This window comes from Corvus moneduloides, chromosome 5 (genome assembly GCF_009650955.1).
Source record: "Corvus moneduloides isolate bCorMon1 chromosome 5, bCorMon1.pri, whole genome shotgun sequence".
NCBI lineage: Eukaryota > Metazoa > Chordata > Aves > Passeriformes > Corvidae > Corvus > Corvus moneduloides.
Window position 1 is genome coordinate 8,325,412 of NC_045480.1, and position 244,064 is coordinate 8,569,475.

Here is a 244,064-nt window from a genome sequence, read left to right on the forward strand (position 1 = left end):
GGATGAGAAAAAGAGTATGTAAGGTCTTGTGCCATTTCCCACAGAGAATCACAGAATCACAGAATGGTTCAGGTTAGATGGGGTTAAAGATCACCTCATTCCAACCCTCCTGCCGTGAGCAGGGACACCTTCCACTAGACCAGGGTGCTCAGAGCTCCCTCCAACCTGGCCTTGAACACTTCCAGGGATGAGGCATCTGCAACTTCTTTGGGCAACCTACTCCAGTGTCTCACCACCCTCACAGTAAAGTATTTCTTCCTAATACCCAAGCTAAACCTTCCTTCTTTCAGTTCAAAGCCATTCCCCCTTCTCCTATCACTACATGCCCTCTTGAAAAGTTCTTCTCCAGCTCTCTCGTAGCTCCCTGATAGTGATCATATCTCAGCTTATCTCTGATGATAACTCTCTTATAGTCAATTCACCGTCCCTGCTGTAAACCTACTTGCATTTGTCAAGTGGAAGACACTTGTGCCCTCTCACCCCACAGATTAGGTAAGAGAGTTTGGTGAGTAAAGAAAGAAGTGATTTATAAATGTTTGGTTTGTGTTATTTTTCAATTCATTATCTGTGCAACAGAGTTTGAACCTTGTATATCTTTGAAGGTCAGTTCTGAGGATCAACCTGCTAATTAAATAAAAATACAACTTCATCATTATTGCAGCAACCAAGGGGAATGTTCACTGCTATATTTAGCAGAGAGGGGTTTCTGTTTAATTTTTTCCTTCATGGAACTACATTGCAGATGTAAAAGGTAATATTCCCATCCTGGGAGCTGACTAGGGGCTATGTGAGGGTGGAAGCTCTGTGGTTGCAACGTGAGTCTTCTTCTAAAATGTAATTAAATCAGGTTTTTTGAGATCCACTGTGTTGCACAAAAGCATGACAAGCAAAGGGAGAGTTTAATAGTCAGAGCAGCTAGAGAAGTAATGAGATTTTAAAGCTCAGTTTGAATAGAACAATGGATCAGAAAGGTGCCTTGAAATGTAAAGAATTAGTTAGCTTTCTTGGTTCACTTCAAATAAAGTAAAAAATGTGTTCTTTCTCCCAGAAAGATTATTTAAATCCAGTATAATGCTAAATGGTATTAGCAACATGCTGTTTCATTTCATTTCATTTCATTTCATTCTGATGCTCTAAATACCTCACCTCAGCCACTGAAAATATGATGGAAGGCTCATCCTGGAATCTTGTTCAGCCTTGAGAAGAGATGACTCAGAGAGGACCCTATCCATGTCCATAAGGACCTGAAGGGAGGGTGTCAAGAGGATGGAGCCAGGTTCTTCATGGTGGTGCCAAACAATAGGACGAGAGGCAATGTGTAGAAACTGGAACACAGAAGTTCCTCCTGAAAGTGAGGAAGAACTTCTTTACTGTAAGGGCGACTAAGCACTGGAACAGGTTGCCCAGAGGAGCTGTGGAGTTTCCATCTCTGGAGATTTTCTAAAGCTGCGGGGACACAATCGTGAGTGACCTGTTCTCAGGGTCCCTGCTTGAGCAGGCAGGTTGGACTAGAGAACCTCTAGTTGTCCATTCCAAGCCCAACCATTCCTTGACTCTGTGACTTTGTGACTCTGTGACTCTGTGACTCTGTGATCCTACACAGGAAGGTGCCCTCTTTCCAGCATGTATCCCTACAATGCTCCAGTCTGACACACCGGCTCAAAACCCATCCACACTGTGACTGAGGAGTGCTGGTGCACCCAGGTTATTTTCAAGGATGCTGCATGGTGGCAGCATCATGTTGCATGATGGCAACAAACCTTACTTACTAGTTATTACTTTTGTCATCATCTGAAACAAGACACTGAAACACAAATAAGAATTTTGCCATGGTGCAGCATTGCCTGGACAAGCCCAAGGAGACTGATGGAAGACAAAGTTCAGCTGATTTACCAATCCTCCAGGTTTTCTCATATGCCAATATAAGCTGGAGGGATGAGATCAGTAAAGGCATTTAAGACACAAGAAAAGTAAGCCTGGAAACACAGACAATCAACTGAACCTGGTTTTCAGTCAATCACACTTTGGGACAGGATATAAGCCAGGAAAATGACTATAAGAGCATGACAGGGGGAGGACAATGACATGTACGGAGGATTTGGATGTCAGCCCTCAAACAGGCAGAGAAGCTTACAGTCTGCACTGTCTACAAATGACAGGACCTAAGTGTGGGATCAATACAAGGCTGACATGCTAAATCAATGCAAAAGAGTATACCTAAACCAAGTGTCACAAATCACATCTAACTACAGACACTGAAAAATAGAGAGGCAAGTCACAGTGGTTGCACAATTACATTTCAATCTGATCTGGGTTTGCTTATAGAAACATTTGTGCACGTTCCTACCTGCTGTCTCAAGTGACAGGTGTGAAGATGAGGGATTTGAAGGCACATGAAGCAGAGCAATAGAAGCGTGACATGGGCTGACACAGTAAGTCTGTGACCTCTTTGTGGCCAGCATGGCAATTGCAGCAGACTCCCTTCCCCATCTTCTGCAGATTGAATGGGGGCAGAAATTCACTGAAAAGAGTAAGACGAGAGCAGGTTTCTTTCTTAGAAAAGTGCAGAGAAGTGCATGGCCCTGGGCGCTAAGGGCCAGGCTGTGGGATCTCAGTACTGTGAATAACTAGATTGTGGGAAAAACCTTGGTCAGAAAATGCCAGAATCTGCCAATTTATCCCTCTGAGGAGGGTTTTTGAAGCAAGGATACGGCAACCATGGCCTTGGTATTGGGGCAGCTGAATGCCTGAGACAACCCCGAGCACTGGCACATCAGCCCAGCCCAATGTATGAACACAAACGTCCTTTAACATCAGCCTGAAGTTATTGTCCCCCATCATGACTTCCTACTCCATCCAAGCAAGGATGCAGCTCTTCATTAGCAATTCCTTTCCAGAGGCTAACAACATGCTGAAGGAAGGGTTTAGCTTAGTGGCATATTGGTCCAACAACATAAACACAAAAAATTATAATTAGAAAGGAAAAACTGGGTCAGGAAAATACCTATGGCCTGGACTGCACCCAAAGACATTTTCTCCACTTCTGTTATGGTCTTCGGCTTCCAATTCTACACAGGTTTGGCCTTGTAAATACTGTCATTAATTGTTATCTACTCTCTCCCCAGTGCATGGTTCATGGCCTGAGCTTCTCCTCAAGTTGTGATAGCTCAGGGAGAGCCATGCCGTGGAGAGCTACTCTGCAGATATTCATAGGGCAAATAAATTCCTATCTGAGAGACAGAGTAAGATGAATAAGACATCTATTGTCTCACTCACAGAGGGAGGCCAGGCCAGCTGCTCCGCATAAAACCTTCAGCATCTGAAGGGGATAAGCACTGTCTCTTCTGAACAAACTCCCACACTCTGCATCCTCTCCATTTTGCATAACATCTGCTGAAATCAGTGTTTGCTGCTTCAGAGAGGAAAATGTGCACCCATAAAGAAGGGAGCTAGAACAGAAATTATTTTCAAACTGGCGGGAAGGTTTTGCATCCACTTTCCTTTAGCAAAGGTGGGCAAATATCCCTCCAGCTCTGCTCCAGGGCTTAGTGGTACCACTAAGCTTGCTCAGTCTGGTGGTGCTGTTTCCTTTGGGTATGCTTCACTGTCAGCTGTAACTGATACAAGCCTGTAAAATAATGTGCCATTTATTTCAAGATCAATTTTGAAAGGAATTGTTGGCTCAGTGTTATCAGCTCAAAGGAAATATCTTCTCCAGAGAATGCATTTCCTCAAACCAGGCATCTTGGCACATGACCACTGAGAGACTGACACTTCATTTTGTGGTAACTGAGCACTCAAAAGAAGCCATGACTGGGGATCTGAAGGATTTCTTTATTCATTTTAGAGCAGAACCTGGCCATGTTCAGGCTTCTAAGGAGCTCCAGTTCTTCATGTGCACTGTGCATTTTAGGAGTATCTATTTCAGCTGCATGCTGTGAGGACAGCAGTGTACCTCAGTGCCAAAGATCAGAAAATGGAAATGCAGTCCTATGGAGGCACATATCCAAAGGCATGCACCTTGTGAGACAGTGCTTTCAGAGGAGCAGATAGCTCACAATGTCGAGCTTTACCCCAGCAGAAACAGGAAGCCTCTGAGAGACTCCCAGAGCGGCAAGGTAACAAGGAAGTATTTAGGAGCATAAAGAACTTCACAGCAGAGTTAAAGGATTTATTAATATCAGTCTACACCACAGAGAATGCTGGGAAATATTGGCCCCAGATGTATTTTTTCAGGCTCAAATCGTAGACAGTGAGATGTTAAAACATGAGGTGTTGAACAAGCTAAAGAGCCTCAAGCTGCTAGGAATGAAAGGTATATACCCCAGGAGAACTGGAGGAATTTTAGGAAAGAGGAGCTGAGTTGCTAACAAAAATACCCTGGCTCTCATTTATGTCATATTTGTGTTTTAGAAAGAGCTGATCCTAGGATGGGGGACCAGCGAGCCCTTCTCCAGTGCCAGCTGCATTGGCTGAAACTAATCAAAACCAGAAGTTTAGTTGGATGAACATGACAGAATGGGGACGACTCAGTCTGGATTCACTGAAGGGAAATTGTCTCTAATCTACTAGTTTTTTAAATACACTGCCAGAAGAGTGGATGTGACTTTCTTAGATTTCCAAGAGACATAGGACAAAGTCCTCCACAGGAGGCAATCTGGGAAACAAATACCCTGGTATATGAGACCAAATATTGTCACGGACTAGAAATTGCCTAAGAGAAAACAAAAGATCAGTTACAGCAGGCCAAAGAATGTACATGAACGTTCCTCTACCATATTATTAATAGGAGTGATGCTTAGTATTTTTAATAAGGAATTAAAGAATTGACAGAACTGTGAGATGTGTTGGATGTACTGAAGGCTGTGACGAGGATCCCACCATTGGGGTGTGCTCTGTGTCCTGCTTAGTGGGGTTTTGAAATGCTCCACACAGAACAGTGCCACTAAGCAGCTACTTGCAGGTTTATGTGACACCGGTGTTGCAGAGACAAAATGCCAGCACAATAGTTTTCCTTGTTTTCAACAAGGAATCCTTGTTTTCAGTTGCTTTGTAACTGAAGCTGGTTTAAATTAGTTTTTGTCACTTTTCTAGGAATAAATACATCTTGCAGCTCTTTCTCAAAACCACTGCTCTGTTAAAATCTCCACACAGAATACACCTTCCTTGCAAACCTATTGACATATGTGCAATTATTCCATAAAGGATTGCAGCCTATTGGGAGGGCAGGATCAAGCTGTGATTCAGCTCTTACCCCTTCTGAGCTGCTATGCAGCAGAGTTAACACTACAATTCCTCAAGCTCACTGCGTGGTGCTGGATATTGCATGATTCCCCATAAGCAGCACAGTGGTCCTTCATCTGAAGTTTTTTGTATTTCTTCCATCTGAAAGATTCTGAGAACCAAGCATTAACAAAGCTGTTGTTTAAAAAGAGGAACCATAATTTAGAAGGACTAGAAAACCTCCAAGATATGTATCTCCTTATTCAAGATTGCTTATTTTCCCATTAAGTCATCTTTGAGTTGTGTATCAGGTTCAATTTTTTTATAAGGATTCTGCAGACATAGTATCTCCTGTTCCCAGACAGTTTTCTCTACACCATGTTATGTGTCTAAAGGCCCTTTTCCAGAAAGTATCTTGCATATAGTACAAAAACAGCCACAATAAGGGTTTTTCAGGTTATGATTCTGTTATGAGCTAACTTTGCCAGTTCTTACAGTCTTTTACTATTCAGACATATTTTATTATTCCTTCTGTGATATCTCCTCCTCATCCAGAGATACTGGCAAATTAAAAAATGTCAGAGAAGTGCCAGTAGTGAAACAGATGACTACTTTTACCACAGTTATAAATACATTATTTTAGCAGCTAAAATGCTCTGGAAACTTTTCATGTGAAGGAAATCTAAGCTTCCTGATCCATTAAGCAAGCAGAAGAGAAAATTGTATCTTTGTGAAAAAGTATCCAGATTCCACCAAATTTTTAATTTGTGAGTTTTGACAGGTCAATTTGTATTTTCACTGAAAAAAACCCCAACCCTTTAACCACCCAAGTTCTTTAGGCCAAAAGACTCATTTCATGTCTGAAATACAACTTTACTGACCAACAGTGTATAAAGAGAGATCATAGAATCATAAAATATTTTGGGTTGGAAGTGACCTTTAAGGATCATCTAATCCAACTCCCCTGCAATGAGCAGGGACATCTTCCACTACATCAGCTTGCTGAGAGCTCTGTCTGATTTTTCGATATAAAATACCTCTGATGAATGTTTTTAAATGGATGCATGGATGCATTCTCAGCACCTCATCAGCACCAGCACCATGACTAGCCAGAAAAGGACCTTAATATTTTTAAGAAACATTTGTTTTCCCTGAAGATCTTCATTGACCTCTGATATGCACCACTCACCAGCTGACTTCTCACAAATATTTAAATTAAGTAGATTCAAGAAGAGATATGGGTTTATTTTGCCTAATGCTCAATCACATACACATACACACACACCCACACACACACCCACACCTCCCCCCCCCCCACAAGTCTTAGGCTCATATAGCTAAATTGAGTAAGGCCAGATCAATTTCTGTTGTATTCTTTCCCCATTAATTCCCTAGTGTTTGCCAATTTACAAGGTACCTTCTTTTTTTAAAGACTGAGTCACTGACAAAATACTAAACTTGATGAAGTCAACAGAAGTACTGTTATCAGCATTCATAGGCTTAGGGCACCACCCCTATGTTTCTGTGTCTCCTGCAAAAACATAGACAGTTTTGGGTGATGGAAATGATACTCATTACAGACACAGAAGCCTACACAGCTGGGTTTTCAGTTCTCTTTTATAGCAGGATTGTACAGGAGCATTGCACTCTGGTCCCATAACAGGGGTGAAGGTGAATGGTAAGACTGTAACTTTTAGATGTGTTAATCTCACTACAAAGGGTCACTTATGATGCAGGACTGCAAAGGTTTGCACATCAACCATCACTCTTGAGTTAGCCAGAAGTGCACGTTCTTTCTTATGCTGTCAAACACAAATCATCATGAGAGGGCACTAAAGAGCTGTCAGTAGCGAGGCACTTTGAGACAAGGGTTGTGGTGAGAGGCAGTTGTTGGGTTTGAGATCATCAAATATTTCCGCTGAGATCGGAGATACTGTGCTTTCAAAACGTCTTCAAAATACAGGCAAGCTGAAGTTCCCTGAGCCTTTCAAGACCCTGCTCTAAAACCTGAGCCTATGAAACATCTGGTCTGTCAAAATGAGAGGGGGGTTTGTGAAAGGTGGACAAGACCTTTTAATGATGAATTTCAAATACTTCCTGTCTTAAAAAATATTCTGCTTGGGAGACTAGAGATATCACGAGGCCTTAGAACACCTGGCAGCACAAATGGAAAGTGAATGAATGAAATGTAAATTGGACATCTTGACTAGTAAAGACGGACTATTTTCCTCCAAACACTGAGTTGTGAATTGAGTGCCAAAGCTGGTGCAGTTGGATTCAGCAGAGTCAACCCTGAAAAACTGTAAAGAAAATCCCCTATCTCATAGACAAAGCAGAGGATTTTCAAAATTAAAATGGGCTGTTTCACAAGTGACTTGTGAGCATTCCTGTGGGACAGCACTGCTAACAGATGTCCTCAAAATTCTCACAGGCCCCCTTGAAATGGAATGCACATATGGCACAAACTGCAACCAGACACTCGCAGCACAGAGCAACACAGGCTGATCACTAATTTTGCAATCCTGGTTTAAATCTGAGCCACTGACTCAATGGAGCAAGGTCACTTGACATCTCTCAAACCCCAGGAAAGCCAGTAAGAATGAATTCGGGATTTAGGTTAATCCTAACAAAACCAGTGTCTGCTTACTTGCTATTAATTTTCCTTCTTAGACATTTCTTTACAGAGAACATTTGAGGGAATAATATGAAGGTGTTCCCAAGCCAGGAGCATACAAAGACATGTTTGATTAAAATCCAGACTCCAAATTTGTGCCTCATAAGGCCAGAATTTTGCGACCCTAGTCTTCTACGCCAACACCTTCCGAAAGGTGAGATGTGAGCCTTCTCAGAGTTCTGTTCCAGAAAGACTATCTTCTTGAAAAAAAAAAATCTTTCTCTTGATCCAAAGACTTTAAAGACAAGAAGCAATGAAATTTGGAACATATTTTTTGTAAACTGTCCCAGTTGCCAATTTCCATCACTGGTAAAAACTTCTATTCTGAAGCTGTCTGGCCTCAGCTCCTCATAGTTGGACTCCTGCGCCTTTGCCCATAAAAACTAAAAGACTTCTGCTAGACAGTGATCAAACAACTCAGTCACCTTCCATTTTTTTCATAAGTCACAGAGATGGTTTTTCTTGTGATTGTTTTTCCAAGGCACATCCTGAGTCAACTATTCCTGCCCAAATTTATTGACACTTTCTTGGATTCCAGACCCCAAAAAAGAGGACACCAAAGAAAGCAACATCCACCATGGACATTCAGTCCCATTTGCCTTTCTAATCACTGCATCAGCCCGTAGGCCACGGCTGGCTAAACAGCTACGGCTGCTTGTTAATGCTTTTCCAAGTCAGTATACCAGAGAACTGTATCTTGGGCTGTGAAAATTTCTTAGAGTCTCTCACTCTAAATATAGTATTTGCGTTCAGGAATGGTGAAGTTGTCTTGTCCATCCAGTTTCATGTTTGCTCTATACCTCCACTCTGTGGAGGTGCTTCTCTGGGCAACCTGTGCCAGTGCCTCACCACCCAATGAGCAATAGAAACACATAATAGCATGGGAACAAGCCCTGTGCAGCCTTGGTAAAAATTTACTTCATTAATTATGATTCTTGTAATTCTGGGATTGTCTAGTTTAGTCAGTTTGCCTCCCTTTTAGTGTATGCTGAGTGGATTTTTAAAATCTTTTCCCCAAAACTTTTAAAACGATCTTTTGTTTCTATTGTCAATTGAAACTGTGTGTTTATTCAAAAATGGACTAATTAATTGATTTTGTTTCTGAGTACGGTTTTCAGAAGTTCTGACTCTTGACTGCAGGATTATAAATTTTTTTTTGACCATTTTAAGACAAATCTTTAAAAAGCTTGAGCTAACAATCATATTTTCACATGCTTCTTTCCAAGTTATTTGGATTATCACTGTTCTTGTTTGTAAAACACTTCTCTAAGGGATTGACTATATGTATCAGTTCACTACATTAATCATCTGGGCTTCATTTTGCCTGTATATGAGAAATCCAATTAAGTAAAACCATTTGTATCAAAGCCATCACTAAAATTAATTCTGTGGTCAGTTCTTCTTAGACTGTCAAGATGAGGTTTAATACTGAATTTCCTGGATTAGATGTAACAGTTTGAGTAAGGAGATTAACTTCTGTAGTTTTTAGAAATTCTAAGGCTGTTTAGTTTTGGCAGAAAAATGCCTCCGGCATGTATTAGAATAAGGATCCCCTCTCCTTCCCTCCAGCTACGTTTGATACTTGTGACTTCTGTGTATCCGCAAGCAGATAACTGAAGTGTGAATGGTTGGTGTGTAGAAGACACTGTTATCCTCTTTACTGGTTAGGATACAAATCACTGACTGTCAAGGACTTGTTTCTGATCTGTCAGACAGATCCCAGCAGTTCTGATCACATCATTGCCTCTCCTTCTTTTGGCCACTTCATCCTTTTTCAATATAATTCTTCCCTTTGTATCTCTGATAATTTGACTAATTCAATTCTCCATATTTTGATTTTCTGTTACATGACTGTTGACTGTTTCCTCACATCACCCTCTGCTTTTGGATATGAGTTAACAGTGCAGTCAGATCAGTTCTGGGAAAACTGATTGTCTTCTTCCTTTGGTCTGTTCTTTAGATGAGGGATTTGCTGCTACAGTCACAGCCCTTGGATTTCTAACACTGGCTTGGCTGCTGACTCACTGCCAATTCTTTTCCATCTTGTACTGTTTACAGGAGAGAGAGGTTTTATGACATCTCCAGGTGTTCCTGTCCATTAAGACCCTTCAAGTTCCCTAAATTATTGAGAAAATTTTCTCCCTGTTCCATGCAAGGACCTGGCAATTTGGGGGAGTTTTGAAATTCCACTGCTGCCTCCTTTCTACAGGCTAGAGGGAGTCCTAAACACAGGTGGGAAATGAGTGTGTACCACAGGAGGCCTGTCCCTATAACTGCATCATAGAGAAACAAAGCTCAGTTCTACATTTTCCTGTCATCAAGAGTGCCCTCACATCCATGACATTCCCTCAGCAGCACTCCCATCTGTTGGTATTAGCTTAGCACCAAACCACCAAGGGCTTTGTTCTTTGTCTCCTCAGTCTTTTCATTCACAGAGCTAAAGTTATAGTTTTGTAACTATGAAAACTTCCATGAGGCAGATACTGCATGATACACAGCCATCAAATGAGAGAGTTCAAATGCCTTCACCAGAGTAACCACACCAGGTTTACCTCTGAAGATACAATTCTGCTTTCTCCGAGTTTTCCAACCTGCTTCCACACAGCCATGATCCATGCTTACTTCACCCATCTAAGTCTTTGTCTCCTGCCACATCCTACCTTAGTATCTATTACGACCTCACTTTTCTTTATTCAGTCTTCCTTTTATTTCATAGGGATATAACTCAGAGCAGTCACAGCCAAGGACATTCTGATTTCTATCTATCTCATTATAAAATTATATTTGTCCTATTTTTTTCTTCTTCTGCACACTTAATATAGAAACTAGTAGAAGAACCTTACAATTAGCAAGGTGAGATGACTAGGTTGGTTAAGGCTACAATAACCTATTATTTTGGTGAGGGTTGAAAGAAGAGTTATTGTAGATGAGGAATATAATATTTGTTCGAGCCAGGTGGAAGAAGTGGTCAAGCTCTTTTTATAATGAGCAAATTAATACAGCCTTTGGGCAGCCAACCCCTACAACTAAAGTCATCTGTCATTGAATAATGTTGTGTTATATGGTTACAAGCATTTGACTCCAAATTGAAACTAAATGCAGGGAGTTTGTCATTTTTCAGATATTTTAGTGAATAAGGAAGGGAACTAGAGGTGTAAGTCACAGAAACCTATAGAGAAGGCAGGAAAATGAGTTTTTTAAAAAAGAACTGTCAAAGATGCTTTAGAAGGAAATCTAAGAGATATTAATGGCAGACTCAAAATCATAGCTTGGAATACTGGCAGGTGATATAAATCCAGGGTACCTTGTGTGTTCATGTGCATTAGCAAGATTATACCAAAGAAGGTCTATGTTACCCCACAGAGAACAGCCCTTAGGATCCCATTTATAAGGTATCTGCTTGCATCAACAGTCATACTCAAGGAAGAACATACCTTGAAATATTACTCGTAATTTTGTCTGGATAATTATTTTTTCCCTCTAATTATGCATTGTTTCAGTTGTGGTTAGACAGTTGCTGTTTTTCAACCCAAATTACTCCAATGCCATGGTGAATAACTCTCATGAGTGTTGGAAGTGTGTTGGAAACTTTCCAGACAATGCTGCCCCAACTCTTCCCCTGCATTCACCACTCCCAAGTTTCAGAGTAAGGGGCAGCAATGACTGAATGTGTGCATACTGCTCTCACAGAAAAGTAACCCAAAGTGTGCATTTGTTTGGGTGTTTAGTCAACTCACATCCCAACTTATGTTTCCACTACACATTTCAAACTGCTTCATGAACCCTGCGCAGGTCATGGGCCCTGGGTGATTCTCACCTGCTCCAGATTAAAAAAACTAACACTGTAAACCAAAGATTGCTATTATTAGCAACAAGACTAATTAGTAACGTATGTCATTTCCTTAGTGAGCCTTTCCAAGCAGGTTATAAATGCCCATAGAAGATGGCACACTATGAACCTACATGGCTTCACATATTTTGTCTGTGCATATATGATTATCGCCATGCCTTTGGCATGACGTTGATTCTAAAATTAGCCAGGCATTAAGGGGTGTAAGGCATGGTAAGATGCAATCAGAGGGAGCAGAACCAGGGTAGTGGGAGAAGGGGCCAGGAAAGAGAGCAGGGAGCATATTTCACATATCAGCATTCTCTTGATCCAATTTAGGAACGAGCATCACCCCGCTGTGGTCATGGTCATACAGTATTTATAGAATGCCATCTCCTGCCTCACAGACATCTAATGGCAACTGAGCATTTACTCCAAGAGTAAATTTGAACCAGCTGGCCTTTGGGACCAATGAGATATTTTAGAGAAAATCAAAACAATTTGTTTACTTGTGTGATTACCCCCAAACCCAAGTGTTTAATCTTTTAGGGTCATTAATGGAAAGCTCATCAAAATCAATATTATTCCCTGGCCCAAGTCCAAAAAGGTACTTAAGTGAATGCCAAACTTCATGCATGGAAATAATCCCACTGATGAGTGTTCCTGATGAATTGGGACTTTCATTTTAAAATACGTACCACTTTTTCACTCTGTGGTGCTTGTCATAGCATTATTTAAGTCTCAATTTAAATTAGCGTATACATTAAAAATACTGCTCTCTATTGCATCTACTCTGTATGATCTTTAGAAGACAAGGGAATTGTGATTGCATGCAGGTTTTTGTGAAAAGCAGCTAGGTGTGCATGTTAAGAATTAATCTTCCTCAACATTTGGAAACATAAGCCTGTCAGATCTGCTAGGCAGGCTCACAGTCCAAGAAGTACATTTCATTTTCAAGCATCACATCACATCACATGTTTCTGAACTGCCATTTTCCAAGAATTTTCAGTTTGAGAAGCTTCAGACAGCTAGAGGTGCAGCACACTTCAAACCACAAACAAATTTCAAATAAGAACACCGAAGACATTTATCCTATGCTAGAAATTCCACTTTCACATCTGGTCTGTTATTCCTTTCACATTCTGGTCTGTTAGGGTCAGAGAGACACCCAGTGTGGGACTAGGCATCTTTTGCACCTTCTACAGCTAAGTTTAGCTTTTGGGATTGTATCTGGGGGACATCTGAGGTGGAACTCACCAGGCAGTCTTCACCAGCATTGCTCTGCTTCCTTAAGAGGTGAATACCCAGCCCTGTGCCATTCGATTGGGTGACCCATGGCTCTGGTGGGACAGTGTCCTTTGCCTGCCAGCCACTTTATTCTGTGCCATGTAGAGAGAACTGAACACCACCTTATGAAGGTGCTGAGCATGCAGCTCTTGTATTTTAGTATTAGCTCTTCATAGGTACACATCTTGTCTAACCTGGACATTTTTGTCCTGTTGTTCACCTCCCACGCTGCTGAGCCACTGTTGGTCTCCACGCCCCTCCTGTAAGGTGTGAGGATCAGCTGAAACACAGTCCCCATCCTGGCGCTCCCTTGCATTGGATCTTCACCTGGCTCTGAGCACGCCCCAGGAGCTGCTGCATGAATCAACACCAGTGCAGACCTGAAAAAAAGGCTTCATTCTGCCAGAGTGCTCTGTTTTCCACCAGTGGGACTTCCTTGGGAAAGTTCTGGGACTTGCAGCATAGCTCCACACAGGCAACAAAGAGCACATTTAGACAAATGCCATTGGAGAGACTGGGGTTTTGGTCTGCAAAGGAAAGCAGGAACTGACGTCCATGCAGTTCACAGGAGTTATCTCTGTCTTCTATTAATATCTGTTCTGTAGCTGTTGGATAAAAATATATTGCACTCTGAATATTAAGTGATACCTTCCACCAAACCCACAAATTTACAAGACAGTCATTGTGGATACAGATATGATATTCTGTGAAGAGGGACTTCACAGCGAGAAAAGTAACAAAGCTACAAAACATAAAATGCTAGAAATGCCCATGATCCAAAGCAGAGCACCAAAATCCAATGCAAAGCAAGATGCCCCATAATGCCTTTGAGTGAAAGAGGTAATCCATATGATGGGGGGTTTTTTAATCTGGTGGAATTACACTGTCTTTGCAATATCTGTGCCTACTCTTTAGGAAGATAGCTGAGGGAGCATAAATATAAGCACAGGCTAAAGATTTTATACTCTCACATAAAATGTTCAGTATCTGATTAGGGAAACACAAGCTCCAAGTGTTTATGCTTACAGATTTCAAATTATGGCAGCACCAAATTCAAATATTCCAAAATCATGAATCAGACTTCTAAAACTTGTCTCAGTGTGACACTGAACAGTTTCTATGGAGGAAATCACCTATAATTGCCAGTTTAAAAGATTTACAAGAGTCTTCCACTTTAAGACTGACTTCCAAATAATGAGATACAGAAAGAAGAACTCTTCCAATTTATCTTACAGTTTGCAAGCTATTGGGATATTTCAGATCTGTGTTTTAAATTTGCATTGTAACCCAGAGGACTAGAAACTTATTCTTTTGAATAAAATGTGACTTTCTTATGTAATCAGTTGCCCTGGAAGCAAGATCTTTAAGATAAATGCTGAATTCTGTGAAGCTTCTGATAAGCTCCTAAGAATTGGAATCACTAAATCAAAGAATAAAAAATGTAATCACAGGGTCATACTATAGGGCCTGTGAAAACGAACTGAATGATGTTAGAAAATCAAAGAAACAACTTCATCTTGCAAAATGACAATTATGGGTGCTTTCATCCCTACAAATTGTTCAAATGTCACAATGTTGAAACAAGCTTTAGAGATGTTAAGCAAGTACCTCAAAATGTCCTCTAAAAATATTCTACTGGAGCAATTCCCTCTTGGAAAGAGTGGGTTCAAGTGACCAGTGACAGACTTTTCAAGCTATTTGGGTGATTAAATTATGGATAATCATCATCCATCCATTTGTATTGAGGATGTCCTACAGTACAAGCATAGGAGTCCCTCTGCTCTGTTGTGGTCTACACCTTTTCTGAGAATTGCACCAGAATCATGGTGGTTTGTGTTGCAAGCCTGGTGACTGTGTCGTTCTCTGTTATTCTGCCCAAGAATGAGAAATCAAGATGGCACAATAATTGACAAGGTTTTCAGCAACCATTCCTGAAGGCTGCGGGACTGGCATGAATGATGGCTGGATGAGCCACTGTGTATTTTGGTGCCACTCATAGAGGACTGCTGACTATTTCAATTTACACTGGACAGACTTACTCTTCCTCCCAACATATTTTCCAGACTTGAAGTTTAGCATGACTGGAGAGGCTAAATTCAGGCAGGCATTATTGAGTGGAAAACATATTCTGGTCAGGTACCACTTTGTTTCCCAGTTAGTTCCACACATACTTAGCTGGTTTCATCATTGTAGTGTGCTGACAGCTCCTCACAGGAGCGAAATTATTTGTCTGATCTAGTGCCTGGGCTGATTAATTGGTTCACTATGCAAAATGGCCCTACTGAGATCTGGCTTTATTGAGAAAGAACAGGAGGCCCATTTTGTCCCTGTTCCTGCAGCAACAGATTTCTACAAACACTATTTATGGTGTTGGTAGAGAAATTCAGAATGGTTTCTGCATAATTCTTGTTGGAAATATTTTCCTGGATCTTTCCTGCATCAAAGAGAGTCTGTGCAGCACCCTGCTAGGGTCATCAACTCTGTGTTTGTGTTCTTCACTGCCTCTCACATGATCCTCCTGCCTGGAATGGCAGCAGTCAATCACAGCCTAATGTAGGCACTGCCTCAGTAAGGTTGTAGATGCGGTCTGGGAGCGCAAATCCCATCCACCTAATACTGAATTTCCCTTTGCAATCAGTTGAGTTTGGCACCTCAGATAACCCGTGAGGAGAGGCCAGTTTTCCTTAAAGTAGGCTTTTTACCTTTTTATATTTATTCAATAGGAAATTAGGCACCGCCAGAACATAATTCAGTCCACGTATATTAGACATACACATCTTCCTAGATGTGTCATGAAAATCAGTAGCTTTGAAAGTGCTCCCCTGTAGATGTACCAAGGTGGATTGGGGCTGCAGATTCCCAGCAACATGCTGTTGAGTTTCTGGTGCCATATCTTCTGGCTATCATTTCCCAAGGAGGTCCTGGAGAGTCTGGAGAAGGCCAAAGCCCTGCTGGTCTCCACATAGTGAGTCCATCGCACAAAGCTGGTGGAAGAGGGGTTGTCTCTGTGACATAAGTTGAATGCACTCAAGATTGAAGATAATTCAGGCTGAAAGGGACCCCAGGAAGTCTCTAGTCCAATCTTCTGCTCAAAGCAGGGCCAGCTATGAGGTCAGCCTGTTCCTCTGCTGTCCTCATGACGAAATAATTTTCCCTTTTTCCTGGTCTGAACTTCTCTCATATCAGCTTGTACCTGCTGCATGTCATCCTCCTTACATGCATGGAAAAGCATGGATGTAGTTGTTTAGCTGAAAGCTGCCTTTGAAATGTACACAGAGCATAAGGAGAACAAGTAAACGTAATGCATAAGGAAGATATTCAGATAGCCAGTATTTCTTTCTGTGTTTGCACATTACTATTAATTGTTTTGTTGGCTAAGGAATGATTAGGTGCTCTCTGTCAGAGACTCAAAATAGGCTGAGGTGCAAACACTGAACAAAAATATCATTTTCAAAAATCTGAAACTGTTTGTCAAATACAGAAATATGCAAAAGTCATAACTGACATTTTAGGACTAATTGACTGTCGTTTGGAAGCTAAATATGACTTCTAGAATTTGAAATAAATAAGTGCTTTTCCTAAGCATACAGCTTTTTTCCTACTTGAATAACATGTAGTAACTACAACAATAATCATTTCTGGGAGGACCTCAGACCTAGCTCATTACCTTGCCATGTCTGACAGTCACAGAGCTGCTAACAGGACCTCTCTCTCTTTCTCTATCTCTGTCTCTCTCTCTCTCTCTCATCAACCTTGTCCTCCTGAGTCGTTGCTCACTGCCCCTTGCAGCAGCCCCACTCTTGCTGCTGCCTAAAACAATCTGAAATGACAAAGTCTGATTTTCATATGCAAACATCATATTTTTTTAAAAATCACCTGTTTGTATCTAGTGAACCCAACCTGACTGGCCGCATTCTGAGCAAATGACATGGCTTGAAGACTTTGTCCCCTAACTGTTGGGCAGGAAATCTTAGACTGGACTCAAGGAGACTTAGACTGCATGTTTGAAAAACACTTTATTTTCTAAAAAAATTAGATCTGAGGAAGAAATCTCCATCACTGAAATGTTTTAGGAGTAGGTTTGACAGTCAACTGTCAGAAATGCATTCAGTTGCTTTAGTCCTGGCTTTGGATGAGGGGATGAACCCTACTGGTACTTTTGCTTACTCAGTTACCATGAGGCAGTGTCTACCTCTTACTTGACTATAAACAGACACAAGGAGTGAGACTCCAAACTTGGGACCACAGTTCAGAGCCTGGAGCTAGATAGCGTGAGCTCAGATTTTAGCTGCTCATCCTGAGCTCATTAGTTAGCAAGTTACTAAATCTGCCACTTGAATAATTTCTGATAGGGACAAGAGAGCTGGTGTCTGTTGATGGCCATTCATATTCAGCTCATGTTTGAAGTATTCTGGCTGCACCTCTGGATGATTCAGCCTGTTTTATGGATGCTGATCCTGCTCATTGGGATGCTCATGTGGACCCCAGGCTGTAATTATTCAGCTCTATTATATGAACATATTGGAGAGTAGATGAAGGCAGGGGAGGAAGAGGACATGATCATCAGCCTTAGGTTCTGTTTTAATTTCATTCTCCGCTAATTCAATAGTTTTCCAATTGACCTCAGAGAGAGCAGACAGAGACCATTTCTAAGAAAAAGTCCTCTTGCTGATGTTTATGACAAAGTGGAACCTCTGGTGGTTAGTTGTACCCAGCCTAAGTAATTCATCTCTCCGGAGCAAATCTCAGCTATTTGCAGAGGACATTTTCACCATTCCTTTATGACACAGAAATGACAGGAAGGCTCCTGATATATGTGTCAGAAAGCAAACCTAGCTCCTCTGACAATACTTGATCAATCTTCAGAACACCATATGGATGCTACCTGAATAAGTGTCATTGCTATTTAGCAAATTTCTGCAGCCTGCATAACACAAATTGCTGGAAAACTTTAATACGTGAGGAAACCCATCTGATCCTATGGCCAAGCAATTTGTCTGGGATTTCTAACTGCAGGGAAGCTCCCAACTTTTGCCTCTTTGCACTCACCTAATTACCTGACTTTGTGCACCTAATTAACTTGCAATGCTGTCATCAAGGGAATCCATGATATTTCCAAACAATTTTGTGGCAGCCGCAGATGAGCCCTCTGTAGAAGAGACAAAATCTGCTTTTTAATTGCTGTGTCCATTTTGCTCTATTCCCCTTCTGTATTCTCTTTCAAAAGAATCAGAAGTGAGGAGAAACTAAATTGAATGAAGGGCAGAAGAAATGCCATGTACTCCTGAAACAGCATTGTGTAACACTGAATCCTAAAGAAATCATATGTATATGAAATGTAGGTTGAAATTCCCTTCACCTTTCATTGCAACAAACGGCTTTTGATTATTTAGCTTCCCTTTATATCTGATGGGTTTAACCAGGGCATATGAATTTCCACATCCTTTTTCCATCCTTCCAAGGGTGGTTCTTGAGATGATCTTTGCTTGCCTGGCCAAAACATTTCAAGAACAAACTCCACTTGGCATCTTCCGGGACACTTATGGACTCTTGTACTTGAGTATAACATTGGGAATGAGGAGTTTGGGGACTATTTCTGTCTCTGGCACTAAACACTAGAGGAGACTCAACAGAAGGCTCTGACCTTTTAAAAGATAAACTCAGGTTTTCACCTAGACCTCCTCTGCTGAGAGAAGGGAGATACACTTGTGAATGTACCATTCCACACCAAATAAACATGTTTAAGTTAAGTAAAGTAACTCACCTCCAAGGTAAATACTGACTGTAGTAGTGCCTCTCTACTGCAGTGATATTCTGTGGGGAATGGAGACAATAATGTTTATTAGGTATGATATGAGGGCAACCAGGAAATTTTAGCTGCTAATTTATGTCAAATATTTTTAAATCCCTGTTCAGGAATCTAAATTGAATTTATTGCCATTTTTACTCAATATAAGAAAAAGCAACAACCCGTACAAAACCTTTCTCCAATGAGAGAGATGTCCAGAGGAAAACTACAAGTACCTCTTCTGAGTCCAGACAGTGATATTCATGTAAACAGGGACCAGGAGGATGGAGACCTCTTGTAATTTATGCACAGCTGTGTAGGCTGTTCATATTCACTTAAAAGTCTCAGTCTTGCCTTGCTCCAATCCATTGCTGTGCATCAGGTGATATGGGTGGCAGTGGAGTTAATCCAAGTGTAATGCCATGTCATGCTCTAAGGATTTTCCTTTTCCTATTTTCACTTTTTCAGGTTTTTATTTCTGGTGCACTAATTTTGCTGTCCATGACAATGTGTTAATAAGTGTTTGTTCTGTCTTCTCAGTATTAGCCTGTATTTTTCTGTCTCCCTCAAGTCTTTGCCTCTCACATCAATTTGCCTTTTTACTCTCATCATACCTCTTAAGACATGCTGAGTGATAATAATTCCTGGCAGAACTGGACTCTTAAGTTAATTTTTCCATGGGTTTGTATTAAATCTCCCTAGTCTTGGCTAACCTGAACATTTTGAGCCAACAGTGCATTTTAGCTCCTGGCTGGGCAGTGGTAAGTAAACACAGCACCAGTCTGCAACACTGTCCTTGCAGCTACCCTTGATTAATCTCTTTCCATGCTAAGAATTGGCCATTTGTTCCTACTCTTTGCTCCTTATCTTTTCTCCAGTTTTTAATCCATGACAAGACTTTACCTTTCACCCCTGGCCAAGTTTCTCAATAGGCTCTTGTGCTGGACTTTATCAAAAGCCTTTTGAGAGCCCTCGGAGTCCTCCCTCCTCTGCAGCTTTGTTAACCCTTTCAAGGGATTCAAGTTGTAAAACAATAACATGAGGGAAAGAAGGTTTTGGCTCAGAGGCAGTTTGCTGGTTGGCGCATCTATCATCATTTCTGTGTTTTCTTGGCCAAATGGATTCCAGTTGCAGGAGGGATGTGGTTTATATGAACCTGCTTTCCTTGGGGGTGGTCTGGCTGTTTGGTCCCTCACCACACTTTAGGAGGGAGCAGGGGAAGGCCACTCAAGACTTTATTTTAAATCATGGACTTATTTTGGTCTCTAGATGTCTATGTCAGACTCTGAAGTAACTGTTCCAGATCCCCAGCATTGGAAACAGACTTGTATGTATCCTGTCATGCCAACTTGTGTATCCAGTCTAAAGGCACAATTTGGCTGCTTGAATGTGGCCCAGCACCATTTAAGATGGCCATGAGTAAGTGCTAATGTGCATCGTGGAACAGCTATGTGGGTAGGCACCAAATGGGCACTGCGGGAGATCTGGGCAGTTCTGGACTGACAGCTGGAAGTGGGCATGTCTCCAGAGCCAGAATACACAGCTTGCAGATTGAGGTTGGGCAAGAGGCCTCCAGAGGTCCCTTACAACTCTGTTTTCTTGCATATGCTCCGATACAGTCTTAGCAACACTTGACACTCACTGGCTCCTTGCCTTCCCTCCAAATCCTTCTGGAAAGAGTGGGGCAGCAACTCCCAGGCCTGCAAGGCACTTCCCATTGTGCAGCCTCAGCAGGTGACTGAGTGGTGTTGGCAGAAACCAGGCCCTTTCTCTGTTCAGAAGCTTCTGTGTGCCTGGACTTGCCATTTTGCATAATCTTACTGAGCCCCTCCTGCACCCTATTTCACCAGTGCAGTGTGCCTCCTTTTCTGCCACCCCGTAGACTTTATACTGATAACGTTCCATTTACTGTTGTTGTCATTTCTCTGCTTCCACAGAAGCAGGTCCCTGATGAAGTGTTCCCAACCCCACAAGGACTAAGCCTGGTCACATTAGTGTCCGGTCCTCAGCCTGAACAGTCTTCCCTTCCTGCATGTTTGTCCTGATGATTGTGTCTGGATCTTTTGAAGATGTCTGGACCTGGCAAGACCCTCGTATCTACAGTGCCTCCACTTCAAAGTAAGCTGGGTGCGTGCATTCAGTATCTTTCAGGGCATAACTGACTGATGTCTCTGGCTTTTGCTCTCCTTTTTACCTGCCATTTTGTCTGGATTAACATCACCATGGCTGGACTTCTGTTTTCACTTGATACTATTATCACCAGAAAACTGGCAGACAGAAGAGAATATAGGCAGTAAGGGACTCTTGCTACATCTCCCTTTGCTTGTGAGACCCATGACCTTTTTCTCCTGCAGCCTTGATTCTGCTGCACTTGCTTCATGCACCCATGCTCCCAGGGGCTCAGTCATACATGCTCCACTACTATTTCTTTTGTAAAGAAAATACCAAAATTGTAAGTGCATCTGGACAGGAGCTCTCTGGGTCCTTGGGGCAGACAATGGGAATTTCACCATTTGCTTCCTTGGTTTTTAACATTATTAATTTTTATATCTACTCCTGCCTGTAATAAATACCTATATTAATAATACAAAAAGTATTTTGACTATAAATAAATATAGAGTTTTGCTTTCTGTAGTACTGTCACCTTACAATGAATACAGCAGCAGTTGCAGAGCAGGTACTGAAATCTCTGGCTTTCACAAGGCATCCCACAATTCCCAGAAGTAAAAAAGTTTTTAAAAAAGAGTGAGGAGAAGTACAATAACATTTTTCCGTCACTACCTGTAATCCTTAGGGGCATCAAAAGACTCTGGGGGGATCTGCTATATACTGAAGAGTCTGAAGAAATACTGTCATCACGAAATCAATTCCCAGCTCATAAACAAGCAGCTAAAAGTTTACAAAGGAACACCTTCAACAGGGATATATGACAGTCCTACAAAGACAGCTACCTCTCCTGAGGCAGCTGCATTAAGAAAGCTTTAACCCTTCAAGCAGTGATCAGAAAACCCAGCCAGTCCCTGGACATGTTTTTGTTAACCATTTTGCCTCCTTAGGAAGCAAATACCATAAACATGTTTCTTGGGAGAGAGCCAAGGGCTTACTGAGGACAACAGTTTTATCCCAAAGCTCTTGTTCAGGACTCAAAGAAACACTGATGTTGTGTAAACACCATTTAAAGTTGCCAAAACAACAACCCTGACAACAATAGATAATATAATATAATATAATATAACACTTATACAATATGCAATGCAATGCAATGTAATATAACTGTTTGAAAGGAGGCAAGATGTTCAAATCAGTGATGTCACTGCCCATGCCAGGTTGATTCCCTGAAGAGGAGCAAATCTGTTATCACCAGAGCACAGGGAAGCGCCCTCTACAACGTGACCTCCTTGTTCCTTCACCTTTTGACAGAGTTTGACAGCTTTTCATTAAATTTTGGCACTTACCTATATTCATGTTCCAGCTGCCTTGCCTTTCTGAAACACTGCTCCTGACCAGGGGTACAGCAGGTCATTGATTTTGCAAAATACCTGGATTTTTGGTAGGAATTTTTTTTACAGGAAGTTTTCTGACAGTTGTAAAAACAAATTGTTCTGATTATGTTCTGTTTTAACTTTTCTAACAGAATCAGAAGGGTTAATGTGAAGGAGAAGATTTGAAAGACTGGAAACTCACTTGCATACCACAGCTTCTTGAAGCCAAAAAAGAATTAACCAACAAGGTATGAAACCTATAAAGCTGTACTAGCCTGGCCAGTGAAGGATTAGAAGAAAAGTAGGTAATATTTGCTGGAAGGGGAAAGGTTTTATACACAATGGGGAAATCGACCATCATTTCCTTAAATGTCAGCAGAGTGAACAATCACATAAAATAAAATTTTAAAAAACCCAACTCTTCTGCACCTGAAAAAATAGAATACTGCTGTGGGATTCCTGCAGGAAGCATATGATTTAGGGTTAAATCTGAGTAAATCAGATTCTGCTCAGCTCAGCTTCAGAGCATCCAAAGAAAAAATGTGCTGCTTTCTTTTCCACAAAAACACAGCTTTTCCTCAATTTAATTTTGGGACTAACAAAAGGGATAGATTGTATGAGTCAGAAGTAAATTGCTATCATATGAAATTATTTTTATTAATCTCACTCACCTCAACTGTTTTCATTTGGCTTTCTTAAGTGCAGCACAGAGAAACTTTATCCAACCTTGATGCTCTGGTGTCTCAGGGATTATATATCACGCTCATTTTAAATCACAGATTTCACACATCATGTGTTAGCTTTCAGCATCTGATAAATGTTATGGGTTTCCTACTGAACTTGCAGAATTGGAACCACCATTCCATCGGTTCTCCAACTGTTGTTTATGTGGCATTAAAGGCTGAATATTTTATTAACAAAAGGAAAACAACCCTTAAATTAAAATAAGATACTCTACCCAAGAGCCCAACTGCATAATACTCAACCTCAAATCCAATTTGTGCTCCTAGTTGGCTTCAGAATACATAAATTTGGTAGTTTTGACAATTAAAAAAGTCTTCTAGTAACATACTAAAGGTGGATCAGATTCAATCACCTGCTACAATCTACGGATGTCTTTTTAAAAGGGAAATAATCATAGCAAGAGAGTTTCAGAAGCTGAAATAATAAAACACTGAAACTGAGTGGAAATAACCCTAGAAATGTGGACACAGGGGTTGGAAGGGAGTTCTGGAGGCCTCTTGCCCAGCCTCCTCAAAGGCAGATGACTGACAGCTCTAGATCAGGTCAGATGTGGCTTTGCTACCCAGGTTTTGAAAACCTCCAAAGACAGAGGCTGAGCTCCCTCTCTGCAACCTGTTTCAGTGCTGCACTACATTCCTCATGAAATTATGTTTTTCCCACTGTCTTTCCCAAGCTGCAGACTGTCCATTCCCTCTCTTACTGTCCTGTGCCCCTGAGAAGGGTTTGTTTCTATCATTTTTATCATTGTCTATCAAGGAGTGGTGGACAACTGCTGAATTTGTCCTTTCACTCTCCTTTTCCAGACTAAACGAGCCCATAAGGGCAGGAGGTCCCTGACCATGTTACTAGAAATGTGTTTTGACACTGGGGACCTAAAGAAGTTCCCATATGGAATGCAACAGGCAGTATTGGTTTAATGCATGGGCAGAAGAAGGTCCCACAGTCTTTTGGAGACCTGCCCAGGACGGAAACCTCCAACAGACCAAAACAAAATTGCACAGCCTTTTCCACAGAGCAGGGATGAGGTTGCTGCATGGAGAAGGGGAAGAGGAGGGTTTGACAAGGCCATCTCCTCTGGACAAATTGCCTCCTGCCAAAACTTTCATTCCTCTGAAAGCATCTCTGCCCAATTAGCTTGTAATTTAATCTCCTGTGTTTCATCTCAGAGTGTTTCAGCTGCTGCGGGTTTTATTTGCACATACGTGGTTTGTAGTTAGATGGATGCCAGCTCTCTCTCTCTGAGAGGACTAAGAGAACCAGCTGAACATTAATCTGATGTGGGCAAGCACCTGCAGCACAATAAATGCATCCTCTGATTTTCTAAAACTCCCTCTTTCATTCCCTGCTCTTTCCTCTTCCCTCACTAATTTTTCTGCATTTCTTTTTTTTTTCCCCCTGGCTCTATGCTCCTCTTGTACAAACAAACACCTCTTTTTCCCCATTCTTGGTTTCTTTCCCCATCCTCTCTGCTCCCTTCCTCCACAGCTGTGCATTAAGTCTTGGTGCCGACATTTGAGCCCAGTGTGAGAACCCGTGCAGCTTCACATCCCAACTGCACTTGTGAAGTAAAGGAAAAACTCCCACTCTCTGCAGCAAGCCTGTTAAGCCGAGGTGGATTTGTAAGGAAGACCTATGAGAGCTAAGGACAGAAGGCACTTGCTACATGTGCACAAACCATCACAACAAGGGGAAGGCAGCCAGCTCGGTGTTCCTGGGGACGTGCTCTCTGTCTCTGCCGTGGTGGTATTTGTAGATTGCAGCACATTTGTCCATAATTTACACATGTCAGGCAGCCTGACTGGGGCAGCCGATCTTACCAGGCAAGCAGATTCCCAGAAATCCTGACATATCCACTGAGCATGGGAACATCTGTGCTGCAGGGTCGGAGCAGTCAGATGGAGACTCCCGGGAAGCCACGTGGGACCCTCGGTTGTGGTAATAACATCAGCTACTGCGTGACTCCAGCATGGAGGGTCTGGAGGGCACATCCCAGTGCTCCTACAGCCTTTCACAGCTATAACAAGCAGACAGTGTCAGGGCAAAATAGGAGACTGAGGAGATTTTATCTTGCCAGAGGTTTGTCTTGTTGCTGTGGATGTCACTTCATTTTTTGTGCCTGGATTTGCTACTATCAGCAGGGAGATTGTGTTCCCTCTCTGCCTCTCTATTCAGATCATCAGCAGTGATGCTGAGAATTTCTTGGTGTCCCTTAGTCCCAGCAGAGACACAATCTTGAGTTGCACATCCCCTGAGGGATGAGGAAAACCTGTAGCACAGTATCGAAGTACATGGCATTCCTTATTTTTTCTGGACTGAAAATAAGCAGGTTTGTTAATATAGATCTGTGGCCTTTTTAACCATTGTGGACGAAGAAACATGCCCTAAGGCCTAAATTCCACAAAGCCCAAGTAATTGACACTGAACAGGGAGGATATGATGCCAAAGCCTCAGGATTGCTGTCAGAGTCAGCGGCACTCACTCTTCCTTCTCCGGTGTCCTGGCAGCAGCAGCTCCTGTGCAGCAGGATCCTCACTGCCCTCTCAGCCCCTGCACAAAGCACTCTCCCTTCTCTAAAGCCAGAAGGGCTCAGTCGGGATAAGCTTTGGTCGGACAGGAGTCCTCATCCCCTTCCTGTTCTCAGTTTTGACTAAAACTTTCAGACATGGGGGGTTAGGGTATGAAAATCCCAGCACTGACACTGACACCACATTTACAGGATCTAAGACAGGGCCAGTCTGCAAGGCACAGTGACATATTTACCCAACAGGGACAGCAAAGCAGGGGAATGAATGCATCACCCTGTAGCTTCCCCAGAAGAGTCATGGTAATAATGGTGACACCCTTACAACCATATATCTGTTTCCCTGGGGAACCAGGCAGCTAGGAGTAAAACTTCACCATATAGCTGACAACAGACAGGGAGCAATCACCATCCCAAACTTCCTACATCCAGCAGCCTTAAACATCACAACAGAGAAGGTGGGAGATAGACCATGGCAAGGGCTAGGGGACACTGTTTCAGCCTTGCCAAGTGTTGTCACAGGTGATGTACATCTCACGCTGCCAGCAGGCCACAGCCCCAGTGCATTACAAGGTGGAGGCTCTGGGTTAGACACACATCCAGGACAAAGAGAGACTGATCGGATCATCTGGTGCTGCTGCCTCTTCCATGATCTCATTGCTAGCATCTGTCAGCACCACACTCTGGGGAAATCCCTCACTGATAAAAGGTCTCCATTCCCATCACCCTTCCCAGGCCAGATGTGGGGAATCCAGCCTCCTCAGATTGGTTTCCGTGTTTAGTCTTCTACTGCAGTAGAAGAGGCTGTGTCTCCACAAGGGTGCACCAAAGGGAGCCTGGGTGGCTCTCCTCAGCTCCCCAGCAACTCCTGAACCAGAGAGAACTAAAAAATACAGCATCTCCAGTAGGGGACAAGCATGCTTCTGTTTTCCTACCTGGACCTCACAGACAGGCAGGACGCTTTGCTCCTGACATGTAGGGTTCAAGTCTGATCCAGCTAAAACTCTCTTTAAACTGGCTTAAAGAAAAGGTTGTATCCATTATAGATATAGATATAGCTATTTTTATTCTAGATAAAAAGATATGGGTAACTTTGCCAATGTGGAAAAGTAAGCATGATGCCCAATTTTTTCTCTCTGATTTTAATATTTTGCATTTTTTATTCTCTCAGACTCTTGGAATAAGAGGGAGTAGTTGTCCTGCACTGTGTCTCCACCATCTTGTGATGGTCTCTTCTGCAGCATATTTGGGACTCCTTGGAGGAAAAGTGTTATATGAAGGAAACCACCTCAGACAGGGCTTTCAGAAAGATAGATGTGCTGCTCTTGACAATGTTATATTAATAAATAGTCCTTTCCCTTCCTAGTCCCAGGGAAGAGCTCTTTCCTAGATGGGAATGCAGCCTTCCATGTCACAAGCAGAACATCCGAAATTAGCTGAGGGGTTTGAAGTCTTTGCCAGCAGTGCTCAAGCAGCATTACCTCCTGGCAGGGTGCCCAGGCCCTCTCTGTCCCTGCTGGAGAGCCACAGCTGGCAATGTGAGGCCACCCCCGATCCACCAGCCAGCACAGAAAGTGATGGGGAGCTTTGGCTCGAGAGGTGGGCCAATGCAAACCTCCTCAAGTTCAACAAAGCAAAAGGTCCTGCATCTGGGTCATGGCAATTCAAAGTTGATAAGAGGACTGGAGCACCTCCCCTGCAAAGACAGGCTGAGAAAGTTGGGGCTGTTCAGCCTGGAGGAGGTTGCATGGAGACCTCATAGGAACCTTCCTGTATCTGAACAGGGCCTACAGGGAAGCCAGAGAGGGACTCTTCATCAGGAACTGTAGTGATAGGACAAGGAGCAATGGATACAAAATGAAAGAGGGGAAATTTAGGTTAGATATTAGGAAGAAACTGCTTAACATTCCATGATTCTGTGTCCTCAGTCAAAGCCAAACCTGGCCAATGAGCCCTGTGGAACAGCCAGCAGCTACTGACATGTTGGAGAGGAGCCCACAGACACACCAGGTCCCATGAGGTCACACCAGACCTACACATTCCTACTGCAGTCAGAGAGACCCCAAAGCAGAAGTGGGTCTGTGCTGCGTTATGTGCTTTAGAGATGCAGTCCAGGGAATTTGTCATCCCAAAGAGTTTAGCATCCAGGAGGAACTTATAAGTACTGCTGGGATCTCAGCTTCACTTGATTTTTTTTTAAGGATGAGGATTCTTTGCAAGCAGCATAACTTGAGTCATTGAATACATCCTCAACAGTAACTAGAGACTGAAGGAGCAGTGGGAATACCTTTGTTTCTCCCCTTCCAGGGATCTGGTTGGGATCTCTGCTTTCCAGCTGCCTTGGCTCAGTGACTGTTCCTGTCCACCCCGAGGGAGGGAGTCCCCATCTGGGACTCTCTCTGTGACTCTTGTGCCTGGCAGGACACAAGGCCTGACTGCCATGTGCAGCCTCCCTCGCTGCCTTCTCTCCCATTCCCTGTTCAATAATGCTAAATATTAACTCATCCCAGGAACTGATTTCATCCCATGCTTGACTTCACATCTGAGACCCAGGAGACACTCCGCAGGTCTCAGAGCTCATCAGAAATCCATGATCCTTTCAGATGCCTAATAATGAAATGACTGCTTCTGTCTTGTTCCCCGACCAGACATTTTCCTCATGCGCCAAAGTTAAATCCTCCCTCTGAAACACATCTTTATGAAAGAAACTTCCAAGTGCCACTAGCTCCTAACTCTGTGCCTCTGCTTCCCCCAGCCTTGGTGTCCTTCTCTAATGTCTCCTTTCACTGCCACAGTCAGAGCAGGCTGGTGGAGGTGTTAGCCCGACACTGCTGGGCAGGCAGGTAGGCTGACACAGACACTTCTTAGCCCCACTCCTGGCTCCTTTTTCCACGCTCATCACAGTGACAGGTTGATCTGGTGTGGTTGGGCTGGGAGACAGCAGCACAGATGGGAGACCCAGACAGCCCATTCAGGAGCACAGCAGTAGGGCAAGAAGCAAGAAGATTCCTGAAGAGTGTTGAAGCTGCAGGGGAACTGCAACCACAACTGGGAAACACAAGTGAACTTGCATAAATCACTCCACATGCCACATTTATTCCTCTAGTGCTCACAGAAATGGCAGAGCCCAGCTACTCTTTGGAGTTCATTGGATTGCTGCTGGGCTAACAAGCTTCATGGGAAAACTAAAAATTGATCAGATGAGCTAAAAACATTGTGTTCTGCTGGGAAAAAAAGTTGGCTTCAAGTAATTTTGCAAGTTGGAAAAGTATTTTTTTGAACCACACTTGACATTGCGGAACACATATTGTTTTGCAGCTGGAGTGGGGTGACAGGCAATTGCTGCATTCTTGAAATGGAAGTAAAACCTTTCAGTTGAACACACTGGAATCTTTCTTCAGGTTTACAGCTGGAAAACACTTCGGTGATTGTGGCTTTTCATGGCAACTCACAACAGATTTATTATTCTTTTCTTTGACACCCTAACAAATTTCACAGGGAGAGAAAACCACACTCTGCTGAGCTCTGGCTACACGCACTTGGGAGCCAGGCATTGTTCTGCAGGGAAGGCTGTGGTGTGTGCAGCTAAAACAAAGGCTACCCAAAGCCCAGTTCTGCAACTGCCTGTTTAACCCAAACAGTCACAATAACAGTCAGCAATCAGATCAACTGGAGCTGCTCCAGTCTCAAACAATGCCATCTTGGAGTCTGGGTGCAAGTGTCCCCACCAGGCACTGCATACCCGCACCAGGGTCTGGTTTTGCAAAGAGGAGCCAGCATGGGCCCCATTCAGCTGCCCATGCAGAGACACAGAGCACCATTGAGGGTGCTCTGCAGGCACTGGACCATCTGTAGGGGACTGGTGGCTCTGGCAGGGGGCCTGGGGCAGATTCCAGCCCATACAGAGTGGCTGGACACCAGGTAGGCTGTGAAATGGCATCACCTTCCTCTGTTTAGGCAAGAACACTATACTGTCCTTGTCTGCTTAAAGAGAAAATGCTTCACTACCCAAATGTTACTGGGACAGTGAGATTATGGCTGTGTTCATACTCCTTCTTGCAGAGCTTCTCTCCATTGCCGAGGCAGTCAGGTCTGGTGGGTGGATCCCATCCCTTTCCTGATGTTAAGTACCATGATTAAACTGGACCCTTAATGTAAGACTTCTAAATTCAAACCAAAGTTCTTGCAGGGCCCCAGGACCTCAGCATTCTGGCAGGAGATTTCAGTGGCTGACAACTTGATCTCTCCCACACAATGAGCCAAGGCCAGCTCAGGAGGAGAGGCAAAAATTTGCAAAGTGAGGTGAGAAGCACCTCACCACTCACTATTGGGGTGAGAAGCACCAGCAGTCTTGGAACGTCCCCTGCAATGGCCACCTGCCTCTGGGCTGAGAAGGTGGATGTCCCTGGAGGAAGCTGTACCCAGCATGATATTTACAAGGATTTACTACCAGAATTTACAATGGAGATTGCCTCTGGTGGAAAAACTGAGCATTATTAGCAGTACAGTAAAATATCCTGGGAGTCCCTGAGCATCAGAGCAGGCCACAGGGGAGGCAGGGTGCTGGGTCCTTCAAACAGGTCCTTTTCTGTGAGTAAAATCGATTTTTAAAATTAAGCACTGACTTGCATTTGCTCTCATCTGAGTGACTTGGTAGGATGGGTCAGTTTTGGTTTGATCTGCAGGAAGGGACAGGCAAGCTGAGACAAGCTCTGTTCAGTATTCTTCATCTGGCATCTCGCTATCGCACTCCTCTCCTGGCCGGACCAGCTGTTCCCTACAATCAGTCCCTCTGAGATAGCAAAACGAGCTAAACGTGCTGTTCCCAGTGTGTCCCTCCAGCCTACAAACAGCCTCATGCCTGCCACAAGTAATGGAGGGAAGTCCCTGAGCAGGATGCGGATTCCCCTTGGGGCCTCTGAGAGATGCAGGGAATTATCAAAAGCAGAAATGAAGTTTTCAAAACTTGCCCTCAGCACTGGGGACCCAAGGGGGCTTCAGTGTAAACCCAACCATAAGGAAACCAAACCTCTCCATGGTATGGGGCTGACTTGCCTTTTGTCCTTCTCCTGTCCTCCTTTTCCCAGAAGGTGTGGGACATCTGTCTCAGGTGGCCTTCTGTGACAGCACACCGGTTACATAAGCTCCCACCTACAGAGAGGAAAGGAAACCTGTGGGAAAAGCCCAAGGAGAGCAGATTTCCACCTTCTCCCTACAGGAAGGGGAAGAAAAGTGTATCCAGGCATGTCCCCCCAAAAAGATGTAGTACCAGCCCAGGCTGCCTTGCTCCAGGAACGTTGCACAGGCTTTTGCACTTAGCAAAGACAAATCAAAAGCTTTGCAGGACAGATTCTGTTCCACTTCCTTCCCTGTCCACAGCACCAGAAGCAGCCAAAACCACCAGGAAGCTCAAACCCAAAGCCACAGGTTGTGTCCTCTCCTGGAAAGCCTCCTGGAGAAGTCGGGCAGTGGCAATGCCACTGGGAACCAAGGCAGAAACATGCTGCAAATCACAATGGTTGCAACAAAGAGATGAATCTGAGTTTCAGATGGGTCTTGGCTTTAGTCTAGAAAAGGAAGCTAAAATGCCAAACGATTATAATCTTTCAACATGTAAAAGGTTGCTGTAAAGCTGGAGATGGTCAGTCATTGTCCCTCAGATCCTGACAGGAGGACATGAGATAATTGGAGTAATATCCAGCGAAAGTGGCTCAAGCTAGACAAGTAGCTAAAAGGAGATTTAAACACCAGACAATAAAAACAGAGATCGAGTTACTGAAGAAAGGTTCAGATTCCCCATCTCTAAAGGTTTCTAATGACAGATCAGAGTAACTTTGACCTGGAATAGTATGGAAATACTCCTTATCTGATGAAGGAAATCTCATAAATTCTGGTCCCATCTCAACCAGCAATGCTGTTTTAGACAAATAAACAAAAATAAAAAATAAAGCTACTTAGAGAAGCCACTGCCCACAAGAGCAAGTCTCTCTATGAAATATGACATCCTCACATTTTGTTCTTTGCTTACGTCCCATCTCCTGTATTGCACGTGTATTGGTCAGTCACTCACCTTGCTTTTCTATCCTCCCCCCTTGCCCAAGCCCTGGCCATGCTTTCCCCCAGAGCTGGGCTGCTACATGATATTTAATAGGTATTTTTAGCACATGCATCACCATGGCATCTCCTCCCACCTAACGACACTGAAGCCAGGACCTGGTCATGCTGCGATGTGAACCTGTGGTTCCCAAGAGAGGGCATGAGCTGCTGAGCTGCACTTTCCAGATTACACCATTTACTGAAACTTCAGGGCCAGACTGATTTATGGATCCTTCCTGAAGCCCGCAGGTATGGCAGTGACCTCATGCTGGTAGCAAAGGCCAGCTGATCTTTCAAGGTGCTCATACTGAAAACAGGTGGATGAAATCCGTCCTCACCCCAGCAGAATAGCTGTAAGCACTGAGCCTGTTTCAAAGTGGCATCAGTGACCTCCTGGTAGCTAAGTGCTGAACCAGCTGAAAAGGTCAAGAGCATATCAGCCAGAACAGCTGGATCTAATAGAAAGTGAGTCAAGATGATGCATGGCTGGCATTGCAGAAATAACAGATGTCATCTGGGCCAGTTGTACCAGCATGTTGATGTGCTAAAACAACTGAAAAGAGACTCACATGACCACAGCATATCACCCTCTTCCCAGCCTCTGAAACTGAGATGACCCACAGATGTTACACACAGATTTTCTGGAGACAAGGTTTCTGCACAAGGCAGATACAAGGCAGATCCCATGGCAAAGCATGGTCTTGGGAAGAGCCATTTGCAATGAGTGATACAGAATGGAGCAGATTGTAAGGTAATAGATACAACCTGCAGTTTTGATTTACATTAGGACTCTGAAGTTTTCAGTCCCAAGCAACACTGCTGCCATCCCAGATCAGGCATACCCAAACCCCACATTTTCCATTTCACCTTCTCTGCTGTAGTTGAAGAGATGGTGATGTTTGCAGCTTTAAAAATAATAATAGTAATAAAAAGCATCTGCTTAGCTCAGAGCATCTTTTATTGTCCAAATTAAAGGAGGCTCATGGGGACAAAGGGAGGAAAACAGGTTGCAGGGAGTGAGGCTGGGAAGCCAGTAAGTCGTTCTGGGGGCCCTGTGATGCTGCACTGGCAGCACCTTGCTCCCAGAGCTGTAAAAGGGATTAACTTAACAAATTTAGAAGGAAAAAGAAGGCTAAAATAGGAGTCTAAAATAAGAATCAGAATCCCTCTGGTAAATTGCTGAGTTTGCTCCCTGCTGTAGAGAGACAGTGGTGTCGGGGGGAGTGAGCTATTTTCTGGAGATGTACTGGAAATAGCACGGGGTAGTCAGGGAGCAGCAGAGGGTGAGCATCAGCAAGGGAACCTGTGGGCCACCAAAATCTTTCCTACCAGGTTGGGCACCCCAAAGTACACTGGGAGGATACAGCAGGAACCAGGTGAGTGTGGGATGGGATGGGATGGGATGGGATGGGATGGGATGGGATGGGATGGGATGGGGTAGGGAAAGCTGTAGGCTCAGTGCTGCTAATTCAAGTCTCCAAACCCCAGCAAGAGCAAGGCACTGAGCCCCACGCATTGGTGTGCCAGTCATAGAGGCACAGCTGAGTGCGGTGGGTGCTGACCCAAAAGCATGGGGCTTCTTGCAGCCCTGTGACTTATGGTACTAATCCAGCAACACATCCCAGCCACTCTGGCCCCCCACCATGCAGGCAGCGACAAGCAGAGAGTTGTCTGGCAAAGCAATTACTGCCAGGCCCAACATGCCACTGCCCATGTAAAAATTGAATTTTGAAGCAGTCAGCAGCACTCCCCCAAGGAGCACCAGTGGGTAGATGGGGGACAGCAGGAAGGAGGTTTTTCTTACCAGGCTTCAATCCTCTCTTGGACATGCTGAAATTACACACTAAGCCTTGAACTCAAATGCTCTGATCTTCCCTTTTCTGTTCAGCACTGCTCTTGGTTTTTCCCTTATAAAAACTGTTTGTCATAGCCACACAAGACACCTCCTTGGTATCAAAATAATTTGTCCTGAATTTTGAGATGACTCTGCCTCTTGCAGAGGGCATGACGGGAAGGTGATGGACATCAGGGAAGTCAGAAAAAGCCATGGAAGAGACTGAGGCTAAGATATTAAGCTAAGTAAAACCAGCTTTCCCATGTGATGCAAAGGGGTCACAAAAGAAAAAAGCCTCAAACCTAATTCTTTGGTCATTGTTAAACCCAGGAAATCATCACCAAACCCTAGGGGTTTATATTGCTGCTTTTTTTTTCCTCCCAGGAGTAGCAGACTGGCACGTAGAGCACTACCTTGTAAATGAGTAACCATTCCTTATGGAGGTGTTTACAATAGAGGCACATGAAGAAGTGGTGGTTGTTAAAAGGGTTTGATGAAATCACATGAAGCTGATGAGTTCAAGCCTTGTGCCTGTCTGGATGAGAACACCAGGAGGGAGGATGGCATGGGAAAACCCCTCTGCATCTCAAAGAAGGAGGGAAGGAGGGAGGCACAGAGTTTCAGTACCACACCCATTCCTGAGGGTGGGAGGTTATGTGTGATGCTTGTCCTGGTGGTGCACTGTAAAAATCCTTAGGGCAGACCTTTTCTGGACCTTCAATATCTTTCCCACTGAGCATTCCTGAGCCATTGGTGGCTCGTTTTAAGAAAGCATATGGTCAAGTCTGGGAAATGGGATCCCTGACTGTCTCACCTGCTCTCAAATTCCGTGTGTCCAATGCACAGCAAGGGGCTGTAAGCAGCTGAGCCCACGCCAGGTCCCAGACCCGCGTTAGGACTGTGCAGGTTTACCTGCATTTCCAAGGACCTGTGCCTGAGAGCACCCTCCTAGAGATGCTGCAGGCTCTGGGCCTCAGAAGTAAGATGGAGCCCAGGGCTGCCACGGGGCAGTGTCACACAGTGCTCTGCTGCACGGGCACTGTCCTGCTCCTCCCTGAGACCTGAAGCACAGCCTGCAGCCCCCGCCACGCTTATGCTTGAGGCACTGGCCACTGAAGCAGGGAGAAGAGGAGTAACTCTTCTGTATCTCTTTGCTTTCCTGCAGGACCCCTCCCTGTGCACATGAGCTCTTCTTCACTCACTCGCAGTGGCAGGGGAAGAAGAGGCGCCTCAGGTGAGGTCCCCGTCCGTGGGGTGGCAGTGACAGTGACAGTGACAGTGCCGTGTAGTACTCGGGAGGGCCACTGGAGGTCTGTGTGCATTTGCTTTCTCCCGCTCCCCGCCCAGCGCTGCACAGTGCGGGATGAGCCCCACTCGTCCTCCCGTAGCCCGGCCAGGACAGCGCACCCAGCTGCCCAGGCCAGCCCTGCTCCTGGGGCGGCTCCGCTCTCCTCCGAGCATCCCAGGGCAGCCTTGGGCTCCCTGGCTCCCTCTGCTCCATGGTGGGGCAAAAATCCAAGCGCAAAACTCGAACGTGGGGAGATTAGTTCCTCTGGCTCCTCTCCACGCAGGAGGCACCTCCTGCAGCTCAAGCTGCACCGGCTCTCTGTTTGCCAAGGAGCTACTTGCACCTTTCCCAAGTTTGGAGTGAATTCATCCTCGGGCCGGACCAGCGCGAGGCTGTCTACCTTCGGGATGTGCAAACCTCCTTCCTCTCCCTGGCTGGCTGGCACCATTGACTGGGTGATGTTGGTATTCTCACAATAAGGCTCGTTTTTTTCCAGGGTCACAGCTTGCTACTTTCTGAAGACAGCTGCTGTCATTCAGCCCCTGCACCTCTTGCCTGGATCCATCCCTGGCCCCTGCTGCATCAGTTGCCCTGATTATGTTTTTAATCAAGTTCAAACTCATTTGTGAGCTGCAGGATAATGGCATGAGTGTGTGCTTGCACAGCAGTTTCATTCTAGGAAGGTGCTCACCCACCTTCCCAGCGGGACAAACAGACAGACACAGCAGCTGTCTGACACAGAGGGAGCAGTTCAGTGCCAACACTGAGGATGCAGGATCACAGGTCACTCAAAGCTGGCTCACTTTGGCTGTGTTTCAGCCCAGTTTTATCCACCCGCAATGGTAGGACAGCTTCTTCCCTGCCCTGGCCTCAGCAGGGTGCCAGGCTGTGCTCATTGCTCTGGATTGTGATGCCATGGGAAGTCACTGTGTTTTATGAATTTGTCCAGTGCAATCAACATAACAACTCCACCATTATGAAAATTCCACTGGATCTTTCAAACTTCACAAGCTTTTAGGACTTCAGTTTCAAAGAAAATAGGACACCCAAGGATCACGACATCCCCACTACAGCAAAACCAGAGCAGCACACACAGAAAACCAAACTGGACTTCTCAGCAGAGCCCAGGCTGAAGCTGGTCTGGCTTTGTCTACACGAGGAAAATGGGGACTCCTGGTTCTCCAGGCAGGTCTGCATCTAACACTGGAAACCAGTCTGTGAAACAGATGTGTGGCTGTGTCCTGCTCCAGCAGGTCTATTTTCCTGCCCCACCAGTGAACTTTGGAGTGGAACCTTCCTTGAGCAAATGTCCAGAGTACCCTTCACAGGGGGCACATCCAAGTACTGCTGTCTGTGGCCAGCTCAGAGTCTGCCCAGGGCTCCCCAAAATCCCCTTTGCAGACCCTAACTGATGATGCCCAACACCTCTCCTCATGCTCACACTGTCCTCAAGGAGGATACTGGGCTCCTGGATCCCTGTGGAGAAGAGGAGCAAGCATCAGGCAGCTGTGGGAAGTGGGATTTTAAGAACTTGAGGTTCCCCAGACTGAGAAGGGAGGATCAGTCAGATGCCTCTCTCTGTGACAGGTGTTGCTTCTCCAGAAGCAGCCCAGGTCTCTGTGTCATCTGCAGTGAGTGTCCCCCAACCCCATGTACAGAGGGAAGGGGACCTGTGGCCTGTGTCTTGCAGCACTGGGGCCTGGAGGCATCACTGAGCGGGAAAACTGGAAATACCTGAAAATTTGCCTCAGCTCCTTGCTGAAAGGCATTATGCAAGGAAAGGAAAACCCCAGCCTGGATCAAGTGCTTGAAAAACCAGTGTAAAATCAGCTCTGACATGAGCCCATCCCATTTAGGGGATCATCTATATTGCTTCCCCTGAGGGTACACACAACATTGCTGTTGGAGGAGTTGGGGCACTTGCTGGACCTTGCAAGCAGTTACAGGGCAGCCTTGCAGGCCAAGCTGAAAGTGTGACTTTCCTTTGCTCAGCAGCAGAACTGACTCTCAAATGTCAGAAAAACTTCAAGTAACCTTGCCACATCTTTTCCAGCCTTATCATTGCAGAGTTCGTCTTGAGCCAGGGCATTCAGTAGTCATATTTTGAGGTTTCTCTACCAGTGGTTGGTTTGACATCTAATTTTCCTCTCCTTGCTTCAGAATATCCTCATACCTTCCCTGCTCCAATTTTCTTCCTGTTTTCCTCCTTTTACCTCCCCTTGGTCCTTTTCAAACTCCCTTCCCCCTGCCTGCTGTCAGGCTGCAGTGCCTGCCATGTGGAGAGTAAATAGGATGCTCCTCATCCAAGTCCCATCATAAAGCTACAGCTGTACTTCAGTGATCGTTAGTTAAAACAATCACTGGTTAAAACACCAGCAAAATAGCTGTTGGTCAAAAGTACAGCCATTAACCTCATGTTCTCCCCTTCTTCCTTAGCAAAGATGGATACACATTGACAGAGTTGTTCATGATACAGCAGATTTTGTAATAGTGCTACCCTGCTGACCCAAGCAGATAGCCAAAATTCAGGTGGCTGGAGGTTATTTACAGCAAGAGAAGGAACTGACTGTGGAGGCAGGTAATTTTCCAAAGCAGTATTGCTAATTTACAAAGAAGGTGCAAAGTCCTGCACTGAAAACCCCAAGAAATGAGCATTTCCTGGCTCCCACCACCTGTGTTATTCCCACATGCATAAGAGCTCTCATGCTCTCAGCTTTTCTCGGGACACATGTAGTCTTGTCTCCTCCTTCATGGCATCATGCTCCCAACACAGGCCCTGGACAGCCTCTCCCATACATCATGGAGCTTTGCTCTGCTAGCACAGCTCTGTCTCCTACAGCTAATTGAAGTGAAAGTCTCTGGTAACATCTGGAGGAAAAACCCAAACTTTTTTTTTTTAATCTAAGCTTGCAGAAAAAATATTATAAGGAAGAAAGATATGTTGTCTCCCCAGGACTTCATTTCCAGTGTCAGAAAATACTACTCCTTAAATGAAGATTCTTAAAATCTCTATAGAATCATAGAATCATAGAATGGTTTGGGTTGGAAGTGACCCTAAAGATCATTCAGTTCCAATTCCCTGCTATGGGCAAGGACACCTTCCACCAGACCACGTTGCTCAGAGCCCCATCCACTCTGGCCTTGAACACTTCTTTGAAAGTATTCCTGACAGCTGCACTGAGATGCTGTAGATAAGTCTCTGAGTAATTGCTACATAGCTCAGACTTTAATGTTGCTTTGATCTAGAATGGGGTTTCTTCAACACAGATGTTATTGTACATTAAATGTACATGCAAGTTCCAAAATCCCCATGTGACAGAGGGTAAAGCCAGCCGTGGGCATGCACACTGTTTGGGAAACATTTGTATTTAATTCACAACCCACAAAATTCTTTCAGCCCAAAAAAGTTGTAGGAAGAGATAATCTTCAGAGATCCCCTGGGGAGACTTACACAGCTGAGCTAGTCACCCTGAACTCCCTTTTACATATAAACTCAACTGCTTTTAGCATGATTCATTTGATCTATTTGAGATCCACATTGGGTTGTGAGGCTCTGTGACTCCAAAGGGGCCTGCTTTCCCATTTTGATGTGCCCAAAGCAGAGGCCAGCCAGCTCCAACACCAGCAGATCCCACCTCTGTGTCAGCAGATCCCACCTCTGGCCCTGGTTACGAATTCATGGATTTTTACCAGTTGGAAATAATTTGGCATGTCAAAGGTTTTATAGTGACTTATTCACAGCACCCAGACAGGCGGGGAAGGAGGGAGCCTTCATCACTGCTGTGATGGGTCACAGTGTATGGTCACAGGACTGGGGAAACCGGGATGTGTGTGTGGTTACTGCCAGACACTCACACAGCACAGCACGGGAGCCACTGCCAATGCCGGCTCCTGAGCAGGAGATTTGTGAATCCTCAGCCCTGGGGGTCTGTGCAGCGGGAAAGGGGCCAGCAACGTGCTCCCAGCAGTAAACCAGCGTCCCTAAGAGGAGGTGCTGCAGAGCTGCTGCAGTCAGAGGGAGTGCAGTGAGAAAATCTTGGGATGCTAATTAATCCCCCTTTGGGAAGATATTTATTAGGCAAATGCCTCACATTCATATGCACATCTGCAGTCAACAAAGAGGCTTTTACTTTTTCCCCAGCCCAGCAAGTCTGGAGGGTGGGAGGTTGCTGCAACCAGCCAGAGGTGCTTGGAGTGTTCAGCCTGCTTCGGGCATCTTGGGTCAAGCGTGGAAAAAACAGTTGAAATGACCAAGGTCCAGGTTGGAGGAGAACCTGGAGGTAGTTGAGAAGATCTTTAAACCTGAATATCTTCCCCCCTGCTCACTGATGGAGACATTGCAAAGGATAGGGTGGGAGCCATCCCTGACAGACAGCCTCTTCCTGCTGGGATGAGCTGTTCCAGAATCACTGCATTAATATAACCTGGGGCAGCTTTTGCTGTCAACCAGTTAATTGCTGAGGTTGATAGATACAGCCCCTGATGAGCAAAGGATTGTGTCTGCTTGCAGCTTTTGCAGAAGAGCCAGCAGGACCTCTCCTTGTCCAGCAGACACTGAGAAATGCGTCACAGAGGTTCGCAGGGGACCTGCCTTGGCGTTCCCCACTCTTTAGGTATAGGTGCTTTGAGAGAGCAACTGCTCTTCCTGAATTGTTTGCTTCATTTGCAATCACACAGATCTCACTGCTTCAAGAGTTACTGTAAAATCTAGTTGGAAGATGTTTCAAGTCATGCAAAGCCCAGGGTTGGACAGAAAACCTAAAATTTCAGACCAAGAGCAGGGCATGATCTTCTCAGCAGGGGAATTGATAATTTTGTTCTACATTTGCTGGGTGCTTCCTAGGGCTTATGAGAGGGGGTGACTCCCCTTGACCTAAGATGAGAGCTGCTGATTTGGGAAGGATAAATAATGGCATTTCCAAGGCTGACTGGTTTGATGTGCTAATCCAAAGCAGTCAGCCTAAAGCAGACCTGCTGAAGGCAAAGCATGTTTTTTACTGAAATACTCAAACATCCTCAGCCCCCAGAGTCACACAGACTGCCTTCATTATCCCAGGTTTTTTTCCCCAACATACCAACGTATCAAACATCTGTACAGTCTCCTGTTTTACACTGAGCAGCGAGAGCTGCTGAGAGCACTGGCACGACACTCAAACTTTAAACTGTCCATCTTAATTAAATTCGTTCTATCCGTAAGGTTCAGCAGTCGGTCATGGTATGTGGGAGATTTACCCTCAGGTCCTGAAGGAGCAGAAGTAAACTCAAGAGTAAAATCCTCAGTGACTTGGGATGACAACTGTGCTCTTAAAGACCAAAAGCTCCTGGCACAGCAGTTGCCTTGCCAGCAAGTTGCTGTTAACAATATCCTTTTCCTTCCAGGGACCCAAATCTGCCGTCTGTGAACCTGACTGGCTTTTGCAATTGATTTCAGAGAGGCCCTTAATTTTCACTGACATTTGCTTCGGTCAGTCACAGCTTTCAGCTCCTGCTTCCCTCCTACCCATTGTGCAGCACCCCCAGAACCTCCCCTTCACCCCCATTTACAGAGAAAGTTGAGTCCTGGCTTTGCGATAGGAAAGGCAAAGTTTGGCACTCATAGAGCAAGGAAAGACTCAGGAAATTTGGTCCGGTGCTTTGTGTCTTCTTTGAGTCACTGCATGATGGTGCATAAATCACTGCATCCCTCTGTGCCTCAGTTCCCTTGCTGTGGCCAAGGATGATACCCCCTTATCTCAGGGGAACAGGAGATATTAATTACTGCTCATAAGATGCTCAAATGTGGCAGCATAAATAGTAAGCAAGTATTTAGTGCTTTTCTAAAGATAACTCATCTGCAAACACTCAGGTCCATAGCCCGGAACTGGGAGCTCCCTTGGCTGTTACATAACTGCAGTGGGTTGTTTTTATTTTTTTAAGGAATGAGTTGTTTTTATTACTGTAGTAATTTCATAAATAAGGAATTCAGCTGACTAGAAAGGATGAAACAAAAATGAATGCCTGCTTAACTCAGGCATGTGGGAACTAAGCATTATCTTAATTATATTTCTGAAACAGCAACCTCCTATGTTTGGCCCAAAGCTTTCAGAATTCAAAGGCAAACACTGCCCTGATTTTTTCAATTTTTCTCCCCCATTCACTGATTCTTTGTGTTGGTGAATTTGGGGCTGCCAGGTATTACCCAAGTGCAGGAGTCCAACTGCTCCTTCCTTGATGAGGTGAGATGTTGGGGGGCTGCAGGGGTGCCATGTGCCTTGCCTCTCCTCATTGGGGTGATCTCCCTCCTACGGGAGGCTCCACTTTTGAACAGGAGATGCTCTTTTGGCCAACTCATCCACTATTGTACTGTGCCACGATGCCTTTTATAATCCTGTATTTTGATCTCCAGTGCAGACAGTCAGAGGTTTTGGGAGCTGGGGGTTGCTCCGGCTGCAGTTGCAGATGATGCTCATTAGAAAGGGGAACTCTGCGGGTGCTCGAGCAGCCTGACAACGCTGCAGTGCCTGACCACGAGCAGGTCCCACAGCCACCCGAGGAGCAGCTTCTCACCAGGGATGCCCAATGCACCGCAAGCCTGTGGGGTGCTGGCACCACTCCTCTGGGTGGGAAGGCTTCCAAGTCCTTATCTAAACCTTCCCCCTTCCCTCCTCTCATACTCCTGAACTATTTTTAATAGAAAAGTGAAGCAATGAAACCACTATGAAATCACACAGTGAAATGTAGCTTTAGCTTGAAGCAAAGATCCAGTCAACTGCATCTTCCTGAAGACCAAAGGGTAGTCTGTGAGGTCCGGGAAGGCAAATCCCGCAGAGTGCCAGTGACACAGCTGCACTCCCTGACGGCGGAGCGCATCTCCCAGGATACGCAAGGATAAAACTTTGTAGGGAGGGTGCACAGGCGCACCTCACAGGGACATGTGCACTTGGCAGGGGGATACAGGGATGTTAACGAGAGATGAGTGCACGGGGGGGTGCACAGGTGCACCTTACCGGAGCAGGAGACACAGATGAAACTTTCATGGGGTGTATTGGTGCACCTTGCAGGTGAAGGCATGGCTGAGGCTCGCAGGGGCTGCAAGTTCCAGGAGAATGCACAGGTGAAGTTTGAGGAGAAGCACAGCTGCTACGGCCGGGGGCTGTCACCGGGCGGGGGGAAGCGCAGACGAAGCTCTCGGGGGAAGCACCTCACAGGACTGAGGGGGTCCGGGGCCTCCCGTCTCCCCGCCCAGCATCCCCCGCCCAGCCCCGTCCCTGCACCGGCCGCGCACGGCGCATGCCTCCGGCAGATGCCGGCCGGTTCCAACCGGGAGAGGCCGAAGCTTTTCGGGTCCTGCGAAGAGGAGGAGCCCGTCCTCCTCCCTGCGCATCCCCCCTCCCCCTCCATCGCTTCTCACCGCCCCGAGGAGGGGCGCGGAGGCGGCTGGGCCGGCCGCGCTCCCCGCGCCGCGCAGTGGCGTGGGCACGGCAGGAAAAGTTACTGTCCGGGGGGCGCTGAGGGATGGAGAGGGGGATTTACTCGGGTTTGGGACGAGCCCGGGGCCGCGCGGCTGCACCTCCCAGCCCCTTCCGCCCCCGCAGAGCGTTCCGCGCAGGATGGCGGAGCTGGGGCGCGCTCCGCGGAGCTCTGCGCCAGGGCTGCGCCGGGGAGGTACTCACGGCGGAGCATCCGCGCCGCAGCCCGCCGGGACGCGGTGCGGAGCCCCTCGGCCGCCCCTCCCTCCCCGCGGCTCCGCGCTCCCGCAGCGCCCCGCGCAGCGCCGCGCACCCGCAGCGACTATTCCAGAAGGCTGCTGAGTGCACCGTGTGTTCGCAATAGATAAATAGATACACAAAAAATAAATTAATAACCCCCCTCCGCGTGCACCGATGCATGCGGGCAGGGACGCACGGCCCCCGACCCTCCGCGCAGCCCCGCGCCGTAGTAATTTGCAAGGGGCGGTGCAGGGATTGGGGGGGGGGGGGGGGGGGCAAGGGGGAGGTGTCCCGCCCCCCCGATCACATGGCGACCCCGCGCAGCCAATGCGGGGGGCTCTAGGACCCCGGGGACCCGCGGCCCCCCCCGCCCTATAAATGCCTCTCCAAAATGCAGCGGGGCTCCTTCCTCCCGTCCCGCCCGGCCGCTCTGCTCTGCGTCCCGCTGCCCGCGGGTCTCCGTGCCGGCTCCGCGCCCCGCGCCTTCCCCCTCCCCTTTTTCCTTTTTTTTTTTTTTTTTTTCATTTTAATTTTTTGTTAATTTTCTGACACCCCCCCCCCCCCTCCTGTTTTTCTCCTCGCCCCCTCCCCGCGGCCGGTTTGCATGCATTGTCTGTCTCCCAAGATGGTTTGTGAGACCAAGATTGTGGCGGAAGATCATGAATCAATCCCGGGATCCAAAAAAGACACGATCATTGTTTCCTCCTCCCAGATGTGGCCCTCTTTGGCGGGTTCCCCTCCCTCACCCCCACCTCCCCTCACCCCACCAAAAGAAGACCCCAGGCGCGACAATGTCTATATCCGCGAATTCCACCCCTCTGAACAGGAGGTGGTGCGCCGCATCTTTTACGAGGGGATCATGGAGCGGATCCCCAACACGGCGTTCAGGGGGCTGAAGCAGCAGCCCCTCACTCAGCTGCTCTACGGGCTGCTGGCGGGTGAGTATCCGCTCCCTTTTGGGGATGGGGGCGCCGGGTTTAGTCGCCGCTGTGGGTCTGCACAAAATGGTCGGAGCGGCGGGAGGCGCCGGGGGCCCGCGGGCGCGGTGCGGCCGGGGGAGCGCCGCAGCATCGTGCGGGGCGGCCGCGGAGCCGCAGCGCTGCGGCGGGGGCAGGCGGGCTGGGAGGGGAGCCTTGCGCCGCCGGGGGATGCACGACCCTGCGCGGGTGTTAAGGGCGGGGAGCCGCGAAGGGGAGGTCGCCGCGGGGGTGAGGGTAGAGTCGTCCTTCTGGTTGTTGCAGGGCTTGGGGGTGCGCGGAGGGGAGCGGAGCGCACCGCGCAGTGGCCGCCCCCGCGCAGCCCGGCGAGGGGGGGCACGGCGTGCCGGCGTTGCCTGGAGACAGCCGGGGCCGCCACTGAGCGCCCCCCATTTCTCCCCCGGCGTGGGGAGGGGGCACCCCCTGCAGCAGCACCGAGCGGCGGGGTCACCTCCCCTCCCTGAGTTAAATGCCCAAAAATAGCCCTTGCAAGGTGTCCCCTCCCCGTGCCGGTAATTAATAATGCGCGCCTCCCGCCCCGAGAGGGCTTTGGGGTGGTCCCGTGCCCTCGGTGGCTGCAGGCGGGTCGCACCCCATGTCCCAGACACCGGGGAGGACGGGACCCCGCGCTGGAGGGGGGCCCCCGGCAGGCGTTGGGGAGCAGGGGGACCCAGCCGGTGGCTCTGGGCCGTGCCGGAGAGAGCCGCCGGCTCAGGGGCACCCGCAGAAGCCCCCCAGGATGGGAGCGGGCAGGGTGGCTGCCCTGGGAGTCGGTGCTGATGGAAATAGCACTGCCGCAGTGGCGAACACATGGCTGCGGAGCGGTGCCCGCAGCGCGGCTCCTCCGCCCGGCCGCGTTCCGGCCTCACCGGGGACAGCGAAGGGGGCCTGGGGTGTACGGGGCCCTCGGGGTGCCCACGGCCCCGCTCCGGAGGGGCTCGGTGGGCCCTGCTGTGGCGTGGCGGCATCCTCCCCGCCGGCTCCTTCAGGACCTCATAAACTTCTCCGGGTTATCTCGTCGCGATACGCCATCCCTTAACACGATAATCTCGAGAGCGTGAACTGTGTGTGTACTGCAAATGTATATTTTGATTGTGCTTGTTTTATTGATTTATTTTTATAATGACTTTGTATTCCGAAATCAACACTAAATTCTCTTTTCTGACAGGTGTCGTTTATTTCTCTTCCTTATCTCCATAGTAATGTGCTTTGTTGTGACCAAGTCCGTCCTGCTGACCTGCTGTTTGCCCATCTTTCTGATGGGCATGAGGTACTACTTCAGTAGAAAAGTTATCCTGCACTATCTCGATTGTGCGCTGCACACGGACATGTCCGATATTGAGCAATATTACATGAAACCGCCAGGTGAGTACGAATTCCCTGAGGGAGCCTTCCTTCCTTCCCCCAGCCTGCTGGGGAACATGGCTGCTCCCTGCTGCTGGCGCCTTTTCCTCCTGTCAGCAGCACTGAGCAAGCTCAAAAGTCGCCAGAATGCAGCTCTTTAGCCACACCAGGCACAAAGCCATCTCTGGATTTGGTTTGGTTTGAAGGTTTTTTTGCTGGTTTTGGGTTTTTTTGGGTTGTTTTTAATTACTCCCCCTCCCCCAAGTGCCTAGTCATCCCAGACAGCCTCTGTCCACCTCTCGAGCACAGCACTGCTGGGTCCCGCAGCCACCCGGAGGACTGGGGTGTGGGTGCTTGGGGACACTGAGGCTGGAGGATGTGGGTTATTTGCTGCAGCCTGGGTCCACCCCAGCCCTTACATCTCGAGCTCGGTCTTTCTTTGCTCCGTGCATTTGGTATTAGTTCTGACAGCAGGAGAAGAATGAATGACCTTTTAGCCCAAATGCTCAGAGGAGCCCGTTTTAGCTGTTGAGCCCATTTTCCCATGTCATTCAAGAACATTCCCTAATGCAGGTGTTTTGGAAGAGGCACAGATCAGGTATGTAAAGGGCTGCTGCCACATAAGCTTGTCCTAATATGGGTTCATCCATTTGTTACATATATGAATATAATTTAAAATACAATATCTAATGATAATGTTATCTTGTTAAACTGTAAAAGACAACTTATGTCATCAAAAAAAAGTCTCTTTAGAACCTGTCAGGTGCTATTTCTCTTTTTGTAGGCACGCATCCATATTGAGGACAAGAGTAGGGGGATGCCTGGGCAGTCACTTGGGGTTTGGGGTTTGCTTTTGGTGGTCGCAGAGTGCTAGTGAGCTGGAAGAGCAGGGCAATGCCAGCATCCCACCTTAGTTCCATCTTCTTGGGGTACCTGCTCTCTTCTTGGGTACCTCCTGTGTTGTTTTTCCATGTGACCATGTTTTTGCTGTATCATTTGCTGTATCATTCCTGTTTCCCAGGTGTGACAAACTTTTCCCTGGGCACTTCTAAAGAACTGCTAGGAGCTACCCTAGCCACAAACTTTCCCTCACTTCTAACATTCAGTGTCACATTTTGCTAAAATGTTGCTCCTCTTATGAAGCATTAACTAGCTTAATTTAGATTTCCTTTCCCATCATAGTGCGTATCTTTGTGTGTTTCATCTACAGGGCTTGTTTTTGTAAAAATTAAGTGATGTGTGACTTGTATATAAAAAGCTCAATCTTCATTAAAGGTGGTGTGACAGAAATAAAAGGGTTCATAGTGAAAAATTTCTGCACCTCTGCAGTGAGGTCCAGCAAGGTATTATGCTGGAGAAAATAGCAGAAGATTCCAGTAGAATAAGAACATGTAATATGGAGTTAATAGGTGTTTGAGCTGCTTCGCTTGTTAATCCTGAGGACTTGTGTGGTCACAATTTAGAGCAGGGATCACAATGCTTGTATTTATAACACTAGCAGACACAAAAAATAAAGGAAAGGGACTCAAAGTAATGCCCTCAATTTGTTTAGGGTCAGTAATGTAATCTGGTTCAGCTGTGTTGCCAACATGTCTTTGAAATGTTAACATTGCTTTTATTTGGTACCTGAAAGGGCTAATTGCAAATTTAGAGCGAGTGTGTGGGCTTTAATTTTTGACAGAATTTAATCATGTAATTAGGCTTCTGCCATGCCATAAAAAGCAGATTTATGGGATTGTTGTTTCTTGTTAAAGGTTCTTGATGATAGTGGTGTTAGCAAGTTGGCTGGAGTCATAATAGGGTAAAGAGACCAAAGAGGCTTTGGGGTCTGGGTAAGGAGAAGGGTGTCTGCGCGTTGGGACCGGCGCCATCCGTGTGCAATGAATCCATGTGGTGCTATTTGGTGTAGCTGTGCACAAGGCATGAATCCAGTGGTTTGCTTCTGTTTCCTCCAAAAGTGGAGTTGGTGGATTTTTTCCTACAGGACAGCAGTATAAATACAGTCATCCTAGAAAATCCTGGAGTCTTGTGCGCCTTGAAGGCTGGCTGGCCGGAAGGCATCCGGAGGAAGGCAGTGATGTGCCACACTGGCATTGCCTGTCCCACCCAAAGGACAGAACAATGGCAGTAAAACAAATTCAAGCCCCAAGTTTGTCTTTTATTTGCCTAGTTTACAAATTAGCACCCAGGCAGAAATGATTGCAGTGGGAATGAGAAGGGCTCGTTGTATTGCAGATGAGATATTTGTGAGAGCTTTCTCAGTGAGATGTTAAGAACTGGTCTCAGCAAGAGAAATGGGCTGTGGGGATGGGGTCTCAGAAAGGCTGGAGATGGCGAGAGCTTGGCTAGGCAAGTTAAACCCAACCTGATACAACCGCAGCTTGGCCTGGGAGTATGACCAGGAAACTTCCTGCTCCTTCTTCAGAGAACCAATATTTTCCTCCTTGAATATTTTTTTTGCAACATAGGAAAAAGAGGAAGGGAGCATTTTGGTGGTGGGGTTATGAATTCCTGTTTCTCAGGGTGATGAATGCAAAGGTAGAACTGAGACACGGTCGTAAGGTCTGGGATAAAGATGTTGGTTGCAGATTTGCTGATGTTTTTTCCCCTTGGAATCCAAGCTACCCAAGCACAAGAACCTGTTGTTTGCAGCCGGCTCTCCATGGTGCCTGGGGCTGGAGTACTATTGTAGAGAGCATCTGCAGCAAATAGCCTCCGGTTAGGCAGGCATCTACAGTGAGAGGATATTTTAACTATTAAAATTGATCATTCTTCGTGGTATTGTGAAAACATCCAAAAAACATGTGGGTCAGTTTTATAACCAAGCCAAAAGGACCCATTTTGCAATGGGATACCATAAGCACCGAGGTTAATGATTAGTGGTGAACAATTCCATGAGTTACACCATATTACGGTTTTTCTTGTGCAGTTTTTTTGAACCTCTCGCCTCCAAGTTAGTTATTGTTTGAATTTTCCTCTGCTGGGTTTGGTACAAACTGAAAAATACGTGCTGACAGTGATTTTGCAGAAGTACACTAGCCAAAATTTAAATCTTTGTTTTCTCTTGCCCTCCTACATTTATGCCAAGGGTCTGGCAGAACGTTTGGGCCACTGCTTAACTTGGAGCTTGTACACAGCGGTGTGACTTGAAATTGCTTTCAATGTGAAAGGAATTGTTTGTGTTGAGTCTGTGCTGGAGTCTTAAAACAGAAGGTTGAATGGTTCAAACACCTTCCTGAGCTCTTTATAAACTTGCATTTTTCATTTTAAAATAGCACTTACTGGAATTTACTTTGCTTTTTTTTTTCCTTCTTCAAAGGCTATGAAAAAAGACTACTGGGGTGGTGAAAAAGAAAGGAATTGGATAATGGGCTTAATTGTCAACCAGAGTAACAGGCTCTAGTAAACAAAAAAAACCCCAACCAAAACCAACCAAAAAAAAAAAAGAATTAATTTTAAATAGAGCCCTGCCTCTTGCATTTATCCACACAAAAAAGATGAGCACAGCTGGAGCTTCTTTTATGGTCTGATGATTTTGATGACTAATCAATTTTACAGTGTCCCAGTTGGTTGTGTTATATGTCTTTTTGCAGTGATTGGTGTGTTAGAGAGATGCTTGTGAGGCTGAGGTCTCTGCTGGAGAGCTTACGGAAACCAAGACTCCTTGTGTCCGATGCAAAACTGCTGCTCCCCAAAGCGAGTGGAGCTGGGGCTTTGGCTGATGAATTTCTATGTCTTTCTGTGGTTGTTTAAAGAGTTACCTCCTGCTGCTGGCTGTCCTGGTAGGGTTTGCTGAGGGGTGTGCATATCTGTCCTGCCGGTGCAAAGACCTGGTGGTGGCAGCAGCTGGCCTTTGTCAGGAGTTTGGGGACTGGTGACAAGCTTGGTGGCTGCATCACAGTGCCCAGTGCTGCTGGGGAAGATGGACAGACAGCAGAGATAGGCAGCCTGCACAGCTGAGGCCGCAGGACCTGGTGGGGTGTCGAGGGCACCTGCCTGGCGTGATGCAGCAGCTGAAGCTGGAGTGCTGCTGGAGGAGGTGTTGGGTCACACTCACCATGCCGCGCTGAGGGCTGGGGCAGCTTTCGGCAGTGGCTGCACAGCTCCGGCTCCCACTCTGTGGGCGGACGGGTGCCTCTGCTTGCCTCATGCTAGGAAGGGGACAGGTGCTTTGCTCTCCTGTGCCCATCCAGGAGTGAGCAGAGCCTCCCTGTCCTGCTGCCCACTGTCCCCTGTACATGAGGGTGCGCATGAAGAGCCTGCGCGGATATCACAACCTCCCTGCGGGACAGGGCCCTAAGGAAGACGGACTGTGGGGGGATGGCTCATTAGGGTCCAATTTCTGCTGCTCTTGGGTGGCACATTCCTCAGCCGAGCTCAAAGGAGGGATGTCCTGCCCTTCTTGGCAGAGGTTCTGGGATCATGTCCTTGTGCCAGAAGGACATCAACTGAGGTGGGTCCAGAGTTGGATTGTGAGGATGTGAGACCCTGTTTGCTGCCTCTACCTTTTGAGGTGTCTCGTGCCTGCAGTGAGTTCTCATGCCTGCAGTGAAGTGTTTGGGTAACAAGCAAGTATTTGTGTCTTGCATCAGGCCTGTTGGCAGTGGGTTTGATCGCTCTGGCATGATGTTTGAAAGGTGAACATCTGGTATGGATCATGTGGCTCCTGCTACCTCAGCTCCATAAGTGCTGAGCCTTGGGGAGGCTCTGAGGTGAGCACCAGTGACTTTTGGGGTGCAGGGAAAATACAGGGTCTACCTTGGGAGGAGATCCTCGGCCCTGGAGCTGTGGTTTCTCTGCCATGCCTAAACCCTTCCAAAGACACAGGGAGAGGACATGGGGGGGTATTTCTCCCCACTGAGCCCCCAGGCAGAGGGGCGGCCACAGAGCCCAGTTCTTCCACATTCTGGATAATGCTCAAGCTGCTAGATAAGCAGGAGTGAAGCTGCCAAATGATAACATTGTTTGGAAAGAATAGAGCAGCTCTTGCTTTGCAAAGAAAGGGCTTAGTTACCTGATGCAGGAGAGGGCTCAGGGCTGCTGCTTCCCAGTGGAGGAATGTGTTTTTGGACAGCCCTGCGCCACTCCTGGTGCCCAAGAGGCAGCTGGAATCTGAAGCATCCATACCTTCAGCATTTCTTGCTGGCTTTTGCAGTGCCCTGACCTCATGTATCTGCCAAACCCCTGAGCTGTCTGTCCTGTATTGGGATTTTCATGCTTGCCTTTCCCACACTGCTGTGTAGAGTGGTAAGGAGTTCTGTGTGGGGCTGGGAAACCCATGGGGGAGGCTGTGTATTTATCTCCACCTGGGTGTTTCCCAGCTCTGCTTCCTATCACTGCTGGGAACTGAATTTAGGTCTCCTCAGGCAGAGGAGGGTCTGTCCTGTGAGCATATCACCGCTGGCATCTCTCTGCAATTCCATGAGTGTGCTTCCAGGGATGCAACCTCCATAGCAGAGAGATCCTGCAAGATTAGGATTACAGGCTTGTCATACGCTTTATAGTGGGAAATATTTTGTCAGAAAGTATTTCCAAAGCTGACCTCCTACAAGTGGGACAGTCAGGGATTCTTCAGCTCAGCAATTCCTACTGTTGCTTTTGGGTTTCTACAGTTTAGCAGCATGGAACTGCCTGGTTTGGCATCTCTCATCTCCAATGCAGAGAGCACCTCTTGTTTCTGAGTGTTAGGGACGTGCTTTGTCCAGCATTATGAATGGGCTGAAATATTTTGGTTTCATTTGAATAATCTAAAATGTCTTTAGAGGTGGGTTGCCTCCCAAAACCCACCTCATCTGACACGGCCACTCCATCACTCGTGGCTGCCTCATTTCACTGTGCTGGAGCTTTGGCTTCTCCATCTGGAGACAGCCCCATCCTGCAGGTGTGGAGCAAGGCAAAGCTCTGCTGGCACCAGCTCCTACGCCCACCCCGTATTCCCAGAGCTGACCAAGGGCTCTCCTGGTCCCAGCAGCAAGCGCGGTGCAGAAGCCCCAGCCCAATGCTGCAGCCCTGCTGATAAGAGCTTGGGTAGATCGGGAGGTGACACAGCTTGGGTCCCTTGCAGTGCTGAGCCACGTGGGCTAGCTTTGCTCAACCCTCTGGAGGGCCCATAGAGTCTTTCTAGCCCACAAAATCCTTATTATTTTTTTTCTGCCCTCTTGGAGGGGCTCAGGCAGTACGGAGTAGAGACGTAAGCTGTCAGCCAAGGGCCAGTGTAGGAAAACTGGAGTTGCCTGATGAGGGGAGTAGTCTGTGGATTCAGGGCTGTGTCATCCACAGCCAGTGGAATAAACATGTTTGTGGGCAAGCTGCTGCAGCCTGCCCCCCTTCCTATTTATTTATCACAGGAGCAGGAACATATGCAACAAACCCATTACTCAATGTGTGTATCCATAAGATAGAAATAGCTCTCCCTTTAGATCCACGAGTTTGGCACAGTCCCATGTCAGAATTAGATGAAAATAGATTTTATAGTAAATTTTGCAGAGTAACATGACCTTTTTTTTCCCCCCCCCCCATGTGTTCAAGAATTCTCTCTAAAAGTAGTAAGTCCCTTGTGAACATGACCATCAGTTAATGCAGCGATATTGGAGTTGTAGCCAGGACTGGATGGCTATGATGCTACTGAACCTAAGCTCAACCTGCAGGTGTTTAAAATCCTCAGTACATGCCAGTGCTGGTCATTAATCTTCAGTTCAAGAGGTAACCAGTTGTGTAAATTGAACAGCAGTAGTTTTTTAGGCACAGTTAACTTCTCAAGACCAGCAAACAAGCCACAATGGGACTTAGGAACATGAAGGAGGCAGGGATGTCAGGTGTTCTGGGGTTTTTTCTAGCTTTGAGGTAATTTCTTTAACGTTTTCTTCAATGTTAGATGTTTTCTGGCATGGTTGTATGCAATTTCTCAGGACTGTCTTAGTGAATAAACAAAGAAGGATTCTGACTCCAGAATTTTAGTCGCAAGTTTAAATGCAAATTTATTACTCTTATAAAGGGTTTTAGGCAGCTCTTCTTTCTCTTGCTTTCTTAGGAATGGCCAAGATTTAAAACCATTGCCCAAATGTCTGTTTCAGGTTAAGATTTCGTAATAGCCTAAATTCAGGCTTTGTGTTAGATATCTGACTAGTGGCAGGAGTTTTAAAGGTACAAAGCTTTGAGCCCCTCTTGACACTGAATTTTGGATGTAGGAATGTGAACTGAAAATTCTTACTCTCCCATTGTTATATTTATTTATTACATTCAGCCTCTTAGGATTACCCTAAGAGTCTGTGGTCATGTTGTTTCCTCTCAGTGTGCACCACCAGTGGTCTTAATACTTCAGAAATTGCCATTGGGGATTGCTCTCTACTGGAAGACCTCTAAATATATTGAAAAAAAACTGGTTTTGTGTAAAAGTCTAAATGCATGGCCTGATTTTTCAAGAAGGCAAACCATTCAAAATCTCCCCAAATTTCCGAGTGGATTTCTGAAATTCCTTCTGTAGACTTAGATCTTGATTCAGGCAGGTTATATTTGATTCCTCAGGATGGGAATGACTTTTGGGGTGGCCGTGAGCCCCTTGGGGACTCCGGGAGCTCACAGCATTGTTTGCTGGTGTATTGCAGAGCGCATGGTTTTATTTTGGTAATGCAGTGCTGGGGACCTCTTGCAAATAATCACATGCTTGATGCTACTCCCTTCCAGACTACTGCAAAAAGAGAGAGCTAGAGAGTTTTGCTGGTATCTGGCTCTGTGATGAGCTGAGGGATGTATGAGCCTTTGTTGTTACTTTCTGCATCAGCAAAACAGGGAGCTTCAAAGTATATTTTTAGATTTTCTTTTTCCCTTTTATTTTTTTTCCCATTCTGTAGAAAGCTAAGGCATTGTTTTGTTATCCTGACAGGTGGCTAATGAAAGGAGTCAAAGAAAATCCAAAGATAGCAGCATGTCTTACCTAGTTTCTATTGACAAATTTATTCCTTGTAACCAAATAATAGGATTTGGGGGTTTGTGGGTTTTTTGGGTTTTGTTTTTTTTGTTGGGTTTTTCTGTTTGTTTTTTTGGTTTTGTGTTTTGGTAAGGGGGCCACAGGGAATTGCCAAGAAGCCTCATGTCCTTTATTAAGGATGCATCAAAAATTAGTTCATAGTGGTCTGGTCAGAGCCAGGTTCAAGCTGTGGTATCTGTTACAGATGGCTTTGAGCCATTCTTTTAAGTCATCTATTGACCCATTGGGCCCCAGCAATCAATTAACAATTTATGACAGCATATACAATATCATTTGTTATCTTCTATAACTTTGAAGGGTGTTTCTTACAAAAAGCAAAAATTATATTTCTTACAGGATAATCCTAAAAGGTAGACCTGTGATTTGCAGGGCTTAGTGCCAAGCTGGGCTTCTGCTTTATGGGATTCTGTGAGTGAAAGGAGACATTTCAAAATTGGTAATGGGAAGCATGTATTACAGTTGTATTTTTAAGTGGCTACATGAGATATTGTTATTTTAAATGGGATTTGCAACAGTGTAAACGCTAATGGAATAATACAACGCATTAGTCCCACCACAGTGTGTCCTGCTTGAAATTGTAACTTGCAAGTAATATTTGTCACTTAAAATTCATGTGTTGTTTCTAGGACTTATCCAAGCGGCAAAACTGAAATCCAGAGATTTTGTGAGAAAATGATTTTTCAGTTCAGGAGCTGGAAAGTAAAAGGGAGGATAATGTTGGTCCAAACTAAACTAATTTACTACTCCCTCTCTGTTTTTTCACTATGACAAAGCATGGATCTGTGTTTAGTGGGGGATGTAATGCTTTTTTCAGCCCAAAATGGAATGGCTGGCTCTGTTGCAGCTTTCCTTAAGAAGCACAGGTCAGACCCAAGTGTATACTTAAAAATACTGATCGTGATAGAGGCAAGATATGGTTAAGTGTTTGTTACCCCTCAGGCAGGTCCCTCTTTGTGTGGCACTGTTAAATCTATACTGCATCAGTGCTGGGATTTCCTGCATCCCAGGCCCTCTTTGAATTACATATTTAGGTATTTTATACATGGTAGTAGTTGAAGTGGTGTTGAGGGGGTCCATCTCTGAAGCCCTGGCTGCTGGGGCATCCACCCCCTGTGATCCTTGGAGGACTGAGCTGTGTGCCAGTGTCCCAGCCAGCAATGCTGGGGGCTGAACTCTGTGCAGGATTAGTGCCAGCCTGGCTTTCCTCTGCCTTTCATTTTCTACCTTTGGTGAATTCAGGACAAATGTGTGAATTGTTTTGCATTGACAAAAACTGCATTTTTAGGTAAGATGCTTCCCTAGATTTACTCTCGATCACCAGGCATTGTTATACAAGCTGTTCCCACTCTCTCTTGCCAGCGTGCTCGAATCCTGACTTGGAAACCGGCATCAGCAGTGCAAGTTTGTTTGCTTTTTACAGTTGCAGCTCTTGGGCTCTGTGCTAGTGCTGCTAATTGAAATGAGGGATGCTGGGCCAGCTGTCTGGTCATGAGTAGCTCCTCAGTGCACCTTGCATTCAACACTCACTTCAACAGCTATCAGATAACCAACAGTGATTCTCTGAGGTTTTTTTTTTTTTTCCTTTTTTTCCCCCCCCTCTTTCATCCCCTAGCACAGCAGTTCTGTATCCCACATTTCCAGTCTTGGGTCAAACTGCAATACTTGCATTCCTTTGAATTCTGCTCAGCTATCTTGTCCATCCCTGTGTTGAGTTCTCCAGTGATTCTTGGTCTGGTCTAGTTCTTGCTTCACTCATCACTTCTGGCATTTCCCATGGGGGGCGGTCCCATACCCAGGATTCCTCTGTATCTCTGATTTTCCCCTTCCTTCCATCAAACTTTTCAGCTTATGTGCCTTTACCTAATTTCATTGTATATGTACTTCCTTCTTTTTAGTTTGTTGTTCAGATATTTTGCCTGGTGAGTGCAAGTACTTTTTTTTTTTTTTTTTTGGTAGAAGACTCAGAGTAACAAAGATGAGAAAATAAATAGAAGTCAGCAGCAGTGGGATATTGTGTCTGCTAAGCTGAAAACAGTGCATCAGTGCACAAACCCACGTGTCAATGGTGGAGGGAGAACATTTTACCTAAAGGCAAATGAACTGCCAGCAACAACATTTCTTACACCTTCTTTAGAGCACCTGACCCACATCACTTCCAGATGTATCCATTGATCTTTTCCCCTATGACTTTTCTTACAAACCTAATTCTTCCCATTTTAACAAGATGTATAAAATTGCTATTGCAGTCAAAGTGCACAAGAAAAAAAAACCCAAACCCAACCACTTAATTTGCTGAGACCAGGGCTTTTTGTTCTTTTTTTGGAGGTGCCAAATCTGTTCATCCTCCCTGGATCTAGATAACAGCATCAGAAACACTGTGTAACACTTCTAGTGGGAATCCAGGGAAGACCTAAATCTGTACTCTTCCTATTTAAAATAATGTTAAATAGTAGAACTGCAAAGAAAAGCTTTTGAAAACAGCCTGGTTTGGAGCACCTGCCATTTCTAAGTGCTAATTCAGATGATGGTTAGTGAGAGGCAGTGCAATAGAAGCACGGCAGATACCTGGCTGCTGAACAGCAGTGCATCCTGGTAAAGTCCTCCTTGGTGGAACTACATCGTTAGTGGTGCGATTTGTTGAAGAAGAGAGAAAGCAAGTGGGGAAGAAGTTATTGTACAATAGGGATGCTAATGAGTGATTTTTTTTTATTTTTTTTTTAAATCCAAGTTGTTTAAAAGGGGTATTTGTAAAACACCTTTTCAAGCTTTTGCTGCTTGTAAAGTCAATTAGATTCACTTAATGGCTATGAAAATCTTTGTCTGGTGGGGTTTCAGGAGCTGTCAGTGTTCAGGGGATAACATCAAGCTGTGCCTCTCGGACAGTGATTTTTGTTTCGGAATAAGCCATCATCGGGTTTTACGGGGCTTTTTTTGAGCCATCAGTAGTCTGAAAAACATCAAAGCATCTGCAAGGATTCTTGAGAAGTGGGACTATTTTTCATGGATAACTCAAATAGCTAAAGAGGATTTCAGTGAAATTCTAAAAAAATATTCACAAAACCCCCCACGTTCACTGAGACTGAACTCTTGGGACAGTTTGGCTTAAAGATTCAGTGGAGCATTTGCTTTAACTTAATCATGGGCTTAAATCCCTTGTCTCTTGCTGGGAGTTTAGCCTATACTTAGGGGCAGTATAGGTCCAAGTGCTCTTTGGATAGTTACAGAAGACCTGTGACATAAATGGTGGTAAACCTTGGGTTTGCTGTATATGCTATCAGCTGCCTGCAAGATGAATTTATGATGTTTTAGGGAATACTGGTGCATTGGAAAAAGGAGTTGTAGCTGTGAACCTGCTCTTGGTCATTCTGGCATGTCTTAGCATCAGATACAGGGGGTTTAGTGTTGTCTTTGTATTTGGGAAAATCCAACAGATCCTCAAAATACTGCAGTTCTACCCAGTTTTGTGTGGATTTGCATCTCTTCTGGCTCTGGTTGCTGTAGTGCTGTTCGTATTTGTAAGTCGATCCTGTTTCCACAGGCCCTTTGTGAATGAGCGTGCCTCAGTCTGAGGGTGCACGGCGGGAAGGTGTCTGCTTTCACTAGCCCTGAGCAGCCTGCCCTTCATTTGCCGCGTGTCTTCCTGATGGAATGAAACATGGCCTGTTACCTACTCACTCCAATAATTCATTTCACAGACGTGTTTCAAATTTCCAGCTCCTGTGACTGGTATTGAGGCTGAGGCTCAAAGGAGCCCTGTTCACGTGATGTGGGGTGTAAGGTGGTGATGGATGCTATCACAGGAGATCTGGATTAGGCTTTGGTAGGGACTTGTTGGCCTGATTGTTCCGGCGTGGTAGTCTGAACGTGTGGCAAAGTTTGGGGTTTTTTTCTTTTTTAGTTTGAGAGATGTAGAGATTTACACATGTAATTTTCATCTTCTGTTAATGCATCATCCACAGCAGGTCCATTGTTTGTGCCCAGCCTGACAGATGTTCGTGTATTTATGGATGTGGAATTTTCTTGCACTGCCACGTTAAATAAATGTGCTTGTTTCAGTCTGGACTAGTGGGGTTCAGTAGAATTATACCCAAGTCACATTGGCTTTGATGTGCTGGGAGGGGGATGTAGAAACACGTTGGCTTGAACAAGAGCAGACATCCAGATGTGTGTTTTTTCTGCACCACGGCAGGGCTCTGGCTTCACATGGGGTATTGCCACTGGTTTGCTCAGAGTTAAAGGCTGAAGCAAGTGTGGTGATGGAGACTCCAGCTGCTTGGGAGGCCTTGCTGGGGTCTGCACCCTTCTCTATTGAAAGACATTCCTTCCTATGGCAGGGTATTGGAGATAGATGATCCTCAGAGTCCCTTCCAACCCAAATCATTGTAGGATTCTATAACTCCTGGCAGAAGGGGGTGTTCTGAAGCAGTGTTTGTCCTCTTTGCTTTGTAGGGCTTCAGCAGAGTGGGTGTGGGGCAGCCCTTTACCTTGGCATGCACAGGTGGGACACACTGGAGCAACCTTACCCCAGGGCTTGCTTTTGCTGAGTTAGGGATAAATATAGCAGCTCCCAGGGATTACATATTCACAGTAAATCTGGAGAAGCCCTGAAGAGGGCTGCAGGCAAGAAAGGTGTTCATTACAGTGGAAGCTGAGGTGGGATGGCCATGAGGAGGTGGAACCTGCAGGATGGTAGGTTGCCTTCACAGGCTTCTCCTGCTGGAAAAAGGCCTGTGCTTATCTTCAAGGAGAGAGCACTCATTGCAGTAGTGTCCCTGGCAGTCCTGGCTGTCCCAGTTGCCTCAGAAGGGCTGAGGACCCTCAGACACCATGTCAGGAGGGCTCAGCATCTCCCAAAACCAAGCTTTACAAACACAGGGGGATGAGAAAGCAGGGGTATGCTGTCTGCTGGTTCTGCCTGGTCATGGAAGTCACCACCCACCTGGTTGAAGGTTGGGTTGGAGATGAGGGAAGGTGCAGATACCAGGAGGTGCCTGCAGCTATCAATAGGTCAGATTCAGCCTCAGGTGGGGAACACCTGAGGGTGTGGTGGGGAAAGGGCCTCCTTTCCTGCTCTTCCTGAGTGGGATAGGCTGGTTGGTGTGTTGTAGGGAGAGAGTCTTTGCTCTAAGAAGTCCTCCACTGTTAGAAGTGTGATGGTGTTTAAAGCACATCAAGAATACTCAGATTTGCTTCCAGAGAGGTTTGATAGTTATTTATTCATTTATTTATACGGGTCAGGAGTTGGATTTGCCTCAAACTGTAGCATTAGTCGTGTTGCTGCCTCTAGCCTTGGATGTCAGAAGTACGTCAGACCCTGTTCCAAGGTAAGGGCCTTGTTTCTTGGCATGCTGCAGATGGAAACTGCTTTTTTTCTTCCCTTTCCATGAAAGGATGAGCATCTCTGCAGAGACAACATGCTGCCTTGATGGGAACAGGGCAGAAAGCCTGAGGCTGGTTCTCCCAAGCCTGATTCTCCTTACCAACTTGATTATCTTTCCCAGTTTCCCTGTTATTTAGTCATGGCCTCCTTCCCCAGAGGTTAGGGGAATAGGTTTGACGAGGTGCTTGGGGGTCAGACAGGGTTGGTCCAGTGAGAAATACCCAAATGAGTACCCTCGGTGAGTGGCTGGGGAAGACAGAGGTAGTGAGCCACCCTCACTCCTCTCCTCTTGAGCTCTTCCCAATCCACTGTAATGGCTTTTGGGGGCTTGTCTTGATGTAGGAGCTGGTGATAGGGTGGGTTTGTCCCAGCTGGTAAGTGGTGTCCTTATTGGATGCCTGTGCTCTGGGAAGGTTGTGTGTGCAACACCATTTCAAGATGTTGTGCTAGAAACAGGAAATATTTATTGCTTGCAATAGGCTTATGGAGATCAAGCCATGTAGCCCCTGACTTCAGCCTGTAGTTTGTATGAAATCTGTGCCCTGATTTCCTGACATCTTCCTCAGTATTGAGTAATGGTTTCAGAGAAAATATAACTCCTTGTGACTGCCGTTTCACTCCTATGGATTATGAAAAGTTAGAGGTCAGGGAGGTTTGATTCATTGTGTTAGCAACAAGGTAGGATTCTTGTGAAAGCACTGCCATGTGCAGAAGGAAAGGCTTTGAGTGCAGCAGAGCCGTATTTATTGTTGGTGTGAGGAAAGTACCCAGGTAGCTCCTCTGTGCTGTGCAGGGCTTGTGAAGTGCAAGTCACTGACTGTCAGTTCCCAGTTTGTCCCAGGAAGGAAAGCGGAGGAGCTGCCCTGGAATCTGAGACTTTTCTGGTCAGTGTTCCTGCATCACAAATATTGCCTTGTCACTGTCACTCCTTGGCTGCTGTGGTAGAAAAGTCCTCATTTAGAGACTCATGAGAGCGGCAAGAATGTGCTAAGGGAGTTAAAACCATGCTCAGAAGCACTGAAACATGCTGTGCATCACGTTTTGGTTGAATATATGCACCCCTTACATGACTTGGTTTATTGTTTGGTTTTTTCCTGTCACTTTTTAAATATGCAAATGTTCTTAGTTGCTCCCTTTTCTACCTTTTAGGGGAGGCACCTCTTAGCCTCCTTTTTGACTCTGATTTAAAGGTCTTAGAGGTACAGATGAGTTATTCTGTCCTGATGCATGATTATGCCATATCTAAAGTTTGGACTTGTATCTTGGGTGCAATTCATCTTACCTACCTTGTTCCTGACTGAAAGGAGTAGTTTGCAGTGAGCTCTGTAGGCTTTAGATGTGGTCTTTTGCAGAAGGGCTCTCCTGAAGAGTGACTCATCTCAAAGGTTGTTGACCTCAGAGCAGCATAAAATTGCTTGGTAGTCTTTGTAGAGCTCAGAATTGCATTTATTATTTAACCTTAAGTAAATGAACCTTTGTTTCTCCCTTTGCTGTGAAGCATTTGGTGCAATACCTGTGTAGATACAGGCACTTCTTTTGAATAAAGGGCGCCTTGGCTAAATTTAGACAGAAAAGTAGTGATGGATGGTGAAAATCAGATTGATTCTGTCCGTTTTCCTGTTTGATTTATGGCTTGGCCAACTGCTAAGCTAAAGAAAGCTGTTCAGTGGTTATTGCTCAGTCCCTTTTTACAGTAAAGCATATAAAGTAAAAGTCAGCCACCAAGTAATGAATTCTAGGACATCCAATAATTGTAGATTTTCCAGTTTGTTCAATGTTTGGAAGTGAAAATTGCTGCAAGGCAAATTCAGTACCTTTTGAAAGCAATAAAGCCATGAAGTGAAAGATTGATGTAGAAGATGGAGACCAAGCCTTAACAATGTCCTTTCAAGGAGCTGGCTTAAAACACAACCAGCAGCACATTTGATCTTGTAAACTAATTTCACTAACAAGGAGCTAATTGTCACATCAGTCTTTTGGAGCTGGCATGACCCAGGCTAGCAAAGCTGGCAGAAGAGCTTGATTTCTTTTTTCTTTAAAACTTCTAACTAAAAACCAGTCTGAATTCTAGAAAGTAGGCTTACTTAAGGCCTGACTCTGCAGTTGATTGGCTTAGTGCATATTTTACATGCATAAGGAGCATCTACCCTTAAAGTAGTTTAAGTACTTTTTTCTGGTTTTGTCCATTTGTGCACACCAGTCCGTTCTGCTGAGCCAGCTCCATTGCACCAGGACTCATCATCCAGTCAGCCCTGAGGACAATGCCAGGCCAAAATCGCATATCCTGGTCTTTATCCACTCCTTTAAGCTGTTTAATTCTTTGCTTATCGATAACAATTGCTCACATGCCAAAACCACAGACACTGCCTGGTTTCTCAATACGTGCTTTCTCCTGATGACCCAGCAGCAGGTAGACCCTGGTTGCTACATCCCTGGTTTTGTCTCTCCTTTCTCTGTGTCATGTCCTTCTTTTCACCAGCAGAGAGAAGAGTGATGGGTCAGGCTAAATCTGTCCCAGATAACCAGGCTACTTCTAATTCCCCACAACTGCTTCAGCAGCTTTTTCTTGAACGGTTGTTATACATTGTCTTTATTACAGTCTTTGCTTTTCAAGGTGCAGCATGGCCAGCAAAAAGAGCCTGACAGAAGATTTTAAAGTCCTGCTGTTACACTTCTTAATATAGCACCCTCTGAAATGTGCTGGAAGGGCTGTCTTTATCCCATCTGCAGCATTGCCTCGATTTCTAGCTGTCTCATCAAAAGCCTGTTCCTGCACTGTGCCGAGCACTTCCTGGGGCTTTGCTGAGCACCCCCTCGGGTGCTGTCACACGTGGTGTCACTCTGGGCCCCACGGGACTTAAGCCTGTTTGTAAAATCAACCAGTGAAGTGCTGACATGGGGCTCGTCCACTAACAGCTTGCATTGATCCAGGCGTCCAGGCTGGGTCCTTGCAAAGCTTTGCCAGGAGTAAGGTGCGTGGGCAGGAACTGTCATAGAGGTGTTTCAGAAGAACGGGGTGAGGTTTAAAGCAAAGGTTTTAAGATGATTAGAAATGCCTGCTGGGTTATGGCATTAGAAATGCCCAGCAGTGACAGCAGGAGGTGCTGTTTAGGACCAAACCTGGCCACTTCCTGAAGTCCCTTTACTGCAGGATGTGTTTTTCCTTTTTCCTGTCAAAATATTAGAGTGAAAGTAAACTGTAGCTAGCCATAACTGTCAACATCTTAGGGGTTTTCTGGGGGCTTTGGCACCCCAAAGTGGAATACCTGTGTTGAAGTAGCTGGGTGCTTTTGAGGCTGGACCAGCTCCATCAGAAAGCATGAAGCAGACACTGACAAAAGTTTTCGTACTGTTACTCTAAATTGCAGCCCCACCACCCTTTCCACCCCCAGGTGCAGGGAAAGCTGCAGTGGGACCATCACCTGTGCAGCACGTGCTGCTGCTCCAGGTTTATCAGCACTGGCATGTTACAGTGTACACCGCTCTGAATGCAAATACAGTTTGGGGTTTGCACTGGTGCTTAGGACAGCTGTTGCCTGCCGTCCAAAAACCCTTCACCCTGTCTCTCATTTCATGCTCAGGTTTATCAGTTCAGAGGCCACCTCTGAACTCCTGTCTCCTGGGGCAGTTTGAGATCCACTGCTGTGGTGTGGATTGTGGTCACAGCATTTCTTGCTACCAGGAGCAAGTGTCCATGGAACTGCACTGTGGCTGTGTTGCAGACTGAATGCTGGATGTCACTGGCATCCCACTGGTTCCCTGCTGCTTGCAATTCCAGAGGCTTTGCCTGAACTTTGGGGTTGTTGCAAGTACCTTCAGCCCTTGGTAACAACACAGGTGAAAGGTGGCAAGGATGGAAAAGAAGGTGGATGGAGTAGTAGATGAATTGGTTGCTCAGAACCAAATCATCCATCTCTTTTCATGCTGTGTGGGTGATCTCATTGCTTGCTGCCCAGATGCTCCATGAATCAAGGGATGTCACCCACCCTCGGCATATAGATGCACTGCCCTGTGCTCTTCCAGCAGGGAATTATTTATAACAGGGCAATGTGTCCTGCAGTGGTAGATTGTGTGGAGTTATTGATGGGGAGGAAGGCGTCCCACAGCATTTCTCATTTCATGCATGAATAATTCCTTCGTCCCGACACGTTTTTGCTCCCCCACGCCTGGACCTTGTCTGGTGCACAGGGATGCTCATGGATGTCAGGAGTGTCAGTGTCAGGATCTCTCGCATCTCACCCAGTTTCTGTAGCCATAAACTACACTAAAATGCCATTGTTTTGTAGGAGCCCTCCAGGAATGCCTTTTAACTGAAGTCAAGTGTAGAGTTACTAGCAGAACTTGTGGGAGCTGTCATGCAGCCTTGCTTTTGAAACCAAGGGAAACTAGAAAAGTGGAAAGGAGAGAAACTCAACACAGGGGAAAGATGGAGGTAAGGAGGGATAATAGGATAATGGCATGCCTCATAAACACAGACAAAAATCCCTCCCCATCCTGGCTAGCTGGGCAGCTGCAGTCAGTGACAGGGACAGCTGCTGCCTGTCCTTGGTTAGTCCCTGCACCCAAGCTGCCTGTGTCTGGCTGGGTGGCAGTCGATGTGCCACGTCTGTGCCCTAACCTCCTCCCGCAGGCAGCATTCACATCACGGCAGACAAGCTGTCCCCAGAAGAGCCTCCTTCCTCCCTTGATGCTGATGTAACTCGGCTGCTCTGCCCCGTATTTCACTGAGGATGGAGGGGAAGGAGGAGGGAGAGTTGCCTCAAGTGCTGGGTAGTTCCTCTTCTCCTTCTTCAAAACCCAGACAGCATAAAAGGGCAAGAATTTAAATGGCATCAGCAATACACAGCTAGCTGTGGGCTGGGGACTCTGTCCACTTGCTGCCATGTACAGCCTGTCTCTCTTAAAGTGATGTATATAAATAATGCTGGCAGGAGGAGAGCCCAGACACTGAATTTGGGGCTTTTTAACAGGTTATTGGTGAATAGGTAAAAGTGGCTCTGCACTGGGTCCTGATTCCTTCTGTACTGTCCTGCTCAGACCACCCCTGCTTAGCACAAGGAGCTGCTGTTCTAGCCAAAATCACGCCAAAAGATGGCACAGGAGATTGAACAAGTGGCTGCAAGGGCAAATGCTTGAAGCTCTGTCATGTGACAGTGTGTTGCTCCTCCTCTGTGCCAGTGTTTCTGTGTGGTGGTGTCACACCAGGCTGTGCTGCAGTCAGGGGGTCACAGGGAGGGGTCAGGGGGCATTTGGATCTCTGGGATTAGCAAGCCTGTCACTTTTGGCAAGTCTTTATGTAGGTATATTAAGAGCAAGGAACACAGGCAATTGCAGACCCTGTCCTATGCACAGAAATTATTTTGAGCTTTTTGGTGTTTGGATTTTTTTCTTTCTTTTTGCCCCTTCATAGCTGCCTGGGGAAAAATGTAGGCGAGGGATGTTTGCCCTGCACAGGATGCTTTCCTGGCTCTGCTGTAAGGATGCATATGAGCTGGTGCTGTCCTGGTGGGTTCCCAGCAGTGGTGATGGAAATTGCTGAGTGTCTCTGCCAGTCCCCTCATCTGGGTGATGCCCCAGGGACATCACCTGTGACAGCTTTGAGCCAGTAGCAGAATTGCTCACATTTGTGTTTCTGTGACATGCCAAAGCAGAATTGAAGGTCACAGTTTCTGCTTGAAGGGATATTGCCTTGAGAAGTTGCATGTCTGGCTAGAAATTATGTTCCACACATAAGCCTCTAAGAATTAATGAGAGGTCGGCTGTGTACATAGCAGTGCCACCCCTGAAGATAAAGAGGGAAGACTAGTGTGCTTCTGGGCAAGATTTCTGTCCTTGCCCTGTGCTGAGCTTCCAAGGAAAACTCCTTGCCACAGGGATGCATCCATGCAAAATTGGCACCAACAGCTGGTGGTGGCCATAGGAGCTGTTCTGTCCTCTCTCCAGCCCTAAGAAAAACAGGGATAAATTTTACCTGTCTCAACCCTCACCCCACAGTGTGTGGGTGCTGGCACTAGGGAGGACCCAGGTGTGAGTTCAGGAAGTTTTGGGGGCAGCAAAGCTTTGCCTGCTCTTGTGGGAATACTAGAATTTTCTAGAAAACAATGTATTTGAAAAGTACATGGAAGATTGAGCTTTGCTTTTTCAGAGAACACAATTCTGGGGCTTGAGGTAGTGGTCCCTGCATGCTGAGGGCTTAGGAAAGCTGTTGGAACCCGCAACAGTCAGTCATGTGGGACTCATGCTGGTGAGGAAGGCTGATGTCTCTGTCCCCCCTCCCTCCTAGCAGTACTCTGCTATTGCTTTTGGCTCCAGTCTTTCCACCCATCCACCCACCGGCCTTTTATTCATCAAAAGGTGTAGAAGAATTTGCAGCAAAAATAAATGAATTTATTTTCACCCACCATCCATCCTCGTCGGCTGCGTGGGGGAGAGCTGCGCAGCTCATGACAGTGGAGGAGGGTGGGAGAGGAGGCTTGCAGGCACAGCCAGAGGATTGCATGGCATGTCCTCCTCAGCAGGAGTGGAGGATATGTGGCCAGTGTGGTGCCACCGCTGCGGGGACATCCTCGGGATGTGGCGCCAGCAGTGGTGTGTGGAGTCTGAGGGCAGCCCTGTGCTGTGGGGATGGGTGAATGGATTAGAAGAATGCCCTCTTTGGTCTTCAAAAGCTGGGAATCATCCTTAAATTTAGAGCAGAAAGACAGTGCAATCTTGTGCGCTTTCAGGCCCTGAGGAACCATGTCTGACCTTGCTGTGAAGCATGAGCAAGCCAAAATCATGTTCCTTGGCACTCAATGGTTCACAGCCATTTTGTGCCTTTTTCATAGGTGTGTGTATCACAAGGTGGCTTGTTGCTCTTTTTATGGAATGGTTTGGCTTAGAAGAGACCTTTAAAGGCCATCTTGTTCCAACCCCTCTGCCATGGGCAGGGACACCTTCCACCAGACCAGGCTGCTCAAAGCCCCATCCAACCTGACCTTGAACACCTCCAGGGGTGGAACAGCCACAGCTTCTCTGGGCAGCCTGTGCCAGTGCCTCACCACCCTCATGGTAAAAAAAATTCTTCAAAATTATATCTTTTGACTTGAGTTCTTGATGTCAAGATTGCGTGGTGAAGCTGAGGGAGTGGAGAGAGCTGAGGAAGGTGGTAGTGGGTTTTCCATGGCTGCTTCTCCTCACTTTCGCTTTTGGCAGCTTGGAAGGAGGCAGGGGAGAGTGCTCGGTGTTTGGCGGGAAACAGCTGGTGCCTCTGCCAAGTGCCTCCAGTGCTTCAGAGCGGTGTTCACAGGGCAGCTGTGGTTAAATGCAAGATGTCCATGAAGAACCGATCCTGGAGTGAGATGGAAGAGCTTTGGATGACCACAGTGATGGGTTGACAGAAGATGGAGGCAAGTGAGGGTGAAGGCAAAGACAGAGATGCTGCCACAAGATGAGTATCTGGAAGGGCAGGGAGAGTTGTAGCTGTCAGGGTCTGTGTTTATCTTTACAGCAGTGATTATTTTCAGATAGCATGTGAGAGAGTAAAACGTCAGCTCTTGCTAATAATAGCACTGCAAACAAGGCTGTTGCTCATTACTGACAGCTGAGACGAAGTTAGTTTTGTTTCATCCTAGGTACAAAAAAGTGCAAAAACAAGCCGTGCTCTGAGTTGATATCCTCAGTCCAGAAAAGGTGAGGAGGAGACCCCCTCCCAGCCCTGGGGTGTGGCAATGGTTTTTCCAGGGTGCTTCCACACTGCTGCTGGAAGAGTGGATATGGTGAGGAGCTGCAGCTGGCTGGCATTCCAACCCAAACTATCCTAATCATAGGATAGTTTGCATTGGAAAGGACCTTTAGAGGTCATCTAGTTGAGTCTAGGTAAAAAGCAATCTGAGGGGAGGACCTTCAGCATTCTTGCTCTGAAACTGGAGGGTTTTCCCAGAGGAGGAGGGGAAGTCTCATCCCAAGGTCAGCAGCTTGTGATGTGATCCCAAGACAGCTTTCAGTAGCAAATCCCCATCTGAATGGGATGCAGCTGCCCGAGGAGGGATTTGACAACCCCATGGGGGAAAACTGTTCCAGGGCTTGTAGCCACCTTTGGGAACTTGAGGTGTCTTTAGTAGGCTGAAGGATCTGGCTGCTGGTGATCCTTGGAGCAGACACAGACATGAGGAGGACAGCAGGGTAGAAGTTTTGGGGATTGATGGCACTGGTGTAAATGAGATCTGAATACAACTCGCATTGTTTGAGCAGATGTGTCCTGTCTGTGGCTAATTATAAGTGTTGTGTGCACAACACACACTGGGAAATGTGCCAGATACTATTTCTTTTCACGTTGAATTCAAAATCATTATAATTAAGCTTTAAAATTGTAAGTAAAATCTAACAAGGAGTGCAGGTTTGGTGTCATGCTGCTTGCAACCGGATCCAGTTCCTGCTAGGATGGACAGGTGTGGGAGTATGGAGAGGATGGTTAGAAGGGCTGGGAATGTGAAGGGTTTGGTGGCTCTGCTGTAGTGGGTATGTCCAGATTTGGGTTTTAAATATTCAGAATACCTCAAAGTACCAGAAACGTGCCATTTTACAAATGTGGGAAGTGTTGCTGAGTGAGCTTTAGCAGCCTCTCAGGTTTGGTGGGCACAGAGAAGAGGTGCTTGCTAAGAAGAGAAAATAAGGAATAAAAGTGGGAAGCAGTCGTGGAAGCAATTGTGTAACCTCGGGTTGAGAGGAACCTAGGTTGTATCTCTGGTTTGACGGAAAATGAGGCAGACTTGCTGAGGAAGCAGCTCCAGGAGGAATTGCTGTGCATGGGCCTGGATGAGGGGGATGTGACTGCTGTGCCACCAGCTGCGGCTCAGTGGACACCAGCTGATGGCTCCTTTGTGGCACCTTTGAGGGCTGCCTCAGGACTGGGGCCCCAGGGAAGCATCCCACCCCTGCTCCCCAAGCATGGGAAAATTCCCGAACCTCCTTTTTGGGACTACGCCACAGGAGCAGTGGCCATGAATGTAGGGTGAGGATCACTGTGGCCCTGATGTTTGGTGCGCTCGCTGTGTGCCCAGAGGTGTGATGGATGGGCTGGGAAGTGAATTGGGCTCAGCCACCACGTGATGAGCAGGTTAAAACCAGCAGTGAGCTCTCCACCCTGTGATTTGTACGCAGAGGGAGGGCGGCTGCTGGATTTCAGTGCTTGTAGGTGTTCATCTGGGGTCATGTCTGAATAAATCACGTTCTGAGATCCAAGTGAGTGCTGGAGAACAAGTTGCACTGTCAACGCGGCAGCAGACCAGAGACATCTTAACTGCTCATGATAAATGGGTCAAAATGGGCCCTGATGTTTTAAAAATTAGCTGTTGGCCTAGATAGCAGCAGCACAAGGATTGCTTGCAGTGGAACAAGAGTGAGCATGGCTGGAGCTGCGCATTCCTCTGAATGTGGGGATGAGCCTGGTGTGCTGAGGTGAACCTGGGCTGGTTCCCCACGCCTTGTTTGTACCCAGCTTTTCCTTGGAAGCTGAGCTGTGCCACAGGGAAGCGGGGAAGACCTTGGGCATCTCTTTCAAATGGTTTCATAGAGTCACAAGGTGTATTTGTCCTGCAGGCAGCAGCTGCAAAGGTGCCTCTACCACCCCATGCTTTGCTCTCCTCCAGTGACAAAGTACTCTGAGTTGTCTTACTCATGTTTCCCCCGGTTTTTGAGGAAGGGTGGTCCTTTACCCCCCCCTGGGCTGTGTAACTCTGGTCTTACAGAGATGTGCCGTGCATTTGGGTTGGAGCAGTAGTCAGAGTTGATGCTGAAGATGGAGCTGCTGCCCAAGTCAGGTTCTCTTCTGCTTAGCACCCAGGAAGAAGGCCATTGCCTGCACCAGGGTTTTCTCCTGTCATGGGGTCTTCTTCCTCTGGATGAAGACATATTGCTCCAGAGCACTGAAAGTCAGTGCTTTTTATCTGGGCAAGAGACCTGTCAGTGCCCATGGTTGGCTGCTGTATTGAACAGTGGCTTTCTTGAGTGATGATTAAGCAACTGCTCAGGCCACACCTTGAGTACTGCATCCAGTTCTGGGCCCCTCAGCTTAGGGAGGATGTTGAGATCATGTCCAGAGAAGGGTAACAAGGCTGGTGAAGGGTCTGGAGCACAAGTCCTGTGAGGAGCAGCTGAGGGAGTGGGGTTGTTTAGGCAGGAGAAGAGGAGGCTCAGGGGAGACCTTATCACTCTCTACAACTCCCTGACAGGAGGTTGTAGCCCCTGTGCATTTTCCTTGGGAAAACATTTCCTTCACACTGTCAAGGGAAAAGAGAGTTTGGTCCTTACTTATGGAGGTCACCTGTCCCAATGTGTGACCAGTGATTTTGGACCCTGCTCCCAGATGTGTTTGGCAATGGGCATTTATCCATCCAGGGTGGCCAGTGACTACATGTGCTGCTTTATCTCCCACAGGCTCCTGCTTCTGGGTTGCCGTCCTGGATGGCAACGTAGTGGGGATCGTGGCAGCACGGGGCAACGAGGAAGACAACACCGTGGAGCTTCGCCGCATGTCCGTTGACTCCAACTACCGCGGCAAAGGGATCGCCAAGGCCCTGGGCCGCAAAGTGCTGGAGTTTGCCATGCTCAACAACTACTCCTCTGTCGTGCTGGGAACCACGGCCGTGAAGATGGCAGCCCACAAGCTCTATGAGTCCTTGGGGTTCAAGCACGTGGGTGTTGTCGAACATTATGCCCTGCCAGGGATGACACGCTCCTTACTGGAGAGAATGTTTTTCCAGGTCCGCTACCACCGCTACCGCCTGCAGCTGCGGGAAGAATAAAAAAGCCCCCAACCAACCAAAACAAAACAAAAAAGTATTTTTTCCCCCCTTCCTCCCCCTTCAAAAATAATAAATTACCCTTCTATTTCTCATCACCGTTGATTTGCCAGTTTTGGGTTAGATTTTTTGTACCCTCACGTCACGTTTTGGTTTGCTCCGTTCAGCTCGATGGGCCAGCCGAGCAGCGCCCCTTCCTCGCATGCTGTAGGTGGTGGTGCTGGGAGTCCTGCGACCCGGCGGAGCAGAGCAGCAGCCTCTCCTTCCCAGGTACCTCCGTAAAGCACAGAAACTTACTGCAAAATAGTACAACTGCTCTGGTGTACATAGTCCTCTCCTTTTCCAAGTGTAAGATAACATAGTGATGCATTCATAATAGTGCAGAAATATTACTTGAATGCAGTTTTCAGTATTTCACACACCAGTAAGTAGAATATGCATTCCTCTTACCGTAATCTACTGGTTAATAGTTTTCAGAGAAAAGGTGGGGGGCACGCCCTGCCCCCCCGCCCCAACCCGCTTGCTACAATGCATGAAGAGGAAAGCGCGTGCACGCACTCAAACACATCGCACTGCCACCACGGCACTGGTGTTGCACTTTTTTTGGATGTGCCTCATTCTGCCAAATGTCTGAGAGACCCTGGGTGCATCCGGTAACCACGACTCCTCTCCACCTCCCCCTCCTTCCTAAGCCAGCACAGACTCGGACCGGCTGAACTGAGCCCCATTGTACCATAGTGTGAAGTTAAGATCAAACCTAAGTATCTCCTGCGCTGTTCCGTAGCCACGCGTAACCTGCAGTCCTGGGCCAGACTCCGCATGTGCGTTGGACTTTCTCTTTGCTGCCTTTTGGGGGTTTTTGTTTGTTTTCATCTTATTTTTAAGGGTTATTTTTTTGTTGTTGTTGTTATTTTTAGTTTTGGCTTTTGCTGAATGGTGTCGTTGAGGCGTAATGGAGGCTGCAGTTCCTATGGCAACACATTTGCACATTAATGTGCGCACCAAATCTCACCAATTCAGAGAAGCAATGTGTGACAGATAATAGCATTTTGGGGAGCGCCGGGGTGGGGGGGAGCGTACTTATTATCTTAACCAGCTGCTTGTTTGATAAATGTAGATGGCCTCACTGCAGCCTTCCATCAACGGTAATTAACTGCTTTAATGATGTCAGATTTGTGAATTGTACAATGCAAAAAGCAATGCAAAGCAGATTCGGCATGTGTCTGTACCCGGTATGTATGTACAGTGCCTGCCAACTAAAGAATAACCAAGACTACAGCTTCTTCTAGCCTGAGATATCAACTTTTATAACTTATTTAAACAAATAGCAACTTTGCATGAATTACATCTTGGGGAAAAAGAAGACTAGTAGGTTTTAATTTTTAAAGCGTGGTATCAGAGGTATTACAGAAAACCATTTCTGGCTGCACTTAATTTTCGGTGGGTAGAGGGGTTTGGCTCTGCTAATACATTTAAAGGGAAAACCCCTTTAGTTACTGGGAAAAAACAATTATTATTTTATCAATTCTTATGTGTGTGGTGAGGGGGGAACCCTCCCACCTCATCATGATGGAGTTGGTGATGGGGTAGAGCATGTGTTAACCATGCTTGCAAATACAATGGAAGAGTCAGCAGGAGAGCCCCAGGAGGAAGGAGCCTTGGGGTGTGTGGAGAGGACAGGAGCCCTGGAGCAGATGGAGGGACAGACAGCACAGACCTTGGACATGGGGTGCTGTCTGTCCCACTCCCACTGGGAGCTGCCCTTTCCTCTCCAGCCGGAAGCTTTCCCAGCACTGAGACGTGGCCGGTGATGCTGACAGAGAGCAGAGGGGCTCAGCCCATCCCTGCAGGGCCATGGGCCAGTCACTGATGCTGGGGACGGAGGAGCCACTTGGCACAACCCCAGTTGCTCTTTCAGTGCTTGGCTCAGTCCAGCCTGTGAGGAGTTGGAGGGGCTGAGTCCCAGCGTGTGTCCCAGCAATAAGGGGGTAATGAGGATGGTGAAGGACACTGTAGCAAGAGACCATGAGTTTAATTAACAAAATTTCTGTATGGGGCACTATATTTTTAAAAGTCTTTCTATGCTGTACATTTCTCCTGAAGCTGAAATAATGTACTGTTGGTAGGGGTTCTTGTATAGTGTACAGAAATCGGCAGAATATTTTCTTGCTGCATTCAGTGATTTATTAACCGAAGTAAAACAGACAAATATAAAGTGTTAGCAAAAGTTGAAAGAAAAACAAAACACAAAAGTTTGTGCCTTTTTTAGTTTATTTTTCTGTTGCTATATAATCACTGCACTAAAACCTTTCCAGAGGGGTAAAAAAAAAAAAAAAAAACAAAAAACAAAAACTAGTCTCTTAATAAGGGAGGAATATGTAAAGTCTAAATTGATCATTAATTTTTTTTATTAGGCTATTTAATTAAACTAATGTTGCTGGTTTTATTTGATACCTGTGCCTTTGTAATAAAACTCCACATCCTGTCAGAAAATCCAAACCTGGAATAAATCCCACCAGATCCCACAGACACAGAAGTACCGTCAAGTTACCAGTATTTTCTTTTAAAACGTGTAAATTTTAACTGATGATATTACAGTATCTGATCGTAATACCTGTTGAGTTTCCTGGGGAAGAGGTGCTTTGGAAAGGTGTGGCTTTGGGGGTGCTGTCTGCATTCCTCCCTGGCACATGGAAATGCACTGATAAGGATTGAGTTGTTGCCAGTTGGCCAATAGCTGCCAAGAAAATTTATTCCCTTAAGGCTTCTGCCAGTTGCTTTGTGACCAGGCTTTTTGGAAGAAATCCAGCTGGTTGCTCCCAGCTCTCCAGCCAGGACAGCTTGTTTCTGAAGGAAAGGGCTGACTGCCAAATAGGCTGGGATTTGCTCTCCTTGGAAGAGGGAGCGGGCTGCCAGAGCTGTGTCCCTGGTAGCAGTGGTGGGACAGGAGTGCACAAACTCCTATGTTGTTGCTGCTCTCCCCGCCCAGAGCTGCTCTGAATAGGATTAGGCAAGGATGGACTTTAAAGCACTACATCATACTTTTGTTTTGTCTGCATTCATGGAAAGTTTCCCTAAATGTGATAGCTCAGGCACAGCTCTGGATTCAGGGTTGCTGGGTTCTGGACCAGGCTCACCTGCTGCCAGGGAAGTGTGTGGGCAGGCCACAGTGCAGCTACAGGGGGACACATTGAGGTCGAGCTGCCTTTGGCAGATCCATCTCTCTTCTCTGCATCTTTCAGGGTGCACTGGTTTAAACAAAGTGCTTGGAGAAGATCAGTACAGCCCTTTCTCTGAGCCTGAACATCATTTCCTGACTCTCCTCATCTGAGTTCAATGGCTGGATGGGTGAGGAGCAGCACAAGGTGATTTTGGGTTTGGTCCCGAGCAGAAGAGGTGGTGATCTGGACCTACTGCCAGTCCATGAGTTTTGATTCCAACAGAGACCCACATCAGTGTGAGATGGGAGGGGATTTTCCTGATTTATTTTGGGGGTTTCTCTTTCCAGCGACGATGCTGGCTAGGAGTGTGTGGAAGAGTGGAATGTCTCTTGGGTTTGAGCCTCTGCTGGTAAACATGGTGGCTAAGGAAGACCAGTTCGGATTCAGGTGGAGGATGTGTTAGAGATGTGAAGGCACTGCCCATAGCTGCTCTTACTTTGCAGTGCAGGTGGGCTCTCACAGCCCCCTGCCCTCATGCTGCCTGCAGAGATGCACTTTCCTCACCTGGCTGCTCTCTCCTTAGAGTGGGGCTTTTTTTTTTTTTGCTAATCCCTGTGCACTAGACACTGCTCAAGTGTCCTTTGCTTGGAGGGGCCTGGGACAGAGCCCTTGCTCCCTGAGGAAAGCACTAGGTGTCATGTCCAAAAGTTAAAAGAAAACAAACAAAGGAGGAAGGAAGGGAAAATTTGCATTACTGTGGCTGAGGTCCACAGCCTTGGGGTTGCCCCAGCCTTCCAGCACAGCCTGGGTGGGCCATTCCCAGTGGAGTGAGTGGGAACTCCCTCCACATCCTGAGCAAACTGGCATCTCAAGCACATGTCATATTTGGCAATAAGCTCTCCGAGAAGCTTGGCCCCGAACAGATCCAGGCTGATAATGCTAAGCAATCAAACCAACAAAAAAAGTGGTTTCTAACCTAACTTGAAACCCTTAAATTTGTATTTGTTTTAAATTCATGCTGTGTTTTCCCTCTGTGCAGCAGACAGCACCTGCAAGATGCTTAGGAATGGCATCCGTGTCTCTGCTAGGAGATGCAGAAAGGTCCAGGGCATTGCCATCAGTGGAAAGCTGTTCTTTTCCCTCCCCTCCCTGTCCCCATGCAAGATGTGGGATGCTGTTTCTGAGAAAGCCTTTACCTTTCTCCAGAAGTGATCCTGCCTCGTGGTCCTGTGTGTGGGTACAGCCTGCAGCACTTGTTTCAGAATTGCCTTTCAGCAAATGCAAGGACAAATGACCCTGGGGACATCTGTCCGCAGGGTTGGGACCTGGGGTCATTTTGCCCCTGTGTTCCTCCCCATGGGAAATGAGGATGATTCTTTAGGTCATGATGTCAGAATTTAATAGTCCCTGTGTAGGAGAGGCAGGACTAAGGGTCAGCAGGTGACAGCTGGGGTTGGGATGTGCCTGGTGGGGTCCTGGTGCTGCACACCTGCAGTGGGAACAGGAAGTGTTTGGTGCCAGGGGGGTCTCGGGCCCTGTCCCTGCTGTGGCCAACTGGGAGAACAGAAAGTGCTGTGGTCAGAATCCCCACGGGAACTGTGGTTCTGCAGAACCTTGTCCCGATCCTTGCTGCTGCTGTTGCTCACTGATCCACACCCGTATGTGATGCAGGTCTGCTGCCTTTTAATTTGCCAGATTTGCTGGCTGAGGTGCAAATGGGTAGAAACTGACTGCAGGGACTTCCAAATTGCCAAACACACAAAGGCAGGAACCAGCTCTGGTTACCTCTGAATTAACAATCTCACTTTGGGTGTGCTAGGGCCTGTGTTTCATTAGTGCTGGTGTGATGCTCTTGGTATGCACTCTACTTAAAGCTTAATAAAGGCATTTTAATTCCACACTAACTGGAGTCTTGCAGTGGAATATACTGTACCACATAAAGAAAATGAAGTAATGCTAAGTGTTAAATAAGCTTTAAAATGCAAAAGGAAAATTTTTGGGTTTTTCTCCCTCAAAATAGATCCACATAGAATCTTGAGAAAAAATTGGTGTGCTCTTGCATCCCTCAGTCATAGAGACTATGCAGTAGAGCTTATGCTTATCTCCCACCAAAACCTGTTACCCAAATGGTGCTCGGGAGTACCTTTCATTAAAAATAAACCAGATTAATTTGAACAACTGAGAGTTTAGTCAAAACACAGTATTGTTTAAAATAACAAGCTCCAAGTCAGAATTTGGAGTTTCATCACAGTTAAAAATCATTGTTCAGTGCTGTCTTTGTATTGCACAATGGTCACCTGCAGGAGAGAACATGCTATTAACATCTAAATAGTAGAAGACAGAGACCTAGTGAGACCAAGAGCATAACAAATACATAATGCAACTGTAAATTTATTTACGAGTAACACGTTTGAATGCAGAAGCAGCTACTTCTATGTAAGCATAATGAAATTATAGCTAACATTGTTCCCAATTTCTTTTCCTCCAAAGCTTAATCCTTTTGCCTTGTAATATGTATATTTGATTTTTTTTTTTAATGTAATTAGGTTTAACAAAGCATCAGTTGCTTTGTGAGTTGTACTTATGATTGTGCTGGGCTGTTAGCTTTAAGCAGTTTGTGTGCTTGTATTATTTTATTAAAGCAAAAGTCTTCTTGAGACAAATGCAGTAAAGGAAAAAAAATATTTTTGGTAGTGTTAAGCAGATGTGTGATATGCATTTGGAAAATGTCCAATGTCAGTTTAAAAAAAAACCAACAAACAGGCTAAATTGCTTCCCAGAACTGCTCATGTTTAAGGCAGTGGCTTACTCACTCACGTCTGAATAGAAACTTGGATTCCCCCAAACAGCCCCTTACTCTGCATCTCCTCGCCGTTGTACAAGACCAGTGTGAAATGAGTCTTGTGTTTTCTATGTTCAGCATAGTCTGTACTGTACTTTGTAATGGGAAGTGGCTACAAGTCCTCAAAGAAAAAACGAACCTATTCTAAAACAGCAATAATTACCACTGTAAAGCAAAAGAGCACGTGGGGGAGAGCCCAGGGAGATAGTTAATGAAGGTGATGCTGTTAGGAGCACACTGGCAGCAGCGTGTTCCTAAGGGGTGCTGTTGCACCTGGGGAGCAGGATTAAGTACTAGGGAAGGCCATCAGTCTCTGGAACTGGATGTCACCTCGGCAGAGAACCTGCCCATGTGGGGTCCCTAGAGCCGAGTCATTGTGAGCCCTTACACAGTGCAGGTTTTTCACCAAAGTTAAGGGTGAGTTATTGCAAGTGCTGTTCCTGGTGGGACAGACATAAGGAAGAGCTGTCAGAGTCACACAGAGGAAGATAAATGCTCATTGCCGCAGTCTTGTACCCCAGTGCAGTCTGCTACTGCACTTCTGGGGCTCAGCAACGGCAGAAAATAGAATCAATTACTCTTATTTTCTGTGGAGGGAAGCAGGAGTCAGCTCTGTTGGAAAGCTGTTTGCATACCATCAAGGTACCAATGCAAATCGTTCCCCTGGCGTGGTAGGGTGTTAAGATGTGTGCAAATTATACTTTGGTGTGCTTTAGGCTTTTGAGCTCCAGCCTACAAAGCGTGACCCCGATGCAGCGAGGTCTCTCCATTGGCAGAGCCCCGGGAGCCAGCCAGCTCTCGAGGGACAGCAGGGTGTCCTCAGGCAGGGGCAGGCGAGGTGCTCTGGACAAATGACTTGTAGGTACTTAAGTTCTGTTCCTGATGGCCGCTGTAACTGTGAAAATTAACCAGACCTGCTGTGATAAATTTGGTTATATAAGGTTTATTTGGTTAATTTTTTATAAGTGAAAACTGAAAAGATGAAAGAGAATTGTAATATGAAAGCAACTGCTGTAAATAATGTACGAATGAATAAAATCTAAAACTTATGTCAGTTTTTTCCTAAACTGTACTGCTGTCAAGTTACTGATGTGCAGATGGTGCCTGCATCTTTTCCAGCTCCCCAGTTCCAGGATGGGCAGACACCACTCATTCCTGCTTCCATTGATAACAGGGATATCTTTTTGTGTCTCATGCGTGTCCTTAGATTGCATTTCCATGCTATTCCAGCTCATACTGCCATGTCCAGAAGCTGCCCACAGTAACTGTGGAGAGAGCCCTGCTTGGGACCCTGCCTGGCCCTGGCCACCAGGCCCAGGGCTGCCTCAGGCCACCTGCCTGGTTGAGTACTCACCCCAAATCCCCCATGAGATCAGAGGTAGCCCTGAGGAATGTGCCACTGGAGCAGAGGACAAAACAAAACCACACAGTGTCTGCTCTCTGCCACTAAGGTTATAAAGTGATGGAGTGAGAGTTATTGAGGAGGATGTTTTCATGGTGGAGGTGCATCTTGGGGGTTCCCCAAGCCACAGAGGCCCCTTTTTCTTCCATACACCTGTGCATTACCTTAGGTAAAAAGCAGCAACGATGGGCTGCTCCCCACTGTTTGTGTGTGAAACCTGCATGAGGGCTATTTCTAACCAACTCTGGAGCACCTCTGTGAGGCAGGGAATCACTGGTCTCCCATTTGGGGAGGGGAAACGGGACTTCAGCCTCCAGTCACAGTTAGATACAGTTGGAATAAACTGATTGCTGCTGGAACAGCCTCTGGGGATGTCTGTTCCTGAAAACCAGTTTCTGATGGCAGTACAAGTGCTGCAGGAGTGCCCTGCCAGCCAGCAGCTGAGGGACACCTACCCAGCAACACCCCCCTGGCAACCTGGCTCTGGATCACCCAAGCAGCACCCCCAGGGCCATCACCGCCCCGGCAGTGCGGGCTGAGGCTTTGGGATGCGCAGGGTTATCTGGCGCAGCAGTCAGGCAGCGATGAGGAGCACAGAGTTAATGCCTTTGCCCTGTGGATCCGGCCCCTGTCATTTCCCTGCCGTATCCAGAGGTGCAGACCCCGACAGCACTATCTCGCTCAGAGGAGGTGTACACAAAACACCTTCTGGGACTGATAGCAATGTGTTCTGGGATTCGGGGCGGCCTGGGGGGGAGAACAGCTCTAAATTCATGCATGTGCACAAGCTTAATTTTATACCAGACCTAACAAAAACGCCACCTCCACCCTTAAAACTGCTTTAGTGAAATAACAGAAAAGTGGCAACAAAAGCTGAGTTGGTTTTAGAAGCTGCTGCAGTGTGGGTGTGATGTGTGCCTTACAGCACCTCAATTAACTGCTAATTGGGCTCAAACTCTCCACTAATCGGGCACACATTCCTGTCCTGGCTCTTTCATCCCTCATGGTGAATTGCTTCAGATGAAAAAAATCGAATTCAGGGGGACAAGGACTTTGCCTCCATACCCTCTGTTCCCAGGCACATATCTCATGCTTTGGATGAGACAAGACCTCATGATCCCTTTCCCTGTTGCTCCCAGCACACCCACCACCTACGTACACCTTAATGCCTCCTAAAAAGCCAAAGCAAAGCAGCAATACAGGCCCAACCCAGGCTGTCCCTTCTGCCATAACCATGGCCTCTCATCAGGGGCTTGGTGCTCTCCAAAGAAAGGAAGAAGGTTGCAGCTTAACCAGGCAGGGAGGACCCCAGGTCTGCCAGCTGAGCACATCCAGCCCACAAAACTGCTTTTATCTTGGCCACACAGCTGCAAAATATTCCATCTGTTTACTTACCTATCCAGCTATCTACATCTCTCCCTCCATCTATTCATCCATCCATCCATCCATGCTGGCCCGCCTTTTGCCAAGAGACAGAGTTGTTAAGTCCCCACATAGGCTCCCACCACTCTCCACCACAAGCCCACTGCTTTCCTGTGCAGCTCCTTGCTGCTGGCTGGGTTTTGTCAATCAGGTAGGCTGAGTAAATGGTGCTGTGGCAAGTTCTGGGGGCCTCTGGCTTTCCTCCAGTCTTCCCTGTGTCCCTACAGCTGCAGGGGTTGGGGTGATTTAGTATCTAGGCTTCACCAGGAGACATAAATGGGACCTCCCTACACGTGTCTCAGCAGCAAGGGCTGACCAGCAGCAACAAAGGTTCTGTGACCCTGTGCCTTATGTTGTGCCTCATTTATTTCAGACTCAGGTGACTGGGTACATTGAGTTGGGTGTACTTGGGTGACAATGCACTTGCAGCAGTGCAGGGTGAGTGTGCTCATGTGGCCAGACACTCAGACCCTGCTCCAGGCTGCGTTTCTGCTCCAGCAGCAATTCCCTTTCACAGGACATCCCACCACCACCACCACCTGCCAGGCTGATGAAAAGCTCTCACACGTCTGCTCAGAGTCTATTGCCAGAGTCTGCTTGGAGTGCTCCTGAGGGCCTGCAGGAGTCAACATGAAGTTTCTTTCATCTGTCGAGTCTTTCACAGAGCTTTCTGCCACATTTCTCTTGTGACTCCCTTAAGCATTTCCTTGGTTCACAACACCCCCCACCATCCTCTGTTACACAAATGTAAGTACCACAGTTACCTCCCCTTCCATTTTAATATATACGAAATCCTCATGAGGGTGAAGGTGAGGGTGTCCTGTCCCAAAGATTACCATTATTGCAGCTATTTACAACACTACTGCCCAAATTTGTCAGGAAATCAGCCTATTAATTCTTCATGGTAGGTTTTCATTCTTTTCTGTGCTTGACTGCATTTGCAAAGTCAATAAAGTAAATCCAGCACCTGATGTCTGTTATAACAGAAGAGGAATGAGTATTGTAGAAACATGGATCTTCTCATCTGGACATCAAAGGTAAGGTCAGGTGAATCATGCTCCAAAAAGTGCTTACTTCTCTCCATTAATGACCAGTCCAAGACATGTCTAGACTACCCAGCAGTAGATGTCTATCCTAGAAATACCTAAGGTGAGATAAATCCTAACATGATGCCTCTGTAGAGGAGCTTAATTGCACCAGAGGACTCGGGGAAGCTGAAGGACAAACTATCATTTTTTTCAGCAGATATTCATTGAGGCTTTAAAGGTAAATGGTTGCATTCAGTCACCAAAGCTTAAAGCCTTAACAGGGAAATATGTTCCTGGTTGTTAAAAAATCAAAGGTTTTATGCTGCAGTAAAGACAAATTACTTGTGAAAACTCAGGTGGTCATTAGTGTGGTGCAACTGCGCTGGTTATCTGCACTATGGTTCCATCTGCTACAGAGAAGTGTGAAAATCAATTGCTCACCACCAGCATTTATATTATAGTCTAATTACTTAGATTTTTTACCTAGATTGGAAAGAACTGAGAGAGTAGGAAAAGAATAAACAGCTGCTTTGTGTTTCTCTGCAGAGAGAGAAGTGGAATGGAAGAAAGGAACACTACAGCAAACTGAATTACCTTTCACTCCTCTTTATTTCTTCTATGTTGTCACTCATATTTGATCTTGCAGCAACCCCGAATAATAACCATTAAAAACCATTTATTCAATTCTGTTGTTTAGAGGCCACTTTGGTTTACATCTGCTGGACTTACTTGTAAAAACAGAAGCTCCTACATCCCTCTAAGCTGAAGAGACCTTGTTTCTCAAGAACAGGAGAGACTGATCTGCATGATGAAATTGGCTTTTTGTGCTTTTTACTTTGTGGAAATGTAAAGAAAAAGAAAAGAAAAAAGTAAATGCTTAAGTCTTACAGGTTGTAACTTCTTTAGGAACACTTTAAGGAAGAGAAAGAAATGCTAGAAGTCAGCAGACCGTTAAAAAAACCTCTAAGTAATGTGCAGTAGGAAGATATTTGGGCGGAGCATCAATGGGAAGAGGATTCAGTGCTGGACCAGGACCCATCAAGCTGGAGGGATGGATCTTTCCCCCGCCTTGGGAATCATCAAATCATCAAAGAATGTTTGAGGGAGGGATGAGTAAATGGTTACAAATGCTGTTCTTGGCCTTTGCCAAGTGTGGAAGGTAGAGAACTCTCTGTTCTGGTGTCCCACCAGTGATGAGCTTCTCCTCCTGCTCTTAAAGCACGAGGTGTCTCAAAGCTGTTAGAGAGTCATTAGAAGGGAAGGTCAAGCCTCCAAACCCAAAAAGATCACTCCAGAAAATGAATTCAGGATGCTCTTTTCAGATACTGGTTTCCTTTTTCTTTTTTTTTTTTTTCCCGTGGATAGAGGAGCTGAGCAATCCAAGCTGGATTGCTTTGGTCTGACAAAAGCCCTGTGCCTTGAATAAAGAACTCATGCTGAATGTCAAAACTGCACAAACAGCTGAATTTTTACTCCAGCCCAGAAGGTGGGTGAGAGGCTCCAAACCCAGGGGACTTTCTGCCATGCCTCTGAAAGCTGAATGCATGGAGTGTGCAGGGGCAGCAGGGCTCTGCCTGCCCTGCTCTGCACCCACCACTGTGGGTACATCCCATCATGGATATAGAGAGACAAGGGCATGATAGAGAAGAAATTCTTCCTCTTGTTTCAGTGCAGGACATCCAGAAAAATACCACCTAAAATAACTTCAAGGTTAATCACAGGGGAAAAAAACACACTCTGATTCTGCCTCACATTGCAAAGATTAGCATTCTGTTCAAAATACTCTCTAATGTAAGAATGAGGTCTAAAATATTAATATTAGCCTGTATGCATGTCAATTCATATAAAAACTCTAAAATACATATATTTCTGTAATGAAGATACCTTTTTTCCTCTTAAGAATGTATATTATACACCCACCTCTCCCACTGAATCCACTGTAAGAAAGAACCCAACTGGAGATCATCCTTTAGCATTGCCAAGTGTAGTGAATGAAACTCAAATGACAAGGAGAATTACACTGACCTATCAGTACCTTCATTGGCGTTAAGTTTTGTAGGGGTTAAGGCACAGAAGAAAAAAGGTAGCTCTGTTCATCAGATTCTGTTTCAGATAATGTTAGATGGGACATCAGTGTCCTGGGAAAGGTGAGGAACTGAAAAAAGGGTGAGCAAATTAAAAAAAATTAAAAATAAGGAAAAACAAAAAAAAGGAAAAGAGGAAAAAAAAAATCAAACTGACAACTAGTTTCTACAAATACAATAGTGTGAAAACTTTCCAGTTTGGTTCCCAGACAGGAAAAATTTGTATGGCTGGCACTTGGGTACATTAAACTGCAGAAAATATCCATGATAGCCTATTAAATTTTCACAAGGCTGAGGTGTTTCTCACTGATGCTAACCTGAACTTTTTATCATTGTAGTATTAGTCTCCTAAATGTCAATTAATACACCTAGGATTATCTCACACCATCCCCTTCAGTCTGGCCATGGGGAGGAGAACTGCAATTCCCCGTCATACTTCAGCTCTATTACAGAGTTTAAAATCAGTATTTGAGATTTTGAGCAGCCTGGCAAGATTCCCTCCTTGTGACTTGCAGAAATAGTGCATTTAGTGAAGGCAGATGCTGTTTTTTTAACACTCCTTCTAACAGAAACACAATAGATTTTGATATGAACAGCAATGCCCTCTAGAAACACAAAGGACATGATTCAGCTGGCTAAACATGAGGATCTACTATCATTTGAGACAGCCTGTGTTTGAAGTGAGCCCAGCCAGGCTGCGAGCAGTGCTTTGGGAGAGTTAAGCTGGAGAGGTAAGAAATATTGTCGTCTTCTTCCTTACTCCTGTGCTGAGCCATTAAGGTTTATTATATTCTGTTTGCATGGCAAACACGAACAAGTCACACAGGTAGCTTGAGCACTTGCAAGTAATGAAGACTAAAATATAAATATCCTTTCCCCCTCTGGGATTGTTTGTTTTCCTAGACTCTGAACATCTGAGAAGCACAGCTCAATCACATGGGTATCTATTATTTCTATAGTAGCCTTTTAATTAATATCAGTGTCATAACACCTCTGGTCCTAAGAATGTGCTATGCTTATGGCTAATTGAAAAAAAAAAGATGGTTTTCAATAGGACAAATAATAGTGAAATGAGCAGGGTACATGATAAAACGGCTCCTTTGTTATTCACTTAAGCAAAAGTAATCAAAACACTTCACTATGCTAATAAACTGCAAAATTATTCATTGAGATGGCTTGTTCCTTCATCATGTCATAGTCTCAAAGGGTTTGTCACCAGAGCTTCCACACAGATTTTCAGTATTTTTGCATATGTAAAGAAGTCTAAAGGGAAAACAGCACAGAAGCTCAGGCCCTACAAAAGACCGTGTCAGATGGGTAAGAGCTGTAAACTTAATATACTTAGAGCATGCCAGCATAGAATAATGTTTCTTAGTGTGTCTTGCTTTCCTTCCTGTACTCAAAAACTCATTCTCAGAAAACTATTTTTAAGAGTTGCGTGTTTAAACTGAAGAATTATTTTACCATTGATGTGCAATAGCCTCATACTCCCTATATGTAAAAAGCTACACAAAATTGGAGGCTGTAGAGCTCATTCTGCGAGTACACAGGTGGCTGCCCAGAGAGCTTCGCTTGCTGTGCTGTCTGGTACTGTAGAAAATCTGTGTTAGGTGAAACACGAGGTCAAAGTAAGGAACAATGTTTAAGATTGTTTCTTTGTTCCCCTTCCACTAAATTAGAGAATGTCACACAAATCTCTTTACATTCATTCTACAGCTAATGAGCTAATAAAAGTTGTGTGATTTTCATGCTGCAGAGCTGGCAAGTTCAAGCCACTTTCACTGGTGATTCTTGCTCTGAACAAGATACTCTAACCCAGAGTGTCTGCAGCTGCAAAGCATCCTCAGCATGCAGCTCCCAAACACATGGTGGGGTTACCTCTGCCCACTGCATGCACTTTAAGAGATGGGCTACACTATCTTTGCCCCTCTTCACCTGTTTCCTTCAGGAATACCCAAGGAGTGACACTTTAAAGGGATTCCTCTGGGTCTGTGAGTCTGCAGGAGGTGTTACAGTAGGGCAGTAACAGTGCAGAGCTTCCCACAGGACCTTCCCTGGAGCAGTCACCTTCCCAAGTGGCTCCTGCAGCTCATGCTGTGCTCTCTGTTGTTCCAACAACACCGAGCCACCCAAACTGCACTGAGACTGAGCTCTTGTCATGGGTGTGGAGGCATTTGCTGAAACTCAATATAGTGACCCTTGGAAGTGAAGTAGCTATCAGTGTTATTTTCCTGGCAAAATGTTTTAATTAAAGAAAGCCATTTAGTTTCTAGTTAATTATTATTTCTGGGATTGCTACCAGAGTTAGACATTTAAATTGTAAATGCCAAGCATTTTGTCTATCCTGCTCAGCCTAATAAAACCTATTTATGAAGTTCTACGCACAAACCATCCCAATTATTACAATGCCAGATCTTCAAAGGGGCTGGTTTGATGTAGTTTACAAAGAGGTGAAGAATCTGTGTGGCTCTGGCACTGGAGTCTTTTGTGGTAGATATCAAAGACCACATTCTGTGCAAGTGACTCAAGAACAGTCTTTACAGACAAGGCATGTCAGATTCTAAGGAAAACAGAAATAAACAGAAATATAAGGCCACTTCCCATAAAATGTTTGATACAGCCTGCCTTGGTAATGGTTTCATGCTTGTGTCCTGACTGCCAGCACTGCCAGAAGCTGCATTTTCACAGTACTGTGCCGTAGCCTAATGGAACAAGAGCACCACTGACCACTCCAAAAGGAAGTGATCTGAAAACCTTGATTCTCTGTAAGTAAAAATTGAGATCTATCCCAGCACACACTGTGAGGAGGAATGCCTTGGCCTTTAAGCACTAAGTTGTCTGGAAGAGTAGTGGTAGACAGATGGCTCAGACGAAATTTCGAACAACCTGAGGCAAGAAATCATGGTGCACTTCAAGACACACACTGGGAGGGCTGCTCTAAATTGTGGTTCTTCTCTAAACCTCTTGCAGATGCTAAAATTATGAAGCAGGCTTGAGATCTTGGATCCCTGCAGTGATGGCCAAGTTCAGTTATCAGTACCAAAGGGTTCAAAACTTTCCTGTTCCTTAATTACGGGAAGCAGAAAAACAGAGACTTCCTTATAGCACTTCCATACCTTCTGAATTGAGTCTTTTCCATGCAGGTTTTCTTTAGCCTCTGTTTTATCTGCTGAATTCTGTCATATCACTAGTTTTTGGGGAAGAGAACCCACATTTTTTCAACTGCATATCAAGAAGTGTTTTCAAAACTGAGTTTTAGTCCAATGGCTTTATGAACCAGGCAATTCAATGGCTTACTTCCCCATTTCTCCATGGCAGGAAAAGGAAATATCTGCAGATTAAACACTTAGCCTACAGTGTGAGGTTCATGTAGGCAGTAAAAGGATTTCAATTCCACAGTTTCCTCCCTATGACTAATGTGTTTAACTGCACCACAAACAGGACAATGCTTTAAGCTGGCAGATTTGGAAATAAAATAAAAATACCACAAGTATAAAAAGAGACTGCTGTTGCTGAGGATGAATGTCCTTGGAGTAAGAAGTAAAAAAATGTTATTGGCAACTGTTAGGTACAAAAGTATCAATGACCAAAAAAAGCAGGAGGTAGAGTGGGATGGGGAGTGAATAACACCTGCTGCTACGATAATTTATTGAAATAACAGAAATATGAGGAAACTAGAAATGAGTTTTAAGGCCAAGACATCACATAAATGCCGACATAGTTTAAATGCCCTCCCCTGAGTCAGAAGATGATGGAGGGGAAGCAGGGACAAGAAAGTGCATTCCTGGCTCTGTACCACCGGTGTGGAGCATGAAGAAGGACATGGAGGATCCATAATGCAGGAGCGATGAAAAAAGTGAAAAGCCTTCCAGCCCAAGGGCAAAAGGCATAAATTTCACTGGGGTGTACCTATGGCAAAGACATGTTTAGAAACATGAAGCATTACCTGGATTGAAGAAGAGACAGAGTCCAGGCTTTTCTGTGGAATGCAGTAACTTGGAGGCTGGACAGTCATGCTCTTTTGCTCTTTTTTTGTATTTTCTTTCTTCTCCTTCTTCTTCTTTTTTTTTTTCTGTCTCTCTCTCAGAGCAAATATTTATTAGTTCAAATGCAGTGGCCAGTCCCAAGAGGGACCACAGAAAGCTCCTCAGCAGAACATCCTGTAATCTGGTGATTTGTGCATTCCTGCAGGTGGTGGATGTTGAAAGTCTTTCAGGGAGAAAGGTTTCCTACATTTTGCAGATAAAAGGACAGGAGCAGCAGCAATGTCCATTGCTCTGACTGCCTTTTGAAGAAAGGAACAGCCTCCTCAGTGTTAGAACGAAACACCATGGATATCAGTCACAAAATGAATTCCAGAAGTTGGCACTTAAACTCCAGAGGGACAGAATCCATCACTTCCCTGTGCACAGGTTTTGAGCAGGCTACTTGGATATTCAGAGGACTGGCAAACAAGGGACAGGTCTTAGGCATTTTGTGGAGTGCTGAGTGTATACCTGTTTCTAAAAGCGCTGTGTGACACCAACAGTCTGCCAGCTCCTGCTACTCCTGTCAGGCTGAGTAATCCTCATACTAGCAGCTGATGAAAAGAGGGGTCACAAGTTCATTTGACCCAAGCTGGACTTAGAGATAAGCAAAGATAAACTGCCCAGCTCAGCGGATCACTGCTCCCTGCGTGGCAAGGATGGACAGCAAGAACAAGAGCAGGAAATGGAGGGTGGTGCTGGGGTGGGCTGGGATACACAAACAGACTTTATGGCCAACCTCAAGGGTAAGGTGCACTTACTACACAAAAGCCAACATATTCCTGATCATGCCTGCCAGGTGCTGAGGGCTTTCAAAGGATCCATGCTCACGCTTACCTTTGAGTAAGTCACATGTGTGGTTTTGCTATTTTCAAGCTCCCAAATGAACTGACAGCAATAGTTCTGAAAAGAGTCTTCAGTCAGAAAATATCAATGTGTAGATGCCTCACAGTGATGAGCTCTATCAAATGCACCAGAAGGAATATTTGGGACTATGAGCTTTTACGCCCATTTTGTGATTTGAGCTTGCAGGTTACACAGGCATGTCTTCCTCAGAATTGAAGCAGAGGGAACAATTACCTCTGAAGCCAAAACTGTGTACCTTAAACATATTAGGATATGTGGAAATAATATTTTAAGAAATTCAGGTGTTTCACAACATGGAAAAAAAGCCAGTAATTTCTGATGGAAGTCTGATGAATACAAACTTTGGTCAGTCTTAAGGAGCTGTCTGCAAATCAACCTGGGAACTGTTTTCTGTCTTATGACTTACTGATCTTGTAACTTGTTTCAGAGAAAAGACCCTAATTTGTACATTGCTACGTTTAAACAACCACAGAGTTATGTATATGTTATATACATATATATTAATATGCTACATTTAAAAAGGGTGACCCTGGGTAAGGGAATGTATCAAAACCTCAACCAGCTGAGAAGCAAGTCACGGACAAAGATAGAGATAAAAGTTCCCAGTGCAAGTACGTGGGAGTTTTAACTCACCCAGCTGAAGGTGCCTCCTTGAGAACTATGGAGAGGAGTTCTGTCACCAGTCCTCAGCCAGTGATCACCAACCCTGTCCAGAGCTTTTGGATCAAGATGTGCCCCATTTCCAAGGTGCCAATAAAGCTTGCTCAGCAACACATTGATGCAGTCGTTCCTGTAACATGTTATCCATAAGGAATTGGCAATGAACGGTCACTGGCAAGTAGGAAGATACGTGGGGAGACAGGGAAACAACAAAGTTTAGAGAGTTTGAACACCACTATTTTTTGCTTGATCAAAAGATTAAAATTCTTTAAAGATAAAGGGCAGGTCAGAACTTAACTGTTTTGTTTCAGTAGGAAGAAAAATCCATCTGCACTAGTTGAGACAGACTTCATCAGAAAACTCCAGTTTTCTCTCTCCCAGTAAAACTCCAGTGATTAAAAAACACCATTATGGGCTCTTTCTCTGAGGCAAATAAGAACCTGGCACTGTCATCCAGACAGACTGCAGAGCTAGACCAGGTGGGATGCTAGCTGGGAATGACCCAGCCAAAAAGCAGAGTGCTTCACTTCCACTACTGGAGGCTACTTAGAGAATAATTGAGGTTGGAAAGGATCTCTGGTGGTCCCTTCTACTCCTGTCCCCAAGGGCCAGCTTCAAAGAGAGGAATGGCAGGAGCTTTATTTCCTCTTACACAGTACAGAGTCTGCCCCGAACTAGTAACACGCATCGTACTGGAAGCATCCTCATTTTGCACTGGGGACGTAAACTGGGAGTCTGATTTGCTGGTGTCATTGAGAGCCAATTCTCTTGCTGTATGTGCCATTCTCTGAAGGCAGAACTGGGGTTGGAAAGGATCCTAATGGTCTGCTCAGCCTCTGCCCCTGGCCTGAAGAAGGATCAAAGTAGCATAAGTATATTGTGATGTGTATTTGTCAATCCTGTTCTAGAAATGCATAGTAATAAATACTGGAAAGCTCTATCAAGTCCATCCAAATGTTCAATTATCACTAGCATTCTTTTGAAAGACTTGTTTAACATCTTCCCTAGTTATACCTTGCTGAAATTTAAGCCATTCTCTTCGCATTCCATCTCCAGGGGACCTATGGGGCCTATCCACCTCTATGACAGCCCGTCTCATACTGAATTCTTTCAGATTTCTCCTCAGTCTTCTCAAGGTTAAACAACTTAAATTCTTGCAGCCTTTCCTCACAGGTGATATTGTCTATAGCTCTGATCACTCTTGTTGCTCTCCTGTGGATTCCTGTTGCTCCATCTATTTTCTGAAATGCACTTCTGAAAGTTGGGCAGGGCATTCAACTGAGACCTTGCTGGGGCTGAAGCGAGTGGAGGGATTGGTTAACCACTCTTGACCATTCTACAAACACCTTCAAATCCCCAGGTCTTTTCCTGAAATTGATACCTAACTAGCTGTTCCCCATATTTTGGGAAACATGTTGCCTATATTTGAGTAGCTAACTGGTTTTGCTTTTGTGTGAAGCTTTGTGTTTATCCTCTCTTGTTTATATTCATCTTATACTACTATTCCACTGTGTTAAAATCCTTTTGAATTATAAACCTGTTGGCCAGAAGGATTTAAAGCAAGATTTCAATTCTACAAAAGCAATATAAACAGGGTTCAAGAGCTTCCCAGAAAGAAAGATATGACTCGTTGTCAGAAAAATATTTGGTTTGTTGTACAATGATAAATGTCTGCCCAGACTGGAGATGTAGGATGAATTAAAGAGGTGATTATTAACCTGATTGCCAGGGAATGGAAGGTGTTAAGGGATATGGATAATGTCAGGAGAATGTTAAAGTTTAGGGTAAGTATAAGAAGTGAAAGGACTAAAAAAATTCAACTCCAAAAGAAAAATCAAATCCATCAGAAGCCATAGTATCAGAAGCAGCCAGAGAGTTTGACTACAGCCCAACATTTAGAACACTTTTTTAACCTCATCTGAGACCCACAGAGGCCCCAAGGGAAGATGTTGACTTCTCCCAGCACATATGCTACAAAAGCTCATTATATTTAAAGGAAAACCTCCCTGGGAAGCTTATTTAATTTAACATCACGGTTCAAGTGAATGGATGGGAAGATAAACAGAGATGGGGATTGCTGGCAGGCGAGTAGGGTGGCTCAGCTTTCAAACTGCTGCAGAATTTTTTCGTTGTGAAGAAATGAAGTTCTTACAGGTGTCTTTCACATGCAGTTTGAAGTCAGTCATCAGCCTGAACCGGCTCTGGGGCATAGCTTAGAGTTACAAAGAGACAGAAAAAAAATCTGGCAGAAGTCCTGAGGACACTTGTCTTCTTCACCTAACCAGACACCAATAAGACATTTAGAATAAATCAGCAATTAACTAATTCCTGGACTCAGCTGGATGTGGACTAATGGATCAGTGCAAAGAGGCCAAGTAACCCAGAGAGATATTTAATTTTGTCTCAGCCAATTCTGTAGAGAAAGGCAGTGTAGCAGGCAGCAGCCACTTGTGGGGAGGATGGAGGTTGATTCTCAGGAGCCTGTAGATACAGTTCTCTGCTTAACACACAAATTGGAAAATGGGATTGTAACCTAATGCATGACACTTTTGAATAATTAGATGCGACAAATTCAGTGTGCACAGCAGATGAAGCTGCCAAAAAGTGTAGGGGAGGGGGGGACCAGAGAGGATTTCTACAGCCAATTTTTGATAGCATGGAAAAATTGATCATGAAATGAACAACTACAGTAAAAATATAGTTAGCCAGGGAACAGTCTCCAAAATGCCATAAATGCATAAATGTCATGCCAAGTGGCAGAGGGAGGGGAACTGAGGGTACAAAGATCAGAGGTAAAAAGACAAACAATTCTTTTTTTTAACTTGTGGACAATTAATAGAGAGATTTTACCAGAAATAAGAATACCTATGAAGTGCAGGGGAAAGGTTGGCAGTGGATTAAATTATTAGTGTAAGAAGCAAAAGCTGAGGAAGAAAGAAGCTAAAAATTGTCCAACTAATTAGCCTTGAATGGAGAAGGTGACATGGAAAAGTGCACAAAAAATGTGCAAACATTGGCTAGAAGTTGGACCTCCACAATTCAAAACACAGGCAGAGAGGGCAAAAAAATGGCCTGGACTTACAGTAGACAATAACAAGCTTGATAACCAAAAAGGGACTTCCAGAAACAGGTGGTAGAAGTGCACTTCAAATATGTCTCAAGAGAATCAGCTGACAGCGGCTGTTGTCTCCAGTAGAGATGAGCTGATTATTAGGCTGGGGAAGTTTCCCAGCAAGCCAAAAACAGGACATGATTAAACCTTATTTTAAACCCAGAGATGCACTCTCTACTAAAATCATTGCAGAATGGCAGAAAAAATGATTCCTTTCCACTCCCTGAATGTTTCTGACAACGTGCTAATACCAAAAGGAAGTATGCCAGCCAAAAGTGAGCCTGTGAGCCAGGGAATATAGTAAATGCTGGCACAGAATGAGGCAACACAGGTGGGAAGGAGGGATGCAAGCCCAAAACATTTCTGGGCCTTCTTCTGGGATGGCACTATATACTTTAATGTGGTGCAGCATTTGTGCAGAATGTTTGAAGGGATTTTCTGATTTGTCTTCCACCCAGGTGATTGCTGTTGTCTAACCGAGGAATCACACAGGACCAAAATACAGGTTGGATGGGACCTCAGGAGGTCTCCAGTCCAAGCTCCTGCTCAAAGTAGGGTGAGCTATGAGGTCAAAAAGAGGTTTCTCAGGGGTTTGTCCAGTCTAATCTTCTAATGGTGAAGCAAGAAAAGATGTTTTAGGCCACTGAGGAAATATATCAAAAAACAAGAATATAACCTTGAACCCATTATTTGGCCTCCTTTTAAAATTAAACAAGAAATGAGAGGAACAGATTTTGTTGACTTCGAAAAAATAAAATTAGTTTATTTTTAAGCGTTTTTTTTCTTAACCATTTACATGAACAAATGATGTCCTGGGTGCTCTAGCAGATTCAATCTCTTAATCTACTCTCATTTTTCAAAAACTGAGACTTTTTTCCCCCCTCACACTTAAAATGTCCTGCTCACATAAAATCTGAGGCCAGTGTTTGAGCTATGGTTGTTATCAAGTTGGACCAACATTGAAGATTAGAGTCCTGCTGTCCCACAGTGGTATGAGGACATTACAAGATTTGCAAGCAGGGAAGTATTGGTCATGCCATCACATGCAAACACCAGCAAACAGCTGAGCTGTTCCATTTCCCACAGACACTGAGTTAAAGTATTTTCAAATAGTGCTCTTTCCCCACTACTTCACATGGCAAACAAAGAGATTTACAGATGATTTAAGAGAAGATTCAGGCCATCAAAACCACACCTGAAATCAAACCCAGACACAAATCAGTTCAAAAGGGGCTATTACTGTGTTCAGAGAATCAATTAATGAAACTCCTGCTCACAAAGGATATCTGAAACTAAGTACAACCAGCTATTTCCCTCTCTTCATCTGTTCTGTGATTTCCCATGCTCATTAATCAGTCCTTCTGTGGGGTTCTGCAATTCCGAGGGAAGTTTTTGTTTCTTGCTCTCCCAGTACCTCTTCCCAGGTTGTGAGGAAAAGCGAATCATTTTAGAGATCAAGTCAAGAGCTTTAAGGATGGAAAAGTGCTCTTATGATTGTTCCTGCTCAAGCCTAACCATGTTTTAAAGTCCCTTTCACGCAGAACCAAAATAACCTGACAAGTTGGTTATTTATTATAATAAAGGTATTGAGTTCCATGGTGTGAAATTATTGTGCCACCCAAAGGAATTCAAGGCAGTCATCAAACACTGAATATTTTCACCTGTATTTATCTGGGAGGAAATCTGTGGTCAGGACTGGCCTTGCTTCCCTATAATGGCTCTTTAGATTCAGACCTCAACTAAGGTTTGGAAAAACTGCACTGCCCAGATTTTATGATTATACATGGATCAGCACACAAGTGTGGTAAAACTGGTGCCTTGTCCAGAGGACCTCATTGGGAAATGAATTGCAAACACTACTCTTTCTCAAGTGTAGAAAGCTTCTCAGTTTCTTTACTGGAGAATCTGGAGAACTGGAATGAAATCCCAAGTTCATAGTGTGTATCCTGCAAGTTGGGAGGACACAAACTTCACCCAGTCTAGAGACTTGGTCAGCAACAATCCTCCAAAATGATGCCAGTTTGCCTTTTGCCCTCATACTAGTGTACACAGAATGAGGCCTTGGACACGTGTGATAAAGTGGTGCGTTATTGCTTGGCCCTCTTCCTTTTGTTAGCTGACTCTTCGGGAATTTAAAACCATGAAGAAACTGTGACACAAGGAGAATAAAATATTAACTTTGCCTGCTTGTATGACAACCTACACAAAGTGCACATGTCTGGGGAACTGTGACTGACAGTCTTTTGTGAAGGGTTGTGTTTGAAAATTTGTTCTTTATGGTGACCTCTGCATATCTGTAGCTTCATATTTGAACAGATGTCAATTCACGCAAGTGGATTGAGGCTCTTGTTTTTCTTAAGCATGTTTTTGGGTTTTGTTAGGCTGAAGGGTATTGCTAGTGCTGTTTGGGGCTTGAAAAAATACACCATCTATCTCATCATAAAGTATGCATCCTAAGAAAAATACACAAGGTGAAAATCAGCTGTGAATGTACAAAAAAAATGGTGATTTCCTCCATACAGTAGCCTTAGAGAAACAGGGTTTAATTAGTAGAGACGTCCCAAAACCAGTAGATCTTCAAGAGGAGTGAAAGAGATGAGACAGTAGAACATTTCACACTTACTCAATGCCAATGCAAACACAGAGGGCTTGAAAATAGCAAAAAGCAGAAGAAAACTTGTGCAACCTCTTCTCTGCTGGAAAGGTGAGATCAGGGCCCCTGCTCACAGGACCTGGCACGGTGTCACAGCCATGCAGGCTGGACCCCCCGACCAAAGCACTGACCCCAATTATTATGCAGAAGGTTTGGACTTTGCTTAAATGATCAATGCCAATTTTATAAGAATCAATTTTTAGAAACTACTGACTCACGTCAGCTGACAGGTTATGTATGATGAATAAGCAACATAAGAAAACAATATTTAATAGTTTAATGGCTTCAAGTGCAAAGTAAAATTATTTAATTATGCAAATTAAAAATGCTGCAAAGTCTTTACAACCATACAGTTCTAGAATTTAAATTGTATTACTGTGATCATTTGGTGTCTAATGCTGAAACATATTGAACAACTCTTAAAAGTTTTGTGCTTGACTGCAACTGAATAATTAGTAGACTTTGAGGACAATTTCATATTCCACAAGCACAGAGACAGAATTTGTGAAACAGTAATGTTATGAAACAAATCTCATTTGAAGAATAAACTCCACAGAAAAACAAATTATTAATAAAAAATCCAAACATTGAAGTAAAAGCCTGAATCCTAAGAAGTATAAGGCTGAGTCCTAAAATTTATCTAAACAGTATCTAGCACTACGTCAGTAATAAAAGTAGTAGATTAGGCAAAACTGTAATATTTCCTCAAAAGTATGCTAAGGCTACTGTGCAAATTCAGTTTGAAATTAAATGAATTGACAACAATCTCCTTATTTTTAATACATTTAGGCTTCTAGTTTTGTTTACCTGTCTTGTCCCAAAATTCTAGATAAAAAATAGGTTCATTAACTCCTTTTCTAAGTCTGAGGAATGGAACATTTAATATGTGATGAACACCAAGCAGCAATGTTCTACTCACAAAATACAAAATAAGCTGAGCACAACAGTTAAGCATCTGATCCAGTTCCAATACTGCCAGCTTATAAGTGTTTTTACACAAGCACTTCACAAAATACTTAACATTAAAGTCTAAACATCTGTGTAACTCAAATAAATTTGTGATGCTCCCAAAGGGTTAATACTGTCTTGTTTCATTTCTTACATGTAGTAATTTAGCTGTGAACAAAAGCAGCTCCCTGCTGGTTACCTTGGCTAAAGGAAACACAATGAACTGGTAAAAACCAGTTTTATCTCACTGCTGTTGCCTAGGGCTACAGACAAAATGAAGTAAAAAAATTCACATGCAGAGTATTAGGTGCTTATGAAAGATCCAGCAGCGCTGTTGCCTAGTGATTCAGTGAGGAATCAGCACAGGCCAATGAGGTGTTTGGGTACTGAATAACATCCCCGATGACTGCTTTACATCTCCTGCAATTCTGTCATACACCCCCATGATTTCCCAGTGGTGAGAATCACTTTCAAGGGAACCTGCCAGAAAAAAAAAAAATTAAACAAATAAACACATCACATATAGCAAGATTACTATTTTTGCTTTTCCCTTTGGATGTTGATACTGCTCTAGATTACATGCCTATCCAATACAAAATGTTCTTCCATTTCTATTAATACTCAATTATTGCTACAATTCTGATAAAAATACCTTAACAATTTAAACTAACCTTTAGTTTTCAAATTGCAAATACATGTTACTGAATTGCAAGGAATACACTACAGCAAAATTCATCTTATGCTTTTCAAAAAAGCTGCAAATGATGATTTTGATATTTATCATCAGCAACTTTGTCTGTAATGCGGAAAGATAGTAGGGCTTTTTTACCCCCCACATTTCAAGTTCTGGGGTATTTTTATTGTTGCTTTGGTTTAATTTCAGTTTGTTTTGCAGTTCCTTGTGCTCTTGTACACAGTAGATTTGTTGACATGAAAGCTGCCTCATTAGCATGGACTATATTTTGGAAAAAAAATAAGCTACTTCAAAGATAAAGCATCCTTTACCTCAAAGAAGAAAAAGAGATCTCTCCCCACTAAGACTATATATGTGCTCTACTTTAGTGACATTTTGTCTCCATATTAAAAAATAATATTCATATTAACAGAGCACATAATACATATTTAGCTGAAGTAAGTCTGCTGAAGGAGAGCAGGAACATTTCACAAAAATCTTTTCATCTTCAACATCTCCAATCCTAAAAGACATATTCCTGTATAGAAGGGTAAACAACATGAACAAAAATACAGACTTTTTTATTAAAAGATCACTCTCAATTTCTTCTCTGAGATCAAACTTTGTTTTCTATCTGGCCTCTGTCATTGATCTCTTTTTGATGCTTCAGAGGAAGATGAAGTATTTTCATGATGGATGTAGTCTAACGTGTCATACGAGCAAAAGTATGTCAGGACTCCTACAGTAATTTGCTTAGGAAAAGGAGACCAAACAAGGGTAATGAAATGTGTATCTCCAAATAGTTCTACTGCCTATTCTAATCTTTGAAAGCCCCAGAGAACTACTTATTGTCCAAGAATGTGTTTCTTTTCACCTATTAAAGTGCAGTTGGTGTTTAACGGAGAATTACTGTTCTCATGGGAATGACAAATTGAATCCATTTGTTTAATGCATCAAGATGGATTTGTCAGTGTGTGACAGTAAAACACCTTAGACAGAGGTGAATAAGATGGTATGTCCCATTTGTCCACAGGACACTGAAACCTTCTGCCACTTAATGGTTAGTCTGAAATATGTAACACTAAAATTATATTCCAACCATGTAACCATGAACACTCTCAGCAACCACGTAAACATTTCTTAGAAACTTAGTACAGTGTTCATATTTATTGCATGACCATGACTTCCTCAAAGTATGAATCTTGTTACCTCTGAAAAAGACACCAAAAGTCCCTAAAACTATCCAAAAAGGACTATAGTGTTGCTATTCACCTTATATGCCACCAATATGCCATATTTGATTATTTTAATGAACCTTATAGCAGCACGAATGCCAGGTATCTAATACAGTAATTAAAAATATTTAAATGTGATATACCTTGAAAAACACTCTCGTTTCTTTTGGGTTTTTTTCCAAGGAATTTGCAACAACAGAAGCTAGGCAAGTACAGGTGTACAATGTAAGCAACCTACAGAAATGCAGTTTGCAAAGCTTAGGAGTATGAGTGCAAGAAATTTATTATCTCAGTATGTCCAAAAGGTCTCACTGGACCACATTTGGTAAACAGGAATGTAAAATCTTACAAGGCTTAAATGAACAGTGAAGGGGGAAATTCAGTATGGGAAGCAGAAAGATTAATTTAGATCTTGGATACCCTTCATTATCCTTCCTCAATTTTTGAGGGAAGGACGGGCTCCCTAAGGACCTAGAAAAGATCTTCTAACTGCAAGATCTCCAGAGAAAGCCTCACAAAGTAGCTGGAATGCTGCAATAGATAGAGAAGATCTGGAGGAAGAAACACAAGACAAATTATCTAGTACTTTTCTTTTTCAACTGTTTCCATTAGTGCAAGTCTGTATGTTGCAACCATTTCTGAAATAATTAGAATAAAGTTTTTCTGTCTCTGAATCTTTTCGAGTATTACTGCTGATTGAGTGACCTGGCAACACCAAGTACTCCATTTGTCAACTGGAAACCCTTGGGCTGTTGCTCACTTAAGTTTAGGGATTCCCAAGAGCTTTAGTCTTTTACCAAGCAACAAAAGCTGAGCAGTAGGCTACAGTGACAGATACCAGTCTAGTAACGTATATTTTATAATGTAATTCCAGCTAGGTCCAATACATAGATAGCTGTGTAGTTATCTCCTCACTTTTTACAGATGTTGGTCTGGTAGGTGATGACCTCTACTTTTAGCAATGACCAGCAATTTTGTCTGCTTTTGTCTGTGTTAGGCATCCACACAGAAATGTTAAATAAACCCATTTTTTAAGTGAAAATTACTGAAGAAAGATCTTTTGCAATATTTTTTCAGCAGTAACGAATGCCTGGTACATCTAGAAAGCCTACTAACGGGGCGTATTTCTCACTATACCACACCCAACAGAAGTTTGATGGCAATGAATGGAATAGATTTTTAAATTACCATATGCATTGCTATGACAATCTCACTTTCCAAAAGGGAGTGTACTTTCTTTCAGTTATCTTCCTTTAGAAATTTTATAGTAACTTGAAAAAGCAATTACCTGCAAATATGAAAATGAAACAATTGAAGTGAAAAGCAAAATAGTTGTTGCTATATTCCTAATATAATGATGATGACATACAAAGCCAAGTATGCCTGAGAAAGTAATGGAAATTCAGACTTGTCCCTACCTTCAGTGGCACTTCCAAGGCTGTGGTTTGCTGCAGGGACTCCATTGTTCTTTTTACCAATGCTGTAAGGTAAATTCAAAAACTTACAGCTTTATTTTCCATGTTAGAATTGTTATAGATATACTTATATATAAATAAAAAAAAATCACACTTTAATTCTGTTATATAATACCTGCATTTCTGCATTAAAAAACTACCATTTGCAACTTTTTCAGATTATTTTAAAGAATTTTATTTTAAAGATATTTTATCTCTTGTGAACAGTTTAATTTCTTTTTTAAAATTGAATTTTAGGGTAGAATTTGCAGAATTATTTAATTTATATATCCCATATATCAAGAAGTACAGCACTACTACATTTCATATTAAGGTATATAGAGCATGTGTGAGTGCTCAGTTTTCAAGTTCAATACTCGTAACTATTGGTTTGATGACATTTTATACATTTTCATTCTCTTGTGCAGCCATAAAGCTCAATTTTAAAAAATGAAGTGAGAAAATAAACCCACAAGAATCTGAACTTTTAAAAATATTTTACTCTTCAAAGTAAAAAGATCAGAGCCAAATTTTTAAAAAATTCTTCCCTGTGGGAGAGCAGAGCTATCAGCACTCTAAACAATTAAACTTCAGTACAATTCATGTAACTTAACAACTCATCATGCCATAACACTATGCTCACTATTGCCATGCAAATGCATCTATAATTATTTCAAATCAATCATTTGGGATCAGATTTGTCATCACTGGTCCTGCCAATTAGTGTTTTGCTTGATAAAGATTGCTGCTGCAACACATACTGTTCTAATAAAAATCAAACAGAGATTCAACGGATGAACAGCTTTTAAAAAAGAAGTAATTTTTGGCTAGTGAAAGTGAAATAGGAATACCAGGTGGCCCCAGAACCTCCACTGCTCTGACAGGATGGATGACTAAATAATGCATGCTGTCATGTGCCTCACAGACCTGAGAAAGAGCAGGGTCTGTGATACGAGGTGGTAACTGCTAGAGCGAAACCCACATGATTACTGAGCAGCTTCCTTTGAAGTTATCCCTCGCTGCACATCACGGTTCTTTGGCAGCTGAGGTTAGAGGCAAAGGAGTGGCAAGAACTTTAAGAAGCTGTGGATGTTGTTGCTCTGGCTGCTGCCAAAACCTTTTCTAACGATGCCAGCAATGAAGAGCAGTCTGTAACGTTTCATGTCACATCACTGACACTGAGGCTGGCTTGATAATAATGATGAGGATAACCAGCTTCTACCTGAACAGTCCTCAGACCGTGCTGGCTCACTCAGACTTGTGTGCTAATGAGCTGTCATAAGCTTTTCCATGAAGTCCGAATTATGCAGTAACTCAAAGAATCAGCAGATCAAGTGCCAGAGCTGAGGAAACCAAGATATTTGTTGACACATCTACATACAGCTACACATGTAGACTTGGTTCACGTTCGATTTGAAGTAGTTCATGGTCCAGTGTGGGAGAGAGCAACAATTTTGGAGCGCACAAACAAACATTGCAACCCACAGATTGTGAAAGGAGAAGTGCTGGCCTAAATAATTACTCATTTGTAATCCAGTCCAAGTCAACATGGCTATTAATAGAGGAGCGTTGGGCTGCCTCTGTCTTGAGAAGCCCACTCTGAATTTCAACAAGCTGTCAGCTCCAGGAGGTCAGCAATGCAGCAGGTGCTGGGGCACCCCAACCAGGTGGGATGCCTTCAGAAGGCTCAGTGTGTTGCCAGTCAGTCCTGGGTAAACATTTTTTCCAAGCTATGACTGCACAAAACTTTTGAGAGGACAACACCTGATTTCTGCACTTCCCTTGCAGAACCACTCAGCTCTGTATGTTCCACCAGACATTTATGAAGGGCATACTCAACTCTGTGCAGCCTAACATTTTTTGTGTTAGAGAAATAAACAGCAATAGAGCATTTGGGCAATGGGAGGAATAGGTCATCTTGACAAAATGAGCTCCAACAGACAGTAAAAGATGGAGCATGAGTCAGCAGCATCAGTTCCTGGGTTGAAAGATGTGAGGGGTATGGCAAAGGGTGCTGCCTGCCTGTGCACTGAGTTAGACCAGTTTTCTCCTAGTTCTCTAGACCTCTGAATTTGACTAGTTCTGTCCCATTTAACTGTTATCCCCAAAAGGGGATTCATGATGGCAGCAATGACTGCAACAGCTTTCTCTGTTGGTTCACACACGTTTTGCTCTAAGGCATCTGGCACCACCAGAATTCTGCTGCATTCTTAAATACTCTTAATTTTAAAATGCACAGATTAATGTGGCCACATCAGTGAACAAACCCAATGGTTCCTCATTCACTTTGACAACCGTTAAAAACCTCTCCATGGGTTTGCTTCATTTTCTTTTTTCCTTTTTTTTCTGTCAGTTCAGCTCCCTGTTCTATTTCTCATGTCACACTGACTTCTTCTCTACCCAGAGTTTAGTGGGTGGCATAGTAAAGCCATTCATTTCAAGCAATCTGAAGTTGTTGTGCCTGCATTTCAACCTTTTGAAACCACTCCTTTGCAAATATCAAGAAAAAGCAGCTGGATTGTCATTCCTGTTCAGTGGTCTGCTAAGACAGTAAACAGTGAAGAAGGAAGCATTTCAACTACATTACAGTATTTGCACAAAAAAAAATAGGCATAGTGGCTGAATACCTTTAGGCTGGAAATTTAAAGGTCTAGATTTTGGAGAGACAAAACTCTGGAATAGTGGTAGTAATTTTTCATATGAAGAATATAATTAATAAAAGAGACCATATGGCATGGGGGTATGTAATCACAGGAGAGGACCCCTTCAGTCCCATGTACATAATATCTGATTCTCCCTCTACTTTCTCAAATCTCCTTGAAAATTTCCCTCTTTCTCCAGGTTCAGAATAAATAATCAGACATCCACAACTCTATCTTCTTTATCTCATCTACATTTTAGTATAGTCGCTAAAAAACAGAACCACAGCATTTTAATAGATCTGTCTCTACCACTCTTAATTTTTTGTTTCTTTTCTAAGATTTACTCTGGAAACTTTGGGGATAATGATTATTTCTGCTCAGTCAAGAATCTAGTATATCTGGGGCACATAAATTATTAATTTTAAAACATTCCTTTACAGCCAGCCATATACTGCAATGGCATCTGTAAAATGCTGTTCTCCCAATCTTTGCAACTTAACTCTCAAAACCCATAGTCAGCAATTAGAAGAGTTGTTGATTATAGGCATCTTGAAATGCTTTGTAAGTGCTAAGTATGCGCACTAAAATATTATATATAAAAAAAGCTGACAGCAAAGTTAAAAGATTATAGAGGAACTGAAATTTTAACATATGTTTTAACAAATATTAGGTTTTCTTGATACTGACCAGAATAAATATGCTTATTGAAAGTGCTGTGAATAGGAACAAAGAAAAGACACGCATGCCTGCTGTGGAACAAAAGCTTATTTGTCCCTATCGAACTGAAGACATTTTTCAAGTGCACTCACCTATGAAATTATGACTCCAGAAACATGTCAAAGCTGGCCAGACATATGATCTATGGAACAGGGATTTTTGCAAATTGAAAGCTATCTAGAGGCATCTTTAGTTTACGCACCAGTGTTTTTCAAGTTAGAAAAAGGCAGCGCAGAGGACAGAAAATGTCACTAACTTGTGATGACCAGTTCATTCTTTTGTTCTTCTGTTACTGCAGTCCCCTTTTGAACATGTGCACATTTTTATGCAGCTGCCTCAGTACCCAGTAAGCATAAAATTGTAGCAGAAAAAAAAAGAAATTTCATGGAACTTGTATGTGAGCCAAAAATGTGTACTGGCAGATGTTTAAAAGAAGTATAAGATACTGTTCTTTAGGTAGCAACTGATCTTAATAGCAAAGTAAATAGGCTTAATTTATCTTGATTTTTTTTTTTCTTAGACTGGTCATTTCGGTGTTCTTATACCTGGTAAAATATTAGAAAAATTGTTTCAAACTCTACATTGTACATGTACCAAAAATAAGAACAGATGCAGAAATTCTTCAATTCTATCAATACGGTATAATTATAAATGAGTTCTAAAAAAAAACCTTTAAAAATTACTCTAATGCACTGTGATATTGAACACAACACACTGGAATACATAAATTTCTACAAAAAGATGTTATTTCAAGTACCAAGTATCTTTCATTTAATTATCACTAATGGATGCAATTTAGCAGGCAGAAAGACACGGAAGAATCCACAGTAACTGCCACTGGCAAAGTTCACCTTTCAAACTCACCAGCTATTTATAGAACACACACAGAAGCCAGATTTTACAGATGTAACTACAGGTATCCCTGTACTTTAAAAAAAGAAAAAATTATTCTGCTTTCCTTCACCACGAAGTGTATCCCCCTTCTAGCTGTAATGCATTCAGCATAATCCAAGGGCAACGAGGCACTTCAAACTTAGCATGGAGCAGCAGTGTCAGAAACAGTCCCCACCAAATGAAAAATTGGGTTCTGCCATTCCTAAATACTCTTCCAGAGCCTCTACACAGACTCACAGTCTGATTTGGGGACAGATTGTCTACCTGATTACACAGACTTCAGGACTCAGAGATGCTGAGCCTTCCCAGATCCAAGAACCCAGTTTTTGGCATTCCCATAACATCATCTGCCTTTCTACTTCCTGGGGTGCTGGAAAGCTCAAGATGTGAGGAAGCCAGACAGGCAAGCTGGCTAGAAACCAGCGAGATTATTGATGGTAAAGCTGAGAGTCTTCTGCCCAAGCCAAACAAATTTCTGCCAAATGTTTTGATCTGAACTTCCCAAGCACCCTCTAATAGGAAATTAGTATTTTAAAAAGCTCTTTTGCTGTCATGTTCTTGCCCCAAACAGAGAATTGAGGGAAATAATATGCCACATCTTTGATGAAAATTGCACCATTCAGAGTAGTATGTGCTTCATTGTATTTCAAAGTATGTCAAAGCTTGGACAGTCAAAACCTTCTTATAAATAAATGATGCTCTGCCTTGTCCATTGAGAGTGAGCCATATGTGTTCTATAAAACTGCAGATGATGGATTCCTTTTGAAGAAGGTATCCTTCCAAAATGCAGATAAGACCTTGTGATGACCCACCTAATGCAGTATTTTGTGCAGAAGTAGATAAAGAAAAAAAGAACAATTTTTGCTTGCCTCTTGTTTATTAGATTCAAAGGATTCCAAATCATCTGTGCATTATTAGATACACTATACATGGGATTTCTGTATATTTAAAAGTACGGAAAATTCTTATTGGAGCATATGAAGTCCTAAGCAAGACTAAAGAAAGCACCAATATTACAATCCCTTGTGGCAATTTTCAGCTGGGAAGTCTTAGAAGCAAATGGACATTTTAATGTTGTGAAACAATTCAAAAAAGACACTTCCATCATGGAAATGCTGCTGAGAAGGCTTATATCCTGCACTATGATCTAATTAAATATTACTATTTACCTTATGTTCTTCATTTATAAGTCTTAAAAATATTTTAAGTTTTATATCCATTCTACAAACAAGAAAAAGGAGACATATTTGTTGTTGCTTTCCTGAAAAAGTAGATCAGAAGCATGAATGGAATCAGAATGCAAACATACTGAATAGTAGGCCAGTGCTTCTTGGATCACATTAAATGCTGGTGAATAACACAGCACTGACGTGTAATCTATTAAAACCCTCAAACACTGCTCTTTAGCTTTAAGTCCACGTCTGCCTTTACTGAGCTTTGTGACTGTACAACTGAGATTTCTCTCTGGATCATTAAACTGCAGGCTGGAAACTGCAAGTCAGCAGATTCTGTAATTTAAAGTTTCTGAATGGACAAAAGCTCATTAGATATGCGAAGACAAAGCTGACCGCTAAAGAATATTGGCAAATAAAAGTAAGAACAGTAAGGATTTTAAGAAAGGGTGAAAGAACTTTAGGTAAAGAGATGAAAACCATATTTAGACTTTCAATGCACTTAAGTGAATTAGGAGCACACATCCTACTGACACTTCCTTGGTTTAACACTCAGATATCTAATCTGTTACCTCAATCAGCAGCTCCTGAAATAATTGGAAAAGATTAGGAGAAAAGAGTGTTCCTATTTAGTTTCATCTGAAAGGAATCTAGGTCAACTGCTCTCAGAATGCTCTGTGATGTGAACCAAAACTGTTCACACCATGGACTGGGACAATAGGGAGATCTGCTTCAGCATGTACTTCCGACTGGAAGTAAGATGCTAGTGCAGATACACCCTTTCTCTGCCTATTCAGATCGTATTAAATCCTCATTAATGACACTGAAGAAGCACCAGCTTTGGACCCTTTTAAGACACCTTAGGTTAGTTCTTCTACCAGTAGCAGAACTATTTGGAAAATAGAGGCAGGGAGGCTGGAAGGAACCTTTGGAGGTTACCTGGTCCAGCCCTGCTGCTCAGAGAGGGCACCTTGAGCTGGTTGCCAAGGACCTTGTCCAGATGGCTTTTTTACATCTCCAAGGATGGAGACTCCACAACCTCTCATGGCAACTTGTGCCAGTGCTCAGTCACCCTCAGGGTAAAACAGTGTTCCCTGATCTTCAGAGAGAACCTTTTGTGTTTCAGTTTGTGCCCATTGCCTCTGGTCCTGTCACTGGGCACCACCACTTCCTCCAGATATACATATATACATATATATACAGTATATATGTATTTTTTTTATATGTATATATTCTCTTCCCTGGGCTGAACAGTCCCAGATCTCTCAGCCTGTCTTCATAGAAGAGATGCTCCAGTGTGTTCATCATCCTTGTGACCCTTCATTGCACTCGCTCCAGTCTTGTACTGGGGAGCCCAGAAGTAGATGCAGTACTCCAAGTAAGGCCCCCCCAGGGATGAATAAAGAGGAAGGAAATCAATGTCTCAGGTTGGTCTTTTTTGTAAAGAATAAGACAAGTTATCACTCTTCTGTTCTGACAGGAGTATATCTGAAAGTTCCTGTGATGCAGAATTTTTTTTTTTTCTTTGCCTCTTAGGGCAAAGTAGAGACAAATTGAAAAATCAATCTTCAGTCAGCAGAATGAAACAAACTTCCATCTTGAACACCCAAGTTTAGCAGCCTATGTTAAGTGCAATGACAATTTCCAAGGTATCTCGGACCTCTAGACTGCCCAGGTCCATTTTCTAAAGGTCATCTTAGCAACTTCAATTACAGGGTGATAACTTTGAAGCACAACAAGGAATTTACAGGTATGCTTTTCCTGCACATTGTAGCTACACCTGGAGATCAGGAAACTAATTACTGTGCAGTACATACTTTAAACTTGAGTATTTGAACTGCACTCTTTTTGTATCTTCAGAAAAAAGCCTCCAGTCATCATGTTTCCATAGTGGGATAATGTATTACTATTATTCATACAATAGCTGGAGGTTTTTTCTGTTACACTTGAAAATACTGATTTTTCGGAATTTGCTACAAATTCACACTAGTAATGAAGATCTGAATTTGACCCAAGGAGGGCAGAATCTATGATTTTCTATATGTATAAGCAACCATGAAAAATTTTTATCTTTTGGGTATAATATTAGCTCTATACTTAATGCAATTTGATGGAAAATAAGATAATAAAAATCCTTCTATGCTGTCCTACAGATCTCTTTCAATACACTACGATTCCTAACTCTGAAATTATGTCACTTTTAGACATTGCCTTTTCTGAACAGATATTGCAATCTCCAATAAATCGTATAATTTTTTTTAAATTTAAATCAGATTTTAATTCCTGTATTTAGAAGTCAAATGTTAATATATTAACTTAATTCATTATAATGCCCTGAATATATTGAGCTGAAATATTTCCCAGGTAGCTTGTTTAGATTAGATAGAGGTTTAATGTTCTCATTTTGAACTAATACTCACAAGAGGGATCAGTGATGAAATGAGACTAATATAGCAAATTGCACTGTTCAAATGAACGCAGCACGGGAAGGTGAAATTAATTTTTTATTAAATGCTTAGGCTATAATGGAAGATATTTCTTGTATTGGTTCATTTAAAATATTTGTGACATTATGCTAATTGGTTTAGCCAAACATACTGTTGAGCTTTGGTCAAACTAGACCAAAGTTTGTGAATAAACACTTGGTGCCTACAGGAATAAATCCACTGCTTAACAGAGAAGAGACCCAACAGTCTGCTATGTGCCCTCGCTTGCTTGCTATATTTGTACCAGATGCTGAGACAAACTCTGGCTTACAGAATAATGTCTGGAAGTAAGCCAAAGGCATGAACTTTTACTAACCTTAACCTTGAGAGTGCCATCATGAAGGTTTCTTAATATAAAAAAGCAGTAAACTAACTTAAAAATTACAGTCTAGTATAACCTTACATTAATGCTTCTTTGTGTAACAGGCCTCAGTACTTCAAACTGGTTTATTTCCTTCTAAAACCTTAGAGGAAATATTACTTACTTTTACAGGATTCACACAGTGGGTGATGGAATCTTGATAAAAAAACTAAACACAAATAAGCACGGTAATGAATTCCAAATGAGTATATCACGTTTTATCTACATAAGAGCCAGTGGTGGAAAACATTCAGAAAAATCTGCTTAGTATACATTTTCTTAATTGTGAGAATCAGTGTGTTTATTCTTGCTACATAAGTTCTTTATTCTCTGAGAAATCACAGGATATAGAGAGTAAAAATGGGGTGGGAGGGAAAGAGCAAGAGAGATTGTATTTACCTGAAAATTCCTCGATTTGAGAATCTTCTACTTCAAACAACAATTCATCATGGATCTGGGCAATTAACCTGAAAAATTTCAGAGACATCAGATAACATATGCAAAAAAATTTTAACAGTGCTTTTCATTCAGGGATAAGTTAAAGTAAAAATAAACATCCAAAGAAAATTTAAAAATAATTAATGGACTTAACAGAATTGCCGCTCCCCATATTCTGGAAACATAAAGGCCACGGTTGTAAGCCCAAATTGTGCTTGCTAACTTATAAACGTCACTCAGGGATTTGATGGCATGACAAGGCATTACTTAAAACCAACATAATTTGCAGAAAAATGCAACGAATTATTGAGAGAGACTATGTTTCGTTAATATAGCTTATTTTTTGGACTGGATATAAAGAAGAAATTCTTCCCCATGAGGGTGGTGAGGCACTGGAACTGGTTGCCCATAGAAGTTGTGGATGCCCCATCCTTGGCAGTGTTCAGAGCTGGGTTAGATGGGGCTTGGAGCAACCTGGTCTAGTGGAAGGTGTCCCTGTCCATGGCAAGGGGCTGAACAAGGTGGTCTTTAAGGTCCCTTCCAATCCAAACCATTCTGTGATTCCATGATTTAAATTAAATGTCACTTGTAGACTTTTCTTAATACCTTTTCTTAATAATAGCAGTTATTCAAGTAAATAATTCTTTACCAATGGCTGAACCATCAATATGGTTATGACTTATAACTTTTCACAGCTTCTTAAGATAGTTTCACGCTGCCTTAAATTACAATGTGACATTGACTAACAGTGTGGTAAGCTCTAATAATAGACCTTAAATTATTAGTCATGTACAACACAGTCAGAAGCAGAGTGAAACAGATTAACATATTTCTAATAGGAAATTGGGACACAGGACACAAAAAAGAAAAAGATTAAAAGACCAGGATCATCTGTAGCAAGAGAATACAGTTACATAAAAAGTTGTAATTTCTAATTCAAGTAAATTAATTAAAGCAAGAATGTCCTCGTAACCATTCAAATGACATGTAAAAGGTATAAATCAGAACAGTGAATATTAAAGATTAATAGACAGTGAATCAATCTAATAAATGAAAATAATTGCATTCATTAAACCAGTTCAATAAAAACACGATAGACTGGTTATTGTTTGTACCAGAGTAGTGTCTCATGCCTTCAGTCAGGATTAGAGCACCATATATTCTGAATATTTGGTAAGGAAAAGTCCTTTCTTAGAAGAACTTACAGTATACATAAAAACTTCATCATAAATTTATCAGGATTTAGGAATGGAAGAATAGGATTTTCAAAACCTCGCAGCATTGTAACAACTGATCACCTCACGTTCATGCTAAAAGTAAAACAGGAGGAGCAGGGCTGCACCACAATTAAGTGCTACCTTATGTGTGCCTGAAAACCTGTGGAAGTAATGTAAATTAACTCAAATTTTCTCTCTGGACAGCAAAATAGACTTGATACAACTCTACGGGCTCCAGTTCACCAGGCAGCCCAGCTCTTTTAGCTTGGGTCTCCATCTGGGCTAAAGGACCCTGTTTCTCACCCACATCATCCTGAACAGCACAGTCCATCAGCTCAGTTATACCGCCAGTTATCTCAGGAACTGCACGGAACTGCAGAGTTACATCTGCCCCATCTTGCACATCTGGTGATTAAACTGAAGTTCAGGACAATGTTCTCTCTGCTAAATACAGAACTAGAAGTTGGCATTGCTGGTTCTCTGTCTAGCTCTGCTGCTCTCCTAAGCAATGCCCATTCAGTTAGAAAACGGGAACAATAATTGTGAGATCTAAGAAATCAGTATTTCTAACACACTTCTACTTTCAAATGAAAGATATTACAGAAGATTTAATTAATGCTAAACATGATTTCCTAGATTCATGCCAAGAAGTGAAATAGTATACACTATTTCTTCCTTAATGTTCATCAAACAAGTTACATATTTTTTGATGATGTTTTTTCTCTTTTTCTTACCCATTTCACAAAAAAGTAATGGATTCTGGTCTTACAGTACAAGGCCACCTGTATTTTTTCAGGCTTGCTGTAATAACACTTGCATGCAATATGCTGTTCCACAGAAGGAAGCATTCAATTTGACATCAATAAAGATGAAAGAAAAAAAATCAAAGCAATTTGTACATTCAAAATTTACAGCTTTCACCATTCCCCTGCATGCACCCACCCAGCCACTGCAGATTCTGAGTGAAAGAAGTTTGAAAAAGTCCCTATACTTTTGCTTAATAGCTTAATTGAATCCTCTTCACTTTGAAGGAATATTGCAATAGCAAGCTCCTCTCATTATCTCGTGCTAAAAGGTACGGCCAACTGGATTAGAAACTGCAAACCAGGCAGAGACTAGTATATTTTTATTTCTACAGATGATAAGAATGCCTTTGATTTAGAAACTAGGATTTTATTAACTCTGTTCTTACCTGACTGAAAATTAGGCATGATTTTTGATGAGTACACATATGATTTCCCTTGAAGAGAAATGCGACTTGCATCTGAGCATGCCAGTGGTGTGTAACTAGAAATAATGCTACGGCCTGACCCTTCAAATGCAGAAATATTTCTGTGACTGCCAGTCTGAACATGGCTTTTGACACCACTTTAGTGTGCCCAGAATACAATAACCATCTGAAACTATTATGCTGCACTATAGAATTTAAAAAAGAAAATATTTTTCATTTTCTTAGCACTACATTGATCATTCTTCCAGTTTCCTATAAAGTAACACAGATACTAAACTTCTCAGGCCTTCAATGGATCTGCCCAGCTATCACTACTATATCATAATCATATTAATGAATTATATATGCCAAAACTAATCAAACTGTTCTCAAAAGATTTTTTTCATTTTTCTGTAGTACCAGGCCAGTTGTCTAATAAAAGACCTTATCAGGATTTTGTTTGTTACTGTAAATTAATATATTCCAGGTCTGGACTCCTCTGTTCTAAAGTACAGAATTGCAAAGCTTTACATGACTACTTCAAACATCTAGAAATAAGTACACTATTGAACTGAACTCAACGAAACAGCTGTTACCTTATCAGTGAGCAGCTGTATTTTTCTTTATCATTAAAGGAAACAAGTTTCTGTCTAAACTTGAAACTAGAGCACTCTGGCATGACATGCTGCAGGCTCCAGTGTAGGTATATTCACTGGAAGAGGCCAGTGTAGGCAAGGGGTTAAAAAAAGACAAGATTGCCATAGCCTTTATCAGAAGGAGGTTTTTAACAGTGATGTGCAGTGTTTCAGGATGTTAGAATGTGCCAAGAGATGCTCAAACTAATTAAATTCATGCTTCTTCTACAGACAAGGGACTAAGGCTGGTTCTGACCTAGATGTTCTGAACTCACACTTGGAAAACCCCAGCTCTGTGCATTGACTTTGTGGGGGTGCCACCTCCCAAAACAGCTACCTGAAGTTAGGCAGAGATTAACCCTCTCTACATTTTTGTGATGCATTTTTGCATCAGCAGGGAAATTTTTACTGCTGTTAACAACACACCCAAAGCATAACATGGTTTAGCTTTCCAGACTGGTCTGTAGGAAGATGATACAGAATATAAAACACCAACAGTTCAGTGGTGGACTTGGCAATGCCAGGTTAACAGTTGGACTCAATGAACTTAGAGGTATTTTCCAACCTAACTGGTTCTATGATTCTTTATTACATCGAGCTGTCTGTTTTAAGAATTTGAGTAGAAAATAAATTAAAATAAGGTTTAAAATTGGGCAACTGGAAAAGCTCTAAATAAGAGGGTTTGATCATCATGCATAACATAGCTTGACTCAAAGATCTTAAAGGTCTTTTCCAACCTAATTGATACTATAATTCTGTAAGGAATCAAAGACAGCTTATTCTGACCAAGAGCCAGGCTGAGAGCCCAGACTAAAGTTTAAGATGGTTCCTGTTGGATACTTCTACATCTTCAGAAAAAAAATGGTGCAGCACCTGGCCACAGGTTGTCTGATTCTGAACTAGAGCACTCCAGTGTAAAATTTCCCTCACAAATGACATATTTTATTTCTAACTTGAAGACATACTGAGAACTAAATCATATCTGAACAAGAGATTTCCAAAGGCAAAAGGTTTCTCTTTGAAGAAGGAGTGAAGAAAAGGAATTATTTGAAATCCATCATAACTTAATGGTTTGAGTAAAAATTCTAGTGAAAAAAATCCTGTAATATATCTTAAGAACTTAAAACAATGTTAGTGGTTAAGTTGTTCAGTTTTTATATAAGCAATAAAAATGTAAACATGAAAAAGTTACTAAAAGTACCCCACTTTAAATCGGGCATTAATGATCACTTGGTAGCAAACCAAACATTTTGAAATATTTTTAAAAAATATTTTCTAGAATATTTTCTAAAGTATTTTAAAAATATTTCTCACTTTCTATTCCAACAAGGTTTTTATCTTATTTAAAAAAGCACAATGTCTCTGATCACTGAAACTAAGGTCATACAACAGTATCAGATTTTATATCCCAAATATTAATATCCTTGTCTCTCATCCTATGTTACTCCCTTTTTCTGATATAATAAATCAATCAATAAAATAATAATCCAACTAGTAACATCAGAATTTTTGTTTTGAATTTGAAACTAATAAATGCCTAATGGGAGACTTCAAAATCACAGAGAAGGGAGTACACAGTTACAAGCTTTGTCTATAAAGATAAGTTTAAAAATAAAACCAAAAAGTATAAAACCTGTTAAGTGGTTAGGGGAAAAAAAAAGATAAAAACACTAAGGTATATTTTGAAATCAGACAAATGGGAGATTATGAAAAAAAACCCCAAACCCAAGCCACCAAAACCAAAAAACAAATGGAAATAAGTTTCATATTAAAAAAAAAAAAATTAATCACTTGAAAAACTGACACATTCACACTTAATAAACTAATATTTAATAAAATAAAATATTGACTTAAAAGCATGTAATGCAACATTTCACCAGAAAAAGTCAGAATGGCTGCTCGTGTAACAAACATTTGCATGGATTTCAAGAACACTTAGAAACTACGATATACAATGATTTCGTGGAAGGACTTTTCAATCTTATATTTCAGAACCTAAGACTCATCCCCACAAGCAAAGGAAGATGAAAATCTTCAGACAGACAAGCTATTCTTCTACAAATCTTACACCTCCCTCCTGAAGCATCTGCTACTGGCCACACTCAGCAATAATGGACCAGATGGAAGTTGGATCCAATTCCTCTTAGAAATATCTACATTCCCTATACTGAAACACCATTTATTTTCTGATACTACTAATACTACCTGTTATTTAATTGTGCCACAGTTTCCCCACAGAAGTACACAAATTCCAGTGGGCAGATGCCTATTGTCATGTAAATAAGGAACAAGATTATTAGAATTTTGTAATATTTTGTAGAATTTTCCCTTTCTAAAATTTTTTTTTGAAGCTGTACCTATCAGGATTCCTAATGTGGTAATATCAAAAGTTATAGCTCAAGATACATCATGCCTGCCTAGATGTTACTTGCATTAACTTTAAGCTACCTCTTTCAATGTTTTCTTGATAAAGACCAAAATACTTTAACCATAAAAATCCAGCAAGCCTGTGAAATGGGTTTTCTCAGCAGCTATATCATGAAGAGTGGGAAACTGAACAGATGGCTAATTAAAGAGAATAGAATTTTTGTATGTATCCAAAATGTTTGAAAACATACCAATCTAAAAGGTGACCTACAAAAGGGTTTTATAAATGAAATATATTTATTTGCATTGAATGTCTTACATAAAAGAATAGTGAAAAGCCTGCTACATCATGCATGTCCCTTTTGGCTGTGATATTTCAGCATGTTAAATATATTTAGCTCTTTCTATAAAGAATAAATTACTCTGACTTGCTCTGGCTCACTGAGTATGAAGTGTTCAGGTAACAGCTCACCATCTTGTGGATGGATATATGAAAAAGACTGCTTTGGCTGCTTGAGGAAAGTGATGATTATTCTAAGTTACAGCTTGCCTAGAAATTCAGTGTTATTTGGCTACTTTGGGAGGCAAAGAGCTCCATATTGGACAGCAGCTACGGAGAGTGCAATACGACCTGGGAAGTTTCCTTCTGCTACAGAAACAAAAGCATTTGTCTGTGAAACAACAATCTTATTCTCCTCTCAAGCAGAATCCAATACTTATCTTTTCCTTATGGTTCAATTTCTCTAGTATTTGTCTAAGGATAAAAGATAACCATCTTGCTAAAGTTAATCCATTAACTGGGTGGAAATTTTGGGCATATACTGAGTGGGAATTGTGGGCAGAATACCAGAGCAAAAAGCATTTATTTGAAAATCCTGGTTAACTGCTAGAGAAGAAACATGAGTGAAAACAGTTCTTTAACTCCTGAAGAAACAGATAAAGGGATGGAATATTTACATCCAGAATTAAAGATCAACACATGTAGCAGCAGCCTTAAGAATTTTACTCAATGTATTTGTTTGAAACTATGATCTAATCAAGAAGTTGGGTTTATTAGTATGTCCTCTTGTATGAGTCTGACAGATTATAAGCAGTTTACAAAGTAATAATGATTGAATCCCTACACGCCTTATAAAAATGCCTCTAGATTCTTGTGTTATACTAAAACTGAAACCACTTCCAAGAAATGAATCATTTGTGATTTAGCAAATGACTTCTATCTGAAAAAAAATCCAGGTCATATAACACAATGCTTGTTCTGGGAAATAAGAGTTGTTTCTAACTAATTTAGCTATCTCTAGAAGTGAGTTGCATTTACAGCTCACCAGCACAGAAAATCATTAGGTTGATTAAGGTGTTTGTTCCTTGAGGAAGACATACAAAACTCCAACATCCACTGCTTTTGAACAGCAGCTGGGACCAAGAAAATAAACCTTTTGCTTTTATTTCCTGATGGCTTCTCCTTTTCAGATCACTCATTTATATTTGGCCTGTGGTTGAACCTGTCTCTTTAACTAGGATCCAGACATGCTGAGAAGTAAAGCTGTGTGTTTGTGGCACAGATCCGGCGCCGAAGGAACAATAATTTGGCGCAAAAGCAGAATTGGTGGATCCACATCAAATTACTCAACAGTTCTGTAGACTTGTTAAAATTCATCTGCATCTTGCTGAGATATTGTCATTTTCAATGACTTTCTGAGAAGTCCATGTAGTACCAGGTAGACTTTGGGCAACAGCAGTGCTTCTTCAGCTTACAAAATGATAATATGTACAAGCAATGCTATAGGCAGCAATTCTTCCACAATTCGCCAGCATCTTTCTTTCTCACCAAGTTTCCACATGATTGTCACTGCAGTGATGTTTTAAACACTGAAAAGAACTACAACTGTCCATCTGAGTTCACCGAGTACCTTTGCACTCTCACCAGTTCCATAAATCTTTCTTTCAGCTGCTACTGTAAGCCTTGATCTCACTTCAGAAGTTTCTCTGCTATCATCTGCCTGCAGGAAACATCCTATAGAGGTTCTGTGGATTGCATCAGACAGGTAAAAGCTGGCACTTAAATAATTTATGTCAGCAGCATATTTTCAGTGAGCAACTTGGCCAGCAGCAGCAGAATATCTTAAGAAAGATCTAGGTAAAACAGAAGTCTCAAGAAATTTTGATTACTTGTCAGCGCCACACAAAATGCAGGGATGTTAACACTGATGCCACCAAGCCGTACTAATATTAGATCTGTATCATATGTATTACATTTAATACTACTTTTCCTGATTTCTGTAAAATTGCTTCCAAGTAACTGATTGGCTTGTTATTGTCCACTGCATAAGCTGCTAGGCTGATATTTGAGTTAAAAGATGAAGAAACATAAAGAGAAAAATGAGACTGCTAGTTGACAGAATTGATCAGTCACAGTGGAATATTCTGTTTCATCAAGAACGCCTCTCTGATGAAGCATCATGAAAATGTAACTTGATTACCTTCCCCTGACTTCCAAATACAGTATCATATGTGCAAACATTAACTGAAAATCTACTGACTGCTAGTCACACAAAAATGAAGCTTCACGCTATTGGATCAGAGTTTGCTCACTGCTGAACAAGCCTCCAGCACAGGAACAATGAATGCAGTGTTGTGAGTGAAGACTGCAAACATACCTGCAAACTAACAGTAAAAACTGTAAGACCTTATTTAGAATTATTTTTTCTTTATTTCAAAGGTAAGGAAGAGAAAATGTTGAGCATTAGCCAAAACTTAGCTATGCTTAAGAGGATACTGTCTCTCAGTGCAAATGTTCATAATCACATCTAAAGCATGTAAAAATGATATTTCTCTTTGATATGCTGTTCAAAGTGAAAACCCTGTTTCCAAAATTAGAAATTCTAACAGGGAAATAAAGATATTTACAAGGGGATAAAGATAGAAGAAAAGATAGTAGTGTGCTATCTTTGGAATGAATATGATCTGATGGGGTGATAATAGGAGATTGATTGTATTTCTCATTTTGGAAGAGCTACTGTGCATTCCCACTGTTACAATAGCACCAATTATGTCCACGCTTCCTTTCAACAATATTTTTCAAAAGGCTTTACAAAGGATGTTAGGATCATTACCCTGACCTGACTGATAAGAAAATTGAGAAACAGACCAGTGAAAAAATAACTAACTGAATGTCACCTGGCAGACAAGCAGAAACACAGTATTTCAAGTTTCAGTCCCATATTCTTTTGGCAAGGTCCTTCTGATGCTTTCCAATGCCACTGTCCAGGCAGGGAAGTGCTTGCAGAATTTACCAAGGCATTAATTGTGCTTTTCTGACAAGCCTGGCCTGTAAGTACCTACTAAATATTACAGCAAGGAGCCATTATTGACTGTTAAAACACTCTCCTCTAGCAAAGCCATCCATTTGTTAATCACTGGCAGAAGTTCAAAACTCCTGTTTAAAACAGTCTATCCTTTTTAAATGCCCTTGCAGTGTTGGTCTTTCCCAGCTGTGACATTTATGATAGGAACAAGCAGGATAGGCAGTGATATTTTTCTGTTATCTGGTGTAGCCATTCCCCTATGCTTTCACAACACCAGGAATTGCAACATGTACAGCACCAATACTTCCCCATGTCTGTTACCTCCTTAGCAATTTGGTGACACTATTTCTTTAAAAGAAATAGTTTTGAGAAAGAACAACCCAAGTAAAATTTTCTGTTGAGAGAAGAGAACATTCACAAGCTTTATCAGACATGACATTAGTAGCAAAAGCTTTGGGTTTCTCAGAACTACAGCAAACAGCCAGTTACTGAACCTACAGATCTGTGTGCCAGGCAGGAGCTACAGAAGGGAGTATGTTCTTTGCCCTCTCACCACCTCCTCTTACCTCCTCCGCTAAAGGCTGTTGGCTGCTCCTCTAGCACTCATCTAACTCAGAGTTATGCCTGCTACTGCTGCAGAAATTTTCATCCATGCCACAGCCAACAGATTCTGGGCCCCTCATTCAACTCAGGTAGCAAAATGAATTACAATCAGTGCAGACAATCTGCCTGAAAGCGTACAATGCAATATGTGATAGTGCATCATCCAACATTTAATACATAAATGCATCATTGTCTGAGTGCAGGCAGGATCTCCACCAAAGAACAATTTCCCCTTTGAGATTTGTACTAGTGGGCCACTTACTTTTTTTTTTAATAGTTCAATGGTATTTTGCTTAAAAAGTTGCAAGAACATTTAAGAGTCACTCAGAAGGTGGGGGTTTTTTAGCATAGGAATGAGTCAAACTTTGAATTCAACAAATAGAACTTATATTTGTAATTAGAAATTATATTTTCAAACATTGGTCAAATAAGACAACACTGCTCTATGTAAATGATACACACACTAACACACACAGATAACTTACAGGGTTAGATAATACCCATAATTGCCAAGTACATTTGGAAAGCCAAACTCTATTTCACTGAGCTAAACATTCACAAAAGTCCTTAATGCATGATTGCTGCAGCTACATTGTTATGACCCTTTCTAGATGACAAGAGAAACACTGATGTTCTGCACTACTTGCTGTCTCTGCTTTTGTCTGAACTTCCACTGTGCCAATTCATGTTCTACTGGATTGTTTGACACAGCATTACCAAAGACGAGAAACCAGTTATTTGGGGATTTTTCTACATGTTTGTCTTCAAAGTCTCTTTCTATTGCAGCAAATAATAATGGTCACTGGCTGTCTGGACCAACTTCTCCACAGGAAAAGTAGACTTCATTATTTCTGCTATTGGCATAAAACTCTTTGAGGACATTCTGTGACCTCCTACCTAGCTCTGAGTAGTCACAAGAGAATCACGATGGCCAAGCTTTTCTTTAAAGAAAGCCATCTATACAAGAATAAAAAAAATGTTCATTTATTTTGCTTGAGCACTGGTTTCCGGATTCCTGGTTTTTTCCCAGCCCATTGAATGTTCAATTCCCACTGTACAATACACTCAAAATACAGGAAGGATATGATCAGTGGGCTTGATTTCAAAGGTGCAGAACTACTACTAAATTAGATCTGACCGAGTTTAAATGACCCCAGGGCACTTCAGCGCCTTGGGATGCATTTACAGATCCAACCATTTAAGCACAAAGATGTAACTTTAAATGTATAAAACCATTCCACACGTCCTTGCTTGTTAAGAGATTCAGAGGTACACATGGTCGTTCTAGAGCTGCTTAAAATGCCAGAAACACATTCATTTCAACTAATTTTGTTTTAAAACCAAACAGTTTTGCAGTCATTCATTACTAACCTGGCTGTTAAAGTCGGAGAAATGACAACAGAGGCAAAAATCTTCACCATAGCCATTTTACAAAGATCAGCTGCAGAGCCTGTGAAAGAAAGTGATCTGTTTTTAATTTAAAGCATGCAAAACAAAAACAATCTTCTTGCAACTATGGCATAGGAATAAAAAACATCAGTAGATTCAGAATTATAAGAATTTTCAAAACTAGCAGATCCAATTAATGTAATATCTGAAACACCTTATAAGATTAATAAATAACAGAGGAAGTAATTATGTGTTAATTAAAACTAGAAAATAACAATATGAAACTATGCGTTAATTAAAGGTGAATTTGTCATTCACGCCTATATGTTGAAAAATTGCTTTCTATGAAACAAAGTATGAAATTATCTATCGCTAAGCTTTAATTAAAATTTACCAATTAACCAATTACAATTTAATGTCACAAAAGGTCAGAACATTGTTTCCATGCTGCATTTAAATTTGGAGCCTTAATTCTGCACTTTTTCATATTTCCATGAGTAGGTAATGTATATTCACTACATTACAGTGTTAAGAGCAGTGGTGCATAAAACAGTGTCACGGTACAGACTAGATGACACATTTCTGGTCACCAAGAGGCAGAATAATTCTGCAGGCCTGCTGTTTGGTGAAGGGCTTTGTTCTGAACCAAACATTTTACACAAAAGATTTATCAGATAATAGACAGAAACAGTCCTTTAAATAAAGATTGGAAGCCATAATCCTCCTTGTCCCATCAAACATCCTAAATGTCCTTGATCATGGTCCTTTTCACAACCCTGTAACTCTATGAATTCTGAATTCTTTCCTCCAAATGATTCAACTTCCAGAATAGGGGCAAAAAACAGCCAGGTAGCCAAATGATAAGGGTAGTCTGCTTAGAGATATTCAGAAACTCACAGAATATCTCCAGACAGGAGGGACCCATAAGGATCATCAAGTCCAACTCCCTGCTCCTTACAGGACTCTAAATCTGAACCATATGACTAAGAGCATTGTCCAAACACTCTCTGAACTCTGTCAGGCTTGGTGCTGTGACCACTGCCCTGGGGAGCCTGTTCCAGTGCCCAATCACCTTCTGGGTGAAGAATCTTTTCCCAATATCCAACCTAAACCTCCTTGACACCAGCTTCACACCCATTCCCTCAGGTCCTACAGTTGTCACTAGAGAAAAGAGCTCAGACCTCTCCTCCACTGCCCCCCTTGAGGAACATGTAGACTGTGGAGGTCACCCCCCAGCTTCCTCTTCTCCAGGCTGAACAAAACAAGGGACCTCAGCTGCTCCTTGTAAGTCTTGTCCTCAAGACCTTTCACTATCTTGGTCACTCTCCTCTGGACACAGTCTGATAGTTTGATGTCCTTATATTGAGGCACCCAAAGCAGCACACAGGATGTGAGGTGGAACCACACCAGTGCAGAGCAGAGGGAGACAATGACTGCCCAGTGGTTGCTGTGACTGATGTCCCCCAGGATACAGTGGGCCCTTTCGGCTAGGGAAGAATGCCTAAGAGAATGAGGACAAAGCTTAACCTCTCCTCTTTCTCTGCAGTTTTCTATTACAAACTGCCTCCCCTGAATCCCATGCTGAGACTGTTTTACTCATTCACTGTACCAAGTGCAGACCCACAGCTGATGACTGAGATGTCCCTGTCTGACTGGGTTTAGCCTCAAATACCCATCTTGTTTTCCTGTTCAAATGACATGTCAAATTGATTCAATACATCACAAAAAGGGACAACTGATATGAAAAGTAAGAAAGGATGTTTCAGCAAAGGTTAGGTAAATATCTTCTTAGTGATTGTGGGAATAGAAGTATACTGAGCATCTAGTCCATCAGGAAACATATGTTCTAGATATATTCTTCATGAAACAAAGTAGAGTAATAAAATATGAAAGACATCTCAAAATAATTTTTATTGAGATATGATTTCTAGAGAGATGCTATTTTAAACTTTTAAAAAAGAAAATAATTATAAATAAATAATTAAAGATAAAATGAACTGTTTGCTCTATGGGGATAGGTAGAGCTGAATAATACCTGAAGAATAATATGCTGTAAAGTGGTGAAAACTATTGAACCAGGAAATATTCAAAAAGAGAAAAAACGCTACAAAAGAAGTGTGAGAAACCCAGTTGTAATAATTCAAAGCTGCCATTCTACATTCCTCTCAATATTGTCATGCATCTGGAGTGTTCTGCTATCAGTCACTGCTACTGGAATCAAAATGTAAACTACTTAAATTAATTAGACTATTAGGTATAACTATAAAACATATTAAATGCAGTTTAGTACACTAAATGTGATAAAAGGTTTTATCACAATTTAGAAAGCTCTTACAGTCTTAAAATATTATCACATAGCTGAAATTTTAAAATTAAAAAATCATTGTAGTCTAGAATGAAATTTTTTATAAAATTTGGGAATACTGAATATTTTAGAGTTTTTAATCCTTGCTTCACCACACCTTCTAATACTACATTTTGAATAACAACTTGTCCTGAGTTGCAGTGTATTCTATTACCATCCTCATGAGCTGTTGAAATCAGGTGGGGCAGTGTTTCCTTGCCTCCTCCCCCCAGACTGTCTTTCTATTAATGGCCCATCATTGTCCTGCCGCATGACTCAGAGATAACTCCCTCCGGACTATCTTCTGTTAATGAGCCTAATCAACGCCTGCCTCATGACTCATTACCCCATTGTGAGATGCTCCACCCAGAGGGAGGAACCAAGCATCCCATCGTGGATATAAGCTGAGACTCTGAACACCAGAGACAGCCTTCCCACTGGATTTCCAGAGGATAGGAGCTACATAGCCACTACTGGACCCTCTGAGGACGAGCAGACCCTTTTTCTACAGGATCACCACTTCAGAGGACTGCAGCCACCATTCTACCAGACTGCTACCACCACCCTAACAGGGAGTCAGGTTATATCTCAACTCTGTCAGTTTGAACCAGTGTTTTCTTTTAGTTTTTCCTTTTCTTTAATTTCCCCATTAAATTGTTATTCTGAATTGGTGCCTCCCACTGGTTTGTTTTCAAACTAGTACACAACTATATTATTTTTATCACATTTGTCCCCCAGTATCATTTCAACCGACTGTGAAATCTGACAATCTTACTACTGTAGGTACATAGAAGTGAGTGTTTCATAGACAGTCCTGTGCCAGCCTTGCTCCAGCTCTCGGGACAGATGGACATAGCAAGTGCTGCTCAGAGGGCCGTGTCTCTTTGCTAATGCTACACTGTGTGCTCTGCAGGACTCACAGAATGAGAATTAGAATTCTAGATCTGTAGGTATCCTTGCAGAGACAGGACTTAAGGAGTGTCAAACACAACATAAATACTTAAATCATCTTAAAAATGAAATATTAAAATGAATAATGTTTGGAAAGGAAAGCGATACTTTCAAAAGGAAAACTCAAAACACTTTATAAGAAGCACACCATCACCAAGAAGGCAGATTTTCCTTGCCTGTAAATTGTACGCTTCCAGTATAATTTAAGGAAAACCCTGTCAGCATCATCCAATTTAAAAAATAATTCTTTATATATTCTTTATATATAGGGACAGCTTGGTAGGAGGGATCTCAGTCTTGGGCTGACAGCTGAGGTTTTTTTCCTTTGGGTGGTGAAATTCTGTATACAACTGAGCACCAAGAAACTTAAACAGAATATGTTAATACATCAGATTAACTGACATTTGAGCACATAATGCTGACTTTTACCTTTCCAATCTACATGTTAAATATTTCTCTGTGGAAAAAAACACCTTTTTTCTTGCCCTCTACAGAATTAAGTTTGAAAGTTTCTGCAAAGAAGGAGCTGAATTTCAAAACAAATAATAACAATGCACAATTATTGTAACATTCTGTATTTCTTAAACTAAAGCTATCTGGCAAAATAAAAGCTAGAATCTGTAAGAAGCGTAATCACAGAAACTCTTCTGGAGTAACAAACTATAAAAACCAGAAAGAAAAGTGTTTAAAGAAACAATGCATCTGAAGAACTGAATTCTAGATATTCTCTCTATACATAGTTTGCATCAATACCTACATTTAACTATCACAGAGCACTCTAGTGTGTTAGAACATTTATATTCTTGCTGTTATTAATATTACCATTACTATTATATTATTCTGTTTACTGGCAATTTCCAAGGTAGATAGAACATATAATTATAACTTCTTTTTCACAGTAAAACTCACGCCTACTCTAGTAGACTACTGGAGTATTCGTTCTTCTGTGATCATCAGAGCTGTTGCCCACTAAAGCCAAGCAGAGACAGAGACAGGTGGGTTGACAGGAAGGTCGGAAAGAAGTTCTTTACCTTGAACAACAAAATTGACAGCCTGCCTCTCTGCTTGAGTGCGTAGCTTGTAATCCTGGGCATTGATATTGGCCAGTGGCCTTTTGCGTCCCATTATGGAAACCACGTAACCTTGCAGGATTTAAATAAAAATTAGTAATGTGATATAGAGTGATTAAAAATTTCAAAAATTCTTTTTGAAGATAATACAGATATTTGTAATTATGTCCTGCCTGAGTCAATTTAATATTTTGTCCTCTGAAAATAGTCAGAGCTTATTTAAACTTTCAATGCTTATTGTATTTTTGGTTTAAGAATCATCATTCACAGAACTGGTACATGTTATACAAGGAAAACTTTTCTTCTTTAAAGCTGTTAAATCTTCATTAGGAATGTCTACAGATAAAACAGCAAACTCTCTCTGTGGGAGATGAAACTATAAATACCTAGCAGAATTAGCTATCTATTAGCAACCATAATTCGAGCTTTCCACGCAATGAATAGTTTACTTGGGAATAGTAAAGAAAAATCAATTTGTGGAGTAATTAAATCAGTAATGAATATTTCCCAAAAATAAAAAATCATTTTTTGGGGGAAAAAAAGTTGGGGTTTTTTTCCATTTTCTTTATGTAGTATTTCTGTATTCTTTTCACAGCCAAACTTCCTGAATTCTAGTGTGGTGGGAATTTTTAGTTTAAAAGAAACATAAAAACACAGTTAAAGCTTTATGTTAGGCCTAATGACGTATTTTGTTAAAAAAAACCCTATTTTGGAGGGCAAGTGAGAGGAGTTGAGAGAGGAAAAGAGATGTGAGGATCCTCTTGTCAAAATAACACACACAAAACTTAGCTTATCTTCAAAAATAAACTTCTGTTGTTGTTTTAAGAAAAATGAAAAATCATCCATGTTAAAAATACATCTTGAAAAAATCTTTCTTTATACCTCTGGTCACCTTGACTACCCATGAATTGTCAATAGATACCATGGAAGTTTAGACTGATGCAGTTTCTTCTCCTCTGCTATGCAAGTACAAGGAGACCTCTTCAAAGAAAAAGTTATCACCCTGTTACGGACAACACATACCCAGACTTGTGTGCAGAGGATGAATTAATACAGCTCTCTGCAAATTAGTGTATTTCCAGAAGCACTGATACCAAAAACACCAGTTTTGAAACAACGAACAGAATTATGTGGAAGGATATTCTTTGGCAATTCAGTCTTCCCAATTTAACTAACATTTTCCATGAAGAACAGTATTTAAAGATGGAATTCATGAAACACTGTACTCTTAAGTAAAATTAGATTTGCTGTAATATCCTTATTCCTGTGAGGTGTGACTCCACAAGAGAATCACCCCTGCAATACTCATAACTGAGCAGCATGCCCAAACAAACACCATCATTCGTGTTACAGTGGCAGAGTGTTTGCCTGGGATCAATGTTAATCTGCAAATGCATGCCTGAATGATGTCTTAATGTAGTCTTGCCAATACATCAATAATTTCATCAAAAAACAACAGCAATATAGTAATATATACACTAACAAATATCTTCCTTATAAAAGAATTATTTATATGCTTATCATGTCTACATGGAGTATCACACTTTCATAACACTTAAATAATATTAGTCAGGCGGGTGCTGCTGACCTTTGAACTGCACATAAGTTAAGAAAAATTACCATATAATGAGCTCAATAGGTTGGAATGTTTTTCTTGGAAAGTTAGAATCTGAGGTGGATTAACAAGAAAAATATTAAATAATATTGATCTGCTGAAGATTTCTAGAGCTTGTACAACCTAAACAGATTGCTCTTCTACCATTAATGGTTAAAAAAGGTTGATAGACAGAAGTGTAAAAAGGAGTAATTAGACAAGTGTGCTTTGATGACTTTAGAACATTAGTCAGGACACTCTTGTCTACTGAACTCATAAACTGGAATCTCTAGCATAGAGGTTTGTGTATTGAAATTCATTCACTTTTAAGAAAAGAATGCTAAGTTTTTTTAAATAGATCATAAATATATAATAAATGTGTAATATTTTACTAGGTGTTATGGTGGGCTTAATTACAGCTAAAAATAGATGTTCAGTAACTTTACTTTTCTTGAACAATATAAACAAAGGAATGCAACTGTGTGACACAATGACAGCTCATTTCAGTAAATTTTTAGGCTTTACAAAGTACAAAAAATGAATACTACCTATTTTCATAACTAGAAGTCAATTATATGTTTCTGTCACGACACTCACTCATACAGTGATGGGTAATATTATATTGCAAATTTACTATTTATTTCTAAAAAATGCCTTAGTACTGCATGCCCTATTAAGAAACAAAATAACTCAATTTTGACAGTCCTGCTAATTAGCTTTTAAAAGACAATAGTTCAAGCAGCTATGTTTTCTCTCCTCAAATTACTGCACTCCTAGGATTCACTAAATATAAATGAACATGTAGACTAAAAACAAATTTGATGCAAGAAGAGCTCGCAGCTGCTGGCTCCAGAAGCACTCTGCACGCATCTGTCATCACAGCTACCACCTGAACTTCAAGAACATAAATTCTGACTGATGCAAAGAAAAAATAAGCTAAAAAAATTGGCTGTGTAAATTGACTGAACTTTCACGGTCCAGCAGCCATGTATCCAATTTATTAAGTAGAAGATTCCTTGGGCTTTTTTTGTGTTGGAGTACATTATATGTCAAAATGATGCAGTGTAACTTGACATTAAGTGGGGTTCATTCTGAGAACAGATGTCTTATTCTGTTAGCATCTTTCTGAGAAAAGGCAGACTTAACCAGCTCCTTTTAGAGTTAAAAAAGAAAAAAAAACCCAAATCTGATTCACCAAGAAAGGATATTCCATCTTTTTTTGTTGTCCTGTAACTATCTGAATTTAGGTCAAGCTGAATCTTTGTCTTTGCCACTGTCACACAGTGCAGATCAGTAAACAAAATATGGTCACAGACTTTGGATTACCTTTATTTCGGCACTGTTCAATAGTTTTCTTTGTAAATTCATGTACTTTCTTGTATTTTTGCATAAAACTCTCTATAAATTGACTGGCTTGAACAGGAGTAATTCCCAAGCAGTCAGCAAGACGTTCTTTACCTGGTGGTACAGAAATCATCTCCATTATGCAATAAAGCAGAACAGAAAACCACTTCATACAATAGCACTGTTACCTGCACAATTAATGGAATTAGTTAACTTTACTTACCTCTATGAAAGAAGATGGATCTGATACACTAAAATTATATTGCAACAAAATAAACGTTTAACTCTGAGCTTGAAGGTTTTACTGACGTTACTGGATTAAGTATATAATTAATAAAAAGTATGCAAACAAGAAATTCCTAGTTATAATTTATACCTATAATGTTCACAGAGTAATGCTGTTGCTTTAAGTATAATTTTACTGGTTCAGTGTTGCAATCTCCAAACTTTGAAGAGCAGACAAAGATTTGGAATTAACTTTAAACAAACACAAATACAATAAAGATCTAAAAAAGGATGGAGATGTTTGAGGTTGAGTTTAGCTAGAAGTTTTAGAGCTTAGCCTGAATTTAGAAAGGGTGTTTGGAGTCTGAGTCTCACAGATTTCAAACAGTCTTAGGCTCCTCAATGTCAGTAGAAATTGGGGTCCAAGTTCTGAGATAAAAGGTTGGAAAAAGGAAAAAAAATGGATAAAGAAAAACCAGAAAAAGTGTTTCAACAGAGAGAGAAAGGAATAATAGCTTTTGGATAGGATATAGGCACACAATATATATTACGTTGGATCTGAGAGCACTTATAAGAAAAGGTCGAAAAAACCTGAAGATAATGCAGAGTTTGAAAATATAAACTATGAGCTACATTTTAAACCCATTTATAAATCAAACAGTTCCAGTAAAAATAAAACGTACATCAACATTAGTCATACGAAGTTTGAAAGACAGATATATTTATGTCAGCTGCACAGCAACACAGAACAAGCACTGTGTCTGCAAAGAACATAAGCTGAGAGGTGACATCTCAAGGCACCAAAGGCACAGAATAGTCATTGTCACAGTAAGACTGTCAAGAAAAATTATGTAGCACTTTTAAAAGAGAAAGGATTTCAGCCACCTAAATGCCACCACTGTCAGGCTGATGTGCATTTCAGAACAATTCTTGTAGCATTTTGGTCTCCGTCACGCCAGGATCTGCACTTAGCTGCAAGAACACCAGTCTAGACAAGGTGCTAGAGGAAGAAATTCACATAGACATCCAGGACAACATTTGCTGAGCTATTATAGATCTGTAATTTTTTTTTTTTTACATCTAACTAATTTGGGTTTTCTTCCTGGATCAGCAAATGACAAATCTATCTGATAAAGCACACATTGCTAACAGCTAGGAGACTACTGTAGCTTCCTTAGAGAACTGTAACATCTAAGTTTGTCCACATTATCAATTTAAAGAACTATTAATGTACAGAACAATTGCATAAAATACTAGGAAAATTAAAGCACGGTATTAGCAAGGATGCCTGAAAGTTCCCAGGGAAATGCAGTTTCTGGGAAGCAAAAAGAGGGGGATGCACAGCCAGGTAATTGTGTCAGATCATGCTCCACAGTGCAGGAGCATAGGCCATGCAAGGCAAAGCCCAGGAGTGGACTAAACCTTCCCTGAGCACTCTTCTTGAGTTATCTGTGCCAGGGGAATTATTAGCAGCAGCTATGCGTTTCAGAGTTCTCCATCCTGCAATATCATCTTTCAAAACTGAAAATAGCAGTAGTTTTCATTTAAACACTTTGATAGCCTGCTGTGTCGATTCAGGGCTTGAACATACTGACGTTGAATAGAATGAATTCCTTATTTAAGTTCAAGTTGCCTGTGCTTTAGTTCTACAAGATGACTGAGGCAGAAGCAGGTGAATTGAACTGACTCAAACCAAGCAAAAATACTCATAGAATGTCCTGAGTCAGAAGGGACCCACAAGGATAGATTCCTTGCCCTGCACAGGACACCCCAAGAATCACACCATGTGCCTGAGAGCGTTGTTCAAATGCTTCTTGAACTCTTGTCAGGCTGATGCTGTGACCACTTCCCTGGGGAGACTGTTCAAGTGCCCAACCACCCTCTGGGTGAAAAAGTTTTCCTAATAACCAGCCTCCTTTCTTTATTATCCTCCAGAACTACAGAAAAGACCTTGAAAACATGAACCAAATGTAACCTAAAGCTAAGAAAACAAAACAAAACAAAAAGATTACTATTTACAACATGAAACGTTTTTATTAACTCCTGTAAGCATAATACAGGCAAGCTCCTCAGGGAATGTTTTTGTAGTTTTCAATACTAAAAGAAGTATTATTCACACTCTTCAGTTGTATCAAAAATGTCTCCTTAATGAAAAGTGAGCTGTCCTTTGAAGGGAGACAAACTGTGGGTAGAATTCAGTCCATCAATTTCAGGTATCTTAACAATTACTTTTTGTCAGCCCAGTTTCCATCTAAGTGGTTTAATGATATCATGTCATGTCTTAATTAGGATCTGATCACACTTCTAATGAACTGGAAACTTCTTATTATCTTTGAGGTACTTCAACTGCCCTTGTTTGAGAGAGAGGGACACAAAGCAAACAAGTAAATGGAGATACTTATATCAAGCACTGCTGCACTGAAATGTTCAGTGCCTGGTTCAGAGCAAATGAGGAAGTGCCAATACTGTGCTTAAATATAAACATGAAAGCTCTCTATAGATGAGTAGACAGACATAGGCTTCACTGAGCCCCAGGAACTGAGGCATTTCTGACTGTATACAGAACTACAGGACATTCAACTGGTGGTGATTCATCTGATTACATCTGGTATCTGTCTGTTCCACCCACAGTGAAGGGGAAGAGATAGGAGATGTGTAGCATTTGCATGGACCAAGGGGCAGGGGTGATAATGCTGGCATTTTGTAAAATAACCCAGTGATTAAACCATTCAGGCTGGAAATTGAAGATTTGATTCCAATATCAGCACAGGCAGGTCTGAATTTACAGTGGAGGGAACTAGTGCTGGGTTTTTTTAATATAAATTTTAAACACAGTTGTTTCAAATGCAGTACAGCTTAATGTAAAAATGCAGGTTATGTATGCATATATATATATACATATACACACACTCTTATAGGTGTGTATATAACATACACACACCCCTAAACGTAAAATAGATATTCTGGAGAGCTGAATTTGAAGCATTTCTTCCCAACTGAATGCTGTAAATGATAAACAGAATGCCCTGGCTGATGCTGCCTTTGGTTCAAGGACTCAGTGCAAAAGATGGCTTAGAAAGCATTCTCAGCCAGGAACGCAAGATGTAGCATTAATTGTTTCCAAGCTACATAAAGCCTGCAGCCCAGGCCTCTCATTTCCTAAATGAGTTTTTCAAGAATTCATCCTCTGTAGAGAAAGTTAGTCAGCTGCTCACTGAAACCAATTCACAAGAGCTGGTAGGCTGATGATACACATGCACCTATCTCCCCAGAAAAGGTAATCCTAAGCACGTATGAAGCATAAGGAGAGTTGGGTAACATTTAAGAAATAGTAGGCAGTTTTGGAAAGTATGCAGAACATCTTGATGTATCCAGGACCTGGTCAGGACTTAGGCAGAATGGGTAACAGTGGATTTTTGCAAGTTTTAGCTGTGAAGAAATGGCAGCAAACGTTAAGACTCAAAGTAAGGAAACACTTTTATACTGTGAGGGTGAGTGAGCACTGGCACAGGTTGCCCAGGGAGGCTGTGGAGCCTTGAAGAGCCCTTTCTCCAGCCTTGAAGACATTGAAAAGCTGGACACAGTCCTGGGCAAACAGCTCAAGGTGTCCCTGCTTGAACAGGGGCCTGGATCTGATGACCTCCAGAGGCCCCTTCCAATCTCTGCCATTCTGTGATTCTCTAAATGTGTTTTAAAACAATATTGGTGTTTTTTAAAAATTTTGTTGCAGCTATTCTCATCTCTGTCTATATACTGAAAGAGTACAAAGTCCATTCAAAATTAAACTCATTTTAGATAAATGCTTCAGTTATATCAGCAGCAAATAAACACAAAATCAGATAATCTTTGTATATGACAATGTAGCTACATTAACTTCATAATTTTTATACTGAGTAGATAATTTAATAATTCTGGATAAAAATATAAATGTAATGCTCAAAAAAACTTTTACTCACCTTTAGAAACTCAGTCTACTTATATAAATTATGAATAAAGTATAAATTTACAGTAGCTGGGTTTTTTTCTAAAAATGCCTACCTGCTCCATAAACCACTGAGTAAACTATACGCTTTGCTTGCTCTCTATCAGCATGTTTCACTTGTTCACTTGGAATCCCTTTCCTAAACAAACAAACAAAAATCATACATTTTCAGTTAAAACTAATTTGTTATACCCACAGAAAACTTAATTAAAGTCAATAATTGTTTAATAACTACAAGCTTGTAAGATATGAATAGAAGCACTTAAGGGCTTTTGTTGTCAGCCAAGAATGCACAACTTCTTTACAAATTTTCATAGTGATAGTCCATAGTCAGTGAAATTCTTTATTTTAATTTTAATTTTAATCTTCTCCTTTCATTTTCAACAAAATTCTTGGTTAGGAAAAATCCTGCTACTGTATTATTAGTTCTTCAGATTGAGAAGGATTTAATACTGGCTCATGAGAAAAATTAATTTTTTCCAGCAATAGCATTTCTTCAAGATGTGAGAGTCTAGAGACTCAAAGCATAAGTCTGACCTAAAGCTTGTTTAAATAAGGTTATTATCAGGGCTTCACTAACAGAAATATCCAACCTTTTATCAAGAAATTACTGACAGAAGCAAGCACTGCTTGCTCCATATGCCTTACAGAACTCCACAACAGCAAGGCTCCATAAAACAGCAGCAGTGGCTGTTTCTGACCTCGAGAGTGCATCCAGGTTACTCCCAGCCAAGTGTCCTCCTTCCCAGTTCCCATTCTCTCACCAAGTGACAGAAACAGTCCTACAAAAATGCTAATGGATTTAGCAACGTGAAAAATGAAAAGCTATGACTTCAATCATCAAGTATGTGCCACCTATTTTCCTTATCCAAATGCAGCTTCAGAAAGAATACTGACATTGTTAACAACTGAAAACACTGAAGAATATTGATCATTTGGTTTTAATAGAAGTGTGTTGGGGGAAATCTCTATCATATACTCACTCTCTGAAAACAAATGCCTACAAAAATTGTATTTGAGACATGGAAATTGTTATCAGAGATACTTGATGATATCTGCACCATTTGGGAGAAAGTCTCCCCATAAGTTTGTCCATTTTTTTCATGAGTCTGGTTGCATTTTTAAAAGAAAAATTTTCTATGATTTTCTATGACAGCTTTTTTGCCAAGAAAGATGCTTTGTTGTGAAGGTTTTAGCTGAGGAGCTTTAAGAAAATGGTGTATTTCTCTGTATCTTCTTCAAGGAAAGTCTTTCACCACTATTACAGTATTTGAACTCCTAGAAAATCAGCAGAGCCACCAATTTTCGCTTGCTTAGCACTCACACTGATTTTAGCCAAGCCTATGCTCAGTGCTGCTATAATTTGGCATTCTGAATGGTAAACAGGCAGACCCTGAATGAAATCAGATTTAAGCAAGTCTTTATGGCAGTACAGATTTTCTGAAGAAGAAAAATAAAATTGAATATAATTTCAAGCCTTCACTGGGCAACAAGTCTTTGGTTTTGTAGAAGCTCACATTGTTCCTTTGAATACTACTAACTGCTCAAAGATGAAACAGACTTTTCATTGCTCTGTTTCATTGAGAAACAATAACAAGATAATTTAATAGTGTTTTCCACCTGTAATGAAGGCTATTCCCACTTAACTCAATCATTCTGCCAGTTTGAGACTCTCATAATTTACTTTCTTAGCTGTGGCAGGTCAAAAGTTCATGGATCTTTTGAACACAGTAGGTTGAGATTCCCAGTTCTACCTGAATACAAGGACAAAGTGGCAATTGGAGCTAATAAGTGCAGCATTAGGAAACTAGACATCATTAAGGATTTCCTGAAGCAATCTCCAGCAGAAAGACCGCAGGAATTTCCTGAAGAATCTGGCAGAGAGCTACACAGACACTTGAGAAAGCATCTATCCCAAGGGAAAATAGAACCTGGTAAGAGAGCAAATCTCACCTCAGGACCTTTCTGACACGCAAAACTAAGATTGAGGAATGCTGAAACTGGGGAAACCCTAGAAAATTTAATACTGCTTTCCTAATACTGCATAATTTGAACTAGAGGATTGGAGAAGGCAAGAAATGGGAGAACAGCAACAGAGTTTGCTTGCAGACATACTGAAGTCAGAGGCTAGAGAGAACTGAGAGGCAGTGGGTACATCAGCTGCTCACTTCTCTGGAAAAGTACGGCTACAATAGAAAGGACACAGTGGGTAAGAATCATGGAGACCTATAGAGGAATATATATATTTATCAGACCATGGTACTTAGGAAGACACAAGGTGAGACTTGCTGGGAGGGACTGGTGGTTCTAGAGAAGTTTTAGCAGTGAAAAGACACTAGAACTGGATTGTGTGCACAATTAGAACCGCTGCTTGAACTTTGATTATGATTTTGCATTATCCAAGCTTCAACTTGGACGGCTGATTTGAAAAAACAGGAATAGTCTTAATGCTTCAATCATGACTGGCAGTGTCAGCAATCACAATAAAACCTTGCCTAACACAGTTATTGGTGCAGATGTACATGCATTATGTAATCACGGTAATTCAACAGTCACTTAGCATTTCCTTGTCTATGGTTAGTCACGAAACACACGGAAAAAAATTAAAATTTCAGAGCTTTATCTCAAATATTTCCTTTAATGTAATGTTACAACCAAAATGGTCAGTCAACATCTCCGAGTGTGTCAGTGGGAAACGTGAGCACTGGACAGAGGCATTACATCTACCACTCTGAGTATTTGCAAATTTATGTACCACATAAAATACATAATTATAAGGTATGAAATTGCCATATAAATCAAAACTGCTTGAGCAAACAGAAGTCATTAATCATAACTAGTCTTTTTTTTTTTCTAATAAATGCTTTTTTTCTGTTTGTATTGACAATGATTGGTTTCTACTAGAGTGTTTGGTTCCTTCTGTAATACAGAGAGGCATTCCTGCAGGTTGAGGTGAAGGCTATTTATTCCTTTGAATAACAAAACTAAAGGGGACGTGTGCAGTTTCTCAGAATTGCAGCAGCCATGTTAGAAATCCCCAGTGGGCTTTCTGCTTTATCCTGTTTCCTTTACAAACTAATTTACGTTTGTGATAATTGATTTGTTTTAATGGGTACTGTGAGAACCTATTGCAAGGTAAAAACTTTATTTTGCCTTTGGACTCATCATGAAGCACCATGATAATCATAAAAAGACATTGTTTTCTGCATACTTGAAAAGAAATTTTTAGCAAGCCATCCAATGCATGCAAATACTCAGTGCTGAAGAGCAGTAGGATGTAACATAGATCTTCAGTGGAGATGCACTTTTTTTAATAAATTTGAACCTGAAAAAGCAAGGTGAATGGGCATAAAGTAGTCTTAGCTGCTGGGCAGTGACACTGAGGCACTGACTCCAGCTTACCCAGCAGTTTCAGTACAGCTGGAGTAAGAGGAAGACTGTTAATGCAATGGTAGAGAAATTGATGCAGGAAAAAAAGCTCAAGAGGAAAAGGAACTTGCTGCAGATTTTTTTGTGGAAACAGCAAATTTCCTGAAGTCCTACAGGAAATAAATATGCAGTTACTAGTTCTAGCATGAAATGTATTTTCCCATTTAGTTACATCCTTCTCATTACTCTCTCTCTAATAGGCTGGGAAAAGTTCAAGTTCATAATCTATATTTTCACCATCTTCAAATCTCCAAATATGCAGTATTTCACCTCCTACATTCCTGTCCTTGCCTGCATACTTGTCTCAGGCTATTTCCACATCTCTGATTTGTTTGTCCTTTAATTTGTTTAGCACTGACTTGCACGTACTTTGACTTATAGTACTTTATTTGACAGACATCTATTAGGTAGAATAAAGAACAGCCCTCAGTGCTGGAAGACACATTCAGGTTGGCAGATCTCACTATCCTGGGATGGAGTCAGCAGAGCTAAACAATCTGGAAAGGTCTGTGAGGGCAGCAAACAGCTTGCAGCCAAAAATTGTAGAATATCTAATAAACAGTGAGAGTAGAGATACACAAAGTCTTCAAAAAGGTAGCTATACTAAGAACTGAGCTGTGTGCCTAAAAGGGAATAGCTGCCTAATTCTGAGAGTAAAAAAAATGGAGCAAAATTTTCTAGCAAACAGTGAAGAAGGATAACATCAAATTATGATTAAGAAACGAAGTGCAGATATGAAACAAAAGGAGGAATATGTAATTTATTACTTTTTCAGAGAAAATACTTTGAATATTATCATAATTTCTCCAAAATCCACTATATATTTTCATATATTATGGTGTCTAAGGGACATCTCAAAGAGTTTCTACTGAACTAAGTCTAAAGTCTTTAATACATATGAACACAAAGTTTCTTTATACCCAAGAAAAATATAGCAATCGTATCTCTAACTTTAAAAAAGTTTAAGTGTAAACTGGAATAACACATTTAATATAGAGTAGAGATCTCAATGGACTAATTTTTACCTGTACAGAATATAAAAAGAACTAACATGAATTTTAGTATACAGAAATGAGCTCACACAGCATCAACACATTAAAAAAAAAAATATTAAAGAGGCCACAGGGCATAATGTATGAGCAATGGCAAAATAAAACTTTGAGAACAGGTAGAAATGGGAGGAAATCAGTCTTAAAAGAAAGAATGCGATAAGACATTCCAGCATTTCTGGGAAATGTTGTGTGGTGACGGAAGCCGACTGTTTATGCACAGGAAAAGGCAGAACAAACTCCTCAAACACAATATGTGGCAGGCACGTATTGCCTTGGTCTGCACTACACTCCAGCCAAGCTAAGCTCAGTCATAATAGTCACAAACTCTTGGCTGCTCTCTTGCATCTGCCAATTAATTCAAGTCCAAACTGTGAATTGTTGATGTGGGAAATGAGATGGAGAGGCACTAAATTCATTTTATATGTGGTCATTAATGTCCAATAAATGAGTAAATGTATGAGTGAATACACATTTGTTCATCTGACAGCTCTTACAGCTTTTTTTATTTTCATCAATGAACTATACAAATCGCTCATTTTCAATCATCTGTTGCTGCTTAGTAGCAGATGATGGTTTTATATTCTGTAAGTTTGTGCCTGGAACTTTGTGTTGGGATATCAAACAGGTACAGACAATTTATGTAATCAGTAAAATTAGAAAAGCCCAGTTTTACAGCAGTATCACCATTGGGTAGATCATGTAGGAGGTAAGTTCTGAAAGTTCACTTTTTCAGTTCTGCAGACCGTATTATACCTGAGGCAAACAGAATATCTATAACAATGTATGTGAGTATCCTAGACATATGGAAAAAAATTGGCTACCTGTAACCCAGTTCACTCACTGCTAATGCAATGAGCAAGAATAAACAATTTTTTTGAAAGCTGCTATTCCATGGCTCCTGGAAGATGCTGACAGGGCTCAGAGATACTTTGCCTCAGATATCTGTAAGGTAATACATGGAAGCGAACTTGGAATTACTTTTGCCTGGCTAATCTCTGTTACAAAATATAGAAAAAGAAGAGGTTGGGAAACAGTTTCCCTGAAGACACTGTCCTATCAAAATATATCACTACTTTTGCCTTATATCAATCAAGAGCCAGACATAAGATACATACAATTAGCCCATGTAAATCTTTTTATCATACAGAAATGTAAAGTGTATGGTTTCTATGCTTTCTATAACTATGAGGCATTTACACAACTATGTTCAAAACAAAAAGTAGTGAGATTATCTTTTATGTAAGAACATGGAAACAGCAGGATGAAAAATGAAATTTTTTCTAGACTGCTCAGAAAGTGGAAATACAGTTAAGATACTTTTCTAAAAATAGGAAAGAAACTTCTCCACAGAGAAGTTGTGGAGTCCCCATTCCTGCAGGTGTTCACAGCCAGGCCGGATGGACTCTGAGTAACCTAGAGCAACCTGGCCTAGTGAAGGTGTCCCCTGCCCATGGTAGGGGGTTGGAACTAGATAGTCTTTAAGGTCCCTTCCAACAAAAACCATTCTAGGAGTCTATGAAAAAAAGCACCTACAAAGACTAAAATGCAGACTAACATCTTGCCAGAAGGAAAACAGCAGGTCAGCAGTAAGATAAACCTTTCTGATGTAACCTAAGTATACATTAATTTTTTCTTGTATGTTTTTATCTATGCCACTTCTAAACACTTCTCATGTCTGATTCAGAGGTTATGTCAAATGCTTGTATTTGCAATTTTATTGTGACCTGGTTTGCATAAGTGAGATAAAAGGTGACAGAATAACACAAAGAAACTCCTCATACCATAGGACACCAGATCCCTCTCATCTCTTCCTCCTTATCTAAAGGACAATACATAGTATTACATTTTATCCCCACCCTGCCGTCAGGAGAGGCAGAGCTGTCTTCCAGTAGCCACTGCACATGCTGGAGGATCTCTGGCAAGGATCTCCCATGTAAATATAGGAGTCAGGCACTTAAGCACAGAGGGGAGAGAGTCACAACACATGGTTCAGGAGTTTAACATTGTGTTGTCAGAGGTTAGTTCAGAGGTTTTTTAAAAAAGTTTTTTTTGTGTTCAACTTCTTTGAATGAAAGACTGCAGCTGACAGCTTGATGCCATCCTTCCCAGACTACAGTCAACTCTAAAACATTTTTGTCATTGTGTCTCTTTTCCCTTTGGGTATGCCACCCTAGCAAACTGTGGTTTAATTTATTTTATATCTATTTAGCACCAGGAACATCTTTATAACCCCTATAAAACACTTTTGCAAGAATCCAGAAGCACTTTAGTATTTTAAAACTTCTTCCAGTAGTTAATCATAAAATAATTTATTTTTTCTGAGTAGCCTCTATAATCCACTACATGAAGATTTATTTTATTAGTCGTCAACCTCCTTTTAAAGAGCATGGCATCTAGCTTTTATGTATTTTACAGAAGATAAAGACATGTCTTTGCAGTTTGCTATGAGGGTCAAAAGTCTTTTGTTGTTACATTTTAAAGTAGCAGGGAACCAGATAAAGAAATTGCAACAAGGTCACATCATAAATTATAGCTATCATCAGTAACAATTTGGTGAGCGATTAACTTGTGACTAAAGTGATCCATTATCTTTACTAAGATATTTACCTGCATGTTGCTGTTTCAGGTATCAAATACTGAAGAGATAAATTAGATAGCACTTACTTTCAGTGCTCTTCATTAGAAAAAGGCCACTTAAAAGATTTTTCCATAAAAATGCACGATTCTGGACATATGTCAGCTGGAACAGAAAGTCCCTGACATTGACATAGGTTCTTGAAAGAGCACACCTTACCCTACAACCTTCAACTTGTCTCTCCTTCACTCCTAAAGGGAAAAAGAAAGGCTTTCATCTCACATAACCACAGTCCCTCTTACACAGTGAATTACATGGACTTTATTTGATTGCCAGTCCAAGATACTTATTTCTGAGTCACGAGGGCAATCAAATATTCTTGATTTTAGGGAGACCTTATTTTAGGGTCTCTGGGTCTATGAGTACAGAAGACAAGGAAGTCAGGGTAACTAGCTCCCCACATCAGGTGCTAGTGTGAGCATTGACTGTGATAGGCACCATCACCAAAAGAACAAATAAATGTTAATGGATTAAGGGGTCTATGCAAACTGGGATGGCATAAAATTTCTCAGAGGCCATCTGTATAAAACAACGTCAGGGATCAAATGCAAATTAATGTCCTTGGAGTTCTTTCTTTACTTATCACAAATACCTTTCAAGCTTTTCTTTAAGAGACTTCAAACAGTCAAGAAGGAACAGCAGCCATTTTGGGAGATGATACAGGCAGCTGCAGCAGAGCATCAAATAATTACACATCTTGGACCCATTAGAAGTCTCATAAAGAAACAGAGGGACCTTCAGAGCAGCCTTTAGATACATAGCAGAAAAGTGAAACAGAGAGAACAGAGTTCTTAACATATAATCAAAAGATGATGTAATGCCATCTCAGATATTACACAGAACAAAATATGGAGCTATCATACTGTTACAACAATGTACAGTTTGCTCAGAAAAAATAAGCAGGGGAAGAGGGGAGATGTCACGCTACATCAAACTGCATCCGCACAGTAGAGAAAAAAATACGAGACAGACTTTGAAATATCTCAGACAGGCAATCAAAAATGGAAGAAATTAGTCATGCTATATATAAGGGTCTTGAACAAATGAGTTCTGCAGAGAGGGATCAGAACCTTCCTATCCCATCTTTTTCAATTTTCACTAAAAACACCTCTTGCAACTTAAATTTCTACTATGCCTTGGGTCAACACTGAATTAAAGGCAAAAGTAGAAGTGAAGAATGAATTGCCTTGACATTCTTGATTTCATCAAAATTTAGCTTGACACTAGAGTTGAAGTTGAGTTAAATGAAATAAATGGAAATATTTTATTGAGCTCTGGAGTGTACTCACAGAACAGAGCATTTTATCACTCTAGAAGGACATAATGGTTTGGAAATAAGAGTTTCACTCACAAGAAAACCTCTCTATGAAATTAGCAAAGCCAAAAGTTATCAGATACCACAAAACAACTGAGGACTGTCCAGCCTCCTCAGAGTTTGCTTTCTCACTAGTTTCTGTGTGAGTTGTGATGGTGGCAACTGTAAAACTTTAAATTTTTTTTATTCTAGAAGGCTAAGAAAGCATTTTAATGTACAAAAATAAAAAGCTTCCAATGTGACATAAAATTAAGCTGTCTGGTTAAACTTCTAGTTAACCCCCTGGTTTATTTAAAGCTTCTAAAAACAAAAGCCATTATGCTTCCTGAAGACTTTGTTCCCTCTGCTTTATTATGTGCCTGTTTAAAGTCACAGCTGCACTTCTACAAGGCACTGTAAACTACAAGGTGAAATTTCCATAGGTTGCCACACAGAGTCTGCCAGAGTGCAAAGTAAGACAAGTGTTAAATTTCTTTAATATCAACTATTGCAAGTGAGATTTCAAAACAGATAGAAATTGTTTTGCTGCAAAAGTAACACTGTTAAAATATTCCACATCAACACCCATGAGGTGTTGAACCTTGAGCTTAAAATGTTTTAAAACTGATTCTGAGAAGGCAAACTGAACATCCTCCCCTTTTACTAGATACAGCAGCTGCAGGAGCTGCAAGTGGCACAGCCTCACTCACAACTATTTTACCAAACAAGTTATCAAATACCAGATTCATAATGAGTAGTACCTGTCCATAGTACCTGTCCCTGAAAATGTGACTTGGTTTGAAAGAGCATGCCTTCCCATTCAAACTGAAATTGTCTCTCTCTTAACTGCATATATGAAACAAATTATCGATTCCACACTTTTTATCAGTATCACTCTAAATAAAGGTTCAAGATGAGAGATATTTTAGATATTGATCAGAAAAGAAACGATATATATACTGCAAAAAATGCTTCTTCCGAATCTATTTCACAAAAGGAAAGTAAGCAGAAGCCTTGAAACTAACTAAAAATTGTAACAGGATTATAAAACCAGCCAAGTAAATGATAATGAAAGAAATGCTATATTAACCCTTAGTGAGTGTCCTAGAAGGCAGCACTGAGCTTAGCACCTCCTGATTTACAGTGAATCAATACAGGCTGAATTATACAGCCAAACTTCAGAGCTGAAGGATCACAACACAGTCATACACTTCTAAACAGAGACTTCAGCAGAGATACTCAGTTACACTTCTTTAAGGGGGCTGCCATGTAACACACAGGGAAACTTTTCTCCACTCTCCTCAAAGGCAGGATTCTAGAAGTAATCCTAAATACTCCCTGGTGAAGAGCAGGTGTGATTGTAACTTGTCTTAATACTGAAAAAGTTTCATCATCTTGTATGTGCTCAATGGCATGGAATGTCTCTTGTTCATTGCAACTCTATAAACAAAGATTTTGCCATTTTGCAATGGATGAAGTGAAATTAATTAACTCAAATCCAATTGACATTAAGTTCATAAAAAGTGGAGAAATAAATCCAAGAGACCGCATGTCCTAACTGATTAGAAGTGTATGAGATAGCCTGGATTATCTACAAAATCTTTAGACAAATATGGGGCTCTAAGAACTCTAAACTGGTATAGCTCATTATTTAGACAACGAACAAAACTAAGAAAGCTCCCCTTGGGGGAGAGGGAGCTGTGTAACCCTGTGGCTGCATCTCGTAGCTGTATGCCTGCTGATGGGGACAGGAGGAGAGCTAAAGCTCTTCCTGTTTCCTTAGTAAAAACCCACCTGGATAAGCATGATTATTTAATCATTCCTTAATCACCTAATAAACACACAGGCAACATCTCTTAATTAATAATGACACTGTTCAACCTTGTTGATAATATTTTTGTTAAATTAATATAGAAGGACAAATATTAATAGCTGTTTAAAAACCATTCAGCTATGGATGTGGTTTTTACTTCTCAGAAATCTATTTATCTCCTCCCTGATTAACAGGCCTTTGCTATTGCTATTTGAGTAGGCAGCCTAACTGAATTCCCTGTCTGCTATACCATACAGTTGTATGAACTAACCTGAAAAAAATACTATTTTGTGGAGGACTAATCTTTAATCTATTTAATACAAAGAATGTATTTGAAACAAGGTTGTATAAAATGGGTATGGGCAGGTGTATATATATTTAGTCAGCCTACCACCAAGCATTTGTGCATATTTGACCTTATCTTTTTCAAACATACCCAGTTATTTTTTTTTTATAATTCAGCCCATGAGGACTAATTTTGATTCATTTCTGGAATATCCAAAATACCTCTGCTTATTTCCTGTATTCTTCAGAATTCAGCAGGGTATCAGCAGATAGAGCTATTGTCAGGAAGTATCCTGAATTGCCAAGAGGCTGGAAAAACAAGAGTCCCTATTTTGACACAGCTCCTACCAGACCAACTGCCAGTGTGCAACAGTTTGGCTCACCTGGCTATCACTGGTTATAATCAGCTTGGTGAATCCCCTGCTTGGCAGGTGGTAGAGAAATAAAATTCCACACTTCCTGTAGGAAGACATTCTGCAGAGAACAAACCAAATCTTTCTTCACCATCGTCTTTCTATTCAAGTATGGCTGAACCTATCTTTTAAAAAAAGGACAACCCAAAAACATAACAAAAAGCCTTTTCTCCTTTAAACATGATGATTCCAAGTAGTTCTGTGCTTTTCTTCTCTCTAGGCTTTTTCTCAAGTAATTTCCAAAATTAGCATGCCAGTCTCAAACAAAACAGTTCACAACAGATATTACCATGATTCCACATAAACACCAGCTGAGGAAAAATGGACTTTTGTGTTCAGACCATTTTATAAACAGTCTGCAGTTCCCAAGATTATTGGAAATGAAGTGTTCCAAGTTCCTCTGATTCTGGCAAGGATAGTATAAGATAAAGACCCTTCCATGTCTTAAAAGCATCCGCCAACCAAGCCCATGCTATAAAAATGGAAAGAAATGTTTTTCAAGATGATTGGTGGTAAAGAATTTATAAATCCCTTGGAATTCCGAGATAATTACACACTTCTTTATTTTAGATATAAACTGCCATTGCTACAAAGACATGAGATATGTCCTCTTATCTGCAGCCATTTTTTTTAACTCTCTGAAAGCCACACAGACTCAGGTGAACAATTATTATATCCAGTACTTACTAGAAGGTAAATTCAATACCTGGAAGAAGCACAGGTATTTATGCTGTTCTCCATCACCACACAAAAGAAAGCACTAATAGCAAGAATATGAGGAAGCAGATGACAGATGAGAGAAAAGGGAGTATTTTGTGGTTTGGACTTTACAAAACTCAGATCTCAATGTGAAACAGGAGCAACTAGACCACTATCAAATTCTCCAGCCTTCTTTCAAATGCTGCCATGAGTGTAAGCATTGCACACAACTACCACAAATTGTCCTTTCATTGGTATAATCAGAGTAAATATCACCCTTAAAGAGTATCCACTAATTACCTTGTTACTTTAATTCACCATCAGTAGTTAACATGTACAAGTTAAATTACAGTTCAGAGCTAGAAATTGATACTTTAAAGAGAATGCCTATTTTCATACTGGAATGGCATCAGATATCAGATTATTCAGATTATTATACCTTTTAATACATAACACACCTGTATATTGAACAGTATTAGAGCTATTCCTCTACTACATAGTACTACATAAGTATTTTTAATACAGATTATTTAAATATCTCTACTCTCTTATTATTTTAGCTTTTAGAATATAAGGAAAATTCATTGCATACAGGCAAGATTTTTATGTGCTCTCTGATTCATATTCTCTGATTTCCACACTGTAAAAGAATTAGAGTACAAAAGTTAAAATACTAAGCCACAACTGTCTAACAATGCCATCCATAAAGGCATTTTTCTGAGGCACAGACTCACTAGGTATCATTACACTGGATCTACACCGGCCCAACAGACTATCTACAACACAGAATATGTGACAGAAAATACTCAGGTAATTTATCACTGCATGGAAAAGTTTGTGCACAGGGACAATTATCTCTCTGCTCTCACACAAATGAAAATACACAGTTTATAGTAGTAGCAGATTTATGCTTGCAAGTAGATCATACTGTAAGCAACTTACTAAATATCTTTCTTAATTTCTCCCCTTCTCAAATAGCAAATATCATCTAAAGAAAATTTATATTTACCATGAGAAGATAACATTAAATCAATACAAAAAATCCAGAAATATTATTAAATCTCAGAGAAATGATGTGGTCAAGAGAATGTTCTTTGTTTCATATGCTAATATTATCCCTAGAGACTATAAATCACCTGGGTATTCCCTTTCCCAAATTTCTGGATATAGGAGTATTGGATTTTCACTTAAATCCATTTGCAACAAATCTACTTACAGGGTCTTTGCCTCTGAACCTCTTAGTTTATGAGGATATAGTCTACATGTTTTAACATCTTAGTTCATAGTTATAATTTAGAAAGGGCAAAATTGTCTCATAAATCTGCTAGGCCATTTATGACAGACACATCAGTGTTCTACTTCAGGCTTGAGAACATAAAACATAGGACATAATTTGCAGATATCAGAAATGTCTGTAGCAAACGCTGGATCACAGTGACAACATCTTCAAGCTTAAGTTGACTAAGCCAGTTCAGTGCCATAAATAACAGAGTTGCATTTGTATGGCCAGGCTGCCCTCACAACCCTTGATGGAGGGCACCACTCTGCTCTGCTGGCTGCAGCTGTACTTATCACTACTGGGCATCTCCAGTTGTCTGAGACAGATTCTAAAGAAACAGAGGAAAGGACTTACCCAAATATTTTAAGTATGGATTAATGCTCCAGTCATGGGACCCTGAAGCAGTACTATCCCAATTCAAAAAAGCACTCAGGCAGGAAAGCAGGCATATGTTGGATAGGATGAAACCCCATACTATGGTGTGTTTAGGTGGTTAGCTAAATCAAGATACTTTTCCTGGTTTTTGACTCAATCTGGTCAATATGAGCATATACTATGATAGAGGAACAACAACCTACTGAGAAGGGTGACAAAAGAACAGCTTGAAAGAAATTGGTAACCATTACATATCGAATTAAGAAATTCTGCAAAGAAATTGCAGACTACCTAAAAGACTAAACTTATTTTTCAGCACCTATTTTTGAAAGAGATGTTAAGATATGCATATCAACAGCATTTTAAATACAATTATTTGTTTTTTATCTATTGTGTAAAAGCTATAAAAGTGACAGAAAGTTCACACTGAGGTTTGTTGTCATTTGGATGTGTAACAGCAGTTAGGTCTCTTGGCCAGTCAGATAGCTGCCAGGACAGCTCTCGTCACCTTCAGCACTGGGATGATGATTTGGATTTAAAAGGATTATGACTGTCATAGGGCATCAAGACACCTTAACACAAGCTGAACTTGCAGGTAGCTAGAATCCACTGTATCATTAATTTTTAAAAGTTTAGGCAAGCCTTGAAACTTTGCCACGTGTTCAATATGTCATTAACGTAATGCATACTTGGTGTTGTTGTAATAGCAGGTGTTGATCTGTCTTTAAGGCTTTCTCTTTGTAGGACATAACAGAGGAGTCACTTTAAGATAATTTTGGTAATACCTTATGATCATCATTGCAGGGGAACTAAGCACTAAGCATATACAAGTGAACATCAAAATCTCTACAATCTTAGTTTTAGCTGGGGTAACTATGTTAGATGACCAGAAAATATATTGACCATACAAGGCAGAGATGAGCAAGCTGGTCTAGTGGAAGATGTCCTTGTCCATAGCAGGGGGGTGAACTAGATGATCTTTAAAGGCCCCCTCCAACACAAACCATTCTGTGCTTCTGTGGTAGTTAACTGCAGCTTCTGATAGTTTTACCTGAATAGCAATTTCAAGACAGTTCTGCCAAAGAGATACAATACTTAAGAAACTATCTACAGCAAGCAGTGTCTCCAGCAAACAGCTGAACACAGTGCAGAGAAGCACAGGGTGGTGGAGCTGAGTTACTCCTGAAATGAGCTGTCTCAGCAAGCTCACCAGAGCAGCACAAGATCCCAGCCCAACCTGGCCGGGAGCGTTGCCTCTCACTGGGGTCGGTGGCTTGGGTATTGTGTTGCCCATGACTGAATTTTAGCATGGACATTCATTCCTCCACTCAGCCCTTTACTACAACATACAGACACAGTCTGGGCTGACACGTACTTATGCATCTCTACCTGCACTGGTGAAGAGTACGAAGATTCCATACGAACAATGCTTAATAGAAACATGGATCCATCCAACAGGGTTCCAAAAGAGATGCATCTCCAAGGAACCAGAGACAGGCTGAGTCACAGTACAGAATGCCTAACCAAATTATGAAAGGAAAGCTTTTATACATAAGAGATCTTTATTTAATCAGAAACTCATAGAGTTCACCTCTTTGCAGAAACTGCCCACCCATGTGTATTTCCTGCCAAATGCTATAAAAAGCCTGTGAAAGTTTTTTAAAAGGTTGGATTTCAGACAGAAGGCTTTAGTCTGAAGGGCAGCTAAGGAATGGAGTTACATTTCAGTGGAGAAGCCATGACGTTTAGAAAAACTAAGTGAATAAACTGATATAAAACTTGGCTGGACTCTGGAGTGTGGCTCAGATTTCTATGTAATAATGTATTCTTTTCTATTTATGATTTAATATTCATCAGTCTAAGAATTTTTATATATAGAAAACCTCTAAAAGATATCAGCTGACATGCATTCAGAAGCTGAAATGCTACTAGACGCTAACACTAACTTAATTTTTTGTCTTTGGAGAGGGAGTTTCAGAAACAAATCCATTCCTTCCAGATCTCTTAGAGAAAAAACCTTTTTTTGTCAAGGTTTTCCAATTGTACAAAATATGTCAGAAAATATTTACAAATAGTAACAACATGCAACTCCTTCAAACAGAATGAAATATTTGCTATGCCCATTGATGTATCAGTTGCACAGATTTTAAAGGATTAAGACTCAGAGAAAACCAGACAACCAAGACGAGATAAAAAGTTTCTTGTTTATTTTGCTCTTCTCATAAATCATTCTAATACTAGTGAGTAGAATCAACTACAATAAAGTCAATTGACTAATTGTTGGCCCTAAAGATTTTATTTATCAATAGTGGACTATGAGAGATGAATAAGTATCTGGAATGAGAAAGCATTTGTGAAGCCTGTAATTTTATATCTTCTCTTTGGTGCCAAAGAAATTTAGGACAACATTCAAAAATCCAAGATGAGTTCAGTTGGAACTGACCCAACAGAAGGAATTCAATTCATCAGAACAAATACAGATGTCTACATTTGAGCTGGCCATCCCAGACCTGCTTTGTTCTCAATGGTGAGAAGTCAACACTTTTAATGTGAAATCGACCTTATTACACAGGGCATATCAGCAGTCAGCCAAATGAATCTCTCCAAGTATGTGACAGATGTCCAAGGTTAGATGAGATCAAGCACGCCCTTCATGTTTCTGTGACTGATAAGTCATCTAATAGATTCAATAGAAATTTTCTTCCAAGCATTAGCTTTCCTGAAGCTTAAGAGAAGAGTCAGCAGAATCATTATGTAATGATTTTGTAGACACACCATGACAATTCTGTCTGATAAAAATATTTGCCTGTAATATTTCATTAAATTTAAAGTTACCGTGTAGCAACTGCAAGAGGTTGACGGCTGCCAAGAGCCGTGAGATTGCTGAATAGAATGGTATTTCTGGAGCCGTGCCCAGAGCTGAGACAAAATTTGACTCATCTTCATGCATACATTTCCAATAAACCATCAAACTAAAATAAGGATTTAACTCCATCATGAGGTTCTGGCGATATCATGTTAGAGCTAAGAATTTATTACAGTATCAAGAGAAGCTTCTAAGAAACTCTAAAAGAAAGGTGATCTTTCCATAGATATATTCAGTGGAATGTTTGTGGTCTTGAGTTTTGTTCTGCCAGAATGCACATGCCTCAAGCACTGGGTCAGGTGTTGGTAGCAGGATAATTATAATGTGAGCTCCATTTTGTTTCTTTGTATGACTTCAGAGCATTAACAAATATGCCCCATTCCTGGACGTGTTCAAGTCCAGGTTGGATGGGGCTTTGAGCAACCTGGTCTAGAGGCAGGTGTTCCAGCCCCTGGCAGGCAGACTGGAACCAGATGGTCTTTAAGGTCCCTTCCAGCCCAAACCATTCCAGGATTCTAAGATTCTGTGAACTACGGAAGTGTGTAGGAAATACCATGTTTGGGAAGACTATGCCTGCAAAAATTTAGAAACTGTAGGATGAGAATTAAGCTCAATCATACGTATTTGTGCTTTCATTTTCAGCTAACAATCTTCCAACTAAAAATGGAGATAAAAAGATAAAAGAGAGAGGGAGACAAAGAAAATAAGAAAATTGCGTAATATTTACATGAACTTCAGTCTGTTCAAACAGCTTTATGCTACACCATTTTATTCAATCTTTTTCTGACCTATATGTTGAAACTGCAAGCTTCTTGACATCTATCCTGTCACTTATTGAATGCTCATGCATTTTTGAGACAAGGGAGTCCCAGTCTCAAGTGAGATTTTTAGGCATCACCATAATACAAACAATATAAAATACCTTCAACAGCTAAGTAACTAATATTCCATCTTTTTTTGATAGTTAATCTTTTAATCTGCATACTGAAGAGATCAGTAAATAATTATATAGATATGGAGATAAAAAAATCTACCTTTTATTTTGGTTATTGGGGTACCACTTTTTCTAAGTCCTCCATCAGAATATGGAAGCACTAAACTTTATTAGTTCAAAAGGAATCCCATAAGCGCTAGTCTCCATTTCTTAAATATATGTGATTTGATTCCAATACTTCTATTGGATAGATAAGTAAATTTCAAAAATGCTTGTACTTTTACTGAGTAAAGCTGTTCTGCAGTTTTTCAGATGGAAAACCTATCTAACTGCCGCTCAATTTTTAAAAAGAATCGAATAAAAATAATACAAGGAGAGAGTTATCAGCAACCACTGTTCACAATGCAACATTGCACCAGCTTTAGTCACAAGGCTCACACTGGCCGGTTGGATTGCAACATTTTGATACGTGGTAATTAAACACAGTGGAGAAGAAAAGGCTCAGAAAGACAGAAAGGAATTCATGGTGTTAAAATAGTATGAACAGTAGATATAGTAATAAAATACTGTCTTTTGTTATCATTATGCAGTAATACAATAGCTTAGGTTATTCTTACTATTTTGTCTAATTACTATTAAAATATGCAAGATTTTATCTTACCACTGAGAAGCCAGTGTAGAAAAGATATCAGTGATTTCAGGTTCTTGGAACAGTTTCAGAAGTTCTGGTTCAGATGATAAGTCAGCAAGAATCCTTAACTCAATATGGGAAAAGTCTAGAAAACAGTGTTAAAATGCATCTATTGCTCCAAAATAAAAACATACTTGCATTTTAACCAAACTATCACTAATTAAAATGTAAGCCTGCAGTATTCAATCACTTCCTCATGCTCAAAAAAGACAGATGCCTGTAAGAAGCTCATCCTGAAGATATTATATTCCAGCTATGGATCACAAAGTGTCTCATTCCTTCATTATCTTCATGTGTCAATTAATCTTACTAACTCTGTTTCTAGTGACAAGGCTTAAAGATCACCCACTTCCAAAGCATAATAAGGAATACACATCATATAACAATATTAGTTGATACTAAGAGATTTGACAGCCTTGTAAAATATGTCATCCAAAGCAGAGCAAAAAAAGACATGACAGAACTGTGAATATTAATCTGTATGAGAATAATAATACACACTCTCTTACCTGCTGCTAAAAATGTACACCCTTTTTTTGAAACAAACAATGTTCTTGGAGAAATAGTTACTATGTCCTCTTCTTTTCCTAGAGATGTGACAGACATTTAAATCCCAGAGACCAGTTCAAAAATACTGTGTTGCAAACCATAGGAGGTTTTATACCAAACACACATTTAACACCACAGAAATGGCAATATAAGCAATCTAGCAGAGCATCAAGTCCCAGCATCACAATTATTTCACTATATCAGTCATATACAACTTAACCTCTACCATCCTTGCAGTACTGCTTACTTCCTTTCTCAAATCCAAACTCTTCCCTAAACATAAGCTATCAAATATATACAACTAACATTATTCACAGATCACTTAATAAAGGATGCATTCATAAAGAAGAGTCTATAAAAAGAAGTAAAAATATGCATTTTTGCATCTTTGAACATGCCACAGCAATGTGTTAATAACCAAATTCTGAGTTACAGGTGGAAGGGGAATATAATATTGAGAACATACAGCTGTCATAGGCATCCAAACTGTAATGACAGAAATCCCCAATAATATCATTTAACACTAACGCAAGGTACTAGAAACCAAGTACATCCAGGGAATATCACTTGACATAGTGTAGGGAAGAATGGTGGTTTGAAATGAAACAGACTCTGGTCAGTATAAAAGTGAAGAAAATAGAAAAAAAAGTGTCTTGACACAGAAAAAACTTAGAAATACATTTCTGAGAAGCGCATAAGATCATTAACAAAATCTCCAAAGTTTCATGTGCTACAGTTATGCCCAGAACCTCAGGTTTATGCTGCCCCTGCTGACACAGTTTTTTATAGCAACTTTTAAAAAATACCTATAAAACTGAATCATGTAGATAAAATAAAACTATTATCAAAATTTTACATTATCTTCCATAGCGTCCTGTTTAATGACCTTTATTATTTCCAACAGAGGGAGTGAATAGCTGTGAAAGGCAAGGCTTGCCCTTAGCAGAGAACCAAGCACCACAGTGAGCAGCACTGCCCAGCTGTGGCCGCAGGCATTCAAGGAGAATGTATGTTCCAAAGTCTCTCTCTTATATTTGAGTCTGCTACTGTGCATTTCTCTCTTTATCACTTGGCTCATGCTTTTCTAGACTTTACTTTGATTCTCTCTGAACCATCTGCTTTAAATCCACTTCTGTTACCAAAAACAACACTAACTACTGGTGTTTAGATGTGAGTATTATTAAGATGACCCAGCTTAAACATTGACTGAGACAGAGTCTTATGAGCTGAACGCACACAAAATCATCCCTAGGATATTTAAGATGCATAATTTCATCTGGAAAAAGTGAGGGAAACAAAAAAATCCCTAAAAGCTTGTAACTATTTAGATCAGGGCTGAAACACCAAACTTTTTTTCAGGAACAACCAGAAAAAGTAATTGGTTTAACTGCTAATGTATAACAAAGCATTGATCATCTGTTATTTAATGCTGGAGCTATCAGTCTATATAAAAATATAATACCACTCAGTAAAATAATTAGATAAAACTGTCTTTTCATCTTAATAAAAACACAGCTTACCTTTTATGTACTGTTTCTTTGTAAGTGTAACTGGATGTTTAGAGATACCTTGAATGTTCTACAAACAGGAAGAATAAAAAGGCTTAGTAAGTGCAAGTTTATGAAAATATGTTTATGAGCAGTTTATTACCAGCATTAGTGATACTAGTGCCAACAAGTTTTTCCCATATAAGAAGTAAGAATAACCACTTTGCCTTTCAAAGGAATCTTCACACTCTGCATCTGCAGACACTTTTGAATATTTGCTCTTCCTTGAAAACTGGAAGCTTCTAAGAACAATTTCTCATTGGCAGCCTTTCCAAAGACTAATCTCTGGATGCACCGTAGAAGATAATTAGTAATCCAATAAAAATAATTTTATTCTTATTTTAACCTGTGTCTTTTAGATATAGTGCATTACTTCTGAGAAAAGAACACATGTGAATCTTGCCTGAAGTCTAAAGGAACTGAATATTCTTCAGCCTCTAGGATTTTTTTCTAGAATCTATTCCTACTTTTTTGAAATGCATGATAAAATAAATATAGAACTCTTTACTGGCTACAGTACATCAGTACAGGTTAAAAACTAGAGCTAATTTTATCAATCAACATGCAGGATGAGGATCAGCAGAAGATTTTTTTTTTAAGATCTGGGTTCATACACCTCTGGTAAAGCATCAAAGATGCACATGACAACTCCTTTCTGTTATTTTGTGTCATTATGACTCTTTATCTAGAAAAGTAACATATGACAAGAGAATGTGTATCAAGCTCTGATCTTGTCATTCCATGTAATTAATTTGCAAATGGTTCAGGAATTAGATGATCATACTAATATTATGTAATACTGGGAATTCAGAGGGTGGGAATAGTGCTTATAATTTCCAAATCAGAATGATAATTTTCTATGCAATTTTCAACTCAAAATTATAATTTTAAACTTGAGGGATGTAACAAGACAGCAAAAGATATTGAAATTTAAAGCAGAAGCAAAAGAACAAAATCCCCAAACCACAACAGTATCATTCCTAGTTTTAGTACCACCCTTAAAGTTGTACAGTTAAAAGTATTAAAGTTGAACACCTGCCACAGCACCATACAGAGAGAGAGATAGGAAACTACCACATAACATACAGAATACTTTCACAGCATGGGTTAAAACTAGGAACACTGCTCTTGGTCCACCAGTACCCAGAATAAACACTTGCCAACTGGAATATTTTATTCTTTAGCTTCTAGAAACATTTAAAAATACCATTGTGGCAATGTTTACTGTAATGTATATTTTAAAATCATATTTTGAAGCAAGTGGTTACTTAATCTGTACATAAAACTAACATTCCTATTGGCAACTATTGATTTCCACCAATAACAAGTTGGGGAGAATCAGTGCCCAGGTATTATTCAGTGTACGAATAATAGGCAGTTTGAGTGGCCATGGAATCTAGTAGATCCTCAGAAATTCAGAAAATTTAGTCCTTTATTATGTACCTGGACATGAATAAAAGTGGGAGCCTAATTTTACACACATTAAAAAAAAGTTAATTCTGACTTACAGAACTATTCTAACAGAGGCTGTAGAGGGCCTTTTCATTTGGCTCTGCACTGGTATTGTGACATGTACTTAGTCAGGCAATTTCCAGCACAAGTAAGAATTGTTTATAGTTACTCTAACTGCTGTTTTTCCTTGTCTCATTAGCTTCAAAATCCTGAACAAACTGAATTTTAAAAAACACAGTATTTCAGGATCTATCTACAATGTAAAAATAAATCACTATATTGCTATCTTGTTTTTATTGCGAGCATCTGTACAAAGTCTGCTTTCAATGCAATTTTAAAAGCGTTACTAATAATTCTGGAAAAGACTAATAAGTAATTACAAGTGCAAAATGTCTTTTCACTTGTAAATTAGTTAACAACTCATAATTTGAATAGATCTTCAGAAAAGAGGTAACTCAAGAAACATGAGAGTTGTAATGCTCATCTTCAAGCTATTGGAATAGTTTAACACATCCCTCTCATCTAATTTTAGATTAACTAATTTTAGGCAAGTTGTTGGCCTAAACTAGCTGTGTAGAATCCCTCCATAGCCAGCAAAGACAGGAATCCCAGTGGGTAGTTCAACCTATCTGTATAAGACACATACTGACAAGTCGTCCTAAGGTTCCCCTGGAGGTGATGTATTCTAAGATTTAGATCATCAAATCTGATGAGATAAATTTACTCTACATGTTTAAAGGAATAGAGAAATAAGGAGACAATCTCACAAGAGTCTTCCAAATAGCAAGCTTTCCTCTGCTTGAGTCAGGTGACTGTTTTACAGTATCAGAAGTGGAAAATTAATGTGGCTTAGGCAAATTATTATCACCACCTTGGACTACATAATACAGCCTGTATTTTTGCTTTCATGTGTATATTTCAAGTATTTCTGCAAATCCTTCACAGATCGAATCTGAGATGTGACTGTTCTGCCTTATTGTTAGAAAAGGGTATCCACATTTTGTTAGATGTAACAGAGAAACAAAATTGCCCTCCCTGAAAAATCACATTCCAACAGACAAGAAGGAATACTTGATACAGTGTGGTGGAAAAGCTGGTTGTGGAAGTTAACTATTGTAATACTTCATTGTTTCTGAGTGAGGGGAAAAAAAAATTAGGCTACTCTAGTAGATGGTTAATAAGAAAACCCTAGCATTATTTTTTTAAAAACTAAAAAACATGAAAAAATAACTAAAATAAAATAATTATTTTAATATAAAATAAAAGGCCATAATCCAAAATTAACTTCCAGCAGTTCCAACTGATAGAAGGATAGATGACGCCAAGGTCCCAGTTTCAATATGTCTGAAAGGCTGTGATGATCAGGGGAGATTTCTAAAGAAAGCAACTGTCACTCCTATCTTCCATAAGGCCAAGAAGGAAGACTCAGAAAACTACAGGCCAATGAGGTTGTCCTCAGTTCCCAGGAAGATGATGGCACAAATAATCCTAGAAAACATCTGCAAACATATTAAAGTTGAATAGACAGTCTGGGGTAGTCAGCATGGATTTAGAATGGGGAAATCGTGTTTAACCAGTGACAGCCTTGTGCAATGCAGTAACCAGCTCTGTGGATGCAGGGAGAGCAGCAGATGTTGTTTACCTTGACTCCAGCAAGGCTTTCAAAACACTCACTCATAAAAGCCTCAGAGAAGCTGCTGAAGTGCAAGTTAGATAAGTGGACAGTGAGGTGGACTGAAACCCGGCTGAACTGCGGGTCCAAAGGGCTTTGGCGAGTGGCACAAAGGCCAGCTGGAGGTCAGTCGCTACTGGAGCAGCCCAGGGGCAAATAAGGCCCAACACCTCCATCTATGACCTGGATAACAGGACTGATGCAACCTCAGCAAGATAGCAGGCAATCCAAAACCCTGAAGAGTGCCTGACATGTCAGGTAAGCGATTCAGAGGGATCTCAGGCATCTGGAGAAATGGGTTATCCCACAGAGTTCACAGTCTGGAAGGCAGCTTTGCAGAAAATGACCTGTGGATCATGGTGAAGAACAAGTTGAGCATAAACCAGTAATGAGCCTTTGTACCCAGGAAGGCCAACAGCATCCTGGGCTGCATCAGGAAGAACATGACCAGCAGGCCAAGTGACAACAATCCTTGTCCTCTACTCAGAATGCCTGATGGGTGCATGTAAAGAAGACAGAGCCAGGTTCTTCTCACTGATGCCCGATGACAGGACAAGAGGTGACAATCAGAAACCATTACAGGAAATTCCATTAATGTAAGAAAAACTTTCCTACTGTGACAATGGTCAAATACTGGAATAGGCTGCCCAGAGGAGTTCCGAAACCTCCATCCTTGGAGATGTTCAAACCTTCACTAGACAATCTCCAGCAGTCCTGGCAAGGAGACTCAGAACCGATGGACTCTGGATGTCTCTCTTAAAGCCTCACAAACACAGCTCCAGGCCTTGAAAAAATGATGCTCTAATCCATAAGGAAAGTCACTGTATCCAAGGAGAGTAGAACTATCAATGAAACAATACCTAATCAAAATCAAACAAATAGACAGTTTCCCAGTTGTATGAGTTTCTTCTCAGTCAGTTAGACTCTGTTGAGCTTTCTATTTTGGTATCCAACATTCTACATCTTCATTTGCCATTGATTTTTTATTCCTTCCTAGATTAAAACCAGTATGCTATTTCAGTTCTTTCCAAGGACTACAGTATACAGACATATATTGGATGAACTGCCTTTCAATTCAGAGTAGTTAGACTTCACCTAATCTCAGAGACCAGTGGTGCATTTTAAGTATTTCTCACTCTTCATCAAGTAGGGTTGTTGATCATGTTTCCTATAATTCCCTTTTCTGTTTTTTATATGGAGTCAGCTAACCCATACATCTCTCTTCCTCTCTATTTACATTTTCAGTAGCATAAACTGCTATTTTGAACAAGTAACCTCCGTCAACCCCAGTGACTCTCAGAATAGACATCCATGTCTGTATACAAAGGCATCAATAGCTATATGCATTTTTTTTTAACTACAAAATGGCTCATTAATCTATAACTACCCAGATCTGCATTTCTAAACCTCTATGGAATATGTCCATCTAAATACCTACAAGCTGCAGGGAGGGGAACAAAGCAACGTAACACGTAGTTACTGAAATAAATAGGAATGTGCAGAGGTGGCTGCTGACTATTCTTTGGGCACTTGATTCTGACTAATTCCCCCACTGTTCTAAGGCCTTACTTAAAAATAAGAATGGAGACAAAACTTACTACTAAAATAAGAGTATCCATTCATAAATGCATACAGGATGGATGTGTCATGAGGGAAGTTAAAAAATAGCCAAGAGCTAGACCAAGCAGATATAAGGAAGGAGTTAGACCAGGTAAAGTTATCATGTACATATCCTTTCATGTGGTGACCAAGCCACCTGCTGTTAGCGAGGCACAGTGCCAAACACTAGAGCAAAATAAAGGAATTAATTATTGTTTTACAGTGGGTACCAGTGCAAACAAATAGCAAAAACTAGTTGCATTTCTTGTAAGCAATAAAATTTACTGGGACTGTGATCTTGTTAGATTTAATTACTCTAATAGATGTTGCTTCAGGAAACCAGTTATTTCCTCATACTTGAGAAATACACTGATTTTCTTTTCCATTTGAAAAAAGTTCAGAGCAGCAAAATTCTACTTTCTATCATGGAATGTAGCACTCCAGCAAAAATTGAAGCATTATAAGTCGAAAGTTTCTGCAGTTCTCTTAGCAACTTCTTCTCCAGAAAGTTTATTAGAATAATTAGGCCACAACTATTCTCTTTGAATAGTTTCTTTGAACATGAACTCAGCTCTACACAATGAAACATGAAGTAAGCTTTTTAATCCATGGCATCTGTTTGATGACTAGCATTGTAATACTTTTGGAGCAGAAGTAAGACTTTGGTCTGTAAGACCAGACTTCATTACAATGCTAATAGATACGTAGATGACAAGTCCTTTGAGCTTTATATTCTAAATTTCGAATTACTTTTTAATTTTTTTAATTTTTGTTATTCTTTACTTTTCCCTCTGGTTTATTTGCTTCTTCAAAATTATCTCACTCCTTCTCCTTCTTTTTCAGTTGTCTTTTCTTGCTCTACATGGGACCACACCTACCGATAAACTGTGCTCTCACACCTCATTTGATCAGTTTGAGAAGAAAGGTAAGCACAGGTTCAGTGAGCTACTTCCTTAACAATCAACACTGCACTTGCTCCGTTGCCAAAGGCCAAAGCCATTGTAAAACTAGCAAGGAAAACTTTACCCTGCCCAGAAGAGCATTTTTTGCAATGCAGAACAAGAAGACTGAATCCTGAGGGCAACTCACAACATCAAATTCACTCAATTTATCTGGCATCTGCAAAGCTGGAGGCGACTCACTCATGAGAAATTACACAGAAAGAATAATTTCTAAAAAACTTTGGGAAAATTGCCGCATTTAATTGTTGCACATAGCAGCATTAACTTATACTTGTAAAGGAATAAACAGTTATTTTCTGTGACTTCTATATGAAACACAATTTCAAGACAGTCTGGAGACATAATTCTCAAAATATGGCACGCATCTCAATAAACAGAGAAAACAGGAAAATGAACAAGGTCACCATACCAATGCCAGCCTGGTATGGACATGCACATGCATTCCTTCGGAAATCTTGACTTGTCTGCAATTGCCACCTAGTGGCTTGTGGAAAACTAAGGACATCTGTTTTCCTTGTCAAAAACCACAGAACCATATAGACTTCTGGAGAAGGTTTCCCTCATTTCTGGTACTTGTTTCTACTTTTCAGCCCAGAACAATCAATCAAGGGTAAGGCACTCCCCTCTTGCGTTACCCAGCAGCAAAGAATCATCAAGGTTTTAGACATCAGACAAGTGGGAAACTTAGAGGTAAATCATCCTATTCCCACAAGTTTAATCAGCTTTGAAAGATGTGAATACAGGGAAAGGAAAAAAGAGCAACCAAAATTAATGACTTCTTACTTCAGAGAGTAGGCCATATTCTGCCATATTCCCTGAAATTTAGACCTGGCAATGATCTCAGCTAATAAAGATACAGCAGCACATGAGAAAGGTTTTGATGAGTGATTTTTAAAATGAAAAGAAAATTATTTTACTCACTGATTTGAGTAAAATCTCTGTGTTCTGTGACAAATATTTTGTCAAATCATGGGTTCAGCCCAGATTCTTGGCAACATACTGATAGATTACTCACCTTTGCATAGTAAGCAAGGGAGTTTGTATAGACACAGCTCTTTGCATCTTTCAGGAGAAAAAGACTGCTTTTATTTCCCATAAATAAACTGACTACATTTTATTACTTATTTAATTTCATTTTCCTGAAAGAAAATTATACACAGAATACTCACTCTGTTACACTAAAATTCATTAATATGGGAAGCTCAAACTCTGGGATGAACTCCAAGGAGATATGATTTGGTTTTGGTGAAATAAAACCATTGCTAAGGCATTGAGATAACGACCCTTTGAGTGGCAACTGGAGCTAGTAAATATTGTATAGCTGTAGATTAGCTGCATATTATATAGTTTTTTAATTAAACAGTGTCAAGGCAATATTGTCCAAAGGTAAAAATACCAGACCTCTAACCACACAAAAAATTACAAGAGTTCCAGGCTGTAGGAATTTGCTGTTAAAAGAAAAGATGTAACAGTTGTTTTACAAAAAGAGTAAAATTTAACATCTCAAACAAGATTGTTCCACATACTGAGGAATTTACTCAGCATATGTTAGCAGGAAATTCCTCTTGTAAGGCTGTGAACAGGAAGCTAGTTGCAGGAGTTAAAAGAAACCTAAATAAGTAATGTCTCTTTCGATCACAGTGAGGAAAGGACAGTTCCTGGCTTTACAGAGGCGGTCCTTACACTGTAAGTTCCCGAGAGTCAGAGCCAGCAGATGATCATGCTGGAACAGGAGAACTAAGGACAACAAGGTGTCATAGGTTAGCAAGCATAGTCCCGGAAGGGACGTCCTTGCTAAGGGGTGCTTACAGTTTCCTCTGGGAACTGATAGAACCTATCAGCTGGCCAGTTTGAATATGGACAATTCTCTAAGCCACTTAAAGTTGTGATCACCTCTGTGATCCACATTTAAGAATAGGCAAACTCCCCCTCCAAGCTCTCTCTCGTTTCCGGTGCTGGGACAGGTGGCTGCAGGCCCCGTGTGGGGGCCAGCGGGCCCGGCCAGGCCCTGCTTGGGCCAGGCCGGGCCGGGCCACGGCCATCCTGAAGCCATGGACCTGTTCCAGCCATGGAACCCCCCCCCACTGCCTTGCCGTGGGCAGCCGGAGCAGCTCGGCTCTCCCCCCTCTCCACTGCGATAAGAAACATTCAACATTCCAGCTGCAAAGCTGCAAGGCCGAGGTGAGAGTAACCCTTTTATTGCTGTGAAGAGCTGAAAACCTGAGGGAAGAGAGAGAGGAGATGCTTAAAGCTGAAATTCTGTTGTGAAGCTATGATATATCAGAGTATCCTGTTGTAATTTCATGAAGATATGGGGGGTGGAGTGTTCAACTCGTAAGCAAAAGCACCTGCGCTGAGATAGGCAGATGCTGACGCAGCTGTAATTTCATGAGAAGTTTGGACAGGGAGAGATGGACCAGATGAGGACTTTTGCTCCAAACGGGAAAGGAGAAAACCTCAGTCCGTAGAGATGAACCAGATGAGGACTTTTGCTCCAAATGGGAAAGGAGAAAACCTCAGTCCCTAGAGATGCTCCCAGAGATAGTCCTAACAATGAAGATGATGAAGACCCTTTGCTCTCAGGGAAGGAGAAGGGCCTCTGTTTTTGTTTCTGAACGGCTCAACCTTAAAATTATACCCCAAAAAACTTCAAGAGTGGACCCTCGAAAGCAGTTGCGGGAAAAGCTGCAAGTCGGGGGAAAGGACTCACACGCAGGCAGAGAGACTCCTCTTCCTAAATGGACTGAACAATATTTGGAAGTGGGCGGCTGTCTCGTTGTGATAATGTTTTCATAGCATGAGCAAGAAGAGACTTCTCTTTCTAAATGGACTGAACAAGGTTATTATGGAAGTGGTAAACAGACTGAACATCTTAAGGGTTGTCTTTGAACATTGTCAGTGGGAGAAGGGAGGAAGGTGGGGGGAGGAGGAGAGTTCTGAAGGTGGTATAATTTTTTTTCTTCTTTTAGGTCTGTTAATAAACTTCTTTATATTCTTTCAAGTTTGGTGCCTGTTTTGCATTTCTCCTAATTCTTATCTCACAGCAGATAAACAGTAATGAGTATTTTGGACCAAACCACTACACAAGGCCACATGGCAGTCAGCACGATGACCTGTGTCCTATTCTGTCTCTCTTCAGCAACCCTTATACGAACCACTAATTTTTTTCCACTGTTGTTCCCAACTTGAGAGAGCACCTCCAAAACTGCACAAAGTTTCCTGAGGCTTTATGAAAGATTGCTGAGGAAATAAAGAATTGGCAAATTTTCCACTTCTTGGCACAGAAACAAAAATTGTCAGCAGAGAAGGATGAATACAATAGGAATGTAGAGCTACTGAGATAATTTTCTGTATTTCCTTGGAATGCCAATGACAAAGCTTTAGAAAATCGTTACTGTGTGAAAACTGGACTATCCAAGAAGTCTCTTTTAATCTACCTAACTTCTGATCTTCTCCTATAAACCATTTCTTTTTATCTTTCTGCATTTCTGTCCCCTTCATTTTTGTCTTGTCAGACCTCTCAGATCTTTTCATGTTTTCTGAGACACGAATTGGAAGAAGATTGTACAGTAGAATATTACATAGCAAAATAAACTATTTAAATGCTTTTGCTATGTTAAAACATAATGAAATCTATGCTGACATCAGAGTTAAGACTGTATTTTGTCCTTGCAAAAAGGAATTCAGATATTAGAGAAATATAGCAACACTTCTCCCTTTTGAGAGCTTGTAAGACAAGACATAATTCGTGTGTCTGAGATTTTTATTTTAACTGTCCTGTCAGAACATAAGTCTCCAAGCTCTGAGTAGTTCCTAAAGTGTATACCTCGAACAACTCCCTCGAATGGAGTAATTCATATGAAAAACAAAAAAAATCTTCAGGCAGAATTTCTCAAATATTAATCAATTCACAAGAGGTTCCAACAGAAAACTTAAAAACAAATAGACACACAGATATTTAATATAAGGATCACATATATATTTGTGCATATTGCTGAATATTCAATTTGAGCTACTGCCTTATGAATGAGGATAGTAAAATTTACCTCAGTAGGACATGGGCCCCATGAAACTCCTCAGAGCTTACAGAGGTGCAGTGACTCTGACCAGTGGAAACATCAGGGCATGCTGCATATACCAACCTCAGGCATAAGAAGTGCCCAGCCAGGAGTTGAAATGTGAATAGATAAACAGTAGCAGAACAAAGATTGTGACAGACTATGAGGAAATGGCACCAATTGTTTCCTGTAACCTAAGCACCATGCTAATATTGCTCTTAAACTATTCTCAAATTACATGGAATCAGACTTAATAAAATTCTAAGAAACACAACAAAGTGCGTAGATTAACTTACGTAACAGAATACTTCAAGTAATAGATATTACTATAATTACTTCACTTTAAAACACCTTTGAATTTGTAAGGTCGTGAAAGCTACACAAAACAAGTTTTTTAGCAAAGATGATACTAATTTTGATTCTTCTTAGCTCTGTGCTCCAATCATATTAATATTATGGAGAAAAATAACCTGGCAGTAGCACTAGTATTCCAAGATGAATTTCTAAAACATGATCATAGCTTTGGCTTTTACCTGTAGCATTCCCAAAACATTGCTGGCAAAGGCCATTTAAAGGATAAAATAAATCAGCATATAATCAACAACCTTAACAATGCCCACTTATAGCAGTAAATGTCAAGTGCTGACAATTTAATTTATACATATAGGATTGAAATATATCATCTTCTAATTTTAAAGAAACAAGTGGAAGTATGCAGTGCTGTCATCTCTCTAGCATAGGAAAATTTTAGAGGAACTTTTTTTCTCCCATTTCTACAAATTTAAGCTTCTCTGAGAATTTCTTTTGCCAGAAACTAAAGGACAGTTGTGGAGGCCAGCAAGCCTACGGTACAAGGAACTAAGAGAGTCAGCTGGTGAGACAGTCCCTGGTACCAGAGAATCCTCCCTAGGGTAGGGTGACCAGAAAGGCTTCTCTCAGAATGCTTTGCCCTGCTGCGGTAATATACCCCAGTTCTGCTCCCTTGGTTGGCTCGTGAGCCTCTCCGCCCCCTTGTTACCTTATTTGTCCCACGCCATAGAAAGTCCTCCACTCCAGGTTCCCCCCACTGGTCTTTGCCCCTGGAATCCTTCACAGTGTGGAAGCAATAAACTGCTCCTGTGGAACTCTATGCAAAGCCCCTTCCTGCCTCTTTGCCGCTGACCCGTATTACTGAAGCTGTGCGTGCGTTTGTGTGCGCGTGTGGGTGTGTGCGGCTGATGCTGCTGAGCGCCTTCGCTTTGGAGACGCTTCTGGAAGATCGCAGCACCTCGTGCTCCGGCACAGAAGCTGCAGAGCCCGGGATAGCAATAGACAGTGAAGGAGGATTTCAGCCTCCATAGCCAATATTTCATAATGTGCTAAAACTGATTTGGCCAATATTTTTTCAAGTTGTATAGAATCTTTCATTTTTGAACTGTCAATTTTAATTGCTCTGTTTGTTTCTGTGCTTATGTTTAGCTTGTAGAAGAAAAAATGACAGACTATCTTACCCTGCATAAATAAAATGCTAGTATATTTTATGCTATTACTGCAAAGAAGCAGATTTATACTGTCTGCACATTACCTTTCTTTAAATAACACACAGAACAATTATAAAGATAATCCGAAACAGAAGAGGACAGGATTGAACTGCTTGTTTCTACAAAATTACAGCCCAGATGATGCTACAAGCTTTACTGAGCCAAATTATGCTATAAAATTTTGTCCATGTATTGGATACACCACACTCACCGTGAGATAAATTAATCTATACAAATCAGGAGCATTACAAGAGAGAATGCCAAAGATGTGCATATATCATAGAAAAGGACACTGTAGTCCAGATGCTGGGAGAACAAGGGTCTGTAATGAAGAAACCTTGTTTCTGCATTTGGGTAATAAATCAACACAATGATGTTCTAGAGCATCAGATATGAGTGTTATGATATGACCAACAGTGACCTTCTATACTACAGCTGTCACACTAGTACCTAAGAACTTTCTATTGCAATGTTAAGGTAGTGTAAAATTTCATCCTGAAAATGTAATTGGACCAAAGTCTTGTCAACATGCCCATTCAGTCATTTTAAAGTACAATTTTCCTGTCATAAAACAAACTGTGATGAGTGAGGAAGAGGAAATAGAGAACTTCTGTCTCCAACACTGTAAATACAGTTTCTTGAAGCCTTCACTAAGATTACTTTTAAAAAAACTAAGCAACAACAAAAGAGACTATAAAAACATCATGACTCTACTCATAAAATGAGATACTATTTTAGTGCTATTAGTGCAGTCATAATCACCATATGACTCAAGAGTGTTTATTGGAATAAACATACTGAAAAGAAATATGGCACAAAAATATGTTCTGAATGCAAAAAATACTCAGAGAACACCAACCAACCACAACAATCAGCATGCATACTCTGGCTTTCTCTAACTGCACGTCAGCTCATCTGAGTGACAGGGGTTTGTACTGACTAGAAAATACAACATTAAATTGCTTTAATTCAAAGGCCCAAGAAAGCACAGACACATTCTCATATCTGTTAAGATAATCTACCCTTGTTTTAAGCAAAGCCCACATTAGCCTAGATGATATTATAGAAGACTTTGGGCTATATATATATATGTATTTGTATATTTGGACAATTTATATAGAAGACTTTTTACATGAACCTGTGATGTGTCTGACGTGTCTCTATCCCCAGTGCTTTCCAATAAACATACGTAAAAAAAAACAGCTAACACATTCCAAGACCAATGAAAATGTAAGGCCCATACCATTTGTCCATCTTAAGTAAATATTCTTCTCAGTTGGACAAAGTATGAACAAGTTTACAAAAATCTTACTCTTAGCAGTGCAGTTGCAAAAGCAGCCAAGGCCTTGGCTCATTTCAGGGGAGGGGGTTAAAGAAAAAAAGCAAAATGCAGTCATATCCCTGTTCCTAGACTTGGTGTCTGGCTCCTCACATTGCATCAGCCTCTGCCAAACCTTCTAAAAGCTGTGAAAGAAACGGGCAGGCATAAAACAAGACACTGTAGAATCTCATCACAATTGAAACACCTTGTAGAACATTTCTGCTGGAATCTGAGTACAGACTTCAAACTTGCAGAAAGAATATTTGCAGTATCACACATCAGCCTGTAGCCTTAATGAGGCCTTGGACAAAATGCCTGAAATTTGAGAGCTGTCACAACGGCTTCGGTAGCACGATTCTGTCAGACCACCCTGCTAGGAGTGAGCATGTGGGGATGTCAAAATGTAAAACCTATTGGGATTCTGCTACAAAAGGGAGATAAACAGGCAGGATCTCATCCACACTGTCCAGAAACAATCCCAAAACTACCTCAAAACCACATTTCCATTTTACCTCAGAGAAAACTAGTCTATTCACTCCAAAAAAACATAGCCCAGAGGGGAAATAACACAGATACAGTATGGATAATCAGAAATACTGGTTTGCTAAGTTAATTGAGAGAACAGACTTATTTTGGATGGCAGTTGCTCAGAGGGGCCTCTACTTCAAGGGATTGTCTCTCCCCTTAGAATAAAAACCAGATGGGTAAATTCATTATTCATATTCCAAACACTACTTGCAACACACATTTTCTAACAAACAAGCATGTAATTCTCTATTGTGCATTCACCACCAGAAAATCTGGTATCTGTTGAAGAGACTGAGATACATTCAATATTTCAGGTTCTTTATGATCCTTCCTTAAGCATGTTAACATTCAATATGCCCTTATTAGTTTCCCTTTCAAACTACATTCCTGATTTCCAAACTATAGGCTAACATGCTTCTTTGACTGATAGGTTAAATTATTTTATTTCTTTGCCGTTTGTGACAAGCTGTAAAAGCATTTTTCCTGAGGACAAATAGGAATGCTTTCTTATTTTTTTCCACTTGCTCCAAGAAGGTGAAAATTTTTATTTATCTTCTGCATAACTTTTTGTTACTAAAAGGAAGGAAATGCTCCCTAAAGGCCACCACTTTATGCTTTTTAGTTTAATGATACAAACATCTTCTGAAGTAGAGAAGCATAAACTCATTAGCAGCATTTCAGTTCTCCCTGCTGCAGAAGCCTGGAGGAAAGAAATCTTAGTACAGAATATCTGATTCTAGCACTGAAATTTACATCTTAAACCAAATTGTAACATCTAATTGTATGCAATCTTTACATCTCAAGTTAGGATTTCTCTCTTTTCATTCTGAAAGGGGCTTGATCTTAATTGGGTTTAAGCTTTTCCACTCATGTCTTGACTTATTTCTGCTTTAAAATATGAGAGGCTGAAAAAATGTATTTCCAGGTGGGTTTGGAGAACATAAACAAGCTTTTATGAAGGTCATAAATATATCTAATAGGAAAGTTATCTATGAGCAATATAAAAAAGAGAATCCTAATGTAGACAAGACTAATATATTTATACAAAAGCTATTTGAAAATAACATATTCAAATATTAAACCTAATTAAATTCCCCTAATAGTCATAAGTAATCCATCATAGAGAAAAAAAATAACTACCCTATGGATACATTATAAAATAATTTGCAGGGTTTATATTTACTTCTATGTTTCAGATACTCAGGTTCTCCAAGAGCAGCAAATAGACACCTACAATGCAATCACTGGAGACTGCAAGATCAAATGTATCCCTGTTTAACAATAATACATTAACACTGTTATTTGTGAAAAACATACGATTTATACAGCACACATATCGTAGAAGAAGCAGCCAAATGAGAAGAAATGAAGTGCACAGTTAAACTAAAGTAGATGAACACATGGAGAGCCACTGAAGTAAAGTGCTGCTAAGAAACCCCCTCTAAGTTGCTACAACATAAAAGTCATAAAAATTCATGTGAATAAACTTATCTATTGAGAAAAACCCACATAAAGCCAAAAATATACATCATCTGTATATCAAATGTGGAACTGTCTGAAAGAAGATGACAGTAGAGTTTATCTGAAAAAGAAATACTGCTCTGTATCTAATGTTTAGTCATTTCCCCTCAAACCTGTAAGTAAATCCCTCCTGGACTCCATTAAATGCCTTAAAGGAAAGAGGACAGATAGATCCATTACCTTTACAAAACAAAAGAAAGATAAAGAAACCTTTGTTTGGAATCCCATCTCTCAGAAGCACTGTAGAATATGGGATGTTTTTCCATTTGAATTCTCACAGTATCTGATTCACGCTTATCTTTTGCTTTAATCCCTTGTTAAAGCATTTTAAAACAGTTAAAAATAAACTACCTCAGCAAAAATTCAGCTAAAATTTGACATAATATCATAGTAACTGCAAAAATATCTCCAATATTTATGATTTCTGGCAAGAATCTTCCCAATCCTTTAACACTTAGCAAAGTGACTGGGCATTGCAGTGTATCTTCTATATCAATAAGTGATTCAGAAACAGATGGTATAAGTTCCATAAACATTTCAAACAAAAAAAGCCATGCCAATGTTTTTCCTTAGAAGGAAAAGGCAGCCTTAGGCAGCCCTGGATGCTAACTTTAGCAGCATTATTTTGAAGAAAATCAACTTCTAAGAAAAATAGATTCATGTCCTTTTCATTATGATGGGCCAAAGATCACTTTGTGTTGTATGTGGTTGTTCAAGACAGCTGTCTGTTCAGCTCTGACTTGGAAATGCCTGAGCATCACATCAGAGACTTCAGCAAACTGTGACCTTCATGATCATCTTTTCCATTTTCCCATCACTTTCTCCCATCTGGTTGCATGAGAAGAGAGAGCAGCAGTAACACTTCCCCATTGTGTTGTTAATTCAGAATCCTAAACACTGATTTTTGTTCAACAAAAGAGCACAAGCACTTCCTATAAATTGTTTGATGACAAACTGTAAGGGAATATGGACTATGAGGGTAGGAAGATGTAAATGAAACCTGAACTGTGAAGACAGGTGAAGGAAGAGCTAAGGAAGTCACCAGTATGGTGAGGGTGAGAACTCCCAGGATGGGTTTCTGTCAGAACTCCGAAGTCATCACTCCAGGCAGGACTTGCCAGGAACCACACGAGCCCATGCATGCAAAGTGGTCACAGCTGTTAAAGTTTACATCTCTGCTCCCACACAGAGCTGTGGAAGACCATGGACTTTCTCCCAAGATTGCAGAAAGCTCCTAATGCCATTTGTACCCACTAAGCTAAAGGCTGGGTCCTGCACAGAGATAAACAGTACCCAAATCTGCACAGATAACAAATGACAACACTTTGGGGCACAAGTTAAAGGGACAAGGACCTCACAGATTCCCTCCAGCCTTCATGAGCCAAGTCCCATCTCTGCATCTGTTCCCAGTCATCCCAGGGCCAGAGGCCAGGTCTTTACTAGAAAAGGCCATGATTAAACCAAACAGAAACTTTCCCCAGTCAGGCAGTCACTACTTTTCTTCTGCTGTTCTCTCACCTACGCCTTGAGCCCCTGGAGCTCTGCAGCCCCATCTCCTCTCACACCAGGTCCTGCACTCTCATCCATGCAGCCATGGGCTGTGACAGAGGGGAACACAAAGGTCTCACCAGTCTGTACAGCCAAAGCACAGCGTGCATCACAAACACCAAGAGAAAAGGGATCATAGAATACATTCAAATATGTCCTTAAAAGACCATTTTGTGGGGGAGAAAAAAAAAAAAAAAAAGATAACCCAAGCCCTCAGCAGTCCAGAATATCCAGAATATCGAATAAAACACATTTCAAGCACAAGCATGTACATAGAGATCATTATAGTCAAAGACATGAGAGGAAGCACAGAGCCCAAATGTCACAGTCATATAAGCAAGACTTTCAGAGCACCAGCATTGCCAGCTGAGCCCTTTATTGCTATGAGGCCTGAAGCCAAATTCCAGAAGAAGAGAGTGTCCCTTTTTTCTGTAACACCCATCTTCCAGGGCTCACTGATTCTTTAGAAGGAGTGGTTCATGAACACCAGGAATACATGACAAGGAAGTATTGAGGGTACGTGCATTGCTCACAACTGTATTCCTCTACTTCAGGTAATAATGTTAATTCTGATCCACAGATAACACAAAATATTTGTAAGAACATATGTCCTAGAGTAAAATACCCATTTAATAAGCTTCTTCTGTCCATTTAGATACAATACAGCAACTGCTAGACTTGCATGAAAACAAAGATTTCCTGTGTTAAAAAATTACATATTTTGTTCAAGTAATATTAATTTTTCATTTCAATTAAAATGCAAATCTTCCAATAAGCTCACTTACAGGATGTTTGGATGAAAGTCTGCCAGTCACAGTCCCTGTTTGATTCCAAGTAGAGGAAATAAATCCCTTTAATCAAGTAAAATAAAAAACAACAAAAAAATGAAGACACACTGCTAAATTTTATTTAATATAAGTATCAAAATTAAGTAACAGAAATAAAAGTAATAAAAATTCACTGCAATCAAAACAAGAAAATAAAAAAGAAATACTTTTAAAATTACCATGTATAAAAGTTCTTAAACTGTAAACACTGCAATCACCTCACATCTTTTTAGGACTTTACAAGCTACTGTATATATTTCTACCTTTTTCATGCATGTTCGCAGTCCATCCACATAAGTTGATTTCATCTTATGAACCTAAAATACAAAAAATTTAAGATAGATGTTTATTTATAAAAATAAGGAATTTTTCAAATTAAAGATCCTAATTTCCAAATGCATCTTGTTTGTAGACTTTTCTTTTTTAAAGACAGTTTTATCCTAGGAAATAATGGATTTATACTCACTAATAGCTTAATCTATTCACATAAGTTGGGTAAGTGCTTGGTTATAACCTAAAGCCAGGGCTTTGCAGATACTATTAAATGAACTATTGGAATTTATTATTTTACATCTTATATCTCCAGCTCAATAAAGTACATGCAAACAAACACACACAAAAAACCACAAACAAATTATAAAAAAAAAAAAAATCTGAACCAAACACAAACCCACACTTTTAAACTTTTTTTTTATTTTTTTTAAATTCTTGGAAGCTCATTCACTGAAAATATCAAGATTAAGTGTGGGAGCAGACTAACTAGTTGGTTTTGGATTTTCAGGTGGCTCGTCACCCCAAAATCCCCTACAAACAGTTATCTCCTTCACTTTATGCAAAGCATTTCTTCAGAACTCAAAAAATAAATGTTTTGCTCTAAATATGCTTTATAGCACTACACAAATTTAACAGTATTAATTATTAAGAGAACACAAATTTAACAGAATTAACATTATTACCTGAAGTTTTCCAATTGTTTTTGCAACCAAGTTGTTTGCTAGCTATAATCTAGCATAGTGCAAAACAACTATAAACATTTAAATTTAAAACTCTTAAGAATACTGACTACAAATTAGTATTTGAATGAATTTTCACTAGAGCCAACTTATTTATTTGTTTAACTATGAATATGTTATCTGCCTTGCTAAATTTTGCTTCAGTGCAGCTACACTTTGTGAAAAAATATCAGCTCACCTGGCGGTATTCTAAAATTATCTTAGGCAAAGGGTGAAGATCTTGCAATTTATTTAGCTGCAAAATCAAGAATGTGAATTATTGACATACTTTTCTTTAAGTTATATTATTAAACAAACCTTAACAGAATACATTTCGGAGGAAGAAATTTTCTTGACAAGCTGAATGGACAAAATACTGGCTGATGGATGATGTCCTACAAGCAATCCCACCCCAGGCCCAAGGAAGCCTCCTTTCATTCCTGACTTCTTTAGGAAGGTTGGAGATTACTCCTCCCCATTTCATTTTCACTCCTGTCCCAGACAGGGACAAAAAGACTCAGACACAAAAACTTTTTCACAGAAACTTTGAAAATACTGGGGTGTGATGTGTGTGTTATTTATGGCCTTTTGTTTATTTTTTGTGCTATGCAGCATTAATGCAAGAGAGAACACAATAGAAGTAGACAAAATAATACATATATACACACATACATATTTATACACACACAATCCAAGAGGAGAATTTCTCCTGTTCATGCTTTAATAAAAGTTCCAGGAAAACTTCAAGAGAAATTGAAATTGTCAAATTAAAAACCAATAAAATAAAGCATATTTATGATTACTTTGATTGGAAACTGCCAAAAATTCTGTTGAGAAAAAGAATTAAGTTATTAAAATAGAGATTGGATATTTATAGGTACAACAAATAAATACCTGGAACTACAATAGTACAGGGTGAAAAACAGATACAACTACACTACAATGTATCTTTAAAAGCATAAGGGTTTTTTTCTTGCTACCAGGGAGAAACAACATCTTAAGATTAATTGTCTACTATTTATCTCCTGGAAGGCTTCATCCTACCTTTAAATAACCAAGTCTCAGCAGTTGTTGGAAAGCAAGTACTGGACTACATAAAAGTATTGGTTTGATTACAGCAACAAATCTTACGTCCCCACAAAAAGATGACATTAATTCTATTTCACTGATCCCTCCCATTTCCCAAGGCTCTCTGTCACTCTCCAAGATTACATGTTTGATCTATGAAACCTCCTTCTCCTTGAGTAGTGTGTGGATTTAATGGTTATACTGTTGAGGTTACTGGAGATCATATTTGGTAGTTCAGACACTTGACTGAAAAGTGGAATTTCCTCCTTGAGAGATAAATGTTAACCCTTCTACCTTCCCCAAAGACATTCATGTTCAGCAATGAGTTGAGCACTTTACTCTAACTCCTGTGTAAACTGGAGCAATACAGTTGTGGCACCAAATCAGAAACAGGTGCAGCTGCATAGAGGCTTTTTCTCTTCTAAAAAGAATCTCCATTGCTATTATTATATAACAAAATGATTTTTTTTTTTTAAATGATCTGACAAGGGGAGCAAGAGCACCCCCAGTCAGTTTGCAGATGACACCAAACTGGATGGAAGAGTTGATCTGCTGGAGGGCAGGAAGGCTCCACAGAGGGATCTGGACAGGCTGGATCAATGGGCCAAGGCCAGTGGTCTGAGGTTCAACAAGGCCAAGTGCCAGGTCCTGCCCCTGGGTCACAACAACCCCTGCAGTGCTACAGGCTCGGGCAGAGTGGCTGGAAAGGGCACGGTGGAAAAGGACCTGGGGGTGCTGGTTGAGAGTGGCTGAACATGAACCAGGTGTGCCCAGGTAGCCAAGAAGGCCAAGGGCACCTGGCCCGGCTCAGCAATAGTGTGTCCAGCAGGACCAGGGCAGTGACCATCACCCTGTACTCAGAACTGAGTACTGTGTTCTGTTTTGGACCCCTTATTTCAAAAGGGAGATTGAGATGTTGGAGTGAGTCCAGAGAAGGACAACAGAGCTGGAAAAGGGTCTGGAGCACAAGGCTGATGAGGAACAATTGAAGGAGCTGGGGATGTTTAGCCTGGAGAAAAGGAGGCTCAAGGGGAGACCTTCATTAGCTGCTTTGTTTCTCCCCATCATACAGGGCAACTTTCTTTTCTGGCACAAGTAATTGTAGCACAAATAGTACAATACAAAAATAAATCAAGATCATTAGGAAAACTTAAGATAAATTCCAATTTCACTGGAATATAACTCAGAAGCCTTGCTAAATCATGCAGCTCGTTTTAAAACCCTTCCCCGTCTCACCACAACTTCTGAGGTGGATACAAGTTGCTGTATTTCAGTTCTGTGAAGTTTCTCACACAGCATATGCAGCTTTAACTTATCAAATAGTACCTACAGTAAGACAATAAATCTTTCAGTGTTTCAAGTGTTAAAATAGAAAGAAAAATTATTGGGTGCTTGAACTTACACAGAAAACAAATTTCAAGGTAAATAGAGTATACTGTAGCAAAGAGAACTAACACAGTATTATAGAGACCAGATCTTTATTTTTGAGCTACTAAAACAGTAATATATTTACTAAAAATAAATACAGAATTTATGTAAATACATTCAAATACAGATTATTCAACATTGTCATATTCATGAAAAACTGATAGGTCCTTCATTAACATCGGAAAATAAGATAATATAGAAGGAAATCATTCAGAAGTTGTAAGAATACATATACTTAACAGTTCTTTGGTATCAGTAAATTTATAGAACTTACACCTCCTCAAGTAGAAATAGTACAAATATTACCTCTCGGAGTTGACAACTGCTGGTCAAAAGGAATCGTTCTCCAGCAACCTCATGAGCTTCCTGTTCAAGCTCTTTGAGCCGCAACTATAAATTAGGACATCAAAATTATTCTGTTCACATTATTATTTTCTTCAAAATCTGCTACTTCTAAGGTTAATGAGAATATTGGACCTTTATTCAGAAATTGAGTACTTGATACTGTGTCATCATTGCTGGCTAACAACATTTGGTTGAATAGAATTCATTTTTATTTCTTCATGATCTGGGAAGGGGATTTATTGTAGTAAGAAGTACCGACATTTGTGGTCAAAGAATTTAGGTTACTGAAGCCTATAGAGATCTGTGAGAAGCAGAGCTATACAAATTATTCCGATAAATTAGCAATCTATCGGACCACTATGATTAACTAATCAAATTTTATGTTACAAAGTGGGATTCTCTTGTAGCTATTTTTATCAAAGAACACTCATTTAAAGAGTGTATTGTTCACAAAAAGAGGGAGAGAACTCTATCACTTCTCAGGAAGACAGTTACTGGAAACTGTAGGCTCAGAAAGAGTCATTACCATTTTTACTCTACAACACATAACCCAAAAGGACCTGTGCATTTTGCACTGCAATTTCAGTTCTGCAGCAAGGCTGATGAAGCAAATGTGTCATTTTTACTTGCCTAAATAAATAAGGAAGTACCCTAAAATGTAAATATAATTTGTTTTATTTGTAACAATATACTAAAAGCCCCAAACTATTACATAAAATATGACAAATGTTCCGTCTATTTTTAATCAGTTATCCTCAGTAAACGCACAAAGATCATGCTATACAACTTCCAAGAAAAAATATTAATACAAAATTTACCCCTAGGATCTCTGATGTTTTTTTCAGTTCTTGTTTGTTCACATATATTTTGTGTGTTTCCATCACTGTAAATACAATTTTAGGTTAAGAACATTTATAATTGACAATTTCAATCTTACATGCTTCTTAGACTGTAAAATGGAAACTCAAACTCACACAGCTGTTATGAGGCTAAGATAGCATTTCATATTCTGAGGAATTACATCCCACTTGAGCATAGTCAGCAGCTGTGTGAAAATAGTGAAGATTCATATTTTGAACTGAACTTTCATACCTGCCAGAATTTTGATAAGTGGAAGCTCTAATGTGCAAAATAAGTTCCACAAGCCTTGAGCCTGTAAAGTAAGATATAAATACATTCTTCAGTACCAGCTAATTTTGATCTTAAAACATACCCTAGTGTCATTAGGTGAATGCATTTTCCATTGAGGAGTATTTCACTTTCTGTACATTCCCTTTTTGCACGACAACACTGTTTGTGGCATGAAGTACTACTTACTGTACATCATAGTATCTAAATGCTGTTACTAGGAATTCTGCAATAGTAACCATTTTGTACAAGAATGCTAATAAAGAAAGATATATACCTTTTTTTTTTCTTAACAGCTTATTTTTAAATCAATCTTCATTATAATAGGACACACAGTTATCCCTTTTCCTTTGTTCAGCTGAACAATTAAGCAAATATTCATAGTTCATAACTTTGTTTTCATTAGGAAGAAAGTAAGAGTTGATAGGGTTATGCTCCCAAATTAGTTACAGAGAACAGAAAGTCTGGTTTTTCTCTAACCACTGAAGCAATCTGACTTTTCTAAAAACTCTTGTAGGCTGGATCTCGGTGTTCCTGTGCCTTTGGTGTTTCCCTGCTGCCTCCCTTCAGATTGTTCACCATGCTGCTGGGCTACTTGGATATCCACACTTATATGGCTCCATCACCTAATGATCTAAGCCCTACACCTGCTACTAGCAACTTCAAAGAAAATCCCCAGGAAACTGTGATGTCCCCTCCACCAGAACCTAAGCATATCCTTATATCCTGGCACTTTTCCAGGTATATGATCACAGGCAGAAAACAAACACACACACACACTAACAGACTTCTTGAGATTTATTCTGAACTGCAATAAGGGGTAAAATAGAATACAATAGTTCACTTGGAAAGGACCTACAAAGACCATCTAGTCCCACTGCCTGGTCAATTCAAGGCTGACTAAAATTTGAAGTATATGATTAAGGGCACTGTCCAAATGCCTCTTAAACACCAACAGGCCTGGGCCATCAACCACCTCTCTGGGAAGCCTGTTCCAGTGTGTGACCAGTGCTTGGCTAACACAATCTAGAACAAAAGATATGCTGAGAGTTTTCATACACAGGTAATACATGGAAAAAAAACCAGCTATACTATGTTTTACCTCTGTCAATACTTTTTAGACAGTAACATATAGATTTAAAACACTAAAAGAAAAGTCACAATATTATGAAACTGTCTTGTTCTCAGAATCTTCATTTAATTAACTGTTGTAGAGAAAAAGTTTCTTGTAAAGATTAAGCTTGACGCTCACCATCTCCTTCTAGAAAAAATGGCAAGTTTGATGGGCAATTTATTTTAAATGTTGACTACTAATGTAAACCACTAAGGACTGAAGCATTCTATTATTCCAGTTTGAATGAGAAATAATCATTAACTCTCTAATTCGATACTTACATAGTTATTCCTGAGCAAACTCTTTTTATGTCTTACCTTTAAGCCATCAGCAAGGTCCATCATTACATTATAAAGCTTCTCCAAGTTCACACCTAAGTTTTGATACTGATATAAATAAATCAAAAACAAATCAATAACTAACAAAAATATTGCTAACATAAAAATATTTAGACTTTCTTTTTTAATATGTATAAATTGTAAAAATGTGCTTTTCTGTATGCCTTCTGTTAACATTTTAGAAATGTTCTTAGATTTCTGACAAATCCAAATCATTAACACAGCACTACAGATTATGAACATTCCAGATTTTGCCTGTTCCTTTATTTACATTTTGCATCAAGTACAGAGAAATATTTTATCGATAAACTGCCTTTGACACTGAAGTCAGAGTTTTCTTACTACTTGTAAAATGAGGAAAAATTCCCTGCATTTTTCTTTCTCATATAAGTACTGCTACTTTTGTGCCAGAACTGTTCACTTCCTTCCCAGAGGTGCTCCACACAGCACCAGGCCACCTCCTTCAATTGGCTAGAATACCATTTTGAAATGTATACAAACACAGAGTATGACTATTCGCTCCAAGAACATGACCATTAAAAATAAACTTAATGAAGACTGAGAAACAGCAGGCCCTGAAAGGTAGGATGCAGAGGGCTCTCTTCAAAGCTGAACTATCTAGATCCACTGGTGATAATCTTTGTTCTAAAACAATCTAGTACACACTGCAGTGAAAAGTCATCAACCTCTCTCCAAGAAATGTTGTCCATACCAACTTGTTCTGGAACAAACGAGCTGTCTGTGAAATACAGACCGCTTGCTTGATCCCTTTCTGGAGTGGAAGAGAGCCCAGTGACAGGCTTCAACTGACACCAAGATTCCTCATCAGTAAATGCAGCAATGACATGACCAGCATAATGTTTAGCACCTGTTCCAGCAAATGTTTCAGGAAATATGGACCACGACCACTTCGGCACAGCACCAAATATACAGACAAGCAGCAAGCAGCACATCTTCATGCTCGTGGTGTGTGGGTGAGTTGTGGGCTACAGAATAAACCAGCAGTCATTCCAAGTACTGTGGTGGGTGGACAAGACTAGCACAAGACAAGGAGCTACACTGAAGTAGTGAGGCACAAGATGATGTATCACCACAGATCCCTCTGGCAGTACAGACAACTGCTAGGAATCTACCAGTAAAAACAGAGCAAGAAGATTGAAGAGATAAACCTGGCAAAGAGCCAGGATTCACAGGAAGAACTGGGACTCACTGAGCAAAGAGAAAAGCCAAAAAGGAAGTGTGAGAGTCCAGGTGACAAAGAATAAGGAATGGGGGGAATAAGCACAGGATGTTCCAAGGAGGGATTAACTGGGAATTAAGTGAACAAGTCAGCATAAAGACACTGGAGATGGTTGGAGCAAGGAAACAAACTAGACCTGAAGTAGGACAGGAAGGAAATAAAATTTCAGTATTTAACTCAGAGCTGGGAATCAGGATGACAGAGTTGAAAAATAGCTAAGAACAGATGTGATATCTGAAGAACAAAAGACCGAGTCAAGCCAAGGGAAGAGACAAGATTAAGGATGCTGACTCACAGCAGGGCCATCACACATAGAAATAACCATAGATAACTTCTGTCTGTTTGCTTGTCTATTCCCAACACTAATAACTTAATTCATGAAGTATCTTCTGAACAACTGCAGTTTAGTGTGTTTTAAAGTAAACTGGCTCTGGTTTGTCCAGAATGTCTACGCTGATGGGTAGGTGCCAATACTACTGACCTCTGTTCATGCTCTAACCCCCGTTGACATCTGTGGGTTTGTATCCTACAAGTCCTATAACCCTGGTGCAATACTTGTTCTGAACAAACGAGGTCTTTGAAAAGTGAATGGCATCAAACAATCCATTATTTAGACTGCTCTACATCTTATCATTCAAACAACCTCTGAAGGCTAATGTGTCCACAGTAGATTACCATGGCCCAAAACAGACACAAATATTTTGTAACATTCAGGAAATACATTTCAATAGGAATACAGGAAGACATTTGATAAGATATAGGAAGAAATTGCCAGGGCATAACGTCTCAAAAAGTTCATCATGCATTCTCTCACACTGAGAATTAAAATTCACAGATTTTTTCATAAAAGTGCTTGAAGGTTCACATTTGACTCACTGATGTTTCTCAGCCTATGATGTGGTGTCTTTACCAGCTGTGAAATTTAGCAAAATTGTTAATAACAACTAAATATAGGCTACAAGTCCACAGGAATTGGAGAACACAGCATTAGACATTTTGGAAAGGAGAGCTGGAAATAATTTCGCAGGCAGATGAACAGAAAAAGCATAAAATTATATATTAATTAATGTTGTTACTGAACTTTACAGTTTTGAAGGAAAATTTTACAGGTGTTCCTGGAGGATGAGCTCCCATCTTGGTAGAATGCAGTGAAACCTCCCCTTCTCCCCTTTCTTTAGATTTCCAACATGTAGCATTAATAGAATCATGTTCTTCCATTAGAAAAGCATTATCTATTTTATTTTGCAATATTTTCTAAGCAAAAGCAATTCTATTATAATTTCCTTCCCTTTTTAACTCAACCACAAACAACTGAAAACAAACTACTTACAGATACATTTCTCAAAGTGCCTGTATCTGTATTTTCTGTTCCCTTTGAAAAAGGCTTTTCAAAATACTTCTGTATTAAACACTCAAAGGAAGGAACTGTGTCACTGGGGTTTATCAGCCATGCTGCAATCCTTGGATCTAACACGACACAATCGGCAACTACAAAAACAAGTTATTCAAAATATTTAAATTACCTCCCATACTGAAAAATAGCTCTAGAGTTTGGCCCATCTTTCCTGCAGACACACATCAGAAAAGTATTTACTCAAGAAAAATGCTAAGCATTGAATTTGCAGCTCTAATAATCAATATCATGACTACACAGGAGGAAGTTCAGTATTGCATATTTTCAAAGAGTTGTTTTGTGAGGTTGGGGTGGATTTTTTTGGTTGGTTGATTTTTTTCAAGTTTTCAAATATAAGTAAACTTCTGGCTCCCTAGATTTACTGTAAAAACCTCTCTTTCTTAGAACTGAAAAATTTCAAGCTAAAGTTCTTTTTATAAGAGTCTCACTCTGGTACAGTTTTCTTACTGTTGTTAACTTGACTGATATCCACAAAATTGCTATTGGGAATCAGGGAGACATTTACTTCCAAATAATCAGACCAAGATTGTTAACATATATATACGAATTCACATATGGGTGCACAATGCATCATTTCCAAAACTCAGAACCTTTTGTCTTATAGGATCATATGTGCTTACAGTGCACCCTCATGTTCACATAGATGGATAGGATGGGCCAAGCCCAGGGCTGTTTCACTTCCCTTTGAACTACAATCTCAACATGTGTCCTGCAGCTCTACAAAGAACAGGAGAAACTAATAACTACATTGCTTTGTGATATATTCAAAGATAAACCTAAGTATCCTCTTCAGTAACCCCTAAGTAAGTTCAAATGATGACCTACAGGTACATTTATAGAGAACTCCATGCTACACCTTACCTGGATGCAAATTTTAATGTCCATAATGCAAATTACAGCTTCAGAACTACTCTAAAAAGAATTTTAGGGGTTTTGTTTGTTTTATTGGAGCTTTGTTTGTTTTTTTCATAGCAGAAATAATATGTGAGGAAACATCAAGTTTCAAAGTTTAAAAGCCTAGACAAGAATTCTTTTGGTTACCAGAAACTTCAGATTCAAATCCCATGGATCAGGTAGGATCTAACCTATCTAGTACTTCCTCTGTGTGTACAGGTTACAAAACTGTCACTACCACCAGTCCCATTATGGCATTTCCTTCCCCATCTTTCCCATTTCCAGTGCTGGTTTTCATACAGATCTTCACACCAGATTTTGAAAGATCAAGAGTTTACTGTGATTTACTGAAACTTTTCAAATGCTGAGCACAAGTTGACGATTCTCCATAGAGGGAGCCCTCCCTGAAAGGTCATGTGTACTTTTGTAACTCACTCAGCAGTAATTTGATACATGGAACCAAAAAAACCCCCAAAAACTGAAAAAAAAAACCCAAACAAGAGATCATATTTACATCTTATGCCTGTTGTTTGCAGTTGCTTTTAAATCCACAGAGAAGAGTCTTGTTACTATCAAAAAAACAAGGGCCATTCAATGATTTCTAGTTCTGACAACTATGAGCATCTCTGGGATTTATTTCAGCCTTTCCTTTGAGAAGAGGAAGTTTTTTTCTAGGGAATATGAAACATGAAGTAGTTTGACCTTTTTGGCTACAGTCAGGACTGTGTTGAGAGCTTTTGTTTCCACTGGAAGCTATCCTTAAATTACTCAGTTATTTGATTCCTACTCTGAGAAGAAATATGTTATCTTGATGTGCCAAGCCTCTGGTCACAACCTCCCCCAAGAAGGGTGCTCTTTTTCATGGTACTAAACTCTGTTTTTCAATATATTACTTAACCACCAATTTAGTTATTTCTACACTTAGTGATCTTAACAGAAACACCAATAGCGCAGAGATTACAGGATGAGATCATAGATTCAATACTTGCCTTGTTTCCAGCTGATTTCATCACCATAAACTTGAAGTAGAGTCCTCAGGAAATCTTTTGCATTGAAGCAAATTATTGGAACTTTGCACTGTAGCATTTGAAACAACACTTGCCTGCACAGAAGTAGTTCATTAACACACACTATATGCTACCAGATTTAGTCAATCTATTTACTGTTTGTTTAATTAGCATCTAATACTAAACAGTTAACCCATTTCCTTATTCCTATAAGAACAGAATACTGCATTTGAATATTAAATTCTCAATTCAGTTAATACTCAAAGCTATGTTCTCTAAGAAAATAAAACATCCTAGCAGATATGCTTTATCACATACACATAAAGAAAACAAATCCTTGTTTAACTCTTAAAGTGCAACCTTAATCCAAAACACCAACTGGCATCCCTGTAATACTTCAATGTACCCAAATAAGATCACAGAGGCTAAACTGATTTAGCATTATAAAACACTGATTTAAAAGTTGCTACACAATCCAAACTGTCATAACTGCCCTGTGTTAATATGCTGTTTAAATCCAAAAGGCTTCTCTTTGTCGTGTATTTCCATACCTCTTGCAAATGTCTGTAATTCCCTTATTCATGCTATTTTAAATAGATGTAACCAACTATATATCTATATATATGTATCAGTATATAGATTTACCAACTATGTGTGTCTTTTTTTTACTAAGTTCTATTTTGGGCAATACAGAAAAATAATCATTTTATAAAGTATTTTTGATGGTATGAGACCACAATCCCAAGGGTTTGGACATATTAGAAATCACATGGATCACTAGGTATTGCTGTATGCATTATAGATCCCTTCTTAAACAACTGCACTATTCTTACAATAAATAATTACCCATAGGTTAAATCTAAATGCTAATATCCTTATTCAACTTATTATTGAATTTTTACTGTTTATATGTACATGCTTTACTGATATATTATTCTCAATTCACAACAACCTATATTCAATCTGACAACATGCTATTAAACTACTTGTCACGTAACCCCAATATTACAGCTGGAGAAGTACAGGTCACCAAAGTTATGACTTGTTTCAAGCCATGAATTCAAGCAGTGGAAGAGATGCAACTAACAACCAAGTCCCACATCTTGAAAATTAATGTTTTGTAATTTAATAATCCAAATTCAGCTGTTTACAATAAAACAACTATTCCTGAAAGTCATAAAATATTCTGATGAAGTTCTAACATGCTAGACTATTACATCTAAGAATCCGATTCAATTCCCATTTCTCCCTTTATGGGATATGATTTCTAAGTTAATAGGAATAAAAATGGACTTCGGTTACAGTAACTGGAAGTTTAAAACATAGTCCAACTTTTTGTTAAAATTTAATCCAAGCATTAAACAGATACACAGAGCCTTCACTTCAAAATTATATTGTGTTATTATTGAATATTAGTAAAACTTCATTTGGAATGTCAAAAGTCATTAAAAAACCCTGTGCTAAAAAGATTTCAAGTATTAACAAAGCTCAGAAAGGGTGCTTATCACAATGATGTCCATCATAAATGTGCTAGATAAGAAATGCAATTCAGGATTTGGAAGATAAAATACAGGAAAGATAAGCCTGGACAAAACATATTCTTTGGTGCCATCCAGCTTTAACTGCTCATAAAGGATTTGCAGGTGAATGTAAACAGCTCCTACCAGAATCCCAACCTAATTGTGCAAGGGCTGCAGTCAGTGATATGCTGAGCCCAAAGGAACAGTCTATTCTTATTTGGTTTGTATTAGTCCAGACTTGACATAGAACTAATACAGCCAATATGAAACTCAAGGAGTCTGACATGTAAGGAGATTAGGCTTGCGCTAAGTAACCAACATCATTACTGCAGAAAGCATATGTAAAGCAAAACAGTATTTTTTCTCATATACTCTCACCAAGAAATTTTCTTGTGAGCCTGTTCTTGTTCCCAGGGAGATGATTGTTCAGTTTTGAAATAAAATAATTTATCGTTTTCATTAGCAGCATTCCAAGTATAGCCAGTTGAAGTGTGACTGGGAGGACAAGGGTGATCAGTCTGATTCTTCACCAGCACAACAACTCCTTTTACTGATGAGGTAGAGGCCTGTTAAGTACAATTACAATAGTGTTTCCTCTGACAGATTTTGTGCAATCCTATAAAGAAAAATTCTCAAATATTTTACAATATGAAACCTATTATGTATGCTACAGTTACTGCATACACTATTGACACAGTAGAAGAGCATGCAAGTGTTTCAGCCTTGAAAGAAAAATCCTAGCAGTTTCATTTTCTTCAAGTTTTACTTGGTACTTTAAAATAAAATGTAATCTAAATGTACATGTTGGTATGTCATACACCAGTGTGCCCAGTGGACACGGGTTTGTGTTTATCAGTCAAATGCACACTGAAAGGGTTCTATAGAACTGACTCTAAACAAAACCCATCTTTCACTAACCTGCTCTGAGTTGAGCTGTGAAGAACCATCTTGAAATACCATAGTAGTTACAAAAGCCACGGCCTGTTCTAGAGTTACAAGCAGTTCATTTCTTTCTTCACATCCTAAACTGCTGATATCACAAGGGTACCTTCCAGAAGACTTTACTTGTCCAGGAGTACAGCTGTATCTTCTTTCATGTGAGGACACGGAGGTATTTACATGCAATCTTCTTGTTTTCTCTGAACAAGATGTAGACACATTTTGTTTTCTTTTAAGAAGAGTAACTATTTTCTTTTCCCCATTCTTCAGGTTTTTTGCTTCTACTGAAAGACTCCTTTCTCGATATCCCCATTTTGGGAAGCCTGAATCCTGGTAACAGCTCACCATTTTAATATCTTGACAGCCAAGCATTTCATCGGTATGCACTGTCCTGACTATCTGACCAGAAGGTTTTCTTTCAGGGCTGGTAGTTGCTTTTAATATGGCAATTCTGGAATCACAAACCTCCTGGGAAAATCAGAAATTTTTTAGCACACCAATTATTTGACTTATTAGGAGGAATTAAAAATTCCATGAAGTTTATTTAGATAAACTTCCAAGAAAGCAAAATTCTATGAAAAAATGTTGATACTAACAAAACAGAGCCAGTTTAAGGGAACCACATTACATAAACCAAAATTCAAGTATTTATCAGTAGAGATTATTTTGATGACATATATTGTTTACATCCACAACCACTTTTTTTTTAATCTAATGGTAGTCCAACACTAAAAATGGCAAATTAACAACTGTAAGATGCATCTAGCCCAGTAGCCTGTCTTCCACAGTGACAAGGTTATTATTGTCTGAAGAGGGAAGAGACTATTCATCTTTAGCTTCAACATTCAGAGTTGTTTTCATGACAGCTTCATTTGTTATAGAACTTCTGGCAAGGGACTTTAATGACTGCTTTGGAAGTTCAAGTACATGAGTGAGCTGGATGCTTTCAAGCAATTTACAGGATTGTAAGACATAACAAAAATACGTAAGAAAGTTGCATTGAAGAATTATTATCATCTGTATGAGTAAGTATTATATTCCATTCATTTTAATCCACTACATCCAGAAGAGTTTTCCTACTCCAGATAGTCCCTTTACAGCAGCATGCTACTAAACAGCATTAAGCAAGATGCTGCATGGTAATGTTTGAATTCTTCTCCTTCATCCTTATTTCCTTCAGAAATTTCCTCAGTATGTTACCGGCCCTAGTACACCACAGAAGGGCCAAATGCTTAAGAGCCATAGAAAGGCAACTAATTCACTCAAGTGTATTCGCCAGTCAAACTGCAAATAGTTTTATCATTTAACACAGCAGAATGTGAATTACGACACTCTAGTAATTACAGAATCAGGAATAAGCAATTCTCTTTTAAAGGTTAAAAAAAATAAGAACAAAGCAATTTAATTATCAAGTCAGAATAATACAGCTGGAACTACAATTAACCACAGAGAGAAACAGCAGCTTCTGTGACAAACTGATCTGTTAGAAATAATGACATGGCTGGAAGTAGAAAAAATGACTCCCAGGATGTAGTTTCATAATTTATGTCAATGTAGGAAGATCTCATTAGATGTAGTGAGTCAGTATTAGTCTCATCATCACATAAAGGGGCTCCACTACTATCCATGTGCACCCACAGCTGCATGAGCACCTGGAAGCCAATGTAATTTGTAGGAAACTATCCCACTCCACACAAGGCATCAGTTTTCTACATCTTGAGCAACCTGAATGGAAGTGTGCAACATGCACCAGAGTCAGAGTAAGGAAGGCTGTGAAATTTGCAGCTGGATCAGTTGCAGCATCTGCAACTCATCAATCAGCTCAATGGATTTTACAATCACAGCCTGAGCTGCGGCTGCCACAGTTATCTGTTCCCACTCTTGCACTGACACTCACATGCACATCAAACAAAATTCAGAAAGACGATTAAACCCAAAATTAAGCTTCCTAATATAAAATAATTTTTCACATGAATCAGCTCATTTTATGATTGTTCAGTGACAGAAGTCTGAGAACATTTCTAAACCCTGGTAACTGTCTGAATGTGGCAATCACATTTCTGATCAATCTGTCATAGAAGACCAGCTTCCTGTGAAAAGGGAACCGAAGTGGGGCCAAGAATCTCATAGGTAAATATAGGCCAAGTGTAAAATAAGACAGAGGAAGTTATCTGAACTATGACTGTGTAAAATATATCGTGATAAAGCTTGTTATGAAAGACCCAGTCTATAACTTCAAACCTGCTACAAAAAGTGTGCTTTTAGTGGTTTTCAATCTTACAAAACGCTTGCCTTTTCATTTCTCAGATGTGCATCCTTATCACCTAGTTTATTTTCCTTTGTCTTCTCCATACCTTTAAAAAAGAAGAAACAATTTACAACACAAATAAATCGCAAGCAGCCCATATAACTTAGGTTACATACAAGGTTATGTTACTGACACTTTTACCAAACCTAAAAGAATTGTCAAAAAATTTCCCTTGACAACCACTTGTCAAGTTAGTATCAAGTTAGTATTCATGCTTAAAAGGGCCGTGCAGGTTCCAAAATACGCATATGCTGATGCCTTAAGAGGCATCCTAGAAACAGAGACTAGAAAAGAGTAAGGGAATAAAGGTAGGTATTTGTTTGAAAGGCCTTCAAAGGTACTCCCCGGGGAGCCAGAGGCTATTGCCAAGATGGACCCCAAGATGGACGACAGGTCACGAGTTCTTTGCACTTTTACAGGTTTGGTTCATTTGCATATCAGGGTTAATTCTCCAATTAAAGCTTCAGTTAACGATGTAGTTTCCCCAAGCTTGCCCCTCCGTTTAGAGGCTTTTGGTTTTTACTTTTTGGGCCTAGGACAGTCTGAGTGTCCTTGGAGAGCAGCCCCGGAGAGGCTTTGTTATGTCTACCTAGCATGAGAGAGCAGAAGTTAACAGGCTACAAGAAACTTCAGAGTTACACACTAGGCAGTACATGATTTGAAAAATATAAAAGTTAAAACCTAAGGCATCAATGCAAAAGCCTGCTCTGTCACCATTAATAAAAAAAATTACTTAAAATTCACTACAAAGCTGAAAAACATTTTCCATGGTATTCAGAGAAAGCATTACTATAATTCCATAATTATGTGAATTTCCCTCTTTCAAGAAAACACAACTCAGTTTGGTCATAGTAAAGCTGGGGGTATGAGCATGAAGGAAAAAAAAAGAAAAGAAAAATCCAAACTCTAGAAACTTTACACAGCTTAACTGTTTTCTTGGAATTCAGCAGCAAGTATTCCACAAAATCTTTGTTCTATAAAGCATTATTTTTATTTGAGTTTAGCATTTCATGTCCTACAAACAACTGACCATGTTTCACCTGCAGAGAATTTTTTCACATTGTTCATCTTGCAATAGAACAGGCATTTTAAGACCAGGTGAGAGAGAGCAAGGAGAACTCAGACCTGACAAACTGACAGGAAAATAAGGTGACACCAGTCCCACGAGAAGCAGGACAGCCACTGGTGCTGGGTCTGACACAGAGCACAGCACAGCTGTGAGTCTGGGCCCCCACTGAACTGCCAGAGACCTTTAGCCCACGGCTCTGAAAGCACAGATGCTGCAGTTCCAAGAATGGTTTAGAAATGCACCTCAGACTCAAACCATGGCAAGTGAAACCATTAGGACACGTGTTTCTTTTCTGCCTTAGTACTGTCCAGAAGTCCCAAGAAGAGGAGAAGCAAGTGAAGACTGAAATGAAGGAGCCGGGGTAACAGGTTAGTGGCACTTACAGTCTGTGGGTACAGAAGGAGGAACATGGAAAGAGAACTCCCCTGAAGTGCAGGTCTCTCCAGAGTTTGCAATGAGTTTGGATGCCTTTATCTCTAGATTATCTTACTGCCCAGCCAAAAGACACATCACGGGCAAAGCACGTATTTTGTCCCCCCATACTGAGTACAACACTAAACTGCTGCTGTGGGCTATGAACTTGCATTACCAGTACTTCTGAAACAACAATGGTTTTGACCAATGTCAAAGCATAAGGTGATCTATTTCTATTTACTAGAACTGTTTTAAAAAAACCTGTCTGGGCAAATCAAGACCTTTGTCTACAGAAGAAACTAAGCCTATTTCTACATGTTGGTCTAAGTGTGTAGTCTGACATTTAGCTTCAGCTCAGACTTCTAACCCAAACTCTTAGAACAGCCAATATGGCACAGCTGTATTTGGAGCTTCAAACATTTTACCTTTGGTTTTCTGAGCACTTTCTACAACAGTAAGATAATAAATTAAGAATGATAGTATCTGAGTTTATATTCAGTGCTTTTAATTGTTTCACAGCTAGACACTTTTCCTTGACAAATCCACACAGACAAGGATTACATTTCTCTCCTCCAGCACACAATAATCAGTATGACAGGTATTGAAGAGATCTGCCAACTTCCAGTTTCTGAATTATGACAAAGTATCACCAGATGGCAGCAGAAACCCGTCCTTGCCTTCCAGCTCCTCAAGGCTTGATGGAAACATTAGAGCTCCACTGCCAGGATAACCACAGAATTTCACCAAATAGGTCAACATTGCAGATATTTGTTCTATTTGAGCCCAATATTTACCTTCTATAGACAAACAGCTTTTACATTAAGTAGAATTTAAAATTTAAAAATCTATCTATAAAATACAGTTCATACAGTCTGAAACAGACCAACATCAGAGGTTTGCAGTTGTTTCTGTTTTTTTAAAGGAGGCAAACTTCTTTTTTACAGACCCATACTAAAGCTGTATGTGTATATATATATACACACACAGGCAATGACAAGGTAGCAAGAGAAGTAAAATATCAAACTGAGGCTAAAAAGAGATCAAATTCTGTAAAATCATCTGGGTTTTAGTCCCAGATGTAACACATACAATGCAACATTTTAAAATTAACTCATCCCATATTTCCTTAAACATGTATCACTGATTTACACAGTGATGAACTACTACCTTTGTCACTGGTACACCACCAGGCTCCACTGATCCAAAGCTTTACTGAAAGAGGAGCCTGAACCATAATTTATATAAAATGGAGGCTGCAAAAAACATGATGTACACAAGAATAAACATTAGATTTAAAGCCCATTGATCAGATAATATTCCAGGATTTAGTTCTCAGGAGAAAACAGAAAACTAAAATCAAGCAAAACTCAACTTTCTATCTGGTTCTTTCTAGAGCCACAAGATGATAGACTGTGACTTGCACAGAACTGAGAATAAAAACTGCACCTTGCAAAACCTCCTTAGTATCCACAGTGTTCCAGATCTGCTGAGGCACTTTTAACATTACCTAATTTGCTCCTTCACTGGGACTTTTGTTCACTCTTCCCCCTAGAATTTCACAATGAGCACACTGCTAATGAACATATGTTTTAAGATTAGACATGAGTCTGGAGAGTTCACAGGTCACTTGGTAAGTTCCAAGTACCTCCAGTGATCTTTAAACATCTAGTCCAGAGTCAAGCTAATGTATGCATCTAATTTATTACATTGAATAGAATTACTTAAGTAACACCTTGAAATTCCCATATACTTCTGTACCACATAGCAAAACAGAAAGAAAAAAAATTAAATTGGTGGTACAGTTCCTTGTACTCAGGTAACATTATTTAATCAGAAAAGTCCCAGCAAATGTCACAGTTACAGTTAATTCCTTTTCTAAACCTGTAAACCTAAACTCTCACCTTTTCTTTTCATCTATATAAAAAAAGGGACTAGAGGTTTGATATTTCAATTTTTCAACTGAGAAACACATATAGGCTGAGATTTACTCACTCTGGTTATTATCTCTGTTAGTACGAACTTCTACAGGAATAGACTGCAAAGCTGTCAGAATCCTCTGAGCAATATCAGATAAAGGCACTTTAGAAATTTCACATCCTATATACCGCTCCATTTTTAAGATTAAACCTAAACACAGAACACACAAATTATGAATTAATCAGGGTCATGAGTAATCCTCACTTATATTCTGTTGAAATTAAAGACAAAATATAGTGAATATGTTCAGCCATTCATTCTCAATAGAAAATTACATTTGCTCCCAGACATGCCCATCAGTACTGTATTGGAAATAAAAATGTAATAATTTATAAAAACTAACTTATTTGAATTAGTGTTTCAATACACTGATTAAAAAAATCACAGTCCTAAGTACAGCTACCTTGTACTAAAAAAAATCTGACAAATAAAACAAAAAGTATGTATGTCTGAGATACTTTCCCCCTCCCAGCATCTTTAAACTAGTCTGTATCTAGCACTTGCTTACGTTTACTGTTACTAGTGCTTGGATTTTATCAGGAAAAACACAATGAACTTTCAAGTAATTGTAAAAATTAAGCCAACATAAAATTAAAGAAACAAGCATTACTATCACAATATACAGTCATTAGTTTTGTGCTGTTTCAGAAAATACTTACCATAAAAGACCTCTACTTTCTTAAATTTTGTATAATTGATGCACACAAATACTGTTATATATTGGTAACTTTAAAATAGCTACTATAGCTTGTCAATTTAAGAAACGGGTCAGCAGTATCTATAGTCTCTACAAGCTTTGACTCCAGCTACTGTTGTTCTAAATTCTATCCTTTTCTGAAAAGGAGCTGGTTTTCCAGCTGACCTGTCCATATTCTGTAATACCTACAAAATACTTGGAGAATCCCTAGGTACAACATACGTTGGAGAATCACAAGTAACAGTGTCCACAGATGACTTGTTGTTTTACAGTTAAACCAGAAGAACATGTAAAACTTGACACAAACACAAGACAAATATGCAATATTTTAAAAAATACTTAAAGTATCCAAGCTGTACAAATCAATCACTCTACCAAAACCTGCTGTTTACTCAATTATTCCTATACAAGTGGGTAACTGGACTCCTGTTACTCTGGTCTTCTCCCACTACATCCAGTGCATGACCAGACTGTCAAACTTTACCATCAGCAAACAACAGTTCCTCTGCCTACATAGAAATCTTCTTCTTGGCTCAAGACCACAGCTACATTGCAACTTTCAATACTTACAAGTGCAAGCATTTGCATCCAATTCAAAGAGGAACATCCATCATACTGCATTAGTACTGACTGTATCTATCTAGCTCTGATCAGTAAGCATGTGAAGGAAAGGGTGAGAGGTGGAATGGCTTTATTTCCCTTACATTCCAGGAGTCAGAAGTATAATCCTTCCCTGCACACAACTCCTCCTAACTTCTACAATTAAGAGCAACACTTCTTTCCTACACAGGGTTAAAGCGCTCTCTGACTTCTCAGGCTGGGAAGCAGCAGTCACAGCCTCAGGGACAGATTAAAATGAGAACCCATCAGACTAAATATAAACAAGACACCATGCCTGAGAACAGGCCTAGAAAAACCCACACAGATTCACCATAAATATTAGCCACACTGAACTGAATTTATAGAGTTTGGCATTTAATAATAAACACAAAGTATAGAGTTAAGCAGCATAAAATCCAGACATAAAGACACCCAACCAGTAAGCTAAAAAAAATATTACACATTTCAAAATAAGTTATAATCACATGAAAGTTAAAAGTCTGCCATCAAAATAGTTTTAAGACTACTGTTACTGAATTTAAGCTAATATACTAACCTTCATCAATATGTAAAACGCTTGAAAGCAAGCACAGCTGATCCCATCAAAAGATAAAAGACTGGAAGTTATCATACTATAAAAGCCTATTTAGTTCCATTGGTATATTAGGAAGCTATATAAAAATTTGATAAACAGGCTAACAATGCACATTGTTACAGAAGTATGAAAGCATCAGCACTCTGAATTGAAATGCCTATCATTATAAATTATAAGGCAAGCTCAGAAGTACAAAAGATAAATTTAAAATTCTTTTTCATTGACAAGCCCAGTATAAGAATGGACTGGTTTCAATGGAGAAGATAGGCCATAAGTTAAATTAAGAGATGCTGGAATGGTCTTAAAGCAGATGGTCTTGGTAGTTAAAACAGCTTCTGGTACATATTCCAACACATTTTTAACAAAACCAAGTCTCCTTAGAAGAACTGTAAGGGAAACAATCATGGAATATCTGCCTTGGAGAACTCTCCTCTTCACTATGAGGACATTATATTCATGTTCCAAAATCTGGAATGCCTCCTCCACATTTATTTTGCAGTTCAATCATAAGTTCTTAGCGTGCAAGAAAAAACTTAAGGGTATGACACATTCCTTTTGGTGCTATGCTGTGTGCAGCAGAAATGAACACACAGACCAGCAGAAGAGCAGCCTGAACATACTTCTTTCAAATAACCAACAGTTACTTCATATCCAAGAGTTCTGACAAAACTGAGATTGAACTCGGCGGGCAGAAGCCATAAGGCAGCACTGGTAACAGTGGCAGTTAAGACTCACTGCAGCGACAGGTAAGTGTAAGCATTGACAAGCTAATGCTTATTATTCCATATACTCCTAGACAGTTTACATTAACATTTTCCTTTCTTAAGAGTACATTGCTGTTTAGACATTAAGAACTCCACTGGTTGTGAAATTCTCATCTTCCAGACCACTGGCTTTAGCCTGAGACTGCTGCTCAAGCTTCTCCACCATCTCTTTCAAGTGATCTTCATCTTTGAAAAAATACACATACAAGTCTCTTTCCATCTGATGCAGCCTATTGGACTCTAAAAAGCTTCTCTTCGACTTCAGATCAGCAACCAGATCCATAAGGAGATGATTTAGTTTCTCTAAATCCACTTCTAGTTGGTGAAACTGCTCAGTAAGTTCCTAATAAAAAATACAAGACAAAAAAATTACTACTTTTCTATTGTTAATACACTAGCTGGTCTAGAAATATAAAAGGTTTTTTGCTTTGGGAAGGCACTTGTTTGTAATCGAAAAGCAATCACAAAAAAAACCAGAAACAAAGATAATAAGGAATTCCATTCAATTTACGTCATTTTTGAGCTCCATGTAACAGAACTCACATCAGGTTATGCAAATGTAATTTCATTTACTTGTTGACCGGATGAGTTAAGACCACAAGAACCTGACCCTGACCTAGAGAGATGAGTGTCATATTTTATCAATTACAAGTCTTCATTGCTAGTCAAATCTTAAAAGGGAACAAAAAAAGGTCATAACAAAAAAGCCAAATCACTTTTACAATTAAATCATTAATTACCAGCTACAACTTTCCCAACTGTCATTCTTATGATAGTTCAGTATAAGCAGACTAATCATCTACTTGCACATTATTCCCTTATTAAGGAATTACTTTTCTTGAGAAACAGTAGCAGTAGAACAAGATGTCATATTTTAAGAAGCAACCTATATCAATAGGAAGGTATTTGATTTATCAATGTGCAATCCCTAAATACATACTGTTCCAATTACAGAGTCTCGTTTTCTAATAAAAACTCTTCTATATGTTGCAAATTCACTTGACAGATGAATGTTAAATACATTTTTATGTAATTAACCAAGGAAGTATTATGTAACAGAAGATTTCCCTTGATGCATTTTTGAGGTATCTACAATCTTTTAAAACCCGTAACAAGGTGCATTTAATAAACCCTGTTCCCATTTAAAAGATGTTCTAAACACAACACCTGAGAGCTGTGTAGCAGGACTGTCCTACCACAACTGTCCTTCAAAATTCTGGTATTTTTATTTTATCCAAATGATCCACCTGTAGCCAGTACTGTTGAGGTTTTAGAGGTAACGGGAGAAAACCCATATGAAATGAAGAACAACATAAATGAGTTTTCCAGTGACACCCAATCCAGACACCACATTTCTCACACCGTAAGTTTACGGGAATAGAGGACTGCACATGCCTTTGAAAGAAATTCAGTTAGATGCAATAGTTTGCTCAGAAACAAAAAAATTATTACTTGCCAGCATTTACAAAAATCCAACATTTGCCAAGAACAATGTAAATACAGCATCCATCATCATTATGTTAATAGATTTGTTGCTGATAAGTGGGGACAGTTTGTGTGTCTAGAGCTTTCACACTATACTTCTATCAGTAAAGAACATGACACATAATGTAGTAATTTTTTAAAAATCAATAAGGGCTTACCGGACTCCGGAGTTGTATCTGATTTGTTCCACAATAGAGAGCACCATGAAGGGCATCCACATCCCGTTCTAGGCTGGACAAAAGGAGAGACTGCTCTTGAGCAGATGCTGCCAGCTGATCTTGTACTGTAGCACAGTCCTGCTTTAACTTCTGAGCCATCTGCTCCAGGCTTTTGTATGTTTTAAACAATTGTTGTTTTTTATTTCCTCCTTCCAGGAGCTGATACAGCCTGTAACAAGTGAAGTTAGACACACAAGCACTTTTAAGTTTCCTGTGCACTCTATCATCATTAGTTAAGAGACAGATGTCTGTGTTGAGAAGTCAGAGGACAAGTAAGGCAAGTACAGCTGAGGGCACTTTTACTACACTGCTATATCTCCCACTGATTTCAGGATTCCATCTATATATAGTAGTGATTAATAGGAATCCAAAATACTTCAATATCAAATTAGCAGCAACAAAATACTAAAGTAACAGTTAGTAAGTACATCGTGAATGCAAATAGAAGTTGACAGTGTGCTTCTGCCAACTATTTCCTGACACTTCAAGGACTGCAAAATAAGATAGATTTTTTTTTAAGTGCTGAAAGAAAGCAGACTTCAGTGGCCAATGAGAAATAAGAACAATCTTTGTAACAGTTTCAAGCTTACTGAAGTATTTCCTGTTTTCCATCTATGAAGAGACTGCTAAGAAATTCTCCAATTAGTTACAAGTCATGCAAAACACAGCATTACAAACTATAGCAAACTTGCCCTTACCCAAACTGTACCCTTACACTGCACAGGAATAGGCTAACACAATTATAGGCAACTTTGTTCAAATGTTACTACCACCTCTGTGTAACAAAATCTTCAGGAGTTGATCCCTAACATAAAATCAGACTGGCTTTATTGAGAGCAGAAGCTGTATTTCAGAAGTAACTGAATGTCTTTCAAGTGTCTTCTGTTTACAAACCCGATAAGGTTTTTAATTCTTTCAATTTCCCCTCCCTTTTTCTAACAAAAAGAAAGAAAAAGAAGAAAAAATAGCCAGAAACATTTCAGTGATTTGAAGACTTTATAATAAACCTGAACAAAAATGTAACAAGTTGACACAAACACATTCAGTTTCTTCCTAATTCTGCTGCCTAATTCTTCCAGTTATTCACTGTGCCAAACCATACTCAGCTATCACTAATCAATTATTAAAAAAAACAAAAACACTTAAAGCACTATTCTAAAGAAGGAGGAAAATCTGACAGTAACACACCTGTAATTATACAACATACCTCATCAAAAACTTTAGTCTTGATGGAAGAGCAGCACAGCACACATCTTTAACTGTATCACCTGAACTACAAGACTTAATTACTTAGATGGTGAACAACTAGACTCATACATGGGCGCCAGGACACTCCAACCAGCTGGCAAATCAAGCAGTAAAAATGAGCTAAACACATTTCATAGTCCAAAGGAGTCGTTCCTCTCTCCTACCACATGGGGGTTTTTTTGCGGTCTCAGCTGATGAGGCCGTGCATACAACCTGGGAAATCACTGCTATTAACATCTATACCTCTAGAGTAAGTTTCAGGAGGTGCTAGATAAGAAACGCTTGGGTTTAAACATTCTTCATGTTATGCATATTAATTAGGAATGCTTCAGCAAGATTAAAAAGACTGATAATCGAACAGTTTTTCCTCAGGCAAACCTGAAAAGAATTTCAAAGAACAGGGACAAAACAAGTTTCACATCTTGAAAATTCAAAATTCTAATCAGCTACAACACATAACTAAGAACTTAGCAGCAGGCAAGGCTTAGCTTGCCTGAGCTTTCATCTCCCCATTATTTCAAAGTAAGTCTAAGTTCAATAATGACTCTAATGCTCACCTGCAAGAGAAACCATCCTCTGAACTAATAGTGCTCCTTGGCTTTGCCTGTTGAGTTCGTTCAGTTATCACCTGTAGTCTCTGCTGCAACTCATCAGTGCTCTGTTTCAGAGATTCTACCAAATTCTCAAGCTGACAGCTGATCTCCTGATGTTTCTTCATCTCCATTTCACAGGCCAGATGAATAAGTTCAAATGATGTTTTCTGTCTTATCAAATGCCTGCCTATTTTATCTTGAATTGCAGCATAACAGTTCTGCTGAGCAATTTGGTGATCTAAGTACTCTTTCACCACTGGCGCAGTCAAAAGCTGTGCATTCTTCTTAAGAAGGGGAAGTAGCTCTTCATTATTTAACTGAGCTATATCTTGTTTAATTGATGAAATTTCAGCACTTAAACTAGGTATTTTAGCATCAATGTTTTCCTGTTGTCCAATATCCTGCATAAAACAAAATACCTGTGAATTTCTTCATAGTTCCCTCCAAGCCACTCCCCAAACATTTCTTCAGTTCATATAAAATTCATGTATTTATATTACATTTATCTATGAAATTAAATCCACAAGTAGTTTCACAGAATTTTACAACATAATGCAAATACAGATGAACAAAGTAATTAATATATTTCAGTAAAAAGTAATTTCATTCTACCACAGAGTCAGGGAACAGTTTATTTTGTTAAAAATAAAAGAGCTGCATTTTACTCAGCACCTATATTTCAATCACGTCTAACTGAAATCTCACATGCAAACTTAATTTTTTTATATTCAGTCGGATGATCAACACTGCTGGCAGAATCAATCTTTTTCAAATTACCCTAATCAATCAAGTCCTATATACTAGTCATCCATAAATGAAAATATACAAACTGACATGATGCCTCAAGTGATTCCACAACTGGCATAAGCAAATACCTTTCCTTTCATTATGATTTCTTCACAAATCCCACTAGCCACATCTCATTGTCACTAACTTGTTGAGAGACTTCTGAGGCTTCAACTATCAGATTCATTTATTTGGTACAAATACTTGAGTTTCCAGAGTAAGTGAACTAAAACTTTTTAAGGTTATGCTACGCATATGAACAGGAATACATTTATCATATTGGCTCCTTGATACCACGAAATTGCAACCAAAGCTAAGATTCTGTTTATTGTACAAAGAGCCAGTTCTAACTTGAAAATTCTAAGTTAAACTAAACTAGAAAGGTATTATAAGTTCTAGTATTTTAAAGGTAATAATGCTGGACAGTAGAATTAAAGGTACTGTGCCACACTGAAGAATTTCTAACTATGGAAAATGAAGCTGTTTCACAAGAGCAGTTTTGTGAGCAAGACGAGAACTTCATAAAAGTGTAATTTCACTACATAAAAATAACTGAAATACCAATAACTCAGCAATTCCTTTCACTAGATCCAGTGGAACATGCCTGTTTGAAACTCCAGTACCTTCTCTTGTGCCTTACCTTGTCCCAGGACTGCAGCAGGCTCTCTGCACACTCGATAGCTGAATTCAGGCCCTCCTCTTCAGCTTGCCGCTGAATTAGCTGGTTCTGACCACAAATATACGCTGCCTGGAGCCTGGCTATCTCTTGCCTTTCTTCACAAACTTCATTAGTCTCATTGAAAGTGACTTCCTTGATTAAATCCTCAAGCTGAAAGCTGCCTTCATGTGAATTTTCAGCACATTCAGGCATACCTTTATAAAAATGCTTTTTGACGTATGATGTAAGTGCTGCAGTGCTTTCATCTTCCAGAGACAAATATTTGTCCAAAGAAAGCTGGGAAAAAAAACACTGGATGTACATCCGACTCTTGTTCTGAATCTGAAGCAGTGAAGAAAGAGGCAAATTTCTTCACTGCAGCTATAAGAGACTGCAGTTCATTGTCAAGCTTATTATTTGCTGCAGTAAACGCTTCCAGTCCTTCTTTCCAAGCCTTACGTGCTTCTTCCTCTCTGCTTTGGAATGTTTGTAACACGTGGCTGTTTGTAGCAACCAGCAGTTGAAGCTTATTATGCCGGTGAATTTGAAGGTTTTTTAACTTCTGAAGAGTTTGAAGCTCATCCTCTAATTTCTTCACTTCTTCCTCTTCTTGCATGTCCTCCTCTTGGCTACTGTTCTTTGAACCCGTGGGCTCCAAGGTTTTAAGGACTGCATCCAGTGCATTTCCTTCCAACACAGGCTTACCACACTTGAGAAGATTATCAAAATCTTGCAGCTCTTCTTCAGATACCACATGTTTCTCATTTATGTTTCCACAAAACCACTCCAGAAATGATTTGTCTTCTGAAGACTCAAACATCCAGTCAAAATCTTCTCCATTAAGCTCATCAGCCTTTGGATATCCAATTTTTTTAAGAATTTCCACAAAATCCTTTCCACAGCTCATGATGAAAATATTTTTGCAAGCAGAAAATATCCAAATACATGAAAAAATCTGGGGTATTATTCCAGTTTTAATTTTTTTGCCATTTAAAATGAATATTCAGTATTTTCATAAAAAGAGTCTGTACAGGAAAAAGGAAGTGTCAGATCACAAAAAATCCCCTGAAAATTGTTTTGGATCAAAGTGGCTATTCAAAGACTACAAAACAATTTTAATTTCAGAGATCACTTAATAGCTTTTGTTAATCAAATCAGGACATTTTTTTGCATCAATTATATCCCAGATCATTGCAAGCACATATGTTTTTCCTTAATTCACATAAACTTATTATGAAAATAGAATAACATCATTAGTTTAAAAGCAACAGGTGTTAATATTGAGCAACTCATTGACCTACAGAAGTGATTTTACTTACACAGTTTTCCTCACATTCACTTACAAAAACACCCACAATTATTTTAAATCTTCCAAAATGAGCAGGGTTTTCAGTTTGTTCTAAAAACAAAACTACAGTGAAGTTACACTGCGCTTCAAGATCTTGGCTATAAGGGTTGTTTTTACCTCAACAGCAAGCAGAATCTTGTCTTCTAAACCTTTGTTTTAAAGTTTCCTCTGAAAATGGAACAAGAAATACTTTAACATATGAACATCTCAAAATAAAACTGCAGGGTTTTTGATCAATTACAAAAAAATTAAAATCAGTGTAAAAACACTCTTGTGAAAACAGTCACAACTTACAAGAACAAGGAGTTTGCTGCTTTTCTGTAGTTTCCTAGTAGACAAATAATCAGCTTTGGGATCCTAAAGTGCATGTAACAGACAGCAAAGGATATAGGATAAGTTATCAACAGATAACTTAGAGGCCTTGTTTGCAAGACTCTGGTAATACTAAGGGATTTTTTTTAGTTTTATATTACTTAATACTTCGTTTCTAAAACATACATTTCACCAGAGAACCCCACTTTGCTAGCCAGCCTGGAGTGCTGAACAAGTAAACGCATTCCTCTGAAGTTTCCTGTGTCTGACTTAGCTCAGTTAGAGACTGCAGATGACACAGAATGTTACACGAGGTTCCTGTCACAAGGCAGTGCTCCAGCCATCCTCTGCCCTCCGTGTTTAAAAGGGCTATCCTCAAAATACATAAATATGGATGCCAAGAGGATGGTGCCACACTCATTTCAGTGGTGCCCAGTGACAGGACAAGGAGTAATGGCCATAAACTAAAAGACAGTAAGTTTGACTTCAGTATGAGGAAGAACTTTACGTTGAGGGTTGCAGGGCACTGGAACAGGCTGCCCAGGGAGGTCGTGCAATCTTCCTCTCTGGAAACATTCCAAAACAACACGGACACGTTCTTGGGTAACCTGCTCCAGGTGACCCTGCGGGGGGAGGGGTGGGTGGACCGGATGCTCTCCAAAGGTCCCTTCCAACCCTACTGCTTCTGTGAAATAAAAGGCCCTCACACAGCTCTGTGCGTGGGCACGCCGGGCCACCACGGCATTACCACTGCCGTCAAACACCACAAACAACAACTGCGGAGCCCTGAGGGAGCACCCGCGACGCCTCCCCACGCAGGGCCGCACAAGTGGGGCCCTCAAGGGCCACGTCCCGCCCGCGGGGCAGCCGCTGCCTCCAGCCACACAGGGATCCCGGCCGGGACGAGAGGTCGGAGGGGAGCGGGGACGCGGCGGCTGATCCCGTCCCGCCGGGAGAGAGGCCCGAGCCCGCAGCACCGCTCCATACTCACCTCAGCGCTCTGCTCTGCCGCAGCGGCGGCTCGAGGGGAGGGGAGCGAGGCGGGAAATGGCGGGAAGGCTGAAGGGAGGCTCAGGGAAGGCTGAGGGAAAGCGGCGGGAAGGCGGAAGAGAGGCTAAAGGAGGGGGGTGAAGGGAGTCTTAGGGAGGGCGAGGGGAAGCGGCAGGGAGGCCGGGGGAGGGGTGAAGGAAGGCTGAGGGGAGGGTCAGGGCAGGCTCGGGAAGCACAACTGCTCGAACCGCCCGCCGCGCGCGCGGTGTCCCCGCCCTGCTCCGCCCGCCGCACTTGCGCGCGCGCCCGCCCCACCCACGGGGGCCCCCGCGCACGCGCGCCGCGTTCCGCCTCGCGCCCGGCCCCCGGACCGGTGCGGCCGTGTGGGCGGGGCTCCCCGCGCCGCGCTGCGCTTCGCCTCAGGGCGGTCGCTTGGGGCCCGACGACTTTGTCCCGTCCCCTCAGCTCCCCGCGGCCCTTGTCCTGTCCCCTCAGGTCCGCCCCCTCAGCTCCGGGCGGCCCTTGCTGGCCGTTTCCCTTGCCTAGCACACGGGAGAGGGAGGAGGGTGCAGGCCTGAGTGCAATTGATCTCGCCCAGCTCTGACCGCTATGCCTCCCTGAAGCCCAGACATGGCTAACGGGGGCCACTTCGGCCATCCGCACCCAGTGCTGCTGTGTTGCTGGTTTTCACCCCTGCTTAGTCTTTCCATGGGCTGCTTAGTCCACGTGGGCTTTTATGTCCATGGATTTGCCAGGTGCCTTTTTGGACATGCTGACATCCCCCAAAAACTTCACAAGACAACATCCCAGACCATCACTACGTGCTGTTTGAAAAGACACTTTATTAATTGTTTTTTTAGCTCTCTCTAAAACCCATCAAAAGATTCCTGGCACTAGTATTTCAGGATCTGGTCAATGCCGCCTCTGCACGTACCTTACCCGTGGTATTCATGGCAATTTACAAGCCATCAGTACATGTTCCTTCAGCTTTGTCCTCTCTGTAGAGCCAGTGCTCCATTCCCCACGTTGTTCCCAATGTCTCTCTGAACCTTTTACAGCATTGCCGTGCCTTGCTCAGGGTGCAGAGACGAGAGTGCACAGAGTCGTCAAGGCATGGGTGTACCAAGGTTTTATACAGAATCCTCATTTCCAGTGCCTGTCCTTACAATGCTCCCTGTTTTCTTGGCTTTTTGGCTGCCGCTGCCCGTGAAGTCACCAGGAAGCTCTCGACACAGATTGCAGGACCTCTGCATTGCAAAGGCTGGTTCTCAGACGAGCATCATGTAAACTTGTCACTAACACGTTGAGCATCCTTTATGAGCCACTCCTTGAGTTTAGCCATCTTCACTTCCTGTTTACATTTCACATGCCACGTTTTCCTGGGCTTCCCCATGTGCCTTGCAATAGCCTCCTTAAGTTTCTCATTGAGTCATGCAAGGGGGGGAAGGTTTGTGGCACATTTTTCTATTTATGTCAGACATTTTACCTTGGCTTCTAGAACTGTATTTTTAAGCCGTCTGGGTGTTTGCAGGCTTCTTGGTTTCAAACTGCTCATTTAGGGGCTTTTTTTGGCATTTCCCCCCATTTTTGTATAGGTCATTTTCTTAAAATTGACTATCTGTTTGCTTTATTTGTCTTGCATTCATCTTGGTGTTAAGTTTAATTATATTGTGGTTGCTACTATTGAGCAGCTCACCCACTAATAGCTGTTGAATTAGATCCTCTGCACTGCTAAAGACTACATTCAGAATGGCATTCCTTTTTCTTGTAGTTCATAGGGCTAGCTTTTCTAGAAAGAAATAATTTATTGTATCCAGAAATGTTATCTCTACAATTCACCCTGATGAGGCATTGACCCAGTCCGTATGTGGGTGGTTGAGCCCTCCCACTACTTGTCCTAAATGTGCAGCTTCTCTGGTCTCCCTTAATGCAATTGTTGAAAGGAATCAACACAGGGAAATGAGCAACCTTGCAGCTCAGCACAGCTAAGACAAGCTCACATTAGGTTTTCTTGATCAAAATCAGCACCTGTATCACTTGCAAAGTGCAGAATGTTGATTTCTGGTATAATGTGGTCTGTGCAAGATGTTTTTAGACTAAACCCTGACCTGGCAGTGAGTTCTCATGGGAAAAAAGAGCTGTCGTGTTGGATACCTCCCCATCAGATTACAGCATGATATGCAGCTGCAATTTAGGCTGGCTGAGGTTTTCAAATCATCTTGCAGATAGAGTGCATTGTGTCTGTCTGGTGGGGAAGGAACAAAAGCATTCACCAGCTTATTTTGTAAGGCCCTGCTGTTTCAGTTCAGTTAGTTACTTGCACTAAAATCAACTTCTCCTACAGCGGTATTTTGCAGACTTGTGCTTCACAGTATTGTGGTTTGGGGTTTGGGTTTTTTTCCATAAATATCAGTGTTACTCATGTAAAAAAAATGCCTGAGTAAAAGCAAATTCTAAACACCTAGAAAAATTCCTAAAATTCTGCTGTCCAAATTCAGCTCTGCCAATGAAGTCCACATCCTAGATGAAAGAAAATACATCTGATAAAAGTTTGCCTGTCTTTTGTCTATCAAATTGTCTGCCTGGATTGCTGCAACTAATGCCTTCAGATCCCTGTGTGACTAGTTCATCTCCCTCTTACCAGACTCACATGGCTACGATGTCCCACCTCCTTTGTGGCCTTTCCCAAAACCTATGTCCCCATCTGTTTACCTGGGCAAGCAACACTACATACTCATCCTGTAGCAGGTTTGGAGTTATGTCCATGCTGGCCAGTGGCCACCTCTTGAAAACAGGGAAGAGCTCAATTTGGCCATGTTCAATGCGAAATTGTTTATTTTTCTTTCTACCCAGACATGGAATTTCCATGAAAGTTTTCATCATGGATTATTAATTGCAGCCTCCATTCTATCTGTGCTTTGTCAAATTTGGTGAAAATTAGCCAGAAGGTTCAGAAGTTATCAAGGAAAGGAGGAAGGGAACAGATGGACGAAAGAGGAGTTGACAGACAGCATGATCTCATAATCCCTGCTGGCATAGAAATTGAGGCTAGAATTGAAATATTTTAGGTCAGAACACTGTGCACTTAAAATTCTCATTTTGAAAGAACAAGCCTCTGAGGGAAACAAATTTTCATCTGTTAGACCATCGATCAGCTCTTAGGGCAGAGATTAAACAACAGCCTTCTACAAACATATTGTCAGAATTTCTGACAGCTCCTTTCCCCACCCAACCTCAGACCCACGTGCTTCAGCGTTTGCTTTTGCAGCTCCTTTTGGGTCAAGATTGTTTTCCTCTGATTCATTTTTTTCTTGGTTGTGTTCAGTCAAAACATAATTAAGGCTTACCTTACCCTTTTTTTCCATTCTAGGACCAGTTGTTTTACATCTGTTTCCTAGAACTGGAGAGGCTGCTTAGATAGCATATTGCCTTTACAAGCCATTTTATGGTGAATTCCAGTGGATTAAGGCATAAACATTTCTGGAAGGATGTCTGCAAGCTCTGCAGTATTCCATCCATACCATGTTGTGTTTGTTCCACTGCAAGATATGATGTCATTGTGCCTGATACCTCAGAGAGGAGCTCTCGGTTACCCATCGTTCGAGGCTAGAACAAACAGCCAAGGAGTGCAGTGCCACCATACAGGCATTGCAGCTGCCCAGTCTAAACCCTCCCACTGGGATACATCTGTGAGATGAAAAATTCTTTTAAGTCGTTTGCTCCTTACTGCTTTAGGGTTCTGTTTTGATTTTAGTTTAGTTTTAGGGGAAAAAAATCAACACAAAGGAGGCAAGGAAATAGGCTTTTTGTTGGTGAACTGTAACTGTAATAGAAGCTTTTTGATTTTGCATCATACTGCACATCTGCTGACAGCAGCCGGATGGCAAAGGGCCCTGCTGCAGACTGTTGAAGCAACAATCACTCTTTGGAAACACCCTGTCCTGAAAGGTAATTCATTGCTTTAAGCAAATTTATCTTCTGGGTTAAGCACAGCTTTTGAAGTGCCATGTGAACTTTTATTATAACAAAGTCAGAAGACAGGAATTTGGCACCAGCTTGTTTTCTGTCCCAAGTGCATGTATCTTCTCTCCAGAGGAATGGTAGATTTCATCCTGAGACCTTGTATTCCCAGAAAAGCAGGTCAGAGTGATTAGTTTCCTTCAGCTTTGTTGGATTCAGTACCATAAATATACAAGAAGCTCCTGCACATTTGGGCTAACACTCCTAATGTATTTAAACATATAATGCACAAGGGGATTTTTTTTTTTTTCCTAGAAAATTGTTTGTTTACTCTCCTGACCCTGTTTTGAATGAAAACCCGAAGCAAGACTGATCAGCTTGGCTGTCTCCAAATGGGTTTGGTTGGTAAGAAAGTGAACCTGTGTGTGGGAACGTGCACTGGGACTCAGCAGGGACTGTGCAGGACCAGAGCACTCCCTCCCGCTCCATCTGTCCCATCAGCCTCCTGGCACCTCATCTCTAGTGGGGCAGGGGTGGCACAGGAGAACAAGAACAAGCTTTTGGGGGGCTTTCCCAGCGCTGTGTCCTCCTCGGCTTGGGGAATGTAAAATCCTAGCAGGCTCAAGGAAAGCAGCAGCAATGCCAGCCCTCTGCTCCTCCTCTGGCCACCAGAATCATTCCTTTCTTGCCGTGCCACTATCATTAAAAACACTGAGTAATTCACAGTTTCTAGAATAATAATAACTCATAACTTTGCCATTAAAACCACTTTAAAGTACCTCTTTTAGAGGAAGCTGATGGTTATATCATTATGAATTTAATTATCATTTAAGTCTCTTTTCTATTTAAATAGGTTTTGACAAAACATTTTCATCCTGAAAGGCAAGACAAGCTTCTGGATATTTAGTATTAAATTTGAAACATCCATCATTAGCAAAATGAGGAAACTTATTTTTCTTATAAACAAATGGTATGATACAACAAATGTCATAAATGAAGCTGTGCAGATCATAAACTGTACAGGATTTACAAAAATAGTGCCAAGACATTTATAATAATATTTTACCCAGTGCAATTCATGTGCTGAGAAAATTGGTGCTGTCACAAAGTACAGCACTGCTAAAATCTTATTATAGCTATTTTTTTTCTGTTGGAGATTAATTTATAATAAGTTATTAAGTGCTAGATTGTATTTTATGTTTATTTTGTGATAATGTTAATTTCAAAGAAAACTGTGGTAGAAAAATTTGTTGATTATGCTTTGCGCATGAGTATTCTACTGATTCAGCAGCTCAGCTTATTCAAATCAAACAAATATATCAACAAGCTACTGGCCACGATTTCAGCATAAAACTGCTATTTCTGTATTTTTAAGATATCACTGTATTTAAGACCAACATGTGTGACAAACTGAAATACAAACCAGTGGATGTCACGCACTGCAGCTGAGAGTAAATAATGTAATTCACAGAAGGATTTCAGCTCCGTCCCTCCTCTCATCTCTCATCAACTAAAATGCTCATTTTTGTCTGGCAGCACATCACTTTTGATGTGACTTTCATATTTGAAAAAATAAACATGCAGAACTTGTAGGCTGCCTTTTAATGGTTTTTTTCCCTGTCTTGCACGGAGCTGAAATGATTTCAAGTATAATTACTTAGAACAGACACTAAGGCATTTCAATTTGCACTTTGCAAACAGGTTAGTTTGTCTTCAGAAATGTAATAGTGGAAATTTATACAGCACCCATGGTTAGAGACAAATAACATTAATGACAGTTGGGGTTGCATTGGGCCAGTGTGTGTAAAAGAACTCTAAGTAGCACTCCAATTTTCATACCATGCTATTCATTTGAATTGCTAAAGCTCAGTGAGCTCCTTATGAAATAGTTGACATGAAATAAGCTGACATGTAAAGATTTGCAATATGTAAAGAACTGCAAAGAGAAGAAACACTATGCACAAAAAACAAGTGATGAAAATTTAAAAAAACCTGAGTAACACAACAAAAAGGTATAAAAATTTGTATTTATAGTATGACGAGATAATGATACAACACAATACTCCGTGTGCTACAGAACGTAGCAAGCGCCATGTACGTGCGTACAAATGAATCTGTATAATACAGTAAAATGCATCCCACAGACTATGGACCATTCCTTTGGCTCTGGGATCCAGAGGCTCTGGCACAGAACCCACTTGCTAACACCTTTAGGTAATGATTTCACCAGTAAGCAGCAGAAGGCTCTCAGTCAGTGCTTCACCTGCACCAAAATTTCATCACTTAAACGTCCATACTGCACAGACCCTTCCAATGCCATAAATCCTGCGTAACCACAGTTTATGCCTCTCATGCAAAATGAAAGAAAGGAATTCTGAACTTGGGGCGCCTTCACTCTGCTTTGCCAACAGGCAAGCCTCTGGCTGGCCATGCCTCCCCAGGAATCCTTTCCTGGGCTCATTTACAATACTTCAGGCAGAGAGAACAGCCAAGGTGACCAAATAGTCTTTTCTATTTCATATATCCCCTGCATTTTAATTCTGGGTAGCTATGGAACACACTTGGATGTTTTCTTTACAGCTACCAATTAACAACAGTGCATTTAGACAGTCACTTAAGCAAATTGGCTCATTTTATTGCTGGTAAAATTAATTTCTGATGTGTTCGCCCCATTAATATTTGTAGGGAGTACAGCTCTTCCTTAAAGGGTTCCTAAAGGGTTTCAATTATTCTTCCATCAATTTTGGAAAGTGTAACTTAATGGATTAAATACCAGCACTGTTACTGGCTCATACCACATACAATCAATGGCCTCTACCATTTAAAAACAAATTTAATAGATTTATGAAAGAGTAATTTGTTTTGCAGTGATTCCTTTATCAGCAGCATCATAAAATGAAATGTATAAAATTAATATTACTTAATTAAAAGCTGTGATGATGTGGTTCTTTTCAAAAATGTGTTTCTTTCCACACGGCTGATCTGCAAGGATGAAAAATTTCACCACTAATTACCAGTCTGCCAAAAAGTTGGTAAAATGGTGAAATAATCACTTGTCCAGGAGCAGAGACTGCTGTAAGTACCTCCAGGAAAAGCAGAAGTACCCGCTCAGAGCAGGTCTGCAGGCAGAGCCCACGCTCACGCAACTTCACGTCTTTCTGTTTCCCAGTTCTCTTCTTTTGGCATTTAAATTCATCCACTGAAATGGGTTATGCAAAGTGTACAGTCAGATGCTCAGAATACTGGTATTTATCACTGTAATTTATTTGTAGGTCAATAGAAGTAATTTTTTTTCTATTTGCATTATTATATGTTGTTAGGCTGCATGTGGTACTGCTGAACCCATACTCATCCATGTCAAAAATGTAACACCACTTGAGGTCAGTCTTAATTCTGTAAGTTAGATCAAGTTAGATGTGTTAGATTTTAAGTCCTTTTTTCCAACTCCAAACCTTACACTAATAAATTAGGATTGAAACTCATCTATAAACACCACATATAAAACTGTCCTTCTCATGGCTTTTGGGGAAGCTTTTAATTTCTGTTTTAACTTGCTAAAACTCACTCTGAACCAAGTTTGTTCTTTGCAGAAGACAATACAGGATCCAGTCTCTGGTTAATAATGTGTTGCAGAGCTTCTACTGCCAAACCTGCTCTTTTTAGAAGATAAATAAATCAGCTGCAATGGGCCTGGCAGGGTACAAGCTGGGCAGAGAGAGGATGGGTGTGAAGGAGGATTCATCCTCTGAATTGCAGCAGAGAATGTGCAGAAAAAAACTAACAATTTTAGGCTGGCTTTTTTGTGCCTCCCTCCAGTGATGGCAGAGTGCAGTCACGGAGCTGGAGGAAGCACTAATCCAGGAGCAATGAAGAGGCGTGTATCCTCCAACACCTGCGTACTGCAGGGGAAAGCCCTTCCTTTCTTCTCCCCCAGGAAACAGGCCAAACCTCTATGTCTCCATAAAAAGAACTTTGCGATCACTTCATCCCTTCAGAGCCTCTTCCACAGAGAAAAAGACCTAGCAGCCCTGTAATCTTGTCCTTACTGCTTCTTTTCCGATGTGGTAACTGCAGAGGAAATGGATGAGCTGAGCAGTAGCACCTCCTCACCTGCTAAAAAGCACGGTCATGACAACACGGCAGAGCTGCCAAGGTGGTGGCAGGATTAAATCTTGCAGCAGTTTGCCTTTTGCAGTCCCACTGTGGGCACAGGTACACTTCTGCACATGCATGGAGCACACACACAAGTGTCCAGCTGAGAAAAATTAATAAAAATAACACTGTTTGCATCCCAAGGTACTGTGGCCACAGGCAGTGCTGCACTGGCTGTTCAGCAGCAGAACCACGGCCCTGAAGAAATGTCAGAGCCCTGACTGTCCCCACGGGACTGCAGCTCTGATGAGGGGGACAGACCAGTCCCCAAACCTGACCCTAGGAACTGCTGCGCCATTGCCTCTAACAGGGCTGCTGCTGGCCGGGGGCTGTGCCTGAAAATTCCACCTTAAGTTGGACTGTGCTTGAGGGAGAATGACACAGGCAGTATGGTGTCATTTTTCTTTACCAGCATAATAGCTCCCAGCTGTAATAACTGAAAAAGTAAAAACAAATAAACCCTTTTTATTTCCACTCAAGATTATTCGAGTAATTTTTATTGAAAATATAAGATCTACAAAGCCATGGATACCCAGCGTGGAAGAACTCATTAAGTTAGCACATTCATCTTTAAAAGGAAAATTTCAGGTTGACCTAAGGTACAATAATGTTCAATTTAAAGTCTCGTTTTTCCTTCTGTAAGTTTCAAATCTCTTTTCATTAGGAGGTTCTGTGCAAGAGCTGCTTGTCATGAAAGGAAACACTTTACAATCCATGAATGTGTTCATTATATAATAAATGAACAGCAACAATATACTAGCCTCTTTTTTTTTTTTCCTGTTAACAGTCGTGTGTTAAAGTAAACTCTTATTTTTTTTTTTCCATGATTTGGAAATTAGTTACATATGCACCAAAGGAGCTAGTAATTTCTGCTGCTTGTCAGCTACACACAATGAGTATATTGCTGTGTGCTTTCCCCAACAATGAGGATTTTAGTAATATGCAAGGTGTATAGAACGTAATACCAAAACCTGCATCACAGAAAAGGTTAATTGTTTACTTATTCAGCTGCCAGAGTTGATAACCTTAGGCCCCTCCCCAGAGCCAAAGTAGGGGTGGCCATCCATTAGGTTATGTAAATTAAATGTATACGTTTCCTTGTTGGCAAGTTCCAAGCAGTAAGCGAGAGTGCAAACAAGGATCTGTAAGCTGCCACAAAATGTATTCATATTTCTACTCCGTGTTGTAAGAGCCAAAGGGAGGACACGTATGTCAGATGTTGAAAGAACAACTGAACCTTTGCTTTTGATCATTATGGTCAGTCTGTCATGAGGTCTTGTATCCAAATGCTAAAAATGGCACCACACTTGGACATCCCATAGCCTTACACAGTACATTTGTGTTTCCCAAGCCACTGAGCGCTGGTCTCACAGAGACCCTGACTTTAAAAGCTAACAAAAAATAGATTCGGGTGCTGAAGAATCCAAGGGAGGGCTCATACAAAGACAATTAACCCTCGCACCAAAACCTAATTTCATGATTTTACTTAAAGCCACACTGAATCAGTTGTGAGAGGGTGAAGATATAAATACACCTCTCTGCTTCATCCGTAAGAAGGTGGACAACTGACCATTTGAACAGAGGGTCTTGAAACAAAGCTTAGTTGTCCTTTAAACAATGAAAAGGAGAGGCATACATAAATGGTCACCAAGGCACAATATGACAAAGGTGAAGAGTCCCTGAGACTCTGGTCTGGGTCTGTACCATTCCCCTCCCTATACAAGTAAATGAGAACATTTAGGAAAATATAATACAAAATCTCTTACAGGAAATATAGACTACACTTGCTAAAATCACTTCCCTAAAAGTGTTTATAGCTTTTTTCTTTTTTTTTTTTTTTTTTAGCTTTTTTCTTTTTTTTTTCCTTCTTTTTTAAATTTATTTAAAAGACCTTCTTTAAACAGATAATGCAAAGACTGGTCCATTTTTTTCTTACCCGGCAAGCCAAGCTCTAATGACTTCACTAAGCAGAAGTTGTATTAAAATACATCTTCATAGTATTGCTACAATTTGGGTAAATATGTTCTGAACAGCTTGATGAGTACTAAATAAACTTTGCTGTTTTACAGCATACATTTTAATTTTTTTGCACTTTTTTAAGAATAGAAAATGCAATTATAGTGTGCAAAAGAAAAAAAATTAATTATCTTCTAGCTGAATACTGTAATTTTAAGCCATGCCTTCCATAAAAATGTATTGACATGTGTAAATAGAAGAAAAGAAAAAAAAATACAAGCAAACAGAGATTTCATTTCCTTGCAAGGAAAGATTAACTATCACAAACTGGATCACTTGAGTTCTGTATTCTTTAGAGAAAGAAATGAAAACAACAACCCATAAAACCACTGAAATGCTTCAAATGTCATCCATTCCACGGTAACAGGTTAAAACTGCCATGTTGCTTTCTACTGCTCCCGTTAACATGGATAGAATGATTTGCTGCTGGTTGGATATTGAATACAAAAAGCAAAAGAAAGTTGAGATCATCCCACATGAAGTCATTATTAGAGCTGGCTTTTCCCCCGTTTTGAAGTACAGTAGTGACTTGTAAATATGACCTTTTCTAAAGATCATCTGAGATTTGAAGATTTATCTGCCTGCTTCACCCAAAAAACAACTGCTGAAAGAATTTACTCTATGGAGCCCACTATACAGCATTCAAAATGTTTTGGGTTTGGTTTTTTTTCATGAAAAAATACCACAAAAAGTAGTTTTAGGTTTTTGTACCTCTGAATCACTAACACATTGTAGATTCCATTTATTCTTCCATGTTTGAAAATGGTTTCTGCAAAATCAAAATAAACTGTCAAACTCCCTTATGCCATGCTTCCAACAGTTTAAATTTAATACTTCTTGAATGGAATGACATAATTTATTTCCTTTAATTTGCAGGATGGCTACATCAAGCTAGCTTTAAGTCACAACTGTACCTAACCACAGTTCTCTGCAGCAAACCCATGATTTACAATATCTAATATTGTGGTTACGGTGCAGGGAACCGTGGGTAAGAAACCTCCATGTCAGAGTATTGTGGTTGGGGTTTCCCGGAAGAGTGGCAGTTGACACCTCTGGAATATTCATATATAAGTGCTTCAGTCAGATGGTCCTGAGTTGAGCGGGTAACTCAGGCACTATGAGAGCCTGGCATTCAGTCTGCGGGAATGTGTGTAACCTCCGTCACTCGAACCGCTCTGCAAACTGTAGTGGTCTTCAGCATCACTGGCACTTCCAATACTGTCCATTTCACCTGGAGTAAACTCCATTCCTTCAATGTCTACTTCTAAAGAAAACATAAGAAGGCACATTTTCAGGAAGCTGTAGCAACTAGTCATGGGCCAGTGTCAATCAACATCCAGGTGAAACCTGAATCACACTTCAGTTTCAATAATAATAATAATAATAATAATAGTAATAATAATAACAGTAATTAAAAAAAGAACTGGCACAGTAATTCCTGAGGAAAGGATCATTTTGTCCATCTGAGAATTAAAATCCCTTCTGTCCTCAGCCACATAAATATACTGCATGACATCAATACCAAATCCTTTCCCAGAACTGTTCCAACCTGCACACAGACACTAATTTAGAAAAAAGCTGACCCTCAAAGGCTGTCGTACTGCAGCACTGTCCGTGGTAATTCCAACCATGCAGGTGCTGACTGGCCATGGTGTGACCACCAGGTAACTGCCCCAAGACCCACCACTCCACCACCCTGGGCCCTGAAACAGCCAGCCTGGGCGAGTGTTCTGCACAGAAAGACTTCCAAATGGGAAAGTAAGAAATGGCAACAGACAGCTTGATGAGCTCTGTCTCAAATGAAAACCAAGTGCAGAGAATCCTTGGTCATCATTGCACAGAAAATGTTCTAAAATTTCACAATAAATGATGTGGAATTAATTTATTCACACAAAAGAATTAAGCCAAATAAGATTTTTTTTTCCATGTTATGCCAGCCTTACCAATAATTACACTAAAAATTCAAAACATGAAATGGTAATTGTTTAAAAAACTGGCAAAAAACACGTGCAAGATAAATAGCTTTAAAAATTCACACAATATTAATAGCTTAAAAACTGATTAAGAAAGAGACTGTTTTTCAAAGAATGTGAAGAAGATGCGGCAATGTTTTACTCTTCCAATCACATTATGGAACAATTTTGTCTGGGTTTTGTTGAAAGCTTGATTTTAGTTCTAAATGACATTTTCCTGTTTCCCTACTTCCCTTTTCCTTCCTGCTCCTGCAGGCCCCTCTGGGAAGGCCTGGCTCAATTACCTTGTTCAGAGTCAGTGGATATTGTTGATCCCATGCTGTCAGTGCGGATTCGCTCCATGCCCTGCACGGATAGCTGCTCCAATCTGCGCTTGAGGTAGCGGTGCTCCCGCTGTAATTGTTCTTTAATATTCAGAGCTTTCCGGTCCTGTTCTTCCAATTTCTTAAAGGGAGAGAAACACAGTTAGCTGTCAGTTTGTACCCACGTCAAAGCATAAGTAACTTAAGGTCTTCTCATAAACAGTAATTTAAAAGCAATTTAAATATTTTAATTAATTAATATAAAGTTAAAATTAAATTTTAAAGTTCAATTTTTTAGTTAGCATTCTGTAGAGGTCAGTACAATTTTAGCAGGCTGAATTTGTTTCACAATAAATTATATGGTTACAGGGGAAAAAATAATAATATTAAAAAAAAACCCTCAGAGACTCTCTTGCCACTAGCAGACATTCCTTGGCTAAGACTGAATTATTGTTGCCTTGGTTGTGGGGAATATTTAAATCATTTTATCAGGCAAAACCGGCATCATCTTTGATAACTCGAGCACAGCTCAGGTTTCAGTGAGAACATAACGCCTCTTTAGCTGAGTCTCTGATTTCACCTATCACCATAAAGGAACCATCGTGAGCCTCTGAATGTTCTCCCTCCTACCACAGGCCATGGAAAATTTTAACATTTAAAAAGCTTCATTAACAATAAGCAGCATTAATTATATATAGGAGTTTACTAACAACTCTCTTTATTCTTGCATTTTTTTCTCCTTGAACTTCTGCAGAGCAAGTGTGATAATTCTGTGATACCACCTGAAAAGTCAGTGGTATTAATCCAAAATTTCTCAGCAAACAGCCTGTGAAAGGATCCTTCCACATATCTGCCTAAAATCTCCCCTCTGACAAAATAAAAGCAGGTATTAATTTTGCAAATAAAAAGAATACTTCCCACCCGGTAAAACGTGCTGCACTGTTGGTCCAAATGCAGTAACAGGAATATTATCTTTTAGTATTTGAACTGAGCCCTCTTCCAAATCACTGGTAGCCATTTAAAAGTAGTGACTATATAATTTGGGAAGAAAGTGTTAAGATTAAAAGCACGAGGGATACACGAAACAAGACATCTTTTATTATTAAAAAAAATTATCTATCTGATGCAGTAAATTACAGGTTGTAGCAGTAAAAGCACTTATAAGAGTGAGCAGATTTCTCTGTGAGCTGTGTTTACACAATCACTGAGATTTAGGAGATGTGCAGGGAGTGAGTACAGCTGCTGAAGATTTCTCCCTGCCGTCTGAATGAAACTAGGCTTGGTTTTCTCAGGAGAGCGGGCTGGGACAGTGCACAGCAAACCACAAGCAAAACCCTTTCAGAGATTTTGCTGTTCCAGTGCAAGCCTGAAATAAAAGTATTTGAAAAAATAATTGACACTCTTGAACGGGGCAGTTTCCTGGCTCAGTGAAATCCACCTTCTTCTGCCTCATTTTGAGCCCCCTCCCAGGCAATGCACTCTGTACTCATCATAGGTGGATACACAATGTTATAATAAGAAAAGGGGTTGGTACATCCATGTACACAACAAACCAAATGTGCCCAATTGATCAGACTTCCTTTTCCTGTATTTTCCTGGCTGCAATCCCGAACTCAAACAACTATTTTAGGAAAGAACTCAGTGATTCATATCCAGGAGACTCAAAACTGTCCAATCTTTCAGAGCAAATTTCAATATATGGGGGGGGGGGGGGGGGGGCGGGATGTGTGTGTGAAAAGTTCAGAACTAATGACTGTGTTTGAAATGCCAGCCGGGCACGGGCAAGCTCTGGCAGTGCAGGGGGGGGAGCTGACCTGACAAAGGGAAGCAATTAAGAGCTAACCCAGTTAGGGCAGGTTCAGTTAAAACCTTAAAAAGAAAGTTAAACTTCAGTCTCAGTTTTCAGAAAATGAGCACTTGGTGCTGTGCAAGACGGATCTGGAAAGAATCTGTTCCCAGCTTTTTTTATCAGCAGCTGAAATGGTAACTACAGGGCTAATCTCACACACTCGCCACTTGTAAAAACAGTTTTTCAATTTGTATGCATAAGCCCATGATAGGGGGGCAGCCCAAGACAAAAACCACATGCAGTGCCTTTCATGCATGTTAGCCTGAATTATAAACAAGAGGCCAAAATCTCAAATGGTAAAAACAGGGGTTGCCCAGCTGGAGCAAATGTGCTTAGAAGTGCTGAAAAAGTAGCTCCATAAACTTGTTCACAAGAATGGTTTTGCTTAAATTAATCTTTAATTCTTCATATGAATCACATCCATTTCTGTAACTGCAGTGAATCTTAAAGCTGTGCATCAGCAGGCTGTTCTCCAAAATATTCCAAGATTACTGGCAGTGTTCAATTTTGCCTGACACTTTTCTTGACCTGTTTCTCTGTAACACTGAAAAAATGCCAGATGAGTAATTATAGTCCTGGACACAGCAGCAGAAACCTGTTCTTTAACTTTTACATTTGAATACCTCTTTGTCTTATTTCTGCATATAACCCTGTTCCCTGAAAATGACGACAGTGAAAATGGGAGAGAAGGTGTGTTTGGAGAGAGGAGGCCTGAGGAATAATTTCTTTTGAATTACCTGTGCAAATGTAGAACCTGCACTGCTGCTGGATCATAGGTGAGATCTGAGGCTGTTTTTTGTTTTAAACTTGTAACAAGGGGAGCAGCAACTAACAGGGATTGCATTTAATTGTTTCATTTAAATGAGAATCTGGTCAACAAAATGTTGATGGGGATAAAGCTTGCTAATAGGTATGATCTTTTTGATTCCATTTTTTTTTCATCATTAATGGATCTGGCTTTTTACATTTAAAACAATGCAGTACAGTGCTACTTTGCTCAGTCCTTAAAAAAATATATATTAATCAAAGAACAGCTCTGACAGGTATTTTTTAAAAATTATAGTGTAAATCATTAAATACACTAGTTATCAGAAAGCAGAAATCACAAAATCACTGTTTTATATATTTGAGATGTTAAGTTGCAAAGCACTAAACCTTGACACTGTGACTGAAATCCCTGCAAGTAATAAAGGCCAATAAATCCAGAAGATTGGACATATGGATATGAATTTTGTGTGAAAATTTGTTTTCTCTCTATGGACACACATTCTGGAAGATTCTCCCTTAAAAGAAATAAAAACATGGATGAATGTTTTTACCTTGATATGCATCTTAGCTCTTTTCAACAGACTTAGAGTGGTGTGTCTGGTGCTGTCCGGCCCGAGAGGCACAAGCTGTTTTAGCTGTTCCAAATATAGCCGGAGTTTAGCCCGCCTGCAATCATCAAAAACGAAAAGCGTTGTAGTAGGGTTGCACCCGAACAGAATATCCTATATGCAAACACCATCTGTTTGCAGGATCTCTGTGCAGAACTCGAGTCAACGGTGGCTTCCTTTCCCCTCCCTTTGGCAAAGTTTCAGACTGAAAGGTCACTTGAAATGCAGTAATGCTGCTTGGCACACTCAGACAGGAGGCTCATACCTGTATTTCAAAGCAGTTTGCTCAGCCTGGTCAGTCCCATCTTAACCAAAGGGGAGTATGCTCAGAGATCTGAGGACATCCAGGCAAGGATTCCTTACCCTATGGCTGGGTAAGGAAAAAACCCTGGGATTTTGCTCCAATGCAGTGATTTCTGCAGGCACAGACAGAGCTGTGGGCAGCTGCAGACCCTGATCCCCTGATCCCCTTCTCCCCATTCCTGTCCCTGCCTGCTGCAATAGGACCCACTCCTGCTATGCAAGGCAATGGCATCCATGCAGCCCTTCACAGCTCAGAGCTGTTTCCAGCCAAGATTTGTCAATGTATTTCAACAGAGAGGTCTTGATGCCCCTTCTCCTCCCTTCTACTGACCCACAGTCCCCCCAGGAGGAGACATTCTTCCTCTCACTGCACAGCGTTTGTTATAAACACACAAGAAAAAACACTTCCAGCCATATTCCTCAACAACAGGGTCCTGGCTTTCTCTGGTACTCCCTTGCAAGTGTCCCTACTGCTGCTCTCAACATCTCTCCTGTACTACTGCCCTTAATCTATCAGTAAAAAGAGGATGAACAAAGTACTATTTCTACAAATGTTTTCCAAACCGTCTTTGAGAAAGCAGCTGGCAATACAATAGTCCACAAAACAGTTGCTTGACCTATCCAAAACAAGGCAGTGGCCAACCAAAGAACCACATGCAAGTGCGCTTCTACAGTTACATCCTAAAGAAAATCTCTCCTGGTTTTAATTCACAGCCCTTGAACAGGAATCCACATGGTTCTCCAATGAGATAGAAATGGATGTGGAAGTGCTTCCACAAGTAACTACTATTTTCCTTTCTGCCAGCCTGTTACAGGCTGAGCAAAGCGATGACCTGGAGCCAACATCACCCTCACAGCCATAAGAATAACTGAAGCAGATCACAAGTGTGAGGTGAATAATCATCTTTTTCAAATTTCCTCGATGCTGCACGAAGGAAACAAACACTGCAGGGAATTTAACACTTCTGGTCAAGAATGAACTTTCTTTGAACAATGAAATCAGAACCACGATCCAGCATCAGTGCCTGAAATGCGGCTGAAGAGGATTCAACATACACCAAATGACAAATTACACACGTATAATTGGAATGATCAGTGCAATGTGAAAATAACCTGGGAATTAATGGTAAAAAATCCCAAACCAAAATAGAATCTAATACAGAACAGTAATGACTACACACTCACATATTTAGTTCTGTCTGCCTATATATCAACAGTGTACTAGGTAAGAAATCACAAAGCATGTCTGTAAAATTGTTAATTTTTTCTTCAAGCCACTTAGGGAAAAAGGATTTTTGGTGAAAACATGATTCAAAAGAGAAAACTGATGACAGACTTTTTGTTTAGGCCTGGGGTTTGTTTTTAAATACAAGGCTCTAAACTTAAGCATCTTAATGCTTTTATTTAAACAACACCAACAAAGACTGGCCTAAGTATTCACAAAAATAGCCCCATCAGATCCCCTGAGGCTGCTACCTTAAACTGGAATATTGATCTTTAAAATAGTGAAATGTCCAAATTAGGGACCACTGGTATTTATACAGAAAATCTTAATGAGGTAAGTTTTTATTTCTGTGTCTGTATCTAACAACTGCTTGGCTGGGTTTGCATTTTAAATACACAAACTTGCTTCAGGGACTAAATTCAAATAATCTTTTTGTTTTCTAAATGGCTGCTGAACATAAACACAATTGTCTGCATCACTCAGCCCAACCTGGATGCAACTGGATTTAGACAGAGGACAAGAAAGTGGGGACTGAAGATAAAGGAGGATATGGGAAGGAAGAGGAGAAGGATAGTACCAAATAGTAAACAGAGAGGTAAACACCTTGAAATGGAATGATCAGTATACTTGGAGCAATTAAAAGTTTGGTAAGGAATATACAGAACTGCTGATCAGAGATTTACTTAGTATTACTTCTGGAAAACATTAATGAAACCAGACTACATACTAAACTTATCTGTCTCTTGCTATTTGAGGAAAGTCTGCTTACCACAGGGAGTAGAAAGTAAGGCTTTAGTGTGCTTCCTTGCCCTCAGTTGGGGAGTCCACAGAAATACCGCCAAGGGTCAGGGGCATGGCCATGTGCCTTTTTAAAGCACTAACTCTTTTATGTTACCTGCAGGTAGAGCAGGACCTTACAGAAATGCCATGAAGAACACAGGACTGAATCTAAGAAGAGTATTTTTAGTGACCAGTGAGAAGAATTAGAAGAGCTGAGTATTAACAAATCTGCTTTAAGGCTTTTCAGTATTACCAACTGATAGTAGTAAATGTAATAAACACACTTGCTGAAAGACCTCCTCTATCTTTTTTTTTCTTAAAAGGACTTTTTCTTTCATCTAATTACTCAGCACTTATGAATCCGTTTAAGATATTAAAGCATAAACGTTACATAGATCTTTACATAAATGCAGGCATGTTATGTGACTAATTCATATATTATAATCGATGGCATAGATTGTGGAATGTACAAAAAGAAAACCAGCCCACCAAAATCCCTGTGGTAGCGGAGTAAATATCCCCACATTTTCATCTTGCACATCTTAGAAAAAAACTGTAAGAATGTAAGAAAACATTTCAGGCATGTTACATTAACAGATCACACCAGCAGGAACAAGGGACTCAAACTTCACAGCAGATAAGTTGTCTCATACAGACTCTGCCAGCACTAATTTCTCTCTTTTTCTGCAGGGACCTGACAGCTTTTGCTTTTCCTTGGCTGCCTGTGACCACAGGAGGAGGGAAAGGCACTCACAGAGGTAATCACAGCAGAGCTGCTTTTGTGTTTTGCAGCTCACGCTTTAAATTCCACCCAAAAAAAAAAATTTTAAAAAAGCAAGAAAAAAGAAAAAAAAAAAGCAGCCTGGTGTCAGAGCAACGGGATAACAGTCTCTGTGCATGAAATGTGGTTGAAGTTGGGTAATTATGCTCTGTTCCAGCTTCCAACCCCACTGCTATGTCTTTGCCCACACCAAGTGTGGTGTCTGGCCAGGAGACCAGCACTGACAGAAGTGGGCACTTTCCTCACCCCATGTGGATGCACAGAAATATCCCCTTCATCACTGGTACTGAATTCATCTGGGAAGGTATGGATCTAAAAAATGCCATCCAAAATCCAAATCAAGCCTGCAGCTCTCTGTTTTGGGTGTAGCCCCACGTATGGAGAGGTGCATGGGTGCCTGGTTTGATTTATCACATTGCCCTTTGTGCCAGATGATAAAGGGGTTTCAAATGTTCAAGATTCCAGTGTTTCTCCATAAGCAAGTTCACAACAGGACCTATGAGTCTGCATTACAGCTGTTCTAATGCTTGATAGCCCAGACTGGCCAGCATTCCAGGGCAGTGGCCATGTCTAGCAGCTGTCCGGTGGTTCCTCACATTCACATAAAGGACAAAGCCACCTGCTGACAACTGACCCAAAGGCTACCAGCTGGAATTGCTTTGAACTGGTTTTGAACTCACATAAGCCATGATGGGCAAGAGTGGCAGGGATTTCAGAACCCATGGCAGAATGAACCCTGGAGCCCCACAACATGGAGGGACAAAGCAGCAAAAAGGTGTTACTAAGAATTTTCCTACAGAACAAGGCCATCCACCAGAAGTTCACAGGAAGGCCACTCACTGATTCTAGTCCTTGGAGACTCCAGTTTGCTCCAGTGTTTGGCTATGGAAAGGCAGGTTCACCACTTCTCAAAGAAAGGGTTGCCATACAAAGGTAAATTAAGATCATTGACCCTAATCAATTTCAAAATTGCGTTAAATGAGTCTATTAAATAATGGTCAATAAGCTTTGCCGCATTTATGAAATCCCAGATGCGAATCCATTGTAGCACACCAAGAAATGGAATACTAAGATGCAGAGGGGGAAAAAAGAAACAAGAAAGTCCATTGTTCACCCTGGATAATCTTCATTCCAAGGAAACTGCAACCAACTCCAAGAAATTCCTACAACTACTTGACAGGCGGTTGCAGTGGGAACAAAATACTTCTCTGTAGGGATAAATAATACAAGAGGCAATGGCTGTGAATTTGGAGGTTCACAATGGACACTGGGAAACAAATTTTTATTGGGCAGTGGTGCACAACCAGAATAGGTTGCCCAGAAAGGCAGGTCCCTGGAGGTTTTTAAAGATTTACCCAGACAGTGCCATAAACATTCACAGACATACATTCACATCTATGAACATGTAAATCAAAGATTGCCTGTAACACTTCAGCAATTTGACTCACAAGATTGCTCCCATTCATGTACCAGAAAAACATCTACAGCTGTGTGGCTTAAACCTGTGCCACTCTGATTGATAGAATGCTGGTAGGTTTGTGGAATGACTCAATCCACTGCAGCCTTTCCACAGGGGCTCTCCAGGGCTTTCTCATGCCCAAAACAGCAGAGAGAAATGGCCTGCAGCCAGTCACACAGCAGATAGCTGTTCAAGCAGTAGTTGCACAGTTTTTTTGACAGCAGCAAAGGTGTGTTTCCTAAACCATTCAAGTATAAATCTAGAGACTTTATTTAGAGGCCACTGAGCTGCACAAAGACAGCTGCAAAGGCAAGGTGCATATCCCAAACAAGCTGCTCAGTCCTCAGCATGGCATGCCTCAGCCATGTCACCTGAGGCTGTCACCTCAGCCTGGTGACATTAAATGGCCACAGACACTCATGATACAGGGTGACAGCATCGAGTTCTGTGAAATGTGTTCCTGTCCATCCTGCCACCCCAGCTGGGCACTCCCCTGCAGACAAGCTTCCAACAGCCGTCCACGTGTTTATGGTAGCTAGCACAGGGTGGGCATTTCCTGGAAGCTGCATCCAAAGACAAACAGTTCCCACTGCTGGCATTGTGTTCCTGACTGCCAGAGGTCACTTGCTGAAAGTGTCAGAGGGGCCATGCTCATCTATTTCTGAACAATTGTGAGCAAGAGCATAAAGCTCACTAGAGAGAAGTCAAATTCATGGCGAGTGTTCACCTTGCACATCCTCCAGGTCTCACTCCACAGCCCCCCCAGAGTACAAGAATGACTCCCACATGTACCCATTCTCTGCTGACCCAGAGCTGGCTGGAGAAAGGAAGGAGCAACTCCATCAGCAGTTTGTCATCCTGTGGGAAGTCCCAGAACAGTTCTGTCTGGTCCACACCTGCTCCCTGCTACTAACAGATTGCCCAGTCTGGCAAAGGAGCTGTCCTGGCCATACTGGGAGGCATTGTAGACACGCAGCATCTCCAGCTGATGAGCAGCAAGGATCTGGAAGGTTAGGAAATGGCCAAAAAGCCACTAAATGTCTGCATTCCCACACTGCATGCCCTGAACTTCCCTTTGTGCTGGCCCCAGCAGAAATTGCCTGGTTAGACATGATGTTGCTGCTTCCACATGCACAGCCCATCGTACCTCTCACCACAGTGCACCACTGAAGCACATGTGGGCATGAAACAATGCTGGCCTCACAAGGAGGCCCTAATTGTGTTTTCCGTAGGGTGCCTTAGTGCTAAAAACACTTGTGTGACTGAACACTGTCTGTGTTTCAGATGCCCCAATTTTAGTCCACTAAACTAGCTCTGTGTATGGGAGGTTGACATATTCTCGAACTGCTAAATATATTTGTTCGGTGCTCTTCTGAAAAGGACACTATAAATCAAACTCAAGCAATGCAATCACTACAAGCCACACTAGTGAGAATAACTGATAGATATGAAATAGATGTAAAAATTAAAGATGTCATTTCTGTACATTAACTGTTTCAGTCCAAAAACCAGACAGCATCAGACCTTATCACAAGGCAAATTCAGTACAAATACAAACTAAGCCCCTACTTCAAAGAACAGAAATGTATTTGAAATGAATCTAGAAGAAGACACATTATTACAAACTGGACAGAGTTACCAAAGCATTTCGATTCCTTCTCTAATGTTTCACATTTTTTTCCTACATTCAAACCTGTCCTGGTGCTGTGCAATGAAGTTAATACACAAAGGTTTAAATATAGAGCAGTTACTGATTTTTTCATTGTTGCATAATGACTATGTAATCTGGCTTAATAATGTGCATAGGGTAAAGTCAGAGAAGAATCTCTGCACCAAAAATTCACTTCTGGAGTCAAATGTTATCCAGGTACACTATGAACCAAAATAGTCTGGCCACAACTTTGGGTCAGAGTCACCAGCAGTGAACTAATGGTTGTGTTTCGTCCTTAAAGCAAGGTGATTTTATCTTCTTGCCAGACATGAAATTCAGCATAAAATACAGAAGTGAGCTAACTGCAATTGTAAGACACTCGTGTTTTTACAGGAAGACTCTTCACAGATTTATTTATGAAATGCAAATACCTGGCGTTACAAGGAGCACTCGAGTTTTCGACAGAATCAGCAAACAGAAGCTCTGGATACTTTGTGACAAGCACTGTGTCAGGATGCACACAGACAGCATCATTACTCACAAACTTACCATTATTTCAAAGCTTTCTAAAAATGCAGAAATGCAGCAGTAAAAACTTTCCCATTGTGACTTCAGGGTTCACTTGCCACCAAGGTAAAATTAGGGCGAGAAACTCTGCCTGCCTTCTGATAACAGCTTCAATTCCTTCTTACTGGAGCTTGACACAACAAGGCAACATGTCTTAGGGGCTGCAGCTCTTTTTATTCTGTGCATAGTCACACTCTGAAGTGGTGACAGAATTTTGCTGCAAATTGTTTTAATGGTACTGAAAATTTAATCTGTTCATGTTATTTTGCGCAGTCCTGGATATCATGGCCACACATGCAGTGTAGGTAATCATGTGGGATTACTCAACTCTGCTTAGTAGAAGCTGGTACCTAAGCATACTTGCCTCGCTCTTCTTTAAGCTAACACTTTTATTAAAGTGTCAGGAATTACAAATTTACAGCTCTACGAGACTTTTTATAAGCTACCAAAGACAACTTTGTACTAATTAAAATGCATTTGTTTACAATGGCATTTAAAGAGATTATTTATCAACTTCCATCTTAAGAAATCACAGAAATTCAATCAGATAAAAATGGTTCTAAGGAAGCCTATTTATTAATGGTCCAGACAGTATTTAGCATATCTCCAGCAAAATATTAAATATAATGCAGGATAACAACCCTCCACTGCAATAAAAAATCCTGTTTCTTTCAGATTTATTTCACTCATGAACACTTTTAATACTTTCTCCTGTACAAAGGATATCTCAAATACTTCTTTTTTTTCTAAAAGATGCTCTAGCTCACACTTGAGCTGCACAATCTAGTTCAACTACACAACAAATTTGCTTTGGTGAAAAGGAAACAAAACCTCTTAGTATTAAAGCAGTGTACCATAGCAAGGCACCCAGTGTGCCGATTGCTACGAGATGTGTTGAAAAGCCTTGCTCACAGCTGACTGCCTTGGAGTCAAACCAGAAAATGCAGTCTTGCTCTTACAGCAAACCTCTTGGCTTTTTATTATCCGAGGAAAGATAAACCAAAACACCAGTGTTCTGCAGTAAGCTGGGGGTCTTTTTCATGTTAAAAATAAAATCCTGAAGTTTGAGCACTAGTGAAGATTCATCCAAGACCTCATAGGGCCTCTGCAACTAAATTCAGCAGTAAAGCTCTGGTGGAAATTAACAGGCAGAAAGAGCGGTGAGTGCCTAATTGCAGTGATTGTTAGTGAATTAAATGCAACAGCCCTACAATCAGTGCAACTGCCCGCTTATTTACTGAGGTATTAACTGGGAGTTTCATCCTCAATATGCATTTCAGTGTGCTGAATACTTGTGTGCATCTGTTCTGCTAAATTGAAAGCAGCCACATCGCTTTAGCAGCCAAGCGGTCTTGGGGTACCTCAGAAGTGTCCAAACATGGGATAACAACTGCTGCAAGTGCCTCTTACTATCACAGGCTTTCAGAGAGTCAGTGCTGCTCTGCACTTATCTGCAAGTTTTCATGGTGAATAGTGCTCAGCAATGTCTGGTGCTGTTCCCCAATGCTAAGGAAATAGAAGAAAACCTCTGCTGTCTGTTAACAACCAGCTTACGATTATTTCCATGTTTTGCACATTTTATCACTCTGAAAAATATTTTAGTTCTCTTTTACACTATATCCTAAACGCAGGACTACAGCAGTTCCAGCGCATTTTTACCTATTTTCCCTTAGTGCCACTTTCAGCCCACTTGCTCAGTCCAGACTCCACACTTGACCTTTAACTTTTTACCTTCCAAAAGATGCCACTTGCTCAGTTTTAGAACATAAACATGGAACCAGAACTTATTCCTACATCTTTCAGTACACATAAGTTAATGGAAGCATCTGCAGTGCCACAAATGCATGCATTTTTGGCCAGCTAAGCCTCTGGCAGCAGTGCACAGAAAGCTAGCTGGGATGCAAACTGGGGACAGGCAAATACTGGCTGGTCTGTGAGAGAGAAGCCACTGACTCCAAAGAGAGGGAATGCCTGGCAGACCTTGCTGGCCTTGTTGCCTTCTTTGTCCCTCCCTCCTTTACCCTTCCTCCAAGTAGCTCCTTGCTGAATGCAGTGATAGTTGCCTGTCCTAAGTTACAAGCACTGGGCTACATCAACATTCTCCTCACCTCAAAATACCCACAAGCAGACTTTGATGCACTTTTATGCTCTGGTTCCCAGCAGAAGGTGAGCTGTGGTGGCCCATGTGCTGCCATAAGCCAGGGACAGCAGCTAAGACAGGCAAATGACAGCAGCACCTGAGGCTTGCTTTGGGATGCAATGACCCTGCAAAGCAACGTGGACAACGCCAGCACGAGAGACCTGACCGGAGCCTCAGCAGCTGGTGGCTGGCCAGACTGCCCACATGCTGTCCCTTCAAGAATGTACCCAGCAGCAGAAGCAGACAGACTGACGAGCGTCCCAGAGTCACATCTGATTCTGGCCAGCAGAAGAAATAATAAGCCCTGTGGCACAGTTAGTGCCTGTTGCTGTACTGCTCCTCAACCTTCTCCCACTCGAGCTCTCCTGCCTGCAAAGTGAGCACGAGCTGTCAGAGGCGTGCGAGGTGTGACAGAGATGTGTCACACGACGGTGCACGCTCACCCACGTACCTTAAACCGCCTGCAGACCGAGCCAGCAGCACGGGAGGCACAAGAGAGCACTTGGGCAAGGCAAGGCGCAGGCAGGACCATGCCAGCAAGGACTCCAGGGCAGATGGAACAGCAGCAGCTCTGACTGGTATCTGTTTTACCCTCTAGGGAACCATAGCTTTGGGCTCTGCAGTACTAAGAGGCTGCAGGACCATCATCTGACCACTCTCATCTCCTCTCCATGTGTTTTTTCTAGGACTCGTCCCTGCAGGCAGGCTTTTCCCTCACATGCTTCAGCCATCCCACTGTCTTAAGGTGCTCTTATTTGAAGAGCAGCCATGAAAGGTTTAAAAGCCCTTCACTGTCTTGGGTCTTGGTGATAAACTAACAGCAACACACAGAAATCTGAGATGTACTTCGTGGGAAATGTCAACAGAAATTTACAAGCTATACAGGGATTCTCAGAAGTATCACAAGCAAAAGTAATGGCCACCTGGATATCATTTGTTCTTTCCTGGATGGTGTCCATCACAAATTTACATGTATGAGATTCTTACATTCTTTTGACCATAGGCAATGAATCTCTGACCTTGCAAGAATCTGAGGCAACAGAAATCAAACATTATGCAAACAGCTGAAACTCATTGCAGTTTGGTTTTGCCCTTTTATGGATTTCTTTTCTTCTGCAAAAAGGAAAAAAAAGGAGATTCCAACCTATATTTCAGCATTTCAGCCTTTAGGTTGTGCTCATCTATAAAGAACAGTTTTCTGTATTTAAACTTCAAAGTCAATGTCAGACAGATACAAACAATTCTTAGAGCTAATAGAAAAGGAATTTCTTTTTCAGGAGTCTTCTATTTTTAGCCCTGTTATCTACTGATTGTCTTTAACGTTTACCTCTCACTTTTAAGCAATAGCGAGGAGGTGTCACCTGGTACCACAAGCTCAGCATCACACAGTACCTACCTAATCCAGGCAGATGAACAACAGTGCCTTGTGGGGAAAGGACACAAGTGATGGAAATACCATCGGACATACCGAAAACAGAGTCCACAAAAACTAATCAGCCATGCTTTTAACAAACTTATTTAATACTTCATTCAGCCAGCCTTCCACCCATTTGTTTCACAGATTAAAATGCACACATCACAATTTAGTAGTCCTCCTAAATTAGACCTCTTCAAACCCATCTGTCTTACTGGCACTCAAGTTTCTTAGATTACACTGCAGGGAGGACTCAAGTTTGTCTGCTACCTCAGAATAGTGTCAGACCCAATTAGATAAGGAAAGTGCCGTCACGAGACCATGCCACTGCAGGATCAAGCAGTTGTAATTCGCACTTGAAGTTACATGGAGGCACACACGTACTCACACACGCTGCCCACGGAAACCCCAGGGGTAGATTAGGGACGTGCAGACACATACATGAGAGCAGCAACACTCTGGCCCGCGCTGGCAGTGGACCACCACAAAGCAACTTTGCACAGCACATCCAAAGCCACGGCATGTCTGCAGATCTGCACTAAGTGTGTTGGCATTCGCCACCTTTCACAGTACTCTTGTAAGGAATTTGTCAAGGACTGCAGAGAGTGGGTCAAAGAGAATTACATTTATTTAAACAAGGAAAAGCTGCATAACAACAACACGTTTGCACTGGGTTCACACTCAAGAGGGGAACAGGATGATAGTGGTAATTTTTCACAAATTAACCATTCACCAACAGGTGGCTGGAGAGGATGCAGTCTGTCTGTCCCAGAAGGGGCTCCTGGGAGCTGTATGTCCCTCTCACGTGGGGCTTAAGGACCAAGGTGCAGCTCAGCTCTGTGCACACAAGCTACACGTTTATCAACTGACAACACCCCAGAGCAAGTCACTACTTACAAATCAGCTCATGGCTTGAAACCGGCTTTAATTATCAGACTGTTTCCCCACATCAAAATGCTAAGCAAGAACATCGTGTCTCAGGACAGCTGCCAACAGGAAGGATCTTAAAAAAAAAAAAAAAAAAAAAAGTGGGGTGGGAGACTACAATGCTTAAATAAGCCTAGAGAAGTTGAGCTGCAGCACAGCACTAAGCCAAGAGCACAGTTCTGGGCCTAGTGAGCTTTTTCTGCCTAATTTTAAACCTCCCTATAGACCTAGTTATTTTGTACATATGTCAAATGAGGGGAAAAATGTGTTCAAGATTTTTTTTTATACCACCGTATGATGCCAAATTAAAGGAGAGGCAAGTCAAGTTGAATTATTTTAGCTAAATTAACAAACATGCATTGCTGTCACATACTGAGCATAAGGCCTTGGGAACAGCCCTTTCCTGCATCAACTTAAACGAGTGTGAAGCATTAATATCTGCAATACTGGATACCTGTGACTGTGGTTTTATTGTCTATTGTACCTCCATATCCAAATACCAAGTATCCAATTTAAGTAGCCTGACAAATGCTGCAGGGACTCCATGCTCCGATGTGCACAAGGCACCAAAAGAACAGCAACTTACACCACAGCTTTAAAACCTCATCAGGAGTTAAGGCAACTCTGTCTCCAGTTCAGCATCTAAACAATCACTTGCTCGTTCACAGTCATAGGAAGTTTTAAGGTCTGATCAGGAAGCTATCAGAACGGGATATTTAGTGCTATGTGTTACTTTCATTTTTTGCTTTTGCTATTACTTCCTCGGCACATGCACCATACCAAAGCTTCGTGGCCATCTTAGAGGGAGCAGCTCATGATGGCAGCTTGAGCATGCACAAATGAATTGGCTTTTTTGGGGAAGGAAGTGGTGGGTGCTGCTTTTACCAATGTAGATACTTGAGATGTGCTCCAGTGAGACAGCTGAAGTGCCCTGGGACAACATCAGGGTGCCTGTTCCAGACAACTGAAGGCTGGTTCCAGGACCCCAAGTGAGAACAGCAAAGGAAGAGAAGAAAAGAAATCACACTGCAGTAATTAAGAATACATGTCCCCAAATGTCTTGCTGTATGTCTCCAACTCCTTCATTTCAACTTTGTAATTAGAGGTGAATAGAAGACAGTGAGGTGTATGTATAAACAAATTTAGGGGAAGGATTAAATGCAATGACTGTAATTAAAGATGGTCACTTCCAAGGCTGCAGTGGGTACTCTTACTTTCAGGAGAATTAAAAAGCTGAGTGACACTTATTTCCCCCCCAACAAAAAGTGAAAAGATCTGGAATCATGGGATAGTGGAGACTGCAGATATCTGACAGTCCTGCCTCCAAGTTTGGATACAGTTTGCCACAGCACAGATAGTGCCTTGTTTGTAATTTAATTTCCATCCGATTTCCCTTTCCCTTGAACAGTACAAAACTGGTTGTCTCTGAGCCAGATAAGGTGCAGCTGAGCAGAACCTGAAAATGATCCATCATTTGGGACGATAAGGTATGGAACAGCTTTTCAAAACTCTTCCTCCTTCCCTCCTTCTTTCTTCCCCACAAAACTCAGCTCAGATTTCTTAAGTGCAGTGTCCTGAGGTTATCTGGGGAAGGAACGTGCCAGAAGTTTGGACCCACTTGCCATGTGAGTATGTAAATTCAGGCAGTGGGAACCAAGACACTCAACAGTCTATTTAAAACACCTCTTAGCACCTACACCCAATAACTGCTTCTAGCAAACATACACAACAAGCTCCCAAATTTCCCTAGCAGAAATTATTTGCTCCACCCATGCTGTTCATTGCAGCAGTCAACACAACAGCACTTACCAATCGGGATTAAGTCAGCTTTCTTGGGGAATTACAGGGTTTGCTACCTTTATGTTTTGTAAATACCAGCTAATGTGCTATGTAAGACACAGAATGTCTGTGCAGCAGGTATTTGCAAACACTGATGGTATTCCCAACTTCAATAGGAGCTGCTGAGTCCTGGCAGCAATTACATGCCAGGAAAGCCCCTTATTTAGCACCTTGTATCTTCACTTAGTTACCCAAATTGAACCAGCAAGGAAAGAAAAGCAGATAAATCTGTTCGGCATCAATCCCAAGGTGGCAGCTGGGAGAAGAGGATTCACCACTACTTCTCCAGCCTTTTACAGGCGTTTTACCACATTCAGATGTAGTCTTTGACTGTTACACAAATCTGCTTTCTTGCTATAAGGTAGAATCTAATAAAGGCTTTCTTAATGTAGGGCATGTAGCCTGTAACTTGAGTTATTAGTTTTTCAAGTTAGAAGCATTGCAACATGACCTCATGTACATACATCCAAGCCCAACACCTCTTCTGTGTCGGCTGTGCCAATCTCCACGCGCTACAAAATTAGTCACAGTAATTTGTGTAGAAAAAAGCTTGCGTAACATAAACTAGCATTAAACAGTATTATTGGCCAATTGACATCCTTTGACAAGTCCTGTCACTCTGCTCTAGCCTAGGAGAATGTGTACATGGCTCAGCATATGTATTTCCATCTCAAAAGACAGCATTGTATGAAGTCCCAAAACAACTCTCTCCTCCCAAACATAGGGAGGGGTGGGTAGAAGGAATATCTTATCCATTCCTGTGGATTGCACAGTTCTTTAGGATAAGAGGAGTCAGTTTTTAACTGGATACCATACACGAGTGCAGGGTAAGGGGGGGGGGGGGGAAGGGCAGTAGGGAGGGGGAGTTGGTTTTGGTTTTGTTTTTCCAAAAAAGGCCCCAAATAAACATCTGTGATGGAACAGCATCATGCTTTTTCCACGTTTATGATCTGCTGTCTAAATGCTCCTGCTCAGAACAGTTTCTGGAACCTTTTCTGCATCCTCTGCAGCTTGCCCGGATGTGATGCAGGGTTCAGCCTGCAGGTAGGCACAGCTCCTACTAAATTCCGTGGGTGTGAGGCGGGAGTCTGCCACATGCTCAACCACCGGTGTGTACCAAGGGGAACAAAACACAGATACCAACTAATTGACCTGCAAAGGAATTTTGTGCAGTAAATCTAAGCACAAGTGTCTGCTGATAGAGACCATGAAGGAAAAGGAGCATGAGCTGCACCAGGGAAGTACACACATTCCATTCAGAAAGAGACATTTTTGAATTTGGGACCAGGTCATGGTCTATCCAATACCCAAGTGAGGTAGTCACTCCAGGGGCAGGAGTGCTAAAAATAGAGCTACAGATGCAATACAGCATGGAGGCAGGGAGAGGAAGGGACAGGACAAGCACCTCACAGAACATAGCCACCTCCTCCAGCTGAGGTTGATTCCTTTTTGTCTACTCCAAGCAGGGACACTGGGACATGAACGCTTGTGACGTACCTGGGAGAAAGTAAGCCAGCCTTCTGCAGATTTGGTGTGAATCCTGAGTGCAGAGCCAACCTTGCCTTAAAGAGCCAGAGTTGCACTCCTGGCTTTCAGGGACATTTGCCCCTTCTTCAAACCACAGCAGGTACCACTTCTGTATATTGGTCTGTGGGCTTCCACAGACTTGACTGGCTGAGATTCAGCCAAGGATTCCCATTGCATTATGTAAGACTCATTTCAGAGGCCAACTTCTTAAAGTCCATTAGCTGCCTAAATACCTTTAAAAAAAACAAAAATCAAATTCCAGCTCACTTGTCCAGATGTAGCTAAGTAAGCTTAAAAGAAAATCTTTTTTTTTTGAATACCTAATTCCACTTATTTTTTTCTCCTCCAATCAGGACAGCAGTCACCATCAGGCCCTCTCATGCACCTCCCATGCAGGGAATCAGCACCTAACTGTCCTGAAAGTACCAGAAAGTCTGGCCCATCCATCTCTACTTTGTACAAGTCCAGCCCACTCTCTCTACCATGCTGGATGAGGACTAGCCAGGTCAATTAGCAGATGCTGAAAACATAAACCACCTTCTACATAGTCCATTAGAGGCTGACACACAATAAACTTATGTTTGAAGAGAGGGATGAACGAATTCAAGTGGAAAAAAACGCATGCACTTGGTTTCTCACCCATCTGCTCCCTGCTGGCTGCTTGGCTGGCCAGGAAGCACAAGGCTTTCTGCAGCCCAGACCCAGGACTCCACTTATGCTCCATAGTGCAAAGCTGGCTTCAGCAGGAAAAAGGACATGACAATTGTAGAGTCCAGACTGTACTTTAGTCCCATCTTTCACTGCAAAATAGAAGCTTTGTCCGAAGTATGAGTAGGTGTACCTCTCTGATACCTGTAATATAACCTCCTGAGCAGATTAATTTTCAAGCTTCGTCTGCTTAACATACCCCTCCTTTCCAAAGCAGCAGTGTAGGTAGGAAGACACATTTGTTGGGAGTGCATCATCAGGTGAGCTGCTCTGTGCACTGAAAAGATAACAGTTCAGTGCATAAATATTTACAGCAGCTATTGCAGCAGGTACTGCAGGGTAAGTCACAGGTCCAGACATTTGCTGACTGCCCAGAGATGGGGGCACAGTGAGGAAAAACAGCATTTCAGTGCAAAGTTTTAAACCTTCCAATTTCTTTTAATTCCACAGATCTGTCAGACTCAGAAACATGGGTCACTTCAGCAAAAGCACAGGATTACACCTTCAGCTCTGCAGGACCAGTTCTTTACAGATTTTCCTAAACAAGCTGCACAAAAAAAAAATTCTTACAGGGATTTAAGAGGCAAACACCTGGCAAAAGGGGCTTTAAGCTGAGATTCAGCCTTGCACTGGCTGAGGCAACACATCACCTGCCCACTACAACTGGCATCCTCATAGAAGCAGTCGTAGCTGGGGAGGGGGAGCAGATGCCCAAACCACCGTGGCTATCAGCTCACAAAAGGCAAATCACACTCCTAAAACATTACCTTGCTTAAGCAGTGCAAAGGTGTGTTTATTGCAATTCACTGGGATTGTTATAAACCACTTCACACCAACCAGATGGTGTAAAAACAGTTCTTTTCTTGATGAGAAAACCAGAAGATCCAGTACAGAGGTTAGATTCCGCTAGCAAGATGATGTGGTTTCCACCACTAACGTAGCAGCCGCATTATCTGAATGGTTTATGTATAATCTGGACAGATCCTAGAAATGGCAGCAATTTTTATAGACCCATTATAACAATGAGATCTGTCCCAGGTCAGTAAGACCCATCCAACACAGCACTTTCCAGGCAACAGCAGCCAAAACTGGATGCCTAGGAAAAACATTAAACTGACAGAGAAGTGAACTGTAACTGCTCTGTACTGTAAATTAACACTGTAAATTAACACTGTCACCCAAAGAAGCCATCCCACCCTCTCCCTGTGCTGGTATCAGGGTGTGCCTGTGACAGGGAGCTGGCTCAGGAAGGTGACCTGGCCCAAGGAGGAAGCTTCTCCCCTCCTGCTGTGCTGGCAGGAAGCAGGACCCAGAAGCACCAGCATGCAACCCGGGCTGGGTTAAATTCCTGATGGAAGCACAGCAGCGAGACACTGGGTGATCCTTCCCTGGAAGGACTTCACCTCCAGCACCAGTTCAGGGGTTTCCTCAGTCAGTGGTGGCACCACAGCCGTTCAATGTGATGGATCAATGCAGTTACAACCTTATGCTGCATAACAGTGCTAACCACAATGGTAATCTGTGATTTTGAAAAGGCAGCCCATAATAAAAATAAACATTAAGCATTATTTTGGTATGCTGTTATTTCAATGACCTTTCAGTTCTGTTTCAAAACTTCCAAGTTTATCACCAATTTGCAATTACATGCTTTTCATTAACCTGCAGTTTAAGAGCCACAGAGAGGATTTCAAGACATCCATCTAAGCATTCTCTCAGCTTATATTAACTTTAAACATAAAGCAACTGTGGTGGGTGCAACTAACGTACCAATGAATGTAACTGTGCTCTTGCATCTGCAATTTCTCCATGAGAAAACCACCTATCAGAATTTAACTTCAGAGCCATCTGCTCTATTTACTGTATCAGCTAATGCTGTACATCATAATGCTCCCATCGAAATATATACTCCTCATCAAAACCTATATTTCTGTAGAGATATCCATTCATACACATGATGATGCAATATAGAAACTTCTTTCTGGCAAGATTTTAGATTTAAGGACGGCACAAAACTCACGTCAGTATTACCTTCTGTGCGCATGGGAACACATTTAGTCTCCCCCAAGCAGGGCTCTACACAACACATACATTAAGCTCTTCTGGGAAAAAGAAAGGTTTGGGGTTTTTTTCCATCTTTAAGGTTTTGCAAATCACTGTGTCTCATGTATTCCCCATTCTGGTCTTGCACTTCTAAAAGTTCAGAGCTGTCTTACTCAGTTGATTCAGGCAACCTCCACAGCAGTCTCAGCTCAAACAGCAATGCCTGGTTTTTACCTCCATCTGCCTCAGCTCACCAGCTTTTGTCAAATCCAAGCCTGCAGACCTGGGACCTAGATCAAGCCATACCAGAGTCACACAGCACTTCTTCAGCTCGTATGGGTGCCAGTTTGGGGACAGCAGCACGTGGCTTGCTGACTTCAAGTACACCTATTCATTTCCTCACAAATTCTTAGAAGCTGTTCTTTAAAATCATCAAGTTTCACAAGCTGTTTCCAAAGACTTTGCCAGGGAAAGGGCAAGACCTTGAACCCCTCCTGCAGCAGAATTCCTCATGGCCAGGCAGGACTGAATGACACTGAAGAAGTCCTGATGGGCTGATCCCAGTATCCCTTGTCAGGACTCCACGTGCTTTCACAGGAGGTGTCTCTTCCTCACACAGCCCTGCACAAGCTGGGGGACAAATCCACGGGTGAACAGCCGAGGGCAGGTTCTCCCTGCCTCCACAGAGCAGCGTGGAGATCTCAGCACAGTCTTCAGGGAGATGCACCTTGGCTTTTACCTTCTAATGCAGAACTAGTATAAACCGATGCAAATAAATGAGATAATGCTGTATCTTTTAAAGAAGCTTATGTCTCTCGTAAATTCTTGGGTGTTTTTTATACTATGAAAGTTGAATTCCTCTATACAGTTGTCAGGTTGATTAAAAAATTTCCTTGCAAAAAGTCATGATTACTAATTTACTTACTATTTATATTGCTCTGTGAAAGCCTACAGACCTAATGGTCTGGCTGGAAACAACAAAAAATACCTACATAAATATACATGTGCACGTTTGTCATTAGGAACTAGTTACATCCAAGTGCCACACTCTGACTAACCTGTCTGTAATTATTAAAATATCTTCTAGGACCTCATCTGTCCCTAGGATGAGAAGATTTCTTGCCTTCTTACTTCTTATTTAACGGGTTTCCTGATTCATGGCTCCTAGATGCACACCTTGATCACACAGGACCAAAACAAAACTGCTATTAGAGGGATAAGTCCTTCCAGAGTGTCCCTATAATGAACACACACTGAAGCTCTGAGCAGGGTATTATAGAGAGACTTAAAGCACAGAAAAAGCAATTTCATGTATGAATTGCTGAGAAACACTTTACCGTAACTTTAATCTGAATTCTATCATATAATGAGATTTTTTTTCTTGGAATTATGTTTCTGCTTTCATTTGTGTTCCTCTGAGCTCCCCCTCAAGAGCACACAGAAAAGAGACCCAGCAGTAAAAAATGCAAAATAAACTGGTGGTGCCAAATGGTCAAGCCAGCACACACAGAGGTCAACCACTGCCATTTCCACTGACATCAAAACCAGAGATAAAACCTTTGACGTGCAACACCAGTGCAGAACCCAAAACAGCACCATGTACCGTGCATGGCTACCATGGGTTTCCATTCAGTGACATCTCTGGCCACCCTCACGCAGGACACAACAGCCCTGTAAATAAGGAAGCCATTTCCCTGCCCTCCAGCACAGGGTGCAGCCCTCAGACACCACGTGAGGGACTGGGCATGGAGGAGGACACACGCAGCCTCTCCTCCCCTCCTCCTCGACGGGCTCCTGTGAGATAATCGAGTGTGTCTTGCCAGAGCAGCATCATGGCAGTGCTGAGTCAAAGGCGCTGGTCCTGGAAAGGAGACACCTCCAAAATCAACATCCAGTGCTTCCCAACTGGCAGGGCAGGGCTGCACGGAGGGGGAGGACAGGCTCTGCTGCAGGGACCAGCTGCTACAGGGACACATCATGGCTGTGAATCTCCCATTAAACCGTGCAAGACATTTGATAGATTTTAATGTACTTTTAGTAAAACACTGTGAAAAACACTATGATCGGTATTATCTGCTCATACACCCACAGTGCTGGAGGAGGGGGTTGTTAAAAGAAGAAATAAAAATTGCAGGAGTCCTTCACACCAATACATCAGGCAGCTAGAACTGCACACACCTCATCTGCTTTTGTGAACACCCATTTGCACATACAAGGATCTTGCACTAATTTGCAAGTTCTCACCAGGAATAATAAAAATCTGGCTTCAAGTAGTTTAACTGCAGGAGGCACAGCAAGCAGCAGCAGTTAGAAACATTAGTTGTATAATCACAAGACATACTGTGCAGTTTACCTATTTTGACCTTGAGATGGCAGAGAAAGAAAAGGTAGCAAGGCAAGTACTGTATGGTCCAGCTACTACAAAGATACAACACAGAACTGGAAGTGAGAACAGTGATTGAACAATTAATAGAGTCTCCTTCTGGCCCTGCATCTGCTGCAAATGCTGCTGTGCCTCATTTACTGTGCTGCTTAAACATGTTAAGGCAGAGCAGAAGGAAGAAGAGGAAAATAACTGAAGGAAAAATAAAAGGAATATGCAGATGAGAGTAAATTTGTATTGATGAAGCAGGAGGGAAGGAAGAAATACAGAGGAATGAGAAAGAATCGTAGTTGGGGCCAATTATTTTTTTTTTCTTTTAAAGAAGTGTGACCGAAGGACAGAATTTTACATGCAGTTATTTTCCTGAAGACTCTGTCAGAAGAACTTCTGCCGGTCAATGTCACTGCCTTAGCCAATGCACTGCATTCTACAGCCCAGGCCTGTGCTTGTGAGCTTGAGCCTTCTCCAGTTCCTCTCATCTCTAGGATGACCACGTGGCTATTAGGCAGAGCTATAGTTTACTCATATTACAATTAAACTACAGGAAAGCATGTAAGCATGCAAGGGAAGTGATGGTCTAGCTGCTACATAACTGCAGCCACAGAACAACACACAAAAAAACCCCCACGAGTTCAATCTTCTTTTGCCATCAACCATGTTTCACGTATTTAGAAGCATGCAAATAAGTTTAAATCATATCCACACACACCCCCCTCGCTTTCTCTGGATGCGTGAAACCCGAAAGACCACAAGCTACACAAAAAAGGAACAAAAAACCACCCGAATGGGAGTTTATCCTGAATGGTGGGTGAAAGGCAGCGGCCCCGCAGTGAGGGTGCCACAGCAGGGAAGCCAAAGGCAGAGCCAAGACGGGCCCGTTTGCTCTCTGAGCTCCCTCGGAGCAGCGCTCCCGGAGCCTTCCTACAGCCCAGGGGCCCAGCTGCAAACACACTCTGACACGGTACAACACACGCTGAACACTGCCTCCAGAACGGGGCAAACGAGAGCTCTGCACCACGCGCGGCTGCAGGGTCTAATGCCTGTCCTGGGTAGGTCCGGCTTTTCCTGGCGCTGGATTCACCGGACCAGGCTGCGGCTCAGGAGCTGCCCGTTCCTAGCTCACACACAGCTCTCCGGACAGGACACGCACCAGCAAGGAAGCGGAGGGAGGGGAAAAACGGATCTGTAGGTACTTACATGCAAGATGAAAATTAACTGCACTTTAGGCATACTTTAAAAGAAACATAGAATAACCCTGTGTGACACATTGTTCCCAAAAAGCATTCACCTTAGTCACAAAAATACTTTGTACTTATAACATTTAACACCTCTAGCAAACAGTTGCTGCAATCAGATTCTTTGTTAGTAACAATTCGGTTAACCAGTTACAGCATTAATCAGTACAAAGATAATTATTAGGGATGTTTCAAAAGGAGCATACCAAACAATAGGGGGAAAAAAAGTGCCAAATAGTACTATAACTATTAGATTTTAGTTGATAAAAAAACCAAAATCAACTTAATAAATTACTCAGTGCAGAATCAAAAAAATTTCAACAAAATGTTCTTCAATAAGCATGGTAACTAAAATGTCAGCCATACATCTTTTAATTAGCTTTTTTTTCAAAACTTACCTATGTTTTTCTAGTTCGTTGTGTGATGACCTATTAAAAAGAGAAAAGAAATATTAGAGAAAAGGAGAAATAAACCAAGATTTAGAATATTTAAAAGCCAATACCTGCATATGTTGCAAAAGAGTTCTCTGAAATATGTATTTAACATGGATTATGAAACAGCTTTTCTATTAAATCGATTCACTTTTACATCCCTTAGATTCTTCAGGGTATCAACTTAATTTCCATGAGTAAACTGTAGGTTTGGGGGGAATTATAATATATTTGCATTTATTAGTGTTCAATACATTCAGAGACAGAAATGAACATAAAAAACTGAGCAGGTTAGTAATAAAAACAGCCCATGAGATTTTTATATGTGAAGAAAAATTACGAGGGGGCAGAAAATGTTAGAAGATCTAAATGGCAACAGGTAAGAGCAAAAAGCACCCAAAAGGCCAGCTTTCAAGCCCATGGAGAAGCAGAAAGAACAATCAGCAGCTAATCACTGCAGTTGTTGTTGTTGTTGACATCTTAATGGCAACAAAAGAGGAATCCTCTTAATTCTTCTGAGTCTACAAACAGAAAATAAAACCCAAAAAAATCACAATCCCTGTACCAACCACAGCAGTATGTTATCCTCTTCCAATCTGCTCAGATTGGAGATTTTTTTTTATGCCCCAACCAATGCCTCGGGATTTTTGCCATTAGAAGGCAGCCTTAAATTCTTGGAAGACTTTTATTTTAAACTGATTCAGCTAAAAATATTCATTTTATTTATTTACACATCTCAGGTTAAAAACATTCCTAAAATGAAGTTACTGTCACTTTCAGAACCAGCAATTTTCTGTACTTTCAGTTTTGTCCCCCTGAAAACATGCCCAGCACGTAAGGATCAAAAGATGCAGAGGTGGTGGCAGCTTTTAGGGCTGGCAGATTATGTCAGAGCAGCTCTGCTGGAGCCTGCTGCAACCCCAGCCCGCAGCTGGGCACGGGGTGCAGAGTGAGGGGCCTTTGTGGAGGGCAAGTGCACAGTCCCTCCAGAGAGCAAAGACATCCCAGGGCAATTACAGAGCTGTCCTGCACAAATACTGCCCGGTGCCGTGCTGTCCTGCCTCTCCCTGCACACACCGGAAGCTGCTGGATGCTGTACCTGGGTGTGACTGATGGCAGAGCATCACTCCAGCCATTGAGAGGAAAAAGAAAGCAAAGCTCACCCAAAAAATATCCAGTGAACAAACCCACAAGCAAGTGATCTCAGGCCAGTGCAGACCCTGATCCTGCAAGGAATTAAGTGAACTGCCCTTCTGCAGGTAAAACTGAAATGTGTACAAGGTTCAGCACTGATGCTAATCCACTCTCACCAGAAAGCATCTCAGTGTTGGTACCAAGACATCAATTATGTCAACCATTACCTGGTATCTTTTTCTCACAAGCCTATGAAAAGTCTATGAATTCTTTATGTATTTTTTTTTAAACTTCTTGCATCAAGTGAGCCATGATCAAGTAATGTGTGTGTTTCTACAATGCCTTTTAAGTGCTCCTGACCAATGCAACAACACTAAAAGTGTTAGACACATATTCTGTGCTACATTAATAGGGCAAGGTGGGCTTGGTCATTTGGCTATCTTAAGAGGATATTGTTTTTATCTTCTACTTCTACTCTCTACGCAGAGATCAGACATTTTCTCCACAATCATTTCTCCACACCAGTGTTCACAAAAACTGACAAAAGACTATGCTAAATACACCAGTGTTTATGAAAACACATGGAAAACAGAAGTCAGGAGGGAACCATTGTCCCCAAACACCCTCAACAGGCCTGTGAAAGGCACAAAGACACTGTTCGTAGGGAACTTTGGAAGGGAAAGGAAATACAGGCTGGCCCGGATTCATCCGTATGGCATTAATTCCTTGACATTTCTGGCAATTAGCACAAAGGTGAACACAATCACTCCAACTGGCCCATTCTGAGCTGCCAGCTCACAGCAGCTCCAGTGAGCACACATGGGGACAACACGGGCCAAGAAATCCAGCCTGCATGGAGTATTTTGCTGGGCTGAGAAAGGATGCAGTGAGCAGCTGACAGTCCTTCTTCATGCAGCACACCTACAGGGCACCTCTGGTGCATGAAGGGTGACCCCGGTGCTCTCCTGAGGTATGTCCTGCCAGAGCAGCTCTGGAGCGGCGCAGCCGTGGGTGTGCCAGCTGCCAAACGGAGCGGCAGTGGCCATGTGCCTCTTGGCAGAGCTCTTGGGGACACAAAAGCCTCAGTGACGCCTGCAGTGTGCAAACGTAGGCACCAGCCACACATTTCGGGAGGTGTCAGGGGGTTGACTAACGCCTCAACTATCAGGCCCTAGGCAGAAACCAAAACCTAGAGTCCTGACATTTACCTGAGAATTGTTCCATCTACAGAGCAAGTTAAATACCCCTATTACAAAGCATGACAGGGGTTTCTTTGGTTGGGATTGTTTTCAGAAGAGATGAACTTCTCTCAAAATACTGGTTTTTATTTCCTTCACTGTCTACAGCACAGTGTATTGGAAGAATATCCATCTCCTGCTGTTTATGTGAACTAAAGTGAGTGAAAGAAAATGTACAAACCGGTCTGCACACAACCCAGCACCCTGTTTCAAAATGGAGTCCTTTACTACTACTTTAGTAAAGATAAGATGTAGGCCACAACTAAGAAATACATGCACATATGTATTTATATGAAAGAGACAGATATATGACTGTGATTTTCAGGCAAATGGTCTGTGGAGTCTTTCAAAAACGGCTGCAAGAGAAGGAAGACTTCTGGTGTTTAACTTAGGTTCACTCTATTGAGTTTGTATCTTCATGCAAAGCTTTGGGAAGTTGGGGGTAGCAGTGATGAAAAAAAAGGTGTCAATAAAAGGTTCAGATAACAACAACCAAAAATCAGCAAAATCATAGATTCAGGCAGAAGAGATAATGAACACTAGTGCTTAGACTACACTGTTGATCTGAGACAGCTCCAATATCCCTTTTACAAATGCCAGGCAGTTCACTGACTATAAATTTTATTTGTGAAGAAATTGTCAAAAGAAGATTTGAAAGAACAAGGAACCAAGTAAATGCAGACACTGGTCTGCAAGATGCTGTGCATACTTCCCTCAGCACATCCCCAGAACCATCTCCCTCCACCACCTTCCCTTCCCCAAACAGGAATTCTAGGTATTGGATTTCAGCTTTTGGTTGATGCAACATTCAACAGACACACCTAAACAATTCAGACAGGTGCTAATTGAGATGGCAGGACTAACACAGAAAAGGCAAGGGCCCCTCCATGTCCACTGCTGCCAGTTTATGGGTGAGCCAGCAGGAGCTGCTCACATGCTGCTCTCATCTAGACTGAGATTTCACTGTATGTGCGATGCACGGCCTGTTTCAGTATTGACACCTTCCCTACTCCTCCATCCCTTTACCCCACCAGATGGGACATCTGCTCAGCAGGAAGCCAGCAGCTCCTGACAAAAGCAGGGATGTATGGAAATGCTGCTGAAGTTTATTGCCCTGTGTTAATGGGAGGAGGTCTAGACCGTGACTCACCAATACACTACCAGTTGCCAACGCATTTTAAAGCACTGTATAGGGACCAAAGCAGGGTACTTAACCAAGTGCTTGAAACTGCGGCAGCACCTTACCCGTGCCAGGGCTTCCTGGTGCAAGCAGGGCTGTCAGGGTGTTATACAACCCATGTGCAGGATACAACTCCACCTAAGGTCATGCAGCCATGTGAACTACACTGCCAGCACTTCACCTTTTGTCCAGGCCAAAAGAGTAAGAACAAACAGAACAAGAAGGTTTATAAGGTGCTACACCTTAAGTGTCTGCATCCAGTTCCTACTCCCAGAAGTGCAGGTGTGTAAAAGCACAAAGCTTACACCTGCAGTCTTGTGTGAATGCGACTGCTGTGCAGCTTTTCATTGAAAGGATCCAGATTCGCTTCCAGGAAATTCCCTGTCCACATACCTAACCTGCCTGGGATGCACCTGAAAATACTACGGTTTGCTCCGCAAAGCACAGAGAAAACTGAACATAAGCACATGTCCTCCCTAGCATTCATTGCTCCTGGGTTGTTGGTTTTTTTCCGTTTGTTCCAAACTGGACACATTACTTACAGCCTGTCAAAGAAACAGCCTGTACCGAATCAATCCACTAAAATTAATTTTGCATTCTCCTCATAGCAAAATTTAACTGGTTCTGCAGATTCAGCTGGGATCTGGGAACCAGGCATACTGGCACAGCCTTGATGCAGAGTTCTGGCTCCGGGATCGCATTCAAGTTGGTGCTGCCACATGTTTGCAGTGGCCAGGTCTGAACGTGCTTCTAATACGGTGGCAATTTGTTTTCCTCAACTGCACAAGCAGGGCAGCTCCCAAACATCGCAGACCTACCGCGGTTCCTCAGGGGCGATAGGCCCATTGGTGAAATCTGTTATATTGGGACCTAAAATGCATTACTTTAAAACCAAATGTGGCGGTAACAATTGCTGTCCTAGCTTTCAGAAGGCAAACCCAGAAAGATCTATCGAATTCAGAAATCCAGGTGAAAAATCAGAGGAGCTACATCTGCACAGTCTGCTTTGCAGTGTTTTATTCTTGGCCTCTCACAAAAAAAAAAAAAAAAAAAAAGGAAAAATAAAACAAAAATCAGGCCCTGATCCCTAAGCTGCTTAGTGTGGGCACAGAAAAACATCTGCAGGGAGCAAGGGGCTCACTCTGTGGGCCACAGGTTCACCCTCACCATGAGCCAACATCAACAGAAGAATTCGGACATTAAGCTCTGTTTTTATTTGAAAATCCAAATGCCGCTCTCATCTTTTTCTACATGTAACCCTTTGCCAGAACACAGCACAAAGTACATGTCTATTTATATAACATATGAGCAAAAATATTAATTAATTGACACAGAAGATATATTTATAAACCGGCATTTATTTTGCTCCCTCTCCTTCAATAAACCAGCTCCTAAATTAACAGGCCAAACACACTGCACCACCGACATTCAATTCCTTTCTCTGAAAGTAAATTTAACTGTGACCTCAGTAGACTGGCATCTAACACTAAGATTTTGGTTTTCATTTTACCTTATTTCTGACCCTTTCATGGCGAAGCAGCTGCCTGAGCTCCCCGGTGCATGGGCAGACACACACCTCAAACCCACCCACAACTCAAGGTACCCAACACCTGGTGAGTGTCACTGCAGCCAGGGCAGAAGAAAGCCCCGTTATCCGCAGGATTGCATGTTCCTCTGTCAGAGTGCTCTGCCTTGTGAGCAAACGTCACCAAATTTCAGATTTGTGTCGCATTCCTCCTCGGCACATTGCACACGCGTCACCTATTTGTTTCCTTGGAGCAAAAACCAAGCTTGACTTTTGAATATTTGCTATTAACATTTCAAAGGTACAACAGCAGTAAATCCAGCTGTTTGTTTTATGCCTTTTTTTAATTCTAAGTACACCTTAGCAAGAATTATTACACTGCATGGCACTGCTTTAGGAACTACATACAGCCACTGCTCTGCGGAGACATTTATTATACTGTAGTCAAGTACCTGATAAGTATTATTGTAACAAGAAGATGTGACCTAGGTTTACCTCCCTGCAAAAGATAATATTGTGGCTTTCTCTAATCTCCTGTTCTCCTCACAAAACAAGAATCCAGTTTCATTTGCCAGAGGATTTTTGGTCAAAATTACTGGGGGAAACAAGTCTGAATCTCGGCTGAGGACACGGTACAAACAGCAAACCAGAAAGAAAACAAAGCAGTTTGGTTTGTGTGACATGGGAAAGGGCACATCACAGGAAAACTGAGAAGAAAACACATAACATCAAGACATTTTAATGTGCAAGTGAAAAAGAAATGGCTAAACTGTGTCTGACTGCTACCAGTAACACCGAGAATATTGTTTATCAACAAACTGCTAACAACCACTTTCAATTTTGATTCAAAGCTAACAGTGGACAAAGCAATAATGTTAAATTCTTACAGTGGACAGAAAGCTTATAGATTTTGGTTAATCAAATGTAATTCTGCTGGTATTTTTCCCTGCATGAATCAAAACCTGCCAGAATTACTTCTCACTCAATTGCAGTCAAGAGGCCAGCAACCTTTTAGCCCAGACCCAAGCATCCTGTCCAAAGGGCCCACAGCCTCCTGCCCCTTCTCCTGCTGGTCTGGGCCTCGCCAGCCATCCACAAGGGATGGAGGTCTCATCCTACAATTTCTTACATGAATATCACCAGCACTTTGGCAGAGGAAGGTGGGGTCCATCAGTGCCCAGGGCAGCTGAAATCCATCCCTGCCTGTCACCCAGCCCACGGCGCCTCGCCAGCACACCTGTGCCACACGGGGTACTCTCTTCCCCCCACAGGCAGGCACACGGGAGGGAAAACACAGAACAAAGAAGAGTACAGCACACAGGCTCCCTCACATCTGACAGTTTTTCTCCTCCTCCCCTCTTTTCTGATTTTCCAAGAATAAGGAGATGTTTTTCATGCTTCTATATATGTATACTTCATAAAGCATGAAAAAAACCCATATGTGCATATATACATCTCTCACTTTTTAATCTGATCAGATGCTGCAAGCAGCAGGATACAAAAATAGATAATGAAAACAACAATGCCCCTGCAGATTTGAAATGTGCAGTTAGCTGTTCCTTTCCTACGCCTCCAACCTTAAGTATGTATTTTTAATCCAGAAAAACAATGAAATAATAAGGCGTGAATTTCAGACATGTATGCAATCCCCTGTATGCAATCACATGTCTCCCAGCATCTGACACTCCAAACCCAATGAGTCTGGAAAATGGTTAAAGTGGAACAATATGGACAAACACTCTGCCCAGTGGTTCACATCACCCATGACCACTCCAGATCCTCTGAACTTTGGTCAGTCGTCTCCCTCTTAATCTTTGAGTTGCTTAGGAAGAATTAAGTGTGTTACCAAAAAATTCACTCTAGTCTGGGGCTTGGCCCCTATAGCCTCTAAACTCCAAATAATACACCAGCTGGTGTACATTGTGTATTTTGCATGTTTAAATGTGGGGGTAATTTCTCCCCAGAAAATCTAAGTGCGCACGCAAACATGAGCAGTGATTGCTGGACATAGGTACACAGCCCGTACAGACAATGCAGAGGTGCCCACAGGGCACTGCTGCTGCCCCTCTGTCCCTGAAGGAACAGGGAGCTGCATTAAAGCAATGTGCCTCTGCTTCCCACACCGGTCAGCAAGCCCAGTGTTCATGCTGAACCAAGCCAGCCACTGTCCCAGCAGTGTTCGTGCTGGAAACCATTCCCTGACAAGCATCATCCTGTCCTGTAACACAGATGACCCATCCCTCATCTCATCAATGCAGCTAGAAGAAAAGAAAGTGTAGGTAAACGTACACATTGCACACTGCAGGATGGCATTTTTGAAGGTTGCCACTGCTATGGAGTGAGAACCAGAGCAAAATGCTAAACAGATAAATATAAATCTGCAGGCAGAAAAAAAGCAAGAAGGTAACTGCAAGTGGATGTGTGTGCCTCAACTTTAATAACACTACCAAATTTGTAACCATAAATCTTTTAATTCTGCTGCATTTGATAGATTAAAAATCCTCTCCTAAAAACTCCTGAAAGCAGCTTACAATTCAGACAAATAACTATTTTGCAGCGGATGACAAGAGCCCTAAGAACGGAAACGATGGAATAATAGCTCTGTAAGTAACACAGATTTCTTGAAGAGACAGACAAGAAATCTGTACAATTCAAGGAGCAATTTACAGCTGGAAATCCTATGAAATCTGTTTTGAATTTTTTTTTTAAAAGCAGTGAGCATACTTTATATGAAAATAATTAAAAATCTTAAGGAGCAAAGTGTCTCAGGACACAAGACACTCCTCCCACTCCTGATGACTTTCTCTTTTGAACTGTCTTTTCATGCTCCATGATGAGACAAAGAACTCAACTAAAACTAAAAGAAAAAAGTAGGAGTATTGCAATTAACAGCCCCCAAAATGGTTGCCTTGCTCGGGGCAGGGGCACGGGGGCACAGTTTGCTCCCCCTCAGTTATCTTCGAGGCACACTGCTCGGCCGCAGCAGGCACCACCAGGGCACTCAGCAGCTCGTGTTTTTGCTCAAGGAGGGAGTTCGTCAGCTTTTGATTTCGGTTTGCACCTCCGGTGCCCCACAAGCAGCTCCTGGCCATCTGCCTGGCACCTCCCCAGCACCATTCGACCCGGCCGCAGGATGCCCGCCGGAGCAGCGAGAGCGGGCCTGCCGAGACTCTCTGCTCCTTTGGAAAACAAGTCACGTGCAAATCAAGTTCATTTTAGGCTATTCTACAGGAGCCCACCATCCAGCATGACCATGCAGAGCAGAGCCTGCGCTGGGGAGAGCATCGCTGCCCCGGGACGAAGCAGGCCCAGCAGGGCACGGTCCTCGGTCCTCTCCGGAGCAGCCCTGGAAGAGCAAAGCAGACCAGAGCAGGCAGAGCCTAGGGCTAGGCTTGCTCCCGGGCAGGGGCCGGCAGTGTCCCTGTAAGACAGCCAGCCTCCTGCACGTACACAGCCGCTGCCCGAGCAGCAAACAAAGCTGCAGAGCCTGCGCACAGCAGCGCTCGGCTCGTGCCATCGCAGCGCAGGTAGCGGCTGCGGGGGAACAACAAAACCGCGGCGGCGGAGAGGCGGATGGGCGATAACCGGGATAAACAACAACCGAGCCGCGCACCCCGGCGGATCTGCGTGCGGCGGCCAGGCGGAAGGGCTGGCGAGCCGGCGGTGCAGCATAGCCCGCGGGGAGGTCAAGCTCACTCCGGCACCTTCTCACCCCGTACCTCCCGGAGAGGCTGGAGGGCGTGTGGAGTGTCCCCCCCGCCGCCCGCACACGCTCCCCGCCCCAGAGCCCAGCGCCGCCGCAACCGGAGGCTGCATCTGCTCGGGCTGCCATGGGGGAGGCGGCCGGCTCGCTGCCTGTGGTTTATAAATAAATGCCGGGGGGGACATTAGGTTGCCATGCAAAGAGAAATCTGGGTGGCGATTATGGTGTTAAGGTCTGCAGCAAAAGCCGCTGTCGGCGAGCGCGGAGCAGAAGGAGCGATGAGGGCGGATGGTTCAGAAGTGCAGTGAGTACTAAGGAGATGGTGTACGCGTGGCAGTGTTTATATGAGAGATCAAAACAGAGCCAAGCCCATCCAGGGGAAAAATGGCGACTACCGGGATGGGGAAAACTGAGACACTGGACTAATTATTATTTTTCATAAATGTATGCACTGCACATAAGCTAGACACATTGGAAAAGCTGACGATTCATTCTGAAAAGCGGTGCGTCTATTACCTGTTATTCTGGGATTTTCTGGCCATGGTGACTGCCTTTGTTTTCTTTCTGGAATAGTCACTATCGAAGGGTAACACTGATGCATAGCCATGTTCTGCTTCTAGGGACAAAGTCAGCATTAGTGGCAATATATTTTTTCCATGCAATTTTTTCCTCCTTTGCAGGAACGCCAGGGTAAAGAACAGAATTTTTTCCGGTTGATTTGTTTGGATTTTATTCTGGCATCTCTTAAAGAAGCGAGACAAAAAAAACGTAACTCGGTAAACCAAAGGAAAAAAAGAACAACACCGAAGTGTCGAAATTAGGAGGATTATTGAAGTGCACATTAAAAACGAGGCGGATCATGCAAACCCTTGTCACGCTGCGCTGGGGTGAGGGGAGCTGCCATACAATCACCGACTGCCACACACGGAGCGGCGAGAGGGATCCTGAGCGCTGCCACACGCACCGTCCCATCCAGGGCGGCACAAACAACCCCCTTCTGCTTTGCTTGGGGGTCATATATAAAAAAAGCCAAGATGCGAGCAGCGATGCTCCCCCAGCGCGCTGCCGCAGCCCGGGTCCCCCCAGGGCAGGTGCGGGCTCGGGGCCGCTGCCCCGGCCCGGCCGCCGCACAACAAAGGCCGAGAGCGGCTGGGAGCGCCTGCGGGTGCCTGACCGACTGCCCGCCTGCGCCCTGTACCTCGGTCTCTTCGCTCCAAGTACTCGGCCGCTTCCAGGAGGATTAACAGGGAGTTCAATTCCATGGCTGCCCGTTCCGAGCCCCCCGCGCCGAGTTCACGCGCGGGGACTCCCGAGCCCCCGGTTTTAAGGCACCTCGCTCAACCTACATTTGACACACAGCGGACGGGCAGCCCGCGCAGCCAATCGCGAGCCGCGAACAGGCGCGGGGCGGGACGCGGAGGGGCGGCCGGGCCAATCGGCGGCCAGAGTCCCCCCTGTCGGGGCAGGGGATGTTGACAGATCCCCGCCGCCCGCGCCCATTGGCTGCCCGTGTAGTAACAATTTAGAAGCCGAAGCTTAGCAACAGCACGTGGTGGCCCGGCCCCCGCGCCCGCTCATGGCCACTTCCCTTGCATGTTAAGTAGGCAGCGGCCGCCCATTGGTGCGCGGGGAGGCATGCAAATGAGGATGGGGAAGAGACCAATGGGGCTGGAGGCGCGTGCCGCGCGGCGGGAGGCGGGGAGCGAGGCGCGAGCAGCCAATGGGCGGGAGGGGGGCGTGGCGTTGCCGTGAGGAAGAGGCAGGCGGGGGGCGGGGCTTCCGGCGGTTCTGCCCCTCGCACGCGCCGGGTGGGACGCGGCGGGCGAGCCCGGGGGGAGCGTGAGGGGAGACGGGAACGAGGGGCGGCGGAGCAGCCCGTAAGGGAAAGTATGGCAAGGAATGAATGGGAGCGAAAAAGATGATACAAACGGGATGCCGGAGGGGCTGTGAAAGTGTGCCTGGCACGTGTATTCGTGACCCCTTGCGGTGCTCAGGCGAGAGAGGAAGACGGCAGCCCTGTAAAAACACGCACAGGGATGTAAGGGAATTACTCAACTCTACACAATGGCCTAACCTGCTGAAAAAGAGAAACGGTGGAAAGCTGTCAGAAATGCAGCCAGAGTGCCTGCCAGCCTTCCAGCCCTTGCCAGCATATTCAGCTGCCTTTCATCATCTGGATCCACAGAAGCCGGGTACCGGAATAGCCTGGCTCCCGGCGCACAGGCTGAGCAGGAAGAGCTCAGCACCTTTCCTGTCCACACCATCCTATTTGTGCTGCTAGCTCTGCATCCTTATCTCAGATAGCTGCTGCACAGCTGTTGCCTAAAACTGGTTGGTTTTAACACGAGCAAGTGTAGTTTTAAAATAGGCATATTTTAAGCTGTGCTGGGATCACACATTGGTACATCTTCAGGCCAAAAGTGCTGAAGCCTGTAATCAGTCCTTCTGCAGGATTGCACTTGGGCACACAATGGTCTCATTGGTTTTAATTGAACTGTTTAGGTAAGAGCTATCCAGCATACAGGATGGATGCAGAATGTTGTCCTGTGTGTTTATTCCTTGGCAAAAGATGTCAGCCTGAGTTTCCTTTTAAGAGGATAATAGCAATTCAGATTAAAACAAGGATTATGCTTTACTGTTTTTACAGCATTGTGGTAAAACCACATACACATTACACCTGATCTTATATTAGTCTGTATCTTGTTGCCCCAGATGCACAAGTGTAATGTGGCTCTTGAAAATGGCTGAAACACAGATCACATTTTACTGCCATTTGGTCCAGGCACCAGGGATAAGAGAAAATACAAGGCAGTCAAGAAAGCAGCATTGTGATTACAATTTAAGAGAATTCTGTATTTGTTTGGAAAAAGTCTGACTCTATGAATTACAAGGCAGAAGGGAATTTGGTGCATAGATTGCAAAGGTAAAAAAAAAAAATTGCTGTAACATTTCCACTTGCTGCTTGAACTGTTGAAATCCTGCTGCATGTGGGTGAGACAGCACAGTTTTTTACTGTAAAAACCAGTGAAACTTATGGCAGTTTTGCTGTTAACTGGAAGTAGGTTTAGACACTATTTGACATTGCCTTCTGTTGTGAACAACATGAAACTGTATATGCACAGGTCTGCTTTGTCCACACAGGAAAGAAAAGTTCCCTTTGTCTGACCACATGCATAGGGCACTTGGGGAAGATGCAAAGATGCACAGATAAGGCATCGTTCTCTACTGCATCCACAGCAGTACCTCAGATCTTCGGAACACCTATATTTATTTGTATACAGGTCTAAAGGTATCTTCAACTGTTTTGTACACATGCTGTGGAAATCAGTCATACATCCAGAAAGGAAGATTAATGTGCTAGGTATGTAAATGTTTGTGTGAAAGCCCAGGATTCACACCCATGGATTTACTGAGGCTCTGAATGCCAAAAGCTCTGCCCCACCACACTGTGAGCACACAACTTTACCTGGAAAAAACTCTGGAAACGTAGGGGTATGAACAAACACTGCACAAGACAGTCCTTTAGGAGAGTACACAGCCTGAGCTGAGCACCCTGCCGAGGACTGCCTTCACCAGACAATCCTAGGAGCTTGGACTGATCTGACTGCTGAGCCAAAGCCACCCTCAGCCACCCCTGCACTCCCTGGGGCCCAAGCTCAGCCCCTCTAACCACTCCCAAAGGTAAAACCATTGCTCTCTCTGCTTTCAAATGTGGACAGAAGTTATTTTGAAGACAGTTGTTTTAAGGTGATGGAGGACAATTTCACATGGATATTGGCACTTTCCAGGGCCTTGTGCCTCTACGCTTCCCTGCATGGAAGGGCTGCTTTGGGTAGTGAGGAACCACTGAAGCCAGCTGGACTATGTGCAAGAGTAAGTGCAGTGCAAAGTAAGAGCCAGTGTGGTCACAAAAGGCAGCTGATCTCTGATCGTGGTGGCTCTCGGCCTCAGGAGTCATAAACTGTGTTAGTTTGCTGGAACTGTAAGTATATATGGAACCCCACATACTCACAGACCCCCTGCTGATGAAATCCAGGGTAAATCCACACACATTTGGGAAGGACAGGGCTGGCTCATACCTAACAACCACTGGCACACTTTACCCGTAGTTGCATTGAGGGAGCAACACTGTGCAACAGCATGCTAGAGAGCGCTGAGAAGTTTTGTCAATATTATTTCTCCTAGGGGTGAACTCAAATGAGTCCTTCTCAGGAGGCACCATAAGGCTTTTAAAATACCTAGAAGGAATCATTCTGTATCTGGTTTTATTTGTGCCAGGGAACCAGGGCTAGTTTTGGTAGTGTCAGTGTGGGTGCAGAGGTGTTGAAACAGGTGTGAAAGAAGATCAACCAAAACTGCTTTAAGAAGTGAAGGAGGGGCTCTAAGATAGATGTGTGCTCGAAGGCTTTGCAGATTTGCGTCTCTAAATAGCTTTCTTCCATTTCTATGAGCA

At 41.6% G+C, this 244,064-nt stretch overlaps 4 protein-coding genes and 1 long non-coding RNA gene across 7 annotated transcripts in view; 1 reads left to right on the forward strand and 4 right to left on the reverse strand.

Annotated features, from left to right (window-relative positions):
• The window catches only part of LOC116444816, a 20,843-nt gene extending 7,229 nt beyond the window's left edge, over positions 1 to 13,614 (reverse strand). Inside the window, exon 1 of the long non-coding RNA XR_004240537.1 lies at positions 12,984 to 13,614. This is a non-coding gene — a long non-coding RNA (uncharacterized LOC116444816). The remainder of the gene's footprint in view (positions 1 to 12,983) is intronic.
• Positions 13,615 to 42,796: 29,182 nt separating this feature from the next.
• Positions 42,797 to 75,993, forward strand: NAT8L (N-acetyltransferase 8 like). Its single transcript, XM_032109280.1, has 3 exons — positions 42,797 to 43,392; positions 44,632 to 44,796; positions 68,559 to 75,993. Exons 1-3 carry the CDS (start codon positions 43,059 to 43,061, stop codon positions 68,924 to 68,926), a joined length of 867 nt encoding a protein of 288 aa, XP_031965171.1. The 5' UTR covers positions 42,797 to 43,058; the 3' UTR covers positions 68,927 to 75,993.
• Positions 75,994 to 92,048: 16,055 nt separating this feature from the next.
• On the reverse strand, positions 92,049 to 173,458 carry POLN (DNA polymerase nu; the record flags this gene model as incomplete). Its single annotated transcript, XM_032109526.1, has 13 exons — positions 92,049 to 93,607; positions 96,454 to 96,515; positions 105,161 to 105,228; positions 115,908 to 115,986; positions 120,252 to 120,362; positions 147,270 to 147,327; positions 164,263 to 164,328; positions 164,568 to 164,621; positions 168,099 to 168,182; positions 168,956 to 169,020; positions 169,230 to 169,290; positions 170,697 to 170,765; positions 173,288 to 173,458. Coding segments are annotated over 13 exons (1,017 nt in total), but the record flags the coding sequence as incomplete, so codon positions are not given.
• An 11,675-nt stretch (positions 173,459 to 185,133) lies between these two features.
• HAUS3 (HAUS augmin like complex subunit 3) lies at positions 185,134 to 194,070 on the reverse strand. Its single transcript, XM_032109525.1, is given in 6 exon segments — positions 185,134 to 186,498; positions 187,799 to 188,027; positions 189,664 to 190,100; positions 191,126 to 191,453; positions 191,455 to 192,659; positions 193,795 to 194,070. Coding segments are annotated over 5 exon segments (1,857 nt in total). The 5' UTR covers positions 192,051 to 192,659; positions 193,795 to 194,070; the 3' UTR covers positions 185,134 to 186,231.
• Positions 194,071 to 199,761: 5,691 nt separating this feature from the next.
• On the reverse strand, positions 199,762 to 240,957 carry MXD4 (MAX dimerization protein 4). 3 transcript variants are annotated; one of them, XM_032108451.1, is made up of 6 exons: positions 240,810 to 240,957; positions 240,128 to 240,296; positions 230,799 to 230,828; positions 209,365 to 209,479; positions 206,179 to 206,338; positions 199,762 to 205,185 (listed from the first exon to the last, which is right to left on the reverse strand). In XM_032108451.1, the coding sequence occupies exons 1-6, from the start codon at positions 240,871 to 240,873 to the stop codon at positions 205,037 to 205,039; spliced, it is 687 nt and encodes a 228-aa protein (XP_031964342.1). In that variant the 5' UTR covers positions 240,874 to 240,957; the 3' UTR covers positions 199,762 to 205,036. The 3 variants fall into 3 exon arrangements, with proteins under 3 accessions (XP_031964342.1, XP_031964344.1, XP_031964343.1); XM_032108453.1 differs by having other exon boundaries at positions 240,128 to 240,224; positions 240,810 to 240,956; XM_032108452.1 differs by having other exon boundaries at positions 199,763 to 205,185; positions 240,128 to 240,227; positions 240,810 to 240,953.
• Between the last annotated feature and the right edge of the window lie 3,107 nt (positions 240,958 to 244,064).

Bases quoted from the DNA above. Each gene is read 5' to 3' on its own strand.
- MXD4 (XM_032108451.1), bottom strand. From the start codon at position 240,873: ATGGAATTGAACTCCCTGTTAATCCTCCTGGAAGCGGCCGAGTACTTG. The intron at 209,480-230,798 runs GTAAGTTTTGAA...TGATGATTGCAG, and splicing joins AACGAACTAGAAAAACATAG to GCGGGCTAAACTCCGGCTAT. The intron at 206,339-209,364 runs GTAAAAACATTC...TCTCCCTTTAAG, and splicing joins GAGCTAAGATGCATATCAAG to AAATTGGAAGAACAGGACCG.
- NAT8L (XM_032109280.1), top strand. From the start codon at position 43,059: ATGCATTGTCTGTCTCCCAAGATGGTTTGTGAGACCAAGATTGTGGCG. The intron at 43,393-44,631 runs GTGAGTATCCGC...TTATCTCCATAG, and splicing joins GCTCTACGGGCTGCTGGCGG to TAATGTGCTTTGTTGTGACC. The intron at 44,797-68,558 runs GTGAGTACGAAT...TATCTCCCACAG, and splicing joins ATATTACATGAAACCGCCAG to GCTCCTGCTTCTGGGTTGCC.